The sequence below is a fragment of the Balaenoptera musculus genome, chromosome 18 (genome assembly GCF_009873245.2).
Source record: "Balaenoptera musculus isolate JJ_BM4_2016_0621 chromosome 18, mBalMus1.pri.v3, whole genome shotgun sequence".
NCBI lineage: Eukaryota > Metazoa > Chordata > Mammalia > Artiodactyla > Balaenopteridae > Balaenoptera > Balaenoptera musculus.
The window spans coordinates 48,960,112-49,212,118 of record NC_045802.1 but is presented as its reverse complement, the minus strand read 5'-3'; the positions used below and the strand labels follow the sequence as shown (position 1 = coordinate 49,212,118).

General features: G+C 38.3%; 1 protein-coding gene and 2 pseudogenes across 5 annotated transcripts; 2 read left to right on the top strand and 1 right to left on the bottom strand.

The window, feature by feature from the left end:
• Nucleotides 1-11,042: 11,042 nt before the first annotated feature.
• On the bottom strand, nucleotides 11,043-11,656 carry LOC118884058 (annotated as a pseudogene).
• Nucleotides 11,657-31,166: 19,510 nt separating this feature from the next.
• LOC118884057 lies at nucleotides 31,167-33,233 on the top strand (annotated as a pseudogene).
• Nucleotides 33,234-35,138: 1,905 nt separating this feature from the next.
• TBC1D4 (TBC1 domain family member 4) lies at nucleotides 35,139-246,221 on the top strand. 5 transcript variants are annotated; one of them, XM_036831402.1, is made up of 20 exons: nucleotides 35,139-35,770; nucleotides 168,103-168,690; nucleotides 170,260-170,349; nucleotides 174,087-174,191; nucleotides 181,887-182,019; nucleotides 187,353-187,444; nucleotides 187,727-187,837; nucleotides 192,062-192,181; nucleotides 199,025-199,099; nucleotides 200,380-200,606; nucleotides 202,375-202,539; nucleotides 218,424-218,584; nucleotides 220,646-220,855; nucleotides 224,037-224,195; nucleotides 227,482-227,640; nucleotides 229,985-230,229; nucleotides 235,826-235,985; nucleotides 238,310-238,479; nucleotides 241,747-241,923; nucleotides 243,840-246,221. In XM_036831402.1, exons 1-20 carry the CDS (start codon nucleotides 35,273-35,275, stop codon nucleotides 244,071-244,073), a joined length of 3,879 nt encoding a protein of 1,292 aa, XP_036687297.1. In that variant the 5' UTR covers nucleotides 35,139-35,272; the 3' UTR covers nucleotides 244,074-246,221. The 5 variants fall into 5 exon arrangements, with proteins under 5 accessions (XP_036687297.1, XP_036687298.1, XP_036687299.1 ...); XM_036831405.1 differs by lacking the exon at nucleotides 35,139-35,770 and adding an exon at nucleotides 119,457-119,477; XM_036831403.1 differs by lacking the exon at nucleotides 174,087-174,191.
• Nucleotides 246,222-252,007: the final 5,786 nt, after the last annotated feature.

Below are 252,007 nucleotides of genomic sequence, written 5' to 3'. Positions count from 1 at the left end.
CATTTGCAGTGTTACAAAGAGGTCCAAAGAAAGCCCTTGGCTCAAACACTGGGTGATGGATTTGATTAGAATAAATTTAAATTGCATGTTTAAATTTATCTTTTGAATTTGAAAGGCAAGTTTTTTTCATAATATAGTTTTACACTATTTTCACTGAAGATGTCTATTTTGCTTATTATGAGTTTAATGAGCTTCACCTGGCTGACCTGGGAATTAACCACTGTTTGTAACAACATTTCTGTGGGAAAATGTGTTTCAAGTTTCAAACACTTGACTTAAATGTAAACTTTTGGAAAATACTTGATTCTCAAGTTGGAAAATGTATTAATGAGCATTTAGTTTCTAAAAAGAAATAGATTATCCCCAAGCTCATCAAGCAAAACCCAAATATTTTCAGATATTCTGCTACCAAGACAGGTTAACATACATATCAGATTTATGTGGAAAGAAGGCAAGATAGTCACATTAAATTAAAGGCGTTGAAATTTCCATCATGCTGGTGCTTCGTTTTTAAAAGTACTTAAGCAGAATTATCTTTTCAAATAATTTTTTTCAAATAATTTTAAAAATTTATTTTGTACTTTAGATTTTAAAAAATAAACTCTGTTTCTTTCAAGTTTTAGATTTATAGAAAAATTGCAAAGATAGTACAGAAAGTTCCCATATACCCCACACCATTTCCCCTATTAACATCTTATGGTACATTTGTTATAATTGATGAACCACTATTGATACATTAGGTTTCCTCAGTTTATACCTAATATATTTTTCTGTTCCAGGATCCCATCTAGGACATGATATTACATTTAGTCATCATGTCTCCTTAAGCTTCTCTTGTCTGCGACAGTTTCTCAGACTTTCCTTATTTCTGTTGACCTTGGCAGTTTTGAGGACTACTCAAACTGGTCAGGTACGTTGTAGGATTTGCCTCATTTGGGATCCGTCCGATGTTTTTCTGAACTGGAGTTATGGGTATCACAGATAGAAAGTGCATTTTCCTCACTTCATATCAAGGGTACATACTAGCGACATGACTTACGAGCGTTCACGTGGATATTGATAACCTGGCTGAAGCAATGATTGTTTCTCCGCTGTAAAGTTACTTGTCCATCTGCTTTTTTCCATACTTTACTCTTGGAAGGAAGTCACTACCTGCAGGCTATGCTTAAGGAATGTGGAGTTATGTTCACCTTCTTTTATGGTGAAGTATCTACATATTTTATTTAGAATTCTTCTGGGAGAGAGATTCGTCTCTTCTCCCCATTATTAATGTACTCAGTCATTTATCTGTAACAGTACAAACTCATGGATATTTATTTTATACTTGGGGTTACAATTGAATACATTTTTTCCTCAAGTCATTCCAACTTTGACTCTTGGGAGCTCTTTCCTTTGGCTCCTGTGCCCCTTTGACACACCCCCGCCAAGTTTAAAAAAAATTTTTTGAGCACTACTTTCTGACACTTACACTACAAGATGCTCCAGGCTCACCTTGTGTATTTGAATCAGTCATTTCTCCCAAAGAACCCTCATTCTTTTTATTAGACAGTGGTACTAGAAACCAAGGTCTGGGTGCTAGATAGGTTATGTATTGTAGATTTTGAGATCATTAAAACTTAGAAGTCTTTCATGATATTTGTCCGTCAAATCGTTATGCTGTACACTTAAACTTATATAGTATTGTATGTCAGTTATAGCTCAATAAAACAGGAAGAAAAAAAAACTTTAAAAATTAAAAATTAAAAAACAAAACGCTTAGAAGTCTGATGCACAACATGGTGACTATAGTTAACAATATTGTACTATATATTTGAAAGTTGCTAAGAGAGTAGATCTTAAAAGTTCTCACCGCAAGAAAAAAAATGTAACTGTGTGAGATGATGGATGTAAACTTATTGTGGTGATCATCCCCCAATATATACATTATCCAATCATTATGTTGTGCACATTAAATTAATACAATGTTATATACCAATTATATCTCAGTAAAACTGGGGGGAAATTTAGAAATCTGAAAGAAAAGAGTTCTGCTGCTGAGATAGGTCAGACCACAAAGTCCAGCTTATGTTTTAGGATTGGTGAAAATGATGACCTGAACTCAGCTAATGTTATTATCACTTCAGTTTACAACTTGAACCAGCTAACAAACAGGGCAAGATAATATATATGAGATCATGGATGCAAGAGAGTGCATGTGTCTTCCCGGTGAGATGGGCTAAATAAGAGAGTTGGTATGGTGGCTAGAGAGGGCTCCAGTCATCAAGGGCTCCAGGCTCCTTCTGTGTAGTTGACCAGCCATCCTCAACACATGGCTTGCATCTTGTGAAAAGCATGGCTGCTCCTGTTTCTATCGTCATGCCTACATACCAGCCAGCAGAAGAGAGGGAGGGAGGCGGAAGGGCGTACTTCTCCGTATAAACTCACGTCCTGAGTGTTACACACCTCATTCTACTCACATCCCATTGGAAGAACCTATTCATGTAGCCACTTCTAACTGCCAAGGAGACTAGAAAATGTCTAGCGGGGTAGCTGTGTGCCCAGTTAAAAGTTCTATTGCTATGCTACAGGGAGAAAAGGGATTCTAAGGAAAGCCAGCCATCATTGCTAGTCTTCCTCCTTGTCTACCAACTACAGGCATCCTTCCTTCCACTTGCAGAACATGTTTATCCTTCCCAAGGGAAGACAATCCCAAAGTCCCACCCTTCTGCATCCAGCCACAAACAGAACCTCTCTTCCAAAGGGAAGTTCCCTCCATCTCTGCACGTAAACCTAGCCTGAGCTGCTCTCTCTTGCAGAATTTTGCCAAAAGTGGCAAGAAGGAGCCAACACATCAGCGTTCTACCATTTTTTCTAGTTAGTTCCTCTAGTGCAGTGGTTCTTACCTGGGGGCAGTCTATCTCCTGTAAGGGGCATGCGGGAATGTATGAGGAAGTTCTTGATTGTTATATTGCCTGCGGCTAGTATATAAGATCACTGAATCATTTTCAGTTCACACTGCTGGCATTTTATGGGTGGGGAGCTGTACATCCTACAATGCCTAGGGTATTATTGACCAACAAAAAGTTATTTTACCCCAAATGCCAAGAGGACCTATGTTAAGAAACACTGCCTTAGAGCTATAGGCTCTATAAGCACGTGGTCTGCAACTTAAGTATCATATGGTGATAGTTTTATCAGATGTTTTGCCGTAGCATGAGTCACCACCGTTCCCGTCCACGGTAACCTCACCACCTGTTGCCTGACTACCAGTGCCTCCTGTTACACGTTTTATTCCAGTAGCATCTCACTTTTAGGTACAAAATATGTGTTAGGTTATCAGCTGCTGTGGTAGTAATCCCAAAATGACGATGGCTTAAATTAGACAAAATTATTTATCATGTCCGAGCCGTTTGTTCTGCTTGAAGACATCAAGGACCTACACTTCTATCTTATAACTCTACTGTTCTTACTGTACAGCTTCTTCAACGAGTTCAGGGTGGTTGTACCAACTCCTGGCTTCACACACAAATTCCACTAGAAGGGATGCTTTAAGGGCACGATCCAGAAGTTGCCCTCATCTGGCAACAGCCCATATGACTGTGGACAGGAGAACTGATAAATAAAGAGTGGTATGTTTTCACAATGGAATATTGTACTGAGAGAAAATTAATGAGCAAAAAGTATACGCAACGTCATAAATTAATCTTAGTAACATAATACTGAATATATATATGTAAAAACATAAAGATAAATAAATTAAGGGAATGAAAAGCAAAACCAAGGTGATTGGTTACCTCTAGGTTTCAAGACAGGGAGAAGTTAGAGGCAGGATAGAAGAGGAACCTACAGTAGATGTAAATTACTGGTAATGTCCACTTATTCATGTTGGGAAATAAGTTCATGGTGTTTATCATATCATTAAATAAACACATAAAATACATTAAAATAAAAGAGAGCTAGGTTTAGACCAATGATGAAAGTGTGCCACAAACCAAGAACTACAATTAAATGATTAATCCAGTATTCGTCTGTGCTTCTGAAGTAATAACAAACAAACAAACAAGCAGTAAACCTATGGTACATAGCATTTTGCTAGATGATGTAGTTGGGTCCACTAGTCCAACATCTCAAGAGACTCAATCCGTCCAATGATCTTGCCTCAGGAGGAATGATTCATGCTGACCAAATTCAGTGAAGATGGGTATATAACTCAAAATATTTATTTATTAATTTACACTGAAAATATAATGGCTAAGTAGTCTGTAGTAGTTATATTGTTCGTTCATTCAACAAATATTTATTGAACATCTCTGAAGTGTCAGACACTTTGCTAATCACTTGGCATATAGTGGTGAACAGACAATTTTCACAGGGCTTATAATCTATTGGGGGAGTCAGATATTTAATAACTAATAATAAAAATCAGCGGGTCAGCCTATTACACACTGTGGTAGAGTGGAGAATTTTTTATCCATTAAAAAATATATATTTATTTATTTGGCCGTGCCAGTTCTTAGTTGTGGCACACGGGATCTTTAGTTGTGGCATGCAAACTCTTAGTTGCAGCATGTGGGATCTAGTTCCCTGACCAGCGATTGAACCTGGGCCCCCTGCATTGGGAGTGCAGAGTCTTAGCCACTGGACCACCAGGGAAGTCCCCCTATTATCCATTTTGAAGACAGAACAAATTGAGTTAGTTATGTGACCTTGGGCAGGAGGTCTTCATGCCTTCCTGGCAGGATTTCATCACTGCTGTGGACCAGTGACAGCTGTGTCTCCCATTCATCTCTTTCCAGTAAGTAAATAAGTAAGTAAATGAGATGGAATTCTTCCTTGTGTTCTCCTGTCTCTGCTCCACCAATGTGTGTTGGGTGTGTAGGGGGTGGGCAGATATGTTGACTTTTGGTTCCAACATGGATCTGTATTTGGATATGATCGAGACAACTGTGCATCAAATGGAGATCCTGCACTTTGATAAAGATTTTTGAATTTTGTCAGTTTTCTGTCTTATTTGTCCTTCTTTTATGGGCAGTAAGTGGCAGAATTACTATTTTACAATTAAAATTGCTGGCTCTCTTAAAATTAGAGACTAACATAATATTTGAAATGAAACAAAATACCACTTTTATTTGATAATATAAATTCTTTAAGAATCTCCAAAATATAAAAACATTGTTATGTATTACCTATCTCGTGGTCATTTTTGATGCAACAAACAAACTTTAGTAGTATTACAGTGCTTAAAATTACAGGTTGATTGATTGTTCAATATATGCTGATTTAAAGTTTTATATTGAACTAAATAAGTAATGAAAAAGAAATGTTTTTAAAATCCTGAAGTGCTGGAGGTAGCTAATAAAAATTTTAAGACAGGGCTTCCCTGGTGGCGCAGTGGTTGAGAGTCTGCCTGCTAATGCAGGGGACACGGGTTCGAGCCCTGGTCTGGGAAGATCCCACATGCCACGGAGCAGCTGGGCCCGTGAGCCACAACTACTGAGCCTGCGCGTCTGGAGCCTGTGCCCCGCAACGGGAGGGGCCGCGATAGTGAAAGGCCCGCGCACCGCGATGAAGAGCGGTCCCCGCACCGCGATGAAGAGTGGCCCCCACTTGCCGCAACTAGAGAAAGCCCTCGCACGAACCAAAGACCCAGCACAGCCAAAAATAAATAAATAAAACCCTACTACCAATAAAAAAAAAAAAAAAAAAATTTTAAGACAAACTTTTTTTACAGTGAAATTTTCAACCGACTGCAGGTACTATTTTCTTGTGCCAAATGAAACATTTAACAAATAAGTGATGTGAGCAGTTTTATACATTGCTGTTAATTCATTCAAAGAGGTATCTGTACCCCCAAGTTCATTGCATAGTCTAAACATTACAGGCTCAGAACAAATGTGTAGTGTTTTCTGTGTGTGGGAAAAAAATTGCCTGTGGATATTTGAAGGCCAGAGGGGCAACCCCAGGCAGAAGTGGCCACCTATTTCCTCAGCTGTAAAACAGGGATAACAACTCCTGGGGTTGCTGTGAAAACTGAACGCCATATGTGAAACATAGTAGACCCTGAAAACATATTAACACTCCTTGAGAAATGCAAATCAGTAGGGCGCTCAATGAACCTGAGATCAGAGGAAGGGGAATTATGCAAGCCCAATGCGCCCACCTTCATGGATAAGGTGTATCTGTCCAGGAGGCCAAAGTACATCTGACAGCCGGTCCATCTAGTGCTTAGTGATAAATTGACTAATTTTCATTTTCCAGTATTAACTGCTTGCCCTTTTTTTTTCGCTCTTCTTTCTTTAGACATGTTACATATTCAATCCTTTTCTTCCTTCCTTTATGGCTTACCTGAAAACTTTTGAAATGTCTGGCAATAATACCTGCAATAAGAGAGTTAGAAAAACACTGGGGAAGTTAGGACACATTAAGATAAGAGTAGGAAAATAGTATAGCTGACTTCAGTGCAGAGAAACATACGCATAGAATACTATCCTGTACAATGGTTTAGGTTGGGTTGCAAATAACTATTAGTTTTCTAAAGTTAAAAAAAAACAAAACAAACCAGAAAAACAACCCCCAACCACTCATGAGAGGCATGGTAAGATAAAAGTAAAACATATAGTTCAAGATACACCTAATTTAGTTAAAAGAGATCTGAATTTTGTCTATGGGTCCTGTCTGATACAGAGGGTACTCTACAATGGGTCAGATGTGATCTTGGGCAACGTCATGACAACAACTAGAAGAGAATTCCTTATTAATGGTCTGTAAGGTTGACTACACCGTTGTAACCAAAATCAGAACAAGGTATAATTACAGTCAATTGTTACAGATTTCTTGATTTACAATGCTTAGGAAATCCTTAAGGTTTCATTAGTAATGCATTTAGAAGCTATATCATATGTTGAGGTGCACATTATTAATCCTCAAATCAAGTGATTCTTTTAAAAGTAGATTAGGGGATTGTGTTGGGGGTACTCAAGACCACCCTCAGTTTTGGTAATTCATTAGGAGCACTCACAAAACTCAGCATATAGTCATACTGATGGCTATAGTTAATTACAGTGAAAGGATGCAAAGTGTAAGCAGCAAAGAGGAAAGGCACAGGGGGCTAAATCTGGGGTAAACATATGCAAGCTTCCAAGATTCCTCTCTCAGGGGAGTCATGTAGGATGTGCTTAATCTCTCACCCAGCAAGTTGTGACAAATTGTGTGAAATGTTGCCAACCAAGGAAGCTCATTAGAGACTCAATACCCAGATTTTTTTATTGGAGCTTATCATATAGGCTCCCCTGCCTGGCATGTAACCGAATTTCAGACTCCCAGAAGGAATGCAGAGGGTTTCATAACTACATTGTTTGTACAAACAATTTAGGCACAGTGAGCCACTCATATCAGTCAATGGTGGGAACACTCCTGGAATCCAAGTTCCCAGATGCCAACCAAGGGCCAACCTTGTCAGCTGGCCTTTTTAAGTATAAGCTGTCAGGAGTGCTATGTTAACTCTTTTCTGCACAGGGATAATTAAACACATCTAAAAAGTATAGAGGTAACTTGCTAAATAGCTTCTTATAGATCGCCTAAAGAAGTAATCTACTTGCTTTTATGCTAATTCATTAATATTAATTCTCATGAAATGAATGATGCTAGTATAAATTTAGCCTATACATTCTACTATACTGATGAAGAATTTCAGAGTTTAAGTATTAAGGTTTTCAAATTTGAATAAGAAACTTATGTGCCATCATTTAAATGGAATTTTACTATTTCACCTGTCATTCTCCAATGAGTGTGCTGATTTTACTAGTCCTGTTATTTGATAAGGGGATCTGCTAGCTATTGATTTAACCACCATTTCATAGCACACAGAAATACTGAATATTACAAATCGCATAGCTTGATTAACTTGATCCTGATTTACGCTCTTTTGAATTCCAAGTACCATAGGAGAAAATAGCTATCAATCTTTGGCTAGTTAACTATTTCAGCATATGAAGAACATTTGTTAAAGAAAAGCACTTACATATCTCATTGTGTTTCACACTTCTGTGCCAAGGTAAAGGGCAAAGGAATATTTAAGATGTGCTATTAAAGAACTGTTATTATCAAGCACATAACCGCAGCGTGTAGGCAGATTTTAGATTCTAAGCCATGATGACTAAGCAACAGGTTGGAGGAATTCAGACAGATATTAACGTTCTGGCCCATAGGAGTTTCCAAAGGAATGGCAGGGCAAATGGGAAACCCTAGAGAAGCAGACTGTTTACTGTCTCCTTCCAACATGTGCAAACCCTGTCATGCTGTAGAAGCAGGAGCTTAGTTTGGGGGTTGAGGAAAGACAGTATTTTTTATTTCTTGCTAAAAACACCACTCATAGTTGGGTGTGAAAAACCCCTTGCTTTCTAGTATAGACATCTAACCATTCATTTATATACTTGGTGTCTCCTCTGTAGCACATATACCAAGAGCCAAGGATACTGAGGTGAATGAAATTGATCATGCCCTTGAGGAGGTAAGTCTTTTTGTGGCAGTGGTTTTCAGTACTATAAGGTGACTACAAATCAGCTGAGGTGTTTTTTCCTACCCATAAACATTTAGATATTGATCGGGGAAAGATTAACTATTTATTAATAATTGTTGGAGTTGGGTGATGTGTATATTTGGGTTCGTTATACCATTGTATTTTTTGTGTGAAAATTTCCATATAAATTATTTTTTATATCCTGAGAATTTACCATGTTTTATTAAAAAGTCAAAAGATATTAGTACCTTTAGTTTACAAATATATTTGTTCTTACTCTAAGATGGGAGACCAAGATACATCATAGAGCAATTTTTATCATACAGCTGGCCTCAATCATACACAACTGCCATAATTAAAGTATACTTTGAGCCAGATAATGTGCTTTTTTTACTTTGATTTGTGATACATGAATTGGTAAGCAGTTTGTTCCATAATAGGCAGTAAAAGAAGCTTGTTTGACTCCAACAAATTTCTAAAAGTAGTTTTACATGCAAATCATTAGGAAAAACTAACTTGACTAAAACATTTAAAAAGAAATTGACAGTAAGACTGAGGGATATGTAAGGTGAACAGAATAAGTAATCTAAACATTAAAACTCTCCCAAGTCATGGTGTACATCTGAAGATAGGAATTATACTCTAGTATATGTGAAACATGAATAAAGTTGTAAAATAATAAAATCAAGTGATCATCTTTTTAAAATACCTTATTATAAATTATGTGCTAGTTGTTAAAACTTCAAATAATAAAACTGAATATTGAATGAATGAATGGATGCATAAATAAATAAATAGGTGGTTTTCTTTAGCCTCAGTTTAAAAGTCACATATCTAATTGTTCATCAGAGATGATCTTTTGGTTTCCACAAAGTTTTTCTTTTAATTTGAGAGTCTTTTTAAAAAACTGGAAGACCCCAAATACTACATGTACATTCTCCAGTGCCAGTAATTGGCTAGAGCTGAGTAGTAACTACCCCCTTTAAGATGGAGTTTGAATTCTTACATGCGCGAGTACATGCCTGAGATTCTGTACATCTTGAATGTTCACAACAGTTTCTATATGTTCCTTATACTTAAATGTCAGTTTGCATGGATATAAAACCCTTGGCTCACATTTTCTTGCCTTGAGTGTTTTGCATATGTTACTCCATTGTCTTCAATTATAAAGGGTTGCTGTAAAAAGATCTGATGACAATTTGATATCACTTCCCTTATAAATGATTTGTATGTTTTGGTCTAGATACAAAACGAATACTTAAAGTTTTTCTTTAAAATTCATTAGTTTTACTAAAATAAGTCTTGATGTTGGTCATTTTGGGTTAGTTTTTCCAGGTACATAGTGTGCTTTTCAAGATGTATGTTCAAGTTTTTGTTTTTTTTTTTTTACTTCTGGAAAATTTTGTTGGATTATAGGCTTTTAATATTTGTTCTGTTCCATTGATTTGGTTCTCTTCTTTGGGCACTTCTGGTATGCATCTGTAGGAACTTCTCTGACTGTTTTCTATACCTGTCACTTTCTCTCAAATCCTTTTCACCTCTTTCTTCATTTCTTTTTGAATTTTAACATTTTCTTCCTTTTAATCTTCTATTTCTGTCATTACTTGTTGTTTTTATTTGTTCTTGTGTTTCTCCTTATATATGCTTCCTTAAAAATTTTTGAATTATTTCCTGAGTTCTCTCATTTTTTTCTCCACATAAACTTTTTGTATCACTAAATAAAGCACATTTATATATGAGGAAAACTCCTAAGCCCAAATGGTGAAGTACCCACTGCTGCAATGAATGCTTGCCACGGGCAGGTTAACTCCAAAGAGCAGAGACTTCAAGATACTTAAAAATCTCTAAACTAGAGAGAGAGCAGAAGACTGGCTGAAAGTCATACAACGATTGTCAGATCTCCTCTACCTCATGCTCAAAACCACCGAAGATGGTATAATAACTTCTAGAATTAGTGTCATGTTCCTGTTTGTTCAAGTGAGTTTTCTCCTGATCTTAATCATTAGAACAAAGGCAAGAGCTACAAAAGAGGCATTCCATTGATAAATATAGAACAATATCAGAACATCAAAGAGGAGGTAACATAGAAAATCTTGTTTTTTCAAATATCAGATGCTTTCATATTGTAGTCATATAGCAGTGGAGTAAGCTCCACCTCTCAAAGGCTTAATTCAGGACTTCCCTGGTGGCACAGTGGTTAAGAATCCGCCTGCCAGTGCAGGGGACACAGGTTCGAGCCCTGGTCCAGGAAGATCCCACATGCCACAGAGCAACTAGGCCTGTGTGCCACAACTACTGAGCCTGTGAGCCACAACTACTGAGCCCATGTGCTGCAACTACTGAAGCCCACGCACCTAGAGCAACAAGACAAGCCACCACAATGCGAAGCCTGCCCACCGCAACGAAGAGTAGCCCATGCTCGCCACGACTAGAGAAAGCTCTCGTGCAGCAATGAAGACCCAACACAGCCAAAAATAAATTAAAAAAAAAAGGCTTAATCCAAAAACTTTCTGTTGGTATCACACCAAACAAGGTTCACTGTACTTTAGCATCCTTCTAGAACTGTGAGATCCAGCTGGCTTTTTAGGGTGTTGGAAACCTTTATTTTGTGATCTCCATCACGATTTCAAAATGGCCAGCTGTTTACTCAGACAGGTAGGCCCCTTGATCAATTTAGACATCAGCATCTTTTTTTGGTGGTAGTTTTATATATAAGGATTTCTTTTTGCACTTCAACCTCTACCAGCAGGAGGTCTCGATTCCTGTAAGGAAGAGTCATTAGGGGCCATAGCAACAAGTACAAACCCTGGAGGACCAGTGCTTACAGCCTCACTTGGTGTCTTGTTGTACTTTTACCACCTTGCTAAGTGTATTTTGCTTTACTTAGGTCTGTAATATGGTCATATCTCGGCTCAAAGGACTTTTGAACTTGCTTTGATTTGTCACGGTGGACATTTCTTTTTGCTGCACAAACTGCATTTCTTTCTTTTCATAATAATTTCTAATTTTCAGTCTTTGTTTGCACAAGATAACTTTTCTCAACCTTTTACCTTTTCTTTGCTTTTGCCTCTATTTCTTCTGCTTTCTCACTGGCTTTTGTTCAATGAAAGCTACCATGTGCTTAATCTGCTATTGCATGTCAGCACTGCAGAGGCTCATGGCAAAGGCAGAGTTAGCCTAGAGTATAATGGGCTCAAGTTGATGTTTGAAGGGCCAGATGAAAGAAATGGCAGAGAGAAACTCAACAAAGGTCTCAGCTTCCTTGCTTTATAACCCCAGATTCTGGTTTTGCTATTTTTGAGTTTCTCTAATGCTGATTTACGTTATTCTTTCATAGCTTCTATACTTTTTAAAATTTCTTTTAGCTTACTTTGAAATATTAGATTTTATAGTTTCACATTGGGTTGCCATGTCTTTTCAAAGTGTTTTTGTCATGGTTTATGGGGATTTTATTCTGCTTCTTATTCTCCTTTTAAAGATAATAATTTTGCATGGTACTTGGCCAAATTTTTTCTATTGCTTATTTTGAAAATAAGTTTCCCTTTACTTTTTATGAGAGAGGAGGGTTCAAAAAGATAGATTTTCTAGCTTCCCTGTTCCAGGACTTCTGCTGCTGCTGTTTTTGCAAAGTAACAAGAAAAAAATAGCCTCTTTCTGAGATCTCCCTCTCACTGCCTTTTCTTTTCTTTTTTAAATAGGAAAGCAATGCATCACTCTTAACAGGGGAGAATTACTTTAAAACAGGGAGTATCATAATGGGTAGCTGAGAGAAGAGTGGAATTTTAATCAAATGCACATATTGAGTTTAATGATCCAAAACAGATGAATAATTCTCCTCTAGAGTTATAGCCATAACCATAAAAAATACTGCCTGGTCTAAATAACTTTTTTCATATACATTAGAGCAAAGTGATGAGAAAATTTAGTAACTATATAATCCAGAGATGGTCCCACTGCTTCTCAGAGTGCTTTTAATTTCTCAGCCATCATTTTGTTTCTCTCGCCCTCTCCCTCCACATTTGCTGAAAATAAATTCCCTAGGCCACCTTTTTCAGTGTTTTCTCTTACATAATCTCAATACTAGATAATCAGTTATTTGGCAAAGTTTCCTACGAAGCTACATATGTTATTCAAGAATTTGTGTTGCATCCTCTGAAATTTTGTTGAGAACTGACTTAAAATTCCCTAGAGTTTGTCTAAAATACTTTATATACACATCATTTATTGGTTAGGTAATGACTACAATGGACATATAGTTTATTCATTTTTCTCTTCAACTTTTGTGTTGAACAGAATATTGTACTATTTATCCTTATACAGATTTAGGAGTTCCTCTGACTTGTAACAAAGCTGCCTATCTTATGACTATTTTCTCTTTGGGGGGGCGTGTTAGGCTTTCTGTGTTATAACCTAATAGAGTTTCCTTGTTGAGGCCATGGGCTAAGGTCATATTGAGGTAGATTTCAAGCAGGATCTCCTCTCAAAGGGAGAGGTCCTTTCCACCGTCAGGTACTTGGGTGAGTAGAGGAACTGAAGCCCTTAGGACTTAAGCAGCCCAGAGCAGGGGCTTGAGGGCAAAGATGACTCAAGCTCTGTGTGAAGAGACTAGATAGACAATGAAGTAGGCTTAGCCCCCTTCTTAGACCTTACGCCCAGTTTGCTCCTTTGAAGGTTAGTGGGTGCCCTGGTGATAGGGTCAGTATCTGGCTAGGCAGGTCTCAGAGTTGTAATGAGCTACGAAAAGTGTCCTCAAGTGGAACCGTGGAACATTGTCCTGTTTAGGAGGCAGAATTGTCAAAGGTCATGGACTCCCAGGGAGCTCTCTACCAAATCTGGTGGAACGATGTCAGGAAAACAAAGGAGAGAAAAAATATTGAAGACTGTGGCTAAGAGTTTCAAGTGAGGGAGGAACAGGGAAAGATGCCAGATGATGGTGAGTTCACCTGATTCAGCCCTGAGGCCCTGTACAGGGAGTATATACGCTGGGCAACCTCTTTCGTGAGCCACCACGCATACTGCAGAGGCTGGCAGCTGCTTAAAGGAGCTTCTCTCTGAAGCATCCTTTCAGAACACAAGAGACTATTCATAAACCTTTTTCATTCTTCTCAGTCCTTCCAATCTACCACTCCTCAGATTTTATTTTATTTTTCTCAGATGATCTCATCTTCATTTCACAGAGAAAATAGAAATCATCCAATGGAACTTTCTCAAATTCTTGACACCACATCTACCAAATGAACTGCATCCACACTCATGTCCTCATTTTTTGCCTTTTTGATGGAAGAGATATTGTGCCTCCTGTCTACAGACAATTTCTTCACTTGGTTTCTGGATTAAATACCTCATTTCTTGTAAAGGAATTCAGTCATTTATTTGGCAAAGACTTACTGAGCATCTACTTTGTAACAGATGCCATGTTCCATTCGTTGATTAACTGTTTTCTCTTTTGTAGATTCAGCTTCTCTCACTCCATTCATTTTTTCCCGATAGCATTTTACTGTGCTCAGTACTCTGTACCAGTTAAAAACCAACTAAATGGAACCAAACTGAGAAACAGCCCCCCTGTCCCCCACTCCCTCCTTCAGCTACTAGTCTTTATTCTTCTCTTTAGAGCCAAGCATCTCTAAAATGTTACCTATATTTAGCATTTTAATGTCTGCATCTCTCATTCATTCTACTTCTGCTCTTACTAAAAGTATGTTCTCTGTGGTCACCAATAACGTGCATGTGGCTAAAACTGGAATGGAACCATTTCAGTCTTCCCCTTATTTGATCTGTATGCAGCATGTAAAAATGTGGACCACTTCTTTTTTCACTGGGTTTCCATGACACCACATTCTTCCTTTGTCTCTGGTTTATCCTTCTCAGTCTTTTTGCATGCTACATTTTGGTCTGCATTTCCCTTAAATGTTGATCTTCCTCCGGGTTTCCTAGGCATCTTTCCTTCTCATTGTCAGTGCTCTGTGGTTGATGTCATCAGCTCTTCAGACTGAAATTATCATCCATATCATGTAGGAAAAATGCTTTGACATTGTGTTTAGACATGAAGTTGTTGGAATCTAAAAGATTATCTTGTTTAAATAGGTCTATAAGGAGAAAGCCAAAATAAATGTGTTCATGAATCCTTATTAGCAATCTATTTCCTGCTGACTGGGGACATATTACAGCATAGGTGTGTAGAGTCATTTCTTACAACAAACATTCTAACAGATACAGTTTCATGCAATGCTGATGTAATTCACAAATTATCATAACAAACATGAAAAACAAACTTTGTAGTATCTATTGTCTTGAGTTAATGTTACATTTTGAAGGCGATGATGATGACTATGACGATGATGATAATTCTTTTGTAATTACAAGAAGAATATCACAAAAAAGTTCTCTTTGTCCTTCTCAGCAAACTGTCCAGTGATTCATATTTATGATACAGAAACTGCATATATAAATTCAACATGGCCTTCTCCCCACCTGGCTAGTGCTATACGTTCTTTTGCATTTTTGATACCTGAATTATAAATGTTATTAAATCTTCTCCTTTACCTAAAACCTGTGCTAATTATTTTCCATTTGCTTGTCTGGATACACTCTGCCCTTCTCTCCCTTGCCTTATGCCTTGGAAAATTGTCCTCTGAGGACTATATCACTTGTGCCCCTTTGGCTTGTCCAGTGGCATGTATACCAGCTGGAGATACAGCACAAGAGGAGAGCAAGGTCAGGGCATTTCTTCCCTGCCTGCTCCCTGCTCTGTGCCATATCTCTGGCAGTAGCTGTGTCACTCCCCAACTATATGTTCTGCCGGGCAGTGCCTCCCTCTAGGTTCCATTAACGCTGTCTCTTGGGGACGTCCCTGGTGGTCCAGTGGCTAAGACTCCATGCTGCCAATGCAGGGGGCCCGGGTTCGATCCCTGGTCAGGGAACTAGATCCCACAGGTATGCTGCAACTCTCCGCAACTAAAGATCTTGCGTGCCTCAACTAAGACCCGATGCAGGCAAAATAAATAAATAAATAAAACATAAATATTTTAAAACAAAACAAAAAACACTGTTTCCTACTCTTGACTTTTTAGTCATAGGTGTAATAATGTTTCCCCACTGCTGCAAAGCTCTCAGTGCCTCGATATTCCCTGTCCTCCTCAGTTCTGCCCATTCCTTGTTACTCCTTTCCTTAAAGTCTTATTTGAATCCATCTAGGGTGAATTTGTTTTCTTTCTGGGAACCTGACTTTTATGATAGTGTTGTAAAACTAGCCCAGTGCTCTGCATCCTCAAAAGCACTTGTGTCATCAATTTTCTGCTTCTGTTAAAGATTCTCATTGAATAACATTGTCAGTTGGGGTCCCAAGATTTTGCCTGTATTTCAACCAAAGCTGAAAGTTTGCATTTGTAATTTGGTATTTCATACGTGCTAATGATTCTCAAATTTATATCTCTAGCCCAGATCTGTCTCTTAAATTTTATTTATTTTATTTTATTTTATTTATTTATTTATTTATGGCTGTGTTGGGTCTTCGTTGCAGTGCGTGGGCTTCTCATTGTGGTGGCTTCTCTTGCTGCGGAGCACAGGCTCTAGGCGCATGGGCTTCAGTAGTTGCCGCGCGTGGGCTCAGTAGTTGTGGTTTGCAGGCTCTGGAGCACAGGCTCAGTAGTTGTGGCACACGGGCTTAGTTGCTCGGCGGCATGTGGGATCTTCTTGGACCAGGGCTCAAACCCGTGTCCCCTGCATTGGCAGGCGGATTCTTAACCACTGCGCCACCAGGGAAGTCCTGTCTCCTAAATTTTAGAACCACATGTTCAACTCCTCTGATTTCTCTGCTCTGATATCCCACAGACACTTAAAACTCCAAATGTCCAATTCCAATTCATCTCCTTGTATGTCCTTTGAGCAACTTTCTCAGCCTGTTCCTGCCGGTATAAAGTTAGGAACCCAGAAACTTCTTTACGATTGAATAGTCACGGTCCCTATTAGTCCAGGCTGGCAGTACTTTTGCTAGTACAATTCCCGTAAGAACTTTGGGAGTTTTCTATATATCAGATGAAAGTTCACTCCATGCTCTAGAAGCCAAAGCCACATTTGTTTTCAAGACAGTCTTCTCTTTTTAGACTAATTTACTGCTACTTTCGGATCAGGCTTCTGTGGACCTACATCTTTAAGCTTTTGAGAAACCATTTTGTTCAGCCCAAGAAAGCACCAATTTAAATTCCTTAGAAGCCTTAGAAAAGTGTCTTCTGGCCATAGTTTTGATTTTATCCTTCATCTTTAGGCCATGTCTTAATTTGAAAATCTTTTATTTGCTTGAGAAGCTGGAAATAAGAGTTTACATTCCAGAGTGGCAAATTCTAGCCCCTCTATAATCTCCTTAAATTCTGCTTACATATTGGTCAGTTGTTTTTGGAGCCCATCTCTTTCTTGAAGCTCCTCATACTTCAGCTAGTATAAACACTCTCAATTTTCTTCCTAGAAATCTCTGCTCAAATCCAAAAGTCCATCAGGTTACCGGGTGGACTATCTTTCAAGTTACTGCAGGTGATACTTTTACCACTATATTATATGACATGGGTCACTATTTTTTAAGCTTCTGTAGCAGTTTCCTCATCTTTTTTCTAGTCTCCTGCAATCATTTTCTTGCTATTTCTACTAACAGTTTCCTTTTCATCTGCCACATGCTCTTGGAATCAACGTCACGTATTTTAGAGTTTTGTTATGGCATGATCCCAATGCTGTATACTGCATAATATTGTAGTTGCTTTTCCCTTGCCTGTATTTCTCATGTGAGGATGGCAAGTATGTTTCCAGTGCCTGGACCATAGTAGGTTTTCAATAAATATTACTTCATAAGTAAGTAAATTAGTTCTTAACTGTTAAAGACCCTTTAAAGGCATCATTGTTAAGTTTTATCAAATCTCAATTATCCTAGTAACTATTACTCTAGTTCAGCTATTTTCTCTAGTATAGTATCTGTTTGAGTACAGCCTGTACAAATATGAGTAATACCTCTTGTTTGAACTAAAATTCTTCCACCTACAAAGTGTGACCCTGAAAAAGATTCTTAATGTTTGTATGACTCAGTTCTATCATTTGTAAAATGAGGAAAATAGCGGTCCTTATCTCATACCATTTTTGTGAGGAACCTTGGTGCAGAGTGAGTATTCAACAAATGGTGGCTATTATTATTATTTCATTTTTAGATCCATGCATAATAAACTTATAACAATGGCTGTTTCCAGAAAGAAAATGGGTATCTGGGGAAAGGAGTGGAAGGGAGGCTTACATTTTGCTGTATTTACCTTTTTTTGTAACTTTCAAACTCTCTACCCTCTACATATATTACCTATTCAAAATAAATATAAGACACTGATGAAAGAAATTAAAGATGATACCAACAGATGGAGAGATATACCATGTTCTTGGATTGGAAGAATCAATATTGTGAAAATGACTATACTACCCAAAGCAATCTACAGATTCAATGCAAACCCTATCAAATTACCAATGGCAATTTTTCCAGAACTAGAACAAAAATCTTAAAATTTGTATGGAGACACAAAAGACCCTGAGTAGCCAAAGCAATCTAGAGACAGAAAAACGGAGCTGGAGGACTCAGGCTCCTGGACTTCAGACTATACTAGAAAGCTACAGTAATCAAGACAATACGGTAGTGGCACAAAAACAGAAATATAGATCAATGGAACAGGATAGAAAGCCCAGAGATTAACTCACGCACCTATGGTCAACTAATCTATGACAAAGGAGGCAAGGATGTATAATGGAGAAAAGACAGTCTCTTCAAGAAGTGGTGCTGGGAAAACTGGACAGCTACATGTAAAAGAATGAAATTAGAGCAACTCCCTAACACCATACACAAAAATAAACTCAAAATGGATTAGAGACCTAAATGTAATAAGACTGGACACTATAAGACTCTTAGAGGAAAACATAGGAAGAACACTCTTTGACATAAATCACAGCAAGATCTTTTTTGATCCACCTCCTAGAGTAATGGAAATAAAAGCAAGAATAAACAAACGGGACCTAATGAAGCTTAAAAGTTTTTGCACAGCAAAGGAAACTACAAACAAGACGAAAAGACAACCCTCAGAATGGGAGAAAGTATTTGCAAACAAATCAATGGACAAAGGATTACTCTCCAAAATATATAAACAGCTCATGCAGCTCAATATTAAAAAAACAAACAACCCAATCCAAAAATGGGCAGAAGACCTAAATAGACATTTCTCCAAAGAAGACATACAGATGGCCAAGAAGCACATGAAAAGCTGCTCAACATCACTAATTATTAGAGAAATGCAAAGCAAAACTACAATGAGGTATCACCTCACACCAGTTAGAATGGGCATCATCAGAAAATCTACAAACAACAAATGCTGGAGAGGGTGTGGAGAAAAGGGAACCCTCTTGCAGTGTTGGTGGGAATGTAAATTGATACAGCCACTATGGAGAACAATATGGAGGTTCCTTAAAAAACTAAAAATAGAATTACCATATGATCCAGCAATCCCACTACTGGGCATATACCCAGAGAAAACCATAATTCAAAAAGACACATGCACCCCAATGTTCATTGCTGCACTATTTACAATAGCTGGGTCATGGAAGCAACCTAAATGCCCATCGACAGACGAATGGATAAAGAAGATGTGGTACATATATACAATGGAATATTACTCAGCCATAAAAAGGAACGAAACTGAGTCATTTTTTGAGACGTGGATGGGTCTAGAGACTGTCATACAGAGTGAAGTTAAGTCAGAAAGAGAAAAACAAATATCGTATATTAACGCATGTATGTGGAACCTAGAAAAATGGTACAGATGAGCCGGTTTGCAGGGCAGAAGTTGAGACACAGATGTAGAGAACAAACGTATGGACACCAAGGGGGGGAAACCGCAGTGGGGTGGGGATGGTGGTGTGCTGAATTGGGCGATTGGGATTGACATGTATACACTGATGTGTATAAAATTGATGACTGATTAAAAAAAATTACATTGTAAAAAAAATAATAATAATTATTGGTTTGAAAAATATTACATGTATATTTGTTCATTTTAATCTCTACTATGCTAGTGGCTTGAGTATTGCATTTTGAAATCAGCAAGGAAAATGTGGAATAATTCATCCATGACAGACTTAAAATAGATTTATTTTTAAGCTTCTTAGGGCCCATTAGAAATAGTAATTAAACAGGAAGCATTTTCACAGGGGGACAGTTTTATTGCAGCATCACTATTGCTTTGAGTTGCAAAGATTTTCATTAGGTTCAAGAGAAAATAGTCAATAATATCAGTTTAAATCCACATAATTCTGAAGAGCATAAATGTGAAATTCCACTTAGTGATAAAGGCGTGCATAGTGCAGGAAGTGTTTAATGTCTCCATACTAATATCTGCATTCAAATATACAGTATTTCATAACTTGTGCTTGACTGCATATGCTTGGCAGATGTGGAGCTGTCTGGCCTGAAATTGTGCATTAAATAAATGTTCATTTTAACCCTATTTCTTTTCATCCCTCAAATAGGTTTTATGACAAAAGAGTTTTTCAGAGTTTTTCGCTTGAGGCATTTCTGAATTAGGCAGTAAGACAAAAATGGGTATTGTAAAATTATGAAAAAAGAGAGAAGCTGCTTCCTCTGCAGAAACTTTTAACCTCTGGAGAGATGGGTTCAAGATGGCAGAGTAGAAGGACATGCACTCCATTTTGCGAAAGCACCAGAATCACACCTAACAGCTGAACAATCAAGAACAGGAAGACACTGGAACTCACCCCAAAAGATACCCCGCATCCAAAGACAAAGGAGAAGCCACAGTGAGATGGTAGGAAGGGTGCAATCACAGTAAAATCAAATCCCATAACTGCTGGGTGGGTGACTCACAGACTGGAGAACACTTATACCACAGAAATCCACCAACTGGAATGAAGTTTCTGAGCCCCACGTCAGGCTTCCCAACCTGGGGGTCCAGCAACAGGAGGAGGAATTCTGAGAGAATCAGACTTTGAAGGCTAGTGGGATTTGATTGCAGGACTTCGACAGGACTGGGGAAACAGAGACTCCACTCTTGGAGGGCACACACAAAGTAGTGTGCGCATCGGGACCCAGGAGAGGAGCAGTGACCCCGTAGGACACTGAACCAGACCTACCTGCTAGTGTTGGAGGGTCTCCTGCAGGGGTGGGGGGTGGCGGTGGTGGCTGTGGCTCACTGTGAGGACAAGGACACTGGCAGCAGAAGTTCTGAGAAGTACTCCTTGGCGTGAGCCCTCCCAGAGTCCGCCATTAGCCCCACCAAAGAGCCCAGGTAGGCTCCAGTGATGGGTCGCCTCAGGCCAAACAACCAACAGGAAGGGAACCCAGCCCCACCCATCAGCAGACAAGCAGATTAAAGTTTTACTGAGCTCTTCCCACCAGAGCAACAGCCAGCTCTACCCACCACCAGTCCCTCCCATCAGGAAACTTGCACAAGCCTCTTAGTTAGCCTCATCCACCAGAGGGCAGACAGCAGAAGCAAGAAGAACTACAGTCCTGCAGCCTCTGGAACAAAAACCACATTCACAGAAAGATAGACAAGATGCAAAGGCAGAGGGCTATGTACCAGATGAAGGAACAAGATAAAACCCCAGAAAAACAACTAAATGAAGTGGAGATAGGCAACCTTCCAGAAAAAGAATTCAGAATAATGATTGAAGATGATTCAGGACCTCGGAAAAAGAATGGAGGCAAAGATTGAGAAGATGCAAGAAATGTTTAACAAAGACCTAGAAGAATTAAAGAACACCCAGAAAAATTACAGAACAAACAAACAGAGATGAACAATATAATAACTGAAATGAAAAATACACTAGAAAGAATTATTAGCAGAATAACTGAGGCAGAGGAAAGGATAAGTGACCTGGAAGACAGAATGGTGGAATTCACTGCCGCGGAACAGAATAAAGAAAAAAGAATGAAAAGAAATGAAGACAGCCTAAGACATCTCTGGGATAACCTTAAATGCAGCAACATCCGGGTAGCATTATAGGGGTCCCAGAAGGAGAAGAGAGAGAGAAGGGACCTGAGAGAATATTTGAAGAGATTATAGTCAAAAACTTCCCTAACATAGGAAAGGAAATAGCCACCCAAGTCTAGGAAGCACAGAGAGTCCCAGGCAGGATAAACCTAAGGAGAAACATGCTGAGACACATAGTAATCAAATTATCAAAAATTAAACACAAAGAAAAATTATTGAAAGCAGCAAGGGAAAAACGACAAATAACATACAAAGAACTCCCATAAGGTTAACAGCTGATTTCTCAGCAGAAACTCTACAAGCCAGAGGGAGTGGCATTATATATTTAAAGTGATGAAAGGGAAGAACCTACAACCAAGATTACCAGGCAAGGATCTCATTCAGATTCGATGGAGGAATCAAAAGCTTTATAGACAAGCAAAAGCTAAGAGAATTCAGCACCACCAAACCAGCTCTCCAACAAATGCTAAAGGAACTTCTCTAAGTTGGAAACACAAGAGAAGAAAAGGACCTACAAAAACAAACCGAAAACAATTAAGAAAATGGTAATAGGAGCATACATATCGAAAATTACCTCAAGCGTGAATGGATTAAATGCTCCAACCAAAAGATACAGGCTCGCTGAATGGATACAAAAACAAGACCATATATATGCTGTCTACAAGAGACCCACTTCAGATATAGGGACACATACAGACTGAAAGTGAGGGGATGGAAAAAGATATTCCATGCAAATGGAAATCAAAAGAAAGCTGGAGTAGCAATACTCATATCAGATAAAATAGACTTTAAAAAAAAGAATGTTACAAGAGCCAAGGAGGGACACTACATAATGATCAAGGGATCAATCCAAGAAGAAGATATAACAATTATAAATATATATGCATCCAACATAGGAGCACCTCAATACATAAGGCAACTGCTAACAGCTATAAAAGAGGAAATTGACAGTAACACAATAATAGTAGGGGACTTTAACACTTCACTTACACCAATGGACAGATCATCCAAACAGAAAATTAATAAGGAAACACAAGCTTTAAATGACACAATAGACCAGGTAGATTTAATTGATATTTATAGGATATTCCAACCAAAAACAGCAGATTACACTTTCTTCTCAAGTGCACACAGAACATTCTCCAGGATAGATCACATCTTGTGTCACAAATCAAGCCTCAGTAATTTTAAGAAAATTGAAATCATATCAAGCATCTTTTCTGACCACAATGCTATGAGGTTAGAAATCAATTACAGGTAAAAAAACGTAAAAAACTCAAACACATGGAGGCTAAACAATACGTTACTAAATAACCAAGAGATCACTGAAGAAATCAAAGAGGAAATCAAAAAATACCTAGAGAGAAATTACAATGAAAAGACGATGATATAAAACCTATGGGATGCAGCAAAAGCAGTTCTAAGAGGGAAGTCTATAGCAATACAAGCCTACTTCAAGAAACAAGAAAAATCTCAAATAAACAATCTAACCTTACACCTAAAGGAACTAGAGAAAGAAGAACAAACAAAACCCAAAGTTAGCAGAAAGAAAGAAATCGTAAAGATCAGAGCAGAAATAAATGAAATAGAAACAAAGAAAACAATAGCAAAGATCAATAAAACTAAAAGCTGGTTCTTTGAGAAGATAAACGAAATTGATAAGCCATTAGCCAGACTCATCAAGAAAAAGAGGGAGAGGACTCAAATCAATAAAATCAGAAATGAAAAAGGAGAAGTTACAATGGACACCACAGAAATACAAAGCATCCTAAGAGACTACTACAAGCAACTCTATGCCAATAAAATGGACAACCTGGAAGAAATGGACAAATTCTTAGAAAGGTATAACCTTCCAAGACTGAACCAGGAAGAAATAGAAAATATGAACAGACCAATCACAAGTAATGAAATTGAAACTGTGATTAAAAATCTTCCAACAAACAAAAGTCCAGGACCAGATGGCTTCACGGGTGAATTCTATCAAACATTTAGAGAACAGATAACAACAATCCTTCTCAAACTCTTCGAAAAAATTTCAGAGGAAGGAACACTCCCAAACTCATTCTATCAGGTCACCATCACCCTGATACCAAAACCAGACAAGGATACTACAAAAAAAGAAAGTTACAGACCAATATCACTGATGAATATAGATGCAAAAATCCTCAACAAAATACTAACAAACAGAATCCAACAACACATTAAAAGGATCATACCCCATGATTAAGTGGGATTTATTCCAAGGATGCAAGGATTCTTAAACATACGCAAATCAATCAGTGTGATACACCATATTAACAAATTGAAGAATAAAAACCATATGATCATCTCAATAAATGCAGAAAAAGGTTTTGACAAAATTCAACACCCATTTATGATAAAAACTGTCCAGAAAGTGGGCATAGAGGGAACATACCTCAACATAATAAAGGCCATATAGGACAAACCCACAGCAAACATCATTCTCAACGGTGAAAAACTGAAAGCATTTCCGCTAAGATCAGGAACAAGACAATGATGTTCACTCTTACCCCTATTATTCAACATAGTTATGGAAGTCCTAGCCATGGCAATCAGAGAAGAAAAAGAATTAAAAGAATACACATTGGAAAAGAAGAAGTAAAACTGTCACTGTTTGCAGATGACATGATACTATACATAGAGAATCCTAAAGATGCCACCAGAAAACTCCTAGAGCTAATCAATGAATTTGTTAAAGTAGCAGGATACAAAATTAATGCACAGAAATCTCTTGCATTCCTATACACTAATGATGAAAAATCTGAAAGGGAAATTAAGGAAACACTCCCATTTAGCATTGCAACAAAAAGAATAAAATACCTAGGTATAAACTACCTAGGGAGACAAAAGACCTGTATGCAGGAAACTATAAGACACTGATGAAAGAAATTAAAGATGAAACAAACAGATGGAGAGATATACCATGTTCTTGGATTGCAAGAATCAATATTGTGAAAATGACTATACTACCCAAAGCAATCTACAGATTCAATGCAATCCTTATCAAATTACCAATGGCATTTTTTATAGAACTAGAACAAAAAATCTTAAAATTTGTATGGAGACACAAAAGACCCTGAATACCCAAAGCAGTCTTGAGGGAAAAAAATGGAGCTGGAGGAATCAGGCTCCTGGACTTCAGACTATACTAGAAAGCTACAGTAATCAAGACAGTATGGTACTGGCACAAAAACAGAAATATAGATCAATGGAACAGGCTAGAAAGCCCAGAGATAAACCCACGCAACTACGGTCAACTAATCTATGACAAAGGAGGCAAAGATATATAATGGAGAAGAGACAGTCTCTTCAAGAAGTGGTGCTGGGAAAACTGGACAGTTACATGTAAAAGGATGAAATTAGAACACTCCCTAACACCATACACAAAAATAAACTCAAAATGGATTAAAGACGTAAATGTAAGACTGGACAATATAAAACTCTTAGAGGAAAAGATAGGAGGAACACTCTTTGACATAAATCACAGCAAGATCTTTTTTGACCCACCTCCTAGAGTAATGGAAATAAAAACAAAAATAAACAAATGGGACCTAATGAAACTTAAAAGCTTTTGCACAGTAAAGGAAACTATAAACAAGACGAAAAGACAACACTCAGAATGGGAGAAAATATTTGCAAACAAATCAACGGACAAAGGATTAATCTCCAAAATATATAAACAGCTCATGAAGCTCAATATTAAAAAAAAGACCAACCCAATCAAAAAATTGACAGAAGACCTAAATAGACATCTCTCCAAAGAAGACATACAGATGAACAAGAGGCACATGAAAAGCTGCTCAACATCACTAATCATTATAGGAATGCAAATCAAGACTACAATGAGGTATCACCTCATACCAGTTAGAATGGGCATCATCAGAAAATCTACAAACAACAAATGCTGGAGAGGGTGTGGAGAAAAGGGAACCCTCTTGCACTGTTGGTGGGAATGTAAATTGATACAGCCACTATGGAGAACATATGGAGGTTACTTCAAAAACTAAAAATAGAATTACCATATGATCCAGCAATCCCACTACTAGGCATATTCCCAGAGAAAATCGTAATTCAAAAAGACACATGCACCCCAGTGTTCATTGCAGCACTATTTACAATAGCCAGGTCATGGAAGCAACCTAAATGCCCATCGACAGAAGAATGGATAAAGAAGATGTGGTACATATATACAATGGAATATTACTCAGCCATAAAAAGGAACTAAATTGGGTCATTTGTAGATACGTGGATGGACCTAGAGACTGTCATACAGAGTGAAGTAAGAAAGAGAAAAATTTTGTATATTAACGCATATATGTGGAATCTGGAAAAATGGTACAGATGAACCTGTTTGCAAGGCAGAAATAGAGACACAGATGTAAAGAACAAACGTATGGACACCAAGGGGGGTAAGTGGGGGGGTGGTGGTGGTGGTGGAATGAATTGGGAGATTGGGATTGACATGTATACACTAATAGGTATAAAATAGGTAACTAATAAGAACCTACTGTATAAAAAATAAATAAATAAAGTTAAAAAAAAAGACAATCTATGAAAAAAATAATTGATAAGCTGGCCTTCATTCAAATTAAAAACTTCTGCTCTACAAAAGACAGTTTCAAGAGGATTAGAAGACAAGCAAATGTTTTCTTCAAGGCTGCGAGAAAACATTTGCCAAAGACACATCTGATAAAGTCTTGTTATGCAAAATACGCAAAGGAACCTGCTGTATAAAAAAATAAATACAATAAAATTCAAATAGTCAAAAAAAAAAAAAAAGAAAAATTTAAGCTCTGTAACTAACTGATTCTGTTCTTTGGCATTCAACAGAGCTCTCAACATGTTCATTCACCAGAATTATATTAGTCACCTTCTCTGTGCCAAGCACTGAGCATTTGATTAGCAATCAGTTGCTGTGTATTGTGTTCATTTTCTAGAACATTACTCTCATTACCTGCTTAGTTTGTGCCTCAATTTCCTAATTAAAAAATGTCACTTTTATAATTCTTAATTTATAATTCTGTCAAGAGTATTAAGAAGTAGCACCTATATTTGGGGTGTGGGCTGAAGTAAATCAATAATTACCTCAATTTTTGTGAAGACATCTTAAACATTGTTAAAAGACAAGGTGTGGTTAATTTCTTTGACTATTCCATGAGTGTTTGAAAAAAAAATCTGTATTCTTTCTTTTTGTTATGTCCAAAAAAATGATGAGAAACTGGGAGAAATATAGAAAATGTATGCTGAACAAAATGTTTCTATTCCTAATATGGGGAGATTCTATAATTTAGCCCTAGTTTAAAAAATAGGCAAAAAAATATCACCAAATCCTTCAAAACAATATAATCAATAGATACGAAAACATTCTTCCTTGCTATTCCTTTCTATTGTTTTCCCATTCTTTATCTTCCTGATTTCTAGACTTAATTTTATTCCTTCTTTCCTTATTATTTCCTTGGGTTTTTCCATGTCATTTTTTTCTCTTTTTGGTTAAATTCTTAGTTTATTTGTTTTCATTCGTTCTTTTTTTTATTTTGATAAGTGTACTTTAATCAATACATTTATCTGTATTCCACAAGTTTTGACAGACAATTTCTTTTTAAACCTAACTCCGTATCTTTAAACTTTTCTCTTATAATTTTCTGTTTAACCAGGATTATTCAGTACTCTATGTTTCTTACTTTCCAGATATGTGGATTTTTAAACATATGTTTTTGATTCCTAGTTACCTTGAATGATAATCAGAAAACATGTTGTATATGATAGCAATTCTTTGGAATTTATGGGTTTCCTGGGTGACACAGTGCATAGTCAATTTTAGCTTTCTTCACAGGTTCTCTATAAAAATTTTGTATTCTCTATTCATTTATTCATTACATATATTTAAACTGTAAATTATGTTATCGAAATTTATAAATTTGATTATATTTAATTTAGTTAATCTTATAGTATATGAGGATGATTTGTTAAAGTCACCAACTATTTATTTTTCCTGTCATTATTTTAGTTTCTGTTTTATGTATCTGAGAGCAATTTATTTAGTGTGCATGTGTTTAAAATAAAATCATCTTCTTAATACTTATGCTGGCAAATATTTCTTCATGACCCCCTTCATTAGCCTTAAATTCTATTTAATCTAACATTGAAACCACAACCCTGATTTTCTTCTCATTCATGTATGCCTGATATATTTTCTTCTATTTATTTTCAATATTTATATATCCTTTCTTTTTAAAAAATTTATTTTATTTATTTATTTATTTATTTATTTTTGGCTGCATTGGGTATTTGTTGCTGTGCATGGGCTTCTCACTGAGGGCTTTCTCTAGTTGCAGCGAGTGGGGACTACTCTTCATTGTAGTGCGCGGGCTTCTCATTGCGGTGTCTTGTTGCGGAGCACGGGCTCGAGGCACGTGGGTTCAGTAGTTGTGGCTCACGGGCTCTAGAGCGCAGGCTCAGTAGTTGTGGTGCACAGGCTTAGCTGTTCCGCAGCATGTGGGATCCTCCCAGACTGGGCTCGAACCTGTGTCCCCTGCATTGGCAGGAGGATTCTTAACCACTGCGCCACCAGGGAAGCCCTATCCTTTTGTTTTAAAAGTGATTCTGTAAACAACACATTCCTGGATCGTTAAGTCTTTATCTTTTGGTCTGTTAGAGTAACTAACTTACATTTATTATAGTTACTATATGGAGTTACTGTAGCCGTACTATTTTAAATTTTCTAATTATCACACTTTAATTTTGTTTCCTTTCTTTTCTTTTTTTCTTTTTATTCCCTTTCCTTTCCTACTGGATAGATCAATATTCTACTAATTTGAAAATCATATATTTTATATCTAGTTTCCTAGTAGCTATCCTTTATTTATTTCCTCTCTGTCTCCATCTCCCAAATTTGGGAAACTTTTCTTTTTTTTTAGTATAAAGAGCAAGAGAAACTGACTCTGAGAGCACGTAGTATTCCAAATCTTTTGCCTTTGCAAGGTTCTTAGCTTTTGAAACCTGAAAGCTAAGAATGGACTCTTTTGTTATCTGTGTTCTGCTGTGTCGTCATTTCCCTGGATCAGTGAAGATGCAATGCCCTGGCTGCCTGTGCTGGGGGAAGGTCACAGGGAACAAGGAACAATAAGGGGAAAACCCTGATAGTATCTCAAATTGTTATTCAGTCACAAACACTTGTGCTCTGTTTACTATCTCCAGTCAGAACTCCACCACGATTTTGGAGAGGCATTCTATTATTTTCTAGTATTTTATCATTAGCTAGTGGATATATTTAGTACATTTACCTGAAATTATATAATTAAATCATTTGGTGTATCACCTCTGTGATAGTAAAATCCCCTCTTCATCTTTAGTTTCTTAAATTCTCATTTGCCATTTATTCAATTCAATTCATTCATTCACTCAGTATTTATTAAGACCCCATTAAGGTTCAGCTATTGTGTTTTCTTTTTTTTTTTTTTTTTTTTTAAGATTTATTTTATTTTATTGATTGATTGATTGCTATGTTGGGTCTTCGTTTCTGTGCTAGGACTTTCTCTAGTTGCGGCAAGTGGGGGCCACTCTTCATCGCGGTGCACGGGCCTCTCACTATCGTGGCCTCTCTTGTTGCGGAGCACAGGCTCCAGACGCGCAGGCTCAGTAGTTGTGGCTCACGGGTCTAGTTGCTCTGCGGCATGTGGGATCTTCCCAGACCAGGGCTCGAACCCGTGTCCCCTGCATTAGCAGGCAGATTCTCAACCACTGCGCCACCAGGGAAGCCCAGCTATTGTGTTTTCTACTGGAGGAAAACAGAGTACAAAACAAATAATCCCTTCTCTCAAGATGCTCTCTTTGTGGTGGGGGACACAGACAAACCACCCAGTAATTATAAATGTAATGAGAGCTATAACAGTGAAATGTATTTAAAAAAAGACCCAAGAAGAGGAGGGGGAGGGGTGTGATGTGACAGGGTGAGAGAGTGTCATGGACATATATACACTACCAAATGTAAAATAGGTAGCTAGTGGGAAGCAGCTGCATAGCACAGGGAGATCAGCTCAGTGCTTTGTGACTGCCTGGGGGGGTGGGATGGGGAGGGTGGGAGGGAGGGAGATGCAGGAGGGAGGAGATATGGGAACGTGTGTATATGTGTAGCTGATTCACTTTGTTATAAAGCAGAAACTAACACACCATTGTGAAGCAATTATACTTCAATAAAGATGTTTAAAAAAAAAAAAGACCCAAGAAGAGAGGGCCACTAACACTGACTGGGGAAGTAAGAAACAACTTCACAGAAGACATGATTCTTGACTTGGGTCTTGAACAATAGATCAATGTTTCCGTAGTGAAAGATGGGGGAAATTCAAGTTGTGGGCATTAGGAAGCCAGAGCAATCAGGGAGAGGAAGAAGCTTAGGAAGCCCCATGAAGACCTGAGCATGTAATGCATCTGGGAATGGAGGTTGTCTGGGTGAGGGAGTGGGGGAGTGAGGAGCAGCAAATATAAGACTAGAAAGATTCGTGATTTGAGCTTTAGGAAATGTATCTTCATTTAAAGATTTTTAAGCGGGAAGAAAAGTAGATATTGGGGGAGGGTACAGAATGGAAGAGAGAGATAGAGAAAAAAAGAGAGAGTACATTTGTGCTTGGAAGCAAGGAGACAAGCTAAGAGATTGAGATGAACCTTTCCAGTCTTATACACTAGCTCAAGCCCTTATACTTCTCATGTAGTATATAGATTTTAAACTAGGATTTGACTGAATGTTACAACTTCTAATTAATTCTAACAGCATTATAATATTGGGATATTAGAGGAGCACTTTTTAAAAAAATGTAAGTGTTTACTTTTGGATATCATAGTAGAGGTGCCTACAAGACTATTCAGGAGATATTTCTTGCAGATTGTTAGAAATGCTTTCCATGAGCATATTCTTTGGCCCTTTTTTGGGCAACAGTGGGGTTGAGAGTGGAAGGGTTGGGGGTCAGAAGATGATTTATTGCCCCACCATTTAGTAAACATCATAGACCTGCATATTCAGTGTAATAGCTGCCAAACATTTAAAATTGTATCATCCCCTTGTCTTTTTCTAAATTCAAGTGATCAAACTGTAATTGAACACTTTTTTATGTGCATGCAATTCTCTAAGCTTCTGCAGGTGATACAATGATGATAAGAAACTAATAGCTTACCATATAGTTCATTCATGCAATAAGTCAAATGTCTAAATGATAATAAAGCAAGTTATATAAGATACAATATATACTATAGTATAATAACCTTATCGGACAGGATAGGATAGATTTACAACAAGGTAGCAGACAAGTCCACAATCCCAGTGGCTTAACAAACAAAAAAGTTTATTTCCCACTACAAGAAGTGTGCTGTGTGCCTGGGAGGTTCTCCAGGACAGCTGTCCTCTAGGAGCTGGCTCAGCATTCTGGACTGCTTCGATCACGAGGAACCTCCATACTGATGTTTCCATAATGACCACTGAAGGGGAAGCGTGGGGATGGACAGCACGAGAGGGCTGGGGCGTTGATTACTGGCAATTAAATGCTTCTACTCAAAGACATGACCCAAGTCACCTCTGGTCACATTTCACTTCCAAAACAAGCCTTAGGATCGTGCCTGCCTTCCCATGTGTCAGGATGCAGAGAGGATCAGGTACTGGTAAACAATAATAATGCTCATTAATGCACAGTAAGCAAAACATCACAAAAAGGTTACAAAGAGAGGGCTAAGGACGTTCCAGAGCAGGAAGCAATCACACTTAGGCTGTCATGTAATAAAAGACAACTCTTCTGTGTTTCTGTCAGTAAGTAGATGTTTATTGCATCACTTTCTTTCACCAGTAAGAAATGGCCTGCCGGGGTTCCAGATTCAATCCTAGCTCCCAAGCTAGTTGATTTGGTAGAACCCACAACACTTCCATGCTTTTCCCAGATCTCTGTTCTTTTCTTTCTTTTTTATAGATCTCAGATATGTGGCCTAGGGAAATAGGATCTGTATAGAAGAGTTTCTGGCAAGGTTCTACAAGGTTTCAGTCACATTCGGACAACTTTTCACCACTTTAAAAAAAAAAAAATTATTTATTTATTTTTGGCTGCATTGGGTCTTCGTTGCTGCACGAGGGTTTTCTCTAGTTGCGGCCATTGGGGGCTACTCTTCGTTGCGGTGCGTGGGCTTCGCATTGCGGTGTCTTCTCTTGTTGCGGAGCACAAGCTCTAGGCGTGGGGGCTTCAGTAGTTGTGGCACGCGGGCTCAGTAGTTGTGGCTCGCGGGCTCTAGAGTGCAGGCTCAGTAGTTGTGGAGCACGGGCTTAGTTGCTCCACGGCATGTGGGATCTTCCCAGACCACTCTGTCTCCCCCGCATTGGCAGGCAGGTTCTTAACCACTGTGCCACCAGGGAAACCCTTCACTGCTTTTTGAAGACATGGTTCTACTTTGCACAAAAATGTGGTGGTGTGAGTAAACCGAATGAGTGAATCTAACCAATTAATAATGTCTTTATCTTGGAGCTTAAATTCTATCTATAAGGGAGCCATCAGGGTGCACCCAGAAATTCTGCATAGGAATAATGGGAATTGATTGTAGTGATATTACATATAGGATAAAAAATAGTCCCAAGGCTTTATAGAAAGTGAGAATACCATTAAAGGAAAAAAAAATGAGAGAGAGAGAGAGAGAATGGGAGAGGAACCAGAGTTTTCATTTTTCCTATGAGCCCTTTGTAGAAAATTGGGAACTTTAAGTGTCTTTCCCACTTATTTTTGTTTACCTGTTACCTAACTCTTAATTATAATTTAGTAAGAGTAAAAAGAATGAAAGTACAATTTGCTAAAAGGAAAAAAAGAATACTTCTCTTTCTGCTTTAAAATTAGAATGATTAAATTATCCCTAGAATGTTTTTTGAGTTCCCTGGAAATACATATTACTACATATAAAAGGGTGCAAAATCTCTACACTAGCTCTGAACTGGGTAAATACAATGAATAAAATGTATTGGCTGCACTAAAAGCTATGAAGATTCATGTTTGTCATACCATGTTATATTTTAAAGAGAAATTGGAGTTAAAAATACTTTATCGTGATTCTGTTCGCCGCTCTGCAGTTTGCGTGTGAGGCTGTTTCCTCCCAGAGCAGTTGTGAAGCAAAAGGTATAAAGGGATATTTTTAAAAAGGTAGTTCGGGAATACTATTGACAAGGAGTGTGGGTCGCTTTTGACCCGAGCAGTAACTGCTGATCAGCTGTCCCAGGGCAGGGCGTGAGGGTCATGTGGTTCTGAAGATGAGGCAGGAAAAATGCGCCCCTGGGACCGGGACAAGGTGAAGCACCGGCGGAAGTGGAAGTTTTGGGGCCCTAGGAAGATTTGGAGCAGTTCCTGCTTCTAGTTATCCGTGGGATGCGGGAGGATATGGTGGCTCCTGAGGACCAGGAGCAAGTTGTGGAAGATGGATAATAACGCTCATGCAAATAGAAATGCAGGTGGCGACCTCGGAGGAGAAAGCCTTGAGTCACCTTCAGCATCCCAGGGGGAAGCTGATGAGAGAGTGCCAGAGTTGTGCCAGAAGGTGGAGGAGAAAGCCAAGGAGATTGGGAAGATGGCCGATTTGATGGTGGAGCTGGTTTGGCAGATAGAGAAAAGCAAATCGTCTTGAAGGAGGGTTGGCTTTCACAGCTGATGGACTCTGGTCTGCTGGTAAGGATGGGCTGATACCTGGAAGAAACTGAAACAGGTCATTTTCTCTATTTAGTTTTTCTATGTTTTTTATTCCCATGTAACATTGTCCCTTAGGGTCAGTGGTTGGTGACCTTGATATGGGGGTAGATTGTCAAATGTATTTGGTTCCTAAAAAATAACTTTTGTTTGAGAAATACTCTCATAAGTGAAACAAGGCTTAATCAAAACTCGTTTCAGTTTATTTTTGTTACTTTGCAGTGTTTTTGAAATGTTGGGCATGGCCTTGTATTTTGTTGTTATCATGTGACCTGATTGTTTTCTGGAACTTTGGAACACCCATGTGAAGACTTGGGGTCAGAATCTTCCAACTTTAGAGGTGCAGTGGAAGGCACTACTTGGATGTAGCTGGTGAAGCAATGTAGGAATGAGACTGCTTTGGATAAGACTGGGAAAAACCAAAAGAGAGTTGGAGATGGAAGACGCTGGGCACATATTTTGGAACTTGAATACCTCTGTGAGACAAAGGAGGAAAGCTATGTTTTGTGGCATACTGTCTCATGTTTATTGTATAACCTGTCAGGTGCGTTTATTTAGACAACCTATCTGACCCTAAACGACAAAGCAGTTTGAATAGGGAATGATGGAGCACACTTTACTGTTGTAATATCCTCACACATTACAGAGGTTTAAGAGTATGGCATCAAAGAGACAATCTACCAAGAGCCTTGAAAGCCTGGAGAAAGGAAAAGGCGTATCAGGGCCCATATAGTCCCTTCTAGGTCACCAGGGCAGTAGATCTGACTAGGATTTGAGGTCAAGATCAAACATGTAACAAGTGTTCATTTGCCTTGAAAAACAGAGACCTAAAAAGCCTTAAAAAATTTTTTTTTCTTTTTGTTCAGATGACCAAAGCCCCTACGTGTGTAAATAAAAAAATCACAAATAAATTTCTTTTGAAATGGAAAAGAAATTTCATCGTAATTTCGTGATTTAAAACACGAGTATTTTTTTGGAGATTATTAGGAAATAAGATTCAGAAATTATGATGCAGGCTTTAGAAGGAATTGAAACCAAGCAAATATAATTAATTAAAAAAAAAAAAATCCCAGCGCCCCATTGACAGTGGTCCCCTCTCCAGGGGGCAGCAGAGACGCCCAGAAGAAGACGGAGATCTCGGTGACCCGGGAGATGATGAGTTTGGTCCGGGCAGTGCCGGCGCCGGGCGCAGTATTGCTGCCCGAGGGGCGGGTGGCAGGGGCGGTCTGGGATCGCGGCCGGAGAAAGAGGCGAAGAGGTGACTTCACAGATAAGCTTTTATAGGCAACACTCTCCGCCCGCCGGACGGGAGGCGGGGTGGCAGCCCGATTAAAGAAGCAGCCTGGAAGGAAGGAAGAAGCGAGGGAGGGACGGGAACAGTTGGAGGAGGAGCAGCGAGCTGGGCTGCGGCGACCGGAGGAGGAGCGGCCCCCGCGAGGCCACGTTTTGTTTTTGTTATTTTCCATCGAAATAGTTCTCGCAGGCCCTCCCCGAGAACCGACCGCACCGAAGCCCGGGAGCCCCGACCTTCCAGGTGACAGCTGGTCACCCTGGTAGGATTCAGCTCCGCCCCAAGTCACCCCCTCCGGCCCACAGCCCATTCCCCGCCCTGCCTCCCAGTGCCCGCCCGGGGCGAGCGCGGCGGCCGCAACGGCTCTGCAGCGCTGGAACTGGCGGCGACCGGCGGAGGCGCGGGGCCCTCGGCGTTGTCCTCTGACCCAGCGGAGCCGCGGACGAGGAAGGGGGAAGTCCGGCCCCAGGCTCGAGCCGGAGCAAGGAGGATAGCGATTTAACCCGCCCTCTCCTGCCAGTCCTGCTGCCAGGCGCTCCCCGGGTGCCCGCCGCCAGAGCCTGGGAGCCGCGCCCGAAGTGCCGCATGGGGCAGGGCCACTAAAGCGCGGAGTTCGGGGTCGCGCCGAGGCGGGCGCAGGGGCCCAGCGCAGCTGTTGGCACAGTTTCGGCGGCGCCTTCAACGCGAGAACTGGGGGCGCGACGCGCCGATCCGGCCGCCTCCGTGCCCTCGGGAGGCGCGAGTTATGGAGCCCCCCAGCTGCATTCAGGATGAACCGTTCCCGCACCCCCTGGAGCCCGAGCCGGGCGCCCCTGCGCAGCCTGGCCAGGGGAAGCCGGGCGACAAGAGGTTCCGGCTGTGGTACGTGGGAGGGTCGTGCCTGGACCGCAGGACCACGCTGCCCATGCTGCCCTGGCTCATGGCTGAGATCCGCCGGCGCAGCCAGAAGCCCGAGGCGGGCGGCTGCGGGGCGCCGGCGCCCCGCGAGGTGCTGCTGGTGCTCAGCGCGCCCTTCCTGCGCTGCGTGCCCGCGCCGGGCGCCGGTGCCGCTGGGGGCTTTGGCCCTACGGCCGCGCAGCCCAACCCGGCAGTGTTCATCTTCGAGCACAAGGCGCAGCACATCTCGCGCTTCATCCACAACAGCCACGACCTCACCTACTTTGCTTACCTGATCAAGGCGCAGCCAGACGACCCGGAGTCGCAGATGGCCTGCCACGTTTTCCGCGCCACAGACCCCAATCAGGCAAGACCGCGGCTCGGAGGCACGGGGGAGGGCCCATCACACCCGGGAGGAGTGGCAGGGCTGCAGGCGCGCTGGGACCCCACGTTAAAGACCGACTCCGGTCCAGCTGCTGGCGCGCGCCTTCCACGTGGCGCGCTTGAGCGCAGGCTGGTCCCGCTTCTCGGACCCCGAGTCCGGAGCTTGCTTCTGGCGGCGGTTCCTTCCCCGCAGGGCCAAGGAAGAGGGAGGGAGGCGGAGAGTGGTCTCGGGACGGTGGAGGAGCTGGTGCACCCTAGGAGAATGCGGGAGCAGCGCGCGTCCCGGGAGGATCTCGATGTCTTGGGGTGTGACTGGAGATGGCATGCCCGGCCTTGGCCGAGTGTGTGCGTGCGTGCACGTGTGTGTTTAAGAGGGAAAGCGGGAGAGGGTTGGGTTCCTAGAGGCCCCCGCACACACTCTCGGTCTTGGTCGAGTCCTGCACCTTGGCCCCTTTGGACAGTCGCATCCTAGTCACAGCAGCATCTGCAGGTCTTGGGTCTGGAAAGCTGTTTCGGAGCCCGGCTTAGAGAGAAGTTACTAGACGTTGTCCAATTGTCAGCAAAATACGAATCTGCCTTTAGATTTTGAGTGGAAAGAAGACTTTTTTTCTCTTTTTTGCACTTTTTTCCACACTAATTGGAGACAGAATCAGTACCTACCTGGGTGATTTAAAAATCAGTGTTGTAGACGAGGTGAACATCTCTTTTCTAATATTTCTCCAGAGTTTACCAAATCGAGGTGCCTGTTACCAAACAGTGCGTTTTTACTTCCTTAAAAAAAACGGACACAGTCCTTTTTCGTCTGGAGAGAGGTATCTAAACAATCTTTACTACAGTGATTGTGTCTTGAAAAACAGCACCTCCCCCTTTTTAAAAAATGTGTAAGGAGTTTACCATATCAAAAGCCCCCCAGATGCTGTTATTTATAATAGTTACTGAATGTTTGGGCAAAGTACTTTAGATTCTTTGGGAAAATAGTGTTGTCTAAATATAAATAAATGAAGTCTCGGTTGTACTGTGTGGCGGGTTTCTTTAGCAGCTGGGAAGTTAATAGTCAGATGAGAAAAACTTCCTATAAATAAGGCTTTAAGTTTTGAAAATTCATATATTCCAGTATCTGTAATTGAAAGACTGTCCAATAGTTTTTCACAAAAAGACCTGTAGCTGAGCTGAAGAAAATAAAGCTCATTGTCTTGGATTCCATCAGTTACTTTGTAAACTAGTTTAATATCCTAAGGGCTCAGAGCTCCCAATATTTTAGTTTATGTTACCGGTGTTATGTTATGGTAAAATACCTTATCACAGATGATCTCAGGATTCTAACCATGATTAAAATGAATTTCATTTTATGCTTATTTGTTAAAAATTTATTTTTAGCTTTCACCTGGGTTGAAATTGGAGTGCAGCATGTTCTTTATTCTGAACGTTATCAACATCTTTATTGTATTAAGATTTTTGGGTTCTGGCAGTAAGGTGGAAGTGGTTGCATTTTTCCAGGACTTTAAGGAATGTTTTATGATTCTTGGTGGTTATTTTCTTCAGATCTGACGCATGACACATCATTACTAATTTCACTGATGGTCAAAGTTTGTTTATGGGTTATGGCACCTTAAATTCTCAACAGTGACTGTTGAGTCTTCCCTGGACTCATTGGAAGGTCAATTAAAATATCCCATTTTATTTACCTTCATTTTGTATTTAGCTATTAGAGGCTGGATGTGCTCTTTACAAATAATAACATGCTTAGGCTTATTTCCCCCCTTTGGTCCTGTAGGAGCAGTGGAAGCCATATGGCTTTTTGACAAAAGAAAAAACAAACTTTTCCTGTTTATTGCCATTTCCCAGTTGAGTCTTTGATCTAAAGATATAGATTCCTATTTGCTCCAAACCTAGAGAGCCCCTGGCAGAGGATCATTAATTTGAAAGGCCAGATGTTGTCTACCTAAGGATTATCTCCAGCTATAAATCAGGGGTTACAAACTCAAACTGCGAGGAAGAAGGTTGAGTGAGGGCCATAGAGGACTAGATAGAGAGGTCCTTTCTCAAGCTGCTGCTCAGCTCCAACTGGAAATTACATTATCAGAATATAAGCCCATTGTTGCCGGAGCTTCGGATTTCTCAAGAGAAGATGGAAATCTGGATTTTTATGTATGAGTCCACATTTTAAAGTATCAGCAAATATTTTAAACATATAAGAATCCTATCTGCGCTAAACAAAACACATCTGAAGGTTGGCTTCAGAGATCTAAGGGCTGCCACGTTTGATCTTGGGCATAAATATTTGTTGAGTGGACAAGTGCAGTCATTAGATACTGAGTGCTGTTTGTCACATATCCTGTTGAAATAGTGGGGAGAGTTAGGGTAATTTGGGGGGGAAAATTTATAAGTAAAACTCACAGAAGTGATGATTCTGCAGTTGAACTTGTTAGAGGGATGAATTCATCACATTATTACCATCCAGCAGTATGCCTAATGTAGAGTAGAACCTCTGGGTTGTTCTGAGCACCTTTGAAATGAGAAGGAAGAAGACCTGCTGTTTGCTTTGCTGCTGAGTTCTACATTTGAAGTAGAGAATTTTTTAGTTGGACTTTAAGATTATTGTTAGGTCTCCTAAGTATTTTCTACAGTCACTGAACAAAACATGGAAGGTAGCCTGGAGCAGAAAGGCCTGAAAACATCCCCAAGTAAACTTGCCTCTGCTTTGTCTGTCATGCCCGTCCCTTTTCTGAAATAGGCCTGTCTGTAGGATGACCATATAATTTATTGTTTAATCCAGGACAATTTTTATTAAGAAAGGGGGCATCATTAAAATGACACAAGTATAGCAAGTATAAAGCTGGACTGTTTAGGGCAAACAGGGACATGGGTGACATGGGTGACCATAGATAATTGGCAAAGTTTGTGTTTCTGCCAAGCCACCGAGATGGAGGATTGTGGTTTCTGTATATAAAACGATAATGTCTTGCAGCATATCTACTCACACATCTTTTTTTTTGGGGGGTGGGGAGTGTGACCTCATGTGACCTCAGAGATGGGAGCACTGTGTGAGTAGCTTGGGGCTGTTGTGGGGAGTTGCCATAGTGATGTGCCCTGTGGCGCCACACCTTCCGGGTCAGAGTCAACCTAAGGATGCTCAACCTGAGTCAGCCTGAAGCAGTGCTCAGCCAGAATGGTCTGATGCAGAGCTACTTCTGCCAGGTGCAAGGAGGGGTATGTGTTGGGAGCAAACGAACCAGTTTCAGATCAAATATATGCCAATACAGATTGGTTCCCATTTATTCAAGATGTGTAGTCTTGCATAGGAGGAATGTCAGACTTAGCACATTTCAGCCAAAGTTGGATATTTGAACTAGTAAAAGTGCTTAACTGTACATAACTTAAAAAACAAATCACACTGGCATAAATTGAGTTGTAGACTTCAAACTGGTTGGAGAACCAAGAATATCTGATTCTCTACCTAACATCTTGGGAAGGTCACTAATATTCCTCAAATTACTTACCTTTACCTACGTTCAGAAAGAGGCTATGTGTATATATATATATATGGCATTATCTCCATTTCCCCATTAAAAAGCAGAACTTGTTTTATGTTATATGTATTGTTATCATATTAAAAAACAAGAATTGTTAGTGTTCATAACTATTGTTAGAGAATGAAGGTGTTATCATTTCCATTAGACAACAGCATATACTTCATAATTATAGAATGAGTAGTCCTATAAAAGACAAAAACATGATTGCTATAATTTTCATTGATTTTGTTTATGTATATATTTCTTGAAGCTCGAAAGAATGTACTTTCAAAGAGATTTTACAAATTGTGTTCTTAAAATTAAAAAATGAACTTGACACCAGTTTTTTTCCGAACCAAGTTCTCTAAGTCTGTGTTTTTTTTTTTTTTGTTTCTCTTAAAATATTTAGTATTTTCTGAGCTTTACTCAGGTAACCAATTTTCAACTTAATTTTCAGTGATATACTTCAAAAAGGTCATTTTCAGTTCTTCCTCAGAGTTAAGGGTCAGTGGCTCTGGGAGTATGCTAGCAAGGAAACCAGAGAAATAGAAATCTGGAAATGTTCACACTTCTCTGTTTGATTTCTGAGTACTTTGTGCTATTCTGCGTAGATCTCTCCTCATGTTTGCTGTAGTCTTTTTTTTTTATTTTTTTTTTATTTGGTTGCATTGGGTCTTTGTTGCTGCATGTGGGCTTTCTCTAGTTGCGGTGAGCAGGGGCTACTCTTCGTTGCGGTGCGCGGGCTTCTCATTGCGGTGGCTTCTCTTGTTGCGGAGCATGGGCTCTAGGCACGCGGGCTTCAGTAGTTGTGGCTCGCGGGCTCTAGAGCGCAGGCTCAGTAGTTGTGGCCCACGGGCTTAGTTGCTCCGCGGCTTGTGGGATCTTCACAGACCAGGGCTCGAACCTGTGTCCCCTCTGTTGGCAAGCGGGTTCTTAACCACTGCGCCACCAGGGAAGCCCCTCTCTCCCCTTCTGATTTGAGGTGGGTTAATTTGCCCTGGCTCTGTGGTAGAATCTTGACTGCAATATCTGGGGGAAAGGTAAAAATGTATGCCCAGAGCCTCCCACCTGTGAAGGGAATGTTATAATGAAGATGTGGTTGTTCAGTATCAGGGCTCGTTTATCGTAAGCCAGAGGTTCTCAGACTTGAGTGTGTGTCAGAATCACCTGAACGGCTTGTTAGAGCAGACTGGTAGACCCCACCCTCAGTTTTTGATGATGTCAAGTTCCCTGATGATGTCCAGACTACTGGCCTGGGGACCACAGTTTGAGAACCACTGCCCTCAGTGATTTTGTTCATCTGGTTGGGTATATGACCACTTCTGTTCCCCTGGTTATTTTTGTAGTCGTTCTCAGACTTGAAAGCTCAGGGTGAGTGTGAGGAGGAGTAATACGTGACTACAGAAGATTTTTAAGAAACTCATCATTTTCTAGCTTAATAGCTTTGCATATCTTTTTCTCTAGATAGACATTATTCTGCCAGGCGTGATAAGACTAGCCATATGTTGAATGAAAACTTTACCTTTCAAGCCAAAGTTTTAAGTTCTGCAGATGGAATAAACAACTTTTAGGGAATATATTCTAATGTTGGGCTTCCCTGGTGGCATAGTGGTTAAGAATCTGCCTGCCAATGCAGGGGACATGGGTTCGAGCCCTGGTCTAGGAAGATCCCACATTCCGCGGAGCAACTAAGCCCCTGTGCCACCACTACTGCGCCTGCGCTCTAGAGCCTGCAAGCCATAACTACTGAACATCATCAGGGAACTTGACATCATCAAAAACTGAGGCTGGGGTCCACCAGTCTGTTCTAACAAGCCGACCAGGTGATTCTGACACATTTACAGATGAGAAAACTGAGGTAAAGAAAGGTTAAATATTTCCCCAAGGATACAAGCCTTGTAATGATAGAAGCTGATTCCAGTCTGGGTAGATAGTTCTCTTATCTGCTGCTCTGGAATGCAATTGTTGAAAAATTAGCCTTTAGTTGTTAGTCTTACGAAGTTTTATGCTATCACTTTTTCCCATTCTTTTTTTAAGATAGTTGTTTTATTTTGTTTTCCAGTTTTATTGAGGTATAATTAACAAGCAAAAATTGTATATATTTAAAGCTACAATGTGGTGTTTTGATATACGTATCAAATGAAAGGGTTACCACAATCAAGCTAAATAACATATCCATCAACTCACATGGTTATCGTTTTGCCTGTGTGTGTGTGGTGAGAAAACTTAAGATCTACTCTTTTAGCAAATTTCAGGTATACAATATAGTATTATTAACTATGGTCACCATGCTCTCTGTACATTAGATCTTCAAAACTTTCTCATCCTGCATAACTGAAAGTTGGTACCCTTTGACCAACATCTCCCCATGTCTCCCATCCCCCATCCCCTGGCAAACACTATTCTACTCTGCATTTATGAGTTTGACTTTTTAGATTCTGTATATAAGTGAGATCATGCAGTATTTGTCCACTTTCTCCCACTTTTACATTAAAAATCTCCACAGTTAAATATGCTCATTAAATTTGTAAAATAATAATGAAATGCTGAATGCATGCTTGGATATAGTTTTGCCAGTGTGTATTTTTGTTTTAATGGAAAGTAAAACGTCGGTATGATTTGTTAGGCTGATGTAGCTGAATTCTGGTGTATCTTTTATGTAGTGTCCTTAGGAGTGGCAGGGAAGTAAACTATGAGAGTCTGTTTGCAGCCTTTATAACTACTTTAGAATAAAAAATCTTTAGGGTATGCATTTAAGAACAGGTACAACCATGCATTTGAATATATTTTATTGACTCGTAAAGGATACAAATATTGTAAAGTATAACAAAGTACAAAGTATAAATTATAAACTGTATTATAATATAAAAGTATATAATTAAATAATATAAAGTGTAAAATTATACTATAAAAATAATGCATCTTACCATCATTATAAAACATACAATAAAGCAAGAAATATTGGCACCAAGTTGTGCTATTTTAATTACCTTGGGTTAAAGGGAAAAGAATATGTAAATTTTAAGGTTAGATAAAGCCCAGTGACCTAATGGGCTGATGTATGGTTTTGTAAGAGTTCAAGTAGAGAAAAATGGTTCATAAAAAAGCAATCTTGGGGTCCACAGTAACATTAGCATGCTGAACCTGTGCTGTAGCATATTCAGTGCTGTAGGCATGTGCTTTGAAAAATAACATCTTTCCTTTCATCCCATTGAATTTAGCTTGTTAGTATAATTGTTACTAGTTTTATGCTTGTGTTTGTGGGTATTTTGTAAATTGGTTTTGGTTTTAAAGCTTTTTATATTTTACCTCCTCACCTCCCCCTTTGTTTGTTCTGTGGAATGAACTAGCACCCAGACCCCGGTAAGATGGTTCTCTAGGACACTAGTCCATCATCTTCTCAGACTCTTGACTTTCTGAATAAAGTGGTTATAATTTGCTCCAAAAAAAAAAAAAAAAATAGAAAGCTTTTTAAAAGCTAGAGCTATAAGCATCTAAAGTTTATATCTAGATTTTTGTGAACATATTTAAATAAAGTAACAGTAAAATAGTTATGTTAACACCTTACTTTACCTTTAAAAGGATTCTGAACAACTATAAGTTTGGAAAACTCCTGGCTTAAACTTTCAGGTGTTATTTAATATGATTCCAGTCATCTATGATCCTATGACAGAAAGGGAAAAAATATGAGATTAAAATTTTGGTTGGTTTAATTTCAGATAATCTTAACACAGGTTTTCGCAGCCCTATGAAAAAGATACGGAGTTATTCTTTTTCAAGTTACCGATCCCTTTCAAGTTTCATTTCTTGTAAGAGGTTGGGTTCGAAAGAGGATCTCCAAGTAATGGGATCTTTCTGGTTAAATATAGAAGCCTAAATTTGCTGCTTCAGTTCTTTTATTTTGCGGATGCCCTTAACTAGTTGGATAGTCTTCACTTTGGCACTGTTGTGAATTTTTATAGGAATTTCGAAAATTCTCAAATTTACAACTGTGGAACTTTGTACTATCAGTATTATATAACTTGTGAGTAGTTTATGATCAGTTTCAGGTTGCAAGTCAGTGCTTCTGGTTGAGCAAATCAAGTAGTATTTTGCATCTCACAATTGTATCTTCATATACATTTTCAGTAATAGGTTAGACAATGTGTACAAATACATTTATGGCTTAAGCTTTTACAAACAAATAATCAAATCTGTTTTCTGGCCCCAGACAGCTCCCAGCTTTTTCAGTTCACCTCTTGCTCTGGTTTCAGCCATTTAATTCTCATTAGCTAGGCAGCTTGAGAGATTTTTCTGAGTTTACCTGAAGTTAAACTGATGGCCTTCTCGCTTGGTTCTACAAATATTTCCTCTCCTTAGATTTCTAGTGACAGGTACTTTATACCTGGTGGGATACCCCGTTACTCTGTGTTGTATCTACCTGATCCTGCTGTTCACTTTGAAGACCACCCAGTGTCTACTCTCTTACTCTTTTAATATTGTGCACTGCCTGCTTGATTGAATTTCTTTTCAGTTTTGGAAGCTGGTCTTCCCTCTTCTGAGGAAAGATCTGTTGTCCGGTCCTTCCCCCTTCCTGTTGGTGCCCTCCAAAGCTGTTAACCGTTGTTTACTGATTTTATTTCAGTTTTCATATGGAATTTTGCTGAGGCCAGTTGTCATGAATATAGCCTAGTGGTAGTAGGTAGTAGGCACGAGCCCTCTATATTCATCCATAATTCTTTTATCTAATTCGAGGAAGGTTCAATAGGCTGGATCTAGGAAACCAGATTTCTGCCTAGTTTCTAATAGTACTAGTAAAGCAATATGAAAGTGGGTGATATTATATTTAGTTTCTTGACAGCCCTTTATATTTTAACTTCCCCCATTGATCCTAAATTCAAATGGTCAAATTTTTCTGTTAAAATATTAACTGGCATTTGATAAATTTGCTTGTTCTATGTTCTAAGTGTGTTAGTTATAGCAGTGGACTACTAACCCATAGCTAAAATGCCATTCGGGGTCTGGAAGTTAATTGGTGTTAACCTTTCTTTCTATTGGAAGTTAGGTTGAAGATATATATTGGAAATTATATTGTTCATTTTAATAAGAGAAGTGTGAACATGACTAAATTAAATCTATCTTAATATATGAGAAAGTATAGGAGTTCTTTGAAATAAAGAGTGTATAAAAACAATCTTTAATTTCTCAACTATTCTTACTTAAGTCCACCTTGTAGTTTAACAGAGTTTGTTATTTCTGTTTTACTTGATCCACCACAATTATCTAACATTTGATTCTACCTTTAGAAATTATACTCTAAACTTCTAGGAGCCAGGTTAAAACAATAATAGATATGTATTAATAATAATAATACCTCTAAGCAGTATATATTTATTAATGTTCTTGACCAGAGGGTCTCAGACTTTAACATGCATCACCTGTAGGGTTTGTTTTCATACTGATTGCTGGATCCCCACCCCAGAGTTTCTGATTGACTTAGTCTGGGCTGAGGTGCAGAATTTGCATTTCTAACAATTCCCAGGTGATACTGGTGCTGCTGGTCCAAGACCACACTTTGATAACCACTGCTTTAGACCAGGGGCTGGCAAACTCTGCCCTTTATTTTTGTAAATACAGTTTTATTTGAACACAACCCCACTCATCTGTTTACTTATTATCTGTGGCTGCTTTCATGCTGCAATGACAGTACTGAGTATTTTTGACAGAGACCCTATGGTCACCAAGCCCCAAATCTTTCTTATCTGGCCTTTTATAGAAAATGATTGCTGACCCCTGCTCTAGACAAGCCTGTTAAGAACAGGTGTTTTCTATCCCCATTTTATAGGTGAGAAAACTAAGTCAGTAATTTTCCTACAAAGACACAAGCCAGCAAGTAACAGCAGATCTGGATTTCCAAACCTCATGCACTTCGTAAAAGCCACTTCGTAAATTTTTGCTAATGGCTCCCACACTTATCTCTATAGCTCAGCCCTCTCCTCTGAGCACCAGCTTCTTTCAGCATCTAAATGCTTACTTGACACCTGCACTTGAATATGTAGTTGCTGATGCTTATAACCCAGGAATTATATTTGAGTCCTGCTTTTCACTTCCCAGTTACAGCCCTTGAAGGAAGTCATCATGTTGATTCCGCCTTCAAAACTTAGTTTTTAATATGTCCATGTCTCTCCATGACCACTGCCACCACCTGGGTCTAACTCCCATCATGTCTTTTTGGGACTCTTAGACTCCTCTCAACTATTCTCCCTGCTCTACTCTTGCTCTCCTATCAATCCCTTCTTCAGTGGAGCAGTAGGAGTCGTGCTTATAAAGCACAAACCAGAGCAGGTTCCCTTTGCTCTCAGAGTAATAACGCAGATTCCTTCTCACATGACTCTGCTCGACTCCGCTCCCTTTGTCTCTCCAGTCTTCTCTTAGACTACCCCTCTCCAGCATGCTCCCTATGTTTCAGCCATCCTTAACCAAGCCCAAGTCAGATCACTTGAAAGTCTTTGCATGTGTGGTTCCCATTCCTTGCTAGATTAGCTTTTTTTTCTCAGGTTTCAGTCCTTTGCTTAACTGACAAATGTCACTTCCTTAGATTGGCCTCCAGTGACCCTCTATCTCATAAAGTCGGTAAGTATCCCAATTTTTCACTTCTATTTCAGCCTTTTATTTATTTTCCTTTTGGCACTTACACATTTAAAATTAATTTTTAAAACACTTTTTGTGGGTACTGTCACCACCTCTAGAATGTAAGTTCTAAAGGGAGAGCAATCTTGTCTGTTCACAGTGGTACGCCCCAGACCTAGTTCTATAGTAAAGGTCCATTCCAACAAATTGAGTAAGTAGGAATTGGTCCCTGCCCTCAAGGAATTTAAATCCACTGGTGAGAACTTAAAGTCTATTGGCAACTATATGCATATGCTCTCATACTTGCTTGTTGCCTTTCATTAACTTTAATAAGTGTTTATTGTATTGGTTGCACAATATTTTTTGTTATGAATGTTTATAATTGTAGAGACATCATACTGCTTGCAATATATATATATATTTTTTTTAAATTAATTAATTTATTTTTATGGCTGTGTTGGGTCTTCGTTTCTGTGCAAGGGCTTTCTCTAGTTGTGGCAAGTGGGGGCCATTCTTCATCGCGGTGCGCGGGCCTCTCACTATCGCGGCCTCTCTTGTTGCGGAGCACAGGCTCCAGACGCGCAGACTCAGTAGTTGTGGCTCACGGGCCCAGCTGCTCCGCGGCATGTGGGATCTTCCCAAACCAGGGCTCGAACCCGTGTCCCCTAAATTGGCAGGCAGATTCTCAACCACTGCACCACCAGGGAAGCCAGCTTACGATATTAAATGGGGTTATAAGGCAGACTTTTCTTTAATAAGTAAATTGTGTAGTTTATGAAAAAAATTTTGTAGACTAATTTGAGATGGACTTTTCCCTCCCCTATCAAAACACAGGAAGTTTAGTGAAGCTGCCAACATGAGAATAGGCGTTTCCATGGCCTTTTCTTTGAATAATGTGAATCAAGCATTCACGCATCTGGAAGATGATCAGCAAGAGTGGCATTGTAAGTACATCCTTGCAAGAATTGGATCTTTTTTAGTTTCAGTTCAGTTGTTATTTAGGCTTCTCTGTGGAAATACAATCTCATTTGGAAGGCTGTTTAGTTTCAAAATACTTAGAATGGCTTCTGTAAGTTTTTACTCCCAAATCTACAACGGACCATTTTCTTAGGCACTGATTTTTAAACCTTACTGGAAGTGCCTAAGAGGTGTCTCAAAAATTTTTTTAAATCAAAAAGGGAAATGAATAAATGGAGAGGAGATCCACCAGGGTGAGACCAGGGGTGGGAAAGAAAAAAAACTATGGCCAATGTCCACGGTGAACTGTTGACCAATATTAAGATGTACGGTTCGTATTCTGGATTTCTTTGTTTGCTTAAACAGCATGTCCTTGTGACAGAGTATATATTTTTTTATTCTCCTTGTGTTCTTTTTATCTAATGTTTATAATTAGAGCAGTTGATAGGTTGGATTATAGTTTTCAGTGGCCAGTGGGACGTGTACCAAGACACACATAAGGGTAGTATTCATGCTCGGCAGTAACCCCATGGGTTGGGGTTCGACTTTAAAGAATAAACAACACAAGGAAAGATAACCTTATTTTTCTAGGAAAAAGTAAAAAGTGCCACAGTCATTTACTTTTATAAATACAGGCCCTCTGTCTCTTCTTCTCATCCTCAAAAAGGGCATTTTCTCCTCATTCCCTCATTGCCTTCAGGCATAATTTGTCCATCCATGAGCATCTCCACATTTTCTTCAATGTGTGGTCCCTTGCATGGGGTAGGAGACCCTTTTGCTCCGTTGATAGAGCAGTGTGTTTACTAAATGAGCATTTCTGGTTCGTCATCTCCCTTTTTTTAATGATGGAAATGATCTTTGAAAACCAGCTTTCCATTAGTAAGCTTGGCTTGAAGACATAAATATTGCTGATGGTGTATTTTTCAAGACCAAACATATAGCTGCTTATTAAGGCAAAAGGCAAACATATAAGTAGTTTAATAGCGGGTTTGCCTATTTAGTAGGTTGTTTTCTTTTGCTCCTGGAGTGGAAGGTAAACTCACAAGTCATTCTGTAGAAGGACAGGCTGTAATATACATACTGAGCGTGAAAGTTGATGTCTGTCAGCAGTGGATTTACTTTACCCGGTTCACATTACCCCTGTTTACTTAGGAACCAGGCAGGTTAATAGCTTTTGTGTGAATGTGATTGTACCAATTAGTAGTTTCTCTGGAGACGTTGTTTGCTGTGATTGGCTATGATTTTTCTGCTGAGAGTGGAGTTAATTCTGAACATTGACAGTGGGAACCGACATATGTATGTCCCATAATTTTTTCTTAGCTGTTTACATTTTCCAGATAATTTATTTTTAAAAGTCAGGCTGTCACCATGAAAGAAAATTACAACAAATGGTCTGCACATACTCAGATCTCTATAAATCAGGTAGAGACTTTGATTGGTTTATTAAAATTGTTGATTTAAAAAAATGTTTAAATTCCCTCAGTACCTGATACTACAAAGGGCTTTGTATATGTTTTCAGTTTTTGGTTCTTACTCTTAATGAACAAAAGTGTTTGTCTAATGCACATAGGCTAAATGAGGGAAAAGCCCATCCTTTACTCAAATCATTCTCTATTTTGGACATGTTCACATATTAATCTATCTCAAAAGAAGTGACTGTCTCCTGCTGGAGTTTTCATTTGCTGGTTGGTAGCTTTGCAAAGAAGAAAAGACTATTGACTCTGCAGGTGTGACCATGTGGAACAGAGATAACAGACCTTCAACTAGAGAAGTTGGACTGGACACAGGAAATTGAAGCTCTGGACCCCACTCTTCCATAATTAAACATGTAACACAAATGCTCTGTTAATCTGGGTCATGGTTTTACAATTTGTTCCTTTGTTCATTACCTCATTTGTTCATTCACTCATTCTTTCAACCATCTATTCATTTGTTCAGTTATCAGGGGAATTGAATGCTTCCTGTGTGCCTGGCACTCCATTGGAGACTGATATGTATAAAACAAAAACATTCCCTGCTTCATGTATCTTAGAGTTTTGTGGAGGAGTGAGACAAAAGTGAGTACAAAGAATAGCATATTGTAGTAGTTGAGTGCCTGGGCTCTGAAGTCTGATCACTGAGACTCAAAGCTCTACCGCTGTGGGCTCCATGCCCTGGGGAAGTTCCTGCATCTCTTTGTACCTTTGTCTCCTCATCTGTAATATGGGGATGGTAGCGTTGTTATGAAGGTTAAGTGAGTCCATTTATGTAAGGCATTTAGAACACTGCCGTCTCAAAGTATTCGGTAAATGTTAGCTACATGTCCACAAGTGTCCAATTTCAAAGATGATAGGGGCTATGAGGGAAAAGAACGTGGTGCTGTGAGAGAATAAAAGGAGGAAACTTCTGACTGGGTTGTGTAGTAGATTCTCCAGCTCTCTTTTCCTAATAAAACCTTAAAATTTTCTTCATTTATCTCTCCCTCTGCCACTCAGCCCATATGCTACAAAGGGTGGCCCCATCCCCTGCTCGAAAGTGGGAAATGCCATTGATTTGTCCAGGGTTCCTGCACCAAGTCAGTTTTATAAGTTTGTACCTGGAGACCCAGTAGTCCCAGGGAATGTATCCGTTTGTGCCAGTGCAAGATGAGAGAAATTTTCTTGGGGCTCCTGAGAAAGGAGACTTGGTTGTTGTTTCCTCCTTGGTTGTTGTGTGTAGATTTAAAGCCTGGAACTGTTATTGTTATTTCACTGCCAGAGTGATGATGAAACAGAGGAGGGCACTCTGGAGAAAAACTAAACTCTGATAGGAACAATCCAGATTACCACCTACATGTAGACTTTTTCAGTTTATGTGAGTTGAGTTGTGTTTTCTGCTACTCATAGTCAAAAGTATGAGATGAGTCAAGGAAGACTTACTGTGGAGATGACAATTAAGGATGATTCCCAAGTTGCTGACTTTTTTTTTTTTTTTTTTTTTTACTAATGGGTGGGTTTGTTACCATTTACAGATAAGAGGAAGGCAGGTTGGAGGAGTGGGGGAGAAACAGGTTTTAGGGCAAAAATCTCATTTGTAAAATGAGAGGGCTGGATGTTAGCAGTGATTTCTTTTTCTGACCGAATATTCCTAAGAGAGATTACATCCTTCCATCAGAAATTATGATTTCTAGAGCCCTGGCAACCATTTTCACCAACACTGGGGCTAATGAAATCAGTCTCAGCAGGGGGTGGGGAGGGTGATCTGAGGGTGTTTTTCAACCCAGTTGCACATAAGAACCTGTGGGGAGTTTCAGAAAGTATATGGTCTACTAGATTCTTGGGCCCCTCCCCAGATACCTTGCATCAGAATCTCTAGGGTAGGACCTGGGAATCTATTTAAAAACTGGGAGCTTGGATGCAGCCAGCTTGGCACTTATATGCAGTTTAGATTTGGGGAACCACTGCATTAAGGGATGTAAGGCCCCTTCCTGTACAGGGTTTTTTGTTTTTTTAACATCTTTATCGGAGTATAATTGCTTTACATGGTGTGTTAGTTTCTGCTGTGTAACAAAGTGAGTCAGCTGTATGTATACATAGATCCCCATATCCCCTCCCTCTTGCGTCTTCCTCCCGCCCTCCCTATCCCACCCCTCTAGGTGGTCACAAAGCACAGAGCTGATCTCCCTGTGCTATGCGGCTGCTTCCCACTAGCTATCTGTTTTACATTTGGTAGTGTATATGTGTCCATGACATTCTCTCACTTCGTCCCAGCTTACCCTTCCCCTTCCCTGTGTCCTCAAGTCCATTCTCTATGTCTGCGTCTTTATTCCTGTCCTGCCCCTAGGTTCATCAGAACCAGTTTTTTGTTTTGTTTTGTTTTGTTTTAGATTCCATATATATATGTGTTAGCATACGGTATTTGTTTTTCTCTTTCTGCTTACTTCACTCTGTATGACAGACTCTAGGTCCATCCACCTCACTACAAATAACTCAATTTCCTTTCTTTTTATGGCTGAGTAATAGTCCATTGTATATATGTGCCGCATCTTCTTTATCCATTCATCTGTTGATGGACACTTAGGTTGCTTCCATGTCCTGGCTATTGTAAATAGGGCTGCAATGAACATTGTGGTACATGACCCTTTTGGAATTATGGTTTTCTCTGGGTGTATGCCCAGTAGTGAGATTGCTGGGTTGTATGGTAGTTCTATTTTTAGTTTTTTAAGGAACCTCCATACTGTTCTCCATAGTGGCTGTATCAATTTACATTCCCACCAACAGTGCAAGAGGGTTCCCTTTTCTCCACACCCTCTCCAGCATTTATTGTTTGTAGACTTTTTGATGATGGTCATTCTAACTGGTGTGAGGTGATACCTCATTGTAGTTTTGATTTGCATTTCTCTAATGATTAGTGATGTTGAGCATCCTTTCATGTGTTTGTTGCCAATCTGTATATCTTCTGGGGAGAGATGTCTATTTAGGTCTTCTGTCCATTTTTGGATTGGGTTGTTTGTTTTTTTGACATTGAGCTGCATGAGCTGCTTGTTATTTTGGAGATTAATCCTTTGTCAGTTGGTTCGTTTGCAAATATTTTCTCTCGCTCTGAGTGTTGTCTTTTTGTCTTGTTTATGGTTTCCTTTGCTGTGCAAAAGCTTTTAAGTTTCATTAGGTCCCATTTGTTTACTTTTGTTTTTATTTCTCTTTCTCTAGGAGATGGGTTAAAAAGGATCTTGCTGTGATTTATGTCATAGAGTGCTCTGCCTATGTTTTCCTCTAAGAGTTTGATAGTGTCTGGCCTTACATTTAGCTCTCTAATCCATTTTGAGTTTATTTTTGTGTATGGTGTTAGGGAGTGTTCTAATTTCATTCTTTTACATGTAGCCGTCCTGTTTTCCCAGCACCACTTATTGAAGAGGCTGTCTTTTCTCCATTGTATATTCTTGCCTCCTTTATCAAAAATAAGGTGACCATATGTGTGCGGGTTTATCTCTGGGCTTTCTATCCTGTTCCATTGATCTATATTTCTGTTTTTGTGCCAGTACCATACTGTCTTGATTACTGTAGCTTTGTAGTAGAGTCTGAAGTCCAGGAGCCTGATTCCTCCAGCTCCGTTTTTCTGTCTCTAGATTGCTTTGGCTATTCGGGGTCTTTTGTGTTTCCATACAAATTGTGAAATTTTTTGTTCTAGTTCTGTGGAAAATGCCACTGGTAGTTTGATAGGGATTGCACTGAATCTGTAGATTGCTTTGGGTAGTATAGTCATTTTCACAATGTTGATTCTTCCAATCCAAGAACATGGTATATCTCTCCATCTGTATGTATCATCTTTAATTTCTTTCATCAGTGTCTTATAGTTTTCTGCATACAGGTCTTTTGTCTCCTTAGGTAGGTTTATTCCTAGGAATTTTATTCTTTTTGTTGCAATGATAAATGGGAGTGTTTCCTTAATTTCTTTTTTCAGATTTTTCAGCATTAGTTTATAGGAATGCAAGAGATTTCTGTGCATTAGTTTTGTATGCTGCTACTTTGCCAAATTCATTGATTAGCTCTAGTAGTTTTCTGGTAGCGTCTGTAGGATTGTCTATGTATAGTATCATGTCATCTGCAAACAGTGAGAGTTTTACTTCTTTTCCGATTCGGATTCCTTTTATTTCTTTTTCTTTTCTGATTGCTGTGGCTAAAACTTCCAAAACTATGTTGAGTAATAGTGGTGAGAGCGGGCGACCTTGTCTTGTTCCTGATCTTAGTTGAAATGGTTTCAGTTTTTCACCATTGAGAACGATGTTGGCTGTGGGTTTGTCATATATGGCCTTTATTATGTTGAGGTAAGTTCCCTCTATGCCTGCTTTCTGGAAGGTTTTTATCATAAATCGGTGTTGAATTTTGTCGAAAGATTTTTCTGCATCTATTGAGATGATCATATGCTTTTTCTCGTGGAATTTGTTAATATGGTGTATCACATTCATTGATTTGCATATACTGAAGAATCCTTGATTACTGGGATAACAAGGGCAACCAAAGACAACGGCTATCACTGTCATGGGAAATCAGTGTCCACATAACCAGGGCAACCAGAGCATCAATGGCTATCACTCTCACTGGAAGTCAGGGTCCACATATAAGATTTTAAGCAACTTTATTTTGAGAAATGCTAGCAGTGCAACTGGATTTCAGTCAAATTAAACTATTTCTCAGAAATCCAGATTATGAACACCTAAGTGATCTATACTGATTTTTAAGTATGTCTTGATATGACAACAAAAGTAAAGTACAAAAGTAAAGAGTAAAGATAAATTCCAGGGATAGAATGTGATTTAGTAATGGAAAGAATATGTTTTAGAGTCACAAAGACCTGAGTTGAATCCTCCTTCACCAAAATCACATATATATTGACCTTGCCCTCCACCTCTTTGGAGCAGTTTCTCAGAGCTATCTGAAATGCTGTCTCCCATGCTATAGTCCTCCCCTTTAAAAGCCCACTTGATCATGGTGTACGATCCTTTTAATGTGCTGCTGGATTCTGTTTGCTACTATTTTGTTGAGGATTTTTGCATCTATGTTCATCAGTGATATTGGCCTGTAGTTTTCTTTCTTTGTGACGTCTTTGTCTGGTTTTGGTATCAGGGTGTTGGTGGCCTCATAGAATGAGTTTGGGAGTGTTCCTCCCTCTGCTGTATTTTGGAAGAGTTTGAGAAGGATAGGTGTTAGCTCTTCTCTAAATGTTTGATAGAATTCGCCTGTGAAACCATCTGGTCCTAGGCTTTTGTTTGTTGGAAAATTTTTAATCACAGGCTCAATTTCAGTGCTTGTGATTGGTCTGTTTATATTTTCTATTTCTTCCTGGTTCAGTCTTGGAAGGTTGTGCTCTTCTAAGAATTTGTCCATTTCTTCCAGGTTGTCCATTTTATTGGCATACAGTTGCTTGTAGTAATCTCTCATGATCCTTTGTATTTCTGCAGTGTCAATTGTTACTTCTCCTTTTTCATTTCTAATTTATTGATTTGAGTCTTCTCCCTTTTTTTTCTTAATGAGTCTGGCTAATTGTTTATCAATTTTGTTTATCTTTTCAAAGAACCAGCTTTTATTTTTATTGATCTTTGCTATTGTTTCCTTCATTTCTTTTTCATTTATTTCTGATCTGGTGATCTTTATGATTTCTTTCCTTCTGCTAACTTTGGGGTTTTTTTGTTCTTCTTTCTCTAATTGCTTTAGGTGTAAGGTTAGGTTGTTTATTTGAGTTATTTCTTGTTTCTTGAGGTAGGATTGTATTGCTATAAACTTCCCTCTTAGAACTGCTTTTGTTGCATCCCGTAGGTTTTGGGTCGTCGTGTTTTCATTGTCATTTGTTTCTAGGTATTTTTTGATTTCCTCTTTGATTTCTTCAGTGATCTCTTGGTTATTAAGTAGTGTATTGTTTAGCTTCCATGTGTTTGTATTTTTTACAGAATTTTTTCCTGTAATTGTTATCTAGTCTCATAGCATTGTGGTCGGAAAAGATACTTGATGTGATTTCAATTTTCTTAAATTTACCAAGGCTTGATTTGTGACCCCAGATATGACCTATCCTGGAGAATGTTCCATGAGCACTTGAGAAGAATGTGTATTCTGCTGTTTTTGGAAGGAATGTCCTATAAATATCAGTTAAGTCCATCTTGTTTAATGTGTCATTTAAAGCTTGTGTTTCCTTATTTATTTTCATTTTGGATGATCTGGCCATTGGTGAAAGTGGGGTGTTAAAGTCCCCTACTATGATTTTGTTACTGTCGATTTCCCCTTTTATGGCTGTTAGCATTTGCCTTATGTATTGAGGTGCTCCTGTGTTGGGTGCATAAATATTTACAATTGCTATATCTTCTTCTTGGATTGATCCCTTGACCATTATGTAGTGTCCTTCTTTGTCTCTTGTAATAGCCTTTTTTTTTTAAAATTTAATTTTATTTATTTTTTATGCAGCAGGATCTTTTTAGTTATCTATTTTATACATATCAGTGTATATATGTCAATCCCAAACTCCTAGTTCATCCCACCCCCACAACGCCCCCACCCTCCCGCTTTCTCCCCTGGTGTCCACATGTTTTGTAATATTCTTTATTTTAAAGTCTATTTTGTCTGATATGAGAATTGCTACTCCAGCTTTCTTTTGATTTCTTTTTTTTTTTTTTATAAATTTGTTTATTTATTTTGGCTGTGTTGGGTCTTTGTTTCTGTGCGAGGGCTTTCTCCAGTTGCGGCGAGTGGGGGCCACTCTTCATCGCGGTGCGCGGGCCTCTCACTGTCGCGGCCTCTCCCCTTGCGGAGCACAGGCTCCAGACTTGCAGGCTCAGCAGTTGTGGCTCACGGGCCTAGCTGCTCCGCGGCATGTGGGATCTTCCTGGACCGGGGCACGAACCTGTGTCCGCTGTGTTGGCAGGCGGATTCTTAACCACTGCGCCACCAGGGAAGCCCTCTTTCGATTTCTATTTGCATGGAATATCTTTTTCCATCCCCTCACTTTCAGTCTGTATGTGTCCCTAGGTCTGAAGTGGGTCTCTTGTAGACAGCATATATACAGGTCTTGTTTTTGTATCCATTCAGCCAGTCAGTCTGTGTCTTTCGGTTGAAGCATTTAATCCATTTACATTTAAGGTAATTATCGATATGTACCTATTACCATTTTCTTAATTGTTTTGGGTTTGTTATTGTAGGTCTTTTCCTTCTCTTGTGTTTCCTGCCTAGAGAAGTTCCTTTAGCATTTGTTGTAAAGCTGGTTTGGTGGTGCTGAATTCTCTTAGCTTTTGCTTGTCTGTAAAGGTTTTAATTTCTCCGTCGAATGTGAATGAGATCCTTTCTGGGTAGAGTAATCTTGGTTGTAGATTTTTCCCTCTTATCACTTTAAGTATGTCCTGCCACACCCTTCTGGCTTGCAGAGTTTCTGCTGAAAGATCAGATGTTAACCTTATGGGGATTCCCTTGTATGTTATTTGTTGCTTTTCGCTTGTTGCTTTTAATACTTTTTCTTTGTATTTAATTTTTTATAATTTGATTAATATGTGTCTTGGAGTGTTTCTCCTTGGATTTATCCTCTGTTGGACTCTCTGTGCTTCCTGGGCTTGGTTGACTATTTCCTTTCCCATGCTAGGAAAGTTTTCAACTATAATCTCTTCAAGTATTTTCTCAGTCCCTTTCTTTTCTCTTCTTCTTCTGGGATCCCTATAATTCGAATGTTGGTGTGTTTAGTGTTGTCCCAGAGATCTCTGAAACTGTCCTCAATTCTTTTCATTCTTTTTTCTTTATTCTGCTCTGTGGTCGTTATTTCCACTATTTTATCTTCCAGGTCACTTACACGTTCTTCTGCCTCAGTTATTCTGCTATTGATTCCTTCTAGAGAATTTTTAATTTCATTTATTGTGTTGTTCATCATTGTTTGTTTGCTCTTTAGTTCTTCTAGGTGTTTGTTAAACGTTTCTTGTATTTTCTCCATTCACTTTCCAAGATTTTGGATCATCTTTACTATCATTACTCTGAATTCTTTTTCAGGTAGACTGCCTATTTCCTCTTCATTTGTTTGGTCTGGTGGGTTTTTTTCCTTGCTCCTTCATCTGCTGTGTGTTTTTCTGTCTTCTCATTTTGCTTAACTTACTGTATTTGGGGTCTCGTTTTCACAGGCTTCAGGTTCCTAGTTCTTGCTGTTTTCGGTGTCTGCCCCCAGTGGGTAAGGTTGGTTCAGTGGGTTGTGTAGGCTTCCTGGTGGAGGGGACTGGTGCCTGTGTTCTGGTGGGTGGGGCTGGATCTTGTCTTTCTGGTGGGCAGGAGCACGTTTAGTGGTGTGTTTTGGGGTGTGTGTGAACTTAGTATGATTTTAGGCAGCATCTCTGCTAATGGATGGGGTTGTGTTCCTGTCTTGCTAGTTGTTTGGCATGGGGTGTCCAGCACTGTAGCTTGCTGGTTGTTGAGTGGAGCTAGGTCTTAGCGACGAGATGGAGATCTCTGGGAGAGCTTTCGCCGTTTGATATTACGTGGAGCTGGGAGGTCTCTGGTGGACTAGTGTCCTGAACTCGGCTCTCCCACCTCAGAGTCACAGGCCTGACACACGGCCGGAGCACCAAGACCCTGTCAGCCACACGGCTATCTTGGCCGCTGGGCAGTTGGAGGCTGCCCGGCGAGCAGTGGCCTCCACGCACACCAGCGCCCGCCTGCACCTCACACGAGCAGCGCTCCCCCTGTATAGGGTGTTTGATTACAACTCCAGGAACCAGCTTCAGTTAACTTAAGCCCAGGAAACAGCATGTACAGTAGGGGTGGCCACAGCACAGTCTTGTTAAAATGCCTCAGGTGCCATCAGGACACTACTGCTTCTTGATACTACCTCTAGTCAAATTGTTCTGACGTCTTCTTTCTAGAGTGATAATCAAAACTCTTTCTTCGACTCTTGGCATGTTGGAGATATTATGAGTATATTAACAGTTACCAAATGCTTAGGTGCTTGATTGATGGTTATTAGAGCACCTGTTACTTGAATAGCAGTTACAGTATCACTTTATGTTTCAGTAGCTGGGCAATCCCAGGAGAAATTAGGTGGCAGATCAGCCTCCAGTCAAAGGTTATGGTCTATTGTCATTGTATGGACATTATTACTCATGCTCTGCCGAAGTTAGAGAATAGAATAGCAGTGGATGATGTCTCCTGCCAACAGTGAGACGGTGTCTTGGAGAAGAGATCAGTCAAGGACATATTGAAGCATAATTAGGAGCCTTGTTATAAGCAGTGGGGAAGTGAGATGTCTGGGTTGGGGGTGAGCCAAGGAGGGTAGTCCTGGCTCCAGGGCTGACACAGGGCTCCCAAATAAAGAGATGTTCTGCAGGAAGCAGTTGCTCTAATTAATGTAATTAAGGTTTTATTTATGGCCATTTGGGGCTGCCTTGGCAGCCAGGCAATTTGAGGAAGGTGGTAATGATTCTCTCAGCTTTGGAAAATGAGGCTTCAGGCATTTTGGGGGAAATTCATCTCTGCTTTGCCACATCTTTTTTTTTTTTTTTTTTCCCCCAACCTCTACCCTCATAGGTTTATGAGTGGTGAAAGGAGAACATTTAGTCGTGCTGGAAGGAAGCAGCATATTAACTCTTCTGCCTCCTAAGAGATAGGTTTCTGCTTATCTTCCCCAGAAAGAAAGCAAGACGTAAATATAACACTATTCTCTTTGCTTATTTATTTATTTATTTATTTATTTTAAAAAATATTTTATTTATTTATTTATTTATTTATGGCTGTGTTGGGTCTTCATTTCTGTGTGAGGGCTTTCTCCAGTTGCGGCAAGTGGGGGCCATTCTTCATCGCGGTGCGCGGGCCTCTCACTATCGCGGCCTCTCTTGTTGCGGAGCACAGGCTCCAGACGCGCAGGCTCAGTAATTGTGGCTCACAGGCCCAGTTGCTCCGCGGCATGTGGGATCTTCCCAGACCAGGGCGCGAACCCGTGTCCCCTGCATTGGCAGGCAGATTCTCAACCACTGCGCCACCAGGGAAGCCCTATTTATTATTTTTGAGGTGATATACACTTTAGTAGTTATCTTAGGTGTCATATTAAGCTTTAGAACATTGGGCACGTCTGCGTTTGTTCCTCTGCTTCAATTTGCTATCCCTAATTGAACTGACTTTTATATTTAAACATTCATCCACTGGAGAAAAGCAAAAACAATAATGGTATCAGTGTAGGATTTTTAGAGGAGATTTTTGGTTATGTGTTATACAGTGGAAGCATGAAAACCTTGTAGTCGTCAGAGTGTTTAAATTTCCTTGTCACCACCATTGTTATCAGCTCTACCATGGCCATTAGCAAATAGTGGTTGAGGCTAATCAAGTGTAAGATTAGCGAGTTAGCCACCGAGAATAAGAGGTTTCTACAGAAACAGATAAACAGGGGTAGTAGCATAAGCTTGTGTTAATTATGTCGGAAAGGTCTTCAGAGAATACACATTTGTTGGGCTTCTCCGTATCCCCTGACGTGAGATCAGCAGTTAGTCTCCAGGAATGCAGAAGTTTCAGGGCCTGGTTCTAGAGTTTAGAGAAAAATGGCAGATAATTAAGACTTAAGGTTTTTTGTATGTTTATATTCCTTAATGAAATGTGACTCTTAATTTGTCTGAGACTTTTTAAAGTCAATACATCTATCTAGATGTAGCAATGAAGAACTCGGTGATTAGGAAATTTTAATGATGGTGGTTTTTCTGTCATTCTTAAATTTCTATAAAGAATGTGGCATTTATTGGTTTTAATCAAGTTAAAAATTTCTTTAAATGGCTTCATGGTGATTTCCAAGTTGCTCAGAAATGTAATCATGCCACTTCAAAAGAACAGCTTGGTAGAGCTACAAAGTTTATAGCACCTAGTACTTTTTTGAAGCTGTAGTATTAAAGAGATTTATAGCTCCATTATATATGGAAATGGGAGCTCAAGAGCATGTGGTAATTGAAATCCACAGACAGTCCTTCACTTGGAGTCCTTTCTGGAATGTGGGGAGGAACAATTAAACATAGATAGTCTTTAAACCTTTTTTCTTTCTTTTTTTTTAAAATAAATTTATTTATTTATTTATTTATGGTTGCATTGGGTCTTCATTGCTGTGCGCGGGAGCTACTCTTTGTTGTGGTGTGTGGGCTACTCATTGTAGTGGCTTCTCTTGTTGCGGAGCACAGGCTCTAGGTGCACCGGCTTCAGCAGTTGTGGCATGCGGGCTCAGTAGTTGTGGCTCGAGGGCTCTAGAACACAGGCTCAGTAGTTGTGGTGCATGGACTTAGTTGCTCCGCGGCATGTGGGATCTTCCCAGACCAGGGCTCGAACCCGTGTCCCCTGCATTGGCAGGCGGATTCTTAACCACTGTGCAACCAAGGGAAGTCCCTAAACCTTTTTTCTTTTTAGTTATCATGTACATTTCTTTTAGGCCATTGTGTATTGTACATTCTAAGAGGTGTAAAAAAAGTTTAAAAAAAGTAGTAGTAAACTGATAATGAGCTCCTGATTGCTTTGCTGCTTACTTTTTGTGGTACAGACACTCACTGGCCCCAAACATACAGCAGAATTTTATTTTATTTTATTTTATATTTTGGCCTCACTGTGCGGCATGCAGTTCCTGGACCAGGGATTGAACATTGGCCCCCAGCAGTGGAAGTGCAGAGTCCTAACAACTGGACCACCAGGGAATTCCCATACAGCAGAATTTTAGATGCTCTCTTTTGTAAGCTCTAGTGGCTTAAGTAATCAGCATGGTATTGAAGGTGATGATGAAAAATCATGTTGACTACTCATGTTGACTACTCATGGAAACGCTCCAAATGGGTGCAGCTTAGTCTTGCATAATGCTAGTGTCCTGTCTGTAAGACTCTAGTCATCAATGGGGTAATTTTGGTCCAACCGTATACTTCAGTCCTTGTTTCTCTCCTTTTTGATGCCTAACCTGGTTACTCTGAGAATGCCCACACTCCTTAACATGGCTTCACTTCTGCCCCTTCCCGCCCCACCCCCCACCCCTGTACTCCAGCTCTGCCTTCTCACTATTCCTCATGCCCACCTGGCCTTTCACATCTTTATGTTCACACGCTGGTCTTTTTGTTGGGAATATCCTCTTATCCACCATCCTGGTGCTGTGGGGTCCTAATCATCACAAATGCTACTAAAGTCATTTCTGCTGGAAAGTCTTTGATGTCAACCCCCAGCCCCCAGGTGAAGGTTGCTTCTTCCTCTGTGGCTCCCATACTCCTTTATTATGGAAGTTGTCTCATATTCTTAGTGTTCATTTGCAAGCCTTTCTCTACCACTAGTCTGTAAACTCATTGAAGGTAGAGACAATGCCATTTTTCTGTCTTTAGCATCTGACGTAATGACTAATACGTATTCGGCATTCATTATATGCTTTGTTGAAATGATTTCAACAGAATATATACTTTTGTTGTTTTAGAGTGTTTGTTCTGAGTAGGACTGTGCTATATCCAGGGCTGTAAGAAGTGTGACAGTCGACCTGGGCCTTAGAGGTTTATATTGCTCTTGGAAGAGAAAAGACACGCAGGAAAAATGTTAAATAATTAAAGGCAGTGAATGGTACTACCACTGTTTTAAGAAAAAGAACACGGAGAAAGCATATAGGTCCTCAGTAGAGAACTGGGTAAAAGATGTTATATTTATACAGAAGAGGAGAGGTATGGGGAAGTGGGATGGAGAAAATGCATGTATTTTGGAGGAAGAAAAGCAAGAAAAAAGGCAGTGCCAGAGCACAGAGACCACATGGAATTGGGACAACTAGCAAATTACTTCATCTGAATCTCTTTCCCTCTTCTATAAAGTAGGAATAATATTTGTATCTGCCCTACAGAATTATAAAAAGGAAGTGAGATGTAACAATTCATGTAAAGCATTTAGCATAATACCTGCAACGGAGGAAACGCTCACGTGGTAGCAATCCATTATTATTATTGTTAGTATAGAGTTGTGATTAAATTAGAGTGGCCAGGCATAAAAACCCACCTTTATGAGGGAACCATAGAAAGCGAAGCCAGACAATCTGTGGGAAACCCAGTTAGAGAAATGAAGGCAAGGTAATAGGTCAGAGATCAGATGAAAGTGGGAATGAACAGGTTATCTGGTCAGTGTTGGGGGAAGGGAAAAGCACAGAAGTGTGAAGAGCCGTGGAGAACTGAACACAAAGAACTAGTGAAAAGAAGACGACCTTGAAGCTAAGGCAGTGCTTGCCCCGGGCGGTTTAAAAAAGATCTGCTTCCGGCTGGGACTGGAGCCCATCACTGAGCATGCCCAGCCCGAGAGCCCGCTCCGCTGGTACGAGCAGGTGTCCAGAACGAGTGAGCTAGCTGGTCATTAGCGGGACTTGTGGAAAGGGGGGAATTGCGGTAGCGGCAGATTGTGACGAGAGATAGGGCAGTGGTGGAGGTAAGTAGGGAGATTGTTGAGGCAAAAGAATGGCTAAAAGCTTTATTGGAAACAGGATCCCAGTTTAAGTTTACATAGGGCTTTCTTTCTACTGCCCTAGGTTTGAAAGGCAAGGTTTTGCAATCCAGAGATGGTGTCTGTCTCCTGGGCCCCTAGGGGAGTCCTCAGTCACTTGTTTGGCCTGTCTTTCTCAAAATATTAGACAGCCTCTATGCCCAGTGTTTCAGCTTTAGTAGATTGTTATTATATTTTTTTAGGTATGAGCTAAAAAGAGAAAGTCTTATTTATTATGCTTTTGGAAATGTTCAGGATTTTTGTCATGCAACATAGCCAAAACATTTTCTACCTAAGGTATGTACGTTAAATACAGCAGTCTTAGATTACTGTTCTCCGACTTGCATGTTTATAAAAAATCACCTTAGGTGCTTGTTAGACTAAAATTTAGATTTCTGGGCCTCACCCCAGACCTACCTTATTTCTAGGGAAAACACCTTGGAATTCATGTTTATAAGCATCCCAAGTACTTCTTGTGATCAGGCAACTTGGATAAATATTGCTTGTGACAAATAAAAGCCTTTTAAATTCCTCTATCCTTGTAGGTCAGGGATTCTAGTTTTCATTACTAAGTCATGGTCTGATTGTACTCTGATTCAGACTTTGAGAAGTCATAAGAAAGGTTTACTGTATTCTCCTTGTTAGACCAGGAGTTAAGCCTAGTGGTTCTCAACTGGGGAGGGGAGTGGATATTTATCCCCCAGGGGGCATTTGGCAATGTCTGGAGACATTTTTGGTTGTCATACTAGGGCTGTGGGTGTTACAGGTACCTATTCTACAGTGAACAGGACCTCCTCCCACAAACAAAGAATTATCTTGTCCAAAATATCAACAGTGCTAAGGTCAAGAAACCCTGGTTAACCCTTAAGATCTGTCAGTATTAATAAACAATCAGCCAATTAATTTAAGTCTTAAGTTGAGGTATATATATCTCATGGGATCAACATCCATATTAAGATGTAGAACATTTCTACATAAAAGAATATGTCAAGAAAAGCAAAGCCAACCATTTGCTAGACTTTTGAGGTAGGTCCACGTCAAGGCCCTTGGTTTGCAAATGGGTATGTAATGGGAGTGGAGTCTCTTTTCTATTTTTTGACTAAATCACACTTTAAAGAGTCCTTTAAAATGGAGCTGGAATGTAAAAACACTTGTGAATTGGTTTGACTGCCAAGTCATCCTACAGTTTTACAATTTTTCTCATTTTCCTTTATGCCTGTTTCCTCTATACTTGATTTGACAACAGTTTTTTGTTTTAGTGACTTGTCTCAGTCCTATAAGACACTTTTTTTTCATTTAGAACTCATCAGTTTACATTGTAATTACTTGAATATGATTATAATAGCTGTATAATGAGTAGAAAGAGGGCTAGGGACAGACACAGTTGACTTATAAGCATAGGATTCAACTAGGGGGACAGATAAACTTTCCCGCATGGAGGGTGGGCCCCTAAATACTAGTTGGGAGGGGGCTCTGGGCACACAGGACATGCATGTTTTACAGAGGCACTGAGAACAAGGGTTAATTCATTAACTTATGTACGGGAAGGTTGATTAAGAAAGCTCTTTCAGTTTTCAGTGAGCCAGTGTAATTTGAAAGACAGGATAGGAGGGAGGGAACACCAGATATTTTGATCTTTTTGATTAGTTACATAGGAACAGCCTTTACTTTCTCTAACTTCTCTAAATTAGACACTTAAAACTTAAATTTGGATTTCTCACCAATTCATATTTTCTGAAAAGAATCAGAAGTAGATAAAAAAGTAGCCATATATTTAATTAGGGAAAACAGGTGTTCATGTTTGCATTTTTCCTAGAGAGTACTTAATTTTCAAATTTGAAGTAACAGTTTGGGAATAGATAGAGGAATCTGACAAATGTAAAAGATTATATTTGAGCACGTTTCCAATGTAATTATGTAAAGTACTTTGCAGATCATGATATATCTTTTAAAGGTATGTGTACCTTTAGGTCAAATCATTGTAAACCCTGGGAAAAAGGACTGGGGACTTGCAGGCTCTTGTCAGGTCTTGTCTGAATCTGGCGTCAGCCTTGTACTAACACACCAGATACCACCCCGTAAGTTCTGTTGAAAAGCGGTCTGCCAATTTGAAGCTGTCTATTGCTTAATAAAGTCTAGCAGCTTCTATATGTTGTCTGTAGAAGCTGAATAAATATAGCAAGATAAAATCTGTTTAATTTTGGAAGTGATAGTATCATTTACTTAAAATCTTTGAGTTAAAAGTTGGAAGCAATTTTTGCATGACGCTTTAATTTCACATGAACAATATTTTTATACACTGTAGGAGAAGTCATAAAAATTTAAAATGGAACATCTGTGCTAACATTTGTATCAATTTAAAAAAAACTAGAAAGAACCTTATTAAATAATATGAGTAGATAGTTTAAGCTACATTTTGGAATGGTGGATTATATACTTTAAAAAATCACAATTGAGATTTATTTTATGATGCATTTTTAGAAATAATTGTATTTCACAAAATATTCCTTTTGTTTTCATTTTTGCATTATTTGTTGCTGGCAATTCCAGAATCCCCATGTGATTTTTTTCTTGTTCACATCATTAAATGAGCATCTTTTAAAACAGAAAATGTTTCTTCTCCCTAGTAGAAGCATATATATTACTATACTTATAATTAATATAGTTTCAAGAAAATTAAATAACTTGGTTTAAATATGTCTTAGTGAAACTCAATTATTTGGCAGTATTTGGGAGGGAAAATATGAATTGGTGAAAAATCCAAATTTGAGTTTTAATTGTATAATTTAATTATTGTGTTGAAAATAAAGGCTATGATATATGAAATGTATTGCTTATTAGAGATCCTTAGGGAATTTGGATTTGAATAGCCAAGAAGATCTTGTAGCCAGCTTAACTCTAAGTATGCATCTCAATGCTTAAAGATATTTGGAAACAAAAAACAGTCTACCTAAAAATTTTATTTATACTATTCATAAAGCAATGTAATTCAGATTTAATTAGAAATCAGAAGTCATTTACTGTTGCTAATTTGTGCCAGGTACATTGGAGATACGAAGAATAAAACTTGTGCAAGCTGATAAGAGTTTTAATGCATTTGAAAATAATTTTCCTGGAAATTTGCTTTTTTTTGGTAGAGAAGATTGCAATTTACAAATGCTAATATTTTCATAATTGTCATTTTATGGGTTCATTAAACCTGTATTTATTGAGCTGCTACTTTACATCATAGTGGCTGCAGTTGCCATTCATTTCTTGCGCTTTGTTTCCCTTGTTTTTCTTCATTATCTTGTGCTGTCAGAATTGCTGTCTTTCCTCTAGAGGTGTACTTCATTTAATGTAATAGCAACATTCCCGAGACTATGCATGTATCACATTTTAATATTGCCCCTGCCTTTACTTTACAATTTCAGAAAGAATTGTCAAGCCCTTTAGTGCTAGGCTTTTTGATAGCACCTTTTATATTTCCTTAATTTTTAACAGATACATCATATTACATTCCTGCCCCCTCCCCCGCCAGGAAATTACAAAGAGAAAGGATAAAATTGGTAACTTTACCTTCTTCTGATATGTCTTCAGTACTCTGATTTACATCCTGGAACATCAGTATGTGACAATACACAGAGTATTGCCAGCCAAGGAAGCTCACCCAAAACCTCAGCATCCAGTTTTCCTCGAGTCTTCACTACATAGGCATGAATGATTGACTCACTGGGCATGTAATTGAAGTCAGTCCCAGCCCCCTCCCCTCTCAGGTTGATATCACAAAGCCCCACCCTCTAATTATATGGTTGGTCCTTCTGGTGAGTCTTCTTGCAGCATAAACTGTCTAAGGGGTTTACCACAAGTCACCTTGGAAGCATGCACGTCCTAAGCATCAAGTATGGTCTTAAGGGCCCACTGTGAATAACAAGGATACTCCTGTTACCTGGGAAATTCCAAGGGTTTAGAAGCCAGCCAAATTCTTATTATAGACCCTTCTATTCCCCCTGAAGGTATAGTACGGCTTATTTTATTAGGTGTATGCAAAACTGAACTATGTTATCATTTCTTTAACATTTCTAGAACTTTACTCTGCCATTAGTTATGTGGCCTTGATTAAATTACTTAACTTGTTTGAGGCTCAGTTTTCTTGTCTGTTATTATGGAGGTAATAGAACCTACTTATTAGAGAAAAAGCAAAATGCCTTACAGAGTGTCTAAAAATAAAACATAACTCTATAAAATAATAACCATTATTATGTGCACATTTGCACTATAATCAAATGCAATAATTAAGAATCAGTAGATAATTTTTTCCTGCTACTTATAAGCATACAGCTAGGACTGTCTTTGTCCAACTTTTTTCCTATTTGTAACATATATATTAAGTCTGTATTATTCTATATTTTACATATTATATTAAATGTATAAATATACTAATACTTATACAAAATATGTTATTTATATTATAATTTAGTGTATATTTCTAATACATAAAAATATAAAACAAATATGTTAGTAAAAATATGAATATATTAAATATAAATATAATATATAATGTATATGTAAAGTATATATTATATATGTGTAATATATATTGAAAGGAGTGTTTAGCCGAGAAACTGATAATATGACTGTTTTGACATTTGGCCATTTCTTGTCAAGCAAATCAATTAATGATTGGTGTTTTAAACTGTTCTACTTGAATAAGCTTTATATTTTTAGATGACATCTGTAAATTAATTCTTAAATACAGGATGTAATTTTAAATAAGTGAATCTCTTTTATACCGTATTTTGACCAGTTTTTTGTAGCTTTCCTCCTGACTGCTTTTATTACACCAGCTACTTGAGATTTGACTGTATTTTTATTTTCTAATTGCTTGCATTAGTTATGCACCTGTTTGCATTTAAACTTTCTTCTAGATAAACTCACTATTTATTACAGGTGTTTTATAATCAGTTTATAATGTCTGGAGTTACTCAGTATATGCTATTGTCTGCCCAGAAATGGGAAATTAGATTAACTTTTGTACTTCCTCCATAGAAGGTAAAGATATGACATTTGGAGTTTATGACCAAAATACCCAAATTAATATATGAAAGCTCCATGTGTTCAGAAACTATGAACCTATGATATGAGCATATCTTTATACAACTATGAGCATACCTTTCTAGAACTTGTCACATTGGCTGGCAAAGCTGAATTAAAACACCAATTTAAAAATGAGGAAGTATCATTTGAAACCTTTATTAACTGTAGCAGTAAAAACAATAAAAATGAGTAAGTAGTTTATGGAAAAATCATCTTTGTTTCATAGTTTTCTGGGAAACTGTCAATTATTATGATTAAATATTAATCGACATTCCATTGCCTAACTATTCCATAAAAGTTGTTACAAATTGCCACAAGCAATTTTCACTGGAGAAACTGGTAGAGATTAAACTATATTATATCTTAAAACACTTCAATCCCTCATATGTGCACGAAGTGGAGGAGTGAAGTAATTATCTGGATCACAGGAGGTAAGATAACATTTTCGTTGTGGTTTTCTAGAAGTGTCAAATGAAAGTCTTTTTTTCTGCTCGTAAAGCGTCTGCTTCCAGCTTTCTCTGTGGCCTGTGTAAGCTGAGGAGGACCACCAGGGCTGTAGTGTCTGGAGGTCTTAGACCCCTCACAAACTGTCTTCAACCAGAGCAGCTGGTTTTATTTGATTTATATACTGGGATTCTGTGAAAAACATCCTTTAAAAAAAAGAATTCTCTTGAGTCCAAAAATCAGGCTTGTTCAGAAATTGCTGGCCCAAGAGAATGTTTAAGGATTTTTAACATAAACTGAGCAGTTGAAAACGATACTAGAACATAAAGGAGTAGAAGGAAGGGAGAAGCAATACAGATGGCAGAGGACAGATTACTTTTCTCTCCACACACCACAGTGAGGATGGGAAGAATGTATTATGATTATTTGGCTGCTGACCGTACGCTACTTGCTGGGATTATGCTGTACTCTTTTCTTACTGAGGTAAACTGTATAGAAAATAAAGGGAACTATTTTAAATAGAATGTATAATTCAGTAGCATTTAGTACATTCACAGTGTGCTGTAACCGTCACCTCTGCCTAACTCTAAAACATCTTCGTCGCTATGTTGTATTCTGCTTTAAAATTTTATTTACCAAATTTATACTGGGCTTCTTTCTCAAAAGGGCTAGGAAATGGTGTCTAATACAGACTATTAATAAAATAGAAATGGAAGATCAGAACCAAGGAAAGGAGAAGGAGGCTAGTATGTAATTTATAAACATTAATGTCGTTTTTATTCAGCGTCAGGGTGGATTCTTAGGCTTCCCAGCAGCAGAGCAATAAGGTACATCTGATAAGAGAAGAATACTAGCTCCTCAGTGGAAACAGTTTTTCTTAACACTCAGTTCTAAATGAAATTTGTCATTTGGGACTTGATGTGACATCGAGTGACTGGAGTTTTATAGTGGATACTGAAGCATTTTAAATATGACTCTTTGTGAAATAACCTTCAGTAAAAGCTAAGGACACACTCTTATTCTGTGAGGTGATGATAGGAATTTTAGGTATACCAGAATCACACATATTTGACTTCTACTTGTTTGATCTCCAGATAGTCCAGATGCTGTTTTTTGACTAGAAAAAGGCAGAATGTGAGGTTGGCGGGAAGCCTTAAGAAGATCTCTGTCAGCAGGTCCAGAGGGGATGGGAGCCTGGTTGGACCAGGGGTATGTTTTAAGTGAATAGTGAAATATAGTTTCAAGGCTAAAGTCTTTTTTGTATGTTTATGTAATGAGGTGTATGTAGATGATATAAAGTATAAACCTCACTGTGCGCAAAGATACACAACTACTGCACATGGTTACAGAGGTTACTTGTTTCAGCCAGTGGATGGTGTGTGGCAAACCTAGAAGTAACTGGGGGATATTTACAGGCAAAAATTTCCTTATTTATGTTTGGTAAATTTAAATGTATTACCAACAGTGTAAGTATGAGGAGATTAGAGTAGATTTTATTGGTTCTGTACACCTATTTTAAGTTGCTTTTCCTAAAGTTTTGCTAATTTACAGTGCAACTAGCAGTTTAAGAGAATTCCAGTTTCATTGCATATTTGTAAGCACTAGGTATAATCATTAACACTTTTTTCTAATATAATAAAATGCTTAATTTTTTTAGAAGAGGAAACCGAAGGCCATGGTAATACAGTGACATCAGACTATACGCTGATGGGCATGGTCTATATATTTTTTACTCTAAACTTTATTTCAAAAAATTAGGTATTCCCTTTGTGTAAATTCACCAATTTTTGTCATTTTGGGACATTTGTATTATCTCCTCTATTAAATGCTGAACCATTTGAAAGTAAGTTGTAGTCATTATATGTCAGCATGTTTCTTTTAAAAATAAGGACATTTTCAGCCATTCCACAACCACCCTATTGTTATTACAACCAAGACATTTAACATTGAAACAGTTAAGTTATCTATATACAGTCTGTATTCAGATTTTTTCAGCTGTCCCAGAAACGCCATTTATTGCTTTTCCCCAATCCAAGATTCAATTAAGGAACATGCCTTGCATTTGGTTGTCATGCCTTTTTAGTCTTCTTTAATCTAGAAAAGCCCCTACTGCCTTTTATCTTTCATAATATTGATAGTTTTGAATAGTGCAGGCCAGTTTTTTTATAGAATGCCCCCAGTTTGGTTTTGTCTGATTGTATTTCCTGTTAGAGTGAGGTTAAACATTATGACAAGAATGTTGAATAAGTGAGATTGTGTTCTTTCCATTTCATCGCACCAATAGACACTTAAAATGTCGTTTGTTCTGTTTTTGGTGATGCTGCATTTGATAACTAGGTTAAGGTGGTATTGCCAGATCTTTCCACCTACAGGTAAATTTTTTCCTTTGCAATTAATAAAGAAGCTATGGGATGTTATTTTGAGAGTATGTGACTCTCCTCTACAGAGACTATTTTAATCATTGTTGTATTCCCACTACCTAGTACAGGGCCTGGCATGGAGTAAATGCATAATAAAAGTTTATTGAGTGAATAAATGAATGACCTGGGATACAGGCCTCTTTCTTTCAAGTCAGATGCAATGTTACATTGAATTTATGTGAAAATTTATTTCTTATCTTTTATTTTTTTCCAGCTTTATTGAGGTATAATTGACAAAATTGTCTATATTCAGAGTTCACAATGTGATGATTTAATGTATGTACACATTATGAAATGAATACCTCAATCAAGTTAATTAACACATCCATAACCTTAAATAGTTACTTTGTGTGCGTGTGTCTATTCAGGTACTCTGCCATTTTAAAATCAAATGATTTTTTTTTTTGCTATTGAGTTGTATGAGTTTTTTGTATACTTTAGATATTAACCCCCATCAGATATATGGTTTGCAAATATTTTCTCTCACTCTATAGGTTGCATATTCATTTTGTTGATTTTTCCCTTTCCTTTTTAGTTTGATATAGTTCCACTCGTTTGTTTTTGCTTTTGTTACCTGTGATTTTGGTGTTATATCCAAAAAAATTGTTGCCGAAGCCAATGTCAAGGAGTTTTCCTCTATGTTTTCTTCTAGGAGTTTTACAGTTTTAGGTTTCATATTTAAGTCTTTAATTTATTTTGAGTTAATTTATGTGGGTGATGTAAGGTAGAAGCCCAGTTTCATTCTCTTGTATATGGATACCCAGTTTCCCAGTACCACTTATTGAAGAGACTGTCCTTTTTCCATTGTATGTTTTTGGTGATCTTGTCAGAGATTAGTTGACCATATATGGGTGGGTTTATTTCTGGGCTCTGTTCTGTTCCATTGGTCTATGTGTCTGTTTTTATTCTGGTATCATACTGTTTTGATTAATATTGCTTTGTAATATAGTTTGAAATCTGGAAGCATAATGCCTCCAGCTTTGTTCTTCTTTCTCAAGACTGCACAGGCTATTTGGGGTCTTTTGTGGTTTCATACAAATTTTATGATTTTTTTTTCTTTTTTGTGTGAAAAATGCCATTGGAAACTTGACAGGGGTTTCACTGAATCTGTAGATTGCTTTGGATAGTATGCACATTTTAACAATATTAATTCTCCCAATCCAAGAACGGGTAATATCTTTCCATTTATTTATGCCCTCTTCAATTTCTTTCAACAGTGTCTTATAGTTTTTATTGTACAGGTCTTTTACCTCTTTGGTTGAATTTATTCCTAAGTATGTTTTCTGTTGCAGTTGTAAATGAGATTTTTTTCTTAATTTCCAGATAGTTTGTTGTTAGTGTATGTAAATGCAACTGATTTTATTTCCTGAAACTTTACTGAATTCATTTATTAGTTTGATTTCTTAGCTTTTAAAAAGCACTTTATACTTTATATTGAACATATTAATTAAAATAAGTATTTTATTTACAGCTAAATAGATGATATGCTAAAATGTAAACCATAAAGCATGTGAAATGAGTAGGCTTTTTGCAGAAGAAACAAGTGTTTTGGTAATGAGAAAATAAGGTAATATAAACAGGCACTTTTCTCCGGTGGATCTAAAACACTTCCCCAGGTCATGATTAGTAACTAATAAACTTTATCAAACTACCTTGCCTTAAAAACAAACTAAATCAGTCTTCTAAAATAACAGATATGTGAACTTTTGTACAAGTTGCTCCACTTATGACTTCTAAAATGTGAAAATGACACTCATATCACAGCTTATGAAATTCTTATCTTTGATAAGAATTCTGCATATGCATTTGTACATTTGAACTAAATACATATAATTATATATACTATCTGATTATAATTAGACACCAATTCGTTGATATGTAGTATTAACACATATAATATTAACATATATATTTATGTCAAAAATAACTTGTAGTTTTTTTAATTTTTAAATTTTTTTATTTTTTAACATCTTTATTAGAGTATAATTGCTTTACAATGGTGTGTCAGTTTCTGCTTTATAACAAAGTGAATCAGTTATACATATATGTATGTCCCCACATCTCTTCCCTCTTACATCTCCCTCCCTCCCACCCTCCCTATCCCACCCCTCTAGGTGGTCACAAAGCACCGAGCTGATCTCCCTGTGCTATGTGGCTGCTTCCCACTAGTTATCTATTTTATGTTTGGTAGTGTATATATGTCCATGACACTCTCTCACTTTGTCCCAGCTTACCCTTCCCCCTCCCCATATCCTCAAGTCCATTCTCTAGTAGGTCTGCATCTTTATTCCTGTCTTGCCCCTAGGTTCTTCTGACCATTTTCTTTTTTTTTAGATTCCATATATATGTGTTAGCATACGGTATTTGTTTTTCTCTTTCTGACTTACTTCACTCTGTATGACCGGCTCTAGGTCCATCCACCTCACTACAAATAACTCAGTTTCGTTCCGTTTTATGGCTGAGTAATATTCCATTGTATATATGTGCCACATCTTCTTTATCCATTCATCTGTTAATGGACACTTAGGTGGCTTCCATGTCCTGGCTATTGTAAATAGAGCTGCAATGAACATTTTGGTACATGACTCTTTTTGAATTATGGTTTTTTCAGGGTATATGCCCAGTAGTGGGATTGCTGGGTCGTATGGTAGTTCTATTTGTAGTTTTTTAAGGAACCTCCATACTGTTCTCCATAGTGGCTGTATCAATTTACATTCCCACCAACAGTGCAAGAGGGTTCCCTTTTCTCCACACCCTCTCCAGCATTTGTTGTTTGTAGATTTTTTGATGATGGCCATTCTGACTGGTTTAAGGTGATACCTCATTGTAGTTTTGATTTGCATTTCTCTAATGATTACTGATGTTGAACATTCTTTCATGTGTTTGTTGGCAATCTGTATATCTTCTTTGGAGAAATGTCTATTTAGGTCTTCTGCCCATTTTTGGATTGGGTGGTTTGTTTTTTTGATATTGAGCTGCATAAGTTGCTTGTATGTTTTGGAGATTAATCCTCTGTCAGTTGCTTCATTTGCAAATATTTTCTCCCATTCTGAGGGTTATCTTTTCGTCTTGTCTATGGTTTCCTTTGCTGTGCGAAAGCTTTGAAATTTCATTAGGTCCCATCTGTTTACTTTTGTTTTTCTTTCCATTTTTCTAGGAGGTGGGTCAAAAAGGATCTTGCTGTGATTTATGTCATAGAGTGCTCTGCCTATGTTTTCCTCTAAGAGTTTGATGGTGTCTGGACTTACATTTAGGTCTTTAATCCATTATGAGTTTATTTTTGTGTATGGTGTTAGGGAGTGTTCTAATTTCATTCTTTTACATGGTGCTGTCCAGTTTTCCCAGCACCACTTATTGAAGAGGCTGTCTTTTCACCAATGTATATTCTTGCCTCCTTTATCAAAGATAAGGTGACCATATGTGCGTGGGTTTATCTCTGGGCTTTCTGTCCTGTTCCATTGATCTATATTTCTGTTTTTGTGCCAGTACCATACTGTCTTGATTACTGTAGCTTTGTAGTAGAGTCTGAAGTCCAGGAGCCTGATTCCTCCAGCTCTGGTTTTCTTTCTCAAGATTGCTTTGGCTGTTCAGGGTCTTTTGTGTTTCCATACAAATTGTGAAATCTTTTGTTCTAGTTCTGTGAAAAATGCCAGTGGTAGTTTGATAGGGATTGCATTGAATCTGTAGATTGCTTTGGGTAGTATAATCATTTTCACAATGTTGATTCTTCCAATCCAAGAACATGGTATATCTCTCCATCTACTTGTATCATCTTCAGTTTCTTTCATCAGTGTCTTATAATTTTCTGCATACAGGTCTTTTGTCTCCTTAGGTAGGTTTATTCCTAGATATTTTATTCTTTTTGTTGCATTGGTAAATGGGAGTGTTTTCTTAATTTCACTTTCAGATTTTTCATCATTAGTGTATCGGAATGCAAGAGATTTCTGTGTATTAATTTTGTATCCTGCTACTTTACCAAATTCATTGATTAGCTCTAGTAGTTTTCTGGTAGAATCTTTAGGATTCTCTATATATAGTATCATGTCATCTGCAAACAGTGACAGCTTTACTTCTTCTTTTCCAATTTGGATTCCTTTTATTTCTTTTTATTCTCTGATTGCTGTGGATAAAACTTCCAAAACTATGTTGAATAATAGTGGTGAGAGTGGGCAACCTTGTCTTGTTCCTGATCTTAGTGGAAATGGTTTCAGTTTTTCACCTTTGAAGATGATGTTGGCTGTGGGCTTGTCATATATGGCCTTTATTATAGGGAGGAAAGTTCCCTCTGCCTACTTTCTGGAGGGTTTTTATCATAAATCGGTGTTGAATATTGTCAAAAGCTTTCTCTGCATCTATTGAGATTAACATATGGTCTTTCTCCTTCAGTTTGATAATATGGTGTATCACATTGATTGATTTGCATATATTGAAGAATCCTTGCATTCATTCCTGGGATAAACCCCACTTGATCATAGTGTATGATCCTTTTAATGTGCTGTTGGATTCTGTTTGCTAGTACTTTGTTGAGGACTTTTGCATCTATGTTCATCAGAAATATTGGCCTGTAGTTTTCTTTCTTTGTGACATCTTTGTCTGGTTTTGGTATCAGAGTGATGGTGGCCTCGTAGAATGAGTTTGGGAGTGTTCCTCCCTCTGCTATATTTTGGAAGAGTTTGAGAAGGATAGGTGTTAGCTCTTCTCTAAATGTTTGATAGAATTCGCCTGTGAAGCCATCTGGTCCTGGGCTTTTGTTTGTTGGAAGATTTTTAAATTCAGATTGGGCATTGAACCCACAGGCTCGGACACGAACCTGCTGTCTTTTTTTTTTTTAAAGAAATTCACGTTCTTTTTATTTATTTATTTATTTATTTATGACTGTGTTGAGTCTTTGTTTCCGTGCGAGGGCTTTCTCCAGTTGTGGCAAGTGGGGACCACTCTTCATCGCGGTGCGCGGGCCTCTCACCATCGCGGCCTCTCTTATTGCGGAGCACAGGCTCCAGATGCGCAGGCTCAGTAGTTGTGGCTCACGGGCCCAGTTGCTCTGCGGCATGTGGGATCTTCCCAGACCAGGGCTCGTACCCGCATCCCCTGCACTGGCAGGCAGACTCTCAACCACTGCGCCACCAGGGAAGCCCTGTTGGAAGATTTTTAATCACAGTTTTAATTTCAGTGCTTGTGATTGGTCTGTTCATATTTTCTATTTCTTCCTGGTTCAGTCTTGGAAGGTTGTGCATTTCTAAGAATTTGTCCATTTCTTCCAGGTTGTCCATTTTATTGGCATAGAGTTGCTTGTAGTAATCTCTCATGATCCTTTGTATTTCTGCAGTGTCAGTTGTTACTTCTCCTTTTTCATTTCTAATTCTATTGATTTGAGTCTTCTCCCTTTTTTTTCTTGATAAGTCTGGGTAATGGTTTATCAACTTTGTTTATCTTCTCAAAGAACCAGCTTTTAGTTTTATTGATCTGTGCTATTGTTTCCTTCATTTCTTTTTCATTTATTTCTGATCTGATCTTTATGATTTCTTTCCTTCTGCTAACTTTGGGGTTTTTTTGTTCTTCTTTCTCTAATTGCTTTAGGTGTAAGGTTAGGTTGTTTATCTGAGATGTTTCTTGTTTCTTAAGGTAGGTTTGTATAGCTATAAACTTCCCTCTTAGAACTGCTTTTGCTGCATCCCATAGGTTTTGGGTCATCGTGTTTTCATTGTCATTTGTTTCTAGGTATTTTTTGATTTCCTCTTTGATTTCTTCAGTGATCTCTTGGTTATTAAGTAGTGTGTTGTTTAGCCTCCATGTGTTTGTATTTCTTACGGATTTTTTCCTGTAACTGATATTTAGTCTCATAGCGTTGTAGTCGGAAAAGATACTTGATACTATTTCAATTTTCTTAAATTTACCAAGGCTTGATTTGTGACCCAAGGTATGATCTATCCTGATGAATGTTCCATGAGCACTTGAGAAGAATGTGTATTCTGTTGTTTATGGATGGAATGTCCTATAAATATCAATTAATTCCATCTTGTTTAATGTATGATTTAAAGCTTTTGTTTCCTTATTTATTTTCATTTTGGATGATCTGTCCATTGGTGAAAATGGGGTGTTAAAGTCCCCTACTATGATTGCGTTACTTTCGATTTCCCCTTTTATGACTGTTAGTATTTGCCTTATGTATTGAGGTGCTCCTATGTTGGGTGCATAAATATTTACAACTGTTATATCTTCTTCTTGGATTGATCCCTTGATCATTATGTAGTGTCCTTCTTTGTCTCTTGTAATAGTCTTTATTTTAAAGTCTATTTTGTCTGATATGAGAATTGCTACTCCAGCTTTCTTTTGATTTCCATTTGCATGGAATATCTTTTTCCATCCCCTCACTCTCTGTCTGTATGTGTCCCTAGGTCTGAAGTGGGTCTCTTGTAGATAGCATATATACGGGTCTTGTTTTTGTATCCATTCAGTCAGTCTATGTCTTTTGGTTGGAGCATTTAGTCCATTTACATTTAAGATAATTATCGATATGTATGTTCCTATTACCATTTTCTTAATTGTTTTGGGTTTATTATTGTAAGTCTTTTCCTTCTCTTGTGTTTCCTGCCTAGAGAAGTTCCTTTAGCGTTTGTTGTAAAGCTGGTTTGGTGGTGCTGAATTGTCTTAGCTTTTGCTTGTCTGTAAAGCTTTTAATTTCTCCATCAAATCTGAATGAGATCCTTGCTGGGTAGAGTAATCTTGGTTGTAGGTTTTTCTCTTTCATCACTTTAAATATGTCCTGCCACTCCCTTCTGGCTTGCAGATAATTTGTAGTTTTAACATAGTCCTTTGAGACTAAGCAGCTGGTGATATAGTGGTGCCCTGACATTGTGATGATTCCAGGTAAACCAACTTTGATACATTTCACGTAGTTTTGTTTGAATACACAAACTATATAAATTGAATGTTGCATTAGTCAGGTGTCAGTGCAGGGAACAGATACCACTCTGGTTTTTCCAATCGGAATTAAAAATAAAGGCAAGATCTACTATAGGAAATTACAAAATTGTAGAAAGAGCTAAAGAGTAGAAATTAGGGGCTGGCACCAGATGTTTGCATTTGTTGTCTGACCACTGAGTCTGTAAGCAAGAGTTCTGGAAAATTCTGGGCAGGAAGGGAAGGAAGGAACTTGTATCTCCATGACCCAAGAGGGGAGGGTCCCAGGTGTGTACCAGAGCAGATAGTGTGAGAAGAAGAGGCCTGTGCTTGCCTGGCAGAGACTCAGCCCAGGATGATTGTACCAGGTACTTCTGGGGTGTGTGTGTGTGTGTGTGTGTGTGTGTGTGTGTGTGTGTGTGTACACCCCAGAGAAAGTTATGTAAGGTCTTCACCCTTAAGGAATTGATTGTTTGGAGGCATGACAATTACATGTAAGAAACAACTTAAGGGACTTCCCTGGTGGTCCAGTGGTTAAGACTGTGCCTTCCAATGGCAGGGGGCGTGGGTTTGATCCCTGTTTGGGGAACTAAGATCCCACATGCTGTGCAGCCAAAAAAACAAGAAAACCAGAAAAACTTAAGAACAATGATGTAGAAATAGAATTTTAAATCTAGAAGGAATTTTAGAAATAATCTACCCCAACCTCCTGTCTTCACAGATGAAACAACAATCACTGAAGTGACTGTCTGAAGTAACTTGCCTGGGCCGAGAACAATTTGAGTATGGAGAAATCTTTCAAAGACCAACCAACTGGTCTTGATATTATAAAGGATCATTTATTTTGACAACAGTTAATATCCATGCAATCAATGTATTGTAGTGTGTTTCTGCAAAAATAGTTACAACAATGAAATCTGATTATAAAAATACAACAGAATATGGGTTATTTCTGATTTTTTAAAACTACGAGCTGTTCAGATTATATAAGTATAACCACGGTGCTACTAAATTGGGCACCCTCTAGTGTTCTGGGTTATCTTAAAATAAAGTCAGTAGTCTTCAATTTAAGTATATTTCATTAATTCTAGGATATCTATGTTCTCCCCATTTTAATATCTCTGCAATCTGGATGTGTCTTACTATCGATGGCATCTTAGATTTGATTAACGACAATAATTATATGAAGGAGAGCCTACTGAAGTGGTTCTCAAAGCAGCTGTGACTCAGAATTACCTGAAATAACTTTTCAAAAATAAAAGTTTCTAGGCTTTCAGTCAGACTTACTGAATTAGCAGTCACTGCACTAGATTGTAAATATGATAGTAGGATGGCAGCAATATTTGACAACTTTTTATCTGTTCACACTTTCTGGGAAGTATTGGTAAATTCCATTTAGGCTTGAAAAATTTTGTGTCATCAGTCAACATGCCCTTGTTATGCCTTTTGGTACAAATGAGGAAATAATTTGCCCAAGGTCCATAACTAGTTCATATTCAAATATCCACGAGAAGTCCATTGGGCCAAGTGGAAAAGGAAGTGCTCTGTTCTGCACATTTGAAGATATTAATTATTCAGTAACAACTTGAACATTTTCCAGAACAGTGCTATGCATTATTCTATGTGCTGTATGGGACACAGAGAAGTACAGTATACATCTGTAGATTCTTTCAAATTCTGTAAAGATGTAAAATTGAGAAATAGCATTGTCTGTGTGGTTATATTCTTTGATGTATGCATATCAAAGAAATACCAGAAAATTCTAGTTTCAGTGTCTTATGAGGAAGAAGCATGGACTTTGGGATTCACATAGCCTTGATGCCAGCACTTAGCTCTTTCATTGGTTAAGTGTCTGTGACCTTGAGCAAGTGGCTTCTTTTTGGGTGTTGTTTGGAAAATAGAGAAGATTGTATCTATTCACCGAGATTTTGTGAGGATTAAATGACATCATGTACAGAAAGGACTTAGAAAGTTTCCTTGTTCATAGGAAGCAATCAGTAAATGGTTGTCATTAATATAATTTCCTTCCAATACCGAAATATAAAGTAAAAACCTGTAAGTCGTACTTAATTCACATTATAAGTTAATGTATTAACATAATACTTATACAGAACTTGAAATTAGATCAACCCTAGAACCAGAGACATTTGATTTTATTTATTTTTTCTCCTTTGAGTTGTGTTGTAAGTCTTTAGATGGTTTATAGAAAAGCTGGGGATTACACTACAGCTTTTTTTAAACCCAGGATTCCATGTGTCATCAAGGTGTTCAATAAAATAAAGAAATGAAACATGAACAAAAATTGATTTCTTATTTACAATGTGAAGTTATTAAACTTTTGATGCACTTTTTTTCCTATTCTTTTGCACTGTATTATTCTCTTATCTAAATTGATGATCACAGTATTATTATTATTATTTTTTTACTAGGGAGCACCATTTGATTTATACCACCACATTCTACCTCTCCCTAAATATTGTTATTAGCAACTAAATATTATTTTACTTTCTTGAGCATTTGGGAATGCCTAAAATCAGTGGTTACTCTGCCTTTGTTCTCTGTTACTCTAACAGCTACTGCTTTTTTCAGGTGTTTGTTTTTTTCCTAGTTTATCTGCCTATAAAATGCTTTAAGCAAACTTCAAAAGTTACCCCCTTGTCATGCGTCTATGTTCTTCTAATTCCCTCCATCTGGATTTCAGAGTTGTTGGTGGTCTGAAGTGCTTGGTGAGGCAGGTGAAGACACATTGTACCTTTAGCCTCACCTTTCCTGGTCTCTGTGATTGCTGATGGCTATGATTCCGAGTAGGGACAGGGGTCCCTGGCAAATACAAAACCGTGCTTTCAGGTATGAGGTAGAAGAAGGAATATCTTTGCTCGGTGAGGGACAAAGCCTCCCTGGGGGTTCTGATGAGCATTCTTCCTTTTCCCTTCGTTGAGAATCACTGATGCAGAAAAAAGAAAGAGGAACAAGTCCTTCCGCTGCCTCAGTTGTGACTTCAGCTTTGGAACGGTGGCTGGAAGGCAGAGTTTGACAGGTACTCTGTTGGCCTCTGATAGGGAAACCCAGCTCCCTTGTAACTTGGACACATTATGATGAGAACTTTTCCAACCATTTACTTGATCTTGCCCACACTTGGCAGTGTGTTTTGATTTATATATAATTATGTTTTTGTTTAACGTAATGCTGTCTTTAGTACTTTCAGATGATTCTAACCAAAATACTGAAACACTTTATAAATTCAAATGGAAAGTGCAAACGTCATCTTGTTAAAAACCAGACATCTGACAAATCTAGCCGCCTTTGTGTCTATAATCTAATTTTCATGTTCTTTTAGTAAACTTTAGAAACTGTATGACAAAACTTGCCTTTTAATTTCTTGATGGTTAAACTCAACAGGGAACAAAGTAGTTACACAGTTATTTGTCAGTGACACACGGTGGCCACTGTATTCTCTTTTCCATCTGCCCACATTTCAACTAGGGGCCTCTAAGCCGAACTAACTAGGTATCTTACATAAGCCCAGAGGAGCTATGATGAACTTCATAAACTAAGCAGAGCAGTGATTACCCGTAGCACTTTATCTGTAATGGTGCTGTTCATCCGGCTGAGTGGTGCTGCTTTTAGCAGAGACCAGAACCCCAGAAAACAGGTCTCAGAGCCAGCACGATAGGGAGCCTGCACTGTTTTGTGGTTATTTTTTTTTTTTTCTGTCACCTTTCACTATCCTCTCTTCATTTTTTCCCCCCAAATCAGTCATACTTAAAGTTAAATGTTAGTTTTACATTATATTCCAGGACCAAAAATAAGTGATATTACACTTGTCTTCTATTTTGGGGTATTCTAGCATTGCTGTACTTTATTACTGATGATCATCAGGATCTTCATTATAATAACATTAATTATAACAACCACAGTGATTAACGTTTATTGACATTGATTACGTGCTAAATTCTCTACTGAACATTTTATTTAGTTCTAAGATGATTCTGTGGATGAGTTTTATTATTAGCGCTGTTTCACAGATGAAAAAAAACTGAGGTTTTAAGAGGTTAAATGTGAAATGGCATTTGGCAGAAACCAAATACCACTTCCTCTCCTTTGAGACCTGACATTTTTGTTTGGAGGTTACTCATTATATAATTGAGGAAGCGCCAAAAACGTGCGCATATTGTGTATATTGTGAAGTTTATAAAGTATCCAAGTATTTTCTGAAATCACTATTTGAGTAGCCCTAAAATGGAAATTCTGACTAATAATTATTAGCTACATTTAGCTCAGTTCTCTTTGACACGTTGATTGCGCTTAAATATCGAGTATAGCTACACTGCGCCCTTAGATACAAGAGGTGTAAGACAGTCTCGTTTGTCTTCTTATGGGTGGAACAGACACATAAACTGTAACAGATCAGAGTGTGATGGTTGGTTGCTGTAATTTAGGGGGGAAATTGCAGTGGGAACAGAGAGAATATGATGATCGATTTTTACTGGCAGGATTGGGGAAAGCTGTAGAGTTGTCACTCTGTCTCTGGATTTAACTGATCTTGTTGAAACTTGCAATTTTAAATTAGTTCAAATTGTCATGACAACATAATATTCCAACGAAGTCGATGTTGAATGCTGTCTGTGCACTGTGGTACAAGACCTTACTGAGTTATGGCAAAGAAGAATACTTTTAAGGTGCCTGTGTGTCGGGGAGCTATTTGAATTTTTTGTGAGAATGCAGTTACCTCCGTTTTTATTTTTGAGATTGATTAGATCGCATTTTTGAAAAGTATGCACATAATTGTTTCTCCACATTAATTTGTGGTTTCTTGTGGCATGAATTTGGTGCCTACTCTTTTTTTTTTTTCCCAACATCTTTATTGAGGATAATTGCTTTACAATGTTGTGTTAGTTTCTGCTGTATAACAAAGTGAATCAGTTATATGTATACATATATCCACATTGGTGCCTACTTCTGAAAATATGGTTTCTAGATGAGTACCCAAAGTAGAGATAGCTGCTTTCATTGTATCCATTTTGTATATTGTTGTATATATAAAGCTATAGTTTTTTTTTATTATCTTAAAGGCACTAATCATGTCTTAGTCTCTTTTTTTATATCACCTAGTATTTAGCAAAGCACCTGGTTGATAGAAGGTGATCATTTGATCACTGAACGTTTGTGAATGAATATTAAAATATGGTGTTACAAACATAGGTTCAAGCTTCATTGTATATTTCTTGCTTTCAGGCCAGGCTTCACATCCTTCACAACACACGCAGCGTTTTTATCCTTCTAAAATTTAACTGCGTCAGTCGCTCCACTACTTAGAACTCCGGTCTGGTTTCTCATTACTTGAAAGATGAAGTCCAATTTTATGCATGGCTTACTGCCCACTTCACGATGTGACCTTGCTCAGCTTTGCCTCAGACTTCTCAAGGGACCTATTCCCCCTTAAAGATTTAGCCATTTCATTTGTGTGTCTTCCAGCCTCAATGGAAATGCCCTTTCCTTCTTCCCAATTAAAGTGCTTATCACCTTATTGTAAATATTCATTCACTTGTATGACTCTTTGGAACTACTTGAAGATGATTTCTGCCTTGAAATATTTATATTGTTCATCTTTTAAATACCAGAGTTTGACAAATAGATTAAAAAAATGCTTGTCTAATGATTGTGTACTGTCCTCAGAATTCCGCAGAAAGTCAGACATTAAGTCTAACATTTAGTATACTATTTTCTAAGTGCTTTTGACTGTTGTATATACACAACTTTAATTTCATACTGACACAGTCTGTATAGGTAATTAATAAAAATAACTGTTAGTTTCCTACTGCTACTGGTACAAATTACCACAAACTTAAAGGCTTAGAACAACACAAATTTATTGTCTTACAGTTCTGGAAGTCAGAAGTCTGAAATAGGTCTAAGACACTAAAGTGTTGGCAGGGATGCTTTCCTTTTGGAGGCAGAAGAATCTGGAGGGGAGAATCTCTTCCTTGCCTGTTCCAGCTTCTGGAGGCTGCCTGCATTCCTCAGCTTGTGGCTCCCTTCCAGCAACTGTTTCACTTTGACATCTGTTTCCAGTCTTCTTTCTTCTCTGACTCCCTTGCGTCTCTCCCTCCCTTATAAGGACCCTTGTGATTACATTGGTCTCACTGGAATAATCCAGGATAATCTATCTCAAGATCCTTAACTTAATCACACCTGCAAAGTTTCTTTTGCTCTGTAAGGTAGTGAGGAAATCTATCTCAAGATCCTTAATTTAATCACACCTGCAAAGTCCCTTTTGCTCTGTAAGGTAGTGAGGATTAGAACATGGACATCTTTGAGAGGAGGCATTATTCTGCCTATCACACTGATTAAACTCTCTTAAAAACCTACTTGTTTTCCTAAACAGGCAACAAAGCAGAAATAGTAATTGACAGAAAGAAGAATAGACTAAGGGATGGGTTCTAAGCACCCACATGTGAAGTATTTACCTATTTATACCAAGATTTAGACATAGCAGTGGTTTATGATTTCTGTTAAATACTCTTCATACTAGACAACCTTATAATTTCGTATAATTAATGTATTACCTTTGAGTGAGCAGTATAATTTGCATTGGAGAAAGAACACAAGGTTAAAAGGTCAAGCTTATTAGGTTTGCAGAGTTAGGAGTAGCATATTCAGGCTGATGACAAAGTATTAAATATGAACTGTTAAAAGTAAAAAACATAAATTTTATCACAATACTTGGCCTTAAATGAATACAAATCAGCATAAGATATTGTAAGAGCTAAAATTTATATATAAAATTTAGCATGAAGATGTTTAGATATGGCAAACTTCACTTAAAGTTTCCATCAAGAAACTGGAAACCTCTTGGGTGAAGAACAAGGCAAGGCTATTTTTCTAGAGATTTTCTCTATGGGAAATATATTTATAGAACTTTCAAATAGAAGCTTTAATAGTTATGTTGCTTGAGCGTATCTATAGCTGCAGCAACTAAGCTCTTTGCTCTCAAAATATATGGTGCACAAAATGCTATAGAGTATTAAACATTTGGCACTAAAAAATGTAGGTCTCCACTTAAATTACCTCAAACCATAAATATTTTTTTCTCATATCTTATGCCCTTTTTACTATACAGGCACATAGCTGTATGAAACTATTTCTGCATTTTCTAAAATATGAATCTAAGGGAATTGGATTAGCCACTGTTTATCTGCAGTGAATGAAGTTGACATTAAGCTGTTACAAAGAATAAGAGATATGCCATGCTTTTGGATGAAAGGCTTAACATTGTAAAAGTGTTCTGAAATATTTTACTGTTTGTAACTTTCAGAGTTATATGGCCTTCCATGTGCTTGCCTTTTATTTTTTTAAATTTTTAACAGACATGTTGATAGCATTTATTCTTTTTTTTTTAATTGGAGTATAGTTGCTTTACAATATTGTGTTAGTTTATTCTGCACAGCAAAGTGAATCAGCTATACGTATACATATATCCCCTCTTTTTGGATTTCCTTCTCATTTAGGTCACCACAGAGCATTGAGTAGAGTTCCCTGTGCCATACAGGAAGTTCTCATTAGTTATCTATTTTATACATAGTATCAATAGTGTCTATATGTCAATCCTAATCTCCCAATTCATACCGTCCCCTCCTTCCCCCTTGGTATCCATACGTTTGTTCTCTACATCTGTTTCTCTGTTAGATCTACCATTGTCTTGTCCTGTTTTGTTTTTGGCTGCATTGGGTCTTCGCTGCAGCTCGCGGGCTTTCTCTAGTTGCGGCGAGCGGGGGCTACTCTTCGTTGGGATGTGCGGGCTTCTCATTGCGGTGGCTTCTCTTGTTGCGGAGCATGTGCTCTAGGCACGCAGGCCTCAGTAGTTGCAGTGCGCAGGCTCAGTGGTTGCAGCATGCTGGCTCTGGAGCGTGTGGTCTTCAGTAGTTGTGGCGCATGGCTCAGTAGTCGTGGCTCGTGGGCTCTAGAGCACAGGCTCAGTAGTTGTGGCGCACGGGCTTAGTTGCTCTGGGGCATGTGGGATTTTCCCGGACCAGGGCTCGAACCCGTGTCCCCTGCATTGGCAGGAGGATTCTTAACCACTTCACCACCAGAGAAGTCCCTAGATCTCTACCATTGTTATAGAATTCACCTGCAAGTTTGATGGCTATGCTTCCTAAAAAAAAAGGTGCCTTGGAGGATGTTGATTGAATTTGCTCCATTTTTCATTTTCCCATCTTTAGGCAGTTACAAGTGACTAGGCTTTCTTAAGGTGGGTATTTCAGGAGCAGCTAATATTCAAAGGCATGTTTCTAAAGAAAACTGAACTTAAGCATTGCTCAAATAAATTGGAATGTGTTTTTTTTAAATGGTCAAATTAATAGAGATGCTTATTTGCTTTAGTCTTTATCAGCTGTAAGTTTCCAGTAGTTCCCAGGAAATTTTAATAGACTATGCACAGCTTCAAGAGGAAAGCTTGACTGTGAAAATTCAGAAGGTGGAAGTTGTCTTTTGAAAGAACAGTTCAGCATCATTTTAATTATTGGATAAAGCAGAGTGATAAAAAGTTTATGAAATTAGTAAATTGGGGTGTGATGGAAAAGTGTACAGATTTTCTTTTTGCCACGTTAGTTTAGCTTTTTTGAATATCTTCTAGGCTAACAGCATTTCCCCCAAATTACAATAATTGCAGATATATTTTCTCTAAAATTGTTTAGAAAAGATTTTTAAAACAGGTTTATAAATGATTTGTAGCACAAGTGGAAACTCTTAGGCAGCCCTCTGCCAGCAACCAGAAAGAGTTAAGGTATCTTCCAGTAGTTCACAGGGAATAGTAGCAACTTCTCACTGGTTAGGTCAGGACCCCTAACAGCCTGCTCAGTTTTATAGAGGAATTAGCTGCTACTGGTGAGTTAGCTATTCTCTGAGAGTCTGTTATCCACTGGAGAACTTTTAACTTTTTAGTGTATCAAATCTGAAAAGTTGCATGTTGGTGTTTTGTGGAAGAGTTAGAAATAACCCCACGTTTTTTACTGACTGTAATGAGAATATAGCTTCAAGGAATTTACCCCAAGGGAATAATATTCCTGTTGGACTTAAGGAATGTGTATGCTTTAGCCAGCTGAAGTAGATTTTTAAAAAATTACTTTTAAAAAACTTTTTCATTTGTTTTGAAATAATTTCAGACTTACAGAAACATTAAAAAATTACAAAGAACTTTAATATTCCTTTTACTCAGATTTCCCATTTGTTAACTTTTTTTGGCCAAATTTGCCTTATAATTCTCTCTTTATTTATTTTTAAATATTTTAATGAAATTTTTGAACTATTTGAGAGCAAGTTGCAGATGTGATGCTCCACTACCCAATTAATACTTGTGTGTTTTTCCTAGAAACAGACACCTCTATAGAACGGAAGTGCTAGCATCAAAATCAGAAAATTAACATTGATCTATTGTTACCATTTAATCCACAGACTTCATTCAGATTTCATCCATGATCTCCAAAATACCCTTCATAGGCCCAGGATCCATATCCAATGTCTCTCTAGTCTCCTTCAATCTGGAGTAGTTCCTTAATCTTTTCTTCTCTTTTATTACCTTCACAGTTTTACAAAGCATCGTTTACTTTTGGAAGAGGCCGGTTATTCTGTAGGATGTCTCTCAATTTGGGTTTGACTGATATTTCCTCATGATTAGATTCAGTTTATGCATTTTTTGGAAGGAATATCACAGACATGTGTCCTTCATCATATCCAGAGACACAAGATGTTGATTTGTCCCATAGCTGGTGATGCTTTTATCACTTGGTTGAGATAGTGCTTGCCAGGTTTCTCCTGTGTAAAGTTAGTAAGAATTTTGTACTTGTCAATTAATCATAAATATATTGTGAGGAGATAACTTTTCAGACTTTTACCCATTAACATTCATTGATGATTCTTCCCTGAATCCATTATTGCTATAATGGCTGTGAAATGGTAATTTTTTTTTATTCCATCATTCTATCTTCAGGAATTAGTTGGCATTCTGTATCAAGTAGAGCTATATTCTGTCTGTCTGTCTATCTATCTATCTATCTATCTATCTCTCTATCTATCTATCTAATCCTTCTGTTTTTCTACCAGTGTGAATTCATGGATTTCTATTTTGCGCAGTGGGCTATAATCTGTTACTGACATTATTATTTTGGAGGTTGGCTTGTCTCAGATTTGGCCATTACAACTCCTTCACACTGACTTCTCTCTCGTTTTAGATGCCCCCATCATTCTTTGCGGGCTTTATTCTGGCACAAAGGCATGTTTCAGGCTCATTTACCCTGCCCCAGCCTGGGAATCAGCCATTTCTTCAAGGAGACCCAGATTCTTGTGGTGGTGAATGGTGTTCAGAAACCAAGACCTGGGCATTTGGTTTGCTCATTGCTCCTGGGTGTCATAGCTTCTAGGGTCTCTCAGCGGACAGACTTATAAAATACATGTATGTATGTGTTGTCTTAGTTAATTCAGGCTATTAAGACAAAATACCACTGACTGGATGGCTTAAACAACAAACATTTATTTTTCAGAGTTCTGGAGGCTGGGAAGTCCAAGATCCAGGTACTGGTAGATTTGGTGTCTGGCGAGAGCCCTCTTTCCGATTTGTTATATCCTCACATGGTGGATAGGGGTGTGTGTGGAAGAGAGAGAGAGAGAGAGAGAGAGAGAGAGAGAGAGCACAAGAGAGATCACTCTTTTCTTTTCTTAAGGGCACAAATCCCATCATGAGGACTTCACCCTCATGGCCTCATCTGAACTTAATAACCTACCAAAGGCCATATCTCCAAATAACATCACTTTCGGGGTTAGGGCTTCAACATGTGAATTTTCAGGGGACACAATTCAGTCCATATAGCATGCATACACATTTATATACATCTATTTCTGTGCCTATATATTTTTCTTGTTTCTTAAAAACTATGAGTTTTTAATATTATTAAAGATATTTATTGATATTAAAACCATACATTCACACTAATACTTCCAATTCCAACCCAACACCACAGATTATTCTATACTCCCATTTTAATTTGTTACTCCCTTTTTCATCAGTGGGAAACCTGTCTTTCCTTATCCTCAACTGTTTATATTCTCAAATATTGACGTATTTGCTTAATCTCCGTGTATGTAACAAACCTTCTAAATGAGTTGGGTGCTTTCTTAGTCCTCACCATGTAGTCTCCTGATCACACGTGATACCTCTTCAGTCCCAACCAGACTGGCCAAAGCTTCAGCCCCAATGAACATGTCAGATATGCCAGCCAAGTAGAGGGTCATTTTGGCAACTTCACATGGATTGGCAAATGCATAAAGAATGATATACTGTTGCTGTTTTCTGTGGCATGTTTATACTAGTTGCACTGAGATACTTAGTCTCACATTTTTAAAGTAAGTGATAGAAACAACATGATGTCCTTGTGATAGAGTTTATTGCTTGCCTTAGCATTTTAGTCTCATATTTAAAGGTTGTAAAGATCAAATTAGAAACCCCTGTTAGAGTTTTTATTGATGAAATCTTCTTTTGAAGTTGTCATTAAAGAATCATATTATGTCTCTATGTGAAGAGGTTTTGATTATATCACTGATATCAGAATATTTTTTAGATGTAATTTTGTATGTTTTTTTCTCTCCTCTTTATGTGGTAAATGTAACTAGAAGTAATGAAAGTAACCATTTTTAGTTCTGTGAAGTTCTCTGAGCTTTTTCATTCTATAGATTTAAAAATATACAGCATCTCACATTCTTTCTTAGATTGAATCTGCATTATTAAAATGTTTTGCAATCTTATATATTAAATATTTTTTAGTTATCTGTTTGAAGCTTTTCAATTTGCCATTGAGTCTCTGTTACCTTGTAGTGTGAGCCCGTGTAATACAGTATTATATACAGTATACTATTTGAGTCAAATACATTAGGAAATATCTATCTCTCCTTTAGGTAATTTATTTACTGGATTAAAGAACATTCATTGCCTTTACCTTACACTTATACACCTCAGTGTTTGTAAAAGGGGAGAAAATCTTGCATTTTCATGCCTTAACAAGGGAAAGTAGATTGTTTTCATTTTATGACTTATGCTGTCTGTAGTCTTCATGCTTTGAAGAAAATATTAGGACAGAAGTGGGAACAGATTGTGCAAAGAATCTATAAGTTCTTTTAAAAATTTCCACTTCCACATATACTTAAAAGTACAGTACTAGATAACAGGGCAATATGGTTCAGAGCACGTTCTGGGTAAGTGGACCGGAGTAGCTTCCTGTCTTCTCCATCGTGTAGGAGAGACTAGGCTGAGGAATGCCACCAGTCCCTGAGATAGATGCAGTGAATGGTGGCAAAATGCATGACAGGGAAAGGGACTCACGCATACAAGGTACTCATATTTACTGAATGGCATGGAATGGCAGGTGAGATTTGAGGCAATTAAATGTCAGTACGTTCTATTGTTTTTCAGTTATTTGTGCTGATCTTTATGAGAGGCAGCATGCAAGGAATATACACAGGCATGATTTTTGCTGCTTCCTCCACTTCTTGCTCTGTGTCCTTTACAGGCTAAGTCTTCAACCTCAGTTTACTTATCCGTAGAAGGAAGATGATAATACCAACCGTATGGTATGTTTATGAGGATATAGAAAGTGTGTCCAATGCAAAAATAGTAGTTACCCTTTTCTGCATCTTTACTTGTAAACAGTTTATGTATTAATGACGCCTTGTGAATTGCTCTCTCTGTGCCATTTTCATTTTTATCTAAAAGTGGCTGTATATGTCCACACCACCGCCCTCCCCCCAGCCAGACTTCAGCTTCCCATATAGTGCTAGCCGAGTGCTGGTAACTCTGTCCTTGTTGTCATCCCTAATGCTCTTCTCTGCCTCATCCATGACGTTTCATTTCTCTGGGTGGTTGTTGACATTCCTGCTGTGTCATGGTCATTGTTGTTTTGTCTGTTCAGGGCCACAGTCAGCTGCAGGAAACCCATGCCTCAGAACTTCTGGTTGTAGTGAAGCTTGCAGTCACAGGCTCTCCTGGTCCCAGGGCTGGAGAACCTCTTCTGGGCAGTTAGCACACTTACACCTTGGCCACAGTGCTTGCTCTGGGGATGTCCAGACCAGGTAAAGCTCTTCTCTTCATGCTGTTTCACATGTGAGCCCATCCTCTGCTGTGACAGGGCTGGAAGGGACCCCTGCAGCCAAGAGGGAAGGAAGCCAAAGGTGGTAAGAGATGGAGGGTCCCTGGTTTCAGGTGTCTGTAAGGCCAATTCTGTACTGACCCTTTCTTGTTAAACAAAGAAAATGAGTTCTCTTTATTTGCTTAAGCCAGTTTGAGTTGGGTTTGTGCCACTTTTCACCAGAGAATATGGGATTTGCCTGGAATCTTTCTCTCTCCCACTCCAGTTGACATTTTACTCATGTAATAGGCTCACTTCAAGCTAATTCAGTTCTTCTAAAAAGTCTATTCTTAACCCTTAGACTGAACCAAGTTGCCTTTCTCTTTTCACAGTTGCTCTCAATACTGCTTTCTTAATACTTAACACTTTATTTTGAAATTTCTATGTGCACAAGTCTGTGTTTTCCACTATATTCTGTTCCTGGGATATAAATAGTCTGAGCCCTTAGTACCAATACAGATTCAGGCACACTGTAGATTCTCAATAATTGTTTGTTTAATTCACTGAATGGCAAGGGAAGGATTTGCCTACTGCTAGTTATATGCGAATGGTTCCTTAATAAAGATCTTTGGTAACAAGAATGCAACATAAAATTCCCTTTGTTATCATTACAGCTGTTGCTTAACTCTGATCATTAGAGTAATGATGATCATTTAGAAAATTTAGAAAATGTACCAAAAATCTTCCTATAATCCTACCACCCATATGCTTGATAGACTTATGACATCTGTTTCCTCAGAGTTCTCAAGACTGAAAATTGCATAGAAACAAAACCAACACTCCGATTGCTCATAATACTTTGTACACATTATTCCTTCCTTCTACAAATCAACTAGCAAATTCCCTCAGTTATAATTTCTAGGCCATGTTTTATAATTGATTGTTTAGAAGTATTTAGGAAAGCTGTTCAAAGCCCATTACAACCTCATTTCACTTTTAGTCTGGCTGGGACACGCCCAGAATTAGCTTAGCTTAAGCTTGCTATGTGTATTCATTTGCCAGGGTTCCCCAGGAGCCGAGTTTGAGTCCAGCTCATTTTAAGCCACAAGGCTTTGGTTCACCTTGTTTTTGAATGAAAATCAGCAAGGATTTTCTCAGTTACGGAACAGAATTGTGGGGAGTAGTGTGGGAAGACAAGTTTGAGCAATCACACCCAGGGATGGAGCCACAATGGCCATATTAAAGGGAGGAGTGGGTGGAGAGTGAGGGAGGTGCTATGCCTTAGCATGCACCCAGATCAAATGGGACATAAAGGAATGCAAGATTCAAAACAGAAACAGCCATCTGTATGTATGATAAACATTTGGTAAGATGTGATTTCTCCATCTTCCTCCTGATGAGCTGGGGTACTAAACTGATGTAAGACAACAACACAACAAGAAAAGCCCTTGTAATGACCTCTTCCCTAAATTCAGGTAGTGATCCTTTGGTTATACCTGGAAAGAAGATGGGGCTATAAGAAAGAAAAGATATTTTAGCGTGTGTGTTTAGGTGAGGTGAGGGAGCAATGTAGACTCTTTGAAAAATGGCCTCTTTAATTTAGAATTCACAAAATCCCATTTATTTAATTTTGAAGCAATGAAACAATGCTAAATTAAACTCCATTTTCAGAATAGAAAGTGTTCAGCCTTTAAAGACATGTGCATTTCACAGTGAGAAAGGAATGTCTTCCAACTTAAAGTGTAATTTTTGTCATCTCTTTATCCAGATTATAGAGAAAATTTTGTAATTTCTGGTTACAGAGTAAATCTGTGGTGTGATATAGCTACAGATACTATGAGAATGTTTTGTGTAAACTCAGATTCTCCACTGTCATATGCATTTGTCATAATTTTATCATGTTCACCAGGGTGCTCGCTACGTACAATAATGAATAAATTGTCCCGCTCAATTATCTGGAGATTTAGAGTGAAATACCTTTAACCAATATTGCTCATTCTGTATGGGCTAAGTTTAGGTTTCCTCCTTTTCCATATGGGTATTTTGGGGAATACTTTATTGTATAGATTACAAAATTAATCTAAAGATCTATTCATTCTGTTCAAGTTCTTCAGGACTCCCCCACTCTCTGAAGTTCTGTGGGTTCTTGGTCTATGGTTTTTCTGAGTTTGTCTTTGCATTTCACAGTTGTCTTAATCCATTCAGGCTACTATAACAAAGATACCATAGACTGGGTGGCTTATAAACAACAGAAATCTTTTTCTTGCAATTTGGGGGCTGTTAAGTCCAAGATCAGGGTGGTGGTAGATTCATTGTTTGCCATTTCCTGGTTCATAGGTGGCTGTCTTCTTACTGTAACCTCCCATGGCAGAAGGGGTGAGGGACCTCTCTGGGGTCTCCAAGGGCACTAATCTCATTCATGAGAGCCAAGCCCTCATGACCTAATCACCTCCCAAATATACCATCATGTTGAGGGATTAGGTTTCAACATATGAATTTGGAGGGGGCACCAACATTCAGTTTATAGCAAGTATGATACGGTTTTTTTCCCCCATTTTTTCTGGTTTGCCCCAGATGTTTTCTTTTTCCTTCTTCTCTTTAGGAGCAGTTATCCATAAATAAATTTGAAAAGTGTTTGGGGATCATTTAAATGGATAACTTTAATTTTATTTTACCAAGGATTTCTTGTGAAGAAAAATTGTATAGACTTTCTTATCTGACAGAAGTATAAATGTTTGGGCATGGAAGTCCTGGCAGATAGCACCACAGTTGTCAAGCCTTGAAGCCTTAGATGTGCAAGGTCATCCCAGAAGATCCCGAAAGCGCTGGGTTAACCCTGGATCGCTGTTTTGTAAACACACCCCAGAAGTTCTGTCCCACATTAGGACCTTGGGTTTATTAATTGAGCTGTGGAACTGGAGTCTTCTTGTGATCAGATGAAAGTAAGATTTACTTCCAGTGATAGAGATTATGGTGGGAGAAGTTTGCTTTATCTTCTCTGGACTGTTGATTTCCATACTGACTTACTTTGAAGAGTAGGGTAAGACATTTATAAACATTTAACTTTGTTTGCTATGTTACCTGAAAGAAAAAATCTTCAAGCCTGAGGATGTCATAGATATGAAATATTAATGGTAACTTGAAACATACAATATAAAATGTTAAAAGATATTTATTCTTTTTGATGAGATACTTCACTGACTTTATAGATTCTTACTGTGCAAATGTGGTTTTCCTGAATCTATGTGCTCTACTCTTATACAGTTTTCTTTAGACATGGGCATGGGATAACAATTTAGGACTTAACCCAAGCATCATTAAAATTCGAGTATTTCTCTTTGACAGTCTGTCTTAATCTGCTTTAACTCTAGAAGGAAATGAAAGTAGTAGCTAATATATTTGGATATGATTTTTAAAGCACTTTTGTATAAATCATGTCATATGAAGCTCACAGCTGCCTGGTAAGTAGTCATGACAGATGTCTTTATCTCGATTTTACAGATATGAAAATCGCTTTTGTCTGAGAGTTAAATATAATGCTAAAGATCACACAGCAGCTTTAGAGACAGAGTTGAGATTAGAACACAGGATTCTTGCTTGGCTTGATTTTTTTCTTTCAATAAATGATGTTCCTCTGCAATGGAGACTATTAATTTTATAGAAAGATATTAAATGTCACAGTAAATTGCAACATAGGGCTTCTTTAAATAACCAATTTCCATAAACATGGATAACTTGATTTATTGACATTTGATTAAAAGGGTGGTATAATCACTTTCACATTGGAGTTTTAGGAGGCAGTGTTCATGGCATGATCAGTCTTGAGGTTTGTAGTGAAAATGTGTTCCCTTTGTTACGTATCAATAGTACCTTCCCACTCCATCTGGCTTTTAAGATTTTTACCTAATGAAATAAGTGACCAGGCGATAGTGGTTAGAAGCTGCAGATGCAGGATTGTAGAATTCTGGTGTGACATCTGTAATTGCTCTGTAGCTTTAGAATTGCATTTTTCCACCTTGAAAGAGTTAAGGCGGAAAAATCTGAAATCTGTCCCTTGACCATTTCATTTGTTCATCTATTGATCCCTTTAAGAAGCACTTAATTTTTTTAATGTGATAATTCCTCCACTCAATTTAGTATTTTCTCTTAGGCTTATTTGTAAAAAAAGGGATTTCCTTAGTTTCTTTTTTAAAAATTTTATTTTATTCAGGTATAGTTGATTTACAATGTAGTGTTCATTTCTGCTGTACAGCAAAGCGATTCAGTTATACATACATACACACATATATATATTCCTTTTCATATTCTTTTCCATTATGATTTATCACAGGTATCGAATACAGTTCCCTGTGCTATATAGTAGGACCTTGTTGTTAATCCATTCTATATATAATAGTTTGCATCTTCTTTTTTAAAAAATTTTTTAATTTTATTTATTTTTTTATACAGCAGGTTCTCATTAGTTATCCATTTTATACATATTAGTGTATACATGTCAATCCCAATCTCGCAATTCATCCCACCACCACCTCCGCCACTTTCCCCCCTTGGTGTCCATATGTTTGTTCTCCACATCTGTGTCTCTATTTCTACCCTGCATAGTTTGCATCTTCTAATTCCAAACTCTCAATCTATCCCTCCCCTACCCGCTCTCCCCCTTGGCATCCACAAGTCTGTTCTCTATGTCTGTGAGTCTGTTTCGTAGGTAAGTTCATTTGTGTCATATGTTAGATTCCACATGTGAGTGATATCATGTGGTATTTGTCTTTCTCTTTCTGACTTACTTCACTTAGTGTGATAATCTTCTCAGTTTCTTATTTGGTATGAATATATTCTCTTGAGACCATTTTTCCAGTTATCAAATAGTTCCTCTTCAGAATATGTAAAACAGTAATTAATATTTTAGGTTGCTGAGAATACTCTTAGATTACTATTAATTAAAATTTACAACCATGAATATCATACTTATGGTTAGTGAGCCCTCCTCGAAAAGTCACATAATACCCCAGTTTTGAGAGTTGAATTTTTTCTCACCAGACAGATAATTTAAACAAAATCAATACCTAAGAATATGTATCAAAATTTAATTGCCCCCAGACTTTTCAGTTTGCTTTATTTTTTAATTATTATAGTTTCTGATATATTCTGTATGATATACTTTTTAGTAAGATGAAAAATGGGGCTGGAAAATGAGTACTGGCCATTAAACAGAATAAGAAATATTAGATTTTATGTCTTACATACAGTTTTTGTAGAAACCGGCTTAACTTCTTGGGCACAGTGAAGCGGAACCGATTCTTCATTGGTCATAAGGTGAAAAAAACAAAACAGGACATTTACAGCCAGTAGCAAGAGGAAGCCTGCCAGTGGAGAGCTGGTATTTGAAGGTTTTTTTTTCCAGCAGTCTGGAATACAGGTATCCCTAGTTAACTAAAGGTACTTTATACACACCAAGGAACTGAATAGATTTGGATACTCAAGGGTATTTGTCGTCTTTTTTTTTTTTATAAATGTATTTATTTTATTTATTTATGGCTGTGTTGGGTATTTGTTGCTGTGTGCGGACTTTCTCCAGTTGTGTCGAGCGGGGGCTACTCTTCATTGCGGTGCGCGGGCTTCTCATTGCGGTGGTTTCTCTTGTTGCGGAGCATGGGCTCTAGGCGTGTGGGCTTCAGTAGTTGTGGCATGCGAGCTCAGTAGTTGTGGCTTGTGGGCTCTAGAGTGCAGGCTCAGTAGTTGTGTCGCACGGGCTTAGGTGCTCTGCGGCATGTGGGATCTTCCCGGACCAGGGATCGAACCCGTGTCCCCTGCACTGGTAGGCAGATTCTTAACCACTGCGCGACCAGGGAAGTCCTGTCTTTTTTGTTAATTTTTTTTTTTATTGAAGTATAGTTGATATAAAATATAAGTTACAGACGTACAATATAGCAATTTGCAGTTTTTAAAGGTTATACTCCATTTATAGTTATTATAAAATATCGGCTATATTCCCCGTATTGTACAATGTATCCTTGTAGCTTATTTATTTTATACATAGTAGTTTGTACCTCTTAATCCCTTACCCCTATCTTGCCCCTCCCCTCTTCCCTCTCCCCACTGGTAACCACTAGTTTGTTCTCTATATCTGTGAGTCTGCTTCTTTTTAGTTATAGTCATTAGTTTGTTGTATTTTTTATATTCCATGTATAAGTGATATCATACAGTATTTGTCTTTTCTCTGTCTGACTTATTTCACTTAGCATGATACCTTCCAAGTCCATCCATGTTACTGCAAATGGCAATATTTCGTTCTTTTTTATGGCCGAGTAATATTCTATTGTATATATGTACTAAATCTTCTTTATCCATTCATCTGTTGATGGACACTGAAGTTGCTTCCATACCTTGGCAATGGTAAACAGTGCTGCTATGAACATTGGGGTGCATGTATCTTTTTGAAATATTGTTTTTGTTTTTTTTCGGATATATGCCCAGGAGTGGAATTGCTGGATTATATGGTAGCTCTATTTTTAGTTTTTTGAGGAAGCTCCATACTGTATTCCACAGTGGCTGCACCAATTTACATTCCCACCAACAGTGCACGAGGGTTCCATTTTCTCCACATCCTCACCAACATTTGTTATTTGTGTTCTTCATTCCGTGTGATCGTAAATGATGAACCTGTGAAAGGATATAAAGATGCATGCATATCTGCTCTTTTCCATCCATGACCTTTGATAATGGACATGACTATCAATATGAGTAAATGTCTTATGCCTCTTTGCATTTTCTTCCTCTAAGTTTATGCATTTGTATATCATTTCTAAGCATGCATCCACACACATGCAAAGGCACACAAAATGCTAAGTTTGAGCAAATTGTTGTTAGAATATTTCTTTCTTTTCTTCCTTTTTAAAAAAATTTTTTTATTGGAGTATAGTTGATTCACAATGTTGTGTTTGTTTCAGGTGTACAGCAGAGTGAATCAGTTATACATATATATATATTCACTCTTTTTTTAGATTCTTTTCCCATATAGGCTATTGCAGAGTATTGAGTAGAGTTCCCTCTGCTATACAGTAAGTCCTTATTAGTTATCTATTTTACATATGGTACTGTGTATATGTCAATCCCAATCTTCCAATTTATCCCTCCCCTCACCCGCTGGTAAGCATAAGTTTGTTTTCTACATCTGAGACTGTTGTGACATTTCTTGATACTCAAACTACGAATAAGGTCCTGATGTCTGTTACAGGCTTCATTCTTTTTCTAGCAGGTGATTTTATGGTATGAAAGCACAGTGTGATGGTTTTACTTTCTCACTGATGCTTAAGAATGAAAAACCAAAAAGCTTCTTACACAAAGCTAGGATTGTCACCACTTGCGACTCCATGTAATGGTAATCTGGACATGTGGTATGAGAGATTTTGTGATAGTTGGGTGATTCAGCAGTGGCAGTTTCCACAGTTAATTTATTCTTATCTCCAGGATGCATGGGTTTTTAGGCGGTGGGCCTCCCATCATCATTACTTCTCTGAAAGGTAGCCACTGAAGACCAAAGCTGTAATGGTTGGAAATATGGGAGCCATAGGAAAAGTGTGATGAAGGTCTCAGTGACAACTTGTGATCTCCTATTTACCTCTCCCTCAATCTGCCCTGTGGATGTTTGTGGCAAGCTTTGTTCCTAGAAGGCAAAGACTTTTTAAATACTGCCTCATATGCTGTGTGACTCCATTTCAGAATGAACAAATGAGCTAATTCAGGGAACTGTGTCTCCAAAATTACTTTGGAAGAAAATTGTTTCTCACTTGTCTATTATAGTTTTGTTTCTGTTGTGTTCAGTTCCTGATTCTGTGCAGAGAGTGATTTAGCTTCTAAGAGTATTATTTTTCTTCATAAGCGTTAAATGAGACTACTATACACTAATTCCTGACTTGGTTGTTTTTCTAGAAAAGTCTAGTATAGATTCAGATCAGCAAACACCATACCAGTTTTCCAATACTTGTTATTATATATACCATTAAAAAAAGTAAGGGTAGAGCAGAAACATGTTGGAGAGGCACATAAAACATATGACAATTTCCCAGGTAAATTTTCAAATTTTTCTCCTTAAAAGTCTGATTCGGTCGTTAACATCAGACCTTAGTGTAGAATGGTGCAAAACAGATATATGTTTGAGATCTGTCTCTTGAGAGGAAGCATTTATACTGTAATGTGTGAGCTTTGCTTGCTTTATTCCTTGCTCTCCCCCCCCACAAAAACCCTCCCAAACTATAATAAACAAACAGACAAGCAAACAAACAAACAGTATTGAAGTGCTCCATTAGTAAAGCCTGTATTTTAACATCCCCTGTAAGTTTTTATACCTCTAGAGAATACCAGGTATTAAAAACCAAGTTTTATATTATTTAATACTAAGTACTAAATACTTGCTTCCTGACTTTATTTTTATGGCTCATACTCTTGTAGTCTATTCCTTATTTCAGTCCTTCTTATTTATTTATTTTTTTAAATTTTATTTATTTATTTATTTTTGGCTGTGTTGGGTCTTCGTTTCTGTGCGAGGGCTTTCTCTAGTTGCGGCAAGTGGGGGCCACTCTTCATCGTGGTGCGCGGGCCTCTCACTATCGCGGCCTCTCTTGTTGCGGAGCACAGGCTCCAGACGCGCAGGCCCAGTAGTTGTGGCTCACGGGCCTAGTTGCCCCGCAGCATGTGGGATCTTCCCAGACCAGGGCTCGAACCCGTGTCCCCTGCATTGGCAGGCAGATTCTCAACCACTGCGCCACCAGGGAAGCCCAAGTCCTTTTTCTTATTGCTAAAGTATTAGGGGAGTGTTTCCCAAAGTGCATCAGGAATTGATTAATAGTTCACAAAATTAATTATTATGAGAAAAATAATTTAGCATTTTCTTTTTGCTCCTCTAAGCAACAGAAATGTAAAGATTTGTCACTTAAATAGTGAATAAAGCACTATTGTAAATGCTGTAGTGGATGCAAAGATGAGTGAGAACAGTGGTCCCAGCCCTTACACGATCTTCAAGTCTGGAGGAGAGCGATGTTTATGAATAATTCGAGAGAGTGAACGTGGGACTAAGGGTACGTGCCCAGTGACGTCTAAATACAGAAGAAGCCAGCCTCAAGCTTCAAGGTGGGGTGACAGCAGTGTGAGGTTAATGGGCTGCTTTGGAAGATCTGTTTTAATAATATTCATATACATGGTACTTCAAAATTAGTGCTTTGCAGATATTCACTCTTTCTACTTTTGTTTAAAGATTTTTGATTTGGGGATGTTTTCCCTTTCGTATAGTTTTTGGACATCAAAAGCCTTTTGTGGTTATTACTAGACATTGGGTTGAGTAAGACTGCTTCCAAGCCTGTGTAGACATTTGCCAAATCAGGTAAAAAGTTGAGCCAGTGGCTGAGTAGTTCCTAGAATCTCATACCAGTTGTTGCTAGGAAATGAATTTAAATTTGAGGTGAATAAGAAAAGAATTATTTGATTTATATGTGTTTATCCTAATATGTCTAGAATCACAGAGTTAACAGTAGCGAAACATAACAAAAAGTTTAACCTCCACTCAGTTGTTAGCTGTATGCGTGATGCTTCCTGTGAAATCATTTAGTAATAGGAATCAATCACTGTATTAGTTTTGAAAAAATGATTTGCCTTAAGCATTATCTAAAATAATTTTTAAAAAGCAGTTGCAAAAAGTCAATATAATTAAAAGATTTAAAATTCATTAAATGACTATTTTCTTGGATCAATTTTTCATAATTTTAAAAAATTAATTTATATTGAGAGAGAATAAAACCTGTGGTATAGAAATAGAGCAAAGACCTCCCCCAAAGGAATTATACTAGAAAGGCCTTAGAATGGGTAGTGAACAGAAGAAGTAGCTGTGGAGCTACTAGGTCATGGAAGTTTTCATTTACAGTCTCACAGAGAAGCCTTCCTTCTCAGGCTTCAGTACCTAGAATTTGCAGAGTAATGTCTGGAACTGCTTGATATCTTCATCTGCTTGTGTTTATTCCTCCTCCAACTTGGTTTTCAATCTCCTCCTTTCCTTTCACAGTTTTACTGCCTTTTAATTTATTTATTTTCTCAATTTGAAAAGAAAACTCTCTTTCATAAATTGTAGCAAGTTATTAGTCCTAACAAACCACCTCTTATTAAAAACAGTGCTTCTGTGTATTTTTACTGCTGTATTAACCAGAGGAAAAATATACATGTTATTATGCCACTTTCTTTTGGAAATCAGTTATATGGGAATTTACTGAGATATTTCCCTAAAACTTACCAATTAGCTTTAAACAGAGAAGAGACCCTTAAATATATAGATATCTATATAAATTAAACATTAATATAGCTACATTACAATAAAAGGGTAGCAACTTTCTCTTGACTAAGGGCAAATGCCAGCTCCCTGTTTAGATCTAGTTTGTGATTATTACTTTGGGCCAATGTTTTTAGTTTCTAATTTAGAGTGTTGTTGCTTTTTCAAACCTTCCCTCCCCAAATTAGCTCTGGTATTATGCCATTATAATACATTTTCTCTGTCAACTGGGTCATTTAGGCTAACTAGTAGAGAATGCAGCTCTCAAATTGGCTTGATTTTTTGAAGTATAATTTGAATTAAAACTATAAGGTAAATTAAAGGAAAACTGATAAACAGATGGTGGCTAGATATACAAACTAATGGAAAACTAAAGCAAAAATCCATTTTAAAATCCAAAAATAGCTGATACTTGATTGAATTTTCTATTTTGCTTGTAAAGACAAAGTATCAGATTAAAGATCTCCTAATCTGTGACATTTAGATATGCATTGAAGAGCCCCCCGTCCTTATTTTTATTAGAAAAAACTATTTTTATTAGAAGACACATTACATTGATGTTACCTTTAACATAAATGCCCAGAAAAGTTCCTTTTCACAGTCTTTCTGGGCACAGTTATAAAAGGTAATCCAATAAATGTGTAACAGAAGTACAGCAGTTTTTAAAAAGATAGATTTTTAAATATTGGAAAGGATTGAATTTTAGAAAAGAATTTTCTTTGATAATGAAACATATACAGTAGAAATTCTCAATATTTTTAAATGAACTTTTGATTTTTGTCTTATCCAAAGTTAATTAATTTTCCATATGAAATGATTAATGAGTCTTTGCTTGACAAAAAGGTAATGTGCTTATCAAAGGGTATTTTATGATGGAGATAAATGAAGTCGTATCTGGGGTGGTTTGTTGTAGCTTCTCATCTTGGTTATGAGAAAAAAAGGACACTCTGATATCATCCTGTAGCTGTCCCAGAAGCAGTGGCTTTCTGAGGTCAGGCCTGAATTATTTTGACTTTTTTTTTCTTAACACTGTATTTTTCAGATAGCATCCCAGGGAACTCTGTGAAGTCAGGGGACAGATGGATTCATCTTTGCTCAGTAGTTCACGATGTGGATCAACAGTATTAACCCCCTAAAATAAGGTCTGTGTGTATTACAATAGGTGGCATTAAAAACAGTCCTTAGTTCAGTAAATGTGCATTCTAGTGCATAGCCTTTGTACCCCATGTACCTGTGGGGGAGGGGGCAGGAAAGGTCTTTGTAGAACATTTGATGAAATGGAAGAACAAAAACCATAAGCAATTGATTCATCCCAATGTCAGTGATTAGGCTAAGTTGCAATAATTAACTTTAGAACAAATATGTATCTTTTATAGATTTAGAATACGGTTCTCTTTTGCTAAAAAAGTTGTCACTTTCAAAGTACTTCCATACTTGTTTTTATTTAAAATTTTTTTTTACTTGTTTTTAATATTAAGGAAAATGAAGCACATTGTTAAAAAACCCAAAATTGTTTCATTGAAAACAAGATTTATTAGAGAAGTTTTCTTTGACTCATCTATGATATGCTGATTCATATCATGTTTTTCTTCCAAGACTCTACACACGACCTATGGAATAACCATTAGTGCTCCTTTGACGTGTAATTGTTCCTAGCAAAAATAATTATTCTACAGTCCTTATTATAGAACATTTTGTAACAGGAAAGCATGTATAAATATACTCCAAAGAAATATTTAGTAACAGGGTTTCCAATTCAACAAGAAATCCCTGAAGACTCTATTCCAGGCCCTCAGGGGTTGCAAAGATGAGTGGGACCCAACTCCAGGCCTCGAGGACTTTTGTGAATTTGATTGAGGGATAAGATCCCACAGGTAGGGAGACTGGAAATGGGGTCAGAGAGACCTAAACCAGCTACAGTGATTCCAAGGATGGGGAGATCGTATGTGGCCAAAAACAGGGTCAGAAAAGACTTTGTGAAGCAAGTGGTTTGTTTTATTGTCACTGTTTTGAGATATCGTTTGTGCCGTTGTGAGATTTGCAGAAGCACCTCAAATGCTCATGCTGTGCTGGTGGCACCCAGTTGTTCCTCTGGCTCATCGCTTCTCTGAAAGAAACTTGGAAGCCAGTGCGGTAGGTTTGCCAAGGTTTTCTCAGGGCTTCGTTTTGGATAAGTGGGTGGGGTTTCTGTTGAGAAGTAAACATCTGAATTTTGAGTGAAGAGAGATTTTTATTTGTTGACTGTTAGACTATCTAAGGTTGGGCTCTTAAAAATAACCAGGTGTGTGAATCTGCTTAAATCATTCCTACTTTTATTAACTGCTTTGCGTTTTGTAGTCACTCAAGTTCCGTGTTCTCACGGCCTCGTTCAACTCTTGTATGTGCCACGTTTCTCCTCTAGACATTGTTCACTCCTTCTTCCTGAACGATTTCCCGCTTTTATGTTTTCTTGTTCTCTTCTTTGTCCCCATGGCATCTGCTTACTTCACTGTATTAGATGTGACATTACTTTATCATTGTGTAGAATTCGCAAGGATCTCACAAGGCATAATTGTGTGGGGTTGTTTGAAACCTTTGTTATTTCTGATTATGTTCCAGGAAGCTTTAACAGCAATCTGGTTAAGATTCCTCCTTCTCTTCTAGAAAAGAGCATTATCTGCATTTCAGGTTGCTTTTAGCACTTGTAAATGTCTTGCTTCTTAGCCACACCAAATCTCCATTGAGAGTCAGGTAGTTTCAAACTACAGAAGGAAGGCTACTCATGTAGATTTTCTGATTATACACTGAAGCAGCACTCTGAAAAGAAATTCAGACCTATTAAAACCCAAAACTTAGGATGCTAACGCCATACTTAGGATTTACATACCGTATATATGACTGCTTCCACCGCTCTCTGAATTTGCAAGGGCCATGTAGTTGGAAGGCTGGCTACAGCTGGTGAGGAGTGGCAGCCCTCATTGACTGGAACTTCTCTGGGGTCAAGTGTCTTTCCAATAAGAGGAGTTCCTTTCCCTTTTGTTTTGTACCGCTCTGCCCAGCACTCATCACCCACTCCTTCCTGCGGAATTTTCCAGACCCAGGTTCTCTGCCCTTCTCTGGCCTATCCTCTTTCTGCTAAAATGTGTTACATGTCGTTCTTCAAATATATTTTCCCCTTTTCTCTTTCTTTGTGTTTGTTAGTGGAGTTTTCTTCCCATTTCTGCCTAGTGAAATCCTGCTCTTCTTTAAAACCTAGCAAAACGCCTCTTCCTGCGCGAGGTTTTCTGATCCTTCCAGAAACTGTAATCTCTGCTAGTGGCATAATGGCCTTTTAGTGCTTATCGTATATGGTATTGTGTGGTTATTTGTATGTACCTTACCACCCCTGAGGAGAGCCACCATATCATAGAATTTATTTTTCTATTCCCTGTAGCCTGTAACCTGGTATCAGGCACATGGTAAACACTCAGTAAAGATTTTTGGATTTAATGAAATTTGTGAGTCCCAAATGTACCACCACACATAAGGTGGCCATGGCTGGGAGACCATAGCCCACTTCAGCCTCATCCTTCAGCAGACTGTAAATTGTTATTCACCCTTTTACTACCATGTGGTTCTCATTCATTTCCTTTTGTAATGGAAGAAACATACTTATTAGAGTATTTGGAAGAATATTTTTTCTCATTTAATATTATTTTTAATGGCTTTTCACATATAACTTTGGGGTATGCTTAATCTGAACTAAGATATTTGCCTTCTTTTAGTCTGTTTTTTCTTAAAGCTGCTAATAGGCTACTAAGACTAAAAAGTTGGTAAAATCCGTGATCTTAATGAGATATATGCATTTTTAAGTAGCAATCCAAGGAACAGGGTGTAAGAATGTTGCAATATCTTCAACAGCTTTCTTTTCTTTTTTCTCCAGCACTGGACTGGGAAGAGGGCAGAACTGTAAAGAGGCCAGATGATTGCTCAAAAACACCTCTTAGGTTGCAGCAGAGCTTGACTAGCAAAACAAGCTCCAGCAAAACTTTCTTAAGCAATTGTAAAATCAGTTGCAGCTGAGGGAATTGTAAAATCAGTTGCATAGTAAAGGGGTTCCTTAGGTAAAGGTCATACTCCAATTTGAATTACTGTAAAAGTGCCTTGAGTTATTATAGTTATAATATCCATTTGTGCTTGTGAGAATGAGGGAGGGAGGGAGGGAGGGAAGAACAGAGGGAGGGAAGGAGAGAGAAAGAAAGGAAAGATAGCCTGCTCTGTGTGCCCTGCAGCTTGGGGAACAGAGGGGACCACGTATCAGTCATGCCAGAGCGATCTAAAGGGGAAGAAGCTCGCTGATGTAGCCAATGACGGAGAGTAGAGAACAGTGGATGGGAAGTAATTGTTTTCCCACTGACAGTGGGCCAGAGATAGTCCATGGAATCGTAAAAGACCATCCAGAGAAGGTATGCTGGTGCTTGTCAAGGATGGAGCAGGGAGCCCCATCCCCGTGAGTGGAGCAGTCAACTCTGGGCATCTGCATGGCAAACCTTGCAGATATTTGCGGAGCAGTTAAGACTTTCTCTGTCCCATGACCTCCCCCGAGGGGGTCAGGGGCAACTGCACATCAGCCAGTAGGGGTTGCTAGGGAGATCTGCTGGTCAAGTGAAAGAAAAGCAGCTGACCTGAGCCAGGGGAGGGCGACACTCTTACTTTTGAATGAAGTCCAGAGTTTGGTTTTTACGTGAACTGGGTATTTAATTACTGTACTGAGACTATTTTAGGGACTTTTTATTATCCAACAACACCTGGCACACAACTGTGAGGCCTGTCTTAGATTTAAGGCCAGAGGAAGATTTAGCCTGGCAGAATAGGTGTACAGGAGTGCTTGGGGAAGGGGGAGAAAGTTGCTTTATGACTTTTGTGTGTTACACTTTGTGTCCTCGGTCTTATTTCTTCTCTCCTAGTTGTTAAGCTCCTTGAGCGTGAGACGTTGGAAATTACAGGGATATGATTTCTTTCTTAGCCCTCAGGTCTCAGTCATCATCGTAAATCATACAGAGCTGAGCACCCATTTGTTCAATACATATGTACTGAGTGAATATTTGGTTATGAGATTAAGCAAAATGTGACCTTTAATTAAAAAGCAAAAAAAGTACAGTGATTACTTTTTGAAAAGAAACTGTAAATTTTAGAGTAGTTTTAGATTTACAAAAAAATTACAGAGATAGTACAGAGAGTTCCTACATATCTCATGCTCAGCTTCCCTTATTGTTAACATTTTACTTTAATATGGTATATTTGTCACTACTGATGAACCAGTGATTGCTTTTTATATGTACATATTTTACTTCTTAGAGTAGGAGAAAATAAAGGATAACATGCCATAGTATTTATTTCCAAGAGCAGCCATTTCGATTTGTGGATCAAGGGTTTATACCAAGTATTTGTTAAACTTCTCCAAGAGTTTGATTTCTACAAGTAATGTGTTTCCTAATTTCAGCTGTAAAAGTATTTTGCAAAATTCCTAGTGAATCATATCACTCAGTCCCTTGACCCTTGAATTTCACCAAGTAGTTATGCTTTTTTTAAAAATGGTTAAGGAGGAACTTGATATTTATGTGAGCTGTCGTGTTCTTTATTCCATGATGGATTGCTTCATGTTGTTGCCAGAAATAACACAAATGAAAAGTTAAGGTTATTTTTGGTTCAGGTGGTTGCGTTCCAAACCATAAAACATCAGGAGGTGATCAAGTAAAACTTTTTAACCTAAGAAATTTTCCTTCTTATGTAGCCTGGCTTTATATCCTTGATCCAAACAAATTGTGTGATCTTCCCCACAAAATAATCGGCAAGAAAAAGTTAGCTAATGTACGAAAAATATTTGAAAAACCAAAGTCTAAAATAAATTCAAGCAACAAAATCAGTTTTGTTTTAATAACGTGATACTTCACTGTTTGCCAGAACTGCATTTGGTGATCTGTTATTTAATATTTATGTGTTCATAAGCACAGTTTAAAGCATTAAGGTAAATAATGCTGAGGTTAGAAGTACTCTCAGATGGTATGCCTCTGTAAAAATGGCTTGATAAACTTGTTTTTGCAGACAGCTTAATGACCTGTAATGGAAATTTCGTCAATCTAATACTTTTTTAGTGTTACCCATTCTCAGACTACCCGGTGTCGTAGTCACTGGGACTCTTTACATCATACCTGCTACCAGTGCTGGTGACTGTCTATGATTGAATATCACTGCAAACTCAGTATGTCTAAAACCAATTCATCTCTTAAAGTCATGATTGTTTCTCCTGACATCCCCCTTTAATCTATGGTAGTAATTCAGTGACCTCTCCTCAAGCCTCATGCTTTACCTTTGATTTTCTTTCTCTCCACCCTTGCATTCATTTTTCACATTTTGACTTTGAATGGTTTTTGTATGCATTTCTTCCTTTCCACTTCCAAATCCTTAGTCCAGAGCTGGATCACCTCATATCTGGATTATTGATATAGTGTCTTAAGTAGTCTACCTTCCTCTATTTCCTCTATTTTCTCCTCCCCGACACACACACACACACACACACACACACACGCTTTGATTGCTCTAGCTCCTGGTTAGATTAATGTTTCTCAAGTACTTCCATCATTTCGACATACTAAAAATCTTTCAGTGGATGGCTCTTCCTGCTTATAGGATGTGATCTGGGCTTAGTCTGATTTTGTAGGCAATTCATCTCTTAGTTCACTTTATTGAGAACTCTTCCTCTGCCATGCCCTTGAGTTTCCATATGTAAAAGGAGATTTAGGTGCTCTTTATTGAGACTTTCTACAGAGTGAACTAGTCTTTATTTAATAAAGTCAGCTATTTTAGTAGCATCATCCAGAACTCAGTCGGGATTGTCCACTGGTTTAGGTGTAGAATCCTCCCTGTCTCACGTGAAAAACTGAGAATATACCCAGGCAAGCTGACTGATTGATCCTTAGCCTTCAGAAAATTCATAAGATTAAGTAAAGTTAATATTGCAAACAGAGGTAGTGCTTTTTGAGCCCTAAGGGTCTTAAGAGACACTGTAGGCATCCTGTGCTTGGGGCTGCTGTTACAGCTTTATTCGATAATTCCAGTATTGTTCTTTCCAAATACTTTGGTCAAAGGTCCTGCCTCTGAAGCATTTGGGGAAAAGTCCTTTCCCCCAAATGTTTGTGGGTTTGAGAGGGATCCTAAAGGCCTCATGGGGTGGAGACCTTGTTGGTATATCATATATTGATATATAATTATATCAATTATAATACTGATAATATTAATTGGGTTTTACATAAGACCTCATATTTCCTACTAAGTGGTAACTAGTTCCATTTCATTACATTGCCTTGCAAAGGTGGAAAGAATAGTATTGTATATTTTTTCACTCTAATTACCTGCATTAGAATTTGAATTGTCGTATTTACCATATGCTTGCCTTTTAGGCTCAGTAAAGCAAAGGAACAGCTGTGAAGAATATTTAAATCACTTGTAAAATATGTGGCACTGTGTTAGGGTACTTTTGGCTTTATCTCTGTGGCTTGATATAGCCTTTGCCACTTGACTTCATAGTCTGTGTGAAGTGTCTGTTATTTGAGATTGGTTAAAATATTTTATATCTATGCTTAGAATGTAGGTTGTGAATTTCCCCTTTCAGTATCTCTAAGGTAGTTAATTTCACTATTAATTTCCACGTGAAAGTTCGGAAAAAAACAAAACAGGTGTTTAATTTTTTGGTAACCAAATATAGATCTGCATATCATGTAGTGGCGTTCTTCTTTGCAGTGTGCTATGACCCATCTTCTTAAGCAAATATAGCACGTGTGAAGTTTATTTATAGTTTTGAACTCTAATCTTCATTGGTTTCTAGTTTATTTGGGGCACAATGCACTAGGGTTAAGGGTTGCAATTGTTAAGGGTTAGCTGAGGAGAAGGAGACAGAAGAAGACACATTGTCCTATGTGTGTGTAACACTGAGGTGTGTCTACACCTGGATTACTATACACATTATGGTGGGTGTGGTTTAGGCAGACCATGAGGAAGACAGACTGAAAGCATAGGGCTTTGAGTATGAAAGGGGGAGATAATATAGGAAAGCTTTGAAAAATATATTAAATAGTACTAATTAGAGCTACCATTTTTTGAGTGATTATGCACTGTGTTAAGAGCTTTATGTATATCAGCTTATTTAAAGCTCACAACAGTATTCTGAGAGGGCTTTTATTTCCTTTGTCCAAAATAGGCAACTGAAGTTTAGATCTGTGGCAAATCGGGATAAAGTAAATGAGCATGAATTTGGGGAACAAATTTTAAAATCCTGGAGTTGAGTAAATTCTTTTTTTTTTTAAAGAATTATTTATTTATTTATTTATGGCGTGTTGGGTCTTCGTTTCTGTGCGAGGGCTTTCTCTAGTTGTGGCAAGCGGGGGCCACTCTTCATCGCGGTGCGCGGGCCTCTCATTCTCGCGGCTTCTCTTGTTGCGGAGCACAGGCTCCAGACGCGCAGGCTCAGTAGTTGTGGCTCACGGGCCCAGTTGCTCCGCGGCATGTGGGATCCTCCCAGACCAGGGCTCGAACCCGTGTCCCCTGCATTGGCAGGCAGATTCTCAACCACTGTGCCACCAGGAAAGCCCTTGAGTAAATTCTTTATAACTTCTGTGAAGTGGATCAGAACGTTTAAAAGTTTTGCGTTCAGATTCATTTCCCCCAGAGGTGACAGAGCAAAATAAGGATAAACTGACAGTAGTATCTTTTCTTAAAAATTTATTTATTTACTTATTATTTTTGGCTGCGTTGGGTTTTTGTTGCTGCACGAGGGCTTTTCTCTAGTTGTGGCAAGCGGGGGCTACTCTTTGTTGTGGTGCAAGGGCTTCTCATTCGATGGCTTCTTTTGTTGTGGAGCAACGGCTCTAGAGCGCAGGCTCAGTAGTTGTGGCGCACGGGCTTGGTCGCTCCGCGGCATGTGGAATCTTTGCGGACCAGGGCTCGAACCCGTGTCCCCTGCATTGGCAGGCGGATTCTAAACCACTGCGCCACCAGGGAAGTTCTTGACAGTAGTATCTTAACATCCTAAGATTAAAAGAAACTTTTATAGCTATCTGGAAAAGGGGTTGTAAAATTTATCAACTGAAGTTATACAAATGTCTAAAGAGAAGCTGGGATTACAGAGAACATTCACGACCTCTTTGAAGGTCTTTGTAGGCAACAGAATATTAATTTATTAAAGAGATTTTTAGTTTTGTTCCTTAAAGTGATGTTTAGGATTTTGTTTATTTTACTGTGAAACTTCACTAAGGATCAATCTGAATCAAACTGTGCACTTCAAACTGGAATGAACTAATTTGTAAAAATACAAGAAGGGCCCAAATACTTTAAATTACCTATCAACCAGAGTATTTTGAAGGAAAAAAAGCCTAATGAGTATTTTTGAATAAATCCACACTGGAAAAGAATCAAATGTTTGCTAAGACTATTGAAATGGAATAACAAAATAATTGTAACCCCAGTCATTATTTTCTTAGTCTTAAATTGGGGCAGTTGACAAACTTCCTGGACAGAAGTGAAAACACACTTTCAAAAATTAATAAAAAAATTAAAATTAGAAAAAAATTGTATATGTTAATTATAGAAAAAATTTAAAAACAAATTGAGCAAAGATGAAAAAAATTGCCTATAAGCAGCCGTCATTGTGATATGAACATTGGTAAGATTTTGTTTGTAGACTCCTAGCCTTAAAAAAATACACATATGTATATAATTATGTGTACACACATTTATATATTCAAAGTATAATTTTGAATAAAAGTTTTATTGAGATAAGACTGGTAACTATCAGTAGTTCTTTCGGAAAAACTGGTATTTTAATATATTTGGATGTGTTTGTGTGTGTGTGTGAGAGAGAGAGAGTCTAGAGTTTGCTCTGGGTGAAATGATTAAGACCTGAAATTTCCATTTGGCAATAAACAAGCTAAAAATGATATTAAGAAAGTAATTACATTTACAGTAGTATGAAAAAGAATAAAATACTTAGGAATAAATTTAGCAAAAGAGGTACAAGACTTAGACACTAAAAACTACAAAATGTCATTGAAAAACAATAAAGAAGGTCTAATAAATGGCAATTCATCTTTGTTCATAGATTGGAAGAATTAATATGGCTAAAATGGCATCCTCAAGTTGATTAATGTATTCAATGCAATCCCTGTTGGAATCCCAGCTGGCTTTTTTTTGTTTTACAGAAATTGGCAAGCTGATCCTAAAATTCAAGAGACCTAGAATACTCAAAACATTAAAAAAAATTTACAAAGTTGGAGGACACATATATCAATTTCAAAATTTACTACAAAGCTACAGTAATCAAGACAGTATGGTATTCACATTAAGATAGACGTACGAATCTATGGAATAGAATTCCAAGTCAAGAAATAAACCCTTATACTTACTGTAAATTAACTTTTGGCTAGAGTGACAAGACAATTCAATGGGGAAATAATTATCTTTCCAACAAATGGTGCCGGGAAAACTGTATATCCATTAAGCAAAAAGATGAAGTTGCAGCTTACTTCACACGCTGTCCAAAAATTAACTTCAAATGGCTTATAGATCTAAATGTAAGTGTTAAAACTATAAAACTCCTAGAAGAAAATGTGGGAGCAAATCTTCATGACTTTGGATTACTCAGTGGTTTTTAGATATGATCTCCAAATATAAAGGTCAAAGGAGAAGACTAAATTGGACTGCATCAAAATTAAAAACTTGTGTGCTTTTACTTTCAAGAAAATGAAAGGACAACACATAGAATGAGAGAAAATATTTGCAAATCATATGTCTAAAGGAACTTGTAACCAGATATATAAAGAACTATTACAACTCAATTATAAAAGCAAATCATCCAATTAAAAAATGAACAGAAGGACATAGAAGCAACCTAAGTGTCCATTGACAGATGAATGGATAAAGAAGATGTGGCACATATATACAATGGAATATTACTCAGCCATAAAAAGAAACGAAGTTGAGTTATTTGTAGTGAGGTGGATGGACCTCGAGATTGTCATACAGAGTGAAGTAAGTCAGAAAGAGAAAAACAAATACCATATGCTAACGCATATATATGGAATCTAAAAAAAACCCCAAAAAACAAAAAGAATGGTTCTGAAGAACCTAGGGGCAGGACAGGAATAAAGACTCAGACGTAGAGAATGGACTTGAGGACATGGGGAGGGGGAAGGGTAAGCTGGGAAGAAGTGAGAGAGTGGCATGGACATATATACACTACCAAATGTAAAATAGGTAGCTAGTGGGAAGCAGCCACATAGCACAGGGAGATCAGCTCAGTGCTTTGTGACCACCTAGAGGGGTGGGATAGGGAGGGTGGGAGGGAGATGCAAGAGGGAGGAGATAAGGGGATATATGTATATGTATAGCTGATTCACTTTGTTATAAAGCAGAAACACACACCATGATAAAGCAATTATACTCCAATAAAGATGTTAAAAAAAAATGAACAAAGTATTTGAATGATATTTTCCCCAAGGAGATATGCAAATGGCCAAATGCTCAACATCTTTTGCCATTATAGAAATGCAAATCAAAACATTATGGAGGGGCTTCCCTGGTGGCGCAGTGGTTGAGAGTCCGCCTGCCAATGCAGGGGGCGCGGGTTCGAGCCCTGGTCTGGGAGGATCCCACGTGCCGCGGAGCGACTAGGCCCGTGAGCCACAACTACTGAGCCTGCGCGTCTGGAGCCTGTGCTCCGCAACGAGAGGCCGCGATAGTGAGGGGCCCGCGCACCGCGATGAAGAGTGGCCCCTGCTTGCCGCAACTAGAGAAAGCCCTCGCACAGAAACGAAGACCCAACACAGCCAAAAATAAATAAATAAGTAATTCTTTAAAAAAAAAAAAAACATTATGGAAATGTCAAGTTACTACTTGACACCTACAAGAACGGCAATGAGGAAAAAGACAGACAATAACAAGTGCTGAGAAAGAAGTGGAGTCACTGGAATCTTTGTACACTGTTGGTAGGAATGTAAAATAGTGCAGCCACTATGGGAAACAGTTGAGAATTCCTCAAAAGTTTAAACATAGAGTTACCACATGACTCGACAGTTCCACTCCTAGGTATCCACCCATGAGAAATGAAAACATACTGTATACAAGACTTATACATGAATGTTCATAACAGCATTATTCATAGCAGCCAAAAGGTGTAAACAATCCAAATGTTCATTAAGTGATGAATGGATAAACAAAAGTGGTATACCCATACAATGGAATATTATTTGGCAATGAAAAGGAATGAAGTTTATGAATTACTAATACATGCTACAACATAGATGAACCTCAAAAAGTGCTCAGTGAAAGAAGCCAGTCACAAAAGACCATATTGTATGACACCATTTATATAGAATGTTCAAAACAGTCAAAACTATAAATAGAGAAAATAGATTCGTGGTTCCCAGGACTGGAATGGATGGAGGAAGGTTGAGGGTATGGAGGTGTGACTGGTGATAGGTACAAGGTTTCTTTTTGGGGTGTTGAAAATGTTCTAAAATTGGGTAATGGCGATGATTGCATGACTTTGTAAATATACTAAAAACCAATGAATTGAATGCTTTAAAAAGGCAAAAATTGTGATATGTAAATTATATATTCATAAAGCTGTTAAAAATGCAGTACCTTATTTTCTGAGATTTCCTGGTTTGTTCCCCTCTTCCTCTTTCATCCGGACCTTCTCTTTCCTTTCCCTGTTCTGCTCATGTTTGATTCCATGTCCAGCAGTTTCCTGTCAGTATGGGTTCCAATCTTGAGTGTGAGTCCTCGGGGAGCGGTTTCTGTAGTTTAGCCCCTTAAACTTTGCCATGGGCCCCTCTCACTCATCTGTTTTTGGAGTAGACAGAAGCCTTTTCGGTTTCAGCTGCTGTTCTCACATTGGCCAGCCAGGCTTTACAGTGACTGTTGGATACTTTGGTTCTCAGGCTCCTTAATCACCCCATGGCTTCACTTTCCTTCTTTCCTCATTGATATGGGGATCATGCAAGTCTTGTAGCTGCATGTGATTTGTACCAAATGATTTGTATTTTGGGATTCAAGAAGATATTTTGTCACCTAGTTTTGTTGTGGGTGTTGTCCATGGGTTTTGCTCTTGATATCAGTTGTTCTGTTTTTATGTGGAGATTTGGAAAGATTCAAAAACTATGCTTCCATTGCTTGCGGCCATCTTTCTTCCTCTCTCTCTCTCTCTTTTTTTTTTTTATGATTGTAAAGATTTTATTCTCTTTAATTTGGCCATCTTTCTAGAATTCAGAAGTGTAACCTTTCAGACAATTTGAGGAAGAGATTTGGAAAGAATCAGTCTGGCGAAAACAGAGGATGTCCTCCTGGAGATTTAATTATCCTTGAGCAAAGAGCCTGTGGCTTATTAACTTTCTAAATCTAGCACCTAGCACAGGCCCTGGCATTGGTTAACACCCAGATAAACATTTGTTGAATAAATAGATGTGCAGAGGGATGAATGACTGCTTGAAGGAGAGCGAGCTAGAATTTATAGCTGGTACCCTCTTGCCAGTGTTGACATGTGGGAGCCTGGGTGGGTGGTTTCCATTCCTTATACATGTAGATCAGAAACAAGTCTGAAGCTTTGGTCAGCTATTCAGCTGGATTACCTGCCTCAGTTTATCAAGAACTTTTGTGAAATGATATATAATTATCATGATAAGTTTTCAGTATTCTTAGGGTGTTGATGATCTAGGTTGCTTGGATTCTAGCTTTACCTGAATGAATGTGTTAGATCCTTCATTGTCCCATAGGTGCTGGGTCTATGTCCCAGAAGTCTTAGATTCCGTTAGGTCCCTCATATCCTTAGATTCCTTTTCTAACCCTAAGCCACCCTAACCTTGCTTATGGGTAAATAAACCACGTGTATGAGGTAGTATCCTGTCATGCAGGATCTCTCCAGACTGATATGGGGGCAAACTGCCTGATCTTTTCTGAGCTCTCTGTTCCTCTAATCAATCCCTTTTGTTTATTCTATTCTCCTAAGAACCATGAAAAACTTAGTAGATATAATTATGTATCTTAAAAAGACGAATTCCCTCAGAGCCCGCCATTCTTCTGAAACTCCTTCCGGGTTGATTTTCGCCAGCCACTGTCACGTGCCAGTTCCTTCCTGATCCTCTCATCCTCATCAACACTTACTTCCCAATGTTCCATTTTCTTGGTACTCTGTGTTTCACTACATTTAGTCTGATAAAATTGTGCTGAGATAAAAATGAAGTATAAAGGCATAAAATGTGCTGTCTGTTTAAGATAGCCTGTTTATTTGTGTTTTAACAAAGACTTGCAATGCTTTAACTCAAAGAAGTTGATTTGGGTAGAAACTTATATACCTCTGCCATTTTTCAAGTCCAGGTGATATCTGAGGATCTTGGAAATAATAAGAAATGTAAAGAATAAAATTGTAAGGAACACAGTGTTCACTCCCTGAGTGGCTGTGAAGATGATTAGTGTTAGATTTCTGGGTTGGACTCTTGGATAGGTTTCTTCACAGATTCTCTTGAGATATGTGTATCAAATCAGCTTGTTAAAAAGCGAAAGAACATGTGGGCATATTGCCCTAACAGTTGGCTGCTTTTAGACCCTGCAGCTGTTTGAAAGGCCTGAGTGAACTAATTAAATTATGGCTGAGAAACGTCTCTCTCTCTGATGTTAGTGCTTAACATCAACATCCTTCTGAAAATAATGGTAGTTGGGAAGAGAGAGATGTGCAAGGAATACAGACAGGTACATTTAATTTCAATTTGAAAAAGGAACAAAACACACAAAAATGGCATTTACATTCTTGAAAGTTAAATGAAGAATTGTAATCTTGGTATGTCATGTTTGAAATTTATTGAAACTTCCTTCTTTTGGTTTACTCTTTGGAACTGTGCCCAGTTTTGTATATAGTGGTTAGTTTAACTCTTCAAATAAATGAATTTTTGGCTTAAAGCTTCTCTACATTTTAAAACGCTTTTAAAAAATGATAAAGGATGCTTACGGTAAAGTTTATATAATATATAAATGTATAAAAAGTAAAAAAACCCCCAAAAATCAACTTCCCTTTTAATTCTCTTTTCCTTCAGGAAGTTATAGACTGATGCACACCCTTCTAGACTTAAAAAAATGCATATATATGATTGACTGGAAATGTATGTATTGTATCTTTTTATAAAAATTATATCTACCATTTATACTGTTCTGCAACTTGATTTTTTTCACCTAATAGTTCATGATCTTTTCTCCACACAGATGAGAATTTAATGAGCTGAATTCACCCTTTTCATATCCATAAGGGTATTATACGTTGGCCTATATGTCAGAAAGATGTCAGGAAGAATGACAACCCTCCCCAAATAGTTTGCCCTTCTCTGTCTCTAGCCTAAATAGATGCACCAGTACCTAGAAGTCGTTCAACAGCTGTCAGATCAATTGCACGGCTGCTGGTGACACGGAGGAGAAGCAGCAGCTGGTAGACAAGTGTAGCCACCCCGTTTCTGAGCATGGGAGGAGGGACAGAAGATGACATATTTCTGCTATTGTTCCATTTTTAACTACATGGTTTCCCTTTAGGTGTTTCCTTTTATAGTCATAAAAATGGTTTTAGTGAAGCATCTAAAAAAAAAAAAGATTTAGGTAAATGAGAGAAGAAAAAAATTACCCATAGACCCTCATTCCTCAAGTTAATTATTGTTAACATTTTGTTATGTTTCTTTTTTCCATGCCTTTTTAAAATGTGTTGATGGAAATAGCACTTTACTTCTGTGATCTTTCTCCCTCAAACCCATCAGTCCGGTCTAATCATGAGAAAAACATTAGGAAAGTCCCAAATAAGGAACATTTTACAAAATGCCTTGTGAGTATGCCTCAAAATGATCGAGGTCATCAATAACAAGGAAAGTTTGAGATACTGTCACAGCCAAGGGGAGCTTAAGGAGACATGACAACTAAATGTGATGTGGTCTCCTGGATGAAATCCTGGAACAGAAAAGGACATTTGGGAAAAGCTAAGGACATCTGAATAAAGCATGGACTTTAGTTAATAATAATGTATCATTATGGGCTCATTAATTGTGATAAAGGCACTATGCTAAAGGAAGATGTTAACAATAAGAGAAATTGGGTTTGAGTTATATGGAAACTCTTTATACTACCTTGACATCTTTTCTGTAAATCTAAAACTATTCTAAAATAAAACAAAAGAAATTTACATTGTAATAATACCATGTATACAGTTTTGTATTCTGCTTTTTCTTATTGTGTCATCTTTAAAAAAATTAATGATTGTTTATTATTTCTCAGAATGAATATGCTATAATTCATCTCACTGTTCTTTTTTTCTTTACTTTTCACTTTTTATTATTTATTTATTTTTTTATTTAAAAATCTTTGTTGGAGTATAATTGCTTTACAATGTTGTGTTAGTTTCTGCTGTATAACAAAGTGAATGAGCTATACGTCATCTAACTATTCTTTCATGTGGGATATATATATCATATATAAATTGTTTCTAATAATTAGTAATGCTCTGATGAACAGCTATATCATTTATTTATACCCCTGTTCTAAAAGGATTTTTTAAAAAGAAATTTAAAAAGAGTTTATTTTTTAAGAAGAATTTATAATTTTCAGAAATATTTCTATATTTAATTTGGGGTGGTGGTGGCTAGATTCCTAAAAGTGGAGTTAAAAAGTTAAACAGTCAGGTTGTATGAAGGTATTAAATATTTTACCCAATTGTTTTACTGAAAGCCTATTTTAATTTACAGTTGTAGCACCAATGCCTCGTTTTACTGGATCTTTTCCAGCACTGTGTATAATCTTTTGTTTTATAATCTTTTCTAAAACTAGCATCTTCTTGATTTAATCTGTATTTCTTTATTTTTCCATTTAAACATCTCTCCCTTATCTTTATTTTACTACTTCTTTTTTAAAAAAATAAATTTATTTATTTAATTTATTTATTTTTGGCTGCACTGGGTCATCGTTGCTGCACGCAGGCTTTCTCTAGTTGCGGCGAGCGGGGGTTACTCTTCATTGTGGTGCATGTGCTTCTCATTGCGGTGGCTTCTCTTGTTGCAGAGCATGGGCTCTAGGCGCGCGGGCTTCAGTAGTTGTGGCTCACGGGCTCTAGAGCACAGGCTCAGTAGTTGTGGTGCACGGGCTTAGTTGCTCCGCGGCATGTGGGATCTTCCCGGAGCAGGGCTTGAACCCGTGTCCCCTGCATTGGCAGGCGGATTCTTAACCACTGTGCCACCAGGGAAGGCCCTATTTTACTACTTTTCTTAAGAATTTTCTGTTCATGATTAAAAACTGGGCAGAAGACCTGAATAGACATTTTTTCAAAGAAGATATACAGATGGCCAACAGGGACATGAAAAGATGCTCAACATCACTAATCATCAGAGAATCACAAATCAAAACTACAATGAGCTATTACCTCACAACTGTCAGAATGGCTATCATCCAAAAGTCTACAAATAACAAATGTTGGCAAGGACATGGAGAAAAGGGAACCCTAGTACACTGTTAGTGGGAATACAAATTGGTGCAACCACTATTGAAAACAATATGGAGGTTCCTCAAAAAACTAAAAATGTAACTACCATATGATCCAGCAATTCCACTTGTGGGTATATATCTGGAAAAAAAACAAAAACACTAATTCAAAAATATACGTTCACCCCAATGTTCACAGCAGGATTATTTATAATTGCCAAGACATGGAAACAACCTACATGTCCATCAACAGATGAATGGATAAAGAAGATGTGATGTACATGCAATGGACTATTCTTCAGCCATAACAAAGTATAAAATCTTGCCATTTTCAACAACATGGATGGGTTTAGAGGGTATTATGCTAAGTGAAATAAATCAGACGGAGAAAGACAAATACTGTATGATTTCACTTATAAGTGGAATCTAAAAAATAAAGCAAAAGAATGAATATAACAAAACAGAAACAGATTCAACAGATATAGAGAACAAACTAGTGATTACCAGTTGAGAGAGGGAAGGGGGAAGAGGCAAGCTAGGAGTAGGGGTAAAGAGGCACAAACTACTATATATAAAATAAATAAGTTACAAGGATGTATTGTACAGCACAGGCAACAAATCTAGCCATTATTTTAAAATAATTTTAAATGGAGTATAATCTATAAGAATGTTGAATCACGATGTTGTACACCTGAAACTAATATAATAGTAAATCAACTATACTTCAATAAAAAAAAGAATTATCCATTCATATCCTTTGTACCACTTGAATCTGTATTTTTCTTGTCAATTTGTTTGAGCCCTTTAAATAGTAAACACAAAACATTTAACAGTAAACACAAAAAGATGAAATATTGGGCTATTTAAGTACTCTCTTATAATGATGCTCTAGTACACCTAGGAAGAGGAAAAAGTATAGGTTCTTATGATAAAATCTAATGCAATTGAAATTTGTATTATAAGAGATATAAAAATAATAGTAAGTAATCAAATCATCATGTTGTAAATCTAAAACAGTGTTGTATATAAATTTTATCTCAATAAAACTAGGGAAAAAACAAATAATAGTAAGTAGTAAATCATTTTCTTTGTATATGCATTAATTATTTTGGAGTGGCATGTAAATTTTGAAAATGTTGGAGTGTTTAACAAAATTATTTACACTCTTCTTTATTCCTTAAGGTATCTACCAGATCAAATTAGTAAGTTTCGTGACCATGTGGTAGTATGCAAAAAATACCTCCACAAAACCCTCACAATCTTTCAGAAAGTATTTTAAGCAATATAAATAATAAAGATTATAAGACAAACATTTTGTTTAGTAATGATGAAAAACCAGTTATTAGCAAATAGTTTTATTACTACCTATGAAATTAGAACTAATAATTATTTTCCTGCTGTCTCCCCACCAAAGAACCCACACTTTTTTCTCTGAAAATAGTCATGATGTGAGGCTGAGGATGTGGTGAAGAGGAGGCGTTAAAAATGCGTTGATCGGACTTCCCTGGCGGTTCCAGTGGTTAGGACTCCACGCATCCGCTGCAGGGGGCACGGGTTGATCCCTGGTTGGGGAGCTAAGATCCACCATGCACGCGGCCAAAGGAAAAATATGTGTTGACCTGGATCTATGAACCTGGCCAGGTACAGAAGTAGGTCGTCACCAGTGGATGAAAGGCAGTTCAGTCTTTCTGGTTTGGTTTATTTTGGACCTGCATGCCTGGAGCAGTCCTTAAGAGAGGGGCCCTAGAGCATGGGGGTTGCGTGTTCTTTCCTCATGACTGCAAATGCCAGACATTCTGTGACACTGGATTGTGGACCTCATTCACCCGGGCCCGATGGCTGGCCTGCCTCACAGCTTCCTCTGATTTTGGCTGAGACAGAAGTTCAGACGCCTTCTGTGTGTGTAACTTTACCTCTCTGTGAGTTCTGTTTCTCTCTTTTTGTGCTTAGGCGGTATGTGTTTTTAGGTATAAAATCTTCCTGTGTCTCTCTCACTTTTACATTTTTTGTAAATTTTACCCTTTATTCTGTGCTCACTTGAATGAAAATTCAAACATGAAATAATTTATAGAAATCTTTTCATCACAGATCATAATACTGTGTGTGTGTGTGTGTGTGTGCACGTGCACGCGTTTACTGAGGAGTGGAAGATCACATGGAAAATGGTTTTTAAAGTAAAAGTTTTAGGTACCAAATAAAATATATGGAGTCAGGTAGGCAAATGACCTTTTAAATGGAGAATGTGATCAGAAAGTTCACCTTTAAATATTTTATCCTTTTCTCTGAAGTATTACCTGAGAATGGAAGCATTTATTAGAGCACAGTCATTATGTAATGACTCTTTTCTGTATTGAAAGAATGGTGACATGTTCTGTTCAGTCTTTTTGAATTTCTCAACCAAAGCTTAAGGGCAGAGGAAAGCGAAGCTGTACATCTGGGGAGAATGGGGGGTGACACCTTTGCAGTCTGCTACAAGCTCTAAATTACTTTGAAGCTTTGCTATATATTAAGAATTAATGCAGATTTTAGTCTATCTGTAATACATCTTGTTTTTTGATATAAAAATGTTTTAAATTGCTTACTAGTAAAATTATTTAACCCCTTCCCTCCAATCTATAAGTAAGAATGATTCTGCTAGAATGCATGCCATGTATATCCTTGACTTTGGGACACCCTTGGCTGATCGTTACACATCCTACAGAATACACATAGCTTTGTTTAAATAGCTTTATAAGAGATGGAAGAAGAACAGCTAAAGATCTACATGTTTCAGGAGGTGCTAATCACATTTTTATGTGAAGTGTCCATTTGAGCAAAGGTCCACAGGTTTTCATGATTTGAGTAATGCCTCATTGCTTAATGTTCCCTTTTCAATTAACTCATTCATTAATTTGACAAATAGACCAGTCTCCAGGACTGAAAAAGTGTCCGTCTTCATGGAGCTTACCATGTAGTTTTTCTTTTGATTTACAGTTTGATAGACACATTCTAAAAGTAGTTTGAATTTGTTGCCTTTATTTTCCAGGAGTTAAAAAAAATGTAAAAATCCAAACCAAAAACATCTTTCTTAATCTGGCAAATAAATGTGCTTCATTCTTTGGGTGAGACATTGTAGATTAATCTGCAAATGCTGTTACTTATTGCTAAGAAGGGACTGTCTCATTGCCAGAGTATTGTATTTTGAAACTTTATGCATACATAACTCTTGATAGAAAAGAATTGATTATGTCTCTGAAGTTAAAATATTGTTCTTTCTGATTATACTTTACTTTCAGCTATGGAAAAACTGCCCAATGCCAAGATCATTTAGTACGACGTACTGACTGAAAGTATTTATAGAGGTGGTTCTTGCCTGTGAAGTACATGACTCATAAATAGTCATGCATACAAATTCTAGCAGGTACCCTCCACCACTCCACTTGTCCCATCATCATGGGAGCCACCATGAGAAGGAAGCTTGGAGTTTGTGAAGATAACATGACTCGAGAGAAAGTAAAGGGGGGATTAAGAAGAGATAAGGGGAGCTGATCCTGGAGACTAACTCCCAATCAGGCATGAGGGTAGGGCTTGGGGCCGGGGAGAAGGATGATATGTGTAACTTCCCCTTTGAAACACATTCTCTTTCTTTTCTAATTCCTAAAAAGCCTTTTGAGAATTACAGCATATTAGAGATGGATAGGAGAAGGAGAGATCATCTAGTTCTTGTTTAACACTAATGTGTAAAGGAAACTAAAGTCTGTTTCAAGTGGTTGCCCAGGTTCACGTGGTTAATTAGTGGTAGCATATATCTAGGCATCTAGATTCCAGAATCTATGCTTGGATTTTTTCATACTTGATTTATTTATTTTCTGGAGTGCTCATTGCCTGTGGGAGATGATGGGACATGGAGCTGAAGAGGTGGTCTGAAGCCAACTCGTGGAAGGCTTTGTTTGTATGCCACGCTGCAGGATTTCCTGTGTGTGCTGGAGAGCTAGTGATGATTTTAAGCGTGGCCGTAACATTAGATTTGCGTCAAGAAGGGAAACTTTGACTGTAATTTGGAGAATGATTGATTGATGTCCGGGGTGGTGGTGAGTGGTGAAGGGATATTAGGAAGTTGCTGGAGTAGTTCATTCAAAAAGTGCTGAGACTGAATATAAACAGTGGGAGTGAAGAGAAGGGTGGACTTGTTAGAGCAATATCTGGGAGGTAGAGAGAGAGAGAAATTAATGATGTTTTGTATATATTGGTGGTAGGTGGCGGTGAAGGGAGAGGGAGAACTTAGGTGTTTTGACTTTCTCGGGTGCATAACAAATCACCTTACAAATTAATTGCTTAAACTGATAGCTATTGTTTAGTTGCTCACTATTCTGCAATTTGGGCAGGGCTTCGTAAAGATAGCTCTCTACTCCATGTGGCATCTGACAGAGCTGGAATTTTCAGCATGGCTTCTTCCCTGTCTGGTGCCTCAGCGGAGATTGCTGTCATCTAGGGGCTGGCCAGGAATCTCGCTGTGGTATGTCCACATGGCCAGTTTTAGCTTCATCATAGCATTCAGTCTCATAATAGTCTGACTTCTTATATGGCGACTGTTTTTTCATCAGAGTACAAAAATAGAAGCCGAAGGCCTTCTTAATGCATGGGTGCAGAAATCCCAGAACATTATTTCTACTGCATTCTATTGGTCAGAGCAGTCACAAGTCCAGGCAGGGTTTAAGACATGGGAAACAGCCCCCATCAAATAATTTATAAACATATATTTAATCCACCACAATCTGCCCTGTGGCCACAAATTATTCATGTTCTTTCACAGGAAAAATACACTTACCCATTTCCAAGATGCCCTGCCGTCTCATTCCATCAGAGCGTCAGACTCAGACTCAAATCCTGGAATCTCATTCGTTAAATCATGTCTAGGTGCAGATGAAACGCGTTGGGTGTGATTTCTCAGATGCAGAGACCTGTGAACTAAAAGGACAAGTTATCTGGTCTCCTCCTCCAACAGAAAATGGGAAAACAGGGACAAGATCAGTACAGTAGGTACTCTGTTCAAAATAGATGTGTGGGAGTGGGTTATGGAACTATGTAACAGGTACTGGTCCATAGCAATTCTGAAATCCAGCCAATTTCCCATGTTCTAGGGGCAGGGAATACCTTGATTAGGGCCCAGTTCTCACTGGGAATGGCTTTCTGTAGTTCCCAGTGGACTCCATCGACCATGCCATCCCTTCTCTCCAATGAGAAAGGACTGTGTTTGCACCAGAATAGCTTTTTCAGTCTGCTTCCTACCCATACAAGTTTGGAGGCCCAAAGGCCTCTTTTAATTTTGGAATGTCACAATTCATTTTAGAGCAACCTGGTATGGCTCCCCAGATTTTAAAGACTTCCTCTGTATCAAATTACAGTCTAGTCTGTTGGACAAAAGTCACACCCAGAAATATTTGTGAGATGGGTTGGCCCTTCTCTACTTTAGGTGGGGTGTCAGGTTGCTGTGGGACAGCCCTTTAAGAGTCTTAGATGCCCCTTTGTTTAGCTAAGAGAGCCTAGGAGCCAGGGCCTCAGATGTTTGAGGTTTTAAAAAAGAGTCTTACTTTCTTGATATTTATCCTGCTGCCGTTTTTACTGGAGCTTACTTGATTTTCAGAGACTCTAAGCTAATTTTTCTCTGAGAATCTTTTGCTGAGGAAGACTGCAGATGAGAAGCAGTTTTACAGTTGGACCCATGAAGTCCTGGATCCTTTGTATCTCCTCTAATTTTTGCTGTGAAAACAGAACAGTTTCTTCTTAGCTTATCTTGCTTCTCTCATACTTTATCACTGGACGCTAAAAAAAGGCAGTTGCACGTTTAATTTTTTTGCCTAGAATCTCCTTAACCCGATTCACAAGTTCATTAGGTATTTTATATTGTGCACATAACTGCGAATGACAGTTTTACTCCTTGTTTTGACAGTACACGACTCATGTCGCCTTTTCTCTGGCCTTCAATAGCGGTTTCCCCAGTGCCCTTCTGGCTCCCAGTAACTGTCTCCTTCGAGGTCTCTACACGGTGCTCACTCCCAAAGCCAATGCCTCATATTTCAGGTTTTGGTTGTGGCACCGCCTCATTTTTAGATATTGATTTTTGTATTGCTTATTGCATAACAAACCACCCCCAAACTTAGTGGCTTCAAATGGCAACAACATTTATTTACTCACCACCCTGCAGTTTGGTTCTCCGTGGTGAGAACAGTTTATTTCTACTCTACCTGGTATCTTTTGGGTCTGGAATTCCCATGGTGGCTTCTTCACTCTCATGTCTGGAGCCTCAGCTGAATGGTTGAAATACCTGGAGCCTGGCTCAGCATCTCTTTTCCTCCATATGACCTTTTTACGTGGATGGCTTGGGCTTCCTCACAGCATGGTGGTCTCAGGACAGTCTGACTTCTAATATAGCTGCTGGCTTCTTTTCAGAGTGAGAAAGCAGAGGCAGGCAGGTCTTCTTGGTACTAGAGCTTGAATATCCCAGAATGTTGCTTCAGTTGCATTCAGTTTGTTAAAGGGCAAGCCCTGATTCAAGGGGAGGCAAATAGCTCTTTCCTTTCAGTGGGAGAACTACAAAGAATTTGAAGCTATCTCAAATCCATTACACTAGGGAATAATTCCTAGATTTTTCTGGTTTAGGTAACTTTGGTAGATTATGATATTCTTCACTCGGACTAAGTTTTCTGAAAAAGGTCATGGTTTACTTATGGATACATTTCAAAGTAAACAAAACAAAAGAAAAAGAAGAAAGAAAGTGAAAGAAATGATCCTGTCAAAGATGTAGACTGACTTACTCCGCCTCTTTTTGCTCTCTCCTCACAATGTAGTTCTGTTTTCAGGTCTTCTACCCATGATTTCCGTTTCCTCTTCCATCAGCTATAAATAGCATTTCTTTTTTATAATTAAAAATTTTTAATATAATTTTTAAAGGTTACTTTTCATTTAATTTTCATTTAATTTACAGTTATTACAAAACATTGGCTATATTCCCCATGTTGTATAATACATCCTTGAGCCCAATAGTTTGTACTTCTCACTCCCCACCCCTATATTACTGCCCCCCTCCACTGGTAACCACTACTTTGTTTTCTATATCTGTGAGTCTGCTTCTTTTTTGTTATATTCACTAGTTTCCTGTATTTTTTAGATTCCACATATAAATGATATAATACAGTATTTGTCTGTCTCTGTATGACTTATTTCACTTAGCATAAAGCCCTCCAAGTCCATCCATGTTGCTGCAAATGGCAAAATTTAGTTCCTTTTTTATGACTGAGTAGTATTCCATTGTGTGTGTGTGTGTGTGTGTGTGTGTGTGTGTGTGTGTATCTATATGTGTGTATATCTATATGTCTATATATCTATATCACATCTTCTTTTTCCATTCATCTGTTGATGGACTCTTAGGTTGCTTCCATATCTTGGCAATTGTAAATAAGGCTGCTATGAACATTGGGGTGCATGTATCTTTTCAAATTAGTGTTTTTTAGACAGCATTTCTTAAGATTTCTGTCAATTCTACTACCTTCGTTTTTCTATCTCTTTTCCTCTACTTCCACTTTCTAGTTTCTGGTACCTATACTTTTTTATGCTGATAAAATTGATATCATTACATCATGATGTGCCCATAATTAATTTCAGGCTTTGTTTTTAGACTGACTTTAAAATTTGATCATTAGTAATAGGTCATGCTATTGTAACTCTGTAAATATTCACCAAAAAGTCAGTGTGCCATAATTATATGTCTTTTCTTTTACAGCTTTTTTGTTTTGTCCTGCAGTCTCTACCAGTTTTTTCTTGCCTTTTCTGCTTTAGTTATATTCTTAAATTCTTCTAAAATTTCAAGCGTATTAACCAACCTGGAGGCTCTTCCTTTCCTAGATACTCCTCACCCAGAGTCCTCTGTTATCCTGGTTCAGTCGGACTCATGGCACCCATGCTTGTGGCACAGCACTCAAGGTTGGAGTCACTATTTCCTTCATCCCGTGACTTCCTGTTTCTTATTTTACTCTTTTGTTTTGTTCAAGCATATTTTTAAATAGCTTCTCCAAAACGCTTGTATGGGTCAACCTTCTGAGTCTTTTATTGTCTGAAAATGTGTCTATTCTGTGACCAGAATATTTTTTCAACACTGTAGGAAAAGAAAATACCTAAGTACTCAGAACACTCTATGATCTAAATGCCTTACATTTATGCTCTAAATAAATGTAAGGGATGTGATTACTTGGTTTTGTTTTTTTCCCAAATCTAAGTTATGATCGTTTGTCCATTTCATCATCGTTAATTTTTTCTTTTTGGTGTTCATATTTCTGAATTGTAGAAATTGCAGTCAGATATTAGTTGTTGGGTTTATTTATTGATAATTAATTCTATTAGATGACAAACTTGTGAAATTTTGCCTGAATAGAAATCAGTGTTGTGAAGCAAATAGGCCTCTTTTAGGAAAAAAAATGCAAAAATGTTTGAAGTATCCCCTTTTAGTCTTTATTTTAAGAATCTCTTTGCTTTTACCTCTGGTGAGACAAAGGCAAATTGTTCAAAACTTGTTTCAAGACAGTTTGTCTCTGCAGACGAACTTGAACTTTATCTTTTTAAAACAGGGTCAACACGATCTGAAAAGGTTTCAGACCTCTGAGTGGTGGTGCTGCTCTTAGGTCAATTCTATTATCCCTCCTTTGAAAACAGCTGTTTAGATGGTAAAAGGTTGAGATATAAACTCCATTAACAACATCATGCCTGCAAGAAAAATGTGCTTTATTGTTTTACTATAATGAATGGACGGCCTGTGAGTCTGGACTGAATTTTTTCTACACCGGTGGAGGTGTTAGATTTGAAGCTTGTGATTTGTAATGAAGGAAACTGGATTAAGCATTTACCCTTTACCTAGGTTATCAGCATGTGAAATAACCCAGTGGAAAACATTGCTTGAAAGCAGGAACTGCATGAATAGTAGGTCATAAGACAAACAAGGTGCTCTGTCGGAAAGTCCAGAGCCAGTGGTTGCAAAAACAACTTGATCCTGTACATAAATGAGGAAGCTTAAACAGGCCAACCAGTTAAAATGGAAGGAACACAAAAATTAACTGGCTCTGGAGCCATCATACATACCAAGGTGTCATTTTTTTTTTTTCTCTAGTGAATTGTGAACTTCCTAAACTGTTTGTAGGTTTGCTATTTCTAGTAACTCATCAAGTAATACAAAGACTCTTTATATAAACAGCCTTTGGTAGTATACAGATATCTTAGTATAATGTTGGGGGAATGCATTTCATATTATGACTTGTGAACTTCACTACTCGCTTAAAAAAGTGTGTGAAGGAGGTCTTCTAGTGTAGAGTCAGCTTTTTACACATCATTCCTGTTCAGATATTCCACAGAGTGAAGAGCCACAGCCTCTATGGGGAGAAGTCACTGGGGAGGAACAGCAGTAGATGAATCCTTTTCAGGCTTAACTTTGTCCACGGCTTGGTAGACACAAACCAGTACATGTACCTGCTGGGTTCCCATCCCTTTGGCTTTTAGAAAACTTCTACTTCGTCCTTAAACTTCCCTCATAGGACTACTTTAATATTTAAAGGAATGGCAGTAACTTTTTCAGAAAACATATTAAAATTTGATAAATTCATTTTTGAAAGATTTTTTTTGATGTGGACCATTTTTAAAGTCTTTATTGAATTTGTTACAATATTGCTTCTTTTTTTATGTTTTGGTTTTTTGGCCGTGAGGCATGTGGGATCTTAGCATCCTGACCAGGGATTGACCCACACCCCCCGCACTGGAAGGCGAAGTCTTAACCACTGGACCGCCAGGGAAGTCCCAATAAAGTCATTTTTTAATCATACACTTCTATATGCAGAATCTCTGTATTTAGTGCCTCTCCTCTGTAAATGGTTGTTTGTGCACTTGGCAACCTCTATACTGAATGCAATAATGCAATCTTTTTTTTTCCTCCTGAGATAATCATCTTTTAAAATTTATTCTTTAAAATCGAGGTGACATTGGTTTATAACTGGATGCAATCTTTTTGAATGCGGTGATATTTCCACCTACTGTACGCTTTGCCAAATCTAGCAAGGGTTTTGCACATAGTAACTGCTTGATATTGTTTGTTGCATGAAATTACATTAGATATAGTCCCGTTTCTATTGTTGTTTCTCTTCAACTCAAAGTCTACATTATGTTTGTGTAGTGAAAGCACAGTAGCGTTGCTTCCAGGGTTCAGGGTCACTGGCAAGAACATATTTGATTTGACTTATACTGAGAAATAAAACATGAACCAAACAAAACAGTTAGCTACATTCTTTTTAATTTTTTAAAAAGATTGGCTGGCATATCTGGCTTCTATTGTATTTGAAATATGAAATATAATTATTTGTGTTATTTAGTAATAAGGTATATATTCTAGCAAGTATTTGACATGTAGGTGGTTCTTGCTGAGCACTCTTTTATTCTTTTCTGTATTTTTCTTATTTTTTTTAAAGCATTTCTTAATTTTTAAAAAATTTATTTATTTTATTTTTTATTTATTTTTGGCTGCATTGGGTCTCGTTGCTGTACGTGGGTTTTCTCTAGTTGTGGCGAGCGGGGGCTACTCTTCGTTGCGGTGTGTGGGCCTCTCATTGTGGTGGCTTCTCTTGTTGCGGAGCATGGGCTCTAGGCATGTGGGCTTCAGCAGTTGTGGCGCACGGGCTTAGTTGCTCCGCGGCATGTAGGATCTTCCAGGACCAGGGCTCGAACCGGTGTCCCCTGCATTGGCAGGCGGATTCTTAACCACTGCGCCATCAGGGAAGCCCTCTTATTTTTTTGAAACTCTCACATCTGAAACATCTGTCAAACTGATTTAATAAACAGCCAAAATTACCATTGTTCTTTTCATGAATGTCAATACTTTTGATGACCTCTTGTGTTAATAATGTTATTTATTTTCTCAAAGTTCATAAGGGCCCTGGCAAGATCTAACATCTGTGGAATCTAAACCATGATCCTGCTAAATCTGGGCTAATAAGAAAGTAATATGGTAATATGACTTGAGCTCAAAATAAACACATCTGAGATGATAGTAAACTTGGGTTTACTTCTGTAAGTTAATTATACTTGTCCTGTTGTCCTCATAAGGTAATTTTATAAGTCAACTTAAAATTAGTTGAAAAGCACTTTGTAAGGTATTGAAATGTCTACATTTTGTAGACTTGGCCTGTTCATAGCAAGCCAAGTGGGTGGCAGTGGGTAGTATATTATCTGGTGTATCTAGTACAGCAAAGGATGTCCATCGATTCATGCTACACAATAAGCCCTATATACCTTTTATTATATACATATTAAAAACCACAAAAATATTAATTGCTATAGTTAAAAGGTGGTTAAGTGTTGCATTCCAGGGACCACCTTAGTAGGAAGAAGGTCAAAAGTGAGAAGACAAAGGTTTCAGGAGTAAGCAAGAGGTGATGGCATCTGATGTCCAAGTTGTGTTTGTGTGTGTGTGTGTGTGTGTGTGTGTGTGTGTGTGTAGGGTGGTCTTCACTAACAGTGTGTTCATTCACAGTATGGGAGACAAGGCAGAGTAAGTATGAAGGCACAGATGCAGATAGGTGATTAGATGTGGAAAGAGGAACTTGCAAAAGCTCTATCTATCTATCCATACACAAACACACACACACACACACATAGACAGTGATTCCGACAAACCAAGTCACAGAGAAAGATGAGATTTTGTCTTTTGACAATTGCTGACTCATATACCTTGAGGTTTGCTGTAATTTTATGGTCTTTTTGTAAATCTCTTTGATGTTCACATGCAGCATCCTTAAGCTTTCATTCATTTCATTCCATCATTACATCCTTGAGGAATATCTCCAGCCCTGGCAATGCATCATATGGTTCTAGCTGTCCGTAAAGATAAGATTCAAGTAGCATATGGCTTTCCTGTTTTAGGATGAGAAGAAAAGTCTGGAATATTTCAGTCTGTCTGTCCTTTAAAAAAAAAAAAATCCAAACTATTTGAACCCAGAATAGATGGTGAGCAACAATGGCTACCATTTAGTGAGCACTTACGGGCCAAACATATGTATTCTCTCATTTAATCCTTGCAATAATCATTTGAAGCAAGTCTCATTAAACCACTTTATCTATGAAAAAAGATAACAGTTTTAGAGAAGTTAATAATATGTTTGTATAAGACCATACAGCCAGTAAATTGGAGAGCTGGTTTTGGAGCCTGTTTGAACAGTTTTGAAAGGCATTAAATTTTGATTATAACCTATATGTCCATAAGTTTGACAAATAATTGACTGTAGTGGAGATAACTTAGGTTAATGTTTTAGTACTTTATTACTGTGGGCATCGTAGAATACTTTATTAACCATGGTTCTCAAATGTGGCTGTAGAACTCTGGGTTCCCTGAGATGCTTTCAGTGGGTCAGCAAAACTACTTTCATCATGTTAAGGTGTAATGTGTCTTTTTCACTATGTTGACATTTGTACTGCTGGTCTAAAAGCAATGGTAGATGAAACTGCTGATGCCTTAGCATGAATCAGTGTACTGGCACCAAACTCTACTAGTGGTCACTATATTTGTCACCACCAAGAATTCACAGTTAAAAAGAAGGCCAGGTCCATTTGAGAATGTCCTTGATGGATGAGTAGAAATTATTCAATTTATTAAATTTTGTCTCTTGAGAACAAATTTATATTTACATATGTAATATATGTGACAAAATGGGAACTGCACACTCAAATACAGTGGTTGTCTAGAGGAAAAGCATTTGTGCAGTTGTATGGGTGATATTAACAGAAGTCATATTTTGATAATATTTAATAAAATGTGTCAAATGTCAACATTTGTATAACTCAGTGAACTAATATTTTCCAAAACACCGATGTATGAGTTATGAAGTCATGTATTGGTAAAAGATCCATTTGAAGAGCGAGATAAAGCAGTGGATTTTTAATGGAACAGGGTACAGAAAGTTCACTGATATAGCTCTAGAGTTTGCATTGCAGCACATCTTTAAGAAACTATCATTTGTTGGATTTGGGGATAGTGTTAATAGAGACTATACACAATTATTTGACAAGGTCTTAAAATCCTTCATTTTCCCTATATATCTATATTTATGTGAGGCTGGAGGCTTTTTTCCTGTACTTGAACCAAAACAACATATTGCAGCAGATTGAATACAGAAACAGATAAGAAAATCTAGCTGCCTTCTGTTGTCAGACATCAAAGAGATTTGCAAAAACGTTAACAATATCAATCTCTCACAAAATTTTGTTTAAAAAAACTAAACTATCTTTACTGAAAATACATCATTTAAGTTCATGTGCAATGATTTGTTGTTATTTTAAATGAACAAATTAATAAATATTTTAAATTTTCTCACCTGTAATTTCTAAAATGGTAAATATTAATTAACATAACCACACACACAAAAGCTCTTTGAAGTCTCTCAACAATGTTAAAGAATGAGAATTGCTGTTCTAGAAAGCACTTTAAAAACGATGATAAAGATCCCTAATTATTGAGATGGAAAAGTGCTTAAGCCATGTTTTCAAGCACAAAGCGGGGAGGGGGGGTGTGCGGGGGTCACAAATCTTTGTGTTTAGAATGATCCTATTTATTCAAAATTTTATACTTTAATTATCTGTGCATGAGAGATATCCAGAGGGTGTTTACTAAAATTTCAGTAGTGGTCATCTCTGGATGAGTATTTTCTTATTTATATTTATCTTTATTATTTTATTTTACAATGAGCATATATCATTAAGAAAAAACAATAAAGCTATATAAACCCACATTTTATTATTTTACAGCAGGTGTCATTTTTTAAAAAAAGAGCAGAAAGTAATTTTAAAAAGTTATTTATTTATTTATTTATTTATGGTTGCGTTGGGTCTTCGTTGCTCTGTGCGGGCTTTCTCTAGTTGCGGCAAGCGGGGGCTACTCTTCATTGCAGCACACGGGCTTCTCATTGCGGTGGCTTCTTGTTGCGTAGCATGAGCTCTAGGCACTTGGGCTTCAGTCGTTGCAGCATGTGGGCTCAGTAGTTGTGGCTCGTGGGCTCTGGAGTGCAGGCTCAGTGGTTGTGGCTCACGGGCTTAGTTGCTCCATGGCATGTGAGACATTCCTGGACCAGGGCTTGAACCCGTGTCCCCTGAATTGGCAGGCGGATTCTTAACCACCACGCCACCAGGGACGTACAGGTGTCATTTTTATAAAAACATATGAAACCATATAAAAAGCGTTTGTAAAAACTGTTCTTATAGTGCATTCTTTTTAGACATGCTAAATAGTAGTTTTGGTTTGTGGTCCAAATTCATTGCCCTAAACTTCAATGTAGTCATTTGAATCTACATGTTTAAGATGATGTTATTGGTAGCTTGACCTAGTAGATACTGATATCAGATATTTGATAATGCAGCTGTGCATTAAAAACTTTACTAATCTTTTCTTTTTTTTTAATTTTATTTTTTTATACAACAGGTTCTTATTAGTTATCCATTTTATACATATTAGTGTATATACATCAATCCCAATCTCCCAATTCATCCCACCACCACCCCCTCGCCACTTTCCCCCCTTGGTGTCCATACGTTTGTTCTCTGCATCTGTGTCTCAATTTCTGCCCTGCAAACCGGTTCATCTGTACCATTTTTCTAGGTGCCACATATATGCGTTAATATACGATATTTGTTTTTCTCTTTCTGACTTACTTCACTCTGTATGACAGTCTCTAGACCCATCCACATCTCTACAAATGACCCACTTTCGTTCCTTTTTATGGCTGAGTAATATTCCATTGTATATATGTACCACATCTTCTTTATCCATTCATCTGTCGATGGGCATTTAGGTTGCTTCCATGTCCTGGCTATTGTAAATAGTGCTGCAGTGAACATTGGGGTGCATGTGTCTTTTTGAATTATGGTTTTCTCTGGGTATATGCCCAGTAATGGGATTGCTGGGTCATATGGTAATTATATTTTTAGTTTTTTAAGGAACCTCCATACTGTTCTCCATAGTGGCTGTATCAATTTACATTCCCACCAACAGTGCAAGAGGGTTCCCTTTTCTCCACAGCGTCTCCAGCATTTGTTGTTTGTAGATTTTCTGATGATGCCCATTCTAACTAAACTCATTGTAGTTTGGATTTGCATTTCTCTAATAATTAGTGATGTTGCGCAGCTTTTCATGTGCTTCTTGGCCATCTGTATGTCTTCTTTGGAGAAATGTCTATTTAGGTCTTCTGCCCATTTTTGGATTGGGTTGTTTGTTTTTTTAATATTGAGCTGCATGAGCTGTTTATATATTTTGGAGAGTAATCCTTTGTCCATTGATTTGTTTGCAAATACTTTCTCCCATTCTGAGGGTTGTCTTTTCGTCTTGTTTGTAGTTTCCTTTGCTGTGCAAAAACTTTTAAGCTTCATTAGGTCCCGTTTGTTTATTCTTGTTTTTATTTCCATTACTCTAGGAGGTGGATCAAAAAAGATCTTGCTGTGATTTATGTCAAAGAGTGTTCTTCCTATGTTTTCCTCTAAGAGTCTTATGGTGTCCGGTCTTATTACATTTAGGTCTCTAATCCATTTTGAGTTTATTTTTGTGTATGGTGTTAGGGAGTGCTCTAATTTCATTCTTTTACATGTAGCTGTCCAGTTTTCCCAGCACCACTTCTTGAAGAGACTGTCTTTTCTCCATTATACATCCTTGCCTCCTTTGTCATAGATTAGTTGACCATAGGTGCGTGAGTTAATCTCTGGGCTTTCTATCCTGTTCCATTGATCTATATTTCTGTTTTTGTGCCACTACCGTATTGTCTTGATTACTGTAGCTTTCTAATATAGTCTGAAGTCCAGGAGCCTGAGTCCTCCAGCTCCGTTTTTCTGTCTCTAGATTGCTTTGGCTACTCAGGGTCTTTTGTGTCTCCATACAAATTTTAAGATTTTTGTTCTAGTTCTGGAAAAATTGCCATTGGTAATTTGATAGGGTTTGCATTGAATCTGTAGATTGCTTTGGGTAGTATAGTCATTTTCACAATATTGATTCTTCCAATCCAAGAACATGGTATATCTCCCCATCTGTTGGTATCATCTTTAATTTCATCAGTGTCTTATAGTTTTCTGCATACAGGTCTTTTGTCTCCTTAGGTAGGTTTATTCCTAGGTATTTTATTCTTTTTGTTGCAGGGGTAAATGGGAGTGGTTCTTTAATTTCTCTTTCAGATTTTTCATCATTAGTGTATAGGAATGCAAGAGATTTCTGTGCATTAATTTTGTATCCTGCAACTTTACCAAATTCACTGATTAGCTCTAGTAGTTTTCTGGTAGCATCTGTAGGATTCTCTATGTATAGTATCATGTCATCTGCAAACAGTGACAGTTTTACTTCTTCTTTTCCAATTTGTATTCCTTTTATTTCTTTTTCTTTTCTGATTGCCATGGCTAGGACTTCCAAAACTATGTTGAATAATAGTGGTAAGAGTGGACATCATTGTCTTGTTCCTGATCTTAGAGGAAATGCTTTCAGTTTTTCACCGTTGAGAATGATGTTTGCTGTGGGTTTGTCCTATATGGCCTTTATTATGTTGAGGTACGTTCCCTCTACGCCCACTTTCTGGACAGTTTTTACCATAAATGGGTGTTGAATTTTGTCAAAAGCTTTTTCTGCATCTATTGAGATGATCATATGGTTTTCCTTCTTCAACTTGTTCATATGGTGTATGACATTGATTGATTTGTGTGTATTGAAGAATCCTTGCATCCCTGGGATAAATCCCACTTGATCGTGGTGTATGATCCTTTTAATGTGTTGTTGGATTCTGTTTGCTAGTATTTTGTTGAGGATTTTTGCATGTATATTCGTCAGTGATATTGGTCTATAATTTTCTTTTTTTGTAGTATCTTTGTCTGGTTTTGGTATCAGGGTGATGGTGGCCTCATAGAATGAGTTTGGGAGTGTTCCTTCCTCTGCAATTTTTTGGAAGAGTGTGAGAAGGATGGGTGTTAGCTCTTCTCTAAATGTTTGATAGATTTCACCTGTAAAGCCATCTGGTTCTGGACTTCTGTTTGTTGGAAGATTATTAATCAGAGTTTCAATTTCATTACTTGTGATTGGTCTGTTCATATATTCTATTTCTTCCTGGTTCAGTCTTGGGAGGTTATACCTTTCTAAGAATTTGTCTATTTCTTCCAGGTTGTCCATTTTATTGGCATAGAGTTGCTTGTAGTAGTCTCTTAGGATGCTTTGTATTTCTGTGGTGTCTGTTGTAACTTGTTTTTCATTTCTAATTTTATTGATTTTAATCCTCTCCCTCTTTTTCTTGATGAGTCTGGCTAATTGTTTGTCAATTTTGTTTATCTTCTCAAAGAACCAGCTTTTAGTTTGATTGATATTTGCTATTGTTTTCTTTGTTTCAATTTCATTTATTTCTGCTTTGATCTTTATGATTTGTTTCCTTCTACTAATTTTGGGGGTTTTTTGTTCTTCTTTCACTAGTTCTTTTAGGTGTAAGGTTAGATTGTTTATTTGAAATGTTTGTTGTTTCTTGAGGTATGATTGTATTGCTATAAACTTTCCTCTTAGAACTGCTTTTGCTGCATCCCATAGGTTTTGGATCGTCGTGTTTTCATTGTCATTTGTCTCTCTGTATTTTTTGATTTCCTCTTCAATTTCTTCAGTGATCTCTTGGTTATTTATAACGTATTGTTTAGCCTCCATGTGTTTGTGTTTTTTATGTTTTATTCCCTGTAATTCATTTCTAATCTCATAGACTTGTGGTCAGAAAAGATGCTTGATATGATTTCAAGTTTCTTAAATTTACTGAGGCTTGATTTGTTACCCAAGTTATGATCTATCGTGGAGAATGTTCTGTGCGCACTTGAGAAGAAAGTGTAATCTGCTGTTTTTGGATGGAATGTCCTATAAATATCAATCAAATCTATCTGGTCTATTGTGTCATTTAATGCTTGTGTTTCCTTATTAATTTTCTGTGTGGATGATCTGTCCATTTGTGTAAGTGAGGTGTTAAAGTCCCCCACTATTATTGTGTTACTGTCGATTTCCTCTTTCATAGCTGTTAGCAGTTGCCTTATGTATTGAGGTGCTCCTATGTTGGGTGCATATATATATTTATAATTGATATATCTTCTTCTTAGATTGATCCCTTGATCATTATGTAGTGTCCTTCCTTGTCTCTTGTAACATTTTTTATTTTAAAGTCTATTTTATCTGATATGAGTATTGCTACTCCAGCTTTCTTTTGATTTCCATTTGCATGGACTATCTTTTTCCATCCCCTCACTTTCATTCTGTATGTGTCCCTATATCTGAATTGGGTCTCTTGTAGACAGCATATATATGGGTCTTGTTTTTGTATCCATTCAGCGAGCCTGTGTCTTTTGTTTGGAGCATTTAATCCATTCACGTCTAAGGTAATTATCGATATGTTTGTTCCTATTACCATTTTCTTAATTGTTGTGGATTTGTTTTTGTAGGTTCTATTTTTCTCTTGTGTTTCCCACTTAGAGAAGTTCCTTTAACATTTGTTGTAGAGCTGGTTTGGTGGTGCTGAATTCTCTTACCTTTTGCTTGTCTGTAAAACTTTTGATTTCTCCATTGAATCTGAATGAGATCTTTGTCAGATAGAGTAATCTTGGTTGTAGGTTCTTCCCTTTCATCACTTTAAATATGTCATGCCACTCCCTTCTGGCCTGTAGAATTTCTGCTGGGAAATCCGCTGTTAATCTTATGGGAGTTCCCTTGTATGTTATTTGTCGTTTTTCCCTGGTTGCTTTTAATAATTTTTCTTTGTTTTTAATTTTTGCCAATTTGACTACTGTGTGTCTCGGCATGTTTTTCCTTGGGTTTATCTGTATGGGACTCGCTGTGCTTCCTGGACTGGGGAGGCTATTTCCTTTCCCATGTTAGGAAAGTTTTCGACTATAATCTCTTCAAATATTTTCGCAGGTCCTTTCTGTTTGTCTTCTCCTTCTGGGACCCTTATAATGTGAATGTTGTTGCTTTTACTGTTGTCCCAGAGATTTCTTAGGCTGTCTTCATTTCTTTTCGTTCTTTTTTCTTTTCTCTGTTCCGCAGCAGTGAATTCCACCATTCTGTCTTCCGGGTCACTTATCCGTTCTTCTGCCTCAGTTATTCTGCTATTGATTCCTTCTAGTGTAGTTTTCATTTCAGTTATTGTATAGTTCACCTCTGTTTTTTTGTTCTTTAATTCTTCTAGGTCTTTGTTAAACATTTCTTGCATCTCTTGATCTTTGCCTCCATTCTTATTCCAAGGTCCTGGATCATCTTCACTATCATTATTCTGAATTCTTTTTCTGGAAGGTTGCCTATCTCCACTTCATTTAGTTGTTTTTCTGGGGTTTTATCTTGTTCCTTCATCTGGTACATAGGCCTCTGCCTTTTCATCTTGTCTGTCTTTCTGTGAATGTGGTTTTTGTTCCACAGGCTGCAGGATTGTACTTCTTCTTGCTTCTGCTCTCTGCCATCTGGTGGATGATGCTATCTAAGAGACTTTTGGAACTTTCCTAATGGGAGCGGCTGGTGGTGTGTAGAAGTGGCTGTTGCTCTGGTGGGCAGAGCTCAGTAAAACTTTAATCTGCTTGACTGCTGATGGGTGGGGCTGGGTTCCCTCCCTGTTGGTTGTTTGGCCTGAGGTGACCCAACCCTGGAGCCTACCCGCACTCTTTGGTGGGGCTAATGGGACTCTGGAAGGGCTCACGCCAAGGAGTACTTCCCAGAACTTCTGCTGACAGTGTCCTTGTCCCCATGGTGAGACATAGCCACCCCCTGCCTCTGCAGGAAACCCTCCAACACTAGCAGGTAGGTCTGGTTCAGTCTCCTATGGGGTCACTGCTCCTTCCCCTGGGTCCCGATGCACACACTACTTTGTGTGTGTCCTCCAAGAGTGGAGTCTCTGTTTCCCCCAGTCCTGTTGAAGTCCTACAGTCAAATCCCGCTAGCCTTCAAGGTCTGTTTCTCAGAATTCCTCCTCCAGTTGCCAGACCCCCAGGTTGGGAAGCTTGACGTGGGGCTCAGAACCTTCACTCCAGTGCTTGGACTTCTGTGGTATAAGTGTTCTCCAGTTTGTGAGTCACCCACCCAGCAGTTATGGGATTTGATTTTATTGTGATTGCGCCCCTCCTACCGTCTCACTGTGGCTTCTCCTTTGTCTTTGTATGTGGGGTATCTTTTTTGGTGAGTTCCACTGTCTTCCTGTTGATGATTGTTCAGCAGTTCGTTGTGATTCTAGTGCTCTTGCAAGAGGGAATCTTTACTAATCTTTTTGTTTTCCATCTTATATTTGTGGATAAGCCTTGTAAGAGAGAATTAGACTGATGATGTTTATAACAACACTGGAAATAGTTTAAGATCAATGCAGGCCATGGCAGCTTTGTGGTGTACACAGTTAATCATAAGGAAACCCAGTGTTTGATGTCAACTTACTGTTATTATCAAAACTACTTTGATCTTATCCTTCTCTCAAGGTTGGAAATTCTCATCTTCACTTCCTTGATCCAGTTAACGTGATTTAGTGTGTGGTTATGTAAATCTGCAGAATCTACGACAGTTTCCTATCAGTAAAATGAGGATAATAATAGAATTAGCTCAAAGGATGGTTGTGAGGATTAAAGGAGATAAAATATATAAAGCATGTAGAACATCGCTTGACGCATAACAGGTACTCGATAAATGTTAGCTTTTATTTTCTAGAAAGTGCACAAAATAAGTCCACAGCAAATATTCCTTATAAAGAGCTGACATTCCCCAATATTCATTTAAAGGTTGTTCCTGTATTTGCATTAGTGATGGCTATGCAAAGCCTCTTATCATCTTTTCCTTTTGGTGTAGACTCCTGCTTTTCAGGTGGCATTCATAATTTAATTAGTACTGTTTTCCCAAATGAAGACACTCTGGGCAAGAACCTATTTAGTATTCTGACCTAGGAAGGTGGGCAGAACCACCATTTTCTCTTTATTTGTTTGCTCATTCATTTGTTCACTCATTTTGCAAACATATATTGAGTGTGAGCCATATGTGCTAAGCTTTGTTGTAGGGACAGAGAAAAAGGCATGAGACACATCTGTGAGGCAGATGCCATTGAGCAACTAAAAATAATATGTTAAGTGCCCTTCGTGGGGAAGCAATGGATGCTGTGGTTGATTTGGAAGAGTGTGTTAAGGCTGCTGGGCTCCTGGGTCAAGCACCAGTTGGAAAGGGCTCTGGAGGGAAATTTTCCTACAGGGAATTGTGTTAGTCAGAGGGGAATGTGGGCAAAGGGCCTCCCAGGCTGAAGAGCAACGTGGCTTTGTCCTCCATCTCACTTGTTCCTGTTCTCTGAGGGCATCTTATCTCTGCTGATAGGCCTGAGAGGCAGTTATGACCTAGAGGCAGTTTTCAGGGCAGATTTATTAGTGATGCTCTTATGTTCTTCACATTCTGTTCACTAAGCTAAAAGAAAGCATTTGTGTTTATCCGGTATTTATAGGTCGTCAAAGTTTTTAGGAGTATTTAAGCAAGGCAAGGAGGTTTCTGAAAGATTTTTCCTTAGGTTCTTTTTTTTAAACATCTTTATTGGAGTATAATTGCTTTACAATGTTGTGTTAGTTTCTGTTGTACAACGAAGTGAATCAGCTATAAGTATACATATATTCCCCATATCCCCTCCCTCTTGAGCCTCCCTCCCACCCTCCCTATCCCATCCCTCTAGGTCATCACAAAGCACCGAGCTGATCTCCCTGTGCTGTGGAGCAGCTTCCCATTAGCCATCCATTTTACATTTGGTATATATATGTCAATGCTACTCTCTCATTTTGTCCTTAGGTTTTTTTAATCATATCATAACTTGAGTTTTTTTGTTTGTTTTGTTTTTTTATAATTATAAGTTATTTTTGTTTATTTCAGAAACGTTGAAGGAATAACCTCTCTCAAAAAATTTTTTCCTGAATCAGCCCACAGACTTGTAGATTATTCACAAGAAAACCATTTAACTGATATTTGTGTAAGGAAATATTTTCATTGTAATTGAGTTTTCAAAAATGTGGGCTCATATTCTTATCTTTTGCAGTAGCATGTCTTTTCACTGTTTTTTTTTTTTTTTCTTTTTTTTTTTCCCCCTTCATCTCTTCATGTTGCCAAATTGAAGTAGAGTTTTCAAGAAACTGGAGAGTTCCTGCCAGGTTGACTTGAAGCAGTGCTGCAGGGATATCCAGGAAGTAATATAGTAACTCACTGGAGATAAGTTAAGAAATGGCTTAAGAGCAGGAGAGCAGAATAGTTCAGGGAAGCGGACAGACAGTGTGTCCAGGAAATAGATAATGAAATAAGAGAGAGTTTTAAGCAAGGAATTTTAGAATCTTGTAGGAGACACAAGGAAGAAGACAAATTACAGACAAGTCAGAACGCAAGTACCATGAGGTTAAAAACAAAATGTTCTAGCAGTTTATTAAGGAAATATTTATTGAGTGCCAACTGTATGCCATGGGTGGGAGGGAGATCATTTCTATTTAAAGAATTCAGGATAGGCTTTTGATAGAGTTCCTAACATTTAACTTTCCCTTGAAGAGTATGTAGGGAATAGAATTCTAAAGCAGTGCTGTCCAATTGAAATATAATGTGAGCCACATATGTCATTTAAAAAGTTCTAGTAACCACTTTAACAGAAGCAAAAAGGTGGTTAAAGGGCTTCCCTGGTGGCGCAGTGGTTGAGAGTCTGCCTGCCAATGCAGGGGACACGGGTTCGAGCCCTGGTCTGGGAGGATCCCACATGCCGCAGAGCGACTGGGCCCGTGAGCCACAGCTGCTGAGCCTGCGCGTCTGGAGCCTGTGCTCCGCAACAAGAGAGGCCACGATAGTGAGAGGCCCGCGCACCGCGATGAAGAGTGGCCCCCGCTTGCCACAACTAGAGAAAGCCCTCGCACAGAAACGAAGACCCAACACAGCCAAAAATAAATAAATAAATAAATTAAAAAAAAAAAAAAGGTGGTTAAAAAGTACAAACTTCCAGCTATAAGGTAAATGTCATGTTGATGTAATGTATAGCATGGACATTGTAGTTAGTAACACTGTATTATATTATTGAAAGTTGTTAAAAGAGTAGATCTTAAAAGTTTTCATCATAAGAGAAAAACATTTTGTAAGTTATGTATGGTGATGGATGTTAACTAGACTTATATCCAGATCATTTCACAATATATGCAAATATCGAATCATTATGATGTATACCTGAAACTAATATAATGGTATATGTTAATATATCTAAAAAAAAGAATACTTCTGAAACAGGAGAGGGCCCAGGGCACAACCTTTGAAAGAATAACATAGCCCAAGGACATGGCATAAACTGATTAAAACCAAGTGGGTCCAAGATGGCGGACAAGTCGACTTCCACTTGACCTTGAGCCTCAGGATACACTCACTGTAACACATCAGCAAGCTCAACGACACACCCACAGACACCATGACAGCTCCAGGGATCCACAAGGATCAAAAAGTGGGCGGTGGCTCAATTCCTGGAAATCCCGGCCCCATCCCAAAATAGCTGGAATACTCCTCCTACTCATTAGCCTATGAAATTACCCTCCCCTATAAAAACTGACAACCCCATACCCTGGTGCCTTTCTCATCTTCTGAGATGGCCCACACTGTCTGTGGAGTGTGTTTCTCTCTAAATAAATCCACTTCTTACCCATCAGTTTGTCTCTCACAGAATTCTTTCTGCGATGAGACATCAAGAACCTGAGCTTCATTAAGTCCTGAAACCAGGTGTGTGATCTCAGTTGGAAGACTGGGTTTTGGCCGGGTTCGAGTCCCAATCTGGGTTTTGGCCGGGTTCGAGTCCCGGCACGTGGGATCAAGTCCCAATCTGAGGTGCACGGTTTCAGCTGGCGACCACAAAGGGACAGTGATAAGGTACGTGTTGAGTTAGGTCTTGGTCCTAAAGAGGCCCGTGGGACGCCGCGAGCCAGGCGTACTGGGGAGGACGCTCTGCCGATGTCTGCTTATTTTTGACTAGCAGGTCAACCCCGTGTACTTACGCACATCCAACAGCAGGTCCAGGACAGAATTGTTAATCTCTGTAATCTTCTCCTTGACTCTGAGGTTTTTCTCCTACATTCTTGCATTCTTATTCATTCCTGTTCTATTTCTTTCTTCCTTCTGTGAACCCCGGAAGACCTGTGTGACCACCAAGGTGTACTTTTTATTGCTTTTACTCCCTTCCCTCTGACCCTTACAAATGCTGCCCCTTAATTCCCAACGTATAGCTAGACCAACTCCTGCTCATCGTCAACATTGTTGGGGACGTCTTCTGTGCCATTTCTTTGTGATTTTGGGGGCACTAACACCTGGTTGGGCGATTACCTTGGAAGGGATAGCATCTAAAATTGTAAGTGCAAATCTTGCCTAAACTGCGCAGTGGATTTTGACTTAAGAGTGGAATTTTGGATAGCTCGGGAGTTAGAGATGTCACCTCAGGCTTGTCTGAAATGGGTCAGGCTGCATCAGTGCCAAACAATACCCCTCTGGGCCATATACTTTGGGGTTGGGAAAGATTTGGACAACAGGAATTAAAAGGAAAGAACTTAGTATGTTATGTAATCAGGTTTGGCCACCATATGAGTTAGGAAATTTAAAATGGAGTGAAGTACCCTATGTTCAAATTTTCATGGCTTTGTATCTAGGCAGTGGAACCCAAAAAGGAATTTAAGGTGTGTGTAGCTCAGGAGGGATAACTCCAGGAAGGACACAGAGGACATTTTAACTGACCCACCCTACAGGGCCATGGATCCCAAATGAACGTGGAACCCTCCTCCCCTAAGGTACAGGCCCTTTTACCTATGCATTTCATAGCCTAGTCTGCCCCAGACATCAGGCACGAAATTCAGAAAGCAACTGCTGGTCCTCAGACTCCAGTGAATAATTTGTTCCAATTGGCTTATTTGGTTTTCAGGAATAGGGATATGGCCAAAAAAGGCTGATCGCACCCAGAGAAGTATGCAGAAGGCCCAAATGATTGCTTTGTCTGCTCAGAGACCGCCAAAGGGGAAGCCGGCTCTTCTGGGCCAATCTGGCCCTGGCAGACCACAAGGCCCACGGGTACCCATACAAGTCCAGTGTACTCAGTGTGGACAAAAGGGGCACTGGAGGGGAGATTATGAATGATGTGCCCTTTCCAAACAGCCAGGGCATTGGAAGAGGGAATGCCTCAGATTCCAGAGGGCAACCGGGGCCCCTCAGCCATTGATGGTTTTGTAATCAGAAGACTAAAGGGGCCCAAGGCTGAAAGTGGCTCTGCCTAGAGATACCATCTACATAACTAATGTCGAGCTTTGGGTGGTCATTGATGTGGCGGACCACTTAATAGAGCTTCTTATAGACACTGGTGCAACCTTCTCAGTCCTAACCCAAAGGACTGGAGACCTTTGCAATCATAAGGAATACGTAATGGGGTTGTCAGGGAAGAGACATGGGCACGCTTTCCTGGAACCCTTTTTATGCAAGGTCAATGGCCAGCTGTTTTTACATTCCTTTCTGTTTGTGCCTGACTGTCCCATCTCTTTAATGGGAAGAGATTTATTAACTAAGTTAGGGGCCACTCTCTCTCTCGAGGGGCAAGGGAACCACCCTCATCACCAACTGGTTCTAAAAAAAAGCGAAAAGGAGCAGATAAAATCTGAAGCTAAAATAGAAACCTTAGTAGACCCTGGAATGTGGAATATTGAGGTTCCGGGCTTGGCCAGTATATCCAGTCGGTGATTATTAAGTAAAAAGTGTTATATAATGTCTAAATATAAGGTACAAATTTCTTAAACCTAGGGAAGATCCTCAAAAATGTTTGTAAGTAGATTACCAAAATAGGAGGCCACTGGTCTGACTAAACTGACCATAGTTGACATTCAGAGCCTGATAGGAATTTTGGAAGAGGCCTTCTCCCTTAAGCTAAATGAGGAAAAGTAAAACTTTCCAACATAGGTGAATGGGTATGTCAGTCCTTCAATATCATTGAGGTAACCACCGAATTCTTTGAAAAAGAAAGCAAAACTGTTCTTGTTTTACAAATGTAGTCTTTTTTTTTTAATTTTTATTTTAAAATTTATTTATTTATTTAGTTTTGGCTGTGTTTGGTCCTTGTTGCTGCACGCAGGCTTTCTCTCGTTGCGGCGAGCAGGGGCTACTATTCGTTGTGGTGCGCAGACTTCTCACTGCAGTGGCTTCTCGTTGCGGAGCACGGGCTCTAGGCACGCAGGCTTCAGTAGTTGTGGCACGCGGGCTCAGTAGTTGTGGCACACGGTCTTAGTTGCTCCGTGGCATGTGGGATCTTCCCGGACCAGGGCTCGAACCCATGTCCCTTGAATTGGCAGGCAGATTCTTAACCACTGCACCACCAGGGAAGTCCTACAAATGTAGTCTCTACAGGACCAGAGGTGTGGCTCTAAAAATAATCCAAAGTCCACCAGTCCTTTTACCACTCCAAAAGCCTTCCCTATTTATCCTAAGAGGCTTTTAAGTATTAAAGGGGAAACAAAGTCATCCTAGGAGGAACTTGCCTGTATCTTTGAGATACAAGTGTCCTATCTCCTCTTCTCAGGAACCCTTATCTCTGCCATCTTTTTAAATGCAAATTTTTAAAAAAGAGGGTAAAGTAATTTAGAACTTAAGTGAGAGAGTGGCATGGACTTATATATACTTCCAAATGTAAAATAGATAGCTAGTGGGAAACAGCCGCATAGCACAGGGAGATCAGCTCACCACCTAGAGGGGTGGGATAGGGAGGGTGGGAGGGAGATGCAAGAGGGAGGAGATATGGGGATATATGTATACGTATAGCTGATTCACTTTGTTATAAAGCAGAAACTAACATGCCATTGTAAAGCAATTATACTCCAATAAAGACATTAAAAAAAAATAAAGTTAAAATAAGCTTAAAAAAAATTTAGAGCTTGACTTGTCAAGGATAAATAGAAATCCTAAGAAGTGTCTTGTCTGTAAACACTAGTAAAAAGGGTTTAGCCATCTAGATAGGTGACCTTGATTTGTTCCATCTGTCAGTAGCCAAATTTGAATCCAACCTCTTGTAACTGATGGGTTTTATGTTTTACCTGACTCAGGACTGAAATTTTGTAATGGGAACTCTGAGGCCTCTGTGTTTGTGTTCATATGTATCTATATGTGTGTGGTAGGTGTATAGTATTGCCAAAAATTAATTCATAAAAGAGCTCTACTTAATTGGCTTTTAAAAAATTAAGCGCTGAAGTAGTTGTAAGGTGTATGTAACCTATGTTAACTTCGTGGTCTGAAGTGTTTAGCTATCAAGCGGATTCTTTAGTAGACCAAATCTTCTGTCACTGAAGTGTTCTGAAGCATATACCTTGATGTTTAAAAGAAAATACTTCTTAAAGCAACTTTCATCTTCTGGGATTTACTTTTTAAACCTTCCCTTGCCTGTAGTTATTGACTGCATGTGCCAGGCCTCTAGAAATTAGTGTGTTCAACTGAACCAACTTGATGGGAGTCCATACACAGGGCTTGTTTTCCTAAGAAAAGTGTTGTTGAGAGTAGCAAAATTATAAGCCTATCTAGGCATGTTGCAAAGCTGTTTGAAAAGTGACTTGGAGCAAGTTTTGTGAATGGAGACGTAGTGCTCAAGTCACATTCTGCTTTAAAAGTTGTAACAAATACAGATAAATTAAAAAGAAAAAAAGAAAATTGAGCGCTTATGTAAATACTCAGAAGTAGAAAATAATATGGCCAGAATAAATTTCAGGTTCATGTCATCTGGAAAATATTCAATACTAAACAGATATCTGGTACTGAAGGTGGCTTAAACTTGTTGGTTAGATTAATATAGACATGTCTTTAAAATTATCAGTGTTGAGTATAATACTTCTGTTGTACCTAGGTTTACTAGAGGTCAAATAAAACCTTATTCTATCTGTTATAAATTTGTCAACAAGAAAAGTAACTGAATGTGGAAAAAAAAACTTTGAAGGAAAGTAAGATGTATGTTTTCAGTAAAAGAAGATGGGAGGAATGAGAAAAAAAAACTGAAAAAAGTTGTGCATGATCAAGATTTTCTAAGATTGGATTAAACTTAGTTGGGTAAATGAATTTTGTTTGGAGTGGGCTGGGACAAGACTGTAGATTTAGTTTCTCTCTCCAAAGTTTTCTTGAAATGCTGCTTTTAGTAACAGATAGTATGAGTTTCTTTACCTTTAAGTGATCTGTATTTGCTTTTGAGATCTTTTGTAACTTTGGTTAAGAAATAAGTATTGTCTCACAGTGACCTATGATCTTATTTGACCAAGTATTTTAAAACTTTTTGACAAACTTCCCAAATATCAAATTTTAATTAAGTTCCTTTTGTTCTAGCTAACTTTGGGGTACTTTCGAGGGCCCCTGAGATATCTTAGAGAGAAATATTTAACGAGGATTATTTGGCATGTTAAGTTAAATGTAATCATTCGTAATTCTGGTTATTGTAACCAAATGTCTTTATCGATTACACTGTAATCAGATGTTTAACCATGCCTTTTAAGTCTTTTGTCATCTATAGATATTTTTGTACTCTGATGCTGTTACAAAAAGTTCTTCATCATCAAGGAGATTCAGAGAAAGTCTATGGAAGCAGTTACAACAGTTCTACACCTAGATGATGACTGTGCGAGGATTCCAGCCTATACTGACTTAAAACAAGGAGCTGTCCTGCCCCTGGGGCCTCTAGATCAGGCATCCAGAGATTTTTACTCCCTGACAGGCAGGGTCGATGCCCCTATTCAGCCTTGAAGCAGTTACAGAAGAGGGACCATCGCCCTTCTGCTTCCCATAAGAATATGGGAGTAAAAATCTCTGAGGGGGGAATGAAACAGGAGGGAAGGGGGGTAGGGCACAGCCTTTGAAAGAATGACATAGCCCAAGGACATGACATAAACTGATTAGAACCAAATGGGTCCAAGATGGCGGACAAGCTGACTTCCACTAGACCTTGAGCCTCACTATACACTCACTGTAACACATCAGCAAGCTAAATGACGCACCCACAGGCGCCATGACAGTTCCAAGGATCCATAAGGATCAAAGAGTGGGTGGTGTCCCAATTCCTGGAAATCCCCGCCCCTTCCCAAAATAGCTGGGAAACTCCTCCCACTCATTAGCCTATGAAATTACCCTCCTCTATGAAAACTGACAACCCCCATACCCTGGTGCCTCTCTCACCTTCTGAGATGGCCCACACTCTGTCTGTGGAGTGTGTTTCTCTCTAAATAAATCCACTTCTTACCCATCACCTTGTCTCTCACTGAGTTCTTTGTATGATGAGACATCAAGAACCTGAGCTTCATTAAGTCCTGAGACCAGGTGTGTGATCTCAGTTGGAAGACTGGGTTTTGGCCGGGTTCGAGTCCCGGCCATGTGGGTTTGAGTCCCATTCTGGGTTTTGGCGGGGTTCGAGTCCTGACATGTGGGGTCAAGTCCCAGTCTGAGGTGCACGGTTTCACTTCCTTGCTCATAACATTTGTTCAATAAAAATTTGCTGAGTCAAGGGATTTTTTTAAAAAAAAGGAGTAAAAAGAAACAGGTGAAATTAATTTTAATAGTATACTTTAGCCTAGTATATCCAAAACATAATTTCAACATGTGATCAGTAAAAAATTATTATTGAGCTATATTACATTTTTTTACTAAGTCCTTGAAATCTGCTATTTAACTGCACCAGAATAATATGAGCAGGGGTATATTACAGGTTGAAATAAGTTTTAGGTGGTTATTTGTGGGTTGCTGCCCCATTGCTATCTCTAAAGAACTGTAAAAGTTTACTTAAAGACCACCAGCTAACATGGCTTATTAGGAAAAAATATGTATAAATTTCAGTGTTGACTGCCCATGTAGTTTACTGGCATTGCCATCAGTGCTTTGTTTTCTTTGAGTGAGAAGCTGTAGTCCCGTGACTGTCTTTGGGGGTTGATCAGAAGGTTATCTGCTTCTTCAATTCGGGAAGTTTTTGAAACACCTAGTCTACTCTTTTCTTTATTAAGTACATATTTCTGCAGCTTTGACGTAAGTTCCTTCTTTTTAGAACCGTTACATGATTTAAATACTCTGACATAGCTAACCTTCATGTTTTTTTTTTTGATGAGCTCTGACTGATGCCTTTTTTCTGATAAATCATTGACAATTACAGCAAGAATGAAGATTATTCCTGATTTCTGTTCTCCCTTCTTCTTCAGTAATAGAATTTTAACCTGGGTATGTGGCCATCCAGAGTCAGGATTACATTTCTTAGCTTCTCTTGCTGCTAGAAATTCCTCTAGTATTGGTCAATGGGGTGTAAGTAGATTTTTTTGAGGGGGCAACTTCCTTAGGAAAACTTCCATAAGAAAGAGAGTGTCCATTATTTGTGTGTGTGTGTACGTGTGTACCTCTTGCTCTTTTTTTCTCTTATTTAATCCTACTGCCTGGAATACAGTTGCCACTATCTTGGACAATGGGGTTGAGGCCCCCAAGGCATAACAAAAAAATAGAAGGACCCGAGTCTTTGATATTTAGTGACACAATGTCAAAACAAAACAGCCCTGCAGTGCCAACTGGACTTTTATATGAGAGGGAAATAAACTTCTGTTTTGTGTAATCAACTGCTGTTTTGGGTTTCAGTCATAGCAGATGAACCCAATCCCAACGATTGGGTTCAACAGGTTATATATAATATTTAACAGATTTTTAACATCTCTATTAGTGTATATCCTCATAGACTTGTATACTAGTCAGGACTCTTAGAGGCAAGGGTGAAAACCACCCACCCATATGAAAGGATCCTGAGTGAGCCCAGAATTGGAGGACACCAAGAGATCATTAGTCACATCTCCAAGGATGTCTATAGCCAGAGACCCCAGGAATCTCTTTCTCTAAATCTTGGCTTTAATTCTGTTTTCCTCTAGGTTTCATTTTGTGTTACTCTAGACTGACTTTCTCCAGTGAAGGGATATGTCCACCTGTTGTGGACCAGACTAACTTCCTCAACAGCTTGAGACCTCAGATGGAAAACAGTTGTGTCTCTCCTTCTGTTTGGAAAATACTAGGGAGCTACTCAGATTGACTTGGCTTGGGTCACATGCCAACCCCTATATCTGTCACTGGTCCCATCGAGATTACATGCCCTCCATTGTGGCCTACTTTGTGGGGGGCTGGGGGAGGGTGCAAGGATTGGCAGCGTTCACTAGAACCATTTCTTCTAAATTAAGGTGGGTGCTATTTAGATAAAACAGTACCTGTTTCACCTGATAAGTCCTTCATAAATGATTTATGATAAGAATCATCTTATTCTTTCTTGAAAGCCATCCATGTATGAAAAATATGAGGACTGCTGGTTTGCTTTGAATTTGCTTTCTGACTTCGAAGGTATACGTTTTTGCAAGACGCAGCTCAGATAGATCCTGTGGCAAATTTTAATGAAAATTAACTCTGGCCACATTATCACACTATATAGGCCAATTATTAGTTGCCACTGAACAGATTTCCTTAATTTCTTTTATCTCCAGTCAAGTTGATTATAATGTCAGCCTTGAAGCATTGCTGTAATTATTAATCCTTTTGAAATAGATATGAGGAAGCATTTGGGGTATTAGAAAATTAAGGCTGTTACATCATGATAAATATTTCAGTGCCACACATTCTATTGTGACACTTATAATACTTAAAATTCTAAAGTGAGAGTTTCCTTCAAGGAATTAAAATTTGGCAGTTAAATGTTTGACATACACGAAATTTGATAAGTAAATATACTTTTGTGGGGAGAAGCTTTGAGTTACCACTGTTTACTTGAAATCTTAACAAATTTATGAAAGATCAGTTAATTGAAAGGTAATGGTGTCATGTGATTGAGTTCTGTTGAAGGGGAGAGAAGATCTCTGTCCACAGGTCATATCCAAGGGTGGATAAGTCTGTGTTTCTGCTGGGCAAAGGCTAGTCATGACACAGTACACTCATCCAGGTGGCTTTCAAGCAATCTGGTGACATTTCAGAGAACTCAAAGGTAAAGGTTTATTGCTTTGGGAGTACTATATTTATTAATCTGGTTTTAAGTCAGATGCCTGTGAGGTACATAGTCAGAATGTGTTCTTTCTCCAGGTCTGAAAAGCTCAAGCTTTTCATTGATTTCTTCAATCACAGGTGACAGGAAACTGGGGTGGTTTCTATCACCTAAATCATTATATGTTTTCCCTTGGTATCATTTAGCCGGATCACACAAGGAGGGGAGCGGAGGATATCTTTGATATTTAATGAACAAAGAAGAATATCTTTAAACAGCCTGTATCAGCTCTGAAAAAGAAGTTTTCTCTGATCAGAAACTTTTCTCGGTAAATTCACCATGTCCCAAGCAGAAAGAAGGAATGCAGGCCCAAAAGGCAAATCTTGATGCAAGATTTCATTGTAGGACTTCCCTGATGGCGCAGTGGTTAAGAATCCACCTGTCAACGCAGGGGACACGGGTTCGAGCCTTGGTCCAGGAAGATCCCACATGCGGCGGAGCAACTAAGCCCGTGCGCTGCAACTACTGAGCCTGTGCTCTAGAGCCTGTGAGCCACAACTACTGAGCCCACATGCCACAACTACTGAACCTGCACTCTAGAGCCCATGCTCCACAACAAGAGAAGCCAGTGCAACGAGAAGCCCCTGCGCCACAACGAAGAGTAGCCCCGCTCCACGCAACTAGAGAAAAGCCCGCGTGCAGCAACGAAGACCCAATTCAGCCAAAAATAAATAAATAAATAAATTTATTTTTAAAAAAAAGATTTCATTGTGTTAATTTTTCATTTCACTGGAAACATCAGTCCATTGTGACTCATGTTGTTTTCAGGAGTTTTACCTCCACTGTGAGGGTTGGAGGTGGCACAGAAGGGCACTCCAAGGTGAGCAGTCATTATGCAGAGACGAGCTTTTCCTTTCACCCACGGGAAGGGCAAGTCAGATCAGAGATCTGGCATCTGGTTCCTTGTGATTGCCCTTCCTTCCAGCCTAATTTTGGAGAGCGGCAAATATAAGTTTTCCTTTTTATCCTTGGGTAGTGGTCGGTTAGGACTTTTCTTCTTTGAAAAAGGGAGACATTCACACATTTAGGGGTTAATAATGTCTACAAGTCACTGATGCCGCTGAATAAAAGTTCGAGAATGTCGGATTTTTCTCATTCGCAAGATGCTCATTCACCACTCATGTAGGGGTATAAATATCTGAAATAATACGGAAGGCCAAGACAAAAATAGGTTTCTGAGAAACTCATGGCAGCTTTTGCTTTTTGATAACATTACAGCTTTATCGCCTGATCTCAGCTTGAGCTTGTCACGTCCAGGTCCCTCTGGGTTTAACCTCCTGTCTCTTGCCTCTTTCCCAGAGGCCCATTACATTTCATAACCAAGCATTGCTCAAAAAGCTCTCTTCTCAAGAGTTCAGACATTTCATAAGTTAAAACTACTTATCCAGTGTCCCGCTTTAGCATTTTGTTTAGATGACCATACTTTCATATATCGTGATAAAGAATTAAGACGTATCTTTCTTATTATGTTTATTATGTCCTGTTTGAAAATGTCTAACAGATTAAATGTTATCAAGGGCTGATATTGATATACTCTTAATTTTTTCAGTTTAACTTAATTTTATTAACTTATTAATTTTATTGCCAAACTTGTCTAATCAGTTAAAATTCCAGTTAATTTACTTAGCAGTGGTTTATGTTCTAAGACTAATATGGGAGCAGTGGTAATGATATTTTATAAACAGTGGCATTGTTTCAGTTTTATAAAAAACCTTTTGATTTTTTTTTTTTTTTTAATTTTTTGCTTAGGTAAACTAGTTCATGTGGGAAAGCTCCCTCTAGTGTTTGTTGGAGTAAATGCAAACGGTATTGAACTGAATACTTTCTTTTATTTTTTAAAGTAAGGTTTTATTTATTTATGTATTTATTTTGGCTGTGTTGGGTCTTTGTTGCTGTGCGCCGGCTTTTCTCTGGTTGTGGTGAGCAGGGGCTACTCTTCATTGCAGTGCACGGGCTTCTCATTGCGGTGGCTTCTCTTGTTGTAGAGCACGGGCTCCAGGTGCGTGGGCTTCAGTAGTTGTGGCACACAGGTTCAGTAGTTGTGGCACACGGGCTTAGTTGCTCCACGGCATGTGGGATCTTCCTGGACCAGGGCTTGAACCCGTGTCCTCTGCACTGGCAGGCGGATTCTTAACCACTGTGCCACCAGGGAAGTCCTTGAACTGTGTACTTTTTAAGAAAAAGAGTTTATTTCTTTAGAGCAATTTAAGATCCATCCACAACAAAATAGAGAGGAAGGTACAGAGATTTCCTGTATACCCCCTGCTTTGCCACATGCATAGCCTGCTCCATTATCAGCATCACTTTCCAGAATTGTCCATTTGTTACCAAGCATGAGCCTACACTGACACATCATAATCACCCAAAGTCCCTAGTTTACCTTAGGGTTCACTCTTGGTGTTGAACATTTTGGGTATTGACACATTTATAATGACATATATCCATCAATATAGTATCACAGAGAGTATTTTCACTGTCGTAAAATTCTCTGTGCTTTTCCTCTGCCATCCCCATCCCTGCAACCACTGAACTTTTTTATTGTCCCTATAGTTTTGCCTTTTCCAGAATGTCATATAATTGGAATCATACAATATATAGCCTTTTCAGATTGGCTTCTTTCACTTAGTAATATGCATTTAAGTTTCTTCCATGTCTTTTCATAGCTTGATAGCTCATTTCTTTTTAGCCCTGAATAATGTTCCAGTGTCTGGATGTATGACAGTTTATTTATTCATTCACCTCCTGAAGGACATCTTGGTCGCTGCCAAGTTTTGGCAATTATGAATAAACCTGCTTAAAACATCTGTGTGCCAGTTTTTTTTGTGGGTATAAGTTTTCAACTTCTTTGGGTAAATACCAAGGAGTGAGACTGCTGGATCGTATCGTGAGTATGTTCAGTTTTGTAAAAAAAACAGTATGTTTAGTTTTGTAAGAAATCACCAAACTGTCTTCCAAAATGACTGAACCATTTTTCATTCCCACCAGCAATGAATGAAAGTTCCTGTTGCTCCACATCCTCGCCAGCATTTGGTGTTGTCAGTGTTCCAGATTTTGGCCATTCTAATAGGTGTGTAGTGGCATCTCGTTTTCATTTGCATTTCCCTGATGACATAGGATGTGGAGCATCTTTTCATAATGTTTACTTGACATCTGAATATCCTCTTTGGGGAGGTGTTTGTTAAGGTCTTTGCCCCATGTTTTAATCAGGTAGTTTTTTTATTGCTGAGTTGTAAGAGTCCTTTGTGTATTTTGCATAACAAGATTTTATCAGATGTGTCTTTGGCAAATGTTTTCTCGCAGCCTTGAAGAAAACATTTGCTTGTCTTCTAATCCCCTTGCTACTGTCTTTTGTAGAGCAGAAGTTTTAAATTTGAATGAAGGCCAGCTTCTCAATTATTTTTTTCATAGATTGTCTTTTTTAAAAACTTCATTTATTTTTTATACAGCAGGTTCTTATTAGTTATCTATTTTATACATATTAGTGTATACATGTCAATCCCAATCGCCCAATTCATCACACCATCACCACCCCCCCCCCCCCCCCCACTTTCCCCCCTCGGTGTCCATACGTTTGTTCTCTACATCTGTGTCTCTATTTCTGCCTTGCAAACAGGTTCATCTCTACCATTTTTCTAGATGCCACATATATGTGTTAATATACAAAATTTGTTTTTCTCTTTCTGACTTACTTCACTCTGTATGACAGTCTCTAGGTCCATCCATGTCTCTACAAATGACCCAATTTCATTCCTTTTTATGGCTGAGCAGTATTCCATTGTATATATGTACCACGACTTCTTTATCCATTCTTTTGTCGATGGGCATTTAGGTTGCTTCCATGACCTGGCTATTGCAGATAGTGCTGCAGTGAACATTGGGGTGCATGTGTCTTTTTGAATTATGGTTTACTCTGGGTATATGCCCAGTAGTGGGATTGCTGGGTCATATGGTAATTCTATTTTTAGTTTTTGAAGGAACCTCCATATGTTCTCCATAGTGGCTGTATCAATTTACATTCCCACCAACAGTGCAAGAGGGTTCCCTTTTCTCCACACTCTCTCCAGCATTTGTTGTTTGTAGATTTTCTGATGATGCCCATTCTAACTGGTGTGAGGTGATACCTCATTGTAGTTTTGATTTGCATGTCTTTAATGATTAGTGATGTTGAGCAGCTTTTCATGTGCCTCTTGGCCATCTGTATGTCTTCTTTGGAGAGATGTCTATTTAGGTCTTCTGTCCATTTTCTTTTTTCCTGTCCATTTTTTGATTGGGTTGTTTTTTCTTTAATATTGAGCTTCCTGAGCTGTTTATATATTTTGGAGATTAATCCTTTGGCCCTTGATTTGTTTGCAAATATTTTCTCCCATTCTGAGTGTTGTCTTTTCATATTGTTTATAGTTTCCTTTGCTGTGCAAAAGCTTTGAAGTTTCATTAGGTCCCATTTGTTTATTTTTGTTTTTATTTCCATTACTCTAGGAGGTGGGTCAAAAAAGATCTTGCTGTGATTTATGTCATAGAGTGTTCTTCCTATGTTTTCCTCTAAGAGTTTTATGGTGTCCAGTCTTATTACATTTAGGTCTCTAATCCATTTTGAGTTTATTTTTGTGTATGGTGTTAGGGAGTGTTCTAATTTCATTTTTTTACATGTAGCTGTCCAGTTTTCCCAGCACCACTTCTTGAGGGGACTGTCTTTTCTCCATTATATATCCTTGCCTCCTTTGTCATAGATTAGTTGACCATAGGTGCGTGGGTTTATCTCTGGGCTTTCTATCCGGTTCCACTGATCTGTATTTCTGTTTTTGTGCCAGTACCATATTGTCTTGATTACTGTAGCTTTGGAGTATAGTCTGAAGTCAGGGAGTCTGATTCCTCCAGCTCTTTTTTTTTCCCTCAAGATTGCTTTGGCTCATAGATCGTGTCTTTGGTGTTGTATCTAAAAAGGCATCACCATACGCGAGGTCATCTGGGTTTTCTAGATTTTGAGTTAATTTTTGTAAAGGGTTTAATGTCTGTGTCTAGATTAATTTTTTTTTGGCATGTGGATGTTCAGTTGTTCCAGAACCGTTTGTTGAAGAGACTATCTTTGCTCCATTATATTTTTACTCCTCTGTCAAAGATCAGTTGACTATATTTATGTGAGACTATTTCTGGGCTGTTTATTATGTTTCATGAATCTATTTGTCTGTTCTTTTGCCAATACCACACTGTCTTGATTATCATAGCCTTATATTAATCTTGAAATCAGATAGCATCAGTCCTTCAACTTTGTTCTTCTCCTTTAATATTGTGTTGGCTATTCTGGGTTGCTTGCCTCTCCATATCAACTTCGAATAAGTTTGTCAATATCTGTAAAACAACTTAATGGGATTTGATTGTGATTGCATTGAATTTATAGATCAAGTTGACATCTGGACTATATCAAGTCTTCCTACTCATGAACATGGAATATCTCTCCATTTATTTAGCTTTACTTTGATCATGTTCATCAGAGTCTTGTAGATCTCATATAGATCTTATACATATTTTGTTAGATTTTTTACCTAAGTATTTGTGTTTGGGGTGCTAATGAAATGTTTTTAATTTCAAAATCCACTTGTTCATTTCTGGCATATAAGAAAGCAATTGACTTTTGTATATTAACCCTGTATCATGCAACCTTACTATAATCACTTACTAGTTCCAGGAGGTGTTCCAGGTGATGATGTGTCAAAAAGACACATGCACCCCAATTTTCACTGCAGTACTGTTTACAATAGCCAGGTCATGGAAGCAACCTAAATGCCCATTGACAGAGAAATGGATAAAGAAGATGTGGTACATGTATAGAATGGAATATTACTCAGCCATAAAAAGGAACAGAATTGGGTCATTTGTAGAGATGTGGATGGACCTAGAGACTGTTTTTTTGGTAAATTTTTATTTCCTTTTTCCTTTATTTTTATTTCAGATTTTCTACAGACAATCATGTCATCTCAAAACAGACAGTTTTATTTCTTCCTTTCCAATCTGGATACCTTTAGTTTCCTTTTCTTGCCTATTAGCAAGGACTTCTAGTATGATGTTGAAAAGGAATGGTGAGAAAGTATATCCTTGCCATGTACTGGATCTCAGTGGGAAAGCTTTGAGTTTTTCACCATTAAGTATGATGCTAGCTGTAGATTTTTTTCTAGTTTGTTGAAGAAATTCCCCTCTATTCCTGGTTTATTGAGAGTTTTTACCATGAATGGGTGATGGATTTTGTCAAATGCTTTTTCTGCTTCTATTGATATGATCATGTGATTTTTTTTTTATTTTTTAGTCTGTTGATGTGATAGATTACATTAATCGATTTTTGAATGTTGAACCACCTTTACATACTTGAGATAGATCCTACTTGGTCCTCGTATATAATTCTTTTTATACTTTTCTGGATTTGATGTGCTAGTATTTTGTTAAGGATTTTTGCATCTATATTCATGAGAGATATTGGTCTGTAGTTTTCTTATACTGTCTTTGTCTGGTTTTGATATTAGGGTAATGCTGGCCTCATAGAATGAATTAGGAAGTATTTTCTCTGCTTCTATCTTCTGAAAGAGATTATGGAGGATCGGTATAATTTTGTTCTTAAATGTTTGACAGAATTCACCAGTGTATCCATCTGAGCCTGGTGCTTTCTCTTTTAGATTATTAACTATTGATTCGATTTAGACCTATTCAGATCATTTATTTATTCTTGTATGCATTTTGGCAGATTGTAGCATTCAAGGAAATGGTCCATTTCATCTAGGATATCGAATTTCTGGTCATGGAGTGGTTCATAATATTCTTTTATTATGCTTTTAATTTCCATGGGATCTGTAGCAATGTCCCCTCTTTCATTTCTAGTATTAGTAATTTGTGTCCTCTCTTCTTAGTTAGCCTGGCTGGAGGTTTATTGATTTTGAGTTGTATATTTTTAAAAATGTGAGCATTAAGCAAATAATAGGACTGATTTGATGAATAGAGAGCATTCTGTTGAATAAACAGGTAGTAGGTTGATCTCACATTGAAAATGCTTTGTGGTTGGGTAGAGGGATATGCTGCATTTGAAAGGGGGTCTCATAGTGCCAGCATAAGTAAATAAATAACAGCTTTTCAGGATTGTTTCTTAGATGCCCCTATTCCGTGTTTCTATAGTTAGAACGTAAAAGATTAACTTTTTTGATTACACTTTTGTAAGAAGTTTGATTTTCTTGCATTGGTGACTCTGCTGACTTCACCTTTTTTGGTCATATCTGTATAAATATCCATATCCAAAAAAAGAAATATAGAATTATTTTTCACAAGTGACACAAATACTCTATAATCAAACTGTGTTATTCTTATTTTTGTAAGGTACAGAACACTTTTTTTCCCTACCATACGTGAACTTTTTCCAAAATTCATTTCTTACACAACTGTTACTTACAAGGTTAGCTCCCAATCTCATCCTAGGCAGAAAAAACTGTTTACCTGCATTGTTTCATTTCAGGGTGCAAAAACCTCTCTTCTAATTTCTGGTTGATTCCTGAGTTTCATCTAAGATACTTCAGTTCTCAAGTTAAAACTTAGGTTAAAATGCAATGACTCCATGAAGGAGTTGTAGAAGTCACATTTCCACATCATCCGAACACAGAAAGTGAAGCTTGAGGGTTCTAAAGATACCATCACCTAACAATTTTGCCTACAGTCAGCCTTGAATTAAATTAAATGTTTACTGATCAATACTCATTTGATCTTCTTCCCCATCCTTACCTCAGCTGATGATTATGCTTTCTGTTTTACTGATAAATTAAAGCAGTCAGAGGACAAATTCTCCAAACTCCCACCACTATGTCTTCCTGCATTTGCACCTTTTGAGATGAACTGGCCATGCCCTGGGTCAGTTCAAAGTCTTCCACTGTCCCCTCTTGCCTACTGAAAGATGTTGCTAGCAGTGCTACTCTCTTTCTCTACAGCATCAATTTCCCCTTCACTATTGGAAATTCTCTATTGGAAGCTGTCATTTCTCCCATCTATAAGAGAACCCTCTTTTGACTCACTTGTACCTCTAGCTACAGCCCTAAAAGATTGTCTGTACCTAATGTTTTGGATTTTGTTCCTAAAATTTTCTTTCGAACCTACTCCAGTAAGGCTTTTGCTCTAAGTGCCACCAAAACTTTTCTTGTCAAAGTCACCTATGATCTCATAGTGCTTAACCCCCTCCTTCTTGGAAACCTTTCTTTCTTGGCTTCTGGATACCGTTCTTTTCTGGTTTTACCTGTGTCTCTTGATGTATTTTCCTTTGCTCATATCTCTCCATCTCCTAAACTATAGGCATTGTGCGCCTCAGGGCTTAGTTCCCGGAGATATTTCTCTCTCTGCCTAGCTCACCATGTCTCTCTCCCTGTTGCTCTGTCTCTCTGTGTCATCTGTGCTCACTTTTTTGATGGACTCCTCTAATTGCATGGCTTTACATGCTATTTATATGCTAATATCTTCCAATTTTTCTTTCTCAGCTCTGTCCTCACCCCTGAGCTCCATGTACTCAACTGCCTACTGACATCACCCATTGGATGTCTGTAAGCTTCTCAAAATTAACAATCCAAAGCTAAGCTCCTACTCTTCTTAAGCCATCCCTATCCCTCACCCTGTTTCACTGCAGCTCCATTTTTCTAGTTCCTCTAGCCAAAACCCATAAAGTTCATCCATGCCTCCTCTCCTTCTTTTACAATCCACGTTAGATCCATCAACAAATCATGTTGACTGTGCCTTTTTTTTTTTTTTTTAAATTTATTTATTTATTTATTTATTTATGGCTGTGTTGGGTCTTCGTTTCTGTGCGAGGGCTTTCTCTAGTTGCGGCAAGTGGGGGCCACTCTTCATCGCGGTGCGCGGGCCTCTCACTGTCGCGGCCTCTCTTGTTGTGGAGCGCAGGCTCAGTAGTTGTGGCTCACGGGCCCAGTTGCTCCGTGGCATGTGGGATCTTCCCAGACCAGGGCTCGAACCCGTGTCCCCTGCATTGGCAGGCAGATTCTCAACCACTGCGCCACCAGGGAAGCCCCTGACTGTGCCTTTAAAATTATATTCAGAAGTCTGCTCCTTCTTACCCCGTCCCTTGCTGTTCTCCTGTGAACCACCACTGGCTCATCCTGGGTGCAGTAGGCTTCTGTCGCCTTGTCCTTGCCATCTGTTCTCCATACAGCAGGCAAAGGGATTCTTTAAACATGTAACTCAGCACTCTGCAATGGCTATCTGTCTCACCAAGAGTAAAAGCCAGAGTCCTTTCAAGGTCCTGCGTGATTTAGATGCCCCTGTTCCCCACAATGGCCTCTTCAATCATCTTCTGCTTCCTCACTCGCATCCAGCCACATGGGCTCCTCACTGTTCCCTGAACACGCCAGGCGAATTTCTGCTTCATGGCCTTCGTACTTGGTGTGCTATCTGCCTGGAATGTTCTTCCCTCAGATATCTGTATGGCTCACCTTCTTGCTGACTTCAGGTTTTTACTCAAATATTTTATAGAGACACCTTTCTCTAAAATTGCAACTGTTCTGCCACCCTCTCCAAATTTTCTGTCCCCCCTTCTGGGCATTAGTTTTCTCACTGGCAGTTTTTACTGTCTCAAATCCTTTATGTTTTACTTATTCATTCTATACCCCCTACTACAATTTAACTTTCGCAAAGGCAGTGTGTTTTTATTTAGCAACAGCTTCTCACTTCCTTCATCTCCTTACACAGTACAAGTCAGACTTACATTCTTGATTTAATTAAACATTGTTGAATGTTTTCACTGTCCTAGCACTGTGTCAGGCACTTTTGCACTTTTAGTTTAATTTTCCCAGGTTACCTTCGACATAAACATTGTGATTCCCATTTTGCAGATGAAAAACCAGGATATGGTGTCTTTTCTACAGATAATCATAGATACTGGAATGGGGCTTTAAACTCGAGACCTCTAACTGCATGTTACGTACTTTTCTAATATGCCATGCTGTGGACTAATCCACTTTTTAAAAAAATTAATTAATTAATTAATTATTTTTGGCCGCCTTGGGTCTTCGTTGCTGTGTGCAGGCTTTCTCTAGTTGCAGCGAGTGGGGGCTACTCTTTGTTGCGGTGCGTGGGCTTCTCCTTCCAGTGGCTTCTCTTGTTGTGGAGCACGGGCTCTAGGTGTGCGGGCTTCAGTAGTTGTGGCGCACGGGCTTAGTTGCTCCGTGGCATGTGGGATCTTCCCGGAACAGAGCTTGAACCCGTGTCCCCTGCATTGGCAGGCGGATTCTTAACCACTGCACCACCAGGGAAGTCCCGACTAATCCACTTTTAAAAGAATGAGTTTGCTTTTGAAAGGGGAATTGAAAAGGACTGTCCTTGTCTGTCCTTTGCCATCTAACTTCTCACCCACCCCATCTTCTGTCTTATTTCCCTGTAGCACTAAACTCAGCCACTACTGAGGACATTCCATTCTCTTAATCAATCAAAATTATGAGTCCCCAGATTTCCTGTGAGTTACCCTCATTTATTTTACATCTGATCACTTTTTCAAATTTTGAACGGTCATAAAGGCACAAGTCATATCTTTCAGAGAAGGAATTCAAAGATATGAGCAGTGAGACAGAATAGGATGGGAGAACTTGGTAGGAAGTTCAAGGAATTTCTCTCTCTGATGCTTGAACTAACTCAGAGGCCACCAGGAAACAACAGAGAAGCGCTGAGCCAAAAATGAGTTTGGAGCAAAGGGGCTGAGAATATCTAAGAACCAAAGCCTAATCTGAGAGGAAACTGTCTTGGCTGAAGCCCAAGACTCAAACCCAAGCAACTTGTATGACTGCAGTGTAAGTAGTAGAGATATTCTTGCTTTCTTTGGCTCCAAAGAGTCTCGTTACTTGTAATCTCATTATTCTTTCATGGTTTAACTTTTTTTTTCTTTTATAAATTTATTTGTTTTATTTATTTATTTTTGGCTGTGTTGGGTCTTGTTGCTGCATGCGGTCTTTCTCTAGTTGCAATGAGCGGGGGCTACTCTTCGTTGTGGTGTGTGGGCTTCTCCTTGCGGTGGCTTCTCTTGTTGCAGAGCATGCGCTCTAGGCGCATGGGCTTCAGTAGTTGTGGCTTGCGGGCTCAGTAGTTGTGGCTCACGGGCTCTAGAGCGCAGGCTCAGTAACTGTGGCATACGGGCTTAGTTGCTCCGCAGCACGTGGGATCTTCCCTGACCAGGGCTCTAACCCGTGTCCCCTGCATTGGGAGGTGGATTCTTTTTTTTTTTTTTTTTTTAATAAATATTTATTTATTTATTTATTTATGGCTGTGTTGGGTCTTCGTTTCTGTGCGAGGGCTTTCTTCTAGTTGTGGCAAGCGGGGGCCACTCTTCATCGCGGTGCGCAGGCCTCTCACTATCGCGGCCTATCTTGTTGCGGAGCACAGGCTCCAGACGCGCAGGCTCAGTAATTGTGGCTCACGGGCCCAGTTGCTCCGCGGCATGTGGGATCTTCCCAGACCAGGGCTCGAACCCGTGTCCCCTGCATTGGCAGGCAGATTCTCAACCACTGCGCCACCAGGGAAGCCCTGGCAGGTGGATTCTTAACCACCGTGCTACTAGGAAAGCCCCATGGTTTAACTTTTAATGTAAACCGTTTGTTTCCCCATCTGTAAAACAAGATAGTGGGGACGGGTGATTCCATAAGAGTGCCTTTAACTTTAAAATTCTGTGATTTTAAGACCACTGCATTATTCCAGTCGATTTTGACTCTAGACCTAGTGATAATTAGACCTCTTTTTTACTGTATAAGGTTTACTTTAAAATAATAATTTATATATTATTAATATTATTAATAATTAATATTGTTTATATTAATATTTATATATTTAACCAAATACAAAGAATCACTGAAGTACTTTTGGATAAAAGTTAAAATGGTTTAAAAAATCAGTTTTATTTCTTATTGAGATTGTCAGACAACCTCACCTTAAAAATGACAACACAGACTGAGTGTTCTTCCAAAGTAACTGGGGCTGGAACATCTTATGGGTTCTTAAATAATGGTGATTTTTTTTCCCTTAATGTAAGTGAACTATTTAATGGCACGTATATATCTTCCAAAATCAGTCTTTTCTCAAAATGCTGAACTGATCTTAATAGTTTCCTAAGTAAAACAGAATTAGTAAGGAAATCTACCCGTCCCCTAATGGCATGTATTACTTCCAGAGCAAATACATTTCTTTTCCTCACTGTCTCTCTTTGATTGAGACTAGTTTAAATGATTAATTCTTCTCATTTGGCAGGTTTTTTGAAATTTACTTGAAATGTTTCCTAGTATTTTTTCCTCAACTTTTTTTTACACCTTTTCCCTCTTTTTTGTGCTTATCAAAATCTTGCTGTGCCTACTATAATTATTATAAAAAGATTGATAATGAATCAAGCAGCCAAGCTCATGTCCGTTGTGAAAGAATTTACCCAGTTTTTTTTTTTTGCTTTAAATATGTCTTAAGAGGCTTATTTTCATATTCATATTTGTATCCATTTTTAAATGTTTGCTGAAGTTCATCTGTTTATCAATGAACTCTATGAGGAAAGAAGACATTGTATTATAGATTAATTTTCTCCTACCTTCATAATTAATAAGCCTTGGACATGTGATTATTTAAACAGCATAAGAAAGACAGTGGCACTCAAATTTAAAATGCTTCTTTTAAAAGAAAACTAGAGAGTCTGTTCTTTAGCCCTGAACAATCAGTGTGTTTCCTGATTGCAGAGTCAGGAAATACTTTACTTTTGAAGCAATAACGGTTATTCCCGGGAAGTTTTATAATTGGCTGCATAGTGATAACATCGACTTGAACAAATACAGCAAAACTACTGCTGGCTTATCTAGAATGAAAGAGAACTTCTTAAGTGCGACAGAGAGCTAATACTAAGGATTACATCAGTTTGGCATATTCACTGCTCTTGGAGAACAACTGCAATTTTCAGCTTGCTTCCTGACCAAAGGTATCTTTCCTTTGTGCTTTTTCAGTATCCAGACTTTTTTCCCTTGGATTTGCTTAGGACTTTAAACATCAGTGTGTGGTAGTTGTAGAATTTATTTACTTGTGAAGTCAGGTGAAGTGTAATTTTTACAATACCATTGGATTTCTTGAAATGTGATGACTAATTATGATAATTAATTAATGAGAAACAACAGCCTGACATCCAGGAATCTAGTGGCAATTTTTCTTTTCTCTAGAGTGAGGAATTGCTTTAATGTCTGAATTTTGATACTTGAACTTATATTCTTTTAGTGAGATCACTGAAGGTGTAAGGACAGAATACTAGCTAAAGGTGGCCCTGTGCTTTTTCTAAATATCATGAGGCATTTGAAAAAAGCCCCATTTATTTTATCGCTTGTTGCAATTGGTTATTGTGTGTCAATGGAAATGAATAATGTCGATGACTTACAATATTTCTGGCTTAATAATAGAGATGATTTTCCATCTTCTTTTAATGTACACTATTTTGTTCCTATATTAACATCGATGCAAAAGTAAACCCATGGAAATTTGGATTTAGGTGAGATCTTGTTGAGCATCTTTCTCGTCCCCCACTTTACTGGCAAGGAAACTCTAGAAAGCAGAATGACACAAATTCCTGGCAGATCAGGGGAGAGAGTATAAACCTCTTAATTCCTGGGTAGAGGGATTATTAACTCCCTTTTCATTATTGTTATTTTGTGTTAAAATTATATGCTATACATATAAAACTATGCTATACAATAAAAACTTTGCCTTGAATTGGCATTGAATTTTCATCAGACTCTGTGAGATGTAGGCAGATTCTGAGCAGTGGCATTATTCGTAGCCAGAGTACGAATAACTAGAGTATGAACCTAGAGCGTGTAGCTTGAGGTGTCTCCTAGCATCTGAAGACATTCTTGCAACACACATTCACTTCCTAGTTGGGGTGAACACTGAGCCGAGTGGAAAGCCTCAGCTCTCTCTTCTGGGGAGTGCCAGATCTCTCTTGTGTTATCAACAGGAATTTACTAACCCCATCTCAATCCGGGAGAGCTTTCATCAGGGTTCTAGGTGGTTGTTCACTATTTGTATATTTTTGTTTGCTGACAACTGTCACTCAGTTTCTTCTGAGCACAGAATTCTCTCCCAGTGGTCAAATGGAAGAACTCTAGTAAGACACAAAATCACCACAACTCAGTCTTTCACTTAGGAGCTTATAGCATTAACGGTAAAGAGAAAAAAAGACGTTGAAAGATGTGATACATGCAAGGAGTCAAATTCATTCAAAAACACATCTAAATCTAAATCTAAATATATGTCAGTTAACATTGTCCTATAGGAGAATAGTGTTTTCCCAAAATGTCTTGTATATGTGTAAGTACTGGATAGAGATTTTGTGTTTCTCTTGTGTTGCTTCTGATTGATCTCAAATAAATGTCTCAACAGAAAGTTTTCATGGTTCTCTGATAACTCATTTTCCCGCTGTGGATATTTGACTGTCCTTTCTTTATCAGTGTGTCCCTTCTGGTATGGGCTCTGAGTGTGTAGGCAGGGGCTGTATGATGTTAACTTACATGTGTGTGTTCCACTTATAAGCAAAAACAGAGCTGAATGTTGTTAGATCAGTTTCACAGGCCAGCCTCTTTGCAGGTCATTGTAAGCTGCGTTTAGTCATGACCTGAGAGGAGATATTAAAGGCAACTAGAATCTATGTTTTATGGTGCAGTTAACAATTCAAAGTATTGGAAGATTAAATTACCTACTCAGTTTAGTCAAGATGATAAGCTTTGCTTCTATGAACTGGGTCATTAACTGAATTATATTTAGGTATTGAGCTTCTACCTGTGGTCTCAGGGAAATGTCCTGTGAGACTATAGGGATTCAGCCACTAATCAGTTCTTCACATAACAGCTCTCAACGAGAAAAAGTACAGACTTATAATATAGAGGAATTGATACAACTAAGGTCAAACTGACTTTATTTTCAGTCTTGATAGAATTAACTCTAATAATCATTAAAATATTTGTGACAAGATCAAAATTCTGCAGGTTCAAAAAAAATCCTACAGATAATATTTCTTATTCTGTACTCCATAGAGACACTTTGGAAATTTAGGTGCACTAGGGTTGTAAAATCAGATGAAAAGTGTCTAATGAAATATGGTTAGTGAGGAAGGAGGGAGCCATCTATTTTAGGATTTTGCCTAACCCACTAGAATCATTGTACTTTTTTCAGGGTTGAATGTCTAGGTCAGTCTCCATAGCTTTGGCCCTTGTCAGACACTAAGGCAAAAAGAAAATGACAGAGGGCTAAGGTTGCTGATCATGTGTTCCTACAAAGCATCTGACTTCCCTGGAGATATGTCAAATGTTCAGGGTGAGTCATTGAAACTATAGCATTTGGACTTTATTCTTTCATAGGAAATACTCTACTAGCAAGCTGAAAGTCTTGTGATTTTTAAACTGTGAATGTTCTGGCAGTATATCCCAAAGAATTATGTGAAAGAGAAGAGATTCTGGTTTTAGAATTGGTGCTAGAATATTTGAAGAAATACCTTGTATGTCTGAATGTGAATCAACCCTGCGTATAAGATGATCTCTCTTTTCCAAAGGTAGAAATTACCAAAAAAAGTTTTTTCCCCCTAGTCCACATATTGAGGATCTACTTTGTACCAGGCTTTGTACTCTAGGCTTTGGGGATACAAGGAAAAAATGCGGGAAAAGAGACAGAAATCACCACCCTCCTAGGGCTTACATTCTAGCAAATCAATTACACAGAATGTTAAAAGAGGTAAGTGCTATAGAGAGTAATAAAATGGGGGAAAATTCCAGGGGAATGCTGGCTGTGTCAGAGTGTGTCTTTGTGTGTGTGTGTGTGTATGCGTGTTTTGGTTTAGGGGATGGTTGCTGCCTCAAGGTGACATTAGAGCATGGATTTAAACGAGATGAGGAGTGAGCCGTCCAGTTATCTGGGGGAGGACTTGGAGTTCAGAGACCTCGAGGGAGGAGTGTGCCTGGCATGTTCAAAGAGTAGCCAGGAAGCCAGTGGGGCTGGAGCAGAGTGAGTGAGAGAGGGATGCTGGGAGGAGTGGTCAGAGGAAACGAGGTGAGAATGAAAAGACGAAATCCAGGTTGACTGTCTAAAGGTCACATGGAGGGTGTGTAGCCACAGTGCATATTTAATCTATGTGTATGTCAAATGCAGAGGGTGAGGGCCCTGTAGGACACTGTAGGGATTGTGTCGTTCACTCTTAATGAAATGGGGAGCTTGGAGGATTTGCAGGTGAGCAACATGACAAGTTTAAAAAGGATCCTTTCTACTTTTGAGAGTAGATTGAAGGGGGCAAGGGACACCCGTTAAAAGGTTATTGCAGAAAACCAGATGAGAGATAATGAGTTGTATTTCATTTTGTATGAATGTACCACCTTTTGTTCATCCTTTCACTTTTTCCCCTTCAGTTTTATTGAGATATAATCGACATATAGCATTGTATTTAGTTCAAGGAGTACAACTTAATGATTTGATACATGTATACATTGCAAAATGATTACCATAAGTTTAGTTAACATCACTCACCTCACATGGTTATAGATTTTTTTTTCTTGTGAGAACTTTTAAGATCTACTCTCTTAGCAAGTTTTAAATATACAATATAGTATTATTAACTCTAGTCACCATGCTGTACATTACATCCCCAGAACTTATTTATCTTATAACTTGAAGTTTGTACCTTTTGACTACCTTCACCCATTCCTCCCTCCATGCCTCTGGCAATCACCACTCTGTTTTCTTTATCTATGAGGTTTTTTTTTTTTTTTTTAAGATTCCACATATAAGTGAGATCATACAGTATTTACCTTTCTCAGTCTGACTTATTTCAGTTAGCATAATGCCCTCAGGGTCCATCCATGTTGTCGTAAATGGCAGGATTTCCTTTTTTATGGCTAAATAATATTTATCACAGTTTCTTTATCCATTCATCTTTTGACAGACACTTAGGTTGACTTAGATTGTTTCCATGTCTCGACTATTGTGAATAATGATGTGATGAACGTGAGGGTGCAGGTATCTTTTCGAGAGAGTGATTTTGTTTCTTTTGAATATATACCCAGAAGTGGAATTGCTGGATGATATGGTAGTTCTATTTTAAATATTTTAGGAACCTCCGTACTGTTCTCCATAGTGACTGCACCAATTTACATTCCTACTAACAATGCACAAGGGTTTCCTTTTTCCCACATCCTCCCCCAGTACTTGTTATATCTTGTCTTTTTGATGATAATCATCCTATCAAGTGTAAGGTGATATTTTATTGTGGTTTTGCTTTACATTTCCCTGACAATTAGTGAGCATTCACTTGTTGATGAATATTTGGGTTGTTTCCAGTTTTCGGATATTGTGACTAAACCATCTATGAATATTTGTGTACAAGCCTTTCTGTGGACATACGTTTTCAGGGCTTTCACCTAAATCTCTAGGAGTGGAATGACTGGGTTGTGAGATCTATGTTTAACTCCCAAGCAGCTGCCAAACTCCTGAGGTAGCTGTGCCATTTTACATTTCTGCACACAGTGTATGAGGGTTCCTGTTGCTCCACATCCTGGTGGGCACTTGGACTTTTTAATTAATTAATTATTTTTTGGCCGCACTGGGTCTTCGTTGCGGTGCACGGGCTTCTCACTGCGGTGGCTTCTCTTGTTGCGGAGCACGGGCTGTAGGCGCGCTGGCTTCCGTAGTCGTGGCTCGCAGCCTCAGTAGTTGTGGCGCACAGGCTTAGTTGCTCTGCGGCATGTGGGATCTTCCCGGACCAGGGCTCGAACCCGTGTCCCCTGAGTTGGCAGGCGGCTTTTTAAGCACTGCGCCACCAGGGAAGCCCCACTTGGACTTTTTGATGTTAGCCATTCTAATAGATAATGAACTAGTATCTTCCTGTGGTCTATATTTGCATTTTCCCTGATGGCTACTGCTGGTGAGGGGTGTCTGGATTTTAACCTCTTCATCCAGAAAGTTAATTTTAGCCTCATTGTTGAAGCTTTGGTTCCTTTCAGCTGAGGCTCATAATAATTTAATTAAATAATTTATTTATCTCAGTCGTGGTTGGTACCTTAGCATGTTACACTTTTTTATATTTAAATTTAATTTTTCACCTTTTGATCCCTTATAATACGTTTTAAAAGTACTCAAAGGTTATATTATGATGATTTATTAAAGGTTGCTGTAGCCTGTATAGTCTCATGGTTTTGTTTTCAGGAAACGAATACACTTAAAAGTGGAAAGTATGAAAGTGATATAAAATTCCAATCTTATCCTTAAATCACTATGTCCAATAGTGTAATTTAAGTTTATGCTTTATCTTATGTAGGATCTATTACTTTCTGTATTTTATCATTTAGGATGAGCGAGCATTCTGTGATAATAACAGGTCTAGGTAAACATATACGATCGCTAAATATTCAACTAAAGTGAGGATTTCTGAATTCTTTTCCAGGTTCCCGATGTTATCAGCAGCATAAGGCAGTTATCGAAAGCTGCCATGAAGGAGGACGCCAAACCCAGCAAAGACAACGAGGACGCCTTTTACAACTCGCAGAAGTTCGAGGTCTTGTACTGTGGCAAGGTGACCGTGACCCACAAGAAGGCCCCGTCCAGCCTCATCGACGACTGCATCGAGAAGTTCAGCCTGCACGAGCGGCAGCGCCTGCGGGTCCAGGGCGAGCCGCGCGCCGCCGATGCCGGCGAGGACCCGGCGGTGTCGGAGGCCCAGGCGCCCGCTTCCCCCGCCGACGTTCTGTCCGAGGAAGGGGATGGCGTCACCGACACCCACCCCGTCTTCCCCGCGGCGCCCAGCCAGCCTGGGCCGTCCAGCTCTCGAGTCTGCTTCCCTGAGCGGATTTTGGAAGATTCTGGCTTTGATGAACAGCAGGAGTTCCGGTCTCGGTGCAGCAGCGTCACCGGTGTCCTGCAAAGGAAAGTTCACGAGAACAGCCAGAAGCCGCAGCCGCGGAGGAGGCACGCCAGCGCGCCCAGCCACGTCCAGCCCTCGGATTCGGAGAAGAACAGAACGATGCTGTTTCAGGTGCTGCCCAGGCCGCGTGCTCTCGGGGTGTTTCCCCATTCTTTGCTAGACGGAAGCAGCCGGGCGGCCAGCTCTTCCCTGGTCCTCGCTCTGCAAGCGTCCAGCCTTTCTGTCATATCCCTTGGGAAGCAGATAAGGCAGGTGGAGAAAGAGAGCAAACAAAGGAAAGTAGTGAAGGGGTGAGAGGCAGACGGGGAATGTAAGAAAAAAGGGAGCAGGGAAGGGAGAGGAAGAGACAGAAGCACTTGCAGAGCATCACGGGAAGTTGGTGGGGAAATAAGAATAGATCGCTCTTAACATCACCAGCATTTGCCTTAGGTTAATTCTTAAATAAATGTTGTTTTTTTAAATGACGGCAGAAAGTCAGTCTTATGAAGGGTTTGAAGATGTGAATCTGGGAGCGTGTTAATCTTCATGAAGGAGAAAGTATTTTCTAGAGAGAAAAAAAAAAGTCCAGAGACTCATAGGTGTATTTTCACATGAGAATACACCAATTTACTCTGTCATACAAAAGAGACGGTTAAAGAAACATCATAGGCCTGATAATTTATTAGACCAGTTATTAAAATGATTTGGTGCAAGCTATATTATAGGTGTAAAAGATGATTCTTAATTCTAAAAAGTAGTTTTTGAAGTTGTACAGGGTATATAGAAAATGTCCAGTTCCACTTACAAGAACTTAATTCTTAACAGTGCCCTGTAGAGATTCTTTAATTAATCCTCAGCTTTGAAGATTAGTTTGAGTTTTCCTCAGATTTGAGTTTTCTTGAAAAAAGGAGTAACTGCCCTTTTATTCCATTGCAAAGAGTCCCTGAGAAGGAAGTTGCACAGTGTACCTCGGTAAACAGTCCCAGTGTGTAATATTTGCTTTATCAGAAGTTCATGGTGGTTTTGTTCCGTTTTGTTCTTGATAACTCTAGGCATGTAATTAAAGTGTCTGTAGTCTTTCCTGTGGTGATATGTTAACTGAGTTTCCTCTCTTGTTTGGGCTACTGGATTTGTTCTTTTTCTTAGCTAGCCAGAGTCCATGTTGTTAATTTTTTCTAAATGATTGTTTTTGTTTAAAAACTTTAAAAATTTATCTGCTCAATTGCAAGTATATCTTTCTGTTGATCATTTGTGAGAAAGTATGATTATAAATTATAATTAAATAATTAGTATTTTTAGAAAACAAAGTGAGGAAAGGTTGCATTTTTTTGAAAAGAATAATTTTTAATTTGGAAAAAGAATGGTTTCTTGTAAATTAAGACCAACTTAATTTTCATGATTTCTAGATGAAAGGAAGAAATGTTTTCAGACAGCTGATAATTGGGGTTGTAGATTTGGTTGGATTGGATGTTGACACACATGTGAATATGTATGTCAGGGATAGAGCATTTGAATCTGTATTATTAGTCAAATATTTAACTGTAAAGTAATATGTTCTTGATAAGTTAATGGAAATTAATTGGAATATTAATTAATTGGAATTAATTAATTGGAATATTTATGATTAATTGGAATATTTTTAATTGATTGGAATATTTGCAAATTAATTAATTAATTAATTTGAATATTTTTATTTTTAAGGTTGGACGGTTTGAGATTAACCTTATCAGTCCAGACACTAAATCACTTGTGCTTGAGAAGAATTTTAAAGATATCTCTTCTTGTTCCCAGGTATGTGTTGAAGTAGATTATAGTATTTGAAGAAACCAATTAAAGCTTGTTTCTAAATTAACAAAATAACTGGGCTTAAACCCCTTAAGATTTTATTCTTAAAAGCATTTCTTAAGTAGATTTGTCTTAAACTAAGAGTGTTCATGTGTTTGGGTCCCTGCCAATAAGAAAATCCTGTCCAGGTTCCTCATTATCATAATCTTGTCCTCACTTTCGTCAACCCTGTCTCCTCATAGTGTCACTTCATCAGAGGGATGGAAGGAAGTTTTGCGGTGGTGAGTTCTTTAGAAAATATCTTCACAGTTAGTGTCCTCAGAATCTTGAGCAATAGGTCTTGTGGGCATCACTGAGTCATGTTTGCTCTTTATACTGTAGTAGGTAAAAAAAAGAACTAGTACTTTCAGGTTTATAAATGTAAATGCTAAAGTTTGAAAAGAAGGTTTTGGTATATATCTTTGTCCTTTTACTTATTTTTAATTCTCATATTACGTATTTGAAAGTTTTAAAAATAATCTATACAACTATGTGTGTTCAAGGTCATATTAGGCATAAAGTAGTGTCCTAAGTACCATAGTAATAATTTAGAATATCTGTATAATTCTTAGAGCTACCTAAATATACGGCAAACCTAGAAAGAGTTGCCGAAGATGTTGGAGTAGAGGGAGTGCCTAAAGCTGAATGTGGGAAAGTTAAAAATGCAAGGATGGGCTTCCCTGGTGGCACAATGGTTGAGAATCTGCCTGCCAATGCAGGGGACACGGGTTCGAGCCCTGGTCTGGGAAGATCCCACATGCCGCGGAGCAACTAGGCCCGTGAGCCACAATTACTGAGCCTGTGCGTCTGGAGCCTGTGCTCCGCAACAAGAGAGGCCGCAATAATGAAAGGCCCGCGCACCGCGATGAAGAGTGGCCCCCGCTTGCCGCAACTAGAGAAAAGCCCTCGTGTAGAAACAAAGACCCAACACAGCCGAAAATAAATATAAATAAATAAATTTTAAAAAAATGCAAGGATGCCTCTGGGGAGGTCCCTGGAATAGAGAAGCAGTAACTTCTTTCCTAGCAGGTGTACCTTAGGTATACCTTCAGGGGCCTGGATCGAGAAGCAGTAACTTCTTTCCTAGCAGGTGTACCTTAGGTATACCTTCAGGGGCCTGGATCGAGAAGCAGTAACTTCTTTCCTAGCAGGTGTACCTTAGGTATACCTTCAGGGGCCTGGATCTTGCCAAGGCCCTTTCCTGTATTTTAATGTTGAAAAATAGACTGACTTTTGTTTTTAAGTTTTAATTTTGGAGTTAGCATTGACATAGGTATGATATCCCGACATTCTTCCCTTTGAAAATGATAAGCTTTTGTACATCTTGTTAATTACTCTCCTCAGCCTCAGCTAATGTGGTTTCACTTCTAGTATTTTGTTTTAATATTTGTTCTGTTATATGGAGACATAAAATTATGTTGTGAACATAAAAATTTTCTACTCTACTAGTTTAGAGAGGCAGCATCTGACTAGAGGAAGAATATATTGCAAATTTCTAAATTCCTACTTAAAGGACAAAAAAAGTGGTAGAAAGATTATTCACTTTAACTAAAAAAAGTATTTATGAAGCATTCTTGTAATTACATGTTTCCTGGGGGACCCCGCGTGATCATAAGCTCTGTGAGGGCAGGTGTCTTATTCTGTAGGCCAGGGGTCCCCAACCCCCGGGCTGAGGCCTGTTAGGAACCCGGCCGCACAGCAGGAGGTGAGGGCGGGCGAGGGAGTGAAGTTTCATCTGCCGCACCCCATCGCTCCCCATCGCTTGCATTACCGCCTGAACCATATTTGCCCCTTCCACCCCTGTCCATGGAAAAATTGTCTTCCATGAAACTGGTCCCTGGTGCCGAAAAGTTTGGGGACCGCTGCTCTAGGGCATCAGAGAATAAGATGTGTTAAGACAGAGCTTGACGCTTAGGTGTTCCATAAATGTTGAATGAATGCTTCTACATGTTGGGCCTTGTGCCAAGTGTTGGGGAGAGAGTGGTGTACAAACCAGCGTACTTCCTGTGCCCCAAAGCAAGAGGAGTCATCTGAAAAGGCCGTGCCTCTCCCCCCCTCGCCCCTCTGCCGGCCTCCTAGAAAGAAAACTAGCAATGCTCGTTGAACATCTAAAGGAAAAAAAACACGAAAAAAAAAAAAAAGAACCAGCCAAACAAAATATATAAATCTGGCAGTTCAAACAAGATTTTTGCTTTTCCTTTTTTTTTAAAGCAAGCTTTGTGTTCTAAGAATTCAGAAGAAGAATCAAACAAAAATATGAGGAAAATTTGTGCAAAGGCCTTTGATCAGAATAATTGTCAGGTTAACTTTCTGCTCTTCACTGAGTGGCCCAACTCCTGTTATTTCTTTCCACAGAATTGTACTGATAGAGGGTGGCCGCATTTGGGAACAGGAGGACTTTTTAACACATGAACACCTACAAATGTTTCTTTCCTCAGAATCGGTAGGACTGTGTCCCTGGCAAGCATGAGGAATAAGGGAATGGTTTTCTTTACCGGAAACATTACCACTGCCCGAAAACTTGCTGAGCTAATGAGCTCCTGTGCATTTTTCCCATTTAGTACCAAGCTAGTAAAAGATGTTCTTTAATCACGAATGAGTTGTATCAGATGGAATTTACTTTCACCTCATGGATTGTAACCTCACTCCTCCTTATTGACTTCTTTACTTTTTATCGGAGTTGATTTCCTTTTTCCATAGCCATTGGATAGGTTGAGCTTATTATTACAAGAATAGTGGTTACCGTTTATCAAACATGCCAGGAGCTAAGATATTTCTTAGTTCTAAATCTGAAAATTTTCTTACAATAGGCGCCATTAATATTATTTTATGATGAGAAATGGAACCTCAGAGATTCTTTTTAGCAACGCAGCACAATATCTCATACCTGGTAGATTGGTTGAACCAAGATTGAAGCACAAATCTGTCTGAATCCAAAGTCTGTTTTCCTTTCTCTGGGATTCAGGTGATTGCAGGACAACTTCAAATTTTTTGTCTTCTTGACTTTTCAAAGTACTGTGCTTTCTGTTAAAATAACAAGGTGCTGTCTACTAATTGGTGTGTATGTATTCAGGGCGATCGAAATTCTCAGATGATTCAGAATTTTTTATTAAGTGTAGCTGAGGTTATTTAGCCTGTGTTCAGGAAGTACAGATTTGTGAATTTGGATAGTTGATGTCTGCAATAATTTCTTTAATGTATTCATCTTCTAACAGTTGTGGCTCCTTGAATGTCTATCAATAGACAAACATTCTAGTATTTTTAATGCGTGCTTTAGGGAATGGCATGCCATTTAATTAGAGCATTGTCAGTTTTAATGATTCTTAGCCTCATGTAAACAAGAACAGGGTTTATAATGAATCATCAGACTACCCGTTCAAAGATGACCAATAAACTGAAAACTCCATTACTTGCAAATACTGAGTAGCGGTTTTTATTACAAGAGACAGTGGGTCATGCCATCATATTTTTCCTCCTGTGGCCCTGAGTCACAGAGTGTTTGCCAGAAACAAAATAAATCTGAGCTGGTCTCACCCTTTATATTATGTATCAAAAGACCACCGAATAAGTTTGCTCTGGCATTATGTCCCCTGTCACAGTGCTGTGAAGGAGAAATTCATGGAAGTGTGAAAGCACAGAACTATTTCTGTAGTGTTGGTTAAAAGGACATAATCCCATAAACACTGCCCTTCTTCCTTCTCTAGGGTATAAAGCATGTTGATCACTTTGGCTTTATCTGTCGGGAGTTGCCGGAGCCCGGGCTGAGCCAGTATATCTGTTACGTGTTCCAGTGTGCCAGCGAATCTCTGGTAAGTGGGGTGACTGCTGTCCACGGGCTCCTGCCCACACCTCCAGCTGATGGGAGACTCGTCTCTGATGAACCCAAGCCTCACAGAACGGCCATCCGTCGAAGAAGAAGAGCGCACCTAGAAATAGGTTTCTGCCCTTTGAAACAGCACCACAACAGAAAAACGAAAGCAACTTGTCCTGGTAAATTTTAAGCCTAGGTGATTTTCTTGAGTTTAACAAGTCCGGAAATGTTACCAGGAGTGTTTTTAAAAGGTAGGAAACGCCTAATAATAGGAGAGCTGTTACTCTTTCCATTGCTCATGGAAGAAGATAGGGAAGACCTCTTATTCTCTCAACTGCTATAACATCTCAGAGTAGATAATGCTTATTTCATCAGGGTAGAGAACGACTTTGTTTTTTCCTTTTTATTTCATCAGCCCCTGTCCTCATTTTAAAAATACTTTCTTTATGGTCGCATTTTAGCCTTCAATTTCTTTCTTTGGAATTTGGAAGTCAATTTCACTTTGCAGCACTCCTACTCCCTCCCCGCCGACCCTTAAGTGGGAGCAGTTAGAGTTTAAGGAGAAATATGTAAGGCAAAGTTGGAAATAGATCTGAGTGACTAAAAATATGTTGATGTTTTCCCCTAAAATGTTTTACATATTCTTCCACTTGTGTTATCTCTCCTAACCATTTTAACACAAACCTTTAGATATATACATTACCATTCTTTGAAGCAGAGCATTTCCTCAGACATAAAATCCTCCCACAATGATTTTCCCCAGGGAAACACACACCACTTAGACATACACAGAATAAGCCGGGCAGCATTCTCCTAATGTTCTGGATGCATGTTGTCTTCCTTCCTGCTAACTCTTGCCTTCCACATTCCCAGTGTGGACACTGAGTTGAGGAATAATGAAGAAATAATGAAGAAATGGGAATGAATTGGTACAAAGACACTTTCTGACTAGGGAATATAGCACTCCATCACTAAGTTTCTTACACAAGAGAGATCCATTTGAGTTTTGTTCTCACTCTAGATAGTTAGCCATACCAATGAAAAATCCACATGTTGATATCCAGGTGACCACTGTATTATAGGTTCAGTTCAGGGCTCGGGATAGAAGTTTGAGAGTCGTTATGTAAAGAATAGTTGAAGGCATGGGGCTGGATGAGCACCCAGGGAGAAGGAAAAGAGAGAAGGCCAAAGAGAACCAAGGACACAACCCTGGAAAATGCCAACCAAGTAAGAGTTGGGTGGAAAATGAGAATGTCAGGTAATCTTGCCCCACTCCTCACCCATCCCCTGCCCAGCTCTCCCCTCCTCCTTCCCTCCTCTGTCCCTCCTCCTGTCTAAGGCTGATTCTTCCACCACGTTGCAGATCCTTGCTCTCCGACCTTTGCAAAACCTGTTGTATATTCCGTATTTTACTGTTTGGGCAGTTCCATTTACGCAACTTTCCAATTTAGAAACCATAATGCATTCTCCTGCACCATCGAGATCCACTTGTTCACCAAACCCTATAAACTCAAAGGTAGAAATGTCCCTTATATCCATCTCTCTTCCTTTTCCTCTCTGTCTGGAATTAAGTCTGGGCATTCATCTTCTTTACTAAGACTATTGCATTAGTGTCCTAACTAGTCTCCCTGCCACTGGTTTAATCTGTCATCTATCCACTTACTACCTTATGCTATATATATTTTTTTTTTCTCACAAAATTCTCTCACTAGGGGCTAGTTTATGCCTCCTTATTAACGGACAAAATCTAGATTGTCTAGTGTGGCAGAAGGGCCTTCCTCATTCTTCTCAGCGCTCACCAGAAAGCTTGCCCTTTCATGACTGTGTCCTCACACGTGCTATTCCGTGTCCTCAACTGTCTCTAGGCCAGACTGCAGAAGCTGCTGTGATGACTGGTGTGATGTTGCTTTTATTTGGCTTGCTACTGAAGCTGCAGATGGTTCGTGCACAGGACACATGAGATGAAGGAAATACATGAGAGGCGGGGCTCACAGAAATGCCTCTGAAGTTCTGAGGTCACTGTTGGCTGCATGGAGTGAGGGGTCTGCCAGTCAGGGGAGGCCAGAGCCAGGGCTTGCTGCTTTCATACGGTCAGGTGGGGAATTTGATCGGGCCAGCCTCAAGGGTCCACCTGGCTGCTATACAAAGAGATTGTGTATGTCTCTATCTGTTTTCGTATTCTCTTTCCGGCTGCTTCATTGGATGGGAAGCAGGCCTGGCTTTGCTTTGCTGTGATTTTGATCCCCTTCCCCTTCTTTGCTACTGTGTATTTTTTAGGATCCTGTTAAAAGATCACCTCCTAGGGAAGCCTTTTCTAACACCCTTTCTCAGGAATTGAGTCCTTTGGTTGTTTTGTTGTCAGTGCTCTCAGCACATCTTATTCATAGATCTCCAACAGTTCCTACAAATCCCTTATCTTATTTATTTATTTATTTATTTTTTAAAAAAATTTATTTATTTATGGCTGTGTTGGGTCTTCGTTTCTGTGCGAGGGCTTTCTCTAGTTGTGGCAAGTGGGGGCCACTCTTCATCCCGGTGTGCGGGCCTCTCACTATCGTGACCTTTCTTGTTGCGGAGCACAGGCTCCAGATGCGCAAGCTCAGTAATTGTGGCTCACGGGCCCAGCTGCTCCGTGGCATGTGGGATCCTCCCAGACCAGGGCTCGAACCCGTGTCCCCTGCATTAACAGGCAGATTCTCAACCACTGCGCCACCAGGGAAGCCCTATCTTATTTATTTGTTCACATAACTTTCTACTCCACTGGATTGTGAATCCTACAAGTTTAGGACCGTCCTTATTGTTGTTGTATCCACCAGTAGTTTCTAGGATAGCAGGGCTTGCTTGTTAAGTGTATTTTGAGTGATGCAGTGTGTTACTCTGAACTTCAGGCAGTCATTTTCTAGGTGCTGGTTAATCTCTGATTACTGGATAACCGACACCAAGAGGAAAACTGTAAAACCTTCTGATTTCCAATCTCTTTTAAAAGTTTTGTTTTGTTTGTAATTTTTAGTATTTTCATTTTACCCTCATGCGTGTAGAATGAGTTTTCGAAACGGAGTCAGAGTAGAAAGTCTGGGAACACGCTGCATTTTTCCACCTTAAGAAGCTCTGTGACTAAGGCAACAGACTAGACTGGCTGAGAATGTCTTCATATTACATTGAAGCTGCCTGAGAATCTTATCTTGGCATCATTATTCTTAAGAATGGGCCTATGATGGAATCTTTGAAATCCTGTTTACTTTTATCTGTAAGCACCTTAAATGAATGGTGAGGCATCAGAACTGCAAGATAGAGGAAAAATTAAATGTACATTTCCTGTATAAAGGAGGGTGGCTCAAGCAGCTGACATTAGAGTAAAACAAACAGTCAAATATTACAGGTCTAAGCAGTATTATGATTGATGTGGCTTGGCTGTTGTGAAAGACAGAATATTGCAAAACCACACATGCTGACTTATCTTCTCTGAGTACAAAGAATATACAACTAGCATTTTCTGTTGCTTCTTTGTAGCAATTGCTATGAATTGATAAACAGTATAGAATAGAGTTCTGATGGGCCTTGGAGGGTTACACTGCAAGTTTAGATGCTCAGTGTTCCTCCCTCCCTCCCTCCCTCCCTCCCTCCCTTTGTCCCTCCCTCCCTTCCTTCCTTCTTCCTTCCTTCCCTCTTTTGTAAAATATCCCAAGGCAGGTGGTTCAAACTTGTTTAACCAACCCTTGAGATTTCTGGAACATATAATTTCTGCTTTCTCCAAAAGTGGTTTAAAAGGTGTGAAAAAAAATGGAAGTGACTACTATTCATAGACAAAGTAGAACTCCACAGATCCACAGATGCACACGACAGTATCCAGGGAAAGTATAACCAACAAAACAAGTCAAAACAAAAACCCCAAAAACCCAGGGTACCGAGACCCAGGATTTGTATGGGGTTAAGAGTGTAGAGTTTTCCAGAGAATTAGACTAGGTAATCTTTTTTTTTTTTTTTTAACATCTTTATTGGAGTATAATTGCTTCACAATGATGTGTTAGTTACTGCTGTATAACAAAGTGAATCAGCTATATGTATACATATATCCCCATATCCCCACCCTCTTGCATCTCCCTCCCTCCCACCCTCCCTATCCCACCCCTCTAGGTGGTCACGAAGAACCGAGATGATCTCCCTGTGCTATGTGACTGCTTCCCACTAGCTATCTATTTTACATTTGGTAGTGTATATATGTCCATGCCACTCTCTCACTTCGTCCCAGTTTACCCTTCCCCCTCTCCATCCTTACACATTCTGTAATTCTTATTCTAAAACGCTATAAAACACCTAAGTTTGGTATATAAATGTTTATGAGCGTTATCTTCATTATGGATTTTCACCTTAATGTCACAAATTGGCTTTCTTTGTTCCATCTCATAATTTTCTCTGGAAATTTAATTTTGCCTGATGGTCACACTAAGAATACTTTCTTTTTGGTTCTGTATGATTGATTTATCTTTAACCATTCCTTTACTTTTAACCTTTTAACACTGCCTAGGATTTTTTTGTTGTTGCTGTATCTAAACTAAAACAATTAAGTTATTCATAGTGTGCTAATTTAACTTTTAGTTGCTCTGATTCCATATGAGAATTTATAGGCCATCTGGAAAAAGTGGTAGATTAAAAAAAAGTAAAACATTTAAAATTTTAGAAGTCAAATAAAGTTTTTAGTAATATTTATGGCTAGGAGAAATTGGTAGCCACATTTCAGTCACCATTGAAATGATCTCTTGTTTCATATAGAAATAGATAAGAAAATATGAAAGTTCAGTATATCCATTGGGGACCTTTTGCAACACAGTATTACCAAATAGCTAATAATAAACCTACATGAAAGCTAAGCAGATGACTGACCCCTTCAGTGCCTTAAATAAATGAGAAACAAGAAAACAGAAATAAACATCTGCATAAGTGATTGAAATTGCTTTTGAATACATAACAAGGCAAATGAAATGAAAATACAAAGGCATTAAAACATGTAGTGCTTTTATTTTAAAGAATTAGAAATCTTTGTTTTTAATTATGGTATAAAAGAACAGATTGTGAATAATTCATTTTTTCTACATGGAATGCTATGAAATTACTTATAAGCCTTTTAAAAAGTTGGTTATATAGTAAAACATAACTGAATGATGACTGGCTGCTTGGTGCTTGAACTCTCCTTTTAGTAATATCAGATGAATAAAGATTCTTTTTATTCCAGGTTCTTCATGCATTCAAATGCAGAAGTAGATTGAATGCTTTAAATGGTAGCTTTTTCTTAAACCAGGCCATAGGGGAAGGGGATAAAGAGTCTTTTTATTTTTTAAATTTTGAAAAATTTATTTATTTTATTTATTTATTTTTGGCTGCATCGGGTCTTTGTTGCTGCGCACAGACTTTCTCTAGCTGCGGTGAGCGGGGGCTACTCTTCGTTGCGGTGCACGGGCTTTTCATTGCGGTGGCTTCTCTTGTTGCGGAGCACAGGTTCTAGGAGTGCGGGCTTCAGTAGTTGTAGCACACGGGCTCAGTAGTCGTGGCTTGCGGGCTCTAGAGCGCAGGCCCAGTAGTTGTGGCGCACGGGCTTAGTTGCTCCGCGGCATGTGCGATCTTCTGGGAACAGGGCTCGAACCCATGTCCCCTGCATTGGCAGGCGGATTCTTAACCACTGTGCCACCAGGGAAGCCCTAAAGAGTCTTTTTAAAAAATGGTTTATGTGTGTGAGGGTTCTTTTTCCTCCACATCCTCTCCAACACTTGTTATTTCTCGTCTTTTTGGTAATAACCATTCTAACACGTGTGAGGTGACATCTCCCTGTGGTTTTGCATTTCCCTAATAATTAGTGAATTTGAGCACCTTTTCATGTGCCTGTTGGCCATCTGTGTTGGTGTGAATGTAAATTGGTGCCACCACTATGGAAAACAGTATGGAGGTTCCTCAAAAAATTAAGAAGGGAACTACCAGGTGATCCGGCAATTCCACTTCTGGGTATTTATCTAAAGAAAATAAAAACACTAATTTGAAAAGATATGTGCACCCCCATGTTCATTGCAGCATTATTTATAATAGCCAAGATATGGCAACAGCCTAAGTGCCCATCAACAGATGAATGGATAAAGAAGATGTGATACATATATACACACACAATGGAATATTTTTCAGCCACAAAAAAGATGAAATCTTGCCATTTATGACAACATGGATGGACCTTGAGGGTATTATGCTAACTGAAATAAGTTAGACAGAGAAAGACAAATACAGTATGATTTCACTCATATGCAGAGTATAAAAAACACAAACACGTAGATGCAGAAAACAGATTGGTGGTTACCAGAGGGCACGGGGGTGGGAGGGAGAGCAAAATGGGTAAAGGGGGTCAAGTGTATGGTGACAGATGGAAACAAGACTTTTGGTGGTGAGCACACTGTAATATATACAGAAGTTGAATTAAATGTTGCACCCATGAAATTTATTTAACGTCATAAAACAATGTTACTGCAATAAAAACAGAACAAAACAGAACATGGTTTATGAAGCATTGTAAATGGTTTTGAGTATCAGAGCTAGTTTGGATGAGGCCCTGGTACTTCATAGCTCCCCATGCAGGTTTTAGACTTTGATCTCAATTGTACAGTGGGTGAGAAAGGCACACTTTACACTGATGATTGTGCCACAGAGGAGGAGACCTGGCCTGAAGTCGGCTTGACAATGCCTGGAGGACGAGCTGTTAGTTGACCTCAAAGAAGCAACCAGGAAACCAGAATGCTAGATTCCAACTTCTTGACTGAGTCACTGGAAGAGCAAGGAAGAAACTACCTGGCAGTTGTCAAGCTGCTGGCCTAGTGGTGAGACCCGGCTCTTAGATAGCATGACTGCAGAACTTCTTAGTGTCACAAATCAGAAGCCAAATGATAATAAATAGAAGCCCTAGAGAAAAGACCAGTAGCCTTCATAGAATTCCCCCAACATTATTTATCGGGCTCATTTCCCCCTAGAACTTTGGTTAAACACATGTTCACTTGTCATTGCACTAAAAATGATCCAAAAGGATAAAGTAAATAAGATACCTATTAACACAAGTGATTTGTTAAACCTATTTTGTTGCTCCCTATGTATTGCAGACAAAACTTCCAAAGAGATCTTTATCTGATAAACTACTTTAATTAAACAAAGACCTGAGATAACCAACAATGACCTACTGTATAGCACAGGGAACTCTATTCTGTGATACCTATATGAGAAAAGAATCTGATAAAGAATGACTATATGTATATGTATAACTGAATTACTTTGCTGTATACCTGAAACTAACACAACATTGTAAATCAACTGTAATCCAATAAAATTTTTTAAAAAAAAGAAAAAAAACCAAAGACCTGATTGACTGTCACTTAACTGTGATAGCATAGCACTGAGTGGGATTCAAAAATAGCATTCAAGTAACAGATCAGTATTATTGTATTATGCACATTAAAATGGTCTTATTTCATCCAGTTTTCAATTTTATGTATAATTAATTGAAGGTCTAACTTTGAGACATTATTTTCTCACTACCAGCTCTGTGGTCATCAAAATTCCATTATTAATATTTAGTCAGCATCAACAAAGTCTCACATTGCTGTTGGGCTTTTAATGTGTTACCATGAAAGCAAACGTTTATAGACCTGGATTTTGTTTCTTCTTGTAGGTTGATGAAGTAATGCTGACTCTGAAACAGGCTTTCAGCACAGCCGCTGCCCTGCAGAGTGCCAAGACCCAGATTAAGCTGTGCGAGGCCTGCCCTATGCACTCTTTGCATAAGCTCTGTGAAAGGATTGAAGGTACAGTATAAGTTGGCCTTGGCAAAGACGGGTTTGCTTGGCAAAGACAAGTTTGCTTTGGCATTGGGGAAGTGAGAAAGTCGCTACTGTCATTGAATGCTTCTTTGTTTTGAGGTGAACCAAGAGCCCCAAGAATCATTTCTCATGTCCAGTCAAATTTGTGCTGTCAGTCTCTCCTAGGTGCTTGGCTTTTTTTCCTCTTTCTTTTTTATTTTTTACTTTTTTTCCGAAGGCAGACTCAAGGGAGGAACTTGCATTTCCCACAGTTCCTAAGACTCTGCTATGTGCAAAGTGGGAACTGACCAAATATTTGTTGAATGAATGAAGCGAGGCAAAACCATCCCAGAATATCAACTGTTTAAGTCTTTCTTTTTTCCTTTCTCACTCGATGATGTGTTCTTTTTTTCCTAAAGGTTTAGAACAAGAATGAAACTTGCTTGGCTTTTCAGGGTCGTTTGAAAATCAGACAGATAAGAGACATGATGTCATAAAGCAAGTTTTTTAAAAAAATGTGTTTTGAGGAGGGGGAGGAGCATGAGGAAGAGGGGACCCTGACTCAGTTTCCCTTTCTTCTCCTTGTCTCTTACTAATAAAAAAAGGTTGAAAACTACTGTGCCAGAGAAGACACACAATTTGATAAACACTTGTTAAGCATCTAGCACGTGCCAGGCAGTGTGCTTGGCACTGGGGATGCGGAGATGGTGGAGATGTGGACCATGCCTTCAGGAAGCTTAGAGTCTAGAGTGGGAGATGGGCTTGTGAGCACGTAAATGCAATCAGTACGATAGGTGTTGGAGTCGATGGGGAGAGTGTGGACTCCAGAACAAAGCAGAGGATGGTCTAGCCACTTTAAGTGCAAATTGAGATATCTGTTCAGTAGGCAGGAGAATCACAGGCACATGGGAAAATTGATGACGAACAGCCGTATTTATTGAATATCCACTCAACTGTGTGAACAAGCACTATTGCAATGTAATATTCAAATTTTTAAAATTTATAACTATAATTTTACAGAATGCACCTAATTTTCAAATATACACGTAAACTTTACAAAAATGGAACATTCTTTGGTGTATGGTAAAGAGAATATTATACATCTGAGGAGGAAAGGCTGAGTGATTCAGGAAATGGTGTTGGATCAATTTGCTATCCAAAGAGACAAAGATTCCTTCCACTTATCCTACTCAAAATACACTCTAGGTGGATCAAAGTCCTCAGTGCAAACAAACAAAATGCTAAAATCATTCAAAGAAAATAAAAATGTTATTTTGTCCCTAAACAAGAAAGCCTTTATTAAGGCACAGAAATGCAGGAACTACCAAAAGAAGACATTGACAGATTTGACTTCATAAAATCTTAATATTTTTACATAACAACAACTGGTTACTTGGAAGTTAAATGATTAGTAACAAATGAGGAGAGAGCAGATTGCTGTTCAGAATTTGTAAAGACTGTTATTATCTGTAAGAAAAAGATAAAACCACCAGTAGGAAATTACACAAATCATATTAAAAACACTCCTCTGAAAAAAAGTTTATAGTTTTAGAGACCTTTGTAAAGAAAGCGAATGCAGGGGCTTCCCTGGTGGCGCAGTGCTTAAGAATCCTCCTGCCAATACAGGGGACACGGGTTCGAGCCCTGGTCCAGGAAGATTCCACGTGCCGTGGAGCAGCTAAGCCCGTGCGCCACAACTACTGAGCCTGCGCTCTAGAGCCCACGTGCCACAACTACTGAGCCCACGTGCCACAACTACTGAAGCCCGTGTGCCTAGAACCTATGCTCCGCAACAAGAGAAGCCACTGCAATGAGAGGCCCGCACACTGCAACGAAGAGTAGCCCATGCTCTCTGCAACTAGAGAAAGCCTGCATGCAGCAATGAAGACCCAGTGCAGCCAAAAATAAATAAATAAAATAAGTTAATTAAAAAAAAAAAGAAAGAGAATACATATTATACATCCAGAAGCAGTAGGGTCTCTTCCAAGATCATGAAGGGAGTGAAACTTAAGGTTCCCTAGCTTCAAGGTATGCATATATCTGAAGGGAGCAAATGAAGAGTTCATGTGAACTGGAGAAGATTCACACGGGCTTCTTTTCCTAAGGCCTCAGATAACACTTCTGATATGATTGTTTTACCCTTGCCTTTGACGTTGGGCAAAGAGAGCCATAAGATAGGGCAGTGCTCTGATAGTAAGAATGAAAGGAATAGCAATAATGCAGATACTCCCATAAGACTTACTGTGTCTTGGCACTGTTGTGTTTTCCATATATTAGCCCACTTAATCCATACTGAAATCCCACAAGATGGGTAGTGTTTTGAATCCTCATTTTACTGATGAGGAAACAGGCGCCGAGACACATAGTGGGTAATAACTGCCACATCCTTATCGGTTAGGAGGGGCAGAACCAGGATTTGAACGTGTTCGATCTGTTTCCAAAGCAACTTGATGCTTCTCTCTGAAAGAATATCAGAAAGCCAGGATTTTCAGGACCAAGCTCTCTTGAAGCCTTGGCATCAGTGTTTCCCAAAGAGTTGTTTTCATCTGGGTAAGATAACAGTGTGAATTCTAAACTTGTGTTAGGCTTAAGTACAAAGTATAAAGCTGGAAAAAGGACCACATTCAGATTCAACACAAATTCATAGGAATAGAAAGTGAGAAAGATATTTAGAGATATTTAGAAGTATCTAGATATTCATATTTCATATCACTTACTCAGAATTATAGAATCCTGTCAATACCTTTGGCTGCATTAATAAGGAGTGCTTTCTCACTGAAAAAAAAGAAAGGGAAATGATACGTATGCTGATGTTGAGTCCTAATCAATCATCTATCCCTATGTCAAGGGATCCTTGTCATTTAGACCAGGAAGAAAAGCACCAGTCATGTCGGGGGACCAAAGTGAATCCAGGAGACAGTGTCTAAGGGGACCATCTCTCAAGGACCAATCCTCAGAATGTGAAACTAAAGTGGTGTTGAGCACTGTAGAGGTGGAGCAATTACCCTCAGTCGGGTTTTCCTACAATAACGTGCATGAGGGCTAAATAGTATACTTACCTCTCAGGATTGGTTAATTCACTCCCCAGTGACTCTAAACTGGGGGGAAGAAGAAAGTCAAGTCAGATTCAAGGCGGGGTAGGGGGGTCATGCATAATTTGCAAATAAGCTGTTTGCAATTCCTCCCCTGAAATAAAGGACTAAAGGAACTTCCTGGGCCATAGATTTAGTTACATACTTCAAATAAGTACCCTCTTTACTTCTCCTCTTTTTAATCTTTTATCCTCCTACACATGCTAATAACATGCTGGAATATTGAACAACATAAAACAAAACAAAAACAATCATGTGAATCAGTTTCTTAGTATATTGCCTAAGGAGCCTCTTCAGGAGGCTTTGCCAGCAAATAATAAATTGTGGTAGTGAGTGGCATCACACCATCGAAATGAATTTTAGTGTTTCTGTACGTGGTCACAGAGATTTTCACAGCATTTAATTGTACATTGCACAAAGAAAGGTAGAGCTGAGAAGTTTTCAGAAGTTTTTCTTCTTTCTGCACAGTGGTTTAAAACAGGTCCAGTGGTGGCACTCTACATGTTCTAACCATCATGAAATGAATTCTAGTTCTTTTAAAACAATGCATATTTTGAGGTGAATCTCTCCTAGGGATTTTAAAGTGCAGTCTACCTATAACAGTCATTAAATATTATATGTGGCTAGATATCCTCTTTCCAATCAAAGTACGGTAGCAATAGTATAAGTGGTCCCTAACTATGTAAAGGAGATCTGTTCCTTAAAAGTGGATGGTCCGGACTTCCCTGGTGGTCCAGTGGTTAAGACTTTGCCTTCCAGTGCAGGGGGTGCAGGTTCGATCCCTGGTCGGGGAGCTAAGATCCCACATGCCTTGCAGCCAAGAAACCAAAGCATAAAACAGAGGCAATAGTGTAACAAGTTCAATAAAGACTTTTAAAAAAAAAAAAAAAAAAAAAAAAAGTGGATGGTCCGGTGAATCATTGTAAATATGAATTACATTTCCCTTTTAAAAAAATTTATAAAAACAAAAATGTTTTCATGGAAAAAATTTTTGCCCAAGGGCTTAATATAAATTATATGCAGAAGTACACTAGATATATAAATAATATGGTATAAAGAGGTAAACAATTTCTTGGGAAAATAGTAACACTAAAAAATGTCACTAAAAACTAATGATGCCCTAGAAGTTTTATCACCAAGACCTGTATAAGGGGGAGAGCTTCCTGTGTAAGCTCTAGCTCTACTTTTTAATATTAGTAGCTATTCTTTCTTTTTTAATTTTTATTTGTTTATTTATTTTTGGCTGTGTTGGGTCTTCGTTTCTGTGCGAGGGCTTTCTCTAGTTGCGGCGAGTGGGGGCCACTCTTCATCGCGGTGCGCCGGCCTCTCACTGTTGCGGCCTCTCTTGTTGCGGAGCACAGGCTCCAGACGCGCAGGCTCGGTAGTTGTGGCTCACGGATCTAGTTGCTCCGCGGCATGTGGGATCTTCCCAGACCAGGGCTTGAACCCGTGTCCCCTGCATTGGCAGGCAGATTCTCAACCACTGCACCACCAGGGAAGCCCTATTCTTTCTTTTTTTTTTTTTTTTTTATTTTTTTATTTATTTATTTTTGGCTGTGTTGGGTCTTCGTTTCTGTGCCAGGGCTTTCTCTAGTTGTGGCGAGCGGGGGCCACTCTTCATCGCGGTGAGTGGACCTCTCACTATCGCAGCCTCTCTTGTTGAGGAGCCCAGGCTCCAGATGTGCAGGCTCAGTAATTGTGGCTCACGGGCCCAGTTGCTCTGCGGCATGTGGGATCTTCCCAGACCAGGGCTCGAACCCGTGTCCCCTGTATTGGCAGGTGGATTCTCAACCACTGCACCACCAGGGAAGCCCTATTCTTTCTTTTTTAAATGTCAAGTTTTAAGCTTAGAGATTTTGGCCAAGGCTAGTATTCACCTATGCGTATCTAGGGTGGTAAGTTTGTTAGTATATTCAATGGTATCTGGTTATGCTGTTGATTTGGTATCATGTAGACATTTTTTGTTAATAAGTCTGACTTCAAGATCACTGACAAGGGCCATTGATTTTGGTGAGGAGGTTTTCCATTTTGTTTTAATCATTTTATTGCAGTGTTCCAAGGTCTGTCATAGGAACACATTTCCTTGAAAGGATTTAACTTCAGAGCCTGCTGGTGAAGGGACAAGCTGCAGTGCATTTTATATATACATATATATATATACACACACATACACATATATATATACATACACATTTTGATCTCTGTGGCTAGAATCTGTTTAACACCACTCCCCATCATTTCCCTTAGGTCTCTATCCGCCAAGAGCCAAGCTGGTAATACAGAGGCATCTCTCGTCCCTGACAGATAATGAGCAAGCTGACATCTTTGAACGAGTTCAGGTAACATTATTTATAGTCCTCCCAAGTAAGGTATAAGGAATGAGAATTGGACCCTGTTTCTGTGAGTTCCTTTTTCCATTTCTCTATCTGACGTTAAAGATAGATATACTACTGTACTATTGGATAGTTACTACAATGCCACTGTTACTTTTGTTTCTAAGAGCAGCTAAATGCTTAGCTTTACTTACGTTTGTCTGCCAGACAGATAAAATGAAATGAGACTAAAGTAAAACAATAAAAGCTGTGTTGCCATAATGTGCTCTCCGTCTGTCTGTTCAACAGAAAATGAAGGCAGTCAACGACCAGGAGGAAAACGAACTTGTGATTTTACATCTGAGGCAGCTGTGCGAAGCCAAGCAGAGGACACACATTCATATTGGGGAAGGCCCATCGGTGAGATGTTTTCTAGTTGACCTATTTTTGTTTTTTTCATATATTCAGTCAAAATATCACAGAAGATGTAAAAGGAGTTTCTTTCCTTTGTCTTCTCATCTTTAGGGCTAAACCCTAACAGTCTTTTTTTCCCCCCAGTATTTTAGAAGTTTTATAGGAAATTGTAGCAAACATTGGCACATTGAGATAAAATAGTAATGATTTTAAAATGTAAAAAAATTTGTGAGTTTTGGTAGAAAACCAGTAATAAATGCTCATGATTTAGAATGAACATACATTTTTAGTAATATTAAACCATTGTTTTATTTCAAATTCACATGAACATCTTATTTCATTAAAAACTAACATAGACTTGAGTGGTAAAGAGCAAACATGCAAAGAAGCAGTAATGTCATGGAAACGGCTACCCTGGCTGCAAACTAAGGGATGATATTTTTGTGCACGTGGTTTAGAATGTGTTCCCAGCTGCATGTAGGTAAAGCAAGGCCACTGGCAGCAACATCTAAAGAAATCATGACATTTTTACCACTTGATAACACTAATTCAGGTTATGCCTTAATCTCACTCTATTCAGAACAAACCACATACCATGTGATAAGTGATTCCTTAATTATTTATAGTACAGGCACTTCTAGAGGACCTTCTATGAATCAAGCTATGTGATAATGGTGACAAAAAAGACATGAATAATGACGTAGCCTACAGAGAAGAGCTCAAATAATCCAAAAGGGAATGCAAACATAAATAGATACATATAATAGAGGCAACAAGATGGCTTTTTAAAATTCCTATTAGTTTTATTTTATTTTATTTTTTTATATCTTTATTGGAGTGTAATTGCTTTACAATGTTGTGTTAGTTTCTGCTGTACAACAAAGTGAATCATATATGTATACATATATCCCCATATCTCTTCCCTCTTGAGCCTCCCTCCCACCCTCCCCACCCCCCCCCCAGGTCGTCACAAAGCACCGAGCTGATCTCCCTGTGCTATGCAGCAGCTTCCCACTAGCCATCCATTGTACATTTGGTAGTGTATGTACGTCAATGCTACTCTCTCACTTCGTCCCAGCTTACCCTTCCCCGCTGCGTCCTCAAGTCCATTCTCTACGTCCGCATCTTTATTCCTGCCCTGCCACTAGGTTCATCAGTACTGTTTTTTTAGATTCCATATATGTGCATTAGCTTAGTATTTGTTTTTCTCTTTCTGACCTACTTTACTCTGTATGACAGACTCTAGGTCCATCCACCTCACTACAAATAACTCAGTTTCATTCCTTTTTATGGCTGAGTAATATTCCATTGTATATATGTGCCACATCTTCTTTATCCATTCATCTGTCGATGGACACTTAGGTTGCTTCCATGTCCTGGCTATTGTAAATAGAACTGCAGTGAACATTGTGGTACATGACTCTTTTTGAATTATGGTTTTCTCCAGGTATATGCCCAGTAGTGGGATTGCTGGGTCGTATGGTAGTTCTATTTTTAGTTTTATAAGAAACCTCCATATTGTTCTCCATAGTGGCTGTATCACTTTACATTCCCAAGGAATTGTGTTTTAAGAAAGGAACATTGAGTGCAACGTTAAGTGGTAACTTTGTAACCATGAGTGAACATACTGCACGGAGGCCCTCCGAGGACATACTGGTTTTTTAGGGTTTGCATGGGAATTGGGGAAATAAGGCTTTAAAGCTAGGCAGCAGCGGGATGATGAATAGCCTTAAGTGCTAGATCAGACTTTGTCACTGAAGGACTTCAGGTAAGAGCGTGAGAGGATCAAATTTGTGGCTGGTTGGGTAAGGGGGTTGACAGTGTTAGGACTGAAGTCACATTCTCAAATTAGGAGACCTTGGTAATAGAATGCGTGAGAAATGATTCATTTATCAAGTGCATACTGTGTACTAGGCAGCGGAGATGAATAATGACAGCTCTAACTGTAAGGAGAAACCAACGTGCAATCAAATGAGTTAAAATATGGAAATATGGTGTGATTGGCACAGAGATATAAGTATGTACCAGACAAGAGATAACACTGGGACATAAACAGATTGAATGATTCTGTCTTGAAAAATGTATTTTGTCTCAGAGAGAGGGTAAACTGAAGCCCTGGAGATGTGTGGGAGGGACTGAGTCAAGAGCAATTTGGGAGGCATGATCCTTAGGACTTAGTGACTGATTGGATAGATATGTTTAGGAAGAGAGAGGGGCTTGCTGGGAGAGACTTCAAGGTTTCAGATTTGGAGGAATTAGATGTAATAGCTAGGAAATACAGAAAGAAGGCAAGAGTGGGGCGAAAGATGGAAATAAGAAATAAGAATTCAATTTTGGAAGTGTGAGGTTTAATTAGAAGAATGGATTTGGTGCTCATAGAATTTGAGCTGACATTATAAATGTGGAAGACTATGAGCTTTGTCACAGATTTGAAGTCGAAGGGGGATGTTCTGAGGAGCAACTGCATTTCAGGCAATGAGTGAATTAAAATGGAGCCAGTGATAAAGACTGAAAGGGAATAATGAGGGAGAAAGATTTATTATGGTGAATGACCAAGGTAGGAGAAGAGTTCAAGTAAGAAGATCAACAATGTCCAATGACATAGGAAGGTCAAGAAACATAAAGACTAAAATCTGTTCATGGGTTTGATTAAATCAGTCATTGGTGTTGATAGTCTTGTTGACCAGAAGGCCGAAGGCAGTATGTGAGGAGTGATATGCATTTTCTATATGACGGAGGGTGCTCAAGATCACAAAGGAGATTTTAACAAATTGTGCATGTTTTCCTGTCAGTATACTTAAGTTCCTCCCTGCCTCTCTCTCTTTCCCTCCCTTGCTCCCTCTTTTCCTTTCTTCCTTCCATTTATTCACCTGGTATTCACTGAGTAGCTGCTGTGTCAGGCATTGTGCTAGGTGCCAGTACGATTTCCCTATTTTCGTTGTGTCATTCATCTCAAAGCCTTAGAATGATGAGTCAACCCAGTCCTTACACACAGCCCGAACCCAGTCCAGCCCACATCTCTATCTATTGTTTTCTTTCCTTTTTGATTGTGATCATGTTTCTTTTATCAGTAACTCCTTAGATGACCACGTGGAGCCAGCTCCAGTATGGACCTCTATTGCCTCCTGCGTAGACTGTCCTGAAGCCTTCAATCTGATCTTCCAGTCTCTGATTTCCCAGTCCTTTAGGTGATTTTTGAACACTCCTTTCACATAAATCTTCCCAAAACATTACTTTCACAGTGATGCCCCTCTGCTTGTAAATTGTGATCAGTGATTCTTCCTAATTATCCAGCACTTAAGACCATTCAAGGTTTTATCTCCAGCTTCACTTGCCCACTTTCCACTACTTCCCTCTGTTTTAGTCAAACCTGTACTGACACCCTGTCCCGTGAGCATCCCAGCCTTTATGATTTTGCCAGCACCATCCCCAGTGTTGGGAAAGTCTTCACCTCCTTTTTTCTGCCTGTCTGAATCCCATGTATCCTTTTTTTCCTGACCATTGAGACCCATAACTCATGGTTCCATATTTGATACTTATGCATTGCTTTGTGTCTCTGCTACGAGTGAACGTATTTCCTCCCCAAGCAAAGGATCAGTTTTCTTTCTTGGAAACTTCCTAGCACTAAGAACCATGTAATATACATAGTAGCCTTTTATCTCTATATAAGATAAAATATTTAGAGAACTTCATATAGTGGACACATTGTAGATTCTCATATAGTTCAGTACTATCAGTGAATACTTGTCGATTGAAAAGATAAATGACCCACTCACAAATGAAAATGGAATTATAACAAAGGCATTAGCAGAATCCAGCTTTGCTAGAAGATGCTTTGTTCTTTGAAACCAATTTTTTGTTTTCCTTGGTAATTTGGATATAAAGTATGTAACTTGGAAAGGGATGGTTACAGTTGTTAATCAAAATAACAGCAGTAAAAATGGACATCTCAAGTTTAGTTTTTGTTAAATGCAGCAGGAATATATTAGCAGAAAGGAAAGACATATAGGAAAGATCTTATTTCTGTCTTTTTTATTACTTACAATATTAAAAATTAATCTCTTTTGCTTATAATCTGTGTGTTCACGATGTGGAACCTAAATTATTACTTCTTAATAGAGCTACAGAAGAATTCTCATGCTTTTTAATGGCTTAGCCATAAGCCTGTCTTTAAAACTTCATTTAACCTTGAGTATTTCCAACCTAAAATGTATGTTTTTCTTTCCATAGACTATTTCAAATAGTACAATCCCAGAAAATGTGACGAGCAGTGGAAGGTTCAAACTTGACATTCTGAAAAATAAAGCTAAGAGATCCTTAACTAGCTCCCTGGAAAATATCTTCTCAAGGGTAAGATTAAACTGAGGCTCTTTAAGGTATTATGTCTGTGTTTTCTAACTGCTTCATTCTCAACTGGCTCACCGAACATTTCCTTTAAAAAAAAATTAAGATAACTTTAAGTTAGTTAACACTTATTTAAAATAATCTCTCAAAAAAAGTCTCATTTTCAGATCTAGATTTATTCTGGTGCCTCTGATATCTGAATCTGAGCAGTTGAGATATACGTATAGAAAAGAGGAAATAGAATATTGATGGCCAATCCTTTAAGAACTTCTTATCATTTGCCACATAAAGTTATAAAGAAGCCCTTCTTTCACTTATTCCTAGGAGCTGATAGGGAATGCTGAAAATAGTAAGTATAAGTTAACAGAAATGCGTGTATTCCATTCAGTGAATTTATATATTCTGTTTAAAAATAAGCAAAATTATTTATCTTCTTCATTTTCCTCTTCCTGAACAATTCACTCCTAATGCTATTAGACGAGACACAGCAATGTAGATGTCTCGGGTCTGTAAGGCAGGGAAGCCACAGTGGCTCAGCACAGGGGGACAGAGCCTGTATGGGTGCTGTGTATGGGGGTGACCCAGTGCAGCATGTGGACACCAGAGTGCGGTGAGGAGGGTGTGAGGTGTCAATTGTGGAGATTGGTTACACACAGGGAACTGATCAAATATGTAAATATTTAAGGATAGTGGGATTCTGGGAGAAGGGAATTACAAATTTGAAAGGGGAGGAAATTAGAATGAGTTCTGTGTTGTTGGATTCAACTCAGAGGTAGCAGTATGGAATCTTGGTTTTCTATTTTGAGCAATGGAATTACATATGTTCTATGTAATGTATATGTATTAATATATACATGAGTCAGTAAATGTGTACATACGGTCCCTGACTTTGTCCACTGATAGGAACTGGGAACAGCTTTTCTATACATGCCAGATCATAAATTAAGCCTGGTTGGATGACCCAGATTTTAGGTCTGGCACTCAGATTTTGGTTTCTATATATCATTCTTTAAGAAGGAACCATGATCCTGGGAGAAATGGCTAGTTCCAGGACTCCAGGGAGAGTACAAGGTAAGTCCAGAGCATCGTGGTGTTCTAGATAGTGAGGAAGTACTCAAAGAAAGGTAACAGGATGTCACAAAGACATAAAAACCTTGAAGGGCTTCCACTGGTGACATCTGAGACAATGAGTATCAAAATAAATCATAGCAACAGAGAGTGACTTGTTGTATAAGATAGGAAACTATAAGTCTATTCTGATATGAAAAATAAATTAATACATTGGAAATTTGATCATGATCACGATATTTACTGGGTAGAATTAATACCTATTAATTACAAAGGGGAAAATAGTAACTTTACAATGGAAAAAGCTGGCAGGCACCACCTTAATCAAATGATCAAATTGAACATCTTCAGCAATGGGACAAATTGAAATCCTGTGCCACTGATACAAAGAACACAGTGGCACTTCTGTGGTATTCCTGCCAAAGGGGCAGTACCTGAATCTAATCGTGAGGAAACATCAACAAACCCACATTGAGATACAGTCTACAAAATAACTATCTGTTATCTTCAAAAGTGTTAAAAGCAGGAAAGTCAAGTGCAGTAGTACATTGGGACACAGTGACTTGTGATGTCTGGTGTTCTTATTTGTATTTCTTTGCTAGAACTCAAAATACTTTTATGGGTAATTTCTGTTAATGATTGAGATTCTTCTAATTCTAACAAAAGCCTTGCAGCAAGCATGGTCATTTGACAACGCTATTATTTTATTAGCAGAAAACAGAATTTAGGAAAAGAGCCTCTAGAAGATTTGTCGGAAGTGTGTTAATGCAACTTTTCATAAACTTGTCCTGCCTCCTCATCTTCAAAATTTATAAATCAGTTATGTTCTTTCTTTCTCTCTCATTCCTTCCCTCCCTCCTTTTCTCCCTCTCTCCTATGCTGTTCAGTGAGAATTTTAGTAGAAAGATCGTTTACGTAGGTGGTCAGAGGATCCGAATTCCAGATCTGGTCCTAGCAGGTTTTATATTTATGATCTTGGAGAAATTATTTACCTTTTCTAAGCCATTGTTTCCCCACTTGTGAAACGGGCATACTCATACCTGCTTAGGTCATATTACCGTGAGGGTGAAATGTCAGTATGTTAGGAAAATATCACACTGTAGATATGAGCTGGTACATACAGCAGTGGTAAGCTCTGAAACCTCTGTCATTTATAAAAGGACACAAGGGTATTTAGAGTGTGACACTCTTTATCCCACTGAGTACCTTGGCATTCTGCACAGTACTTGCACGGCTGACTTTGAAGTACTGCTTACATAGCTTTGTATGGCTGTAATGACTTTTCAGCAAGGGCACTGCCAATCTGTTTTGGTCAAGGTGGATACTGTAGCTTTTGTGTCCCAAAGTGCTGGCAAGTACCATAAATTATGTGACCTAACAAGGTCTTACTTGTACCATATGCAGCAGAATGGACTTCTTGAGAAGGTTGGCAGCTACCCATGTTGTATCAAAGGTTACATAGTAAAGGGTTTTTGCGTACTTCTGAAACTTGTCAGCTTATTTTTTTCTCTCTGAGTGACATAGGAGAAAATTGACACTCCAGTCATAGTTTGGCTCATAATTGCTGCTATTTTTAAAAGTCAGAATATTTTATTTAACTAACTATAGTTGTTTATGAAATAGGATACATTTTTAAAATGCTTTAAAGCTCAGTTCACTAGCAATTAAAAAGTGGGTCCAAGGCAAAAGGCTTGACACATGCATTACCAAATCATAATATAGTAAAACTGAAAAAGCTATCTGCTCAAAGGTGAAAAGACAGAGCCTTGTATTCCGGTTGTTTGTTGCTTTTTCTTTTTTTTTTTAAATTTATTTATTTATTTATTTTGGCTGCGTTGGGTCTTCGTTGCTGTGCGCGGGCTTTCTCCAGTTGTGGTGAGCGGGGGCTACTCTTTGCTACCGTGTGCAGGCTTCTCATCGCGGAGCACGGGCTCTAGGCATGCGGGCTTCAGTAGACATGGCCCGTAGGCTCAGTAGTTGTGGCGCATGGGCTTAGTGGCTCTGCAGCATGTGGGATCTTCCCAGACCAGGGCTCGAACCCGTGTCCCCTGCATTTGCAGGTGGATTCTTAACCACTGCACCACCAGGGAAGTCCCTGTTGCTTTTTCTTAAATTGAAGTTTTCCAAAAGAGGAACATTTCCTAATATATTTATTAATATATGTTTATAGTTCTAAAAGACAAATATTCACTAATATAAAGTGTAAGTCATTAGAAAACAGTCCTCAAGGGACTTCCCTGGTGGTGCAGTGATTAAGAATCCGCCTGCCAATGCAGGAGACACGGGTTCGAGCCCTGGTCCGGGAAGATCCCACATGCCGTGGAGCAACTAAGCCCGTGCGCCACAACTACTGAGCCTGCGCTCTAGAGCCCTCGAGCCACAACTACTGAGCCCGGTGACACAACTTAAGCCCGCACACCTAGAGCCTGTGCTCCGCAACAAGAGAAGCCACCGCAGTGAGAAGCCCACCCACCCTAATGAAGAGTAGCCCCCGCTCACCACAACTAGAGAAAGTCTGCGCACAGCCACGAAGACCCAACACAGCCAAAAATAAATAAATTTATAAAAAAAAAAAAGTAAGTCCTCATTTCACTTTCTCTTCAGAGTAGTAGCCATTGTCCTCACTTGTTGAAATGTGTGAATTAATGATTGTGGTAGAGTATAATTTTAAAGTAAGTTTATTTTTCTTTGTGTGTAAGGAAAACTCATGGATAAAACACTCCTATGAGTAATATGTGTCATTTAAGTGTTTTTCTAATGATGGAAATTGTTTGATATCCATCTGACTACTTTCTCTATTGTGACCAAATAACCTGTTTGAGATAACCAGGCAGATTGGCATGTACGTAGCAGCTAAAAAAATAGCAGAAAGCAACATGGCCCATTTTTCTTTTCCACACACATGAACCCAATAATTTATCAGCTAAATGTATAGTTTATTACTGGAAGTATGTCATGTTATAGTATAGAACTGAAGAACTGAAAGAGCCTTCATCAAGTTCTGGGACATTTGCAAAATAACCCTTAACCAATGTAGGTTAATTGGTTTTATTTGTAATTCTACTTTTCACAAAGCTCTATCTTCAGGAGGTAGTATTGAGTAAGAGCTCAAGAACCTCACTTTAAAGTTGTACTCCCTGAATTCAAATTGCTGCTCTGTCCTTTAACTGTGTAAACATTGGCAACCTAATCTGTAAGAACTTCAGTCTCCTTACCTGTAAAGTTGAGCCAAAAAACTATACCAACTTCATTAGAATTGTTGTGGGAACGAAGGGGGTAATGCATGGTAAAATATTTAACATAGTACCTGGCACGTGGTAAGCATTCAGTAATATAGATGCAGCTGTTAGTTTTATGATTGATATAGTTGTTATTTAGGGAGCCACCAGAAATAGAAAACTATAATTGATATACATAGATAAGAATAAATATTGCTTCTATGAAACAAGGTAGGATACCATAAATATAAGAGTCCATGGAGAACAGGAAAGAACTCTTACAACTTTCTGATGGTGGACATAAAAAGAAAAATTCAGTAGAAGGCTAGGAAACTAGTGTTGAAAAAAAACTTCCGGAAAGTAAAGCAAAATGAGAAAGAAATAGAAAATAAGAGAACGAGGTTAAAAGTTATCTGGAGATCCAAAAGCCAAATGGTAGGTGTTCCAGAAAGAAATGCATGCAGAAACTTTCAAAGAAATCATTTAAAAGTTTTCTTAGAGCTGATGGACATGTTTCAAAATGTAATGGGCTCAGAAGATGCACAATAGAAAGACTGAAGGAAGCCATGCCAAGGCACTTCATTGGGAAATTTCAGAATGTCCCAGGGTAAACTTAGATTCTGCTCCAGAGAGAAATAGCAGGGCACACACACAGCTCAAGAATCACAATGACATTAGACTTCTGCACCGAAAGACAGTTGAGCAATGTTTACATATTCTGAAGGCACGTTTCCAGGCAGAATTGTATATTCAGCCTAACTATTAATAAAATATAAGCATAGAACAAAGACACTTACAGACATGTAAATTAAAAAAAAATTTACTTCCCAGTCTCCTGTTCTCAGAAAGCACCTGGAGTATATGTTCCACCAAAATGAGGAAGTAAACTAAAAAAGAGGAAGACATGGGCTCAAGGAAGCAGAAATTCCAACATAGAATAGCATCAAAGGAAACTTCTAGGTTGATGTTGAAGGATAATACTGGAAACATCTATTCAGCAAACCTAAATTGCTACCAGTCCAAACTGGGGCAGGAAGACAGAGATCTCCAAAATGGGTAGCTCAAAGAAAAATATATGTAATTAATGGATTTTGTAATGTTTGACCATATTGAGATTTATTGGGAATAGATTAATGATAAATAAATTAGTAGTAATAAACTGGGGATTACTGAGGTAGTTGTTAACTCCATGAAGAACAAGTTGTACAAGATGTGAGTTGTATTAGTAGTAAAATATGTAGCTCAGGTGCAAACAGTATTTACAAGGTCGTAAAAATCTAAGCACAAAATATTGGTTTAACTGACACGTGATATAACTCTACTGAGAGAAGAGGGGAAGAGAGAAGTGTGTATGGGGATGGAAAATGAAGTAAGAATCCTAAACTCTCATCTTGCAGAGTAGGAAGTCAATGGATAGTGCCTAAAATGGAAAGATTAAGGAATAGGAATGTAAGCTGAATAACAGAAGCATTGATACAAGTAATTTCAGGTGTTTGCTTTTGGGGAATGGGATTCAGCATGTGAAGGAGGGGGCTGGTGACTGCCACTTAACATCATAAGTTTGGTAGCACAGTTTGACTTTTGAAACTTTGTGTAGGTATCACTTTGATTAAAAATTAAAATGAAACTTAACCCCCCCCCCCCCAATTAAACCCAAGAAATGTTTGGAGACACACTTTAAAATTGTAAAGTGCTGTAGAAATATTGTGCGTTTTTTCATTGCGGAGAGTCACTGTCACACTGACTTGACGTATTTCTAGTTATTCTCTTTAGAACTTTCCCATGTGTTTTAGAGTTAGGCAGAACATCTTAGTCTGTATTTTGTCTCTTAAGACCTTCTATGTGATATGGTTCCTAGCCAGCCTTTCATCTTCTTTCCTTCAATACTTGGCTCCAGTTTCTTCCTACATGAAGTGTAGAGAGAAATAGATGAGATGATCCCTTTGGTTCGTTTCTTAGATCATCACCAAAGAACTGTGTGAAAAGAAAATCGAGAACCAATTCACCAGTACTGAAGCAGACTTTTATCTAGTCTTCTAGAGAGACTTTATTGAAGTAGTTTTGCATTACGGAATAATGAATGAAGCTAAATCCATACATTTTAGGATGCAGTTTTCTTTTTTTAACCTGTGTTTATTATAATCCTATAATGTAAATTATGATCTAGGTTGTAGGGAGGTTGTATGTATTAAACCATTTTCTTTATAACTGTTGTGGTTTGTTGTGCTGTACTTTTCCACATGGGTGTTTATCTGTATGTGACACCAAGTTCATGGGACTCTCACTGATGTTATGGGTGAATAATGTTTGACTTTGTAACCAAAGTCACTTCAGTAAGCTTGGTCTGAATATCTGGTTATCTAATGGCTGATTTAGAAGTAATGGAAGTAGATTGCGGATAGTTCTCTTTGCCATGCTGGAATGGCTGTTAATACTGCCAACAAATTTGAGTGAACCCCAAAAGGATCAATGTAATGCTAACATAAAGAGGCAACTGCCTTTTATAGTTTTAAAGTAAAAATTCAAACCCTATGAACGATTTAATTTTATTCTCTTCACTCAGGGAGCTAACAGAATGAGAGGTCGGCTTGGAAGTGTGGACAGCTTTGAACGATCCAACAGTGTTGCTTCAGAGAAGGTATCTAAGCAGAGCTCCCTTTTTTCCTACTATTGCAACTTGGTAAAAACCAACACTAATATGATAATATGCGTGCTTAGTTATTTTGTTATGAGCTCTTTATGACTTCTAAAAAATAACTATTTGAGCCTTTATTATTTTAAAGAAGATTCTGGCTATTAGCATGTTGCTCTTTATTCAACTGAGGCTTTCTCTTTCTGGGACAGAACACATCCCTTGCTGTCTAACTCTGCTCTGTCAGGCGTTTTACTGTTTGGAGATAGTATACTTTCGGGGACAATATTTGAGCAACTGTTGATCCAAGGCCATAGAAAAAGGAGCCATATGATTATTGCACTTATACAGTGATCTTTTTATCTTTTGTTCCTTCCTCATATTACTTCCCCCTCCCCCATATTTAACCCTTTTAACTGCAACGTTAGGCTCTTCTTTATCTCATAGACAATTCTCAGTAGGTTTGGTTTCCTGTTTCCTGTAACATGTAACCTGAGGCAAATGCAACCTATTTTTTTTAATGGAAAAATATTAAAATATGTTCACTAAACTTTCTGTTGGTAGAATTGAGGACTTAGTCCAGTTATGAGTCGATTAGCCCTAACCAAAGTTTATCAGGCTAAACATTTCAAACAGCATACTTGTCTAAATGGAAAGATTTATGATGTCTCCCCATGCAATATGAGAGGCATTCCGGCATAGCTCACTTTTCATTCATTTCCTGTTTTTCATGTCTTTTAAAAAATTTTTACCTCAGGGAACACGTAGTTAGATAGAAGCATCCATGGTGAGGGAAGATACTTAACAGGCTTTATTTTATTTTCCTGAAATCTTTGCCATGAGACTTGGACACTTAAGCGTTGTGATATTGTTTTGACAGTACAGGAAACATGCAACCGATATGTCACGGAAATCAGTAGATACGTAAATACAGACCTCCACCCTCTTTCGGTCAGGATCTCTTTTCATCTTTCTGGCAACAGTGAGAACAGTACAGTAGCTGGAGAGCATCTTACCACAAAGGGTTAGGGGAAAGCATCCCTCTTCTTATTATCCCTTTCACTTTCTGGCCTACCTTTACGGATGCCGTCTTACAGCTGCTTATCAGAAGAAATGGGTTGTGGTGACAGTGATCAGCCCTCAGCATGGATTGAGTAAAAAAAAAAAACAAAAAACAAAAAAAAGCTACAACAGTTTGTCGTGACTCAGGAGGAAGAAGAGGCACCCTGTGAGCAGGTCTGCCATGATCGGTGTAGGAAGGAAAGGCCTGACTTCTTGCGTTTCAGGACCTCTCCCCGGGAGACTCCCCGCCAGGGACCCCGCCAGCTTCCCCGCTGTCCTCAGCTTGGCAGACGTTCCCTGAAGAGGATTCTGACTCCCCGCAGTTTCGAAGACGGGCCCACACGTTCAGCCACCCACCTTCCAGCACGAAGAGGAAGCTGAATTTACAGGATGGGAAGGCTCACGGGCTTCGCTCCCCTCTTCTGAGGCAGAGCTCCAGCGAACAGTGCAGGTGAGTCCAAAGCTCCCTCCAGAAGCTGGAACAAAATTCTCCTGTCACTCTCTTCTGACCACCGTGGAGTCAAGAGTTATTTGTGACTTCATGCTGTAGCCAACATTTAGTTGTCAGAAAAATAAATTGAATGGTAAAAACCTTCGTTACTAAGGGAAACAGGCAAGCTTTAAGGCACCCCGAAAGAGAAGAGTTAAAGCATTTTGGATGGAAATAGTTTTTGTTTTCCCAGAAAAATGTCGAAAACAAGATATCAGGCAGTTGTTTTGTCTGAAAAAGCTTCTGACAACGCATGTTCCTCAGTGTCTCTTTGACGATGGCTTTCATGAAACAGTCAGCAAATTTGCAAATAACATAGCAGAACTTCCTGTAAGCACAAGGGTTAAAAAAATCTCCTACATTACCTTTATACGTGAGATAAAAATTGGCTGTATTTTTTTTCATAATAAATTAAAGCCAAATGTGAAAATTGTTAAAAATTTTATCTAGAATAAAGTGATGTTTACAAAGAAGAATACATATACCATAATTGACAGGAAGTATCCATTAGAAACTATCTTGCATGGTATTTAAAAAATATTTAACAAAATCATTTGGCATTTGGTAAGAGATAATAAAGGGGCTAAATTTGGAATTGTAGAATGATTATACTTCTTACCGTGTAGTACAAATCAGAATTTATATCCTAGAACTAATTTTGTTTTTCTTCGTTCCTATGAGTTTGGTTTCAGGAAACGGTCTGATAGGGGTTCCAGTCAGAGAGGAAAAAAAAAACCCAACAGAACTCTAAGTAAAAAGAAGATTAATTTTTATATTAGTTGTTATCAAATTTACCAGCTTTTCTTTTAAGGATGCAATTGAATGCTGATTGTTGTTTTTTGAATAATTTGATATTAAAAAATAAAATATTTAGGATATATAAAAATAAATTAATAGAACTAATTATCCTCAGATTTTCTTTTATGAAAAAGGATTAAGTATTCACGTATATATGAAAAATTTTAATGATCATTTATATTTACCCAAAACATTGTCTCTTTTTCCAGGAAAAATTATTTTCAAGAATTTAAAACAATTATTTTAAACAATTAATAATGTCTGTTTTTCCTTATGTTTTCCACATTTCATAATGTATATGCTCAAAGAACTTCTGTCAATATGAAAAGATGCTATTTATATCATGGTAAAAACTTGCTATGAAAAGAACCTTCTGGAAAAAAAACTTTGTAGGAGATTTAGGGATTCAGATAAAACCATGGCTGCACAATGCCACAGGCTGCAAGAAAAGAACATGGACATTAACGTTTGTTAAGCCAAAGGTATTATGATGACTTCCAACAACCAAACATGTTGTTCATAAATTTTTAGAAGGGTTTATATCTTTAAAATAATTAAGTCTTTGAACTACTGATAATCAGTTTTTCCTTCTGGAACTTGTTTCCTGTAATTATTTGTGCTTTCCTACTTTTTCCCCTTGAAGTATCTTTTGCATGTCAAAACAAACACTTTTTGTCCTAAAATTGTTAAGAGCTTTTTAGAGACAAACACATATGCTTAGAAACGCTGCATAGATGAGGAATTCAGTTTGTGAACAATGAACTAGGTCATAGTCATCTAATAGAGAACTGCATGCATATAAGTTTTTTTCCATATAAATTCAGCCCTGATCACATTTATAGCGAGAACCTGTGTATATGCTATCTCATAGTGAATGAAGATTGTGCCAAAATGTAAATTAAGACGAATTTGCTGTATTTTCTGTACCCAGCATCCTTGCATCAGTTCGGCGCATGCACAAGGAGAGTAATTCTTCCTCCAGTCTTCCAAGTCTTCACACTTCCTTCTCTGCCCCTTCCTTCACTGCCCCCTCTTTCCTGAAAAGCTTTTACCAGAATTCAGGTAGACTGTCCCCACAGTATGAAAATGAAATCAGGTGAGATCAGTGTCCTGTTTGCAAAGCAACGTTTTCTGCAGTGATATACTGATATGTTACTAAGAAGTGGCTAATTAACTCTAGAGTGACATGAATGCATCCGTATGTTGTGCTTGTTCTAACCTGTTTCTAATATATTGGTTTCATTTTCAATTAATTTGAAGAAAACTTTTAAAACCAGTGTTTCCAAGCTTTTTGATGACATGATTATCTTACTTTAGGGATTGTATTTTTTGTACTATTTGTGTGTTTCCTTGCCTTCGGCCCCAGAGTCTAAGCCTTGTTTTGTTTGGGGCAAGACCTGGTGCTAACACATAAGCAAACCTCCCCTGATCAGGCCTTTTTTTCTTAGCTTCTCTGGACATACCTTATGGAACCCAAAAGCCACTGATTTAAACAACTAGACTAAAGTAATGGATATGATATATCTTTATTTTTAAGTATATAGAATATTTCCTAGGCATTTCTCTGATTTTTTCAATGACATAGACCTTCTTTTCTGAATCTCAGTGTAAGTCACATAATGGGTAGAGGATCATGTCGATAGCAACTCTTTCAGGCAACATGAGGGAGCTCTTGAATCTTGTAGACATTCGATTTTGCTTTGTTTTTTGTCCCCAGTATTGAAAACATGTAGCCTATTTATTCAGTCTTATTCCTTGCTCTTATAGCTACACAAAATTAAATATAGTGATTTTTTAAGAATTGCCTTTACAATTTTTTGAAATTATGAAATCTTACTGATCATGCAAATTCTCAGTGGGATATTCTAGCCTTTGGAAAGTGGTGGATTAACTTGGGAATTCTTCTCAAGGGGTTGTTGTTGGCTTAGAAGCTTCTGAGATTCATTCCTATTTTTATGTGTAGCTTGAGCCATTCATTTTTATTGCTGTATAGTATTCCATTCAATACAGCAGAATTTATCCACTTTCTTGCTGATGGATATTTGGGTTGTTTCTATTGTTCGATAATTGGCAATTTTTGCAGTCAGGGAGAGGAATACATGCTGTCAACTAGCCTGTGTGCCACTAAAATCTTCTTGGGTATTCTTTGGCCTCCTTTCTTTTAGATTTAGGGAATCCAAAAAGTTAGCATATAATTAGGTAACCCACAGTAACTAGTTAAATTAGAATAATGCTTGAATTATCCCTGAATATCTTTTGTCCATGTGTGTCCATTTTTTTCATCCCAAGAAAGATGATTAATATTGGATTAATAAAATTTTGAATCTGAACCTTCCTCTGAATTAGTACAAAGTTATGTTGAAACATTGAATTGCTAGTGAAGAAAGTTGATGAAGAATTGATTTTAAAGGGTTTTTCAGTGACAACCTTATGGGAGAAGATTTAAAGGAAGATAGCCATAAAAATAGCATAATGTATATGGAATATGCAATGAATTTAGAGAACTGAGGATGTACACATATAAAAATGTCAGTTTGCCTCATCTCCATAGTACTACTTATTAAGAATACAGTGCTTTCAATGACACCCATTTGCAGTTTCCTGTTGTTATGTTGAAGTGAGCATCTGGAGAATCCCTGTTTCCTTCCAGAAATAGAACCATGCCTGAGGTGACAATTAGGAACAGCCATTAAAAAGGTCAAAGACTAGCTGTGAATAGGTTATAGAGTACAAAAGCAGTGACTTTTAAAAAAAAGATTATTTATAGTTTTTAATGTATGGATATATGTTCATCTTCGGTAGTTTCTGCCTAGATGTGTGTATCATTCTTGTGCCTAGCTTCCCTTAGCCTTCTGTACCTCATTCTAATAGGAGGGTATTGAAGTCAGAGGGCAAATATTTAGTTTTGTATTGAAAAAAATTCACTTCTTTGCAGTGATCTTATTTGAAATGCTATATTTAAGCATGTGGAGAACTTTTAAATTTATAGGATCATTAAAAATCATCGTATTTTATGTACTTTGTGGTGTTCTCTTGGCTCTGAGAAGTTCTAAAAATCAGAGAGCACTTTTTGGCATGTTTTTGTGTACTCTTTGTACGCTGTTTTGTAACTTGACAGCATAGAATCAATAAGCCAAAAAGACACTTAACATTTTTCGTTAAAAAGTACGCTAATCCCTAAAAACTAGACCGGAAAAAAAAAAAGTACGCTAATCGTAAGCATCCAGCTCCATGGATTATCACAGAGTGAACATCCCACGTCACCCCAACCCAGTCAATACATGGAATGCTACCAGCACACCTGCAGCTCCTCACATTTTCCCACCCAATCTCTACCCCACATCCTGACCTCAAACACCATAGTTTAGTTTTGCCTGGTTTTGAACTTTCTATAAATGGAATGATACAGCATAAATTCTTTTATATCTGGCTTCCTTCACTTAAGTTAGTTTATGAGATTCATTCCTATTTTTATGTGCACTTCAGTTCATTCATTTTTATTGCTGGATAGTATTTCATTTACTATATCACAGTGCATTCATTTGCAAGTGGACATGTGGGTTATTTCTAGTCCTTTGGCTTTTAAAGTGTACTCTCCCTGGATATTATTATACATGTCTATAGTGGTACATACCCATGCATTATTGATGACTATCTACACAGTAGTAAAATTATTGGACAAAATTCACTCTCAATAGGTTTATTTCAATTAGTAAGTCACTTAGACATAAATTTACTAGTTAGAATCTTGGAGAGAGTTTTTAAAAAATTGGTATTGTGAAACGATTCCAAATTTACAGGAAAGTTGCAAAAATATTATGGAGAACTGCTAACTCTTTATCCAGATTCATCAATTTTTAACATTTGCTTTATCAGTCTGCCTGTTTACATGTATATGTACATACATACATATATATATATATATATATATATATATATGCATATATTTTTTTTATTCTAAGCCATTTGTGAGTAGGTTGCAGATATCATGTCCTTTTACTCTGAATACTTTAGTATGAATTTCCTAAGAATGAGGATATTCAAGAGTGTGGTTTTATGTCAGTAATTTCTGAACTCTACATCTCTCATTATTACTGGTTTCAGAGAAAACATCATATGCACACAATTACCATGATATCTAGAACTATTCAGAATAGAAAGGAGGTCCATAAAACTGTGAAATATAATTTTCTTTTCACTTGGGTAACTCATATCTTATTAGGTGCATAGAGTGGATCTCTAAATATTCATAGTCAAGTAAGGTATGTAATTTTCTTTTTTATTTTTTTAAATAGATCTTTATTGGAGTATAATTGCTTCACAAGACTGTGTTAGTTTCTGTTGCACAACAAAGCGAATCAGCCATATGCATACACACGTCCCCATATCCTCTCCCTCTTGAGCCTCCCTCCCATCTTCTCTATCCCACCCCTCTAGGTCATCGCAAAGCACCCAACCGATCTCCCTGTGCTATGCTGCTGCTTCCCACCAGCCAACTATTTTACATTTGGTAGTGTATACATGTGGATGCTACTATCACTTCGCCCCAGTTTCGCCGTCCCACCCCATGTCCTCAAGTCCATTCTCTATGTCTACCTGTTTATTCCTGCCCTGCAACTAGGTTCATCAGTACCATTTTTTTTTTTTTTTTTAGATTCCATATATACGCGTTAGCATATGGTATTTGTTTTTCTCTTTCTGACTCACTTCACTCTGTATGACAGACTCTAGGTCCATCCACCTCACTACAAATAACTCAATTTCGTTTCTTTTTATGGCTGAGTACTATTCCATTGTATATATGTGCCACATCTTCTTTATCCATTCATCTGTTGATGGACACTTAGGTTGCTTCCATGTCCTGGCTATTGTAAATAGAGCTGCAGTGAGCATTGTGGTACATGTGTCTTTTTGAATTATGGTTTTCTCAGGGTATATGCCAGTAGTGGGATTGCTGGGTCATATGGTAATTCTATTTTTAGTTTTTTAAGGAACCTTCCTACTGTTTTCCATAGTGGTTGTATCAATTTACATTCCCACCAACGGTGCAGGAGGGTTCCCTTTTCTCCACACTCTTTCCAGCATTTGTTGTTTCTAGACTTTTTGATAATGGCCATTCTGACCAGTGTGAGGTGATACCTCATTGTAGTTTTGATTTGTATTTCTCTAATAATTAGTGATGTTGAGCATGTTTTCATGTGCCTCTTGGCCATCTGTATGTCTTCCTTGGTGAAATGTCTGTTTAGGTCTTCCACCCATTTTTTAACTGGATTGTTTGTTTTTTTGATATTGCGCTCCATGAGCTGTTTGTATATTTTGGAGATTAATCCTTTGTCTGTTGTTTCATTTGCAAATATTTTCTCCCATTCTGAGGGTTGTCTTCTTGTCTTGTTTATGGTTTCCTTTGATGTGCAAAAGCTTTTAAGTTTCATTAAGTCCCATTTGTTTATCTCTGGGCATTCTATCCTGTACCATTGATCTGTATTTCTGTTTTTGCGCCAGTACCATATTGTCTTGATTACTGTAGCTTTGTGGTATAGTTTGAAGTCAGGGAGCCTGATTCCTCCAATTCCGTTTTTCTTTCTCAAGATTGCTTTGGCTATTTGGGGTCCTTTGTGTTTCCATACAAATTGTAAAATTTTTTGTTCTAATTCTGTGAAGAATGCCATTGGTAGTTTGATAGGGATTGCAATGAATCTATAGATTGCTTTGGGTACTATAGTCATTTTCATAATATTGATTCTTCCGATCCAAGAACATGGTATATTTCTCCATCTGTTTATGTCATCTTTGATTTCTTTCGTCAGTGTTTTATAGTTTTCTGAGTACAAGTCTTTCACCTCCTTAGGCAGGTTTATTCCTAGGTATTTATTCTTTTTGTTTCAGTGTTAAGTGGGAGTGTTTCCTTAATTTCTCGTTCTGATTTTTCATTGTTGGTGTATAAGAATGCCACAGATTTCTGTGCATTAATTTTGTATCCTGCAACCTTACCAAATTCATTGATTAGTTCTAGTAGTTTTCTGGTGGCATCTTTAGGATTTATTATGTATAATATCATGTTATCGGCAAACAGTGACAGTTTTACTTCTTCTTTTCCAATTTGTATTCTTTTTATTTCTTTTTCATCTCTGATTGCTGTGGCTAGGACTTCCAATACTATGTTGAATAAGAGTGGAGAGAGTGGACATCCTTGTCTTGTTCCTGATCTTAGAGGAAATGCTTTCAGGTTTTCACCATTGAGTAGGATGCTTGCTGTGTGTTTGTCATATATGGCCTTCATTATGTTGAGGGAGGTTCCCTCTGTGCCCACTTTCTGGAGAGTTTTTATCATAAATGGGTGTTGAATTTTGTCAAAAGCTTTTTCTGCATCTATTGGGATGATCATATGGTTTTTATTCCTTAATTTGTTAATGTTGTGTATCACATTGATTGATTTGCATATATTGAAGAATCCATGAATCTCTGGGGTAAATCCCACTAGATCATGGTGTACGATCCTTTTAATGTGCTGTTGGATTCTGTTTGCTAGTATCTTGTTCAGGATTTTTGCATGTATGTTCATCAGTGATATTGGTGTATAATTTTCATTTTTTGTGATATCTTTTTCTGGTTTTGGTATCAGCGTGATGGTGGCTTCGTAGAATGAATTTGGGAGTGTTTCTCCTTCTGCAATTTTTTGGAAGAGTTTGAGAAGGATCGGTGTTAGCTGTCCTCTAAATGTTTGATTGAATTTGCCTGTGAAGCCATCTGGTCATGGACTTTTGTTTGTTGGAAGATTTTAAATTACAGTTTCAATTTCATTACTTGGGATAGGTCTGTTTATATTTTCTAATTCTTCCTGGTTCAGTCTTGGAAAATTGTACCTTTCCAAGAATTTGTCCATTTCTTTGTTGTTGTCCATTTTATTGGCATAGAGTTGTTTGTGGTAGTTTCTTATAATCCTTTGTATTTCTGCAGTGTCAGTTGTGATTTCTCCTTTTTCATTTCTAATTTTATTGATTTGTGCCCTCTCCCTTTTTTTCTTGGTAAGTCTGGGTGAGGGTTTATCAACTTTGTTTATCTTCTCAAAGAACCAGCTTTTCATTTTATTGATCTTTGCTTCTGTTTTCTTCATTTCTGTTTCATTTATTTCTGCTCTGATCTTTATGATTTCTTTCCTTCTACTGACTTTGGGTTTTCTGTGTTCTTCTTACTCCAGTTGTTTTCAGTGTAGGGCTGGATTGTTTATTTGAGATTTTTCTTGTTTCTTGAGGTGAGATTTTATTGCTATAAACTTCCCTCTTAGAACTGCTTTTGCTGTGCCCCATAGGTTTTGGGTCATCGTGTTTTCATTGTCATTTGTTTGTATGTAGTTTTTAATTTCTTGTTTGATTTCTTCAGTGATCTCTTGGTTATTTAGTAGCACACTGTTTAGCCTCCATGTATTTGTGTTTTTTACAGTTTTTTTCCTGTGATTGATTTCCAATCTCATAGCGTTGTGGTTAGAAAAGATGCTTGATACGATTTCAATTTTCTTAAATTTTCCGAGGCTTGATTTGTGACCCAATATGTGATCTATCCTGGAGAATGTTCCATGTGCACTTGAGAAGAAAGTGTATTCTGTCACTTTCGGGTGGAATGTTCTATAAATATCAGTTATATCTATCTGGTCTATTGTGTCATGTAAAGCTTGTGTTTCTTTATTTACTTTCTGTTTGGATGATCTGTCCATTGGTGTAAGTGGGGTGTTAAAGTCCCCTGCTATTATCTTGTTACTGTTGATTTCTCCTTTCATGGTTGTTAGCATTTGTCTTATGTATTGAGGTGCTCCTGTGTTGGGTGCATAAACATTTATAATTGTTATATCTTCTTCTTGGATTGATTCCCTTGATCATTATATAGTGCCCCTCCGTATCTCTTGTAGCTGTTTTTATTTTAAAGTCTATTTTATCTGATAGTATTGCTACTCCAGCTTTCTTTTGATTTCCATTTGCATGGAATATCTTTTTCCATCCCTTCACTTTCAGTCTGTATGTGTCCCTAGGTCTGAAGTGGGTCTCTTGTAGACACCATATGTATGGGTCTTGTTTTTGTATCCATTCAGCCAGTCTGTGTCTTTTGTTTGGGGCATTTAATCCATTTACATTCAAGGTTATTATCAATATGTATGTTCCTATTACCATTTTCTTAACTGTTTTGGGTTTGTTTTTTGTGGGTCTTTTCCTTCTCTTGTGCTTCCCACCTAGAGAAGTTCATTTAGCGTTTGTTGTAAAGGTGGTTTGGTGGTGCTGAATTCTTTTGGCTTTTGCTTGTCTGAAAAGCTTTTGACTTCTCCATCGAATCTGAATGAGATCCTTGCTGGGTAGAGTAATCTTGGTTGTAGGTTTTTCTCTTTCATCACTTTAAGTATATCCTGCCACTCCCTTCTGACCTGCAGAGTTTCTGCTGAAAAATCAGCTGATAACCTTATGGGGATTCCTTTGTATATTAATTTTTGTTTTTCCCTTGCTGCTTTTAATATTTTTTTCTTTTAATTTAATTTTTGTTACTTTGATTAATATGTGTCTTGGTGTGTTCTTCCTAGCGTTTATCCTGTAAGGGACTCTCTGTACTTCCTGGACTTGGGTGACGATTTCCTTTCCCATGTTAGGGGTGTTTTTATCTATACTCTCTTCATATATTTTCTCAGACCCTTTCTTTTTCTCTTCTTCTTCTGGGACTCCTATAATTCGAATGTTGGTGTGTTCAGTGTTGTCCCAGAGGTCTCTGAGATTGTCTTCAATTTTTTTCATTATTTTTTCTTTATTCTGCTCCTCAGCAATTATTTCCACCATTTTGTCTTCCAGCTCACTTATTCGTTCTTCTGCCTCAGTTATTCTGTTATTGATTCCTTCTAGTGTATTTTTCATTTCAGTTATTGTGCTGTTCATCTCTGTTTATTTGTTCTGTAGTTCTTCTAGATCTTTGTTAAACATTTCTTGTATTTTCTCAATCCGTGACTCCATTCTATTTCCAAGATTCTGGATCATTTTTGCTATCATTACTCTGAATTCTTTTTCAGGTAGATTGCCTATTTCCTTTTCATTTATTTGGTCTTGTAGGTTTTTACCTTGCTCCTTTATCTGTGATATATTTTTTTGCCGTCTCTTTTTTTTTTTTTAATTTTATTTATTTATTTATTTATGGCTGTGTTGGGTCTTCGTTTCTTTGCTAGGGCTTTCTCTCTAGCTGTGGCAAGTGGGGGCCACTCTTCATCGTGGTGCGCAGGCCTCTCACTATCGTGGCCTCTCTTGTTGCGGAGCACAGGCTCCAGACGCACAGGCTCAGTAATTGTGGCTCACGGGCCCAGTTGCTCCGTGGCATGTGGGATCTTCCCAGACCAGGGCTCGAACCCGTGTCCCCTGCATTGGCAGGCAGATTCTCAACCACTGCGCCACCAGGGAAGCCCTTTTTTTTTTTTTTTTTATGAGTGGGATTATGTTCCTGTTTTGCTGGTTGTTAGGCCTGAGGCTTCCAACACTGGAGATTTTAGGCTGTTGGGTAGAGCTGGGTCTTGGTACTGAGATGAGGAGCTCTGTGAGAGCTCACTCTGATGAATATTCCCTGGGGTCTGAGGTTCTCTGTTAGCTCAGTGGTTTGGACTCGGAGCTCCCACTGCAGGAGCTTCCACCCACCCCTGGGCTCGTGAACCAAGATCCTGCAAGCTGCCTGGGGCGGCAAAAAATAAAAAAGAACAATAACAAAGTAAAAAATAAAATTAGACTGGAAAACTAACAGATATGTTAGGGAGAATATAAAAATAAAAATATAGATGAATCAATAACCGGAAGGTACGTCAGTACCACAATAGCAAAAAAGAGGAGGAGGGAAAAGAAAAAAAGGTGGGGGGGAGCGGGGAGAAAGCCTTGGCTGTGGAGGGCGGGGCCTAAGCAAAGGAGAGGTTTGGGTGGTGGGCGGGGCCAAAGCTCAGGACCCACAGGGCTGGAAAAGGCCCTGGTGGCTGTGGGGGGGTGGGGCTTAGGCTCAAGGAACAGAAGGGCCCCAGGCCTGCCCCCCAGCCCGGTCTCAGAGGGCAGGGAACCTCACCTGGGAGCCCAGCAGGCTTCCTGGGCTGGAGTGGGCAGGGCAAACGCCCTACTCTCCTCTTCCACTTCTCCTGGAGGGCTCCTCCCACCTGCCTCTCCTGATCTCCCTGGCCTCCCTTCTAAGCCCCCAGCACCAATTCGGCCGGGGTGGGGGGCCTTGGAGGGCAGGGGACCAGCCTGGGAGCTCAGCAGTCTCCCCTGGCCCGAGTGGGCGGGGCAATCAACCTCTCCACTCCTCTCTCGGTCCTACTGGATGGCCCCTCCCGCCTGCCTCTCCTGATCTCCCCGGCCTCCCTCCTATGCCCCCAGGACCCACGCGGCCTGGATGGGGCTTTGGATGGGGGGGGGTACCAGCTTGGCAGCTCAGCAGGCTCCCTGGCCCGAGTGGGTGAGGCGATTGCCCTCCGCTCTTTTCCCGCTCTTCCCTGAGAGTCTCTCCCGCCTGCCTCTCCTCAACTCCCCAGCCTCAGGGGAGCCAATCCTGTCTGGCCTCCACTTCTTCTCCCCCCTCAGTCCGCCTTCGTCCTACCAGTTCACTTTGGGGTTCCTCCTGTCTCCTTGGGCATCAGAGTCCCCTCCCAGTGGCCGGCAGGTGCCCTAGTTGTGGGGAGACGCTAACTGCGTGTCTTCCCACACCAGGTATTTTCTTTTCATTTGGGTAACTCATATCTTATTAGATGCATAGAGTGGATCTCTAAATATTCATAGTCGAGTAAGGTATATGGTAGGTTAGCACATAGGCTAACAAATACTATTTAAAGAGCATGTTAATTTGAAATTTTAAATTCAGGTTAGGCATTCTTCTCCAGGACCATGATTCTGAATTATTAAAAACATGTAGATTATTGTTTATAAGCAGGCTGAGAAAAAGAAGCCAAGATCTTTTTAATATCATGGTTTATTGATTAGTAGGTTCATTTGCAGAGCACTGAGATGCTAAAGGAAAGGGAGTACACATACGTTTTGTTTTACCTTCAAATTAATTCTTAAAAATTTAATGTTATTTCATTGTGTAGTAGCTAAAATATAATTGTGTATGATGAGATGGTATATTTATATAACATCCATTTATCAAATATAATATATCCTTTTATAAACAAGCATCTTTGTTCCTCCTTATTATTGCTTCTCAGCTTTTAAGCCTATATTTTAAAAATATTTATATTGAAATTCATTGGTCAAATGATAGCCATTACTTCTGCTTATAAAACTTTTCAATGAGAAAATAGATTTTTGCTGGTAAGTACTTCGTGGTAGTTTTGGTTCTATAGTTCTCTCATATTCACTGAGAAAAATAGTGTAATCACTCATTATGGTACATTATTGAAATTATCTGTGCTTTATTCATGTCTTATGGGAATGCCTTTTTATTCTAAATCCTGGTTTGGGACATCTCTCTTTCTCTATGCTAATGCCGTTCCTTGTTTTCCTGTTGTACTAGACGGGACACTGCTTTAGAATCAAGGTGATTAGAGACCTAAATATTTTTGTTTAAAACTTTATTAATTCTTCCAACTGATTATCACCATTAATTTAAAAATCAGTTTTGGCTGTCTCCTGAATGCATGCCATCCTCCCAGTGCTGTGAAGGGTATATAGTAGGGGAAATGTGATGCCTGGTGTAATCAAAGACCATGAATGATCATATAAAAGGTTGATTGCAAATAGAAATCCTGTTTCTAGTCTATTCCATGTTGACGTTCTTTAGGACTGTGCTGTGGCCTTCAATCAAAAACTAATTAAGATTTTGAACTAATGGAAGTTAATTTGCCAGTTTGGAGGTGCATGTGTACATTAGAGGAGTTTATTTCAAATCCCAAGAAGATGCAGAAATCAGAACCTTAAAAGAAACATACTCATAAAATCGAATCTGGTTTTCACTGAAGAGAATTATTAGTTTATTTCTGTTCATCGTAATTCCTGACGCATTGGTTATTTTGAGACACTGCTGAGGCCTTCCAGACCTCCCACTGGGCTGGACACAGGAAAACACCTACTTCCTCATTATGGAAGTCTGACCACATCTGTGATGACATTTCTTCCTCTTGACCCATATGCTTTTTGTGGTAAATATCCAGAATCACTGCTGAGCAACTTAACTGAAAATGATTATTCTTTACTTTGTTCTAGTTTCTATGCTTTGATCATATCACAAACCCAATGGAAAACAGACATCCCCATCTTCCTGTTTGGGGCCACTGACATTTAGATTTCTTTCTAGTGGGAGTAAAATCCAGTATCAAAGATTGGACTAGAATGAGATATTCAAAGGAAAAAACTTATCTTGGCCACATTGATAAGATAAAAAGTGACTTTTTTGAGACTTGTAATTGACTTACATTTTTTTAATGATTGGGTGTAAGACCATTTCAATAATAATTTCTTATCTACATTTTAAAGCCCAACAGAAATGTTAGGCTTTACTGTGTGTCTTTCTAGGTTCTACTACAAACATAGAGTTAGGTCTGTGTATTACCTTAGGAGTCATCTGGCCCATAATTTCCTTATTTTAGACTTATGGTTAGACTGAGCCCCAAGGAGGTTTAATATCTTGCTTGATGTCATTTTTATAACCTTAGGTTATAAGGATGTGAGTAAGCAAATGAGCTACCCAGAGATATTTTAAATTCCAATGCAAAAAACTTAAATTGTTTTTCATTCAGTGTAGAGTTTAGGAAATAAAATTCTTTCTTGTTCTTTTTTTGTTTTACCCATTGATTAATCTATCTCTTTTGACTCAGCTCAGATGCTATATATTAGTTTCCACTAGAATAGCTCATTCTCAGTTTTATTTAATTAGTAAAGATTTTCCATAGGATGACAGATTCGTACCCAGCTGAAGCCAGGGCTTAGATAAACTATTAGTCCACCTAAAGCAATTATGAGTTAAATTGTACTATGGGTCCTGTGGAAGAAATTCAAGTTTCAACACTGCGCTGTTCCATGTAACCTTTCTTGAGGTATTTACAGAGAGAAAGACTTTTCAGATTTCTGTTAAATGGTTGCTATGCCATTAATCAAGTTTTGTTTCTATCTTGAGTGTAATACATTGTGATTTAGATATAGATTCAATCAGCTTGTAGACATTTATTTGGACTTCATGATACTGGTAGTTTTAGATGGGTGCTAATAAGGGGGTTGGGAGATGGGGGCTTCTGCCCCGCAGAACAATGCGTTGTAAAACTGGTCCTGGCCTAAGAGTTTATTTACCTTTGTGAAAAGTGTGTGTGTTGCCCTGGTGGGAAATAAAACATGACTGCATCCTTCTTAAAGTTGAGTCCCTGTGCGTGGTCACTAAAACTCCTTCATTCTGTGCCATGTCCAGTGTTATTGTTATTGGAATTAATTTTTATTAAAGCAGGCAAGTAAGTATGCATTAAAAATTCTGTGTTAATATAAGAAGTGTAATGTTAGTGTAATAGCTGAAGGATATAACTGCTTGGTCAAGGATATATTAAAAAGTTATCTTGAAGCTCTGTGGGTAGGTTCATATCATATCTGTAGCTTTTGATAGATGCTGTGTCCAGAAGGACTTGGAAGTGCCTCCCAGCTTACACCGTGATACACATAGTAGAGGATTTTTTCCTGCCCTTATAAAGCCCTCATTTCTGTTCATGGATTGTGGTTCTTGATTAATTGGTGACTGGTAATAGAAAGTATATATAGACTATACCAATACAAAAATAGATGGACATTCTCTATGTTGTATTTCCTTCCTAGTTATTAATTTTTAATTAAACAAATTTTCATAGAGGTAATGCTGGCACAGAATACTTTTCCTGGATATGTCTCTTGGGAAACAGTTTTATAATGCACGTATTGATATTCCAAAATACAAAAGAAGGAGGGAAAAGATTATTTGAAAAAATAAGGTAATGGTTCTTATTTGCTTCATCATCTAAAAAATGTAAAGATAATTAATTTACCAGTGTATGTTGGTATATATATTAATGTGTTTTTGATTTGATCTTCCTATTTAAAAATAAAAAAGTGTTTACATTTTGGAATGCAGTGATTTCAAAAGCAAAGAAAACGAAGTGAGACATTTACATAAATGAACATGTAATGTAATAATACTCTGAAGTTATTTCTCTGCTAAAATACATGACATTCTTCCATTAAGAAATGGAAAGAGAACATATATGCACTGACTGTTGAAACCCTTATCTGGACCCTGACTTTAGAATACATATTTCTCTTGCTAGATGAAGCAGGGCAGCTTTTGCCTTATCTTGGCGACCAAACTGCTTTTTCAGGATGTCGTTTTCTAGTACATGATAAAGGGTCAATGGTCTGTTATGTAAGTACTTCCTTTTAGTATAGCATTATCTTATATTTTGACAGCTAATTTTTGGCTTGTTACTGGCTATTAAATTCCAGACATCTGAAGAAAATGCGTCATTTGGCAATTTATTTAGATTACAGGATATAAAGTTTTAGATGTTATGAAATTTTCAAATCTGTAATATTGCGCTAATGTAAGGGTACACCATGCACCAATTTTATAGCCTATTTACCCCCAAACTGTGTATTTTACAGGCAATAATGAAAATGATATGGGTTCTTCTCAATTTTACTTTTAGTACTGCCCAAATGCTTGATATGTCATTAACACTGAATTGGAAAAGATGTTTTAATTCCAGCATTAAAATATAAAAGTTTCAGAACCCTTAGGTTTGGTTTATTCTATTTTTGTTGTTAGAGGTACTAAAAAGTCAAGAGAAACTACTATTTATTGAACACTTATCCTGTGAGGCATTGAAATAGTTGCTTCTACATAAGTATTTCACTTAGCTTTCTAGGCTTAAATTATAAATTAGATACCCTTATATAGCTGTTTCACTATCTGGAAAAAAGATGCCTTATGTTGTTTATTACCAGTATTGTCATTGTCAATACCTACCAGTGCCGTCGACACCTCAGTCTGTGCTTTTGGGAAACAGAGCTATTAGAGCTTTTTGCCAGAAAAACGTAAAAAGCTGTGACTACCAACAAAGGGTTTTAAGAAGGTCGATCTTTTATTTATTCCTGACATGTTAGCCTAGCCAATATTTTTTGTCCATTTTACTTAACCTTCTGAGTTAATGTTTTTAATGGTTTTACAATATTAATTTATTCCATGGATATTTGTTGAGTGCTTACTATTAATAGCCAGTTACTACACTAGGAGCTAGAAATACATCCTTGAGTTGGGCATTTAGCACATAACTGCCAGTGAAATAGTGTTACACAAACGAAGATACAGGGTAGGTTAAGCTTGTTTCTTAGGATATAACTATTGTATATAGAACATTTGAATCGTAGTTCCCAAAAGCGAAATACTTGAATTAATGCTTTCCAAAGGGGAAGTGAAGGTGGATATATTCATTCAGTATGGCAGAGCTGTGAACTGTGGACACATATTAGGGTTATAACTTTATCCAGGGTACATAACAAAGTGGGTTTTACTGTATTGGGATGTGTGTATCAGCTACTTTCTGAAGTATCATGATCCAGCATGTCATTTGCTGTCTGTGTAGCAGCTCAAAGGTATGTCTCTTTCTTAAACTTAATTTAGCTAATCTAGAAGCAGTAGTTCCAGAAAGATAGCTCAAGATTAGAAATAACTGAATTACCTGATAACTGTGAGTATGGATACACAAAGTAAATACAAAGATGACAGGTAAGGACTGAATTGCTCTTCTGACTTTTGATTTTATTCGCCTTAGTGAGTTCCTCTGAGTATGTACGTGGGGTTGTGGCTTTTTTCGCTGAGTTTCCTTTCTGCCCTAACTACTAACACTTCTTGGCTCCATCAGAAGTTTGTGCACCTTCACTTGTTGGTATCACCACGTGTAAATATCGTTATCTTCATCATTCTCTCAGGAAAGCTCAGAGACTTTAAAACTTAAAAGAGCAAAATATTCCCACCACGAGCAGCAACAGTTATTGCATGGTATTTTGGCTGCTAATGTAATTGGTCTCAAAAGTTAAGTTTGAGTCATTATGACCTTCTTTAAAAATAATGACCTTTTCTTGCAGATAGCCCCAGCAGAAGTTAGAGTGTGCTCTTTCCTAGAAAATGAAATTCTTAGAGCAGACCAGCATTTCTGTATGTTTGTTTCACAAAGCACCAATGTAGAAAGATGTGACATACCCAGCTGCCTACCTCACCACCCCAAAAAGTTAAGGAAGTTGATTCTGGGGTGAAATAATTTAAGTAAGTTAGGGAATTTCTGTATACTGTATCCCTCTGGAGAACCACAGTGCATGCTAGCGTATTATAGTCTCCAAGAAGTCCTGCTCTAAAGAAATCTGCTTAATGTTTTAAAATGTAACCTATCCGATCTCATTTGGCCGCACTTTTTTCTTTAATATATCGCCTAACAATAATCCCAAGGTTGACTCTTCTGCCTTTGTTCTGGTTACTTTCTATCACGATCCAGCTATTAGTAGCTAACACTCTGGAGACAGACTTAACAGTTACAGGCAACTAGAAGCTGTCTTGTCAGCCATCCTATAAGAGCTATAAGAAAAGCCCTTTAAGAGCCTTTTATGAAATATTGACGTTGTTTAGAATAACTACTAATTTTAGTTTTCAGCTGATTTTAGGAAAGCATGAGTTCATTAGTCAAGCAACCTTTGCTCCTCTGTATAAGTACTTCCTTTGCTCAGGCTAGAACCTGAAATGGTTGGCTACTATGGAATGAGTAGAAACAGGTGAGCTTCTGATGACTGGGCTGTGGCCTGGACCGCATCTGACCCAGGATGTGGTGGCCTGGGTGACCGGTGTGCCTGGTGACGCATCGCTCCACGTCGCCTGTGGCATGTGCTTGCCCGTGGTAGAACTGGTGAATGGCTTATGCTGCTATTTTGTTGTGAAGGATCATGTTATGCAGTTCCCCTTACAAGTTATATATTTATGTGCTTTCTACAGTGATGGAGAGGGGAGAAAAAGGACCTCGTCTACCTGCAGCAATGAGTCCCTAAACGTTGGAGGAACCCCTGTCACTCCTCGCCGAATTTCCTGGCGGCAGCGCATTTTCCTTAGGGTTGCCTCTCCCATGAACAAATCTCCCTCGGCCATACAGCAGCAGGGTTCGTGTGATACTTACTACAGTTACCCCTTACCAGCGTCGTAAATTAGGGAATGGAATGTGGTGCTTTGTGTACAAAGAGATTTAAGTGATTACAGTAGGGAAACAACTTCCCTTTTTATATCCGATATAGTGGTTAACGTGTCAGATTATCATTAGAACCTATTAGACATTCAGCAAATCATGTTGAATGGATGAATGAATGAATTTTCAAAACGTGTTTTGGGGCCTGCTTCATAATGCATAGGGCACTAGCATAGTGATAGAAAAGAAGTCATAGATTTTTTTATTATTAGAAAAGCAACATTCTTTTACAAGAGTCACACATAAAACAAAGTAACATAGAAATATTTAACAGTAGAAAAGTGGATGCAGATACACCAGGCAAACATCAATCAAAAGAGAGCCCTGGCAGCTCTCTTTGCATATCAGACCTATAAGAAATTAAAGCAAAATGCCCAAAGGCGCAAAGTAAATGTAACAATAAATAAAAAGATTTAACAATGGTGAGAACACTCATAATTATATAGCTTGGAGAGCTAGAAAATAACACTAAACAAAATTTGCGGGAGAAATAAATAAATAACTCTCATGGGAGATTTTAACATATTCCTCTCTGAAAATTAAATGTAGAGAAATTAAACGTAGATAATATTTGAGAAACACAATTAAACAAGCTTGATCTGATATTTGTATAGAACCTTGCCACCTATAGAGAAAGTTCATTCATTTTCAGCACACATGGAACAGTCGTAAAAAATATTTATGTACTTGGCTATAAAGATTTTTAAATGAATTCCAGAGAATCGTGATTATTTATACTATATTCTCTGATCACCCTGCAAAAAGGAGGAAGGAAGGAAGGAAAGGAGGGAGGGAGGGAGGGAGATAGGAAGGGAGAAAGAATTAGAGGACAACTAAAAAATTTCATGTGTTTGGAGGCTGAAAACTGTATTCCTAGAAACTAGAAGGAAGAAAATATGATCAGAGCCCTACAAATCAAAATTGAGTGGTATGTAAAGGGCAGTTCTAAAACCAAGAAAGCCAAAATTCAAATGTACTAAGTATTCAATCCATACAGTAAGATTTTTTTAAAAAAATTATTTATTAAGGAAGTAAATAATAAGGCTAAGGGCCGAGGTCAATTAATAAAGAAAAAAAAAAACAAGGAAAAAAACATTTCTAGAGATAAAAGTAACTCTGTCTGGGGTGGTCAAAGAAAGCTTTACAAAAAAGTTACGTATTTATTTAAACTCATTGCTGGGAGAAACATCTTTCAGAAAAAGGGATGAGAAAAGCTCTAGAGTCATTGCAGAGAACTTTGTGGGTCAGGGAGTCATGAGAAATTCAGCATCATGACAGCAGAGGATGGCAGATAGAGACAAGAAGTTGGAAAGGTTACTTGAGGTCAAAGTCTGAAGCGGTCTATGTGCTAGTCCCGGGAGTTTGGACTTTGTTCTATGGAATATATGCATCCATTGAAATGTTTTAAGACACAAAATCATGATTGTTAATAGGAAAATAATTGGCAACAGTGAAAAAGATGGTCTAGAATGGAGGGAGAGAATGAGCTCCGGAAATTGGGTTATAGTGTTGCAGGAATGAGCAGTGCTGAGCTGAGCCATGACCAGAGTCGCTCAGCTGCTTTACTCTTGACAGATCCTGATGGTAGGTGTAGACCTTAGGAGGTCACTAATGCTTACGGACGTAATCTTTTTGTTTTGCACAGAGAATATACACAGAAAAATTGCAGAAGTGTTGAACTCTGGGGAAAGGCCAGGTCATTTTAGAGCACCTATCTTATAGGTCATTTTGTGTGGAAAGAAGAAGTGGTGAAATTACATATACTTTCGTTTCACTAGGAGAGGGAAATCTGGAAGGGGAATTCAGTCTAGCGAATTTACTTAAATCATTAGTTCCAGAAACTGACAGTTACTGGGAGAGCAGCTTTGTGAACAACTTTACAAGTGGAATATAGGAGGAGAGAGCGTCAAGTCCAGAGAGAACTTCTGTAGTCTGGGTTACGACTTAGGAATGCCTCTCACTGTTTTCTTCTCTGCAGACGGACTGGACACGAGTGAGCTGCTGCCACTGTCCCCTCTTGCTCCACCCATGGAGGAGGAACCGCTGGTTATATTCGTGTCTGGTGACGATGACCCAGAAAAGGCTGAAGAAAGAAAAAAGTCGGAGGAACTGAGGAGTTTGTGGAGAAAAGCTATACACCAACAAATCCTGTTGCTTCGAATGGAAAAAGAAAACCAGAAACTTGAAGGTTAGCCATTCAAACAGGGCTAAAGGACATGATATGATACTATAATCTAAAGGTGTCATTTGTTAATACTATTCCCCCCCACTCCACACACACACTCAAACTCATTCTTGGGCTGTATACACACTTTTACCAGAATATCTACTGATTAAAATTGTTTATTTCCATTTCGTGAGGTGGTTATGACATGGGAAGCTGACCAGCTTAAGAAATTTACATTTTTGTTTAGCAGATTTAAAACATCAGACATCCTTTGAGTATATTTGGGTGATAGAATAATAGAAGGTAAAAGAATGTATATAACGAAGTCAATGTGTTTAATATGACTGAAAGTTTAATATCATCATGTATTACTTTAAAAAAAACCTTAAATATGAAAAAGCAAATTCTCTTTTTGAATATGATTTTCAAATTTCAGGCTAATTGTATTCATAATATGATAAATATGCCTATTTCAAATAAATTATATTGTATCCATTCCAACTAATTACCTATTATCAAATCAAATTTTCTATGTTTTGTTACTGTTTTTTAAATTTTCTATTTAAAAAGTCATTGAAATCATTAAATTTATAAATGGATAATTTATAACAGCTATTGTGCTATTTGTAGTGCTTTATTGCTAAGTTTATGCATACCAAATGCTTTAGAATGTGTTTTCCAGACTTTAAAATAATAGTGTTATTTACACCAGTGCTGATAGAATCATAGACAGGGAGATGTGCAGATGGTACCAAAATCTGAAAAATTTATTAATGCCATTATCTTGGGCAAATCACTTAACATAAAAGAGCCTTGTTTTTCACATTTATGAAATGAAAGATTTAGCTTAAGTGGGCCTTTGACTTTTAAGATTATTGGAAAATGTGTAATCTAGATTTTTCTCTGACTTGCTTTTATTATGCTGTCTTCCAAAAAAAGCCTTTTTTTAGTACAGGCAGATATTCACATTTCTGTGTTCATCATCTGCCTTAAGATTCCTTTTACTATACCTATTGCTCAATTAAGTTTTTAATATTTTTTTAGTTTGCTAGGGCACAGCTGTATTCTTATATATATTATTGCTATGTTCTTAGCAGAATGAAAAGTACATACGATTTTTAAACATCCTTCGGAAATAAATCTTCTTTCCTTTCAAGTTAAAAATGCAATTAATTGTTATTAACATAGCTTTTAAAAGTTTGATGTGATAAATGGTATGCCTACTCAAGCTTCCATAGATTTTGAAAATAATTGAATTTATGTTTTTTGTAGTTGATTATATCTTGAACTAATGCATAAACAGAAAAAGAGGTTGAAAAAAGATGGTTATGATTTCCTTAAAACATTTAAAGCATGAAATTGTATTTCATTAACAGTTGGGAATATGTACAGTAGAATATTATATTAAATATTAATGGATAATTTTAGAATCATAGACTATTTGAACTGGAGATTAGAGATTATTTAGCTCCATTCTTCATTCTGCAGCTGAGTTAGTGACTGGCTTGGGGAGGCTAAGGAAATTAACCTAAGGTCAAACAGTGGTGTACTGGCAGAACAAGTATTAAAACTCCAGTTTATTTATCACGGTTCTTGGGCTTTTTCCCAGTATGCCATACTATTTCTCAACTATATGTGTTAATATAAGGAAATGGATAATACAAATGACTCTGTGTATTCTGTGTATTATATACGACTACATAAATTGACAGAATAAGAGAGGAGGTGACATTTAGAATATATGATCAGAAACGTTTGTTGATTCTATATTTACTTCTGTACTTAAATAACAAAGACAAAAAATAGCTTAACCTGTTAAAAATTTATCTAATGGATAAGCATTTCTTCATGGTTCTTTGCTCTTGCCTAGTTAACCAGGGCAAATATTAACTGCTCTCACTCAGCACTTTATCCTCTGGGCCTGTGACTGGCACATAGCAGATGATTATTATTATTTTAAATGAATAATGATCTAGAGAAGGTTGGAGAAAAAAAAAATCTGAGGAAATATTATTCTTTGTGCATTGTGAAAAACATCATTAATAAAGTTATATTTAGGATTATATTTAGAATGATATTTGTTATTAACTTTTAAAAAATTATTTGATGATCATAGGGAAATATAAAGCAAATATCGAGAAGCAAAGCTAGACTGTTAGAAAGCCATCTAGTGGTATCTAGGAGGAATTTTTTGTAGTGCGATTTATCTTTTGATTATATCTGGACTTTTAAGTAGAAATTTTTACTGGCCTGTTGGAATAGCAGTCTATTGTAAGATATTTTAATTCTTTTGAAATGGCTTCAAACACTAAGTAAAGAGTAATACTCATTCTGCTATTGTTTTTGTGCTGTCGAGGACTTTGGATGCATGACAAAGATTTGTGTTGCAGCAGGTAAGGTGGTTGAGCCCTGGAGCTTGAGTGGATACAGATTACTCTGAGAGGCTCCTGTTGAATGTGGTCCTAATGAAAGAGAGGAAATACACTCACATGTTTTTTTCTCCCTTCTCCTCTTTTGGAATCGATTCTTCAAGATAAAGACCAAGTACAGATAGTGGTTTGTTTTATAAGCATTTCTTTTAATGAACTCTGGGCTTAGATTTTAGACCATCAAATGAGAGAAAATTCTGTATTATTTTGAAAAATGAAAGTAGTGTTAGCTTCAGAAAAATGAATTTTCCTCTTAAAGGTTATTAAAAATGGACACAGGAATATATAACCTACCATTGTTAAGGGCAGTATTGGTAACTCTGGAAATAGTTATAAAAATGTATCAGGTTATCATGGTCAAATATTTCTCAAATCAAGGTTAGCATGAGGCATTGTTTTCTCATATGTCATATATAAAATATTAACGTTTTAATGGTGTTTAAAATGATGCAAGCTGTCACTTCTGTGGTTATCTATTACATTTGTCAAAAAATTGATATTTCAAACATGGTTTGTTTTTTATGCTTAGAAGACTTATCATCTGTAACATACCGAGTAAAACCTCCGTAGGAAGTTATTCCTTGTTTTTGTTTTTGTTTTTACATGAAATGACTCAAAATTTAAGAAACCTTTCATGTATCCTCAGTTGTTTTTTTTTTTAAGTTTTCTTTTTGAGAAAATGTTATTTGGTATGGTTTTACAAATGCAATGAAACATTACAAATACTGTGTTTTAAAAGCATATAGGTCTTATGTAAATTCTTTCTTTCTTAGCAAGCAGAGATGAACTCCAGTCCAGAAAAGTTAAATTGGATTATGAAGAAGTTGGTATATGTCAGAAGGAGGTCTTAATAACCTGGGATAAGAAGTTGTTAAACTGCAGAACTAAAATCAGATGCGATATGGAAGATATTCATACTTCTCTTAAAGAAGGTATCCTGGATCATCTCAATCAATCTTTTTTCTTTTTTGAAAAGCTTCAGAGATTTTTTTGATTCGTGCAGCCTAGGCATAATTTTCTCTTCGTGCTTTGCCTATAAAAAAAGGAGAGGACTTTGTTTCTGCCTGTAGTTGGTGACTGTATTGGTAAGCACATGGTACTAATGGAGATATTCTGTCCCTGAGGAGACAGCAGGCACCTTTTCTACACAGTTTCCTGCCTCTTCACCAGCTGTTTCAACTCAGTGTCGTTGTTTGCCAAGGAAAGATCACATGCATTAGTACAAATCTTTGATCATATCCGTAAAAATATCTCAGGCTTTTAAACTTGACTCATTTCTGTCATTTGCTCAGAAGTGTTTATTTATAAATATATGTGTATATTCATGTACATGTATGTGTTTGTACAGATATATATTATTAGCAATCAGTTTTCCTACCATCCATTCTTTTATTTATTTTAGAAAAACGCTTTTATTTAGCCTTATATTGCATTTCTGCTCTGTCATATAAAACGACTGATATTTAAACATCTTAAATCTAAAATTAAAACTAATACGTGAATTGCTTAGATGCAATTTCTGTGACTCAGATTAACTGTATTAAAATGAGAATCTCTATGACCTGCACAAATAAAGATCCCAAAGTACCCAAAATAACCTGATCATGAATCTTGTTTTAAAAGACTATGGTAATGTGAAACTGTTGGCCAATTAAGTTTAAATTAAAATTAATTTCGTAAGGTGCTACACTTACAGACCTGATACATGTTCTTTTTTCCTTGAAGATGTGGAAATCCCAGAGATTTTCACTGGCTGCATTACTTGGGAGACAAAATAGCGGCTAATAGAACGTGTGTGAGATGTAGAACACACTGTCCTTTGGTATGACTCAGAGATGTTTTAGGGGTACTCATCTTCCCATTTCTTATAGAACAGAGTTTAAACTTCTTAGCACTGTGCCCAAGGCCCTCCATGATCTCTCCTTCCTTCGTCTTTCATCTCACTTTTTAACCTCCCCTACCTTGTAGCCTGTGCTTCAGTGATGCTACTTTGGGTCCCAGTCTGGCACAGGCTGTTTCTTGCATGGATACGCCAGCTCTCCCTACCATCCCTCTTCCATCCTCTCTACCTTCTCCCCGTTTCCCATCTCCTTTTCTTTCCATCTCATCTTCTTCTCCCTCCTCCTTTGTCCCCCTCTTTCTCTGCCCCTCTCAGGGCCTCCGTACATCCTTCTTCCTGAAGTGCTTGCTGCCTACACTCCCAGCCTGGAGAATCGTATTCTCTCTCAGCTCTCAGTTCAAATACCATTTCCTCAGAGTGCCCCCCTCCCCCAGTAAATTAGTTTTGTTTTATTATTCGTTCTCATGATTCTTTCCCTTTAGTTGCGCTTATCATAATTTGTAACTTTGTATCTATGTGTATATCTGTTTCATGTTTTCTCACTCCACCCTCCATACTCCTAGCACCTAAGAGAGCATCTTGCATAAGTTATTTATTGAGTGAATGAATGAGACTAATTTTCCTGAGAATGGATTTATTCATCTCTCAGTGATGAGGTATCCTCAGTGCCGTGCTCTATGCTCTGCTATATGTTAGATGCTCAATAAATATTTAATTAAAGTGAATTACTTTTTTGTAGAATTGTTACTGGATGGGTAACAAGACAGCCCTCTCCTGTTATCAATGATTCATTTAATGGGCTAATGAAAGTTACCCTCTCAAAATGACTTTTTGCTTGAGATCATTCATTCATTCATTCAACAAATGTATAAGTAGTGAGGTATATTCTTGGATTTCATCATAAGGAGATGAAAGTATGCTAACTATTTTCAGGGAGCTCACCATCTAAGTGAGGAAACTAGACAAACGTACAGTATAGTGCTAACTGTAATCCAATATGGTAATGGTACAGTCTGAGTCACATAGCATATGAAAAGGGACTTCTTACTCCTAGAGATGTTAGGGAGAGTTTCCGCAGAAGAATGGCATTCAGGCTTATCCCTAAAAGACAAATAGAGATACACTAGGCAATCAACTGGAGGAGCTTGGAATTTCATAAAGGCAACAGTAGGAACAAGAAACTGGAAGTGTGAAAATAACCATAAGCTTCTTATGGTCCTACACTGAGTATAGCTAGATACTTAGTATATACACTTAGTGTGGCAGGGAATGGGAGGTGATGGGACTAAAAAATGGTAGTTTGGAGGTATACCCTGTAGAGGGCCTTATAATTCATGTTCGTGAGCCTGAGTTATACCTTTTGGACAGTAATACTTTCAGCTTCTGCAAACTGTGACATTGCATCCCAAAGAGATTAGTGCCATTAAACCTTTCTCTACCCAGCTGGAGCTCAGGAACCTATTCCATATCTAGTTTTTTTGGACTGAAAACAGTGAAATAAAGTTGCCTGCGCTGTACAGAATTGAATTCTGTCCCTCCCAGTGCTGTACTTCATGTCCCTTGGCATTAAAAAAAACATACTTTTAGCGTACTTCGAATTGCTTGTTTCGGTTTTCAAGCAGACTGGAGTTAGTGTTTCATTATACATGAATATAGCAATTATGCTAGCTCTTTTCTTCTCAAAGGCTGAATGATGTTCTGGAGCACTGCCTTCGTATTGTACTTACCATTTTTATTATTTCATTTTCTTGTGGACCATATAAGAATGCTATTTAATTCCCTTTTACAAAGTTACTTTTTAATGACAGCTATTTAGAAATCAGAGTATGAATATTAGCATTTATTACCAGCTTCAAACCAAATAAAAGGTGAAAATAGGCAGTAATACATTTCAGTATTTCAGAATTTGGCCTCTGAAACTAGAGTTCTAAATTGCACTAGCTGTGAGAACTTGGGCAAGTTACTTAGCTTCTTTCTGCCTCAGCTTCGCCATCTGTAAAGTGTAGATAATAGTAATTACCTGCCTCATTAGGTTGTTTTCTGAGCACCTGTGAATAAATTAGGTGCAGTTTCTGTAATTACAATGCTCAGAAACTGTCCTCAATAAATGTTGTATTAGGTTCTCAATCAGTGGTGGCAGCTGTTCTTGTTAATATTGCCATTATTATCCTTGTTATTTGAGGGTTTTCTTTTGCAAGACACCAGCTACAGGATTAAACTTTTCAAAATATGCTTCTGTCACTACATCGTACTGTGTGATTATAGGGTGGAACGCAGGACAGTAGAGCTGCCTATTTTCAAGCATTACATAGTTAATCAACTGTGATTTAGCACCTTCATTCCAGTGTTCTAGACCTTGCTTTCTTATCTCTTTGTAGGTGTTCCCAAAAGTCGACGAGGAGAAATCTGGCAGTTCCTAGCTTTGCAGTATCGTCTAAGACACAGATTGCCTAATAAACAACAACCTCCTGACACATCCTATAAAGAGCTTTTAAAGCAGCTCACAGCTCAGCAGCATGCCATTCTCGTGGATTTAGGTATGTTTGCCATATTGATTATAATTTACAAAAGTACATAATAGGTCCTTCTGTTGAGTTTTTGGGGGTTTTCTATTTGTTTTTGGTTTTGATAAAGACAATCTATTGGTCTGCAGAGTTGCTGACTTTGTCCTTTCCTGAGGGCAAGTTGGCCTTATGTCTGGTTGAAGATACCCTAAACGCCTGAATATGAAGTGAAGTTTTCATCCTCAGACTTGCCCTCTGAAAAATCTTGTATTTGAATCATTGTAAAGGTCATATTATTGGGTGCTCTCAGTTCCTGTTTTTCGAACAACTGACTTTTGTTTGGGATAGATAATTATTAGCTTGGTCAACACTGGTCTTGAAATAGGTTAGAATAGGTTTAAAGGGGCACCAGAAAATTTAACAAAGGTCTACTAAGTATTCCTGGACGTATTGCTGAAAACGAGCTTTTGAGTAAGCCTTTAAGAATCAATACAATATGCGGTTATGTTGTGGAAATCATGAATACATCCTTATAGGATGAAAGAAAACTTAGCTGTCCTAATGTTATGTGCATTTCCAGTGGCAGCATGATAAAGTCATCCTTTAAAAGCTGAATTTCAAATAACTTATGGAAAGTAAAAATGGTGTGATTTAAAAAAGTATATTGTCTCTAATTTTTCTCTAAATTAATATATTTTATTATTTTAAAATATCTAACTTATTGGATTAAATATTGTACATTGACATTTGGATTATTTCATCTCTCTTCCTAAAGGTTGATATATTTAAGGTGGCCAGATAACGTTATTTGAGCCCATTTGGGAAAACAAAGGATTACTCTTTATTCGGGGTCATCTTATTTTAGGATATATAAAAGTCACAGGCCAAAACGGACCTCTGCTCCTTTTGGATGACAAACAGCTTTTGTTGGGAAAAGGCCAACTCAGTTAATATTTTTTGAGCCCCATAGAATTGAAATGGAGAATTTTACAGAGAAACTGAAAACTGCAGTTTTTGTCCCGATTCTATCACTGAACAGTAGTTTTAGGCAAATTATTTTGCTTCTGAGTTTCAATCCTGTCTGTTAAATGAGGACAGTGAACTAGGCAATCCCTATGGACCTCTGCAGATCTGTGGTTCTGTGACCGGAAATTGATAATGAGACTAGAAATTGAGATGTCGTATTTAGAGCTAGTCAAGATATCCTTAAAGAGAAGATGATGAGATCACATTACAGGGAAAAGGCTGGTCGGAAAAAAATGGAGCTAGAATTAATGTCATGGATGGACGGTATATTTATAGTTTTCTGTAGCAAGCATTTTAAGTGAGAAAGTAAAATGATAATTTTAAAAATTGCTTATTTGACTTTGCTTGTAGCCATCTGTGTTTCCTCAGTGTGTTCTTGTTATTTTCTCATATCTTCCCCTTATTTGCTCTGCAGAATTAATCTTATCAGTTCCTAGGTGAAAAATCACTTTTAAGCATATCTGGTGGAAAACATTTAAAAATCTGGCCTTCTTACAAGTTCTAACTGACATGAGTAATCATTTCACAAGGAAGTTAATGTCCCCTTCATTTTCATGGCACAAGGAAAGTCCCGAAGCACTGTATACAGCTTTGGTGGTGAAGAAGGGTTTGTTTCAGCGTTCAGTACCAACTTTTTAGAAAATCCGGGACTAACTTACTTGCTGAAGTGTCTCTATGGTAATTTTATACACAGAGGTGGATTTTAGAGGGGAATTTATTTAAAATCATCTTGACCCTTCACTATCCTTGACCTTTTTGGATACACTGAAAAAAGAAAAGAGGTCTACATGGCTCATGGAAGTAGTTTAAGAAACAGAAAGCCAAAAATATTTGAAAAAAGAAGTATTTCCTGAATGATAGACTGAATGTAAAACAAAACCCTAGAAAGTCCCTCTAGTGTCATAATACAAGAAAAGCAGGAAGGACTCTGTTATGGACCACTAAGATTTCTTTCTAAATCATATGATACCTCCTGTAGAATTCTGATTTCAGTTAGCAGGTAGTTTTTATGTGAACTTAGAATTAGCCTTGATTTATAGTCAGAATAAGTTTTATATTCTATTCTCCTGGGATCTCTCCTGAATATGTCTTTGATTTGTTTGTGGAATTTTTTTTCCTAAAAAGAAGCGCTGGTTAGTAGCAAATGTTTGCTCACCTATGATGGTCTGGCAGGTAGGACTTGGGACTGGCTAGAGGGAGAGAGAGACTCTTAGTTAGAGGGGTACGCTGAGCAGCATTCAGTGGTTTGGAAAAGAACGTTTATTTATTCCTGGAAATCACTGAATTGCAATTTCACTCTGGTCTCCAAAGCATCAGGACATCTCAAAAATATTTTTCTTTTCTTCTGCAGGGAGGACATTTCCTACTCATCCTTACTTTTCAGCACAGCTTGGGGCAGGGCAGCTGTCTCTCTTTAACCTCTTGAAAGCCTACTCATTGCTGGACAAAGAAGTGGGTTACTGTCAGGGGATCAGCTTTGTGGCTGGAGTCCTGCTTCTGCACATGAGTGAAGAGCAAGCCTTTGAAATGCTGAAATTCCTCATGTATGACCTGGGCTTTCGCAAGCAGTACCGACCTGACATGATGTCACTACAGGTGAGTGGCAGATCTTCACAAGGAATGTGCAATGCTCTCACCAGAAATCTTAGCAGGAGCCCTCTTCTAAATTACGGTTAAGATTTAAAGAAATTTGGGCCCATTGTCTTGGAACTTGGATAAATGTAGAGGCATGTTTTAGTTCATGGTTTTAGTGTGGGATTTGCGATGTTGCTAAACCTCTAAGTGTATGACATCCATATGCAGGGTAACTTTTCCTTAGTTTCTGAAGTAAATAAATAAGCCATTCTAGTGTGTAGTTAAGTCTCTGTTTCCTAAGTCTATGAGTTACCTGGAGAAAGTATCAAGTCAACCTTATTCACTTTTCCTTACCTTGTCAGTTGAAAAAAATCATAGATATTTTGTTTGAAATCTGAAAATATAATGTTTTATTCTTTTACTTTGAGTGTATAAACGGCAGGTATCTATATCATGCTTCTTCCTGAACTTTCCACGTCTCCCCTGCTTTATCTTAATGTCAGACAGGCCCTTATAGAGGAAAAAGTGTTCAGAGTCAGCAGTAGTACTTTTTCAGTCTGCTTTTCTTATCATGCTCTGAAGAAGCACCATTAAGATTTTTCAGTTAAGTAGGGTATTCACTGCCATTGCTATATTCAACCTATTTCAAACTCCCTGTTTATACATTTCTCCTCTCTAGTTTAAACTTCACTTTCCTTAGTGTATTGTTTTCTAACAAAAAGTTTAAATTTTCTCTGTAGATATGCTATCTTAAAGAACCACTACCTTGCAATATAAAGCTTTTGGTCATAAAAATATAAAGGAAGGCTTTAAAGGGAAGAATGTCAGGGTTTTTCCTCCTTTGAAATGAGATAGGCATGATGCCCAGTTAGTCATAATGTTATGCTTTAGATAAGAACTAAAATATTTTTAAAATGCTTTTAAAATATACTTTTTCCTGATTCCCAATGATCAGTTTTTACATTTAGTATTTCAGTCTTACCGATCCATGGACAAAAAAGGACTTCGTTTTCACTTTATGAATATTGTAGTCAGTGGTATTTTCTTGAAAGGGTGAGTGGAGAGGGAATGCTCCATTTTTCATTACTTCTTCAGTATGAAAGTTTTGGCAGGGAAATAGGGCTTTGCTCTCAATGTTGGGTTTCAGCTGTGAGTTCATATGAAGGGTGTTCACCAGGATACAGAAATCAAATACAGTGATTCCTAGTTGATAACCATGCATAGGTCTATAAACATTCCACAAGTGAAACAGTAATGACTATGGAAGGTTTTATTTTTTACTTTATTTCTAAACAGTTTACTGTATCATATCGGGTAGGAAGCATTGGTGCCCTTGTAAGGAGTTCAATAGCTCTGATTTTCAAAAATAACGGTTTGGGATCCATCATTAAAATTTCAAAGAATGAAAAGTATTTATGAGTAGCATGTGGTCTTGGTTCATAAATAAAAAGGTAGATACAGCTATCACTTTAAAAATGCAATCATTTTTCAATTTAAAAATTCCTCATCCATTTGATATCATAAAAATTCATATAAACTGGATTTATACATTGATTTAATACGGCCCACAATTACCAAGAAATATTTTCTGTCTATAATTATGAAAATGAAGATGTTTAAGAATCTTTGGGGGCAGTGTTCTTATAGACCATGAGATTGGGGACCTTATTCTGGGAAAGTAGAACTTTTTGATCTATAAAGTGAGATGCAACACTTTTCTACTTTCTAGAACAGAAAGTGTTTCTTATCCAATCAATATGATGTTCAGAAGTGGAAGTGGCAGCGGGCTTGGGATCACTTGATAGGATTTCTGATTACGTGTGTGGTTTGGGGTTGGGCACTGCAGGCACTGAGCTTATCTGTAAAATGAGGGGGTCGAGGTCTCTTTTAACTACGGCTCATCATGTTTTGTGTCTGCCATTTTCTATGTTAAGTGTAAAGCATTATATCTTTTTATCTGAAGTCTTTGGTCTCTACTTTTTTCCATCTTCTCTCTGCTACACTCTGCGTCTCCCTTCCTCCAGTTCTGTCTCTTCCACTGGAAGATTTTCATGTTATGTATAAGGTAGATTTGAAGAATGATTTATTCTTAGCAAACGGCATCTTATTATGAAAGTTTCCTTTGAAGGAAGACTGAATTGTGTTTTATTTGTTAGAAGAAATTTAATGTAAATACACCTTGATGGAAGAAATGTTCTTAACCTCTAGTTTAGAATGTAGGAAAAAAGTGAGGTTCTATAAAAAAAAGTATTGCTTCTGTGTTAAGATCATAGCTGAACAGCTTTTTGAGGATAGGCTTTCTTTTTATTCTGCTAATGAGACTTCTTTTATCTTTGAGCTACCAAAAATACCAATTTGTTCATTGATAGAGCCCAGTATGTCTAGTTTTTAAATTGTAAATGGCCTAAGGGAAATATATGATTTTTTTTCAACATGACTTAATGAGATTATAATCTCTCTCTCTCTCTTTTTAATTTATTTTTATTTTTTTGTCTGCGCTGGGTCTTCGTTGCTGCGCGCGGGCCCTCTCTAGTTGTGGTGAGCAGGGGCCCCTCCTCGCTGTGGTGCATGGGTTCCTCACTGCGGAGAAGTTGTGGAGCAGGGCTCTAGGTGTGTGGCCTCAGTAGTTGTGGCTCATGGGCTCCAGAGTGCAGGCTCAGTAGTTGTGGCGCACGGGCCTAGTTGCTCCTGGCATGTGGGATCCTCTTGGACCAGGGCTCGAACCCATGTCTCCTGCATTGGCAGGCAGACTCTTAACCCCTGTGCCCCCAGGGAAGCCCTCTAATCTCATTGTTTTAAACCTCTTTGTTTGACTGCTGCTACGCTTCTTATTTTAGAGTTATGACTTCCTGTGGCTCTTTAATTCTTTCCTTTTACAGCTTGTGTGGAACCGTAGCTTGCACAGATATGTGCTGTAGAGATCAAACGTTTGCTATATTTATGTCTAGTACTTTGATTTTTAGTTTTGTGCTCTGAAAAACAGTTGTTTGTTGAATTCACAATATAATTGGCTATTTTAAAGGCACTTTTATAGAGCTAACTACTTAAGGATGATCCCTTCTAGAGAAAGAAGTTCTGCTAGATTTAATAAAATGTTAGATGTATTCACACCAAAAAGTTAAGCTGATATAACTGATCAAGGACCCACTACTCAATCTGTTACTGTGTAGATAAAAATTTAAGTTAAAGCACAAATCACAGATTTGTTTATTATTTGCTACTGCTTTACTTTTAGCTACCCCAGACATGAGAGTTTAAAAGTTACTATAAGCTGCTTATAATTTTTTTTGAAATATGAGTAATCAACTCAGTAACCAAATAAAATAATTTCTTCTTTCAATGCTAGAAACATTCAGACTGCACTTTTTGCTTTAATCTCCTTTGTCAAGAAAAATATGCTGCTGGAATACGTTGGATATTAGAAATCACAGCTCGAGCTTTTGGCTCCATAACCTTCTAAGCCTAACAGTATCCTAGCAGTGCAGATTGCCTGGCAAGTTCCATTATAAATCCGACGCTGGGCCCAGCAAAGAGAGACAAGTTCTTGCTTCTGAACTGGATGTGGTAGATTCCTTAGAATGGAAGCTTTTCTGGAATTGGTCTGAAATTAGGATGTGCCTTCCATGAGAGTCCTGAGCCAGGGCAGTTTTGATTTAAATTCCAAAAGCAATACCTTCCTACATGAGGAAAAATTACCATTTCCATGTACGTATGGTGATACCAAAACACTCATGATAGAGAAATGTGCTCCATAGTTGTAGATGGACTTACACTGACTTGCTTTATGAACTCAGTTAAATGAACTTGGATTTGTGAACGTAATAATAAAATAAAACAATACTGTATAAGTACTGCATTCCAACGCATTGCGCCACTATAGCTAAAGAGAAATGATACAAATAAGCTTATTTACAAAACAGAAACAGACTCACAGACTTAGAGAATGAACTTGTGGTTACCAGAGGAGAAGGGTGGGGGGAAGGGATAGTTAGGGAGTTTGGGATTGACATCTACACAGTGCTGCAAAGGAAACCATCGACAAGACGCAAAGACAACCCTCAGAATGGGAGAAAATATTTGCAAATGAAGCAACTGACAAAGGATTAATCTCCAAAATATACAAGCAGCTCATGCAGCTCAATATCAAAAAAAACAAACAACCCAATCCAAAAATGGGCAGAAGACCTAAATAGACATTTCTCCAAAGAAGATATACAGATTGCCAACAAACACATGAAAGGATTCTCAACATCACTAATCATTAGAGAAATGCAAATCAAAACTACAATGAGGTATCACCTCACATCAGTCAGAATGGCCATCATCAAAAAATCTACGAACAATAAATGCTGGAGAAGGTGTAGAAAAGGGAACCCTCTTGCACTGTTGGTGGGAATGTAAATTGATACAGCCACTCTGGAGAACAGTATGGAGTTTCCTTAAAAAACTAAAAATAGAACTACCATACGACCCAGCAATCCCACTACTGGACATATACCCTGAGAAAACCGTAATTCAAAAAGAGTCATGTACCACAATGTTCATTGCAGCACTATTTACAATAGCCAGGACATGGAAGCAACCTAGGTGTCCATCGACAGATGAATGGATAAAGAAGGTGGGGCACATATATACAATGGAATATTACTCAGCCATAAAAAGAAACGAAATTGAGTTATTTGTAGTGAGGTGGATGGACCTAGAGACTGTCATACAGAGTGAAGTAAGTCAGAAAGAGAAAAAATAAATACCGTATGCTAACACGTATATATGGAATTTAAAAAAAAAAAAAAAGTGGTTCTAATGAACCTAGGGGCAGGACAGGAATAAAGACACAAACGTAGAGAATGGACTTGAGGACACAAGGAGGGGGAAGGGTAAGCTGGGATGAAGTGAGAGAGTAGCATGGACATATATACACTACCAAATGTAAAACATATAGCTAGTGGGAAGCAGCCGCATAGCACAGGGAGATCCGCTCGGTGCTTTGTGACCACCTAGAGGGGTGGGATAGGGAGGGTGGGAGGGAGATGCAAGAGGGAGGGGATATGGGGATATATGTATACATATAGCTGATTCACTCTGTTATACAGCAGAAACTAACACAACATTGTAAAGCAGTTTTACTCCAATAAAGATGTTAAAAATAAAATAAAATAAAATAGATACCCAACAAGGACCTACTGTATAGCACAAGGGATCTCTGCTCAATATTATGTAACCACCTAAATGGGAAAAGAATTTGAAAAGCATAGATACATGTGTATGTATAACTGAATCACTTTGCTGTACACCCGAAACTAATGCAACATTGTTAATCAACTATACTCCAATATAAAATAAAAAGTATAAAAAAAATACTACTTTTATTTCTCAAATATATGTGAATTAGTTATTAAATATTAGAGTAATAAAATTAAAGTTAGTGTATTTATGTACACTCAGATAAATGCATAGTATTTTATTTTTCTTCTCCAAATTAACTTTAGATTCAAATTTATCAAATATATGTGAATTAATTATTAAATATTAGTGTAATAAAATTAAAGTTAGTGTATTTTATGTACACTCAGATAAATGCATAACATTTTATTTTTTTTCTCCAAATTAACTTTAGATTCAAATGTACCAGCTGTCCAGGCTCCTTCATGACTATCACAGAGATCTCTACAATCATCTTGAAGAAAATGAAATCAGCCCCAGTCTTTATGCTGCCCCCTGGTTCCTCACATTGTTTGCCTCTCAATTTCCATTAGGATTTGTAGCCAGAGTTTTTGGTAAGAGAAGCTGATGATCCAGTGAAACAGTGTTATTTATTCCAAGGGATATACTTCTAGCCATTAGGTGCTCCAGTTGTTTTATCAAGCATTACACAGAATCGCAAATTGCTAGTGGAATTTACTAAATATGTCTGGCTCTATTCTGAGAGTAATTTGAAACCATATTGGTCTTAAATAAAATCGAAATTCAAAGCGAAAGAAGAATTGAGCTTCTGTATTTGAGTAAGCTGTAATGGCGTTCTTATTTTCTTTTATACCTAAAAAAATCACAGTATAATGAATTAAGGATTTACTCTGTATGATTTTTTAGATTTTTAAACACATCTTTACTACCTCTTTTTTATTTCCTTCCCCACTGTCCTCTTCAACTTGGATTCAAAACACAGAGAAACACGTTCTCTAACTGGGTTGACAGAAGTACCTTTTTCAATGTTGTTTCTAATGGCATTTCTTAATGTGACTTTTGTTAACAAGGTAACTGAAATTCCCATTTTGTTGCTGAAGGGACCCTCCTCTCACGCCAGTGCAGGGGTGGTGCCCATCTCTTAGACCGGGTGCACAGGCAGTCGCGCCCGGGGCAAGTTGTTGAGTTGCTGCCTTGCTCCACAGTGTAATAAAAAGAAAGTGTGACACCGTTTATGCTCCCTTATGGGGCCTTTAAATCTATTCACATGTCTTCAGTTGGGTTTGTCTAAACTCGTTATTTAAAAAGCAAACTTTTTTTAAAAAACAACTCTTTGCCAGAGGTTTGTTCTAAGGCTGAGAGCTCGATGACCTCAGAAGGGGCTCCCAGTTTGTATGTTCTGCTCGTCTATCTGGTATCTATGGTGAAAATAGTCAATATTTATAACTGTGCTAAATTGGAGCTTTTTTGTCAAATTGTAAGTATTGGCCCAATTGTAGGTCACTACCAGGATTAGAAAAAAAATGGACTGGAATAGAATACAGAGAAAATATCAGTTGTAGGGAAAAATGTTTGGAGAAACTTCAAATTTGAAGATATAGATGTAATATGTATACGTACACCAGATTACAATGTACAGTGTCTTTCTTATTGGGGGCTGTGGCTTTAAAGGTTAAACACTGCATGAGCACTAATACAATTTATAGGCAAAGTGCAGCAAAAGAGTAAAACCGAGATGCACAGAATCAAATGTTTACCAAATTTCTCTTCTTGAGTATACACGATTGCTTTTCTCCAGGGAAGTTTTCTTTGGAGCTTGGGTTCCTATTTATGGGTCTTCTTTAAATCTTTTCATTTATATATTTGCTTCTCAGAAAATAGCTTATCAAATCAAAATATTTAGGGTATCTCTAAATATTTAGGGTATCTCTCTTTGACTTACCCTTGGAAGCTTGATAACAGAATTCAGGAAACATCTCCCCAGTCGTCTGTTTTTTGCTAAGAGAATATGAAAGATGCTGTCAGCTCTACAATAGGTGCTCCATTCTTTTCTTAGAATTTAGTGAAGAATAGAGACTGTCAGCAAAGGGAAAGATGCGTGAGCAAGAAGAATGACCATGTTTGAAGTAATTGTTCCACGGTCCCCTCATTTTTAACGACCTCCCGTTTATTATTGATTGTGGAATGGCATGGATTGAGAGGAACGCTCATACAAAAGTATTTAGTACTTTTCAAAACTATTGCATGTTTGTATTTGTTAGGAAGCAAAGTTCAGGGTTAGGGTAGCTTTTCTTTTTCTCTTCTGGTTTTGATTTTTCTTTTAAAGTTTTTTTTTTTTTTAATTCCTGCTCTAGTACAGTCTTTAGAATTAGACAGTCTCGGGTTTACATCAGTTTCTAGCTCTTTTATTAGTTGTTTGGCTTGCACACATATTAACTGGTTCATTTAGTTTTTTATTCTGGTCATGAGAGTTTAAATAGTCCTAATTGGTTATGTTGATTTGTTTCTGTATTCCCTTTGTGAAGAAAAACCTAAATATCAACGGAATCAGTGTTTTTGAGGTATACCTAGTCTCCATTAAATTTGGCAGTAAAAATTATAAATGAATGGACAAACAGATATATAATTTATCTTTTTCTTTTTACCCTGCCCTTATCTGAGGTTCCTAAATAAGTAGGAATATTTAAACAACTGTTTATTTGTTCCAGTCATATTATTATTTATTTCAAATCTAGGTGATTTTGACCAGTTTTATTTTGCAAAATATTCTGTGGTTCTGTTGCAGTAATTAAAACAAGACACACACACACACAGAAAAAAAAAAACACACCAAAAAATCCCATTAACACACAGAGGTCACTTTTTACAATAGTAGATGCATAATTTTGATCATGAAAATTATATCTCTTTTTTTCAGATATTATTTTTCTTCAGGGAACTGAAGTTATATTTAAGGTTGCCCTCAGCCTGCTGAGCAACCAAGAGGCACTCATAATGGAATGTGAAAACTTTGAAAATATTGTTGAATTCCTTAAAAGCACACTCCCTGATATGAATTCCTCTGAAATGGAAAAACTTATCACCCAGGTATGAGTTAAATGGTAATAAGATATAAGATTATACAGCAGTTTCTCTACTAATTATTTATTAAATGTTTTAGCATAAAGATGTAGTTTTGCTTGACAGGGTTTTTTTCTTTTTGATTTGATCAAATACATTTTATCTAGAAACGAGACTATTGTGTAATTTCTCCCTTGTGACATTGTTTGTGAGGCTGTGTCCGGGCAAGGTGGTTCAGTGCTACATCATGAGTTTTTCAGGAATCTTCCAATTTAGACCAATGGTGAGACTGAAGATAGAACTGACAGAGTTAGGAATACCTAATAAATAAGTAAGCTGAGACTCACTTACCTCTGTAATATTGTTAATTCTGTTTTAAAATATATAAGGAGTATATGTGACAACAGAATAGACTTTAGAATTAGACAGTCTTGGGTTTACATCAGTTTCTAGCTCTTTTATTAGTTGTTTGGCTTGCACACATCACCCTAATCTTCTGAACCCTAGTATTCTCACCTCCAGAATGGGACAATTCTGATCCAAGAGGTTTTGTGCAGTTTAAATGAGACTTGCTGTATCAGTCAGGGTCCCTTGCAGGAAACAGAGTCTACCTCCAGTGATTCAAAGGAAGGTACCATTTACAGGGGTGTAGGCAGGGTTAAGGGAACCGGGCACAGATGTCTAGGTACCCAGGAACTAGTAACAGAGGGAAACTGTTCATACCCATGGTGCTGCATCAGGAGAAGGAGGACAGAATAACGTTACCAGGCCTAGCGAGTGCCAGAACTCTGGAGGTTGCTGTGTTCTTGGTAAGCCAGACAGGGAAGGAGCAGGGAAGAAGTACCCAACCTCTTTCCCCTGCCCCTTTTGATCTCCTGATGACTTTTCCCATTGGCCATACCTAACCAGAAGCCTGCAACAAGGAAAACAGGTCACAGGGTTCTGCCTCCCAGGGTACAGAGGATGCATGAGGGCAGAGAATGGATCTGGGAAGCAAATGGAGGGTAATCAGCACACCATATATCTAGTCCCTGGCTCTTCATAGGGACCAGGTAAGTGGTAGTTATAGATTGTTGTTCAGATGACATGAATACACTTAAGACCAGATTTGTAGATACAGCAGTCATGCCTTATGAGTATTGATAAAATTTAAATTTACCACTTTCCTAGAGGCCCTTAGGGTAGCAGATAAAAGACAGAGTTTAGAGCAAGAGAAAGGGTGTTGTTTGAGATCTTGTGCTGGTGTCCAGCTATCTACTAGCTGTGTGACTTTGGGCAAGTTACAACCTCTCTGAGTTTCAACTTCCTCTCCTGCAAAATGGGAATAACATCGTTTTTAGGAGCAAATGTAACCAATTCAGTTGAAGAATTTTGTACACTATAATTCACTCTATAAGAAAAACTTATATTATTACACATAAAATTTTCTTTCCACTACGTGGAATTGAAATCACAAGCAGATTATTCTGTAAATATCTATGAACAGATTTTATTTGTTAAAATGCTCTGGAAACTGAAAAATATAACTTTTACTTACACATTCACTTGTTTACTAATTCTTCAGAAATATCTTTTTGGACTGGCAAGCAGCGATTGTGCTTTTAGAGAGAGACGTTACCTGATTTGAAATCAGATCACCTCTCTTCTAAAATAATGGAATTGCCTAGCTTTAGAGATTATTACTACGATTAATGGATAGAATTTATGGGCTGGTAGATTTGGACTTGATATTAGAGATAATTTTCTAACAAATAGAGTTGAATATGCAATGAACTGTTAATATTAAAGGAGACTTTGATGAATAAATAAATAAAGTTTATTTATGGTCACTGTAAAAAACACAAATAATGCAGAAGAGCACCAAGAAGAAAGTAAAAGTAACTACAGATCTCAACACCTTGAGACTTAAAGCCTTTTAAATATCCTTTTTTAATCTCTCTTTAATTATATACACAAATAAATATGTATACAGTTTTACTTAAGTGAAGTTTTACTATACATGCTATTGTATAACCTGATTTTTTAATAAAATATTTGTAGAGTATTGGATATTTTTCCATGCCAATAAATGTAGATCCATACCCTCATTTTTAATGGTTGTGTAGTAGTCCGTTGTGTTCATACCCACTGCATAGGGAAAAGATGATGCTTGTTTGAGGGGAATAACCAGGTTGTCTCGAAATATCATTTAAATTCTGAGATTTGAGTATCTCTAACAGTAGTAGGGTAAGTAAGCAAGTGAGATTTTTCTCACTGTAGGTTTCTTTTCTACCTACAGTGTTAGTGTAGATACAGATGCTTAAATGGCAGCTGCTGCCTCACTTTCCCTCACCAGTTTAGACTAAGGAGGAGTTGCCTGTCCTCTGACTTCTAAGCAAACTGTTCCTAATGGGTGGCGATATGGGAGAGCAGAGGTAGCCCCAATTAAATAGCTCTGTAGAGTGCCCAGGGTTTTTGAAGATTTTGAATTTAGAAGATTCTCTCTATGGTAGGATATGTTAGTGACTTCCAAGAGGCTCATGTGGATTAGCAAGTAGATGAAAATATTTAGCATAAGACCTTTCTGCCCCATTGACAAACAATTAGAAGGGCTTTTGGTCTCATTATTATAGAAATACCCTATGCAATTGTGCTTATAACCAGCAAAGATGATCTCTAACTCAGGTAAGAGTTACTCAGTAACTAATGTCGTTTATCTGGTAGGCTACATTTTGGGAGACCATTCCTAGATTATGTATATTTTGGTTGCAAAATATCTTTGAGCATTAACTTTTTCTAGAGTCTTGGCCTCATCATGAGAATGTTTCAGTTGTATAGAAATCATCTGTTTGTCCTTAACTTGACAGTCACACTTGTTATTCTTCCTTTTGATATGTCATACTATTCATCATTAATAAGTATTGGGGGCTTCCCTGGTGGTGCAGTGGTTGAGAATCCGCCTGCCAATGCAGGGGACACGGGTTCGATCCCTGTACCGGGAAGATCCCACATGCCGCGGAGCAACTAGGCCCGTGAGCCACAACTACTGAGCCTGCGCATCTGGAGCCTGTGCTCCGCAACAAGAGAGGCCGCGATAGTGAGAGGCCCGCGCGCCGCGATGAAGAGTGGCCCCCGCTTGCCGCAACTAGAGAAAGCCCTCGCACAGAAGCGAAGACCCAACACAGCCAAAAATAAATAAATAAATTAAAAAAAAAAAAAAGTATTGGGAAATCTACATGAAGTACCCTAGATACACAGACTGTATCTTGGTGCACATCCTGAAGGTCAGACTAACCCACGGTGTTTTCACGGCAGGTTTTTGAGATGGATATTTCCAAGCAGTTACACGCCTATGAGGTGGAGTATCACGTGCTGCAGGATGAGCTCCAGGAATCTTCCTACGCCTGCGAGGAGAGCGAACCCATGGAGAAGTTGGAGAGGGCCAACAGCCAACTGAAAAGACAAAACATGGACCTCCTAGAAAAATTACAGGTAAAGAGATAACAACTTGATCAGAAACGCACTTGGGTGCCTCCTTGCCTGCACAGAACCATCCCAGAAAGGATAGAGCTGTGGTGTGGATTGAACCATTGCTGACTGTGGGCCTGTGTATCGGACTGTGTCCAAGTGCTCTGGGCGCTGCAAATGCACATATCAATTTGAATACCAGCTGAGAGAGGAAATCTACTCTCCCAAAATAGTTAAATGGCAGCTGAAAGCAGAATCTCGTTCAATACTTATTGGGTGTTGTACATGTTTGGTTTCAGTTCAAGGGAGGAGGGATTGACTATAGGAAGCTGGGAAAACTCTAGGGGACTTGGCCTTGAGCTGGACTCCGGAGGGTTGGTGGGAGAAAGGAGTGAGGAGTAGGGGGTGTTTAAATAAGGAGGATGTGGCAGAGCAGTAGAGGAAGCTTAACATCAGTTTAAGATTTACGTTGGAGAGAGGTGGGATAAACAGGATGGAGACAGAATTGTAGATAACTTTCCAGGTCAAGCAGAAGAACACGGCTTTAATCATGTTGAGAAGGAAATCTCTCGAAATTTTTGAACCATATTTTAGAAAGATCAATCTGGAAATCTTGATGAGGACAGATTAGAACGGGGAGAGAAGGTAGGGCGACCAGCTAGCAATTATTTGTCGAAATCTGACTGGGGATGATGAGAACTGTCTAGAGTAAAACTCACAGAAATGGAAAGAAAAGGAGACATTTTTGAGAGAATTGAATTCAAAAATTGGTAACACATAATCCCTGCCATCAAGGAGTTTACAGTTACTTTGGAATATAAAATATTATCTATTTGTCAACGCACCCTTACCAATGTGGTAAGTGATTTAGTATAAATTAATATTACGCACCTGCAACCTGTATGAAGTGCGCTGTGTATCCAAGCCCTGAGGGGTGGGGCTTCAGTGTGACCAGAGGAGGGGGAGGTGAGAAGGTGAAGCTGGGGGCTGGGGGTTGGGGGAGGTGGAGCTTAAGTGCTGAGTTAGAGCTTAAGTGCTCCACGGCTCATTGGTTTCTGCTTACCCGCCACTTCCCCAGCACTGCGCACGTCCCCACCCTAGAGGACACTAAAACTCTGCTTTGATGTGCAGTGAATCCTCTGACAAAGATAGCCAGGAGAGATGCAGCTGAGAAATGAGGGTCTCTAGAGTAATTTCTCCCAGAGAAGGAACACTGGCTTCCTTCGCTTCATCTACGTTAGCTCTGGCCCATAGAAAATTTTATGCCTTTTCCTGTTCAAAAAAAGAGCCAACACTGTCTATTTTCAGAAAGAAAAACAGTTGGGGTATTGACCCTTATTGCTAGGATGTTTCAGTGGTGATTGATTGAGCATTTCCTTATTAGGGAAAGTGGGTTTGCACCTGCTTTATATTATAATGATGTTTATTAATGGTTACAGACTTTTTCTTTCACAGTTCAATGTTCTCATCACCTCTGGGTTCCCAAGTTACGTGGGCACACCCGACACCCGTAAAAACTGATAGGGTCCCAAGTATGTGTTGAGACAACCCTTCATTTCCACTCAGAGGGCAAAAAGCCTCTTTTAGCACTTCAGGGCAGTCAGGAATCTCCTGTTTCTCCCTGTCAGATTCCAGTCACTCCAGGAGAAGACCTGTGTGTGGAGTGAGGACCCTCACCACTCTGGGATGTTGATTTGATTTTGCATTTTTGGTGTATTCAGTGAAATGAGATGTATTTTGTTAGTACCCTAGTTATATTTTTGAGAAACCTAAAGAAATCTCCATTTCATGGGAGGTTTCAGAGTATTTGCTTCGTATACTGTTGTATTAAGTAACATGACATGATTAGTTAATATATGTAAGGTCTGGCTGCTGCTATGATGAAGAAACAAAACCTTCAAATGTCTGATTTGGAGGATTTTGGTTTTTGCCCCAAACAGATAGCTCACGCTAAAATCCAGACCTTGGAATCCAACCTGGAAAATCTTTTAACCAGAGAGACCAAAATGAAGTCTTTGATCCGGACCCTGGAACAAGAGAAAATGGCTTATCAAAAGGCAGTGGAGCAGATTCAGAAGCTGCTGCCGGCAGATGCTCTGGCCAATTGCGAACCGCTGCTGAGAGACTTCAACTGCAACCCTAACAGCGGAGCCAAGACAGGAAACAAGCCGTAACTGAAGACGTGCCACCCCAGCAGGAAGTGCTCTGAGGATGCCACTGACAGAAGGAGTCTGCATGCTGCTGGCCCAGAGCTGACAGAACCACTGAACTGGTTCCGAGCCCAAGTCAGAGCCGGTAACCCTCGCTCTCCTTAGAGCATGCCAGTTCAAAGCCATTGTACATAGGTAGACTGTTTTCTGCTGTCCTTGTTGACTATGTACATATATATATATATATAATGGACATAAAGAGTTCATGCTTTCACATAAAGGAGTAGATGTATATTTAGAGCAATTTTTAAAAAAAAAATCAAACCTTCGTGAAATCTAGACCAAAGGGAAGTTAAAATGAAATTCCCCTTGGACACATGTGAAATCATTTGTTTTTGTAGTGAAACAAAGCTAGAACATCTTTGTATATTGAAATATACTTGAAAAAAATGAATGTATTTTTTTCTCCAAAGAACAGCATGTTTCACTCAGTGGTGGAGAGGTGGAAACCTTTGTGTAGCTTTATGTGCATCTGTCTTAAAATCTACTGACATTTTTAATATATATATATATGAGGAAAATGACTGATTGCCAGTCAAGCTCCTTATGGGTTTTTCAGGAAAGTAGGGGCCTTCCCCTGCTGTTTGCTTTGTGCCAATGAGCATGTTGCATCTACATGCATTTTGAGTCTGGTCAGGCATTACTTTAGGTGTGTGTAAGGAGAAAGCAAGACTGTGGCTGAGTCTGCCCCCCCAGCTCAAAGTGGAAGAGAACACTACTAATTTTCTAGGAAATTAGACCAGCATTGTTACTTAAACTAAAAATATCAGTCCTAAAAAAAAAAAAAAAAAAAAAAAAATCAGTCCTCAAAAATTTAATTTAGGACCTAAATTGTCTAGATCTACTTTCTACCTTTTTATTTAAATTATTCCTACAGCTGTGATGAACTTCCCTTTACTTGGTGCCACAGTTGGTGATAAGGATTTGCCATTTCCCACTAAAATGTAGGCACTCTTACCTTAGTTCTCTCTACCTTCAATGGGGGCTAAGGAAATGAAATTATGATTGGTTTTCTAAAGATGATGTACTGTGTTGAGATACTTTTTTTGTTGTTGTTGCCAATTGACAGGTCTGATAAGCTTGTAATCATCTTCCCCTTCCATGTGACAATTTATGAGACCTGTGGAATATTTTAAGTAAACTGTTGAAATCCATGGGAAGGGAAGGAGAAAGCCCTTCTAAAACCTACAGCTCTGCGTTTGGACTCCTGACTTTCTCAGTCTACAGATAGATTATTCGTGGACATTCATGCATGCTGGGTGAATGGAAGGAAAGTAACTTAAAAACTTTATTTTTAAGTTACACATGGAATTTCTCCATTTCAGAGATGATTCTATGATAGTGCCTCGGAAAGTTGATAACAGCGTTTTTGCCTTTCCAAACAATATTTTTCATTACTGCTTTTTGCAGTACTTGTATTATCACAGATGGATTACCTGGGATAATTTTCTTCAGAGGGAGTTTGTTATACACAAGCTACAATGTATTACAGAGTAGAAGAATAAAGCTCTAAAGGTTTCAGAAAACTTTGATGAGCAGATGATAAGCATCTCAAACCGCATTACTCAGTGTAATGTAGTGACTCTTGTTACAAATCAGCATGCCCTCTAATCCAGGCAGTTTCTCAAAAGGAAATGAAGTCTTACTAGTAAAGTTAACTTAATTTCTAGGTTCTAGAAAATGCTGACCCAATCAGTTGGGGCCACCAACTCTTTTGTTGCTTGGATTTCCCTCAAATTTCTCTGTTTGTAGGAGAGGTATTTTCCTATGAGGAATATGACAAATATTATCTGGTTACTGTCTGGTGATGAAAATTACCTCGTGTGTGATACACAGGTGGTAGCCAGGGAATCTTCAAGTTGGGAAAAGAAACTTTTCCTTCCAGTTCTTCCGTTTAAAGTAAATTTTATTCTGGATGTTCAAAGTCAACGTTAGAGTTGTATTATGGTGTTCAGAGCTTAAGTTGTCTTGGATACAATATTTCTTTTGAAAATGAATTTTTCTTTTGTGATCTTTTAAATGTTGCAACGATTATGCTAAATGCATTGTTACATCTTCATCCTATTAATGTAATGTCTAGTTCATTTCCAATAAATACATTGCTGCAGTTTCCTTGGCTTATTGGTTTTACTTTTGTTTGTAGTAAAAGAGAAGAAGGTCTTGGCTAGAGTCCTTTATAAAAGCTGCACGGGTTGGATTGTTGCTGCTTAAAATTTGCACACTAATAATTCTTTGAATCAGAGACAACAAAGGTAATTTTTAGAAACATTTATGAAAGTACATGGTCAGCTATTCAGTACTAATTTTCAACTTCTTTCCCAATGGAGCCTTTTGCTGATAAATATAAAAAAAGACAACCACACTGACAGTATTGCATTCTACCCCTTTTGTTTTTTATGCCCCCTCATAGAGAGCAAGAGAGAGAGAGAGGATAGGAAAATACAAAATTTTTAAATTGGGTTAGCTCCCAAATAAAAGGATTAAGGGCATTTATTGATGGATATGATATGAATGTGTTTACATAACAAATATGTTTCAGAATATTTTCAAGCATGTTTGGATTTCAGTAAAAGGATACTGTATCTTCTTGCTAACTTTAGGACTAAATCTTTTAAGTATTTTGTACTATACTAGTAGTTTGAGGAGTCAGTGTAGGCTTAGGTAGAAGGGTCTCTTAATATCCATGTTAATTTACCCATTTTATCACCATTTCAGCATTTCCCACCCCACCTGGGCTGGATTCCAAATAGGAAATCTGCCACCTGAATTATTTAGTCCTCTACCATGATGCATCACTCTTACTCGCTTTGATATATTGTCAAAAGCACTGGGTTTAGGGTGAGATGTCTTAGATCTGAGTCTTGGTTCCACCCCTTTTATTCATTCACTCAACAAGTTCATTTTTGTAAGCCAAGCTAGATGCTGAGTATTCAGAGGTGGAGAAGATACAGTCCTTGTCCTCAGTGAGCTTGTGGTCTAGTGGCAGGAGGTTAACTAGAAAAAAAGAGAGTTTATACTCCAGCAGGTATGCAAAGTAATCCACTCATTACACCCAAGGTGACAGGAGGGGCTGTAGCAGCACTTTGGAGTGGGTGACAGTTACTCAGAAGAGGTGGTGCTTGCCCTGAGCCTAGAACAGCCAGTAGAAGTTGAGCAGCTTTGTGCTGAAACAATAGATGAATGAGAGAAGGTGGTGTGTTTCTGAAATCTAAACTCATTCCTTAATCCCAAAGTACAGTGAGTGTTCCCATAGGGGAGTGGTGGGAAAGGAGGCCCCTGACAAGCAAGGGCTTTTTCATGAAGGTCTTAGCAGACCTTGTGAAGGAGTTTGAACTCCACCTAGAGAGAAATGGGAGCCGTTAAAAGCCAGGAACCTGGAGAGAGACATGCTCAGATTTGTTCCAAACCACTTAATACATCTGGACAGAAACTAGGGGCTGGGAGACTGCAGTTAGGTGAATGCCATCAAAATCTAGGCCAAAAAAATTAGTAAAAGCCTGGTCTATGGCAGTGGCCTTGGGGAAGCAAGTCAGCCTAGATTTCTCTCTCTCTCATATAATTGGTCACCGAAACCTGCTAGTTTTGTCTGCTAAATATTTGTCCATATCCCCCTGAAACTGAGGGTAGTTATCAGATCCCTTAAACTACAACTTGCCTAATGAGTAATGAACTTAACCTGCCTACACTGATCAAGCTCAATTGAATTGTTTTTACAAAAACTTGCATGTCCTCCAAGCGTCACGTAGCCTAAATAATAAGATGTTTGCCCAAGCTGTTCTTCAGGAACATGGATTCAGCTGTGTAATGTTAGAGCTCGAGCAGTTTAAGACTGGGTGGGACCAATGATCCTCCAACTGAGCATGTGCGAGTGCCCGATGGGTGGTGTTTTGAGGTCAGAAGACCCAAAACTCCACCCTCAGAGCGTGCGCCCCGTGGTCGGAAGCGTGCAGCTTAGCTGCGCCTGCTCAGAATGACGATTACCTCACCTTTTCCTTCTCTCCGATCAACTCTCCATGCTCCCCAGGCCTCAGCTTTATCCCTGAATACCCCAAGCCCCTCACTTTCTGGGAAGCGAATTTGCGGTTTGTTCTCCAGTCTCCTCGCTTGGCTGTCTCGCGGATAAACCCCTTCTCTGCTGCAAACCTCGGCATCTCAGCGTTTGGCTCGCTGCGCATCTGGCCGAAGAACGTAGTCCTGTAACATTCCCATCGCTTTTGCAGGTACCTTGTTCATGTCCTTGCTCTGGTGGGTTAAACTGAGACCAACCCCGTTCCTAGGGGCTCTGAAGTCACAGACATTGAGCTACTTGGTGTTTGTTTGTTTTTAAAGATTGATTGCTATGTTGTGTCTTCGTTTCTGTGCTAGGGCTTTCTCTAGTTGCGGCAAGCGGGGGCCACTCTTCAGCGCGGTGCGCGGGCCTCTCACCATCTTGGCCTCTCGTGTTGCCGAGTGCAGGCTCAGTAGTTGTGGCTCACGGGTCTAGTTGCTCCGCGGCATGTGGGATCTTCCCAGACCAGGGCGCGAACCCGTGTCCCCTGCATTAGCAGGCAGATTCTCAACCACTGCGCCACCAGGGAAGCCCTGGTGTTTGTTTTGATGAGTGAGAAATGCAAGCAGAAGGTGGGGTGGCATGTCTCAGTCAAATAGAGGAGAAGGATCTAGGATAGAGAGGGAATCAGCTGGAAGCATAGGGAAAAAGCAACAGCAGAGACGTTGAGTGGGAGTTTTTGGAGTGACGCGCTGGTGACTCTAGTAGCCTTGTCTCCCTCCAGTCTACCCATGACATGCAGTAACTGTGTCAGTTTCCTGGGGTTCCCCCTGATGGAACCACATTTGCTTCGCTACAAACCCTACTTCAAGGGGAGGGCAGCACCAGAGGGCCTGGTAAAGGGTGCCTGCCCAGATGTGGGTTGTCACCGCTTACCCGGACTGCGCTCACCTCAGGCAGAGGGACCTTCCTAAAACATGAATCTCACCAAGTTTATCCTCCGTTTAACACCCTTCAAGGGCTCGTCTTTCTTCCCGGGATCATCTAATCTTTGAGACGACCCACTGGGCCTTTTGTGAGTGTGTCCCTGGTAGCCTGTCCAGCTTGATCTCCTGCCTTGTCCTCTGCTCAGGTCAAATGGTTAAGCTCCGTCTCGGTTCCTGAACTGGCCATCCTTTTGCTTCGCACCGGCTGCTTCTTGCCCTGGGGGGGTCTGGGAGTGCGCCTTTCTTCCTGCACTCCGTCTGGCTCACTCCTTCAGGTCACGCTTAGGTCTGTGTTGTGGGATGAACTGACCACCCGCCCTGTAGCCAGGGTGTACTCTCATAGCGTGGGCCACCCCGGGGGTACTGCTGACCTTCACAGACAGCTCAGGACCCCCCAGAGGGGATTATGCATATTAAAAAAAAAGCTAACGTCATCATTACTCTGTCCTAAGAAAAATGTTAACAGAGTTCAGGTAAATTGAGAGGTAGGTGTAATTTTATTCAGCATTTTGCGTTTCTTGGTGGCCTAGTATGGGTCAGGTACTTTGCTAGATGTTGGGACCTCAAAAATGTCTCCTAGCTTAAGTTCTTACCTGATAAATTCATAGTTCTTATGAAAAAAAGAAAATCAGAATGTACTGAGTGATACTTCGTAAATTGTGAAGACTCTGGTGCTTTACCTTTTATCATAAATATGTGCTATATACTATGTGCTATATATAATTTATATCATATGTAGTATATTATTCTCTACCTTATTTTTAAAATTTTTATTTTATATTGGAGTATAGTTGATTTACAATGTTGTGTTAGTTTCAGGTGTACAACAGAGTGATTCAGTTATACATATACATATATCCATCCTTTTTCAGATTCTTTTCCCATTTAGGTTATTACAGAATATTGAGTAGAGTTCCCTATGCTGTACACTAGCCCTTGTTGTTTATCTACTTGACCTTAAATATATTACAGTACACGCTACAAATATAATAGGGTGCTCACACTGCCTAATTCAGGAACACTGTTTTCAAGGCTAGAATGTGGAAGGTGCTCCCTGGAGCTGTGTAATATAGCAGTTGATAAAGTATATTACATATTAAACATTACACATATACATATTATACTGAGAACTGAGACCGTGTATCCCACACAGCTTATGGGCTACATTAACATGATTTTACTATTGCATTGTTTTCACTGGCATAATTTTACTGTTCCGGGATACTCTTGTCCAGACAAATTAATTTATTGTTCATTACAGGAACTTCCCCAAAGACCCTTAAACATTTCAGTAGGCAATTTATACCCCAAGACTCTTTGAATCCCTCACCTCAAAATTCTCACCTTGCTCTTTCACCAGTCTTAAACTATTATCTCCTGATCTTTACCCAGTCTTAATCAAGCTCCACATTGAAATACTTACCTTAAACTTTGCTCCTGAGTTACAAACAATGCTCTATAGAGTTGGTGTTCTGTCTTACCGTGATAATAAACTCAGCTGTATTTTATCAATGGGTTGTGTTGTGGTATTTGGGAGCTGCTGGGCATTCAATAATATTATCTATTCTATACATAGATAACTCCATGAGACACGTGCTGTTATTTTCTCTTTTTCCTTCTTACTTTATCTCATGCTTCATTTCTATTTTCTTACCCTGGTCCCCTTTTCCCCAAGCTGTGTTTTATCTCAGATCTCTCGGTAATTCCCATCAACATTTCATACCATAATTGGTGGCTCTTAAGAATAGGGTAAGTGTTGACTTTCCTAGATACCAACAATATAAAGCAGAAAAAAATTTGTTTGAACTAAATATTTTATTTACTCTCATGGATAAGGTCTATAAATGTCAGTACCCGGGCATTCGGAGGAGGTATCCCCTGAAACCTCATATAAAGGAAACATGAGATTCTTTAAAGTAAAATCAGCAATCTTTGCTCTCATCTGTAAGGTTACTTTAGGCAGAATAGCACCTGGATCTGAAAGCTTCAACTGTGATCTAATTGAATATAATTGCATAGCGAAAGAATGACTGGGTTAATCAGAAGAGGATTGATTAGTCTTGGGAAGACGCAAGAAAGAAAACCAGGCAGGTTTTGGCAGTCCACTGGAGGGAACCTTAGCCAAGACCCCTGGCAAGGCTGTCTTCATTGATAAAATGGACACAGCAAGTCCTGGCCTCCAGAAATCCAAGTGTTTTGGATGGTATGACAGGTCTGTCCCCGTTGTGACATTGATGTGTCTGTGTTGGACGGAGGCCCCAAACATCCAGTTCATTGTACTCCCCTTGTTTGAATGTATGTCCTCAAAGCAGCCTTCCATTTACGGTTGGGTGATGCTCTGTCATAGTGGCCAGGCTAGTTATAAAAGCGAAAATACTCGAGTCCCCGACAGTCTGTTTTTCTATCTACATTAAAAACAGGAATTCTGAATTTTTAAAATTGTAAAATACACATAACATAAAATTTACCATCAATCCTTTTTAAGTGTACAGTTCAGTGGCATGAAGTATTCACCTTGTGCATCCATCACCACCATCTTTTCATCTTGCAAATCTGAAACTCTGTACCTTTGAAATGATAATTTCACATTCCCCCTCCTCCCAGCCACTGGCAACCATTCTACTTTTGGTCTGTATGAATTCAACTACTCTAGTACCTCATATAAGTGGAATCAGACAGTATTTTTTTTGTGACTGGCGTACTTTATTTCGTCAAGGATCTTCCATATTGTAGTATACATCAGAACTTCCTTCTTTTTAAGGCTAGTATTGCATTGTACGCATATACTACATTTTGTTTACCCATTTATCTGTCAGTGGATACCTGGGTTGCTTCTGCCTTTGGCTGTCGTGAGTAATGCTGCTAGGAACGCAGGTGTATAAATATCTCTTTGGGATTCTGATTTTAAACATCAGTCTCAGGAC

Excerpts from the sequence above, each read along its gene's own strand:
- TBC1D4 (XM_036831402.1), top strand. The coding sequence starts at position 35,273 with ATGGAGCCCCCCAGCTGCATTCAGGATGAACCGTTCCCGCACCCCCTG. Across the intron at positions 187,445-187,726 it reads ACATCTTTGAACGAGTTCAG|AAAATGAAGGCAGTCAACGA; the intron begins GTAACATTATTT and ends TCTGTTCAACAG. Across the intron at positions 227,641-229,984 it reads TGCCATTCTCGTGGATTTAG|GGAGGACATTTCCTACTCAT; the intron begins GTATGTTTGCCA and ends TTTCTTCTGCAG.